General features: G+C 42.1%; 2 protein-coding genes across 6 annotated transcripts; both read left to right on the top strand.

Moving 5' to 3' along the window:
* The first annotated feature begins 436 nt into the window (after positions 1-436).
* On the top strand, positions 437-162,750 carry pcbp3 (poly(rC) binding protein 3). Of its 5 annotated transcripts, none has more exons than XM_024388705.2 (17): positions 440-756; positions 25,552-25,642; positions 26,030-26,140; positions 27,088-27,214; positions 104,728-104,897; positions 111,294-111,437; positions 116,870-116,893; positions 116,989-117,021; positions 117,122-117,238; positions 117,753-117,884; positions 118,307-118,435; positions 121,447-121,521; positions 125,681-125,722; positions 130,052-130,127; positions 159,979-160,031; positions 160,403-160,572; positions 161,502-162,750. In XM_024388705.2, exons 5-17 carry the CDS (start codon positions 104,823-104,825, stop codon positions 161,554-161,556), a joined length of 1,125 nt encoding a protein of 374 aa, XP_024244473.1. In that variant the 5' UTR covers positions 440-756; positions 25,552-25,642; positions 26,030-26,140; positions 27,088-27,214; positions 104,728-104,822; the 3' UTR covers positions 161,557-162,750. The 5 variants fall into 5 exon arrangements, with proteins under 5 accessions (XP_024244475.1, XP_024244473.1, XP_024244472.1 ...); XM_024388704.2 differs by having other exon boundaries at positions 441-756; positions 130,049-130,127; XM_024388707.2 differs by lacking the exon at positions 161,502-162,750 and having other exon boundaries at positions 437-756; positions 130,049-130,127; positions 160,410-160,549.
* Positions 162,751-192,940: 30,190 nt separating this feature from the next.
* Positions 192,941-193,741, top strand: LOC112224981 (leucine-rich repeat-containing protein 3-like). Its single transcript, XM_024388567.1, has one exon. The coding sequence runs from the start codon at positions 192,941-192,943 to the stop codon at positions 193,739-193,741; it is 801 nt and encodes a 266-aa protein (XP_024244335.1).
* The last annotated feature ends 14,951 nt before the right edge of the window (positions 193,742-208,692 follow it).

The raw sequence follows: 208,692 nt of genomic DNA, 5'->3' as shown, positions 1-208,692 counted from the left end.
GCACATATCTGCATGCATGCGCTTCCATGCATGTGTGTCAGTGTGCAGAGATATCCATTCCCTAACTCCACTCCACTTCGACAAACCTGCTCTTTCTTCGGCAGGCAGCCTTTGCCAGGTCTGCAGTGGAGCATGCAGTGTTATTGTGCTGGGTTAAGTGCCTCAAAATCTAATTACTCTAATGTCTGTTGCCATCTTAAATCACACTTAATGGCTAAGTGAACTGGTTTGTCTGTCCTTCGGAGGGAAGCTTCCTTCACACTGCTCCCTGAGTAATAATTCCAATTGGATATGAGCAATTGCACTTATTGGCTGGGGCACGGCACTGGCTGCCGGGTTTCTGATTTGCTGCCAGGGGTGTCTATTGGCTGCTCGCTATTGGCTCCTAGGAGAGAGTGGGAGGGTAGCTCTCCCTTTCCTTCTTCTTTGGTAAAGCGTGTGAATGCAAGTACTCCTTTCTCTCATTGTTTGAGTGACTGCAGGTATTGGTGTCTGCCTCTGAACGTGCGCGCGTGTGTGTGTGTGTCTGGGAGTGTGTGTGTTGGAGAGGGAAAGAGATAAAAAGAGAGAGTGAGGCGAGCAGTGTTTCTTTTCCCCCTCTAGCCTCCCCGTCTCCCTGCTCCCTGTCACTCCGTTCTTCCTCCCTCCCGTACCACCCTGCCTCCAGTCGGATAGACCCTGGACCTCCCCAGGACCCCCCTCCCATCACCCCTTTGACTCTCCTCACTTCTCCGACCCGCTTTGTCAACTGAGCAGGTAAGATGCTCATACTGCTGCGACTCTCCTTATCTCCCCCTTTTTCCTTCCTCCTTTGGATCTCTCTCTCTTCCTCACTCCCTATCTCTTTCCCTCTCTCTCGCTATCTCTCTCTCTCTTTCACTGTCTTTCTAGGTTTCAAGTTCTCCCTCCAGAGGTTCCCCTACAGAATTAGGCATGTTTTGAAAGTGGAAGGTAAAGGGAGATTAAACCTGGGAGGTCACAGTCTTTTCTCCCTCCAACTGATATCACACAGAGATCTTACCTTTTCTCCATAGTCATATATCTTCATCTTTCCCATCTGCCTTTACAATCTCGGGCCCTCAGGGTTCGAGCGGAAACTAACACAGAGAGAAGGAAATTAGCTCTCCTACTCAAACTGTTCTGGGTATATCTCAAGCTGTTCCGGTCTGTCACAGCGCACCATATTTTGGTTGCATCCTTAATTGATTTACACTATTTACTGTTGCTTACAATAACTATTTATAGATGTCAGTGTCAGCATGCGCTAGCTACTTCCCCAAATGGAGAATACGCAGGTCCACCAGAAACCAGAACGCATGACATTGCACAAACGGTAATGACTTTACAACGTTCGCTACTCCCTTGATTGAATCGAGCAATCTATCTTTCTCCAGCAAGCAGTTCCAACATTAGCATGCTCTATAAAGCATTTCTGACAACAGCAGAAGAAGAAAGAAAAAAGCTTGTTTGTCCTCCACACAGACTCCACACATCTGTGTTTTGCCAGGAAGGGGATGTTGTGCGATACTAAAGTGATTTTTAGATGTCAATACAACTGGGCCCCCGGAGGTTTCAACAAATTTAACTAAGCCTCTGATGCTTGGCTATTTCAAAGGGGCTTCCCCTGTGTGAAGGGTGACCTTTATATTTGTGATAATGATTTTTTAATTTGCTCTGAAAAATGCATCTCTGCTAAAGCCTGCTGGGAGTATGGGGCCTTCAAGAGAGAGCAACCCTCTTGGGAGGTAACAGCCCTTGTTGAGATTGTTCTGGTGTGTTCTGTACAATTACAATGGACTATGAACGTACTGTGAGGGCCCCTTGAGACAACAATGACTTTTGTCCTTTCTACTTTAAACAACATTGGTTAATTTAGTCTGAGAGAAACATACAGTACCTCTGTGTCAATGACTGCAGTTGCATATAGCCATTATTGAAGTTGAGTGTCAGTGAGAAGTGATGAGGCGTAGATTAGTTGTGTGGATTTTTCAGAGAGAAGAACAGGTGTCTTCATTTACACCAATATCCCTATGAAGCCGAGCTGGCTCTGTGCCAAAGGCAGGATCAAGTGAAAGTGGCTCTCGAAATTTCTGCTAAGCTTTTGAAATGTTTTTTTCCCCCCCCACTTGAATAGGTGTCTGCAATATGGCAGAAATGTCAAATGTTTAAGGTTAGGAATAAGTGGCCGGTTTCCACGTCATCTCCCGATGTCCTCAGACATGGATGGACGTTGAATACTGACTTGTATCATGGGTGACCTGGCTTCTCCTCTTTCTTTATCTCTCTCTCTCTCTCTTCTCTTTTCTTCTCTTTATAAGGAGTTGTGGTGTGTTGGACTCTCTGAGACAACACTAGTATGTCATGTCAGAGGTTAAAGTTCAAATAAGAACATATTTTTGGTAATCCAAAGAATGGGGCTGGGGAATTGTAACTAGTGTCATATTCCTTGACAGAGTTATGGAGGTTAGGATTGCAATTGGCATGATATTTTTAAGCATTTTGAATAGAGTTTGTTTACAATACTAACAGCCTTTTAGTACAATTGTCTAATCCAATAAGAAACACCCAAGATCAAAGGCTGTTAGTATTGTAAGCAAACTCTATTCAAAATGCTTAAAACTATCATGCCAATTGCAATCCTAGCCTCCATAATCTTAGTAAAATTGTCTTATCCAATCAGAAACACCCAAGATCAGATTATAAGGCACTTCTACATTGTATTATTCAAGAACTAATGGGCATCTATCATTAATTGAAGGGGAACAATAGTCAAAATTTGAAACTTAAAAGAGGCTTTGGGGCTCCCGTGTGGGGCAGCGATCTAAGGCACTGCATCTCAGTGCTAGAGGAGTCACGACAGCCACCCTGGTTAAAATCCAGGCTGTATCACAACCAGTCGTGATTGGGAGTCCCATTGGGCGGCGCACAATTGGCCCAGCGTCGTCTGGGTTTGGCCGTGCAGGCCATCTTTGCAAATAAGAATTTGTTCTTAAATGACTAGCCTAGTTAAATAAAGATCACATTTTATTGGTCACATACACATATTTAGCAGATGTTATTGCAGGTGTAGTGAAATGCTTTTATTTTTAGCTCCAACAGTGCAGTAGTATCTAATAATTCACAACAATATAAGCAAATCTAAAAGTTAAAGAATGTAATTAAGAAATATCTAAATATTAGATTGAGCAATGTTGGAGTGGCATTGAATAAAATACAGCAGAATAGAATACAGTATATAGAGTTGAAGTCTGAAGTTTACCTTAGCCAAATACATTAAAACTCAGTTTTTCACAATTCCTGACATTTATCCTAGTAAAACGATCACCACGATCACCACTTTATTTTAAGAATGTGAAATGTCAGAATAATAGTAGAGAGAATGATTTATTTCAGCTTTTATTTCTTTCATCACATTCCCAGTGGCTCAGAAGTTTACATACACTCAATTAGTATTTGGTAGCATTGCCTTCAAATTGTTTAACTTGGGTCAAATGTTTTGGGTAGCCTTCCACAAGCTTCCCACAATAAGTTGGGTGAATTTTGGCCCATTCCTCCTGACAGAGCTGGTGTAACTGAGTCAGGTTTGTAGGCCTCCTTGCTCGCACACGCTTTTTCAGTTCTGCCCACACATTTTCTATAGGATTGATGTCAGGGCTTTGTGATGGCCACTCCAATACCTTGACTTTGTTGTCCTTAAGCCATTTTGCCACAACTTTGGAAGTATGCTTGGGTTCATTATAAATTTAGAAGACCCATTTGCGTCCAAGCTTTAACTTCCTGATTGATGTCTTGAGATGTTGCTTCAACATATCCACATAATTTTCCTCCTCATGATGGCATCTATTTTGTGAAGTGCACCAGTCCCTCCTGCAGCAAAGCACCCCCACAACATGATGCTGCCACCCCCGTGCTTCATGTTTGGGATGGTGTCCCTCGGCTTGCAAGCCTCCCCCTTTTTCCTCCCAAAAAAAAGTACAATCTTTGTCCCCATTTGCAGTTGCAAACTGTAGTCTGGCTTTTTTATGCCGGTTTTGAAGCAGTGGCTCCTTCCTTGATGAACGGCCTTTCAGGTTATGTCGAAATAGGACTTGTTTTACAGTAGATAGAGATACTTTTATACCTGTTTCCTCCAGCATCTTCACAAGGTCCTTTGCTGTTGTTCTGGGATTGATTTGCACTTTTTGCACCAACGTACGTTCCTCTCTAGGCGACAGAACACGTCTCCTTCCTGAGCGGTATGATGGCTGCGTGGCCCCATGGTGTTTATACTTGCGTACTATTATTTGTACAGATGAATGTGGTACCTTCAGGCGTTTGGAAATTGCTCCCAATGATGAACCAGACTTGTGGAGGTCTACAATTGTTTTTCTGAGGTCTTGGCTGATTTCTTTTGATTTTCCCATGATGTCAAGCGAAGAGTCACTGAGTAGGCCTTGAAATACATCCACAGGTACACTTCCAATTGACTCAAATGATGTCAATTAGCCTATCAGAAGCTTCTAAAGCCATGACATCATTTTCTGGAATTTTCCAAGGCACAGTCAGCTTAGTGTATGTAATCTTCTGACCCACTGGAATTGTGATGCAGTGAATTATAAGTTAAATAATATTTCTGTAAACAATTGTTGGAAAATTACTTGTGTCATGCAGAAAGTAGATGTCCTAACCGACTTGCTGAAATTATAGTTTGTTAACAAGAAATGTGCGCAGTGGTTGAAAAACGAGTTTTAATGACTCTAAGCGTGTGTAAACTTGCGACTTCAACTTTACCCATGAGATGGGTAAAGTCGTATGTAAACGTTATTAAAGTGACTGGTGTTCCACATCAGTTTTATGTTCTTTCATCAACATGCTTGTGTGTACTATTCAATAATTGATATATACACTAGATGACTAATTGGGGCGCTGTGTTGAAGCCATGCACACACTGTGCCTCAATCTTGCAGTCCCACACCATCATATATATATGTTTTATGCATATAAATGCATTTATTAATATATACATTCGTTTTTGCCATATTTACTCTTTCAGACACCTTAATGCAAACTTTAAATTATATTATATGAGAAGAACATAAACATTTTAAATTAAAAAAATGTAAAAATGTTCTTTGAAGTATCATTTTTAGAGATGCATGTAATTTTGTCCATGAAACATTGAATTGAAACACTGTATAATTCAATGCATTCCTAGGCAGGACTACTCCTACCGGGGAGTGCCAATATGGCTGACCGGTGCCTTCATAGACTCAATGGCCATTACATAGCATCAGCAATCCAGGATTTACAGTATATACATCATAAGTACTATTGCATGGTATCAAAATTGAAGTGGAAATGTTGCTAACACTTTACTTAAACCCATAGCAATGCACTATTATTCTTTATAAGCAGGTATGATCCCTCCCTTTTTGTTATGCCACACCATAATAAATGATAGCTTAGTAGTGTTATAGTAGTGTTATATTGGGGACTCAAATATATAACACCACTTGACACCACTTGAAAATAATTTCTTACGTATACTGTAGTATCTCTAAGTAGTTCCACCACTACCAAACAGTTGCATTGTCAGAAATGAAACAATAATACAGTACAATAATAACATTAAGTCTATTCTCTTTGAAGAGCCCTCTTCTTGTCTTGAGCCATGCTCTCAAAGCAGCTGGTCCCTTTGTGCTTTGGCTGCTTCTGCCTGTTCCGGATCTCATGCTGTCCTGGCTTGGGAGTTGCCTCGGCAGCAGTGGCACAGCGTGAAAAGGGCACTGACATTCACTGGCCAGTGTCCCCATGCCAGAAGGGATGGGGAGAGCACAAAGCAGACACATACGGTACCAGTAGCATCTACTCTGGTCAGATCTGGCTTCTGTTGTCATGAACACTCTTTAGTTTGACATTGTTTTTGTATTTAAAACAGTGCCGTCGGCCAAAAAGGATAGTTTTAGGCATTCATCAGTTCCATGTTCTGAATGATTTGAGCTATGTTGACATTTTCTGTTTTTATCTTTCTCTTAAATATAATTTCAGTATTTTGCATACACCTTTTTTCTGCAATAATCTCACCTCGTTTGAACCTTTATATGCCTATGAGCTGTAGGCTATGATATTGCTGTGGTATAGGTGCATTGTTCAGAGCATGTCCGTGGTCAATACATTATTCCCGAACAACATATTGTAGATTAGAATCCTATAATTCTAACGCCTTAACGCCCTTTTGATGTCCTATGGACATAGATGCACTACGCCACAGCAATGGCGGGACACTGCTTTTGTGTCCCTTGTTTCTCTCCCTCTCTCCTTCATCTCAGCCCTGATTGGTAAACAGGCCTCCCCCACTGCGCTGGGTTGTAACTTAAAGGCGTCCGGCCCGTGTCATAACTCATAAGCAAATGCAATGCTGGAGGGGGCTGAAACGGAACGCTGTACCTTTTCAAAGTTGAGGCTATAGGAGAGAATTATGACCTGTGATATCAGAGGCCTTTTGTCTCGGCAATGTAATTTAAGCCGGCAATGGGCCGTGAGATCAATGAGGGGCTGAAGAGCCCGGAGAGAGAGCGAGATAGGGGTGGAGCTTGGCGCTTTGCCTCCCGCTGCCTGTGTTAACATCGCTCTGGGTGGTGCAGTTAGGCCGGGTATAGGCAAGCTGCCACAATGTCAAAAAGCTATTTTTATACCCGTTAATACACAGGGGGTTCAGAGCAATGCTCTAGTGGGATGTAACGTGGAAATATTATTGTTAGCTAGGAACAGGCCTGGCTTTGTTGATCAAAGTATGGTTGGTGGCATGGGAGGGATGCTGTGATTCCATTACAACCAGGAGCGCTGTTCAATCAAAACTGGTATGCAGGAGTTCAACATCCTGCTTGTGATTTTTTAACCCAATGATCCCACAGATTAATGTTCAGAATAAAAGGAGTACATGTTTCCTTGCACGGTGAGAACAATATTGTTTCACCATATCCCTGACACCCATGGATGCTGGTTTTAATTCAGTAGGACCCTAGGTCCCAAAAGCCAGAGCAAAGTGGAGTTTAAAGTGGTCAATGACCTAAGCTGGTCACACACTTTGTGGTTCTGCTTTCAATAGTGCCCTCAAAAGCCAAAGACCTACTGTACTGTAACACTGTGTGCTCTTGCAAAGAGACATGTCTGCAGCTTATACAGAAATGCTATCTGGTAATGTCAAGAGAAATGTAAGGGATATGCTTGAGCCCTGTCTCTTAGCCTGCACTTAGCCCACACGCTCTCAGCGTTTTTGCTTGATTAAAAGCAACCCAGGAGTTTGTAGAGCACGATAGGTGCAAGCGCAAGGGCTGACAGCTTAACCGCTGATTATTCAAGCCTCTTAGGCTAAGCCACGGCACTCGAATGATTAACATCGACTCTTTTCCCCCTCTCTCTCCGTCTCAATCTCTCTCTTTCATTCTGTCTTCATTGAGGGAGCGGAGTTTAGGAAATGGGAAAGATGGAGACAGCCCGCAGAAGGCAGACCTGTTGTCTCATAGCTTGTGGGGATCAGTGCATAGCACAGTGATTCATGTGGTGCAGAGGCTTTATATAGACATAATCCACCCTAGCAGCATAGCAGCGATGGTTGACTGTGTGAGGCAAGCACACCGGTCGGACTCTCCTATTGCGCCTCCTACTCCTGCCACAGGGTGTGAGAGTGTATCACCAGGTCACGTGGTTATGACCCAGTGGTATAGGTCATTAACCCCCCCCCCCCGACAGTGTGTGTGTCGCAGCAGCGCCTGACACACAACTCACGCCTCTCCCTGTGGGGTCATGCCATCTCCACTTCTGCAGGGTGCCTGTGGCTCATCAACACAACAGATATTTCTAGGGTTAAATAATGTTCCCGAAATGGGGAAGGCTATGGAGTATTCTCTGAATCTTACTTTGTCCAGTTTTCTTGAACTACTTTAAAGAGCATTCCCCATGATATGCCTGCCATGATATGACTGTAAGAAGTGTGTGGCAAAAACAAAGAAATCACAGTTTTGGTTTGCTGTTTGGTCTGTGTTGAATTCCCTTCAAAGCATCTCTAGAAAGCCTGCACACTCTAGCATTAAATCATAACATCATGAGAACATTGCCACACGTTCGACATACATGGTACATCACTTGTTTGATACTGTTTTGACTGGGGATGATCTTCAGCTTGTGTAAGAGATATCAAATCATAACGAAAGCTCTTCTTCTTGGTAGTTGGGCTGTGTTGTGTTACCCCTTCGACTTTTTGGCACAGCCACAGACGACAGCACAGTGACATGCCTGCCGGACAGATTGGCCACAGTTGGGGGGGACGTAGGGTGGGAAGGAAAAAGGTGTAGGCTGCCACTGAGGCATCATTATTACATTTTTTGGGCTAAAGCCTTAGGGTACCCACTGCCTAACCAAGTTTGAACTTGAAATACCAGGTGTAGTACTCTTAGAGCTGGGTTTGGTTCCTTCTCACCCCTTTTTGAGAGAGGATGGAGGATGTGCCCCTTCGGCTTGCCTGACATACTTTCCCTGAGCTGTTGTTTTTTTGGATCCCAAGGCATCCGCAGAGCCCGCTAAGTCAGCAAGAACGCTGCCGAGTGTGCATAAGCAGATGTTGAAAAGAGCAGACGGCTCTAGAAAGACTGAGAAACACTTCCCTCTCCGCTCTTTGCAGTGTACAGGGCCTCTGTGTCTATTGTGTCGCCCGCAGAAACTTAAATGATCTTCAAATCCCATTATTCACATTATCCCACCTTCCCTAGTCTCTGTGCTAATTCATTAGTCACTAAAAGTCAAAGACCCCTTGGCCCGATTGAATCAAAACTGGTAACCAGGTTTTTAGGTAAGAACAAAATAGAATACCCTCTAAACTCTGCAATAATTTATATTTCATGTAGTCAACAATAAATGTAGTCAACAAAATTATTTCAATGTAAACAAAAACAACTTTCTAGGTATAACACTCTACTTTGCAACACTAGGAAAACATTCTCCACCTTAAACCTAGCACTTAGTTTCATCCCTTTCTCTTTCTCTACCCCACCACCCACGCCCCATCCCCTTCACATTATGAATGAAATGCTATTACCCTCTTCTTACTATCTATTATTCATATAATGCAATGCTGAAACTGTGTCTGCGCTAATACTTAGCAGATCATGTGGGAATCTCCACTAATGGTGCCTCCTTTCCTCGTCTCCTTTCCTTCATCTGAACTGATCAGACACATGGACCGGTGAGGGTAAAATAGGGTAATATGCTGAGAACTGAGAAGGGTGTCTGCTGTCACCTCACCAGTTGTTTAATGAGAGGAAGAAGGAAAGGAAACAAGGAAAGGAAGTCACCTTAGACCATTGAGATGAAGTGCAGGCCTGGACCAAAATCCTGCTTCTGTCAATTGTGATATGAAAGGTCAAAGATTATTGGTTGACAGATACCAGGATGTTTTTGTTATTTTTTTCTGGCTTTTTGAGAATGACACATTGGCCTCCTTACAACGGCAGAACTCCTCGAGGCATCAAGTGGGGCGCAATTAAGAACGGCTCCTCTATTTTGACATTTTAAAGAGCTCATCACCAAGTTGAGCCGCAATCTGTTTCCCGCAGGCAAATCTAAGTAGCATATAACTTAGCGTGGTACGATTTCTCCCTCTAAGTTTGGAGTTTGATCTATCGGCTAATTCGCTTTCACAATCTCTCAGAGAGTATGTGACATCATGATGCCCTCCCCCTCCCCATATTTCTTGAAAAGCTTAGCAGCCTAGGTAAAAGCAGAAAAGAAGCACTATCTATTCTTCTCTGGAGGGGGACAAGAATGTGTGTGGGGGAGGAAGAGGGGGTGGTTTGGGTGATATTCAAGTCTGGGGAAATGCCTTTGAATTTTCTGAAATATATATTTTTTCTGTGGGATTAAGACATTAAAGTCTCCAAATCATCAAAGTGCTTTAATGTCACTGCTTCATGAGGAGGGGATCTGCGTTGCCTCTTGAAGGTGTGAGGATGTCAAACGCTGCTAAACGATTCAGAATATTACCCTTCCTCTCCCCCACCAATCTTATTTTATTTTACCTGCATATTCAAATGACTAATACTGCTTATGTTGTTGAGTCGATCATGGTTAGACTTCGACAGTTTTTTCATGGTTATGTTCCAAAATTGTGTAAAATGGTCAGTGAGAGAAAGGCCTTGTTAATTTGTGTTTGAATTTTTGTTTTATCATTTACACCATTTTATATCTGTCATATTGTCAGGTCCACCTTGACACCCTAATTAGTGAGGAAATGTTTATGCTTCTGTACGCATGTGTGATTATGAGCGATTTAGAAAGGGAAAGTGCGTGAGTGAGTGAAAGAGAGATAGAGACCGAAAGGGAGGGATATTCCCTCCACTTTGAGGGGATATCAGCCAAAACCTCAGAAAAAAATTGTAGACCTCTACAAGTCTGGTTCATCCTTGGGAGCAACTTCCAAACACCTGAAGGCACCACATTCATCTGTACACACAATAGTACGCAAGTATAAACACTATTGGACCACGCAGCCGTCATACGGCTCAGGAAGGAGACACATTCTGTCTCCTAGAGATGAGCATACTTTGGTGCAAAAAGTGCAAATCAATCCCAGAACAACAGCAAAGGACCTTGTGAAGATACTGGAGGAAATGGGTACAAAAGTAGCAATATCCACAGTAAAATGAGTCCTATATTGACATAACCTGAAAGGCCGCTCAGCAAGGAAGGAGCCACTGCTCAAAAACCGCCATTAAAAAGCCAGACTATGGTTTGCAACTGCACATGGGGACAAAGATCGTACATTTTGGAGAAATATCCGCTGGTCTGATGAAACAAGAACAGAACTGTTTGGCCATAATGTCCATAGTTATGTTTGGAGGAAAAAGGGGGAGGCTTGCAAGCCAAAGAACATCATCGCAACCGTGAAGCACGGGGGTGGTAGAATCATGTTGTGGGGGTGCTTTGCTGCAGGAGGGACTGGTGCACTTCACAAAAGAGATGCCATGATGAGGAAAAAAATTATGTGGATATATTGAAGCAACATCTCAGACATCAGTCAGGAAGTTAAAGCTTGGACGCATTTGGGTCTTCCAAATGGATAATGACACCAATCATACTTCCAAAGTTGTGGCAAAATGGCTTAAGGACAACAAGGTAGTCAAGGTATTGGAATGGCCATCACAAAGCCCTGACTTCAATCCTATTGTGGGCAGAACTGAAAAGCATGTGCGAGCAATGAGGCCTACCAACCTGACTCAGTTACACCAGCTCTGTCAGGAGGAATGGGCCAACATTCACCCAACTTATTGTGGGAAGCTTGTGGAAGGCTACTTGAAATGTTTGACCCAAGTTAAACAATTTAAAGGCAAATCAAATCAAATCAAATCTAATTTTATTTGTCACATACACATGGTTAGCAGATGTTAATGCGAGTGTAGCGAAATGCTTGTGCTTCTAGTTCCGACAATGCAGTAATAACGAGCAAGTAATCTAACTAACAATTCCAAAAAAACTACTGTCTTATACACAGTGTAAGGGGATAAAGAATATGTACATAAGGATATATGAATGAGTGATGGTACAGAGCAGCATAGGCAAGATACAGTAGATGATATCGAGTACAGTATATACATATGAGATAAGTATGTAAACCAAGTGGCATAGTTAAAGTGGCTAGTGATACATGTATTACATAAGGATGCAGTCGATGATATAGAGTACAGTATCAACGTATGCATATGAGATGAACAATGTAGGGTAAGTAACATTATATAAGGTAGCATTGTTTAAAGTGGCTAGTGATATATTTACATAATTTCCCATCAATTCCCATGATTAAAGTGGCTGGAGTTGAGTCAGTGTCATTGACAGTGTGTTGGCAGTAGCCACTCAATGTTAGTGGTGGCTGTTTAACAGTCTGATGGCCTTGAGATAGAAGCTGTTTTTCAGTCTCTCGGTCCCAGCTTTGATGCACCTGTACTGACCTCGCCTTCTGGATGACAGCGGGGTGAACAGGCAGTGGCTCGGGTGGTTGATGTCCTTGATGATCTTTATGGCCTTCCTGTAGCATCGGGTGGTGTAGGTGTCCTGGAGGGCAGGTAGTTTGCCCCCGGTGATGCGTTGTGCAGACCTCACTACCCTCTGGAGAGCCTTACGGTTGAGGGCGGTGCAGTTGCCATACCAGGCGGTGATACAGCCCGCCAGGATGCTCTCGATTGTGCATCTGTAGAAGTTTGTGAGTGCTTTTGGTGACAAGCCGAATTTCTTCAGCCTCCTGAGGTTGAAGAGGCGCTGCTGCGCCTTCCTCACGATGCTGTCTGTGTGAGTGGACCAATTCAGTTTGTCTGTGATGTGTATGCCGAGGAACTTAAAACTTGCTACCCTCTCCACTACTGTTCCATCGATGTGGATGGGGGTGTTCCCTCTGCTGTTTCCTGAAGTCCACAATCATCTCCTTAGTTTTGTTGACGTTGAGTGTGAGGTTATTTTCCTGACACCACACTCCGAGGGCCCTCACCTCCTCCCTGTAGGCCGTCTCGTCGTTGTTGGTAATCAAGCCTACCACTGTTGTGTCGTCCGCAAACTTGATGATTGAGTTGGAGGCGTGCATGGCCACACAGTCGTGGGTGAACAGGGAGTACAGGAGAGGGCTCAGAACGCACCCTTGTGGGGCCCCAGTGTTGAGGATCAGCGGGGAGGAGATGTTGTTGCCTACCCTCACCACCTGGGGGCGGCCCGTCAGGAAGTCCAGTACCCAGTTGCACAGGGCGGGGTCGAGACCCAGGGTCTCGAGCTTGATGACGAGCTTGGAGGGTACTATGGTGTTGCTACCAAATACTAATTGAGTGTATGTAAACTTCTGATCCACTGGGAATGTGATGAAAGAAATAAAAGCTGAAATAAATAATTCTCTCTACTATTATTCTGACATTTCACATTCTTAAAATAAAGTGGTGATCCTAACTGACCTAAGACAGGGAATTTTTGTCTACGATTAAATGTCAGGAATTGTGAAAAACGGAGTTTAAATGTATTTGGCTATGGTGTATGCAAACTTCCGACTTCAACTGTACATGTAATACATTTTACATGAAGGGGATATACACTGCTCAAAAAAATAAAGGGAACACTTAAACAACACAATGTAACTCCAAGTCAATCACACTTCTGTGAAATCAAACTGTCCACTTAGGAAGCAACACTGATTGACAATACATTTCACATGCTGTTGTGCAAATGGAATAGACAACAGGTGGAAATTTTAGGCAATTCGCAAGACACCCCCAATAAAGGAGTGGTTCTGCAGGTGGTGACCACAGACCACTTCTCAGTTCCTATGCTTCCTGGCTGATGTTTTGGTCACTTTTGAATGCTGGCGGTGCTTTCACTCTAGTGGTAGTGTAACGGATGTGAAACGCTAGCTTAGTTAGCGGTGGTGCATGCTAAATAGTGTTTCAATCGGTGACATCACTTGCTCTGAGACCTTGAAGTAGTAGTTCCCCTTGCTCAGCAAGGGCCGCAGCTTTTGTGGAACGATGGGTAACGATGCTTCGTGGGTGACTGTTGTTGATGTGTGCAGAGGGTCCCTGGTTCGCGCCCGGGTATGGGCGAGGGGACGGTCGAAAGTTATACTGTTACAGTAGCATGAGACGGAGTCTACAACCCACACAAGTGGCTCAGGTAGTGCAGCTCATCCAGGATGGGACATTAATGCGAGCTGTGGCAAGAAGGTTTGCTGTGTCTGTCAGTGTAGTGTCCAAAGGAGGCACTACCAGGAGACAGGCCAGTACATCAGGAGACGTGGAGGAGGCCGTAGGAGGGCAACAACCCAGCAGCAGGACCGCTACTTCCGCCTTTGTGCAAGGAGGAGCAGGAGGGGCACTGCCAGAGCCCTGCAAAATGACCTCCAGCAGGCCACAAATGTGCATGTGTCTGCTCAAACGATCAGAAACAGACTTCATGAGTAGGCCCGTTGACCTAGGCTGCTGAGCTGAAGCCTAGGCCCCTCACATTCTTCCACTCTAATCAGGGACTTATTTAGACCAGAAGGTGCAATTAAATTATAAGGTAGAACGAAAAACCATCAGGCTCCGGATATCATAGGGTAATATTTCAATAACTCTGGCCTAAGCATTAGTTGGGTAACTGATGCAGATATTCAAGGTTACTTTCTCAGGGGCCATCACCTACTGCCACTGCGGCCTTGACTCCCTAAACTGCTACAAGGGCAATGCTATCTGGCTGAACCGTGTTGCTCCCAGACAGTTAGTGTGTGTGGTGTGTTAGGGGTTGGTACTGTGACAGCGAAAAGACAAGTGTCCGTTACAATGGACCAATAAATACATATTCTACGGGACTTTATATAATGTTGTTGAACCAATATGTTATTAAGGGTCTTAATCAATTGGAAACCACACTGCCATTTCACCCTGATTGTTTAAGATGTACAGTGCTGTAAAAAAGTGTTTGCCTCCTTTCTGATTTCAGATTTTTTTGCACATGTCATACTTAAATGTATCAGATCAAACAAATTGTAATATTACACAAAGATAACCCAAGTAAACACAAAATGCAGTTTTTAAGTGATCAGTTTATTTATTAAGGGAAAAAGCTATCCGAATCTTCATGGCCTTATGTGACAAAGTAATTGCTCCCCCTTGTTAAATCATGAATTTACTGTGGTTCATCACATTTTTTGGAAAGATGAGTTCAATTTCACTAGCCACAACCAGTCCGGATTACTGCCAGACCTGTTGTAACAAGAAATCACTTAAATAGAACCTGTCTGACAAAGTGAAGTAGGCCAAAATATCTCAAAAAGCAAGGCATCATGCCGCGATCCAAAGACATTCAGGAACAGATGAGAAACAAAGTAATTGACATCTATCAGTCTGGAAAGAGTTACAAAGCCATTTCAATAGCTTTGGGACTCCAGCGAACCACGGTGAGAGTCATTATCCACAAATGGAGAAAATTTGTTACAGTGGTGAATCTTCCCAGGAGTGGCCGGCCTACCAAACTTACCCCAAGAGCGCAGCGACAACTCATCCAAGAGGTCCCAAAAGAACCCACAACAGCATCTAATGAACTGCAGGCCTCACTTGCCTCAGTTAAGGTCAGTGTTCATGACTCAACCATAAGAAAGAGACTGGACAAAAATGGCTTCCATGGCAGAGTTCCAAGGCAAAAACCACTGCTGACCAAAAAGAACATAAAGGCTTGTCTCACTTTTGGCAAAAACATCCTGATGATCCCCAAGACTTTTGGGAAAATATTCTGTGGACTGACAAGACAAAGTTGAACTTTTTGGAAGGTGTGCGTCCCGTTACATCTGGTGCAAAAGTAACACAGCATTTCAGAAAAAGAACATCATACCAACAGTCAAATTTGGTGGTGGTAGTGTGATGGTCTGGGGCTACTTTACTGTTTCAGGACCTGGACGACTTGCTATGATTGATGGAACCATGAATTCTGCTCTCTACCAAAAAATCCTGAAGGAGTATGTCCGGCCATCAGTTTGTGACCTATAGCTGAAGCGCATTTTGGTTCTGCAGCAGGACAATGATCCAAAACACACCAGAAAGTCCACCTCTGAATGGCTTAGAAAAAAACTAAATGAAGGGTTTGGAGTGGCCTAGTGAAAAAGGGTGGTTCATGCTCGAAAACCCTCCAATGTGGCTGAATTAAAGCAATTCTGCAAAGAAGAGTGGGCCAAAATTCCTCCACAGCGATGTGAAAGACTCATTGCCAGTTATCGCAAACGCCTGATTGCAGTTGTTGCTGCTGAGGGTGGCACAACCAGTTATTAGGTTTAGGGGGCAATTACTTTTTCACATAGGGACATGAAGGTTCAGATAGCTTTTTTCCCTTAATATATAAAATCATCACTTAAAAACTGCATTTTGTGTTTACTTGGGTTATCTTTGTGTTATATTTAAATATGTTTGATGATCTGAAACATTTAAGTGTGACAAATGTGAAAAAAAAAGAAACCAGGAAGGGGGAAAATACTTTTACCTAGCACTGTATTTGAGATGTTGTCATATGGACTCAAAACCTCACCTAATACAGCATAAACATTATCCTTAAACCTGTGGGGCAGTTATCCTTTATAAACAACTGATTGAATTGCGGTGCTCGAGTTTGTAGCACTGGCGGTGGGTGGACTTTGTCTTGTTTTGGACAAAATAAAATGATTCTGTAATTTTTGGAATATGACCTGTGCAACATCATAGACAATCTGGGATATCCTCAGATAGTGGCGGGGCTGCCATTGGGCTTGAACACAGACACCAGATTGTGGCTTTAACATTAGATTTTCTCACGTGGTTGGTGATGGTACTTAATATCATGGGTCAGTAACTCACACACAGACACACGCACACATGCACTCACATACACAAACAGGACTGCGATGACCAGGCAGAAAGCCTGGCTCCTCTGGCATAAACATGTCCAGGTTCAAGATATACATCTGAGTGGATCAGTCTAATACTGTGGCTGGCTGGCTGGCTGGCTAGCTTCTCATCCCTATCTGTGGTACTGCACAAAAGTAGACAACCTAACGGGGTCAAACAAAGGGTGTCTAAGGAAATATTAAATTACCTCTTTAGAATTATGCAAAACACTTCCATATCAATCGCCTCTAGATAAGTTTCACCAAGGGCTGACAACAACCAAATTTGAAGCGGCACCGGTTTTATGGTAGTTCATTACTGATAACAAGGAATGCTAGAGCCTGTTTGGAAGTGCTATTTGATTAGCCAGATCGCTTACATTGCTGTAACTGGGCTACTCTATTTAACATAAATAGTGGGGAGTGATGTGATGCTGTGAACATTTGCTTACTCCTCTTCGTCCTGAGTGGGAAATAACATAAGGCCTGCTCTTTAGATTACTGACAATATCAAATCAAATTGTATTGGTCACATACACATGATTAGCAGATGTCATTGCGGGTGTGGTGAAATGCTTGTGCTCCTATTACAAGTAATATCTAACAAATTACACAACATATACCCAATACACACAAATCTAAGTAGGAATTAATTAAGACTATATACATATGGACGAGCGATGTCAGAGCGGAATGGACTAAGATACAGTAGAATAGTATAATATACAGTATATGCATATGAGATGAGTAATGCAAGATATGTAAATATTATTAAGTGAATAAGACGCTGTAGAATAGTATAGAAAACAGAACATGAGATGAGATGAGTAGTGCCAGATATGTAAACATTAAAGTGACTGGTGTTCCATTTCTTAAGTGGCCAGTGATTTCTAGGCTATGCCTATATACAGCAGCCTCGAATGTGCTAGTGATGGCTGTTTAACAGTCTGATGGCCTTGAGATAGTTTTTCAGTCTCTCAGTCCCAGCTTTGATGTACCTGTACTGGCCTCGCTTTTTGGAAGATAGCAGGGTGAACAGGCAGTGGCTCGGGTGGTTGATGTCCTTGATGATCTTTGTTGCCGTCCTGTGACACCGGGTGTCCTGGAGGGCGGGTAGTTTGCCCCCGGCAATGGTTGGGAAGACCACACCTCCCTCTAGAGAACCTTGCGGTTGCAGGCTGTGCAGTTACTGTACCAGGCGGTGACACAGCCTGACAGGATGCTTTCAATTGTGCATCTGTAAAAGTTTGTGAGGGTTTTTATTGACAAGCCACATTTCTTTAGCCTCCTGAGGTTGAAGAGGCTCTGTTGCGCCTTCTTCACCACACTGTCTGTGTGGGTGGTCCATTTCAGTTTGTCAATTATGTGTACGCCAAGGAACTTGAAGCTTTCGACCTTATCCATTGCGGTCCTGTCTATGTAGATAGGGGGGTGCACCCTCTGCGGTTTCCTGAAATTCACGATCATCTCCTTTGTTTTGTTGACATTGAGTGAGATGTTGTATTCCAGGCACAACACTCCCAGAGCCCTGTAGGCTGTCTCATCATCATTGGTAATCAAGCCTACGACTAATTGTGTCTGCAAACTTGATCATTGAGTTGGAGGCGTGCTTGGCCACACAGTCGTGGGTGAACAGGGAGTACAGGAAGGGGCTGAGCATACACCCTTGTGGGGCCACAGTGTTGAGGATCAGCGGAGTGGCGGTGATGTTTCCTACGTTTACCACCTGAGCGCGGCCCTTCAGGAAGTCCAGGACCTCGTTGCACAGGGCGGGGTTCAGGTCCAGGGCCTTAAGCTTAATGATGAGCTTGGAGGCTACTATGATGTAGCTATGGTCAGCAAACAGCATTCTTACAGGGGGATTCCTCTTGTGTTTAGCCTGTCCGGAAGCAAGACGTCCGTCTCAGCGACGTAGCTGGTTTTCCTTTTGTAGACTGTGATTGTCTGTAGTCCCTGCCACATACGTCTCGTGTCCGTTGATTCTGCCATATTACCAGTCACCTTGCAGCTGTTAAATGCGATGGTTCACGCTTTGTTTTGCATGAATGCTACCATCTATCCATGGTTTCTGGTTAGGGTAGGTTTTAATTGTCACAGTGGGTACTACATCTCCTATACACTTCCTTATAAACTCAGTCACCGTATCAGTGTATGTGTCTAGATTATTTTCGCAAGCTACCTGAAACATATCCCAGTCCATGTGATCAAAACAATCCTGAAGTGTGGATTTCGATTGCTCCGAACAGCGTTGAATAGTACGATGCATGGGTACTTTCTGTTTGAGTTTCTGCCTATAGAACGGGAGGAGCAAGATGGAGTCGTGGTCAGATTTGCCGAAAGGAGGGCGAGGGGCGGGCGTTGTAAGCATCACGGAAGTTTGAATAGCAATGGTCGAGAGTCTTAGCAGCGCGAGTAGTACATTCAATATGTTGATAGAACTTCAGCAGCCTAGTCCTCACATTTGCTTTGTTAAAATCCCCAGCTACAATAAATTCAGCTTCAGGACATGTGGTTTCCAGTTTGCATAAAGTCCAGTAAAGTTCTTTGAGTGCCGTCAAGGTCTTGGCTTGAGGTGGGATGTAAACAGCCGTGTTGATGACAGAGGAAAATTCTCTTGGGAGATAATATGGTTGGCATTTAATTGTGAGATATTCCAGTCGGGTGAACAAAAAGACTCGAGTTCCTGTATGTTCCTAGAATTACACCATGAGTCATTAATCATGAAACACGCCCCTCCACCCTTCTGCTTCCCGGAGAGATATGTATTCCTGTCTGCACGATGTACTGAGAATCCTGCTGGCTTTACTGACTCCAACAGAGTATCCCGAGAGAGCCATGTTTCCATGAAACAAAGTATGTTACAGGCCCGATGTCTCTCTGGAAAGAAATCCTTGCTCTAAGCTCATCAACTTTGTTATCCAAAGACTGAACATTAGCGAGTAACATACTCGGAAGCAGTGGGTGGTGTGCGTGACTCCTAAGTCGAACTTGCAGGTTGCCTCGAGTGCATCTCGGCTGCGATGTTTTGGGTCGGCCTCTGGAATAAGTTCAATTGCTCTGGGTAGAGTGAACAAAGGATCTGCTCCAGGGAAGTTATATACATAAAAAATTAAATACTGCAAAGTTTTCTAAGAGCTAGTCGCGATGCTGCCATCTCCGTCGGCGCCATCTTATGATATTATATGTAATATTCATGAATAAGTATAGCATATTTATTTTTCTCATCATAATAACAATAACTAATGAGGCTGAACATGGACTTAACATGAACATGGTAAATTCTTAAAATAGCATTACTTTCTCTTAAAATAACTATTCCAAATGACCTGTGCACTGGGGATTGAATTTTGAAGGTGATTTCTGAGGCTGTTTCAAGCCTCCAGGACCGTAAATGGTGATTCCTGGTCTAGATTATATTTTCCAAATATTTATTTTGTAGAGTCTTAATTTTGGGGGGGGGACAATTTTTTCCACAGAATGTCATATCATGCGGTATGTCACCTCACAAACTGTGCATTTCAGCTTTCTGAAGAGCTGACACATTAACTTTAGTAAACCTGGGTATAAAAATGGACTACGCCCAAAATGGCACCCTATTCCCTATTTAGTGCACTACTTTTGACCAATAGGGTAAAAGAGTGCACTATATAGGGAATATGATGCAATTTGGGACACACACAGCTCTACTAATCCTCCCTTTACAGTGGCACAAAATGACATGAAAGCAAGTCATCTTACTGCACAGTGAATGGGCTCACCCCAAGCTACATCAAAGCGCTCCAAGGAATTATACACACAGTCAAACTTATGTGATGCAAGTAGTTCTGGTGGCCCATAGTGCAATTAAGCAATTCATACATTATGTAGTGTTTGCTAAAAAACTTCATATGGCTAGCTAAGCCCCTCTGCTGAATCTTTTGTATAAAAGTGATTATAAATCCTACAGCTCCTGATGGGTTTCTAGGTATGAGCAGTTGTACAATTTCCCTGTTTGTGTGTGTTTATGTGTATGGGTGGGTGCGTGCGTGCGTGCGTGCGAGAGAGAACGAGATTCCCCTCACCCAAATGTCCTATCTGGAACCTTGGATGTTGAAGCTCACAAACTTTTCAGTCAGGATTTTTTTAAGACTGTATGTCAAAAGTACTGTACCTTAAAACTCCCTTGCCAGCACAGATTGTGAAAGAGTACAAAACATTAGGAACACATTCCTAAAATTGAGTTGACCCCCTTTTGCTATCAGATCAGCCTCAATTTGTCTGGGCATGGACTCTACAAGGTTTTGAAAGTGTTCCACAGTGTTCCCATGTTGACTCCAATGTGATGGACCATTCTTGATACACACAGGAAACGGTTGAGCATGAAAAAACACAGCAGTGTTGGAGTTTTTACACAAACCGGTGTGCCTAGCACCTACTACCAAAGGCACTTAAATCTTGTGTCTTGCCCATTCAGCCTCTGAATGGCACACACATACACAATCCATGTCTCAATTGTCTCCAGGCTTACAAATCCTTCTTTAACCTGTCTCTTCAACTTCATCTACACTGATTGAAGTGGATTTAGCAAGTGACATCAATAAGGGATCATAGCTTTCACCTGGATCTCCCCCCCCTTGTCAGTCTATGTCATGGAAAGAGCATGTTTTGTACACTCAGTGTATATCAATGATGCTGTTGTACTTACATTACTGATCTATGTACAGTTGAAGTCGGAAGTTTATATGCACTTACATTGGAGTCATTAAAACTTGTTTTTCCACCACTCCACAAACCACTCCACTTTGTGAATGACAAGTCATTTTTCCAACAATTGTTTACAGACAGATCATTTCACTTAAAATTCACTGTATCACAATTCCAGTGGGTCAGACGTTTGCATACAGTAAGTTGACTGTGCCTTTAAACAGCTTGGAAAATTCCAGAAAATGATGTCATGGCTTTAGAAGCTTCTGATAGGCTAATTGATATAATTTGAGTCAATTGGAGGTGTATTACAAGGCCTACCTTCAAAGTAATGTATTTTGATAAGGTGTATATAAACTTCCGACTTCAACTATATCATTGATATTTGATGAATAGTTTAAAAACATTTGTACTGTCCCATAGTGTATGTGTAAAATGTGGCACTGTGCTTGCTCAACAGTATATAGCTTCCTTCCTCACATGTCTGCGACTGATCTCGGGTCCTCTGCTTCGCAAACACAAGTGACACCATCTTAGCCAGTTGTGACACCGAAAAGGTACCAATCCGATAGCGAAGGTGTAGACATTTCAAGCTGGGGAGTGAGGCTATAGTGCGACAAGACCTGAGTTCAAATATATGCGTATTTAAGTGTTTGTATTTTAAATACTTATTTTCTGTGTATTTAAGGACATTTAAGGATATTCAAATAATGTGGCCAAATCAACTGCTTCTACTTGAAAAAATTTATGTTGCAGTGTGTATGTAAAATCACTGAGGAAGCCAAGCCAAGTCAGTAAAAAAAGCCATATTACAACCTGTGTTAATTGCGTAGTTTGCTCTATAACCCATTCGTTCATACGCCACCGAGACATACAATAAGGCCATGACAACAAAAAGACAGCAGTCACACACTGGTGGAATAAATTCTACACTTACGTTTGTTTCATCACAAAACAGGAGAGCAACATGTGTCCAGTGAAGTCCACAAAGCAAATACTGCATGTACCAAACAGTGATATCACCTGCAGAATGGTTGAGCAAGTTTTTGACAATTTACTAAACAACTACTGATTTAGAACCACTGAGGTATCGGAAGTCAGCACAAAGACAACAGGAGCACTGCCTCTGCTATTCCAGCTGCCTCCGCTATTTCAACTTAAACATTTAAACGTTATCAATTAAACAAGGCTATATATGCTTAGTTTAATACACTGAAAACAAACTTAAAGATACCAATAATTTAGGCCAATCAATGTCTCTAAATATCATGTGGCTGTCCATGGTACTGGTTTCTCTGTGTTTGTGCACATGTGTGTGCCTAAGTAAACAAAACAAATTGGGAATCCCCCTACTTGTAGACTAGTTGAACGCCAATGTGATCCTCCTCTCTTTCATTTTGGCAAAACGGTCTATGGCTCTGTCATACAGTACACTTTTAGTTTTTGTTGTCATGGGTTACCAGGCTAAAATGCTGGCTGACTTCCTCGCATGGGCAACAATGTACCAGCAAAGTTAGCTAGCTAGCTAGTTAATGTGAGCCTACTCGCTCCCCTCTTCCGGCTCCCCTGATTGAATCGTGGGATGGGACAAGGACATCCTGGCCGGCCAAACCCTCGCCTAACTCGGACAATGCTGGGACAATTGTGCGTCACGTCATGGGTCTCCCGGTCACGGCCGGCATGGGTCTTGAACCAGCATCTGCAAAGAGCACAGCTCCTTTTACTCCTCCGGAGATATTATGGATATAGAGATCCATCTGCTTGCCTCCCCCTGACGGCTTGTGTTTCGTAGCAAGCTTTCGTAGGGGCCTGCGATTCATTATTAATACTCATAATATAAATTGTTTAGGTTGGATTAATATTGTATGATATGTTCTGTAAGGCAAAAAGATATGAGTGACTTATTTGGGAACATAAAATGGTGGTCTTAAATTGAAAACGGTGCTAACCTCAGGGAATAACGATTTGCGGTAATAGGATGTATGCTCTTTATGATGTAATCAGTTGGTATTTGCTTGTATTTAGTTTACTCTTACTTTATAGATACACCAGTATTCAACTCAATGTGGAAAGAGACATTATTGATGCTTACGAATGAAGTTGCATTTAAATGCAGCTCACAAGCTTCTGAGTAGTAGTTTTGCTCCAATCACATGGACGATCAGTGCATTGTCAATGTCAGGTTGTCACACATCAATCCAATGCCTTGGCCTCATTCAGTAGGCGAACAGTGTGGAATGTTGCAGGTAGAAATATGAACAGAACTGACTTGAATCCTTACGGTACATGTCAGAGAGGCATTCTTATAAGGGCCATACAGTATAGACCTGCAAAAATGTACTTGCCCCACAGTCTTATAAAGGTTAACTACTCTGTAGATCTACAGTATATACCTAAGTTCCTTTATTCTCCCTGTCTGTCTCCCAAATCTGCTCAGACAGACGGATGTGCTATTACTATCAGAACAGCCTATAGTCCTGAACAGGGGTCAAACGCTAATCTCTAAAGGTGAGGATATTGTGAGGATATTTAAAGAGGAAATTAAAGGAGGAATAAGCGAGGATAAAGTATTAGGCTTTTTAGATATCATTACACATTCATATCTGATTCATGTGCCGAGGCCCTTTGCTGACTTCAATGCTGCGTTGTAATAGAGTTTCACCTCTGGGATTCTCGCCATTGGCTCTCTGTCAGAGGAGAGATCCGCTCACCATACGCCACCCTAGTTCCGAGGAGGAAGATAAGCTCCCATTCTCTGTGTGCGCCTATCTGTCCCTGTCTTTTATCATTTCCTGTAGACTAGAAGAGCGATGTCTTGGGGATGGGGGTTGAGTACATCAGACAAATGTTCTGATCCAGGGAGGCTTGTTTTCTAATTTCAAAAGCAATTTCCATTGAAAATAATTAGACTAATATTTAACAGAATATATCATCCTTTATACCTAGAACATGATGCATACAATATCTAGCAACCATGGAATCTTGTGTACATTGCGTCTGGCATGGCGTGGCTAAGGGTTAGGCCAGGTTAAGATTTTGTGGTGTATTATTGTGTGAAAGTGAATGTGATAATCCAGCAGAGGGCAGTGTCCTCCCCTAGTAAATCAATCTCAGTGGCAAAGTGGTGTAGGGCTGATCTTGGGTCCGTTTTTCATTTACCCCACTAATAGTTAAGGTCAGGACTAGGACTGGAGAAGCTGATCCTAGATTTGGGGAATCTTCACACTGGAGCAAGTCAGAGCCAGTATTCACAAGAGTCTCAGAGTAGGAGTGCTGATATGGGATCAGGCTTGCCTTTTAGATCATACTGAATAAGAATATATCCTAGATCAGCACTTCAACTCTGAAACACTTTTTAAATACAGGCCCTAAAGACACCATGTAACATCCTCACTCTCCCACCTTCCCCCAACACATCATTAATGTCACTTTAACATTGTTGTTATTATAGGCCAAAAACTTTGGATATTATTGTGTGTGTGTGTGTGTGTGTGTGTGTGTGTGTGTGTGTGTGTGTGTGTGTGTGTGTGTGTGTGTGTGTGTGTGTGTGTGTGTGTGTGTGTGTGTGTGTGTGTGTGTGTGTGTGTGTGTGTGTGTGTGTGTGTGTGCATGCCTGTCTGTGTGCATGCATGCTTGCATTTATTCTATTCGCAATCACATAGCTCCCCACAAGCCAGCAGAGGGAGCTGTGGACACAATAAAAGCTACCAACATGTACCTTGAGCCACATCACTTTTGTGAGGATACAATCCATAGTTTTTTTGTCACATGATCCCCCTCTTTTCCCCTGGAGTAGTGGCCGGCTCCAGGCATAAGCGACATAAGCAAGTAGTCTAGCCAGCTGTCTCAACTTGTAATAATGATGGTCGAATACCGACCGGGCCCGCAGGGCATTTGCCCAAGGGCCCTGACGTCCAGGGGGCCACCATTGATTTTGTTTGTCACTCTCACTCAGATGTCATTAACATGACTTAAGTCTTGGCAAAAATAGTAGAAATGCATGAAATTTGTCGTAACATTTCTAAACTGCTCTCTCCCCAATGGCAAAACGTGAAGAATTGCAGAAATGTTGCTTTAAAACCGCAACATTGTCTCTACTCCCCATGGCAAAATGTGTAGAATTGCAGGAAATGTACATTAAAACGTACATGTTTCTCTCTACCGTCAAGAGGGGGGCTACTAAAATGTGTGGGGGGGAACCAAATCTTGCTTAGGGCCCCCAAAAAGCTAGGGCCGCCCATGCCTGGGATGTTGTCTTGAAATGGCTTAACTTAACACATGGACTACGTGTTTTTACAGGCTGTAAAATACCACATTGTCATATGAAACACATTCATTTTATTGATTTGAGACATACTGGTAGAATGTAGGTAAAAACACACAGTATTAATTAATTGATATTCAAGTATGAAAGTCAAATGCACAGGGCACTACATTGTTACTGATGTATTACCTTTAATTGCTGTGATTTCTTCCAGTTTTTCCAAGGAATCCAATATAAACCTGAAGAGGAACATATTATTGGACACTTAAACCATTTGAAGTGGTCACCAAGGAAGCATTGCTCAGGTAAGTACTAATATAGGTGGGTTAATGCTGTGTACCTTAAGTTTCTGAGCTTTTAGTTCACATTTAATTTAATTTCTTGTCAACATTGATGCCTTTGCCTGCACTTGTCCATAAAATGTGGGGGTAGGTCTTGACAAATTAATATAACTGCCACAGAGTTTTTCAAATGATTTAATAACTGCCCCCTAAAACCAAATAACCTAAAATGTATAACTGGAAATTACAATTACAATGTCAGAGCAAACAATATACTGTATAACAGCACAGCAGAGACATTCACAACTGTAACCCATCATTGTGATGATATATTCTAGTATACCATGTACTTGACATTTTACTGTATTCCACCATTACCTCATGACCGTCTCTCCATCTCTCCTGTTCCAGGTAGAACGGCACTGGACAGACAGAAGTCTCCCCAGTCCTCTGGAAGGTTGACAGCACAAGGTCACATGACCTGGAAGAGAAAACCCAGGAGACTTTTGGGATCCCTTTTTGGTGAGAGAACAATCACACCTCAATGAACTGCCTTTCTCGGCCTGGGTCATGTTCATTAGGGCCACGCAATTGTAAGTGTTATAAAACATTTTGCAAAGGGACCCATAAATGAGCCTTTCTTATTGGACAAGTTCAGGTTTTCCCTCCCATTTTCAGTCCATTTAGATCCTTTTAGTGCCTAATGAACATGACCCAGGTCTCCCTTGAAAAAACATATTTGACTTCAATGGGACTTCCTGGTTTAAATTAACATTAAATAAGTATAAAATAAAGAATAATCCACCTCTCAGCCAAAACCCATGAATATGAACAAAGCTATAATTGATATCTGTAGCAAATAGAAGCTAGGTTAGCCCGTTGAAACTGTAACAAGAATATCTATCTATCTGAGTAGATACGGCAATGCAGCACAGATATGTACATGCACACATGCTTACACACACAGTCAGTCATCCATTCAATCAATCACACATGCATTCCCACATATACACAAACAAAAACATAATCACAGATGCATTTATAAATGCATGCACATGCCCACAACACCCACATAAATACACAAAGAGACAGATCGACATTATAGCTTTGCATCTCTGCATTCATTATAAATGATGCCCCACTATAATTGAAAGAGGAAATTATGGGAAATACATAATGGTGTAGTTTACTGTAACAATTCTCTTTTTGCTACTTTTCCCTAATGAGAGAACTTAGCAAAACGCATGAAGATGAAGTAACCCAGTCCACATGCACATGTGCTTGCCTTTTTGCTCGGTGGCCCTTTCCACTTTAGCTAACAGTACATGAAGGCCTTGCCTGAACAAGGTCTGGTCTACTGCCGTAGAACGTATGAACCAGAAGAGATGACAGACACATGATTGCGTTTGTCATGTCAATTAGCCCTATCTAGATGTTAACTTTCAATGTTTGGTGCTCTGGCTGTGTAGAATGGGCCGGTTATCAACCTGGAAACAAGTCTAAAGGCTGATGAACTGATCTGCACGGTCGTCCCCTCTGCTCTCTGCCAAACGGCTCCATTAATGCCCTGAGAACCCACGGCCTAGCGCAACTCTGGTGAGTAAGGCTACGCTAGCTCTTTTCTTTTCCTACATGGTGCTCCGAAGAAGCTCTGTACTAATACTACTAATTGGAATTGGAAATTGGCTCGCAAGGCTTTCCCTGAGTTGGCTGAGTTTAAATTGGGTATTGACCCCATCTCCATTCCATACCATGATGTTAGTTTTCCTCTTTTGTTGTGTCCGTCTTGGAAAGCTTTATTCCTGACAGAGACAGAGGTTTTCTGTTAAGTTTTCACTAACGGTAGTGCTGATAGGCGTCGAGATGGGTGATTTAGGATGGGATGACACATACTTTTTGATTCAGGATTTTGGTTGCATCTCCTTTCTAAAAGACTAAGTTGTACACAGGATTGAAAACGGTTTATAAACCATTTAGCTGATGTTTTGTTTCACTATAACATCGTTTTTGATCAGATAAATTACTGGCAAGTCAGATCGAAGAAAAATGGTCCCCAATGTCGCCTGTCCTTACGTGTGGACGAGTGACATTCAAAATGTCAGTCGTCGTTATAATCCCCGTGTTGTATCATCCACAAAGTTGTTGCATCGCATTACTTCCTTTCCACCAGGGATGTTACTCCCCAGGGAGATGTTGTCCTTTTGTCATCCTAACTAGTTTTGCCACATTGGCAGCTTTTGCTCAAGGGTGACCAGTTCAGGCGCTGCCGAGTCATGAGTAAAAATAACTCACGCAGACTCACGCCCAGAGTTATGCCGTTACTTATGTACATGTTAGATCATAAAGAGCAGAGAGAGGGAAAATGGTGAGCGCGAAACACCAAAAGCTGACTGTATCTTTGGCAAAAGCACAACCTATTCTCTGAGCATTTTGTATTATTCTGTATGTATGTCCGAGACACTTCGTTTAGTATGATACCTTACGTGTCCTATGGTATGTATTAATTAGTGGATGTCCATCACCCATTTTCTATAATATGTTACGGATTACAATTTGTATTATATGTTTACAAATTTTCAAAACATACTATGTTATGAATTGGAAACGTACTATATTTACGAATTTGCAAACATACTATTTGTTACAAATGAGCTAAATGTACACTATGTTACGAATTTACAAAACCTACTATATGCAGGGTTGGGGAGTAACAGATTCATTGTATTCCGTTACATGTAAGGGTTTAAAAAAAACTGAAACTGTAATCCGTTACGTAGCCAGGAAAAATATTGTAATCAGATTTCAGATACTTTTGAAAAATGTGATGATTACTTCAAGGATTACTTGTACATTTCTTTTAAGTTTCTCAAATGACATTCAAGAATAGGAATAGGCTTTTGTAGGCAAGATATGTCTTCCAACGATGCGACTGCTGTCGGCATCCAAAGATTATCCATCTTGAATAAACGCTTGGAGGTAAGGATGACAGCAGTGGTGTAGTCTACGGCGATATCACTTATTATTGATATCTACATGTTAATCACACTGCTGCTCTTTCATTTAGCTATTTGCGCCTTATGGATTGTGGTTGTTGTGGATGGCTGTTCACAAATCTAAATGTGTATTTGAACCAAATAATTGTTGAATTCAAGAAGTTTAAACTGCCTATCAATCATTGTTTTCAAACCAGTTCACAGACAGTGAAAAATGCGCTCTTGCAACAGCTGCATAGTGCGGATCCCAGCCTATAGAATACAAGTGAGGCTTTTATTGCTCAATCTTATTCATGCTGATAAAAAAAATTCCATAGGCCTAATTGACACGTTCTCAAACTCGCACACTTTTGATAGACTTAAAGGGGGAATCTGTAGTTGCTACATCCATTTTTGGACTTTTAAAATATAAGCTTGTTTTTCTCCAATGTTTGTGAACATTGTAAATGTAAACAAACACTGTTTAACCTCATAACATGGATGGTCAGTCCTTGCATCCATAGCTCTGTCTATTAATCTGAGAGTGGTTACATTTCTCCAGGCCCATCCCTCAGCTTTTTACCAAAACAGAGGCAGGCGACAAAATAAGCTTATAGCAAATGCAGCATATGGCATTCATTTTTCACATGTAAATAGCACTTTTTAGTAGTGCTTATAGCATGCCATTCCATGAGCGCAGCATTTATTTTTCAACTCGAATCAATGGGTTACAGTTACTAGTTACTATATGTTATGAATTTGTAAAACATATGATATGTTACAATTTCTAGCTAGCTGGCTAACGTTAGCTAGGCTAGGGGTTAAGGCTAAGTTTAGGAGTTAGGTTAAAGGGTTAGGGGAAGGGTTAGCTAAAGGTTAATGTTAGGGTTAAAGGGAGGGTTAGCTAAAATGGTTAAGGTTAGTGGAAGGGTTAGCTAACTTTATAAGTAGTTGGGATTGCTAGACGTTAGTGTTATAGCCCATCCATCAATCCCGACCAACCACCCTACTTTGGTTTTTACCTTTTAAGTACCCATCTGTCTTATGTTACCATACCAAACTAATTTAAGTGTCACAGGTTATACAATATACAATGTGACATCCAGTCTATGGGACCAGTCTGCAATGCAAGGTAGGTCTATACAAAGGGAGGGTGGTAACGTTAGGTCACTCTTCGAGAGAGCATGGCTTTCATAGTATTTTCTAATTCTCAAGGATGTGAGAGAATAGGAGCTACTTTACCGTTCTCAGTTAGTCAGAAGTGCAGACATTGCATCATATACTCTATGCAAATATATATTGGGTCATATAACTGTGGCAGATAGTTATACTGCTAGGACTATGTGCAGGCAGGCAGATGTGGTTGTCTAGGGTTTCCTCTGAGTCCGCACTTTGAGCTGAGTGACGCTCGTGTCAGAAGGGCACACTACATGGGGCCCGTCTGCGTGAGAGTGACTGATCAAGATGTGCCACAGATGAATCTTTTTAATATCTGTGAGTTTTTAACGGCCACCGTCATCATCACTGCTTGGATGAAAGGGGAGAAGGAGGGGGTCGTTTTTTTGTTTTTCTTCTGGATATGTTGTAACTTTTATAAATGCAGCATTTATTAATGTATTCATTACTCATAAACTAATCTGTCAGACCAGGACACATGGAGGCAGTCTAATTTCCTCCGCCGTACTCCTTCAATAACTTTGAAACAGTGTGCAGGCACTGGCATTTATGTTGCTCACCTTAGTACAGAGTACAAACAAAAACACATACTCTCTCTCACACAAACACACACTCACACAAGCATGTACGCGCACACACATCACTACCTTCTCTGAGTCATGCTCTAACACTACATAGAATTTTTCAGATATTAATACAGTCTCTACTAGCAATTTTTATTTATTTTGCCATTGCGCTTTTACTAGCACAAATCAAATTAATCTCACAATGAGCTTGTATAGGGAACGCTCAATTGACGTAATTAAAACACAGGAGAGGAAATGAAGGCATTAAACATCATGAGCAGTTTAATTAATGGAGAGGGTGTCTGTTAAACTTTCACAGATGTAAGGACATAATCATGTCAGAAGCTGGCAGATTCATTACTTGCCAACAACAGCTGCAAATTCCAATAAACTACAGTACATCATGTTTTGAAGTTCACTTTCATTGTTTTGTCTAACAACACTATCATGAATCTAGCATCAAAGTTTTGTGGGTCAGAGTGCAGTATTAATTTAGTTTCATAGCACAAACATTTGTTAACATGTTTCTCACACTGGCTTTAGCCATGGAGGGAGCAGGCCTCCCAAGGCAACTGCATGGGGGGTTGCCTAGCAACACTTGCCTCAGAGGGAGACAACGGCTTCATAGGGCGACAAATTCCCATGATTTGTGAATCTGTTCAGACAAAACACCTAGTGCAATAGCTAAAACGGCTTTGAAAAAAATATGATTTCAGCTAATAGGGAGAAGTACAGCATCTTCCAAACTAACTGCATTATGGCATGACACTACAGAGAAGATTTCTAGCTGCCCACAACCACGACTGACCACAACTACTAAACCACAACTACTGACCACAACCACAAAAAACTACTGACCACAACCACCCAACTACTGATCACAAACACCCAACTACTGACCACAACTAATAACCATTCTCCGGAGACAAATTCTGTGGAAGGCAAATAGTTTTATCAGGTCTGCATCTGTCATTTTCCATAATGCCGAACAATAAAGGACAGTTGCCCGTACACAGCTCTGGAATATTTAGAGTTTTGTGTTTGTGCTATGTTATTGAACTTTGTAAAGATTACTCTTTGCTGGTACCTCCATCATGGCATACAGTGCACTCAGAAAGTATTCAGACCCCTTGAATTTTTCCACATTTTGTTAGGTTGCAGCCTTATATTTAAAAAAAATAATTTTTAACTAGGCAAGTCAGTTATTTTCAATGACGGCCTAGGAACAGTGGGTAAACTTCCTTGTTCAGGGGCAAAACGACAGATTTTTCCCTTGTCAGCTCGGGGATTTGATCTTGCAACCTTTCAGTTACTAGTCCAATGCTCTAACAACTACGGTACCTGCCCCTTATTCTAAAATGAAAATAAATAATTTTTTCACACAATACACACAATACCCCAAAATACGTTTTTTAGAGATTTTTGCAAATGTATTAAATAAAAACCTGAAATATCATATTTACATAAATAAGTATTCAGACCCTCTACTCAGTACTTTGTTGAAGCACCGTTGTCAGCGATTATAGCCTTGAGTCTTCTTGGGTATGATGCTACAAGCTTGGCACACCTGTATTTGGGGAATTTCTCCCATTCTTATATGCAGATTCTCTCAAGCTCTGTCAGGTGGGGAGAATTGCTGCACAGCTATTTTCAGGACTCTCCAGAGATGTTCGATCTGGTTCAAGTCCAGGCTCTGGCTGGGCCACTCAAGGACATTCAGAGATTTGTCCCCAAGACACTCTTGCGTTATTTTGGCTGTGTGCTTAGGATCGTTGTCCTGTTGGAAGGTGAACTTTCACCCCAGTCTGAGGTCCTGAGCGCTCTGGAGCAGGTTTTCATCAAGAATCTCTCTGTACTTTGCTCTGTTCATCTTTGCCTCAATCCTGACTAGTCTCCCAGTTCCTGCTGCTGAAAAACATCCCCACAGCATAATGCTGCCACCACCATGCTTCACTGAAAGGGATGGTGCCAAATTTCCTCCAGACGTGACACTTGGCATTCAGGCCAAAGAGTTCAATCTTGGTTTCATCAGACCAGAGAATCTTGTTTCTCATGGTCTGAGAGTCCTTTAGGTCCCTTTTGGCAAACTCCAAGAGGGCTGTCATTGGCCTTTTACTGAGGAGTGGCTTCCATCTGGATAATGTACCATAAAGGCCTGATTGGTGGAGTTCTGTAGAGATGGTTGTCCTTTTGGTAGGTTCTCCCATCTCACAGAGACACCCTGGAGCTCTGTTAGAGTGGCCATCGGGTTCTTGGTCACCACCCTGACCAAGACCCTTCTCCCCTAATTGCTCAGTTTGGCCAGGCGGCCAGCTCTAGGAAGAGTCTTGGTGGTTACACACCTCTTCCATTTAAGAATAATGCAGGCCACTGTGTTCTTGGGGATCTTCAACGCTGCAGATGTTTTTAGTACCCTTCCCCAGATCTGTGCCTCAACACAATCCTGTCTCGGAGCTCTAGGGACAATTCCTTAGACCTAATGGCTTGGTTTTTGCTCTGACATGCACTGTTAACTGTGGAACCTTATATAGACAGGTGTGCTTTTCCAAATAATGTCCAATCAATTGAATTTACTATAGGTGGACTTCAATCAAGTTGTAGAAACATCAAAGATGATCAATGGGAACAGGATACACCTGAGCTCAATAGTCTCATAGCAAAGGGTTTGAATACTTATGTAAATAAATGTTTATTTTTTTACTTTTTCATTTTTAATTGCAAACATTTCTATAAACCTGTTTTTGCTTTGTCATTATGGGGTATTGTTTGTAGTTTAATGAGAAAAACATAATTCAATCAACTTTAGAATAAGTCACAAAATGTGGAAAAAGTCAAGGGGTCTAAAAACTTTCTGAATGCACTGTACGTTGCTCCCAAGGTAAGTAAATCTGTGGGTTAACTTCAGGTTTGGTTCCATGATTTTGACTGCTTTTGCTGTGTTGATGTTGATGGACATGATGTTTGTCTTGCTGCTGAGTATGGAAAGAAGAATAAATGCTGATGTGCATTCGGACTGAGTAACAGCAAACTTGTCTGCCTGCTGCAAATTGTTAGATGTTGCAGTCAGATGTTAACAGAATATGTGATGTAACCTATTAAAACACAAAAACAATGTTGCAAGTGAGAATGAGGCAGTTCTGGTGCAAAATAATTAAATAAAGTATTGCCTACTTCCCCCATATTTTATTTTTGACATGACCAAGATTTCAATTTAGTTCAACTACCACCAAGCTACTGCAAAATGTAGTTACATTTTAGTTGGGGGGGGGAAGCCTTTTTGTGAATGAACACTCACACTTGACTCCCCCCCCCCCTTACTAGCTCTGACTTTGCTGATAGCTACATATTTAGGATTTTTTAAAAGCTTATTATTGCGTGGTATATATGGTTGTCCGACCTAGCTACCTTAAGATGAATGCACTAACTGTAACTCACTCTGGATAAGAGCGTCTGCTAAATGACTAAAATGTAAACTAAATATAGTTTACTATTCCCCAACAGACACAGTCACACACACCTCCGTGTGCTGCTCCTTATCTACTTAAGCATAATAAAACACTTCCATTTTTTTCCCACCACGAGTATCACCTTTCAATTTACGGATATGATTATGAATGAGTGTAGCCAGGTTAACACAGTAGATGAATCTGTCAATATGATACGAAGGCTAAAAGGGACACCCGACATCGAGTTCTCTAGTGGGTACTTGGAGGTTTGAAGCCCAGCAGTTCTAGTGTTACATTTTTTAAAACATTTTAGTCATTTAGGAGAGACTCTTATCCAGAGCATGCATACATTTTAACTTTTTTTCATGAAGAGCTGTCATCACTAGTTGGACCATCATATTTCTCTCCCCAAATAATTGCCTAAAACTTTCTAATTTCTCATGAGTTCCTTCCTTCACAACAGCAAGTATTCCAATTCAGAAAGCAAAAAAAGAAAGTTGCAGAACCATAATTCATTTTCTCTCGTTTCAACACATACTGCATTTTTTGAATGACCACAACAAGCAGAAACAGCATGTTAGCAAAGCTTGATTGAGTGAAAGGATTTGCAGCAGGGAAATCGACAGGGCATCTGACAACAAGACAAGGTGTCCAATATAATGACATTCGAGTTTCTGAATGAACAGCAGACCTGTGAGTTTCCTACAATACTCTGTACTGCTTGATCATTACATCATCATTCAACAAAAGCAAACTTAAATTTACACTGAATTTTTTTACAAAGGTAATTATGCATCTATTTATCTGAAACCCACAGATTTAATGATTAAGAGTTGATTTGCTTTACTAAGTGTTGTCTTCGTGATCCTTCCTTTTATTCTCATCGTCTGACCGAAGGTCTCTATGTCTTCCTTCTTTCAGTTTTCACACGCAACAACTGTAGTTTAGACATTTTAATTGGAATGACAGTTGTGTAGCCTACCCAGCAAACAGGGAATGTCTGAGGACATTTGGCAATATTCCCATAAGGCTGACGTTCTGAGAACATTTTAAGAATGGTTGGTTTAAGATGGTTCCAAGGGAGCGTTCTCTGGGGGATCTTTGTGTAGTTCTCTGTAAGTTCCCAGGACATCACTGAGGACCATGTCAAGACCTTTTTTATGACGTTCTCAGGACTTTCATTTTACTAGTCCTTAGGACGTTGCATGATGGTCCCAAGGGAACGTTCTCTGGGGGACCTTTCTATAGTTCCCGGTTTGACCCAGGGGCGTTTTTAGGACGTTCTTGGGACGTTGTGTAATGGTCCTCTGAATATTCTTGGGACATTGTGTCATGGTCCCCTGGAGGTTTTTGTCATGTGATGGTCCCAGGTGTCCCAGGTGTAAAGTAATGAAATGCAATTCAGCTAAAATAGTTTTAAAAATTATAATCAATGACAATAGGATTACATTTGACATGATCACTTAGTACTTAACTTTTAGTTTTCAGTTAATCTAACAATTCTCTCATTGGGTTTTTGGTATAGTTGTCTAATGTTGGTGGGGACAATTATTCTGTTTTAATGTTACTCCTGAATCACTACGATAATTACAAATATAATAGTTTTTCTTCATTGTATTTTTAACAGAGCTGAGATGTACTTTGAAGTGCAAAGTGTAGGAATAGGCTTACAGGTGAAATCAGTCATTGATACAGACATAGTGGCGTAGCAGGAAGATCTTAATGTTCAAATTCCAGGTGTTCAAATCCCAGGTGAACAAAAATTACTGTATGAACAAACATACACTTTGACATACATGATTACACAGTGTTTTTAATTACATATTTGACACACAATTTTAAAAGCACTGTGTGTGTGTGTGTGTGTGGGGGGGGAGGGGGGTCCCTAGCATTGCCAAAAGACAAAAAGCTGTGCCTGGATTAGTGACTCATCAATCAGGACCTTGATGGGCTTGGCAACAGTAAAAAGGGATTAAGTGTAATGAAACTAGTTACAGTGCCTTCGGAATGTATTCATACCCTTGACTTATTCAAATCAACCTTTATTTATATAGTACATTTCAGACATGAATGCAACGCAATGTGCTTCAGACATTTTTTTATTTAACCTTTATTTAACCAGTCAGTTGAGAACAAATTCTTATTTACAATGACGGCCTACCATGGCCAAACCCTAACCCGGAAGACGCTGGACCAATTGTGCACCGACCTTTGGGACTCCCAATCACGGCCGGTTGTGATACAGTCTGGAATCAAACCAGTTCCTGTAGTGACGTCTCTAGCACACACAGATGCAGTGCCTTAGACCGCTACGCCACTCGGGAGCCCCGTGAATGCAACGCAATGCGCTTCACAGTAAAAACATAAATATTTACTACACAACAAACATAAGAGGATGAAGAAAAAAAGAATGCCAAAAACTGAAACCCTAAGGAAAAGCAAAGTTAAAAAGGTGTGTTTTTAAGATCTCTTTTAAATATAGAATGTCCACAGTTTCAGACCCCCTCAGGTTCTCTGGCAGGCAGCGGGCATAGTAACTAAAGGCTGCCTCTCCATTCCTCTTGGTCCTAGGCTTTGGGATAGTTAAAAGGCCAGTACCAGAGGACCTGAGGGACCTACTGGGTACATAACTCAAAAGCATGTCTCATATTTATTGGGGTGCACAATCGTGGATTGATTTAAAAACAAATAGAAGAATCTTAGAATTAATTCTAAAACTCACAGGCAGTCAGTGTAGAGACCTTAAAACCGGTGTAATGTGTGCTCTCCGTCTGGTCAGTACCTGTGCTGCAGGCATTCTGTATGTTTTGCAGTTGACCAAATGGCCTTCTTGGGTAGACCAGATGGCTGCACCTTGGCAATGTTCCTCAGGTGGTAAAAAGCTATTTTAGTCACATTCCTAATGTGTGATTCAAAATGGAGTTCAGATTCAAAAATTGTACCTAGGTTTTTACCTGGGATTTTATCTTTATTGCACATTAATTCAAATGTGCGGCCAAATTCTCTCTCTCTGTGCTTTGGCTCCAATAATAAGTACCTCTGTGTTGTCTTGATTTAGCTGCAGGAAGTTGTGAGCCATCCAAGTATTTCAATCACTATACCGTCTAATAATGTATTTGTGCAGCTAAAATCTTCTGGTGACACAGAAATGTAAAGTTGTGTATTGTCTGCATAGCAAATTTTTTCTCTCACCCATCTACACACAATATCGCATAATGACAACGGTAAAACATGTTATTAGAAATGTTTGCAACCATTGGTCACCGATATGTGAAAATGTTCATATTTGCTCTTACAACCTTAGACATCAATTATTGCAATTCAAAATAATTCCTGCCAGAATGTACAGAATGTATGTTTCATCTCTGTTGGAGATAAAAAATAAATAATCAGGAACCCTATTGCATATGCTCTAGTCCTGTGACAAACTGACACTATTTTGGGGTGTCTGTGCTATCATATCATTGTGTCTAGGAATTTATATCCATCCATCTCCATGATTATGTCTGTTGGGAAATATAAATATTGGTGACCAATATCAAAAACTAATTGCAGCATAAAAATTAATAGCTATCAATTGGAAAGCATCATACTTGCCGTCAATAATGAATTCGATTAGATGCTATGTTTGATCAAATTAAGCAAAACATTTTTAAAAAATAGACATTTGATCAAATCTAGAAACCTTACATTGACATTCTTGAGGAGTGTGACATTTCCCAACAGACATAATCACGTTTGATATGTACTGTGTATTGAAAGTGGAGGCTACTGTGTGATTTTGTTCGTTAATGTACAGTTGTGGGCATGTTGTGGTGTGTTTCGGGTGTGGTGGTTGTGTTGTTTTTGTGGTGTTTCTGTTTGTTTATAAAAAATTAAAGAAACAAAATAAATAATGCACTCTGACCCAAAATAAAAAACAAAAAGAAACTAGGGGGGGTGGGATAACATTTCTTTGCGACCATCACGTGACTTCCCCAGGACAAACCGGGTACTAGACAAAACCTCCAGGGGACCATGACACAACGTCCCAAGAATGTCCTTAAAATGTCCTCTGGAATGTCCCCAGGACCAACCAGGAACTACACAAAACCTCCAGGGGGCATGACACAACGTCTTGATGACTTTAGTTGACCATTTCATGGCGTTCCGGGGACATCCTTACAACTCGTTATTGTTTGCATTACATTCTGTACATTCTGGCAGGAATTATTTTGAATTGCAATAATTGATGTCTAAGGTTGTAAGAGCAAATATGAACATTTTCACATATCGGTGACCAATGGTTGCAAACATTTCTAATAACATGTTTTACCGTTGTCATTATGCGATATTGTGTGTAGATGGGTGAGAGAAAAAATTTGCTATGCAGACAATACACAACTTTACATTTCTGTGTCACCAGAAGATGTAGATGTAGATGTATTTTCATGAACTTTCTGAAATGGCACAGGAAAGTGTTTTCAACAAGTACATAGAGCAGATAGCCAAATAGAAAAAGTAGCCATCCAGGGTTAGATTTTTTTTGTCCAATGAGCTCTATTTTGGTGGCATCTGGTACATTCTATAGCCTTGATTCCATCTGAATACACAGGGAAATTATTGAATACTATCAAGTTTACCTCAAGGATTAGAAAAATGTTGTAGTATTGTGTAGAAAGACATGACTTTACAGTTAAAAAATGTATGAATTCATTGTATTGTTAGTTGTTTTGGATATTGTCTAGGTCTAGGCTTATATGATCAGGACTATTTTCTAAGTAAGAGAACATGAAACCATTTTTAATATTTAACTCTTGAGATTAAAGTCTTATTTACAGTTTTTCTGCAAGTTATGAATTGCCACAATGTATTTTGTATTTTCTTCAAAGTAAATATCCAACATAAAAAAAACGATTAAATTAAAATTTAAAAGGGTTATATCAGTATTAAGTATTATATCTTTATTTTAGCCTAAATTTAATTTTAAAAAGATTAGGTAGGGCGCTATGAAATCTGTTTAATTTTTTGCCTGATTCCATTTTGTTCTTTGATAAATTGAGTTTTCTCTATTTAGTTTTTCCAGGTTTGTTTCAGGTTTTTGCTCTCAAAATCACTTAATAGAAAAACAACTACATTTGTCCACAACAATGCTGAAAACCACATCAAGATACCAGTTTTGAGGTCTGGTAAAAATGTGAGAAATTTCAATTTTTGGGTGTAGTTACCCTTTAATTCAAGTGCACACCTAGCAAGAGGCTGTTTATTTTTGTAGTGCATATTCAGAATCAAATAGAAAAATAATCTTTAGTATGACTGTATTAAAACAATTCCAAATAGCTTAGTAGATCCCCCCCCCCACACACACACACACACACTCCAGTTTAGACATGTTACGGTTTTCTTCTATCTCCTCCTCTGAAGAGGAGGTGTAGCAAGGATCGGACCAAAATGCGGCGTAGTTGGTGTTCATGTTCTTTAATAAAGGAAAAACTCAAACGTAATACAAAACAAACAACGTGAAAAACCGAAACAGCCTATGCTGGTGCAAACTAACAGAGAGACAGGAACAATCACCCACAAAACCCAACACCAAACAGGCTACCTAAATATGGTTCCCAATCAGAGACAATGACTAACACCTGCCTCTGATTGAGAACCTGATAAAGGAATTCTAAATTCCTCTGTATTGTTTCCCAATCAGAATTAAATACTCTGTCAATGCATTCTAAAGGGATTATAAGACCCAATATTTTTATAAGAATGGACAGAGCCCCGGTCTTAAAAGTCAGGTAACAGCGTTTAATTCAAGAGAGTACTGGTTACATACGCATTTTTCCACAGGTTATAAACTGAAAATGATGTCAGCGTTTTCTAAATGTTCTATCTCTTCATGACACGGGTAGAGAGGCCCTATAGTTCTCGAGCCTTCCCTCCTCGCCTGAAGCCAAGGTCAGTCAGTGTAGATAGCATTCTAGACAGTCTGGAGATAGTCCGTCCCTGCCATCTGGAGATAGTTCATTCATTTGTACAAAGGAACAGACCGTCATTGTTACTAAACTCCTGACTATATTATATACAATTGGGAATGGGAGCAAGAGACAAAATTCATTATGTACAGTACATAATGACATTTGGACTAGTCAGTCCTGATTGAAATGTATACATAATTAGTCATCATTGATAAAAATTCCCTTAACAGAACCATATCAGGCCAAACATAGAAATAGACAAACTAGACATGTAACATAGAATGCCCACTCAGATCACACCCTGACCAAACAAAACATAGAAACATACAAAGCAAACTATGGTCAGGGTTTGACAAGACAGGGCTTAGACTGTTCCAAAAACAAGGGGTTAAATACATAGATCTTTCTTATATCTCTCAGATATAGGACAGACACTTCAGAACAAACTTCCTTTAGATTTTTTTGGAGGGGACTATCTGTTGTTCCATGTAGTGAATCTGTTATTCAATGAGTTTGTTCAGGCTAATTATAGAAAGTCCCAAAATAATTTTTAATCAAAACATTTTTTAATATATTTTTTTAATACTTCAAGGAGCCTTAAAATTCTAAATCAAATAGCTAAATGATCCTTGGTATGACCTTTTTAAAACAATTCCATATAGTTTTGTTTCATTCTTAACAGTTAAGAAATGTGTCTGACTCACAACTTTAAATGTTGATAAAGGATGATTCCTCACTGCTAAAACTAAGTCAGTAAATACATTGGAGCAAGTCGTAAGGCTAGCCAGTTGGAAAATCTATGCTTCAGGAGATTGTTGTGAATGGGTCTGAATGTTCAGACACACAACACAAGTCTCTATGAAAGCCATGGGAATCATAATTTATTTTAAATGTACTGTGCTGTACTTTTTGTCCCTCTCTTATTCTTACCGATATATGGATATCATCAATTAAGACCACAGTGCACAGCACTACATTCTCTACAATTGTGCCTGTAAAATTGAAGAATGTCTGTCTGTTGGACGGAGTGTGGTTTTTGTTAAGGCTTCCTTGGGGTCTAAGACTAATGATAAATTTTGGAGGCTGATTTGGTCTGACTCGCTTTGGGCAGAGCATTTTAAGCTAGGTTCCTGACTGTAGGCCTACAAAAGCCAGTCTTGAAAACACCGTTAGGCCAACGACATGCAAATACACTGCATATGCACATTATCAATAGGCACACTCATGTACAGTATGTATGAATGCATGTGTGAAGTACATGCAGTGTTGGGGAGTAGGGAACTACATGTAGTTCAACTAGTAATGTAAATACATGGGTCAGCAGATCCTCAAAAGGTTCTAAAACTACACCACCGAGACCCTCATTACTGGTTGCATCACTGCCTGGTATGGCAACTGCTCGCCCTCCGACCGCAAGACACTGCAGAGGGTAGTGCATACGGCCCAGTACATCACTGGGGCCAAGCTTCCTGCCATCCAGGACCTCTATACCAGGCGGTGTCAGAGGAAGGACCTAAAAATTGTCAAAGACTCCAGCCACCCTAGTCATAGACTGTTCTCTCTGCTACCGCAAGAGGCTTCTAAACAGCTTCTACCCCCAAGCCATAAGACTCCTGAACAGCTAAACAAATGGCTACCCAGACTATTTGCATTGCCTCTCACACCCTCTTCTATGCCACTGCTACTTTCTGTTACTATCTAGCATAGTCACTTTAATAACTCTACCTACATACATATTACCTCTATTACCTCGACTAACTGTTGCCCCTACACATTGACTCTGTACCAGTACCCCCTGTATATAGTCTAGCTATTGTTATTTTACTGCTGTTTCTACTTTTATTTCTTATTATTCATATTTTTAAACTGCCTTGTTGGTTGGGGGCTTCTAAGTAAGCATTTCACTGTAATACACCTGTTGTATTCGGCACATGTGACTAATAAAATGTGATTTTGCAGTAGCTTGGTGGTAGTTGAACTAAATTCAATTCCAGGTAATGTTTTCAGTAGTGAATTACTTTTTTGCCATGCAGCATGGAACTACACACTACTTTCTTTGCTCAAATAAAATATGGGTGAAGTAGGCTAACTTTACAAAAACAATTTGTTGCAGAAAACTTCCTGCAAGTTTGGGGCAAATTTGCTGCAAACTAAATAGTGTTCCACAAAATGTTGCCAGAAGTTTGCAAATGTTTGCCACTAGTGGTGAATCTGCAGCACACCTTTGGCAACAATGACAAACAATTCTCTCAAGATGTATTTATTGCCACTAGATTTATTTATTGCCATTTATTTATTTCCATTTATTGCCACTAGTGGCAAACAGTTTACCAGAAGTTGTTTCTGTTGAACAAATGAGTTCCACGACCAGTAACTGTTGAAGACCAGTCAGGGGGAGAAGAAAAATCTGTTGAAAAATGGAAACCAAGCTACTGAAGCTGTCTGGTGAGTGCCTAACTTTAAAATGGTGTTAGCTTATTGACGCCTGTCTAGCAATGTCATGTTTTATGGGATAGAGTGAAACACATTTTGGTGCTATAACGGTTTCAATCTGTCAGCACCACTAACTGGCTAGCTAATGTTTTGTATAGTGTATAAAGGTGTGTACGGTGGAATTTATATAGGATTAGCCTTGGCTAGTATACAGTATGTACAGTGCCTTCAGAAAGTATTCACACCCCTTTATTTTTCCACATTTTGTTATATTACAGCCTAAATATAACATTTATTAAATTGTGACTGTGTTAGTAAAACAATACTCCATAATGTCAAAGAAGATTTTTTATTTATTTAGAAATTAATACAAAATGTCTTTAGTCAATGTCTTGAGTCAATAAGTATTCACATTTGTCATGGCAAGACTAAATCAGTTCAGGAGGAAAAATGTGCTTAACAAATTGCATAATAAGTTGTGTGGACTCATTCTGTGTTCAATAAGTGTTTAACATGATTATTTGAATGATTACCCCATCTCTGTACCCCACACATAGCATTATCTGTAATGTCCCTCAATCGATCAGTGAATTTCCAGCACAGATTTAACCACAAAGACCAGGAAGGCTTTTTCAATTCCTTGCAAAGAAGGACACCGATTGGTAGATGTGTAAAAAAGAAAGTTGCTGAATATCCCTTTGAGCATGGTGAAGTTATTAATTAGGCTTTGGATGGTGTATCAATACACCCAGTCACTACAAAGACACAGGCATCCTTCCTAACTCAGTTGCAGAAGAGAAAGGAAACTGCTCAGGGATTCCACCTTATTTTTTCACTTATTTTAAAATAGATAGGGTTTAATGGTTGTGATATGAGAAAAAAACTGAGGATCAACATTGTAGTTACTCCACAATACTAACCTAATTGACAGAGTGAAGAGAAGGAAGCCTGTACAGAATTTCAAATATTCCAAAACATGCATCCTGTTTGCAACAAGGCACTACAGTAATACTGTCCTGAATACAAAACATTGAGTTTGGGTCAAATCCAATCATCATCTTCGTGGTGAGGTATCCTAAATAAGTACACAAATGTAGAAATATACAATATCCTTCTTTTGCATATTTGGGTATTATTCTACACACTGGCTATTATTGTAATGAGCTCCGCCCTCAAACAAGACTGCATTTGGTTGGACCGGACCAGACCAAAACAGAAACAGTCATCTATGATTATGTTTAACAAGATTGGACATCACAGTAGAGTACAGCACAGCAGACATGTACAGTACACTACTCTAGTGTGCTGTACTGAACGCTACCAAATTTCAACTACTTTTCAATGTCCAAGGATGCCTGGTGTCTGTCAATGCTCAGTGGGTGAGGATGCGTTTTAAAGTAAATGGAAAGAGAGCATGAAATTAGAAAATATCTTAAAGATTGTGGGTTTTTGGTAACAGAATTACAAGGCACAAGGCAATGTTTCTTAAACTTACAGAAGGTAAATACTTTCTTGAAAATGAAATATAAGTGTTGATATTCATTCACAGGGGTCTTTACTCAACAATATGGTGTTTTGATGTATTTCTAATATCTTTAAAGACTTAGTAGTAAGATCAGGGAAGTAAGTCAATAAATAGGCCATAGTGGCGAACAAATTACAATTTAGCAATTAAACACTGGAGTGATAGATGTTCAGAAGATGAATGTGCAAGTAGAGATACTGGGGTGCAAAGTAGCATTACTGGGAATTCCTCGTTCATGGGAAATAATTGCAATCCCCAATCCCTATCACGAGTGGGGTTCATCGGGTTACCCACATTGTACTGTTGCAATGAACGGCAAGCTGCTCTGACAGCTGATGCTTAAAGTTAGTGAGGGAGATATAAGACTCCAGCTTCAGTGATTTTTGCAATTTGTTCCCGTCATTGGCAACAGAGAACTGGAAGTAAAGGTGGCCAAAGGAGGAGTTGGCTTTGGGGATGACCAGTGAAATATACCTGCTGGACTACGTGCTACGGTTGGGTGCTGCTATGTTGACCAGTGAGCTGAGATAAGGCGGGGCTTTACCTAGCAAAGACTTATAGATGACCTGGAGCCAGTGGGTTTGGCGACGAATATGAAGCAAGGGCCAGCCAACGAGAGCATACTGGTCGCAGTGGTGGATAATATATGGGGCTTTGGTGACAAAACGGATGGCACTGTGATGGACTACATCCAATTTGCTGAGTAGAGTGTTGGAGGCTATTTTGTAAATGACAGAATATTTTCTGAATCCACTGTATATACAGTACCAGTCAAAGGTTTGGATACACCTACTCATTCAAGGGTTTTGTAATTTTTACTATTTTCTACATTGTAGAATAATAGTGAAGCCATCAAAACTATGAAATAACACACATGGAATCATGTAGTAACCAAAAAAGTGCTTCAGATTTTAGATTCTTCAAAGTAGCCACATATGCTGAGCACTTGTTGGCTGCTTTTCCATCACTCTGCGGTCCAACTCATCCAAACCATCTCAATTGGGTTGAGGTCGGGTGATTGTGGAGGCCAGGTCATCTGATGCAGCACGCCATCACTCTCCTTGGTAAAATAGCCCTTACACAGCCTGACGGTGTGTTTTAGTCATTGTCCTGTTGAAAAACACATGATAATCCCACTAAGCCCAAACCATGGGATGGCGTATCGCTGCAGAATGCTGTGGTAGCCAAGCTGGTTAAGAGTGCCTTGAATTCTAAATAAATCACAGACAGTGTCACCAGCAAAGCATCTGCACCCGCACACCATAGCACCTCCTCCTCCATGCTTTACGGCGGGAAATACACATGCGGAGATCATCCGTTCACCCACACTGCATCTCACAAAGACACGGCGGTTGGAACCAAAAATCTCCAATTTGGACTCGAGACCAAAGGACAAATTTCCACAGTTCTAATGTTCATTGCTCGTGTTTCTTGGCCCAAGCAGGTCTCTTCTTATTATTGGTGTCCTTTAGTAGTGTTTTATTTGCCGCAATTTCAACCACGAAGGCTTGGTTCAAACAGTCTCCTCTGAACAGTTGATGTTGATGTGTCTGTTACTTGAACTCCGTGAAGCATTTATTTGGGCTGCAATTTCTGAGGCTGGTAACTAATGAACTTATCCTCTACTAATGAACTTATCCTCTAGGTAAATCTGGGTCTTCCATTCCTGTGGCAGTCATAAGAGCCAGTTTCATCATTAGCACTTGATAGTTTTTGTGACTGCACCTCAGGAAACAAAGTTCTTGAAATGTTCCATATTGACTGACCATGTCTTAAATTAATGATGAACTGTTGTTTCACCTTTGCTTATTTGAGCTGTTCTTGCCATAATATGGACTTGATATTTTACCAAATAGGGCTATTTTCTGGATACCCCCTACCTTATCACAGCACAACTGATTGGTTCAAACGCATTAAATAGTTAAAATATTCCACAAATGAACGTTTAAGAAGGCACACCTGTTAACTGAAATTTATTCCAGGTGATGACCTCATGAAGCTGGTTGAGGGAATGCCAAGAGTGTGCAAAGCTGTCATCAAGGCAATGGGTGGCAATTAGAAGATTCTCAAATATATAAAATCTATTTTTTGATTTGTTTAACACTTTTTTGGTTACTACATGATTTTATTATGTCTTATTTCACAGTTTATGACTTCACTATTATTCTACAATGTAGAAAATAGTAAAATAAAGAAAAACCCTTGAATGAGTAGGTGTTCTATAACTTTTGACCGGTAGTGTATATACCACTGCAAAGATACTGATAATCTTCACCCTCCCCACTGCTGCACCTCACGTAGTCAATTTTCTATCAGACACAGATGTTCCATACTCTGCAATGCCAATCTTCACATTACCAAAACATCATTGTAATATTTATGTTGTGGAGAAATGACCAGCCAGGAGACGGGAGTACAGTTAGTTTTCGTTTAGTCAAAAACCCTCGTGCTCTACAGTTCGCGGCATTCCAGTGCGCATGTGCATTTCCTATTAGGTGTAGTAACGTAACACTGCCGTAATGCATTACTGCTTAGTAACAGCACAGTAACTAGATACTACACTCATCATCCCTCAATAAGCAAAGACTGGGGGTCAGCTTGTTGAACCAAACTACTCAGTAATCTCCTCCATACAGCCCAACTCTTACATGCACACACACATTTAATCAAAACATACTGTTTTTTTTTGGTGATTGCTGATCGGTTAATTTGTACATTTTTGATTAGTGGATTTTGTTATATTTTAAAATATATTGTTTTTTGTGTTGTGGTTTTTATATAAGCCTTTGGGCTTCCAACCACACCTGCACACCGTTTAATATATATTGTTTAAGCTGTATTGTTGTTTAGAACTTATTTTCTTTGGTGCAAATAAATTACATCTTTATTAAAAAAAATTGGATATGATTTAGAAAGAAATATCTTTCTAGATATGGTCCCACAATTGACAGAGCATGTCAGAGCAGAAAATATACAATGAAGTCCAAGGAACTGTCCGTAGATATCTGAGATAGTATTGTGATGAGGCATATAGTATATCTGGCAATGGTATAAAACAAAATCTAGAGTGTTGAAAGATTCCAAGAGCACAGTGGTCTCCCATCATTGGGAAATTGAAAAAATATGGAACTACCCAGACTGCTTAGAGCTGGCCGACTGAGCAAACTGAGCAACTGGGCAAAAGGACCTTGGTCAGGGAGGTGACCAAGAACCCAATGACCAGAACACAGAGATCCTTGGCTGAGATGGGAGAACCTGCCAGAAGGACAACTGTCTCTACAGCACCAATCTGGGCTTCATGGGAGAGTGGCCAGATGGAAGACACTCCTGAGAAAAAGGCACATGACAGTGCACCTGGAGTTTTCAAAAAGCCACGTGAAAGACAGAGAATAAGGCTAAATATTTTGTGGTCTGGTGAGAAAAATACATATCTATTTGGCCAGATTAAAAAATATATATCTTTAGTTTTTGTTATTATTTTATTTTTCCTTTTTTCTCCCCAATTCTGTGCCAGCCGCACCAATGTGTCAAATGAAAAACACTGTACAACTGGCGACCAACTAGGGACGTGTCAGCATGCATGTCCCCGGGCCGCCACAGGAGTCACTAAACCGCAATGGGACAAGGACATCCCGGGCGGCCAAACTCTCCCTAACTCCGGACGACGCTGGGCCAATTGTGCGCCACCTCATGGGTCTACCGGTCACAATCCGGCTGCAAAGCACTATGTCTGAAGAAAATCAGGCACAGCTCATCACCCCTACTGTGAAGCATGGTGGTGGGAGAATCATGCCATGAATTCCATCTTCATTGCACGTTCGCCATTCAGAGCAGTAGGTTAGATCTCAGCCTGCATTTTGACTCAAAGTGATCTCGTCCCATACATTCTGATTCTTTTGTATTTAAAATATACTTCCACAATAACCTCAGATCTGGTTAAAGTTGAAACAAAGTTAACTCATTAAAGACATATGTTAATGCTAAGCTAACTAACCAGCTAATAATAGCAATGCTCAAGCAATGCTTAAAAGGCGTAATTTTGTCTAATGTTATCTTATGGGGTGTGCACAATCACTATTCGTTCAGTAAAAAAATACACAAAACGTTATCTAAGTTTTACTAATAAACATTTAGCGTCCTATATCCTCTTAGTTGTGGTTGTGTGCAGAAATAAACAGATAAAAGAAGACACAGAAGACAGAGTGGAAGGCAACTTACCTCCATTGATGCCAGGCCGAAAATAAAGAAGCTAGGTATTTTTTGATCCAAAGTGCTCTGATGTGATGACTCCTCCTTTCGTGGGGGTCATACCCGGGCCGTGGGGGTCACACCTGGGTGTGAACTCAGTCTCTTATAAAATAACAAAATTTCGGGCAGAATGTGGGCACTAGCCTCTGCGCTATCAAAGAGAATGTAGTCTCGCGAAACTTCCAGATGGTTGTCGAGGTTATGTGCTCCATTTTTGGAATTCAAATTCGAACATTCCTTCTTGCGCTTTAACAGTTGGAGCAGTGCACTTAACGTACTGCTTTTTGCCCGCAACTGTCACTTCACTATAGACTAAAGTCCTCAAATCAAAGTAGCTATTTGATTATTTTGCTAGCTAGCCTTGTATGCTGACATCAATTATTATGAAGAAAGGTTCAAGACCACCATAGAAATATGCAATATTAAATCTTTTAACCCTAAATATGTAGAAGACTTTGATCCTTGACAGCTCTACCTGGTGCCATTTGGACATGACAATTACTACAAAGGACAAATCATATTCATGAAAGGTGAGTAATTTTCATGCTAAATAGCTAGCTACCATTAGTTATCGATCCACACTGAAAATAAGCAATGCTTATTTAACCCAACTTAGCTAGCTATTTATCAACTAAAAGCCAGCTAGGACCCAGAAATATTTATGAGTGTGAATGGAGCAAGTGATTAACATTAGCTAGACAGCTAACCTGTGATGTATGTGACCTTGTCTTTAATTTTAGATAGCTAAGTCGATTGTCAGGATTACTTATCAGCTAACGTTAGCTAGCTGGCTAGTATAAATAGTAGCTTGCAAGTTAGCTAAATAACAGACATGTCTTGCAGTTGCAACCTGCAGAATACAAAATGGCACTGTGCTGAAAACTAGCTAGCTAACAAATGTCAGGGTTGGTTTTCTATTAACTAACTCTGCTGCGCTCAAGAGTTCAAATCCATGCGAAGGTTAGAATCTCTTCATCAACAATAAAGCTCAAAATGTAGATACGTCTGGGTCCATGCGACTGATCATGATCATCATTATGATGATGGAGCAAGTCACATATTTACATTATCATAGACCAGTTATTCAATCATTCATAACTTAGGCTATAGCAAACTACGAATACAGATGTTTTATTGAGCCTGTCTTAACATATAGTGGTTTGGCTCCCTCACATGGGCAAGTCAGAATACCCTAGAAAGAGTTGTGAGAGTTATGGGACCAATACCAAAAGGAATTTACAAAGACCGTAAAGAGGGGTAATGAAATAATGAAAGCTAACACTTTCTGAATATATACTTTGGTTAAAGAACAACCAGTGAATGCTGTTCTACATGCCATTCTTGGTTATAGGCCACTCAGAAGTCTTGTGCTGCAGAAGCCAAGCAGGCAAACTTGATGAGCATACTGGAAGTGTGTCATGCACTTCATTTAAAAGGAGCCACCCAATGAGTACAGGGCAGACAGAGAGCACCACTGCTGGAAGAGATGACGAGGTGGTGTCAAGAATACAACTCAGTGACAGTTAAAAAAATAAATAAAGACACTGACCAAGAAGTTGAATGAGGCCACAGACAATGGAGGCAGAGGTGGCAAATTACAGAGAACTCAACGTGGACCTGTGGAACAGGAATGCCTGATCTCCAAACTTAAACCCATCCGTAATTCTTTGCACCATGCACTTTAACATAAGTGTTCATGAATGTTTTCATCAAGATGAATGTCAAATATACTACACTGAACAAAACATTTTAGTTTACAGTTCATATAAAGAAATCCGTCAATTGAAATAAATTCATTAAGCCCTAATCTATGGATTTCACATGACTGGGAATACAGATATGCATCTGTTGGTCACAGATACCTTAAAAAATATAAGGGTGTTGATCAGAAAACCAGTCAGTATCTGGTGTGACCACCATTTGCCTCATGCAGTGCAACACATCTCCTTCACATAGAGTTGATCAGGCTGTTGATTGTGGCTGTGCAAAGTTGCTGGATATTGGTGGGAACTGAAACACGCTGTCGTACACATCGATCTAGAGCATCCCAAGCAAGCTCAATGGTGAGTATGCAGTCCATGGAAGAACTGGGCCACTTTTATATTCCAGGAATTGTGTACAGATCAATGGGGCTGTGCATTATCATGCTGAAACGTGCTGGTGGATGCTAGTGGATGAATGGCGCGACAATGGGCCTCAGGATGTCATCAAGGTATCTCTGTGCATTGATAATGTGCAATTGTGTTCATTTTCCATACAGTAGCTTATGCCTGCCTATACCATAACCTCACCGCCACCATGGGGCACTATTCACAACGTTGACATCAGCAAACAGCTCGCCCACACAATGCCATACACTGCCATCTGCCCTGGTGAGGACAACGAGCATGCAGATGAGCTTCTCACAGTTTGTGCAGAAATTCTTAGTTTGTGCAAACCCACAGTTTCATCAGCTGCCCGTGTGGCCGGTCTCAGATAATCGCACAGGTTAAAAAGCTGGATGTGGAGTTCCTGGGCTGGTGTGGTTACACTTAGTCTGCAGTTGTGAGGATGGTTGGATGTACTGCCAAATTCTCTAAAACAATGTTGGAGGCGGCTTATGGTAGAGAAATGAACATTTATCTGGCATCAGCTCTGGTGGACATTCTTGAAGACAGCATGCCAATTGCACGCTCTGTGGCATTGTGTTGTGTGACCAAACTGCACATTTTAGAGTGGCCTTTTATTGTCCCCAGCACAAGGTGCACCTACCTGTGCAAGGATCATGCTGTTTAATCAGCTTCTTGATATGCCCCACCTGTCAGGTGGATGGATTATCTTGGCAAAGGAGAAATGCTCACTAAGAGGAATGTAAACACATTTGTACACAACATTTGATAGAAATAAGCTTTTTGTACATAAGGAAAATTGCTGGGATCTTCTATTTCAGCTCATGAAACATGGCACAACGCTTTAAATGTTGTATTTATATTTCCGTTCAGTAAAAATAACTTCACTGTTACTTCTCTATCAATAGTAGCTCTTAGCCCCCTTGCCACACCCGGAAGAGACCACCTGGCCCCATCCGGAGGAGACCACCTGGTCTATTATGAGTTATCTGAAGCTAGGTACAGGGGTACACAAATACATGTCCGGGGCACAATGTTCAGTTAATGTTTATTTTTTTATTATTTTTATTTCACCTTTATTTAACCAGGTAGGCTAGTTGAGAACAAGTTCTCATTTACAACTGCGACCTGGCCAAGATAAAGCATAGCAGTGTGAGCAGACAACACAGAGTTACACATGGAATAAACAATTAACAAGTCAATAACACAGTAGAAAACAAAGGGGGAGTCTATATACAATGTGTGCAAAAGGCATGAGGAGGTAGACGAATAGTTACAATTTTGCAGATTAACACTGGAGTGATAAATGATCAGATGGTCATGTACAGGTAGAGATATTGGTGTGCAAAAGAGCAGAAAAGTAAATAAATAAAAACAGTATGGGGATGAGGTAGGTGAAAATGGGTGGGCTATTTACCAATAGACTATGTACAGCTGCAGCGATCGGTTAGCTGCTCAGATAGCTGATGTTTGAAGTTGGTGAGGGAGATAAAAGTCTCCAACTTCAGCGATTTTTGCAATTCGTTCCAGTCACAGGCAGCAGAGTACTGGAACGAAAGGCGGCCAAATGAGGTGTTGGCTTTAGGGATGATCAGTGAGATACACCTGCTGGAGCGCGTGCTACGGATGGGTGTTGCCATCGTGACCAGTGAACTGAGATAAGGCGGAGCTTTACCTAGCATGGACTTGTAGATGACCTGGAGCCAGTGGGTCTGGCGACGAATATGTAGCGAGGGCCAGCCGACTAGAGCATACAAGTCGCAGTGGTGGGTGGTATAAGGTGCTTTAGTGACAAAACGGATGGCACTGTGATATACTGCATCCAGTTTGCTGAGTAGAGTGTTGGAAGCCATTTTGTAGATGACATCGCCGAAGTCGAGGATTGGTAGGATAGTCAGTTTTACTAGGGTAAGCTTGGCGGCGTGAGTGAAGGAGGCTTTGTTGCGGAATAGAAAGCCGACTCTTGATTTGATTTTTGATTGGAGATGTTTGATATGGGTCTGGAAAGAGAGTTTGCAGTCTAGCCAGACACCTAGGTACTTATAGATGTCCACATATTCAAGGTCGGAACCATCCAGGGTGGTGATGCTAGTCGGGCATGCGGGTGCAGGCAGCGATCGGTTGAAAAGCATGCATTTGGTTTTACTAGTGTTTAAGAGCAGTTGGAGGCCACGGAAGGAGTGTTGTATGGCATTGAAGCTTGTTTGGAGGTTAGATAGCACAGTGTCCAATGACGGGCCGAAAGTATATAGAATGGTGTCGTCTGCGTAGAGGTGGATCAGGGAATCGCCCGCAGCAAGAGCAACATCATTGATATACACAGAGAAAAGAGTCGGCCCGAGAATTGAACCCTGTGGCACCCCCATAGAGACTGCCAGAGGACCGGACAGCATGCCCTCCGATTTGACACACTGAACTCTGTCTGCAAAGTAATTGGTGAACCAGGCAAGGCAGTCATCCGAAAAACCGAGGCTACTGAGTCTGCCGATGAGAATATGGTGATTGACAGAGTCGAAAGCCTTGGCAAGGTCGATGAAGACGGCTGCACAGTACTGTCTTTTATCGATGGCGGTTATGATATCGTTTAGTACCTTGAGTGTGGCTGAGGTGCACCTGTGACCGGCTCGGAAGCCAGATTGCACAGCGGAGAAGGTACGGTGGGATTCGAGATGGTCAGTGACCTGTTTGTTGACTTGGCTTTCGAAGACCTTAGATAGGCAGGGCAGGATGGATATAGGTCTGTAACAGTTTGGGTCCAGGGTGTCTCCCCCTTTGAAGAAGGGGGGATGACTGCGGCAGCTTTCCAATCCTTGGGGATCTCAGACGATATGAAAGAGAGGTTGAACAGGCTGGTAATAGGGGTTGCGACAATGGCGGCGGATAGTTTCAGAAATAGGGGGTCCAGATTGTCAAGCCCAGCTGATTTGTACGGGTCCAGGTTTTGCAGCTCTTTCAGAACATCTGCTATCTGGATTTGGGTAAAGGAGAACTTGGAGAGGCTTGGGCGAGGAGCTGCCGGGGGAAGGAGCTGTTGGCCGAGGTTGGAGTAGCCAGGCGGAAGGCATGGCCAGCCGTTGAGAAATGCTTATTGAAGTTTTCGATAATCATGGATTTATCGGTGGTGACCGTGTTACCTAGCCTCAGTGCAGTGGGCAGCTGGGAGGAGGTGCTCTTGTTCTCCATGGACTTCACAGTGTCCCAGAACTTTTTGGAGTTGGAGCTACAGGATGCAAACTTCTGCCTGAAGAAGCTGGCCTTAGCTTTCCTGACTGACTGCGTGTATTGGTTCCGGACTTCCCTGAACAGTTGCATATCACGGGGACTATTCGATGCTATTGCAGTCCGCCACAGGATGTTTTTGTGTTGGTCGAGGGCAGTCAGGTCTGGGGTGAACCAAGGACTGTATCTGTTCTTAGTTCTGCATTTTTTGAACGGAGCATGCTTATCTAAAATGGTGAGGAAGTTACTTTTAAAGAATGACCAGGCATCCTCAACTGACGGGATGAGGTCAATGTCCTTCCAGGATACCCGGGCCAGGTCGATTAGAAAGGCCTGCTCACAGAAGTGTTTTAGGGAGCGTTTGACCGTGATGAGGGGTGGTAGTTTGACTGCGGCTCCGTAGCGGATACAGGCAATGAGGCAGTGATCGCTGAGATCCTGGTTGAAGACAGCGGAGGTGTATTTGGAGGGCCAGTTGGTCAGGATGACGTCTATGAGGGTGCCCTTGTTTACAGAGTTAGGGTTGTACCTGGTGGGTTCCTTGATGATTTGTGTGAGATTGAGGGCATCTAGCTTAGATTGTAGGACTGGCGGGGTGTTAAGCATATCCCAGTTTAGGTCACCTAACAGAACAAACTCTGAGGCTAGATGGGGGGCGATCAATTCACAGATGGTGTCCAGGGCACAGCTGGGAGCTGAGGGGGGTCGGTAGCAGGCGGCAACAGTGAGAGACTTATTTCTGGAGAGGGTAATTTTCAAAATTAGTAGTTCGAACTGTTTGGGTATGGACCTGGAAAGTATGACATTACTTTGCAGGCTATCTCTGCAGTAGACTGCAACTCCTCCCCCTTTGGCAGATCTATCTTGACGGAAGATGTTATAGTTGGGTATGGAAATCTCTGAATTTTTGGTGGCCTTCCTGAGCCAGGATTCAGACACAGCAAGGACATCAGGGTTAGCAGAGTGTGCTAGAGCAGTGAGTAAAACAAACTTAGGGAGGAGGCTTCTGATGTTGACATGCATGAAACCAAGGCTTTTACGATCACAGAAGTCAACAAATGAGGGTGCCTGGGGACATGCAGGGCCTGGGTTTACCTCCACATCACCCGCGGAACAGAGAATGAGTAGTATCAGGGTGCGGCTAAAGGCTATCAAAACTGGTCGCCTAGAGCGTTGGGGACAGAGAATAAGAGGAGCAGGTTTCTGGGCATGGTAGAATATATTCAGGGCATAATGCACAGACAGGGGTATGGTGGGGTGCGGGTACAGCGGAGGTAAGCCCAGGCACTGGGTGATGATGAGAGAGGTTGTATCTCTGGACATGCTGGTTGTAATGGGTGAGGTCACCGCATGTGTGGGAGGTGGGACAAAGGAGGTATCAGGGGTATGAAGAGTAGAACTAGGGGCTCCATTGTGAACTAAAACAATGATAACTAACCTGAGCAACAGTATACAAGGCATATTGACATTTGAGAGAGACATACAGCGAGGCATACAGTAATCACAGGTGTTGAATTGGGAAAGCTAGCTAAAACAGTAGGTGAGACAACAGCTAATCAGCTAGCACAACAACAGCCGGTAAAATGGCGTTGACTAGGCAACGGGGCCGACAGATAAAACATAAACAAGCAGAATGGAGTACCGTGATTAATGGACAGTCCAGCGTGCATCAGCTATGTAGCCAAGAGATCAGTGTCCAGGGGGCAGCGGTGGATGGGGCAGGGGAGCTGGACTGGCGAGTGTTATCCAGGTTGAAAAAAAGTTAACAATGACTGAATAGCTTGTAGCTAGTTAGCTGGTTGGCTTCTGGAGGTTCTTGAGTGTGTTCTAAAAATTAAAAATAATAGCGATTCCGTGTCACATTGGTTGAGGCAGATTTCCGAAAAGGTATAAACAGATTAAAAATCAAAAAGAGATAGAGAGTGAGTATGGGTCCGGTGCGTGTTTGGGACGCGGCGATTCAGACGGTTAGCAGGCCTGTGCTAACAAGCTAACAGTTCGTAGGCCCGGGCTAAACAAGGTAGCAGTTAGCGGACCGGGGCTAGACAAGCTAGCAGTTAGCAGGCCGAATTAGCAAGCAGGGAGATAGCGAGGGCTAGAGAGTTAGCCTTTGGGGGACGTCGCGATGGGGTGAGTCTGTTTATTCCTCTTCATGCGGTGACATCGATAGACTGGTCGTGGGCCCGGGTATTGTAGCCCAGGAGTATGCTACGGTGGTTGTACAGGTGTGCTGGCCGGGCTAGCTTCACGCTAAGTGGGTGGAAGCGCTAGCCAGGAGTAATCATCCGGGGTTGCGGTTTAGCTAGATAGCTAGTTGTGAAGATCCAGCTGAAAAATGTCCGTTTGCGGTGGGAATCCGGGGATGAATCCGGGGATGAAAAATAAATAGGTCCGTTATACTCTGGTTAGAGTCGCGTTGTTCGAGCTGGCGAGAGCTTTCCGAGCTAAAGGTTAGCTTAGCTGATGACCGGTTAGCTGAAGACCGCTAGCATAGCTGGTGGTTAGCTGGTTAGCTTCAGTTGAGGGGTTCCGGTTCCGAAGTAAATATAAATACTTTAGGAAAAATAGCTACATTGGGTGAGGCGGGTTGCAGGAGAGTATTTGGAAGCTTAGGTTTAGCAAAATGTTTTTGAAGAGATATGCGAAGAAAAATATATTAAAAACGAAAAATATACGATATATACAGGGACACGACGAGACAGGACGACTTACTGCTACGCCATCTTGGTCAAAATGTTGGTTTGCCTGTTGAATAATAGGGGTCACAGTAGTTTCTTCTCGATTCAATATACTCCTGATGAAGTCCCTGATGAAATGATGTTCACTGAAGTAGTTTAAACCTATATAATTGTTTTACAGGTCCATATTGGAGAGGGGTTTTTCATCCGACTGGACCATTGGGGATACAATTCAGCAAACAGAGAGATTTCATGTTTGTGAAAGAATGAATCCTGTCCATCTGGGGTTCAGCAACCCTCAGCACCAGGAACGTGGAAGGAAAAGCCTGCCCCACATTAAAAACATCTCCACCCCCCGGCTTGCTTAGTAATATTATGTTTGGTGTATTTTCAGACTGTTTCCAAACCTTGCTCAAAAGCAAGATTGTGGAGAAGGGGCTAAAAATCAGGGAAAAATAAGGATGTATTTAACTGAAAAAATGATGGACCGTAACAAAAAAAATGGAAAGCAGATTGAAAAGGCTGAGTGGGGATGAATAGATTTGGAGAGGTCTTATAAGGGCAGCTGATGATGTATATTGAACACCACAGCCACAGCCTTTAGTTTATGGTTGATGCAGCTTGTTTGCCATTACCCAATCTGTGTTCTCAATGAGTTCCAAGCATGTGATTAAGATGGGTGCTGCCAGCTGACCTTTAAAAATAAAATGAATTACATTTCAGGCAGTGTTTGTAGTTACTTCATATAGAGTGCCTTCAGAAAATATTCACACCCCTTGGCTTTTTCCTCATTTTTATTTTGTTACAGCCTGAATTTAAAATGGATTAAATTGAGATTTTGTGTCACTGGCCTACACACAATACCTACCCCATAATGTCAAAGTGGATGTATCTTTTTATTAAAAGCTGAAAGAAGTGTAAACAATATGCTTAACAAGTAATATAAGAAGTTGCAATTGTGATTTTAAAACAGTTAGAGTTTAAATGGTTGTGATAGGAGAAAACTCAGGATAGATCAACAACATTGCAGTTACTCCACAATACTAACCTAAATGACTGAGTGAAAAGAAGGAAGCCTGTACAGAATACAAATATTCCATAACAAAGCAGAAAATATGAACTTTTACATGTTTTGTTTATTTAGTAACAATAAAATAACAATAACAAGGCTATATACAAGGGGTACCGGTACCGAGTCAAATGTGCGGGGGTACAGGTTAGTCGAGGTAATTTGTACATGTAGCTAGGGGTAAAATGCCAAGATGACCGCTTTGCACACTCAAGGCAAAGGGTGGCTACTTTGAAGAATCTCAAATATAAACTAGATTTAGATTTGTTTAACACTTTTTTTAGTAACAACATGATTCCATGTGTTATTATAGTTTGTTTTCACCACTATTGTACAATGTGGAAAATAGTAAAAATAAAGAAAAACCCTTGAATTAGTAGATGTGTCCAAAATTTTGACTGGTACTGTACATGTTTCAAGCAGACGATAGTCCCTGTGCCCAAGAAAGTGAAGGTAACCTGCCTAAATGACTACTTGCCAGTTGGTCCGTGCGTGCTCTGGGGACACGTCCTGGTAATTCGTCTGGCCTCACGGCCTTGTGAATGTTGACCTGTTTAAAGGTCTTTGCTCACATGGATGTTGCCTGTTATCCATGGCTTCTGGTTGGGATATGTTACATTCGGTAACTGTGGGGACGAAGTCATCAATGCACTTATTGATGAACCAGTGAATGAGGTGGTATACTCCTCAATGCCAATGGATGAATCCCGGAACAAATTCCAGTCTGTGATAGCAAAATAGTCCTGTAGCGTAGCATCCGCAACATCTGACCACTTCCGTATAGAGTGAGTCACTGGTACTTCCTGCTTTAGTTTTTGTTTGTTAGCAGGAATCAGGAGGATAGAATTATGGTCAAATTTGACACATGTTGGGCGAGGGAGAGATTTGTACTCGTCTCTGTGTCTTGAGTAAAGGTGGCGTATAGTTTTTTTCCCCTCTGATTGCACATGTGACATTCTGGTATAAATGAGGTAAAAACTGATATAATTTGCCTGCATTAAAGTCCCCTGCCACTAGGAGTGCCGCTTCTGGATGATTATTTTCTTGTTTGCTTATGGTTTGTGGAGATAAACAGATGGTTACAAAAAATAGATGAAAACTCTCTTGGTAGATAGTGTGGTCTACAGCTTATCAAGAGCTACTCTACCTCAGGTGAGCAATACCTTGAGACTACCTTATTAGACATCGCACACCAGCTGCTATTAGACACAAATAGACACACACTGTTCTGTCTTGCCGATGCACGGAAAATCCAGCCAACTGTATATTATTCACGTCATTGTTCAGCCACGACTCAGTGAAACATAAGATGTTACAGTTTAATGTCGCGTTGGTAGGATAGTCTCGAACGGAGCTCATCCAGTTTATTCTCCAGTGATTGCACGTTGGCCAATACAACGGATGGTCGAAGCGGTTTACCCACTCACCGACAAATTCTCACAAGGCACCCTGATCTACGCGCCCTGTATCTCCTTCTTATCTTTATGTGAAATCCAGGGATTTGGGCATTGTGGAGCAACATTATCCTTTTCAACAGACTCATTAAAGAAAAAATCTTTGTCCAGTTCGAGGTGAGTAATTGCTATTCTGAATCCAGAAGCTCTTTTCGGTCATATGCGATGGTCGCATCAACATTATGTTCAAAATAAGTTAAACACGCCAAAAAAAAACACAAAATAGCACAATCGGTTAGGAGCCCATATAAAGGCAGCCATCCCTTCCCGGCGCCATTCACACCACGCCATTTACATACATCCTGTTTGCAATAAGGAACTAAAGTAAAACTGCAAAGAATTGGGCAAAGAATTCAACTTCATGTCCTGAATACAAAGTGTTATGTTTGGGGAAAACACAACACATCACTGAGTGCCACTATTCATATATTCAAGCATGGTGGTTGTATCATGTTATGGGTATCATATGGGTATCATATGGTGTTATCAGCAAGGATTTTTTTTTAGGATAAAAGTAATGGAATAGAGCTAAGGCAAAATGCTAGAGGAATTCCTGGTTCAGGCTGCTCACCTACACATATTCAGACTCCTTTTAGAAGTAAGAGTTATTTTGTACCTCCAGCCAATCAAAATCACTCTATAGAGACATATAGCAGACTGATTGAAAATGATGTTGGTAATCTCCTTAAGAACAAACATGAGTAGATATCTTTCCATAATTTACCTAAGGACGAAAAACATGCTTACCCGCCCTGCAGATAATGGTGGGTCGGATGTACTCATGGATAAGACAATTTATGTAATTGAGTGTCATAGACAACTGCTTGACAACATCTTTTACAAGAATTTCAGAAGTGACCCCACTTCCCAATTTCAGAACACTAGCTTTACTGTCCTAGATGGGTATTTCAGTTCTGGTCAAATCACCAAAAAATAACACATTTTTGGCTATTCAACATGCTAAAATTGCCACTTTTTATACTTTGCCGAAATTACACAAGAACGTTACAAAACCTGCAGGGTGCCCTATTGTAGCAGGCATTGATGCAGTAACGGCCACTTTATCGATTTTTTAAAACTCTTTTATTAGACCACTTGCAGAACAGCTCCCCTCCTTTGTAAAAAATACCAGCAGTATGATCTTTATTATTGAATCTCTTGATCCTCTCCCTGAGAATACTATATTAGTTACTTCTGACATTGGAGTCATTAAACACAAATATTCCACACAAGGTCGGTATTGAAGCCATGGAACATTTTCTTGAAATTGTACTCACACACACACACACAACTATTTCATATTTCTAAATGCTTTATTTATTCAGACAAAGGGTACTGCTATGAGATCCCATATGGCTCCTAACTATGCTAATTTGTATGTGGGTTACATGGGTTACAACAGTCTATTTTCAACCCTCATAAAAAAAATTTCTTGCCTAACATTATTATTTGGAAACGGTATATTGATCATATTTTTGTTCTACGGAGGGGTGATGCAAAACAACTCCAGACATTCCATGCTTTTCTTAACTCTTGTTCTGAGCACCTGAGATTTACTATGCCATCTGACACACGTCAAATCAATTTCCTTGATCTTCTGATATTGTGTGAGGATAACGTTCTACACACTGATCTTTACAGGAAACCTACTGATAGTAACATTTTGTTGAGGGCTGATAGCTGTCACCCATTTCCCCTGAAAAACAGTTTGCCCTACAGCCAATTCTGTCGAATCAAAATAATTTGCAAAAAACAATCAGATTTCGACAGAAATATGGCTGAGACGCAAAGAAATTCAAGGAGAGGGGGTACAAAAACGGTCAGATTAACACTGCCAGATTAAAACTGCCAGACATTGAGACATAATCTCTTTCAAGGAAAGTTTGGAAAAATAAACATTCTTGCGCTCTTACTATCCGTTACTCGAAGTGCTCTGAACAAATTAAAGGAATCATTCACAAACATTGGCACATCCTAAGATCCGATGACAGTATCGGAAATGTGTTTTGGGACCCTCCCTTGGTCGTATTCTCGCAGGGCAGAAATCTCAGAGATCAATTGGTAAACTCTAATTTACCAACCCAAAATACCCCTGCACATCCATTTGCACCTCTACCAAATGGAAACTACAAGTGTAATGGCTGTGTTCATCTACAAGACCCTGCTAGGTAAAGTCCCCCCTTATCTCAGCTCGCTGGTCACCATAGCATCTCCCACCTGTAGCACACGCTCCAGCAGGTATATCTCTCTAGTCACCCCCAAAACCAATTCTTTCTTTGGCCGCCTCTCCTTCCAGTTCTCTGCTGCCAATGACTGGAACGAACTACAAAAATCTCTGAAACTGGAAACACTTATCTCCCTCACTAGCTTTAAGCACCAACTGTCAGAGCAGCTCACAGATTACTGCACCTGTACATAGCCCACCTATAATTTAGCCCAAACAACTACCTCTTTCCCAACTGTATTTAATTTTTATTTATTTATTTATTTTGCTCCTTTGCACCCCATTATTTTTATTTCTACTTTGCACATTCTTCCATTGCAAAACTACCATTCCAGTGTTTTACTTGCTATATTGTATTTACTTTGCCACCATGGCCTTTTTTGCCTTTACCTCCCTTCTCACCTCATTTGCTCACATTGTATATAGACTTGTTTATACTGTATTATTGACTGTATGTTTGTTTTACTCCAGGTGTAACTCTGTGTTGTTGTATCTGTCGAACTGCTTTGCTTTATCTTGGCCAGGTCGCAATTGTAAATGAGAACTTGTTCTCAACTTGCCTACCTGGTTAAATAAAGGTTAAATAAATAAATAAAATAAATAAAAAATGGCACTTACAAATGTATATCCTTCAAACATCCCCAAACAGGGAAACAGATCACAATCAAAGGTGTTATCACGTGCTCCATTAAGGCAGTCATTTACCTGATTACTTGTCCTCGTGGTAAAAATTGTGGGTAAAACGAAATTCGAATTAAAAGCACGAATCTCAGAGCATCGTAGCAACATTACAGTAGGTGCAAAAACTCAACGTACCCTGTTGCGTCCCACTTTATGGAAGCGAACCACCCTTTTGTCCCTACGTTATATCGGCATCGAACACGGCACTCTCCCTAGGAGAGGGAGTGACCTCGACAATTTATTGTTAAAACGAGAGGCTGCCTGATCTTTAATTTCAAGACCCTTGCTCCATTTGGTCTCAACGTAGTCTTTGATCTGAAGCCATTCTTGTGATTATTGTGATTTTTGCTATTCATTACAAATGTTTGTAGGCCTATGTGACCAAATTGTAGCTATGATTGGATGCTATCCAGTCATGTTTTTTATATGTTCTATTTATATCTGTAAATTAACCAATGATATCAAGTCACACCCAGCCATGATTACAGACAGCTGTGTAAACTAGTGACCCGCAGTGTTTGTCATTTATACCCTCATTAAGACAGCTTGTCTGTCGAAACATTAGTTATTAAATTATTGTGTTTCTGGAGTGTGCAGTGCTCCTTTTCTTTTTCAAGTGCTCTACTCCGCTAGCCAGCAACTCGTCTAAACAGGTGTACATTTATTTTTCCTCCAGATCAGTCTGCTTCCAACAGACATCAGGGGACAAATTCACCTTTCAGCAGGACAATAACCTAAAACAAGGCCAAATCTACACTGGAGTTGCTTACCAAGACAACATTGAATGTTCCTGAGTGGCCTAGTTACAGTTTTGACTTAAATATGCTTGAAAATCTATGGCAAGACTTGAAAATGCCTGTTTAGCAATGATCAATAACCAACTTAACAGAGCTTGAAGAATTTTGAAAAGAATAATGTGCAAATATTGTACAAAGTAGGTGTGTAAAACTCTTAGAGACTTACCCAGAAAGACACAACTGTAATCACTGCCAAAGGTGATTCTAACCCGCATTGACTAAGGGTTGTGAATACTTATTTCTGTACTTCATTTTCAGTAAATGTGCAAAATGTTTGCAGCGACCAATGGTTACACATCATGACAATGACTGCAGCATCATCCAATGAGCAGGTAAAGACATGGAAAGTATCCATTGGTTGTTGCGCTCTGACTGACTGCTATCGACCCAGAATACCACCTAGTTTTGCACTGAAGCTGGTACTGGGTAGTCAAACCAGCTAAAATTGACACTGATCAGGTAAACCAGCTAAAGCTGGTAGATGGTCTGATTTTAGCTGGTCAACCACTTCTAGGTGTTTTAGATGTCACCAGTTCAAGCTGGTAGATACTTTAGCTGTTTTAACTGGTCATCCAGCTACCAGGGCAAGCTGGTATTTCCAGCAGGGAAAATGGAAAATGGTTGGAAAATGATTATATCCCTTCATTTCTCAAAAATATAGACTTTAAACGTTCGTTTGGAACCCAATTTGACATGCTCCAATGAACTTCACATGTCAGTGCTATGGGTCATGTTTTGCCCCGTTTCCATTGGCACTTTGAAGTAAACCCAGGTTAGGCTGGCCTTGGTTGGCAAGCTTAAATTGCATTTTCACTGCCTCCAGGTATTCAAAATGATGTCATGTTGCTAGGTAGTCAATATGTGACTGCAGCTGGCTTTGCTAATGTTGCTAGCTAGCAAGATGTTGAAGAACTGAATTCACCTTTACCATAATGTAACTAACGTTACCCCATATTTTTTAATTTTTTATTTCACCTTTATTTAACCAGGTAGGCTAGTTGAGAACAAGTTCTCATTTACAACTGCGACCTGGCCAAGATAAAGCATAGCAGTGTGAGCAGACAACACAGAGTTACACATGGAATAAACAAATTAACAAGTCAATAACACAGTAGAAAACAAAGGGGGAGTCTATATACAATGTGTGCAAAAGGCATGAGGAGGTAGACGAATAGTTACAATTTTGCAGATTAACACCGGAGTGATAAATGATCAGATGGTCATGTACAGGTAGAGATATTGGTGTGCAAAAGAGCAGAAAAGTAAATAAAAACAGTATGGGGATGAGGTAGGTGAAAATGGGTGGGTTATTTACCAATAGACTATGTACAGCTGCAGCGATCGGTTAGCTGCTCAGATAGCTGATGTTTGAAGTTGGTGAGGGAGATAAAAGTCTCCAACTTCAGCGATTTTTGCAATTCGTTCCAGTCACAGGCAGCAGAGTACTGGAACGAAAGGCGGCCAAATGAGGTGTTGGCTTTAGGGATGATCAGTGAGATACACCTGCTGGAGCGCGTGCTACGGATGGGTGTTGCCATCGTGACCAGTGAACTGAGATAAGGCGGAGCTTTACCTAGCATGGACTTGTAGATGACCTGGAGCCAGTGGGTCTGGCGACGAATATGTAGCGAGGGCCAGCCGACTAGAGCATACAAGTCGCAGTGGTGGGTGGTATAAGGTGCTTTAGTGACAAAACGGATGGCACTGTGATATACTGCATCCAGTTTGCTGAGTAGAGTGTTGGAAGCCATTTTGTAGATGACATCGCCGAAGTCGAGGATTGGTAGGATAGTCAGTTTTACTAGGGTAAGCTTGGCGGCGTGAGTGAAGGAGGCTTTGTTGCGGAATAGAAAGCCGACTCTTGATTTGATTTTTGATTGGAGATGTTTGATATGAGTCTGGAAGGAGAGTTTGCAGTCTAGCCAGACACCTAGGTACTTATAGATGTCCACATATTCAAGGTCGGAACCATCCAGGGTGGTGATGCTAGTCGGGCATGCGGGTGCAGGCAGCGATCGGTTGAAAAGCATGCATTTGGTTTTACTAGCGTTTAAGAGCAGTTGGAGGCCACGGAAGGAGTGTTGTATGGCATTGAAGCTTGTTTGGAGGTTAGATAGCACAGTGTCCAATGACGGGCCGAAAGTATATAGAATGGTGTCGTCTGCGTAGAGGTGGATCAGGGAATCACCCGCAGCAAGAGCAACATCATTGATATACACAGAGAAAAGAGTCGGCCCGAGAATTGAACCCTGTGGTACCCCCATAGAGACTGCCAGAGGACCGGACAGCATGCCCTCCGATTTGACACACTGAACTCTGTCTGCAAAGTAATTGGTGAACCAGGCAAGGCAGTCATCCGAAAACCGAGGCTACTGAGTCTGCCGATGAGAATATGGTGATTGACAGAGTCGAAAGCCTTGGCAAGGTCGATGAAGACGGCTGCACAGTACTGTCTTTTATCGATGGCGGTTATGATATCGTTTAGTACCTTGAGTGTGGCTGAGGTGCACCCGTGACCGGCTCGGAAGCCAGATTGCACAGCGGAGAAGGTACGGTGGGATTTGAGATGGTCAGTGACCTGTTTGTTGACTTGGCTTTCGAAGACCTTAGATAGGCAGGGCAGGATGGATATAGGTCTGTAACAGTTTGGGTCCAGGGTGTCTCCCCTTTTGAAGAGGGGGATGACTGCGGCAGCTTTCCAATCCTTGGGGATCTCAGACGATATGAAAGAGAGGTTGAACAGGCTGGTAATAGGGGTTGCGACAATGGCGGCGGATAGTTTCAGAAATAGGGGTCCAGATTGTCAAGCCCAGCTGATTTGTACGGGTCCAGGTTTTGCAGCTCTTTCAGAACATCTGCTATCTGGATTTGGGTAAAGGAGAACTTGGAGAGGCTTGGGCGAGGAGCTGCCGGGGGAGGAGCTGTTGGCCGAGGTTGGAGTAGCCAGGCGGAAGGCATGGCCAGCCGTTGAGAAATGCTTATTGAAGTTTTCGATAATCATGGATTTATCGGTGGTGACCGTGTTACCTAGCCTCAGTGCAGTGGGCAGCTGGGAGGAGGTGCTCTTGTTCTCCATGGACTTCACAGTGTCCCAGAACTTTTGGAGTTGGAGCTACAGGATGCAAACTTCTGCCTGAAGAAGCTGGCCTTAGCATTCCTGACTGACTGCGTGTATTGGTTCCGGACTTCCCTGAACAGTTGCATATCACGGGGACTATTCGATGCTATTGCAGTCCGCCACAGGATGTTTTTGTGCTGGTCGAGGGCAGTCAGGTCTGGGGTGAACCAAGGACTGTATCTGTTCTTAGTTCTGCATTTTTTGAACGGAGCATGCTTATCTAAAATGGTGAGGAAGTTACTTTTAAAGAATGACCAGGCATCCTCAACTGACGGGATGAGGTCGATGTCCTTCCAGGATACCCGGGCCAGGTCGATTAGAAAGGCCTGCTCACAGAAGTGTTTTAGGGAGCGTTTGACCGTGATGAGGGGTGGTCGTTTGACTGCGGCTCCGTAGCGGATACAGGCAATGAGGCAGTGATCGCTGAGATCCTGGTTGAAGACAGCGGAGGTGTATTTGGAGGGCCAGTTGGTCAGGATGACGTCTATGAGGGTGCCCTTGTTTACAGAGTTAGGGTTGTACCTGGTGGGTTCCTTGATGATTTGTGTGAGATTGAGGGCATCTAGCTTAGATTGTAGGACTGGCGGGGTGTTAAGCATATCCCAGTTTAGGTCACCTAACAGAACAAACTCTGAGGCTAGATGGGGGGCGATCAATTCACAAATGGTGTCCAGGGCACAGCTGGGAGCTGAGGGGGGTCGGTAGCAGGCGGCAACAGTGAGAGACTTATTTCTGGAGAGAGTGATTTTCAAAATTAGTAGTTCGAACTGTTTGGGTATGGACCTGGAAAGTATGACATTACTTTGCAGGCTATCTCTGCAGTAGACTGCAACTCCTCCCCCTTTGGCAGATCTATCTTGACGGAAGATGTTATATGCTTGACAGTGTCAGCCACTCAGAGCCATGTATTTAGCTTGCTGACATTAGCTAAACTTTTAGCGTTGTCACTAGCATAACAGACTAGCTAGCTTAATTCCTTCCTTGCCATGGCATTTGCTCTTAGCTAGCTAGCTAATCAAGCAAACCAGATGACAGGTTTGATATGATGTAACTAGCTAGTTAGCTTTCAATTCAACCTGGCCAGCTAAAATTCCTGGTAGCTCACGCTAGCTAGCTAGTTTCAACTCTGATTTGCTAGCTAATGTTAGGTAGTTGGTATTTGAGGGCTGACTGTTCTGAAAGTTTGTGTTGCAAAAACAAATGAAGGATCCAACTATGTTGTTAATCCATGTCACATCTGACTACTGCAGTACTGCTTGTCCATGTGATAGCTAACAGCAACAAGCTGAAAGGTTGCGTCTTTCGAATCCGGTATCAGGAAGAATAAAAGTCAGAATCTGTCTTTAATTATCTTTAATTAAATTCAAGTATTAAATGGCAAATGCAATTTTCGTATATACGGGTTCACTGTATCACCACGCAGGGCAAGCAGAGATCTAACTAGAAGTAAGTGTACAGCTGTTCTTATACTGTGATAGACGTAGTTCCAACTCGTCTGTTGGCCTATCACTGTAGAGGCTGGGAGTGGTTTAGACTTGCTCAGCCTATCGCAGGCGCTCAAGCTGGTCCCAGCCTCTTGGCGCTCCTTGGAGTCCGACATTTGCTGTTGTGTAGATTAACTCTGTGTTGGTACCACACTAGTTGTGACAGTTGCTCAGTTCGTGCTATTGTGTTGTTCAGTATTTTTCCATCTCAGTTAAACCTCGTGATGACCACCCCTCCCTATACCTGATTAACCACAACTTTGTAACATGCAGCAAGTCACACCATGTTGCTCAATATTGTCACACACACAAACAGGCAAGGCAAATGTAGCAAGCAGTTGTTTAATCGCATGATGATGCTCAAGTGCAGATACCTCACACAGCCAACATCAGATAATATTTAATCATATATATGGTAATGGCTATAATGTAAAACACAGAATCCCACAAAGCCCAGACGAGCTAGCTAAACATTGTGTCAGCATCCAGCAGTGACCAGCTTGGGGATGGCATAGTAAGGGCGGCACCGGCCTGAATTATAATCGAGCTCATCAGTTATGACCCGAGTTTCCCTGGACCCAGATTGAATTTGAGAATTCCATTCGAGCCAGCTCGAATTTGGGTCTAATTTTAAGTGCCAGTGAAAACGGGGCATTAGATGGAAATGCCCTCTTGCAATTTGTAGTCTATGACATTTCAGATTTACATATGATATTTTTTCACAAAGTACAACTGAACAAAAATTTTAACACAACATGTAAAGTGTTAGTCCAATATTTAATGAACTAAAATATAAAAATCCCAGAAATGTTCCATACACACAAAAAGCTTATTTCTCCCAAATGTTGTGCACATATGTGTTTACATCCCTGTTAGTGAGCATGTATCTTTTGCCAAGATAATCCATCCACCTGACAGGTGTAGCATATTAAAACCTCTACTAATTTTGTTTGATAAAATCATTTTTTATATTCAAATGTAGGAACTGGGTTCTACAGTTTGACACCCTGCTGTCTCTGGCTCCACACCCACCCTGCCCGTCCATTTAGATGTGTGAAAGTTAGGGTATAAGCTAATGATCCATCATGTATGACATTCCTGAGAGTGTATAAACTTACATTTTTTATTACCATATCAATTTTGTATGTTCTCTATAGTTATGTACTTGAAAATGTATCAATTGACCAATTCGGCACATTTGGGCATACTTGATACAAAATATTGTCCAGTATTGCAATGCTTCACTGGATCAATCTGAAACTTTGCAGACACACTGCTGCTCACTAGTGGCCAGAATCTAAATTGCACCTATACTGGCCTTTCTCTTGCATTTCAAAGATTATTAAAAAAAACAATAGTAAACGCATGTTTTTTTGTTTGTATTATATTTTAGAAGATCTAATGTGTTATATTTCCCTACAATAATTTCACATTTCCAAAAACTTCAAAAGGGTTTCCTTTCAAATAGTATCAAGCATATGCATATCCTTGTTTCAGGTCCTGTAGTTAGATTAGGGTGTCATTTTAGGTGAAAATTGAAAAAAATGGTCAGATCCTTAAGAGCTTAGAATCTGATTCAACAGCATGATCATTACACAAGTGCACCTTGTGCTGGGGGCAATAAAAGGCCACTTAAAAATGTGCAGTTTTGTCGAACAACAATGCCACAGATGCCTCAAGTTTTGAGAGAAAGTGCCATTAGCATGCTGACTGCAGGAATGTCTAACAGCTGTCGCCAGAGAATTGAATGTTAATTTCTCTACCATAAGCCGCCTTCAATGTCATTTCAGCCAGGTTTTCCTTGCAGCACTTGACCACACGACTGGACAATAATCAAGATAAGACTAAACTAGAGGCTGCAGAACTTGCTTTTTGGAGTGCAGTGTCATAAAAGCAGAGCATCGTTTTATAATGGACAGACTTCTCCCCATCTTTACAACCATTTAATCTATACTGAAATCAATGAGCACAGCATAGTCAGACATTTTTTATCAGCCTAATTTACATTTACATTTTAGTCTTATCCAGAGTAACTTACAGTTAGTGCATTCATCTAAAGATACAGTAGATAGGTGGGTCCCACCTATCATAGTCATAGTAAATAAATTTGTCCTCAAATTTGTCATCAAAGTCAGAGCTAGTAAGGGTGGAAAAAAGCCAAGTGCAAGCATTCGTTCACAAGTATTTTAAAAGAGCAATTACTAGGATAGGGCATTACACAGTAAAGAAACAAAAAACATGATCTTAAATTAACTTAACTATAGACATCGTATTGGTCTTCATAATCAATGATAAACAGAGCAACCGACACCCATAGCTTTGTTCATATATCAGATCACAACCCTGCTGTATGCCTGCTTCAGCTCAGTGTGTTCACCGCAATAACTCTTGATAACTCATTTCACTGCCCATCTGAAATGGAATCTGCCCGAGGGTTTATAATCCTCGCTCATATGATTCCCAGCACAGCCAAATGAAAGAGGCCACACAGCACAATGAGGATTAGACCGTCATTATATCATATCACAGAAGTGATGGAGGGGAGGGGGGTTTACATGTCATGTAAAGATATTAAGGTGCCGTAGACAAAAATTACACAATTTGGATGATATGGGTGGATATTTGATTAGGGTGGTATGTGTCAGTTGCGGTGAACCAGACTGGGGTCCAGTGGGCATGTGCGGCATCTGGAGACAGCTCTGCTGAAGTGACATGTCACCCAGTGTGGACCCCAGCCGCGGCTGGTGCCTCTTCTAGCCCCAGGGGGAAGCTCGATCTGGGGCAACCCTGGGACATTTTTGACCCATCAGAAAGGCAACTGTCTTCCAAAACAGTGGTCATATCGTGTACACGTCTGACCCGTAGTTGGGAATTCTCGTATTTGAGGGATTTTTTGTGCGTTTTATGTCACCCACAGGATCACATCTCAGGCCCAATCAAGTGTCGGGGTGAGTGAGAAGTTGAGAAATATGTTTATTTTTTCTAATCTTTTGTTTCAACATTGAAAGTGGTGGGAATCTGTTTGGAACTGGTAAATATCTGTTTGAATTAAATGATTGAAATAAGTTTACAAATGTATTAATAGAATAGATATGTGAGGGTGTTTGTTACTATGGTCAATTCTTAGTATTTTGATGATGCATACCAAACATACGATGATCGTTGGTGTCTACTTGATATTTTGAATCATAGTAAATATGGACGTTAGATCTGGAGACTCCACACTCGCTGTGGGATATCCAATTGATTCTGACCTTGATAAAAATTTCTACCAATATGATGTCCATATAAACTTGAAAGGTGTGCCTACAAAGTATGAAATTGTCCTAATCATTATTATTCCAATTATTTCTCACAAATTCAGAATCTGTCACAAGGTATTAAACATAATATTATCGGGGGGAAACAAGGTGAGTGTTAATTCTAAGAAATGATAGCCCTTTTTCTGATGAGATGAGTTTCACCTCTGTGTGGAGTTTGTGGTTGTATTGGAAATTACAGAAATTACCCAATAGATGTATTAATATAAAATGACTAGTTTCATAAATGTATATTAATAATTTATCAGGAAACAGCATTTTTTATTCAGTATTGAAATTTGAAATTCATCTTTAAAGTATTGAAATTCGTGTTTAAAGTGGAAATGAGTTAGATTTTGCAGTTAGACTGCCATGCAGTTAGATTTCGCTCCCTTTTACTAACTGGATGGTTTCAGGCAGATCTACGTCCAATGTATTCACAGCTGTGAAATCTAATCCTGTAAAAGTAAATACTTAGTGCTTTTTCATAAAATGTATTGAATCATCCATGATATATTGAACATGATTAACATAAGAATAGGTTCACATTTGAGCCATGTTATGACAGAGTTATTGGAGCGTGATCAGACAATGTATTGTGGTTTGGAAACACCGAATTGATGAGCAATGTGTTCTTTCTGCATGTCACAACTGCATTGTCCTCCTGAACACCGTAGCCATGTCCACATCCAAAATCGCCACACGTGTTGTTGCTCGATGCCCATGATTTGACAGTTTTACAGACAGCTATTGGGGCAAGTGGGAGGGGGGGTACTACCTTGTAAAAACATGTGCTGTACCAAAACGGTACTCAGGAGCAGCACACATGTAAGAGTAAGCACAACCTTCCCTCTTCTACTAGATTTCCACCAGCCCTCTGTTCTAATGATGCTGGGCTTGGCTCATGCATGCCGTGTGCAAGCAAAGAGTATTAGCTTAAAGAGTCAGTGCCCATTGGAACCAAATAGGGTCCGGATCCAGCAGATCCCTTCTTAGGATACATCCACACTGTCCCTCAACTCAAAATTAAGTAAATTAATTATGATGAGTTTGACAATAAACCAGAGGAGTCCACTGTCATAAAGATGCCCTTATTATATCATAAGAGTGACAGAACAACATATACTATAAGGAGCCATGAATGCGGACAGCTAACTCGGTCACAACATAGTTCAGGAGAGCTAGTTAGATAATTAAAAGAAGCTTCTATCCAATTAAAAGCCATTCTAATAATTTGGACTGCCAGAGTTAATTAGTGAACTCTAGAACACTTTTTGTAAATTTTATACCAATTTCCTTTTTATCACGATTAATCACATTGTCTGAATACTCTCAAAATACACTGAAACCATTCAAAATAGATCTATACAGTTAAAAACAACAATGTGATGTTTAAAAAAGTTGATGTTGAGGTTAAAGAAAGTGTGCTTTATCAGTCTATACTGAACAAAAATATAAACGCAACATGCAACAATTTCAAAGGTTTTACTGAGTTACAATTCATATGAGGAAATCAGTCAAACTAGAAATACAGATATGCATCTGTTGGTCACAGATACCTTAAAAGAAATGGGCCTAACAATGGGCTCAGTTACTCGTCTCTGTATTTCTGTGCATTCAAATTGCCATCTATAAAATGCAATTGTGTTCGTTATCAGTTTAAAAAAAAAAATCACCTTTATTTAACCAGGTAGGCTAGTTGAGAACAGTTTCTCATTTACAACTGTGACCTGGCCAAGATAAAGCACAGCAGTGTGAACAGACAACACAGAGTTACACATGGAGTAAACAATTAACAAGTCAATAACAAGAAAAAAAGAAAAAAATAGTCTATATACATTGTGTGCAAAAGGCATGAGGAGGTAGGCGAATAATTACAATTTTGCAGATTAACACTGGAGTGATAAATGATCAGATGGTCATGTACAGGAAGAGATACTGGTATGCAAAAGAGCAGAAAAGTAAATAAATATAAACAGTATGGGGATGAGGTAGGTAAATTGGGTGGGCTATTTACCGATAGACTATGTACAGCTGCAGCGATCGGTTAGCTGCTCAGATAGCAGTTCACTGCCATCGTGACCAGTGAACTGAGATAAGGCGGAGCTTTACCTAGCATGGACTTGTAGATGACCTGGAGCCAGTGGGTCTGGCGACGAATATGTAGCGAGGGCCAGCCGACTAGAGCATACAGGTCGCAGTGGTAGGTGGTATAAGGTGCTTTAGTAACAAAACGGATGGCACTGTGATAAACTGCATCCAGTTTGCTGAGTAGAGTATTGGAAGCTATTTTGTAGATGACATCGCCGAAGTCGAGGATCGGTAGGATAGTCAGTTTTACTAGGGTAAGTTTGGCGGCGTGAGTGAAGGAGGCTTTGTTGCGGAATAGAAAGCCGACTCTAGATTTGATTTTAGATTGGAGATGTTTGATATGAGTCTGGAAGGAGAGTTTACAGTCTAGCCAGACATCTAGGTACTTATAGATGTCCACATATTCTAGGTCAGAACCATCCAGGGTGGTGATGCAAGTCGGGCATGCGGGTGCAGGCAGCGAACGGATGAAAAGCATTCATTTGGTTTTACTAGCGTTTAAGAGCAGTTGGAGGCCACGGAAGGAGTGTTGTATGGCGTTGAAGCTCGTTTGGAGTTTAGATAGCACAGTGTCCAAGGAAGGGCCGGAAGTATACAGAATGGTGTCATCTGCGTAGAGGTGGATCAGGGAATCGCCCGCAGCAAGAGCGACATCATTGATATATACAGAGAAAAGAGTCGGCCCGAGAATTGAACCCTGTGGCACCCCCATAGAGACTGCCAGAGGACCGGACAACATGCCCTCTGATTTGACACACTGAACTCTGTCTGCAAAGTAGTTGGTGAACCAGGCAAGGCAGTCATTAGAAAAACTGAGGCTACTGAGTCTGTCGATAAGAATATGGTGATTGACAGAGTCGAAAGCCTTGGCCAGGTCGATGAAGACGGCTGCACAGTACTGTCTTTTATCGATGGCGGTTATGATACCGTTTAGTACCTTGAGCGTGGCTGAGGTGCACCCGTGACAGGCTCGGAAACCAGATTGAACAGCGGAGAAGGTACGGTGGGATTCGAGATGGTCAGTGACCGGTTTGTTGACTTGGCTTTCGAAGACCTTAGATAGGCAGGGCAGGATGGATATAGGTCTGTAACAGTTTGGGTCCAGGGATGACTGTGGCAGCTTTCCAATCCTTGGGGATCTCAGATGATATGAAAGAGAGGTTGAACAGGCTGGTAATAGGGGTTGCGAACATGGCGGCGGATAGTTTCAGAAATAGAGGGTCCAGAATTGTCAAGCCCAGCTGAATTGTACGGGTCCAGGTTTTGCAGCTCTTTCAGAACATCTGCTATCTGGATTTGGGTAAAGGAGAACCTGGAAGGGCTTGGGCGAGTAGCTGCGGGGGGGGGCGTAGCTGTTGGCCGAGGTTGGAGTAGCCAGGAGGAAGGCATGGCCAGCCGTTGAGAAATGCTTGTTGAAGTTTTCGATAATTTATCGGTGGTGACCGTGTTACCTAGCCTCAATGCCGTGGCCAGCTGGGAGGAGGTGCTCTTGTTCTCCATGGACTTTACAGTGTCCCAGACATTTTTGGAGTTAGAGCTACAGGATACAAATTTCTGCCTGAAGAAGCTGGCCTTGGCTTTCCTGACTGACTGGTTCCTGACTTCCCTGAACAGTTGCATATCGCGGGGACTATTCGATGCTATTGCAGTCCACCACAGGAGCTTATGTAGCTTATGTCAGCCCATACCATAACCCCACCGCCACCATGGGGCAGTCTGTTCACAACGTTGACATCAGCAAACCGCTCGCCCACACAAAGGCATACACGTGTTCTGCGTTTTTGAGGCCGGTTGGACGTACTGTTAAAATCTCTAAAACGACGTTGTAGGCAGCATATGGTAGATAAATTAACATTCAACTATCTGGCAACATCTCTGGTGGATATTCCTGCAGTCAGAATGCCGACTACAAGCTCCCTCAAAACTTGAGGCTTCTGTGGCATTGTATTGGTTGACAAAACTGCACATTATAGAGTGGCCTTTCATTGTCCCCAGCACAAGGTGCACCTGTGTAATGATCATGCTCTTTAATCCGCTTCTTGATATGCCACACCTTTCAGGTGAATGGATTATCTTGGCAAAGGAGAAATGCTCTCTAACAAGGATGTAAATACATTTGTGCACAACATTTTAGAGAAAAATGCGTTTTGTGCGTATGGAAAATGTACAGTGCATTCGGAATGTATTCAGACCCCTTGAATTTTTCCAAATTTTGTTACGTTACAGCCTTATTCTAAAATTAATTATATTTTTACTTTTTTCTTATCAATCTTTACACAATACCCTATAATCACCGCAATTACTTCACATTTCACTATCCATTTGAAATTGAATCAGCCCGAAGGCTTTATAATCCTCACTCATATGATTCCCAGCATGGCCAGATGAGAGGCCACCGAGCCCAATGAAGATTAGACTGTCATTATATCATATCACAGAAGTAATGGAGAGGGAGGTGGGGGGATTTACATGTCACGTCAAGATATTAAGGTGCTATTTGGATGATATGGGTGGATATTTGACTATGATGGAATGCGTCAGTTGCAGTGAACCAGACTGGGATCCACTGGGCATGTGCAGCATCTGGAGACAGCTCTGCTGATGTGACATGTCTCCCAGTGTGGAGCCCAGCCGCCCATTCCCAAGGTGCGGCTGGTGCCCCTCTTTGAGACCCAGGGGGAAGCTCGATCTGGGGCAATCCTGGGACCTGTCTTTCAAACATTGGTCATAGCATCTACATGTCTGACCTGTAGTTGGGAATTCTCGGATTTGGGGGATTTTCTTGTTCGTTTTATGTCACCAGATGTCACGTGTTGCAATGGCTCGCCCACATTACCACATCTCAGGGCCAATCAGGTGTCGGGGTGAGTGAGGAGTAGAGAAAGATATATACATTTTTTCTCATCTTTTGTTTCAACATTGAAAGTGGTGGGAATCTGTTTGGACCTGGACAAAGGTAAAATCTATTTGAATTTAATTATTGAAATAACTTTACAAATGCATTACTAGAATAGATTTGTGAGGGTGTTTGTTGCTATTGTCAATTCTTAGTATTGAGATGCTGCATACGAAACATTCCGAGCTGCAAAACCTAGCGGTGACTTCCGGCGCCGACAGAGATGGCCGCCTCGCTTCGCGTTCCTAGGAAACTATGCAGTTTTTTGTTTTTTTACGTGTTATTTCTTACATTAGTACCCCAGGTCATCTTAGGTTTCATTACATACAGTCGAGAAGAACTACTGAATATAAAATCAGCGTCAACTCACCATCAGTACGACCAAGAATATGTTTTTCGCAACGCGGATCCTGTGTTCTGCCTTACAAACAGGACAACGGAGTGGATTCCATGCAGCGACCCAAAACAACGACTCCGAAAAAGAGGGAAACGAGGCGGTCCTCTGGTCAGACTCCGGAGACGGGCACACCGTGCACCACTCCCTAGCATTCTTCTTGCCAATGTCCAGTCTCTTAACAACAAGGTTGATGAAATCCGAGCAAGGGTAGCATTCCAAAGGGACATCAGAGACTGTAACGTTCTTTGATTCACGGAAACATGGCTCACTGGAGAGACGCTATCCGAGGCGGTGCAGCCAGCGGGTTTCTCCACGCATCGCGCCGACAGAAACAAACATCTTTCTGGTAAGAAGAGGGGCGGGGGCGTATGCCTTATGACTAACGTGACATGGTGTGATGAAAGAAACATACAGGAACTCAAATCCTTCTGTTCACCTGATTTAGAATTCCTCACAATCAAATGTAGACCGCATTATCTACCAAGAGAATTCTCTTCGATTATAATCACAGCCGTATATATCCCCCCCCAAGCAGACACATCGATGGCTCTGAACGAACTTTATTTAACTCTCTGCAAACTGGAAACGATTTATCCGGAGGCTGCATTCATTGTAGCTGGGTATTTTAACAAGGCTAATCTGAAAACAAGACTCCCTAAATTTTATCAGCATATCGATTGCGCTACCAGGGGTGGAAAGACCTTGGATCATTGTTACTCTAACTTCCGCGACGCATATAAGGCCCTGCCCCGCCCCCCTTTCGGAAAAGCTGACCACGACTCCATTTTGTTGATCCCTGCCTACAGACAGAAACTAAAACAAGAGGCTCCCACGCTGAGGTCTGTCCAACGCTGGTCCGACCAAGCTGACTCCACACTCCAAGACTGCTTCCATCACGTGGACTGGGACATGTTTCGTATTGCGTCAGATAACAATATTGACGAATACGCTGATTCGGTGTGCGAGTTCATTAGAACGTGCGTTGAAGATGTCGTTCCCATAGCAACGATTAAAACATTCCCTAACCAGAAACCGTGGATTGATGGCAGCATTCGTGTGAAACTGAAAGCGCGGACCACTGCTTTTAATCAGGGCAAGGTGTCTGGTAACGTGACCGAATACAAACAGTGCAGCTATTCCCTCCGCAAGGCTATCAAACAAGCTAAGCGTAAGTACAGAGACAAAGTAGAATCTCAATTCAACGGCTCAGACACAAGAGGCATGTGGCAGGGTCTACAGTCAATCACGGACTACAGGAAGAAATCCAGCCCAGTCACGAACCAGGATGTCTTGCTCCCAGGCAGACTAAATAACTTTTTTGCCCGCTTTGAGGACAATACAGTGCCACTGACACGGCCTGCAATGAAAACATGCGGTCTCTCCTTCACTGCAGCCGAGGTGAGTAAGACATTTAAACGTGTTAAACCTCGCAAGGCTGCAGGCCCAGACGGCATCCCCAGCCGCGCCCTCAGAGCATGCGCAGACCAGCTGGCCGGTGTGTTTACGGACATATTCAATCAATCCCTATACCAGTCTGCTGTTCCCACATGCTTCAAGAGGGCCACCATTGTTCCTGTTCCCAAGAAAGCTAAGGTAACTGAGCTAAACGACTACCGCCCCGTAGCACTCACATCCGTCATCATGAAGTGCTTTGAGAGACTAGTCAAGGACCATATCACCTCCACCCTACCTGACACCCTAGACCCACTCCAATTTGCTTACTGCCCAAATAGGTCCACAGACGATGCAATCTCAACCACACTGCACACTGCCCTAACCCATCTGGACAAGAGGAATACCTATGTGAGAATGCTGTTCATCGACTACAGCTCGGCATTCAACACCATAGTACCCTCCAAGCTCGTCATCAAGCTCGAGACCCTGGGTCTTGACCCCGCCCTGTGCAACTGGGTACTGGACTTCCTGACGGGCCGCCCCCAGGTGGTGAGGGTAGGCAACAACATCTCCTCCCCGCTGATCCTCAACACTGGGGCCCCACAAGGGTGCGTTCTGAGCCCTCTCCTGTACTCCCTGTTCACCCACGACTGCGTGGCCACGCACGCCTCCAACTCAATCATCAAGTTTGCGGACGACACAACAGTGGTAGGCTTGATTACCAACAACGACGAGACGGCCTACAGGGAGGAGGTGAGGGCCCTCAGAGTGTGGTGTCAGGAAAATAACCTCACACTCAACGTCAACAAAACTAAGGAGATGATTGTGGACTTCAGGAAACAGCAGAGGGAACACCCCCTATCCACATCGATGGAACAGTAGTGGAGAGGGTAGCAAGTTTTAAGTTCCTCGGCATACACATCACAGACAAACTGAATTGGTCCACTCACACAGACAGCATCGTGAAGAAGGCGCAGCAGCGCCTCTTCAACCTCAGGAGGCTGAAGAAATTCGGCTTGTCACCAAAAGCACTCACAAACTTCTACAGATGCACAATCGAGAGCATCCTGGCGGGCTGTATCACCGCCTGGTACGGCAACTGCTCCGCCCTCAACCGTAAGGCTCTCCAGAGGGTAGTGAGGTCTGCACAACGCATCACTGGGGGCAAACTACCTGCCCTCCAGGACACCTACACCACCCGATGTTACAGGAAGGCCATAAAGATCATCAAGGACATCAACCACTCGAGCCACTGCCTGTTCACCCCACTATCATCCAGAAGGCGAGGTCAGTACAGGTGCATCAAAGCTGGGACCGAGAGACTGAAAAACAGCTTCTATCTCAAGGACATCAGACTGTTAAACAGCCACCACTAACATTGAGTGGCAGCTGCCAACACACTGACACTGACACTGACTCAACTCCAGCCACTTTAATAATGGGAATTGATGGGAAATGATGTAAATATATCACTAGCCACTTTAAACAATGCTACCTTATATAATGTTACTTACCCTACATTATTCATCTCATATGCATACGTATATACTGTACTCTATATCATCGACTGCATCCTTATGTAATACATGTATCATTAGCCACTTTAACTATGCCACTTTGTTTACATACTCATCTCATATGTATATACTGTCTTTCCCTTGGTCCTGACTAGTCTCCCAGTCCCTGCCTCTGAAAAACATCCCCACAGCATGATGCTGCCCCCAACATGCTTCACCATAGGGATGGTGCCAGGTTTCCTCCAGACGTGAAACTTGGCATTCTCTGACATGCACTGCCAACTGTGGGACCGTATATAGACAGGTGTGGGCCTTTTCAAATCATGTCCAATCAATTGAATTTACCCCCGGTGGACTCCACAGTTGAGCTCAATTTCGAGGATCTGAATACTTAAGGAAAGAAGGTATTTCTGTTTTTTAGTTTTTGAAAATTTGCAAAAGTGTCCAAAAACCTGTTTTCGCTTTCTCATTATGGGTATTGTGTGTAGATTGATGAGGAGCATTTTTTATTGAATCATTTTTAGAATAAGGCTGTAACGTAACAAAATGTGGAAAAAGTGATGGGGTCTGAATACTTTCTGAATGCACTGTATGTGATCTTTTATTTCAGCTCATGAAACATGGGACCAACACTTTACATGCTGCATACATATTTTTGTTCACTGTACCTGATTTTCTAACATCAAGACGTCAATATTCTTGTCATGCTTTTTGTATAAAAATTCAGAATTTGATTAATCACAGCAAATCCTGCAATTAACTCGATATAACTCGATATATTATCCATTATCATGGTTACCTGCGTACATAATGTTATGTCATGCTAATGACATTATTTTCAGCCTGATGAGTAGGTGAAGTGTGACTATAAAATAATTACTGTGCTGGAACATGCATAGTGGTTTTCACTGCTATTAGAGGAGATTAGAACTTAACTGTCACAATTAATCTTGGACTGTAAAGCTAGGTGTTGGTGACATGAAACAATGACACCATAGAGTAGGCTTACCTTCCCAGTTGTGCTCATTTCTTTCACCTACTGTACAGATATTGATGGTGCAAATCTCACTTGTGAATAAAGTAAAGGTAAAAGTAGTGCTTTCTATCTCTGTCCATTTTCTGTATATTGTGACAGCCTTGTAGCATTTCCAAAAGTATGTATCTACCGTCTGTGAAAGTTCAATGAATGACTGACCTCTAGTTTCTGTCAGGACATATTTCTCAGACATTTGAAGATGGACCATTTCCATATTCACTGTAATGCTGTTAAATATTTGCCAGAGGGTGCTGCTGATAAGGCTGTCAACATTTTAGCTATGCTTTGTATGGGATAATCACTGAAGCTTCCGCTAGCCCAGTCTGCACCTTTTATTGTAATTTCTCTGATGCCCCTAGCAGCAATGTCCTCAAAGCATAGACCAAGACTGCATCCCAAATTGCACCCTATTCCCTGCATAGTGCACTACTTTTGATCAGAGCCTTATGGGCATGTTGCTATCTGCTTTGGTTTGAAATGTATTGTTTTCATCCTCAAAAAGTGTGTCTCAATAAAACAGGCAATATAAGGACATATTGCAATATCAATGGTGTCAGCAACAAAAAAGTTGTTTCTACAGGAGTCAATTGAATGACACTGTATCTGTTGGAACAGCACATCACTTTGTCTTCAATCTTGTCTGTACCATCATTTTGATTACAGTTCCCACTGTGGTCTACTGAGCTTGATTATTTTGTCAAAAGATAATTGCCTTCTAAAGCTTCAGTCTACTTGAAGACAAGCATTATATTTAGTTCAACACTCCTTACCCAATTAGAATCATGCCTATAGATTCATACGTGTTAGGTCTTGTGCAACAGCAGACACATTTGCATTAATATGGAACAGGTACTTTTTAAATATGGAGGAAAATGTAGTATTATTACCTCTCACAGTCAAGAGTGAAGGTGAACGTAAAAATGTATTTGGATATACATCTGATATTCCTGCTCTCACATTTCTGGTATCAGCAAATGAAACACAACCCTTGGTCTTTGAGGTTGTACTAATTCATGTAGGGTTTTCTATAACAGGTGGAAATAACAGGGAAAATACAGAATACACAGGTTCCTGTCTTCAGGTTCAAGACAGAAATGTAGCTATCACAAATATTAACTGACTGAGGGAGTCAGTCTGGTAGTCAGCAGATGCTGTAATGTATTTTGAGACATAACCCTTGAATGGCAACAATTTTGTGTAATGATAAAGGCATTTGCATTATTCAGTAGCTGTTTTATTCCTCGTGTTTCTCCCCGCTTTCGAGGGATCTGTTCAAGGACACGTTCAGCCTGCTCCTATCTCTCACAGCCACCAAGGGGAGCAGTCAGTAGGAGAAAATAATTGAATACAGTACGCTTGTCTGAGCCCAAACCTGGACCTGCTTCAGTATATTTCTGTGGTGGTAAAAACATTGAGCCTGGTGTATTTGTGGCTAAACTCACTCTAGATTACCCATCTTCCCCCTAAATCCTGAATATACCAGACTACAAACCAGGTGTGTATGCTATTCACATTGGGCAGCAGGGTAGCCTAGTGGTTAGAGCATTGGACTAGTAACTGGAAGGTTGCAAGTTCAAACCCCCGAGCTGACAAGGTACAATTCTGTTGTTCTGACCCTGAACAGGCAGTTAACCCACTGTTCCTAGGCTGTCATTGAAAATAAGAATTTGTTCTTAACTGACTTGCATAGTTAAATAAAGGTAAAATAAACATGCACTCCTCTTGCTGTGGAGTGTTGGGGTCCATATACAGACAAGATTTGGTTCCAGGTGTGGAACTGGAAATGACTATTGTTTTACCTCAGTGGGAGGTGTGGCTGGGTTCAGGGTCTATAGATATGTTAATGCAAACCCAAGGTTCCACACGTCTCCAGTCTCCTCAGTGATCCAGTCTCACTGATAAGGAAAGAGTGGTTATGTGAAAAATAGTCTGTCTCACTCTCAGTCGTCCCTCTCTGTCCATGACCAGAATGCCCTGGCTGTGTATGTCAGGCATTCCACCGAGGAGACAATGATGGTTCTATTGAGACACTGAGGAACCCATGGGAGGGTTCTAATGAGACACTGAGTAGCCCATGGGAGGGTTCTAATGAGACACCGAGGAACCCATGGGAGGGTTCTATAATGAGACACTTTATTTATCTAGGCAAGTCAGTTAAGAACAAATTATTATATATAATGACAGCCTACCCGGCCAAACCCTAACCCGGATGACACTGGCCAATTGTGGGCCGCTATATGGGACTCCCGATCACGGCTGGTTGTGATACAGTCTGGAATCAAACCAGGGTCTGTAGTGACGCCTCAAGCACTGAGATGCAGTGCCTTAGACCCCTGCGTCACTCAGGAGCTAAGGGTCCACCAACACCCTTCCCCCTGGGCACTCCTAGACCTGAAATATGGTCTTTCTGATTCCAATTCTGGTGTAGCTTTTCTCCGTATTACTAGGCAGGTCTCATTGTGTTGAGGTTGCAAGAATCCTGTTGAGAAAGAATTGCCATTCGCTCCTGAGTAGCAGGAGCTTAGCGCCACTTGTTCGACTGTTTGTAATATTTCACCCATGATCCTACTCTTTTAGTTTTTGATTAATGTTGTTTCATCCATGGCTTCGGCCTACCGAGGTTTGTGTGTTTTAGTTTAGTTTATTAATTTGACCATTTAAAAAAGAAGCGCACATTAAACTTGAAAAAGCCATACATGCACATACATAAAATCATTGAGGATAACGCACAATAAAGTCTGGGACTTGTTTCCATTGGGGTCCTCTTGAAACAAGATGGCTAGGCAAGATTGAACATTGTTGAACACAGTATGACAGCAAGAGAGCAAAACAGAAAAACAAAGAAAAAGAACATCTATCTCATCATTGTGGTTACATTGTAGGGTACATTCATATGGGCACAGAAGACATCAAACAGTTTTTACTTTATTTTAAAGCTGCCCAGAGAAGATGTCGTTTCTATGGGAAAAGGAAACTCATTCTACTCTGAGGTTCCAATATACAAAAAGTACCTTTCCCACCATTACTCCTGAACCTGTATAAGCACACATTAGCAACACCTGATCTGGTGCTGTGACATGGGGAAAGTAATTAGTTAGGTATCTGGGAACCATAAGTTCTCCTGTAAACCAAACCTAGTCTAATCTGGGACACTAGCCTCAACAGGCAGCCAGTTGAGTTCCTGAAAGCAGCTCCTGCCTATGTGAGTACGTGGACTCACCTTCAATACTATCCTGATCAGCTTATTCTGTGCTATCTGGAGCTTCCCCTTCAGAAGCTTCGATAATGACCCCCAAACCGGGAGTACTAGCGTAGTGAAAATGGCATTGAATGAGGGCAGTGACTAGCACTCTCATGGAGCCCTTACCAAGCAGCTTGGACTTTCTAGTCAAACCCTAGCACTTTAGTGTTCATGCTCACACCTCCAAGCTTTCATCAAGGATGCATCCCAGGTAGCTAACAGAGATTTTAGTAGTCAGCACCTCACACCCCAACTCCTCACTGATTTTGGTCTGGACCACAAAATAATTGCCTCAGTTTTACCTAAGTGAAGAGATCACTTATTATCTCCTAGCCATTTGCTAATATTAGTAAGCTCTGTGCTAAGTATTCTCTAAAACATAGTTTTACTTTTACGAGACATCAGAAGTGTAGAGTCACGGCAAGAACAAGCATCTTTCAGATCGTTTATAAACAGTAAAAACAGTAGCGGCCCAAGCACACTCTCCTGCGGAACTCCTGAGACAGCGAACCATTAAACTCTACTACTTGCTCCCTACCTGACAAATAGGACTTTAACCAGCCTAGAGGGATACAGCTTAACCCCAGTGCCTCCCGTTTGGAGATTAGGAGATGGTGGTTAACTATATCAAAGGCCTTCTGTAGATCAAGCATTCCACAGAGATTTCCCTCATCAATCTCTTTCCTGATGAAGTCAGTCAAGTAAAGTAGACATGAATCAGTGGAGTATGTTTTTCTAAAACCAGACTGAAAAATATACGTTAGACTTTGTTTGTTGACATATTCATACATTTTCTCATGTAAAACTCTCCAGGATTTTTGATGCTATACTGAGGATAGATACAGGCCTATAAGTCCCAGGGTCAGACTTTGTCCCCTTCTTATACAGAGGTATAACTTTAGCTTGTTTCATGTCCCTGAGAAAGATGCCTTGTTCAAGAGAGAGATTAACGATATGTGTAATACAAGGGGCAATTTGCTCAGCAGAATCTAAGAAACCTTTTTTTTTTCACCTTTAACCAGGTAGGCCAGTTGAGAATAAGTTGTCATTTACAACTGCGACCTGGCCAAGATGAAGCAAAGCAGTGCGACAAAAACAACACAGCGTTATACAAGGGATAAACAAACGTGCTGTCAATAACACAATAGAAAATCTGTATACAGTGTGTGCAAATGAAGTAAGGAGGTAAGGCAATAAATAGGCCATAGTGGCAAAGTGATTACAATTTAGAAATGAACACTGGAGTGATCGATGTGCAGATGAGGATGTGCAAGTAGGAATACTGGTGTGCAAAAGAGCAGAAAAAAAACAAAAACAAATATGGGGATGAGGTAGGTAGTTGGTTGGATGGGCTATTTACAGATGGGTTATGTACCAGCTGCAGCGATCAGTAAGCTGCTCTGACAGCCGATGCTTGAAGTTAGTGAGGTGGATATTTCTCCAAATTCATGATTTTTGCAATTCGTTCCAGTCATTGGCATCAGCAGGAAAGGCGGCCAAATGAGGTGTTGGCTTTGGGGATGACCAGTGAAATAAACCTGCTAAGCACGTGCTATGGGTGGGTGTTGTTATGGTGACCAGTGAGCTGAGATAAGGCGGAACTTTACCTAGCAAAGACAGTGGGTTTGGCGACGAATATGTAGTGAGGACCAGCCAACGAGAGCATACAGGTCGCAATGGTGGGTAGTATATGGGGCTTTGGTGACAAAACGGATGGCACTGTGATAGACTGCATCCAATTTACTGAGTAGAGTGTTGGAAGCTATTTTTTAAATGACATCGCCGAAGTTGAGGATTGGCAGGATAGTCAGTTTTACGAGGGTATGTTTGGCAGCATGAGTGAAGGAGGCTTTTTTGCGAAATAGGAATCGATTCTAGATTTGATTTTGGATTGGAAATGCTTAATGTGAGTCTGGAAGGAGACTTTACAGTCTAGGCAGACACCTAGGTATTTATAGTTGTCCACACACACCGTCCAGAGTAGTGATGCTAGTCGGGCGGGTGGGTGCGGGCAGCAATCACTTGAAGAGCCTGTATTTCATTTTACTAGCATTTAGGAGCAGTTGGGGGCCATGGAAGGAGTGTTGTATGGCATTGAAGCTTGTTTGGAGGTTTGTTAACACAGTAACAAAGGGCCAGATGTATACAGAATGGTGTCGTCTGTGTAGAGGAGGATCAAAGAATCAGCCGCAGCAAGAGCGACATCATTGATGTATACAGAGAAAAGAGTCGGCCCGAGCATTGAACCCTGTGGCACCCTCACAGAGACTGCCAGAGGTCCGGACAACAGACCCTCCGATTTGACACACTGAACTCTATCTAAGAAGTAGTTAGTAAACCAGGCGAGGCAGTCATTAGAGAAATCAAGGCTGTTGAGTCTGCCGATAAGAATACGGTGATTGACATAGTTGAAAGCCTTGGCCAGGTTGATGAAGATGGCTGCACAGTACTGTTTTTTAGAGTGTCTCCCCCTTCGAAGACGGGGATGACTGCGGCCGCTTTCCAATCTTTAAGAATCTCAGATGATACGAGAGGTTGCGACAATGGCGGTGGATAGTTTTAGGAAGAGAGGGTCCAGATTGTCTAGCCCAGCTGATTTGTACGGATCCAAATTCTGCAGCTCTTTCAGGACATCAGCTGTCTGGAGTTGGGTGAAGGAGAAGCGGGGGGGCTTGGGCCAATTGCTGTGGGGCGTGCAGAGCTGTTGGCTGGGGTTGGGGTAGCCAGGTGGAAAGCGCGGCCAGCCGTAGAGAAATGCTTATTGAAGTTCTCGATTATCGTGGATTTATCGGTGGTGTCAGTGTTTCCTAGCCTCAGTGCAGTGGGCAGCTGAGAAGAGGTGCTGTTATTCTCCATGGACTTTACAGTGTCCCAAAACTTTTTGGAATAGTGCTTCAGGATGCACATTTCTGTTTGAAAAAGCTAGTCTTTGTTTTCCTAACTGACTGTGTATATTGGTTCCTGACATTCCTGAAAAGTTGCATATCACGGGGACTATTCGAAGCTAGTGCCACAGGATGTTTTTGTGCTGGTCAAGGGCAGCACAACTTTGAACATATACCATCTCCTCCCTGATGTTTAGTCCAATACTGTTGAGTTTGTTATTGGTAGTATTACTAGTGTTCCTTAAATGATTTCCAAAGTTTAGGGTCATTTTTGTTCTCAATAATTTTATCAGCAAAGTAACCCCTCTTAGCTTTGTCCATTCTGCTCTGTGCTTAATTTCTGTGACGTTTATATAGGACAAAATCATGCTGCTCTTGAGAGTTCTTAAATGTATTAAAACCTGTTATGGCTGCGATCCCCGTACAGGGACCAACATCAGGGGAGACAACTAAAAATACAATTTCGTAACATTAAACATTCTTGAAAATGCAAGTGTCTTACACCCTTCAAAGGATTAGAATCTTGGTAATCAAACTACGTTTTCCAATTTAAAATAACTATTACAGAGAACAAATCCCATGCTTTTGTTTGAGAAGAGTAATCAAGAACAGAAACATTTTCCGCCATGGCAGTTTTTACACATTTACATCTGAAGGTAAAATTATGACTTACATTCTGATATCTTGCTCTTATTTCTCTTCCTGAGTGTCCCATTGATCAAATGAAGTGCCGTTTTCTTTGATAAAATCCATTTTTATAGCCTAAATCTAAACATTTTTTAAACTATTTGTGCAGTGAATTCCATCTCTATCAATTTTTTACGGAGCATTCGGCATGATTCGCCCCTGTAAACAATCGTTTATTTCGTCATGGTGGGTTTCAGTGCATTCCTCTGGATGTTTGCAACACAGTCAAACAACATTGTTTTTTTTGCAAGGAGAATTGACCGAAGTGAGCTGATTTGAAGACAATGATAAATGACTACCTGACGCACCAATAATTTTAGCGAAGCTTCATTGATTGACTATATTTCTGCCCAATGACCACTGATCTTCTTGAAATCTAGCTGGGTAGATAGCCAATGAGCTGAGGTAAACGCCAGTATGTAATGGTTTGGGGTTGGACCACAATTCCTTGGTTGTAATCGCACGCGCAGGGAACTCCATTTTCGCCTTGACGATCAGAGGGGTTGCTGTAAGGCTTTTTACGCGCAGCTGTATTTCGGAAAGTTGTAGTTTCAACGATTTCATTGAAGATATCCTGGCGAATACTTCATGTAAAGCGAAGTCAAACTCTAAAGTAAAAGTGAAAGTGAGACAGATTTTTTGTTTGAGGAATCTTGGAGTATTATGATTCAAATGAACTGAGGAGCTGTTTCTGCAAGGACAGGACGTACTTCTGGATGGGTAAGTGCTAATGCCGTTTTATGAAATATAAAAATATATATATATTATATATAAAAAAAATATTTAAAAAAAATATTATTTTTTGCAATGAAATGTGTAGTTTGTTTTTGTGTGTGTGTGTGTGTGTTGGTTTGTTTGGGTGTGTATATATATACACACAACAATGGCCGGAGTTGAATGGAACACCTTAGTGACTGTTCCCTCTACTCTATACAATCAATACATATCTGTTTATTTTATGTGATGATAAAAGGCTCATACAATACAATTTTTAAAAAATGTTTTCTTTCACAGTGATAGCGACTCCGACTGGGAGGTCCCGGTGCCAAGATGCCCGCTCTACCAGTGGTGTTCATATGCCACAGTTCATTACTGCAGGCATGACTGTTCCTCAGAGCCAAAAGGGCACAGCATGGAGGCGTCGTTGTGTTCTGTGTCGCATGAAATGCACCACTTGTTCAGTTTGTCTCTGCTTTACATCAGAAAGAGACTGCTATGGGACATGGCACAGGCAGCAAAATATTATGATGAGGACTTCCAAGGGGTGTGTACTGTTTTTTTTTTAATGTTTTTTTTTCTAATATTTTTTTAAACATTTTTTTGTGTGTGTGTGTTAGAATTGCTTTTTGATATGTTGTATATAGTTATTTGCACTGCTGTATATAGTTATAGGTCATTTCACCAATTCGGCCACTTGGGTACATTTGGGCAACTTGTGTGGGACACCTGGGTGACTTCATGCTAAATGTCACGTAGCTCACCCATCCCTGAAGTTATCAGTCTGAATCTTTGCACACCTACAGTTGCCCTCTTGTGTTATCCATCAAAATTATCTCCAGCATCCTATCTGACTGTGTGGCTATTCTAGTACATGTGAAAGATGTTTCTTCCACCAGATCTACTGTGTTATATTCTCCTACATTCAGTTAACATTTCCACAAACTTCAGAATGTTTCCATTCAAATGATACCAAGAATATGCATATCCTTGCCTCTGGGGCTGAGCTACAGGCAGTTAGATTTGGGTATGTCTTCAGGCGGAAATTGAGAACAAAGGGTTGCAGCCATAACAGGTTTTAAAGGACGTATTCCTTGCTTAGATAGATTCTAGAATCTCATGATTAAATCATGGGCTAGATCTCTGCTTACTCTGACTTGTATAATGGGAGCCATCACATTCACCACATCAAGGAATCTATATTTGAAGGCATTATCTTGGCTACAGTCTTCCTGGGGTTCAGTAACATTAAGTAATTTATATACAATTCAAGGTATTACATGACATTACATTTCAGAACATTTTCAGAACACATTATTAAGTGTGTGCCCTTAGGCCACTACTCTACTACCACCAATCTACAATACAAAGCCGATGTGTACGTGTGGGTAGAGTGAGTGTTAGCAATACTTCTGACCAAAACAAGTGGTGATGAAGTCAATCTCTCTTCTACTTTGAGCCATGACAGATTGGCATGTATATTATTAGCTCTCTGTGTACATTTAAGGGCCAGCCATGCTGCCCTGTTCTGAGCCAATTGTAATGTTCTTAAGTCCCTCTTTGTGGCACCTGACCACACAATTGGACAGTAGTCCAGGTGTGACACAACTAGGGCCTGTAGGACCTGCCTTGTTCATAGTGTTGTTAAGAAGGCAAAGCAGCGCTGTATTATGGACAGACTTCTCCCCATCTTAGCTAATGGTGCATCAACATGTTTTGACCATGACAGTTCAACTGGCTCAATTTCCACATTATTCATTAGTTTAGTTGAGGTTTAGAGTTTAATGAATGATCTGTCCCATACACAATGCTTTTAGTTTTTGAAATATTTATGACATTTCTCGCTACCCATTCTGAAACTGACTGCAGTTCTTTGTTATCTGCTGCAGTGATTTCACTCTCTTTAGTAGCTGACATGTATAGTGTTGAGTCAAACAGTGGCATGTCATTAGTAAAGATTGAAAACAGTAAGGGGCCTCGACAGCTGCCCTGGGAATTCCTGATTCTACCTGGGTAACTTTTGGAGAGGCTTCCAATAAAGAACACGCTCTGTGTTCTGTTAGACAGGTAACTCTTTATCCACAGTACAGCAGGGGGTGTAAAGCCATAACACGTACGTTTTTCCAGCAACAGACTATGATCGATAATGTCAAGCCACACTGAAGTCTAACAAAACAGCTCCCATAATCTTTTTATCATACATTTTTCTTACACAAATTTCATCAGTCATCTGTGTAAGTGCTGTGCATGTTGAATGCCCTTCCCTATAAGCATACCTGTTGTCAATTTGTTTACTGTAAAATAGTATCTGGTCAAACACATTGTATCTGGTCAAACACATTTTTTCCAAAAGTTTACTAAGGGTTGGTAACAGGCTGATTGGTTGGCTATTTGAGCCAGTAAAGGGGGCTTCCCTCTTGGGTAGCGGAATGACATTTGGTTTCCTCCAGGTCTGAGGGCACAAACTTTCTTGTAGGCTTAGATTTAAGATATGGCAAATAGAAGTGGCAATATTGTCCGCTAATTATCCTCATTAATATTATATCCAAGTGGTCAGACCCAGTTGGCTTTTCATTGTTGATAGATAAAAATATATTTTTCACCTTACACACTTACTTTACGGAATTGAAAATTACAATGCGTCTGTCTGTCTGTCTGTCTGTCTGTCTGTCTGTCTGTCTGTCTGTCTGTCTGTCTGTCTGTCTGTCTGTCTGTCTGTCTGTCTGTCTGTCTGTCTGTCTGTCTGTCTGTCTGTCTGTGTCTGTCTTTCATAATTTGGTCAGTTTTACTTGAATGTGTAGGGTTGGTGTTTGTTGCTGGCATGTCATGCCTAAGTTTGTTAATCTTGCCAATTAAAAACCTAATTTAAGTGGTTGGCAATATTATTTCGCTTTGTAAAGAATGAGCCATCTGATTCAATGACTGGTGGAGCTGGGTTTGCCCCAAATTTCATTTAAGGTGCTGCAAAGCTTTTTACTATCATTAATTACATAATTTATCTTTGTTTCATAGTATAGTTTCTTCTTATTTTTATTCAGTTTAGTCACATGATTTCTCAATTTGCCGTGCTTTTGCCAATCGGTTGTGAAGCCAGACTTATTTGCCATTAATCTTGCCTCAGCCCTCTCAACCATACAATTTCTCAATTCCTCATCAATCCACAGGGAGTTATCAGTCTTTACAGTAATTTTCTTCATGGGTGCATACTTATTAGTAACTGGAATAAGCAATTTCCTAAACATGTCAAGGGCAGCGTCTGGTTACTCCGCATTATACGCCACAGACCAGAAAATATTCTTTACATCACCAACATCGGAATCACTACAAAACTTATTGAATGAACACATATACACTATTACTACTACTATTAGGCCCAGGCTTTGAAACGTTGGTTTTCCTAGATATGTCTATTATATAAAATCAAATCAAGTGAAGCTTTGTTTACATAGTACATTTCATATTATCAATGCAATGTGCTTTACTGGAAAAAAATGAAAAACTATGAAAATAAAAGCTGAAATATTGACCACACAACAAACATAAGATAAAAAACAAAATAATGACAAAATATCACAATGAGGAAAAGCAAAGCTAAAAATATGTTTCAAGATCTCTGTTAAATATGTCCACTGTTTCAGCACCCCTCATGTTCTTTGACAGGCTATTCTAGAAGCTGGGGGCATAATAACTAAAAGCTGCCTCTCCATGCCTCTTGGTCCTAGGCTTTGGAATAGTTAAAAGGCCAGTGCCAGAGAACCTGAGAGACATACTGGGTACATACAATATAAACTTAGCAAAAAAGAAACGTCCCATTTTCAGGACCCTGTCTTTTAAAAATAATCCAAATAACTTCAAAGATCTTCATTGTAAAGGGTTTAACCACTGTTTCCCATGCTTGCTCAATGAACCATAAACCATTGATGAACATGTATCTGTGGAACGGTCGTTAAGACAGTAACAGCTTACAGACGGTAGGCAATTAAGGTCACAGTTATGAAAGTTCTACTGACTCTGAAAAACACCAAAAGAAATATGCCCAGGATCCCTGCTCATCTACATGAACGTGCCTTAGGCATGCTGCAAGGAGGGATGAGTACTGCAGATGTGGCAGGGGAAATAAATTGCAATGTCCGTACTGTGAGACGCCTAAGACAGTGCTAAAGGGAGACAGGACGGACAGCTGATCGTCCTTGCAGTGGCAGACCACGTGTAACAACACCTGCACAGGAATGGTACATCCGAACATCACACCTACGGGACAGGTACAGGATGGTAACAACACTGCCCGAGTTACACCAGGAACGCACCATTCCTCCGTCGGTGCTCAGATTGTCCGCAATAGGCTGAGAGAGGCTGGACAGAGTGCTTGTAGGCCTGTTGTAAGGCAGGTCCTCACCATACATCACCGGCATTTCCTATGGGCACAAACCCACCTTCGCTGAACCAGACAGGACTGGCAAAAGCGTTCTACACTGACAAGTCGCGTTTTTGTCTCACCAGGGGTGATGCTCGGAATGAGGAATGAGAGTTACACCGAGGCCTGTATTCTGGAGCGGGATCGATTTGGAGGTGGAGGGTCCGTTATGGTCTGGGGTGGTGTGTCACAGCATCATCGGACTGAGCTTGTTGTCATTGCAGGCTATCTCAACGCTGCAAGACAGGAATGTCAGTGTTCTGCCATGGCCAGCGAAGAGCCCAGATCTCAATCCCATTGGGCACGTCTGGGACCTGTTGGATCTGAGGGTGAGGGCTAGGGCCATTCCCCTCAGAAGTGTCTGGGAACATGCAGGTGCCTTGGTGGAAGAGTGGGGTAACACCTCACAGCAAGAACTGGCAAATCTGGTCCAGCCCATGAGGAGGAGATGCACGGCAGTACTTAATGCATCTGGTGGCCACACCAGAAACTGACTGTTACTTTTGATTTTGACCCCCCCTTTGTTCAGTGACATATTACTCCATTTATGTTAGTCACATGTCTGTGGAACTTGTTCAGTCTATGTCTCAGTTGTTGAATGTTGTTATGTTCATACAAATATTTACACATGTTAAGTTTGCAAAAAATAAACGCAGTTGAGAGTGAGAGGATGTTTCTTGTTTTGCTGAGTTGATATACAAAAGTATGTGGACACCCCTTCAAATGTTGGGATTTGGCTATTTCAGCCACACCCGTTGCTGACAGGTGTATAAAATCGAGCACACAGCCATGCAATCCCCATAGACAAACATTGGCAGTAGAATGACCTTCCTGAAGAGCTCAGTGACTTTCAACGTTTTTACCTTTGCCGTCATAGTATGACACCTTTCCAACAAGTCAGTTATTAAAATTTCTGTCCTGCTAGAGCTGCCCCTGCCAATCGTCAGCTGGAGTGGTGTAAAACTCACCGCAATTGGACTCTGGAGCAGTGGAAACATGTTCTCTGGAGTGATTAATCAGCTTCAGCATCTGTCAGTCCGATGGGCGAATTTGGGTTTGGACGATGCCAGGATAACGCTACCTAACCCAATGCATAGTGCCAACTGTAAAGTTTGGTGGATGAGGAATAAAAGTCTGGGGCTGTTTTTCATGGTTCAGGCTAGTCTCATTAGTTCCAGTGAAAGGAAAACTTAACCTTTCTTGGGCAGGGGTTCCCTCGACAACATTCCGCTGAAAAGGCAGCGTGCAAAATTCAAAAATATTTAAACATTGATAAAAGATGCAAGCGTTATTCACAGAATTAAAGATAGACTTAACCTCTATTCAACCGCTGTGTCAGATTTCAAAAAAACTTTAAGGAAAAAGCATAATCTGAGAACGGCGCTCAGAACCCAAAACAGCCAGAGGAATATCTGCCATTTTGGCATCAACAGAAGCTTGAAAAAAACACTATGAATATTCACTTACCTTTGATGATCTTCATCAGAAGGCACTCCCAGGAATCCCAGTTCGACAATAAACGACCATAAAGTTCCATAAAACCCATCATTTAGCCACTTGTTGTTAGCGTGTTCAGCCCAGTAATCCATCTTCATGAGGCGCGACCACTTCCTCCAGACAAAAACTTGAAAAGCTCCATTACAGTCCGTAGAAACAAGTCAAATTATGAATGCAATCAATCTTTAGGATGTTTTTAACATAAATCATCAATAAGGTTCCAACCGGAGAATTTCATAGTCTGAAGAAAAACATTGGAACGAGAGCAAACTCTATCGGGAGCGCGTATCATGAGACTGAGGCTCTCTGCCAAACCACTCACTCAAAGAGCTATTATGAGCCCCACCTTTATAGCAGAATCATCAAACCAGTTTCTTAAGATGGTGACATCTAGTGGAAGCCTTAGGAAGTCCATCCTCATTCATATCTCACTGGGATTTCAATAGGCACTGTTTTGAAAATCGATTTCTCACTTCCTGTTTGGATTTCTTAGGTTTTTACCTGCCATATGAGTTCTGTTATACTCACAGACATCATTCAAACAGTTTTAGAAACTGCATATATTAGCATCTGGGACAGAGTAGGGGACAGTTCAGTCTGGACACGCTATTCATCCAAAAGTGAAAATGCTGCACCCTATCCCAAAAAGGTTAAAAGGGATGTAGGTATTATTTATTTAAAGAGCATATTGAAGTCAGAAGCAATAGGATTTGAAGCAGCAGCCTACAACTATTTTAGCACCGATGTACAGTGTCATATTTTACATTACATCCTAACAGAAATCCAGAGGGTTTTTTGTTTTTTCTAGTGATAGAAACACCATAATATTAATCAAATTAATCCCAAACTCTAAAAGTAATTGGAAAGGTAGATACAAATTCTTTGTGACATTGTGGTTACAGTAAAGAATGTAAACCAGATGTAAACAAGATGCAATACAGTACAATATACTGTATGGTACTGTATTTCTTCATCAGCATCTTTATGCTTTCCTTAAATAAATAAGATCTACACCAATTTTAACAGCACATTACTCAACACTAGTGAGACTCATGTTGCCTACGGTAGGCCTACAGTATATCGAAAAATATGACGTGACTCTCCACCAAAAATTACATTTAGAGGATTGGAAGATTCTAAATTTAGACCAAAAGCTGCCTCATGGGTCTCCCGGTGGCGGCCGGCCTCCCCGTTAGGGAATTGATCCCCGGTCTCCCGCATACCTGCACGACACAGGAATTCTTTAGCTAAATATCCCAGTACTGTAGCCTACTCCTGACCGTCATATTGTACAGCGCCATATTTTCCGTTCCATCCTAACAGAAACCCAGAGGGCTTTTTGTTTTTCTTGGAGTAGAGAAACACCATAATATTATTCAAATGAATTAAGCAAGTACCAGTCAAAAATTTGGACATACCTACTCATTCCAGGATTTTTCTTTAATTTGTCTATTTTCTACATTGTAGAATAATAGTGAAGACATCACAACTATGAAATAACACATATGGAATCAGTTAAGAACAAATTCCTATTTACAATGACATCCTACTGTAACAGTTGTTGGTGGAAGAAGGTGAGGACCAAAGCACATCGTGGTAAGTGTTCATGTTATTTTACTGACACTGAACACTAAATAACAAAGGGAATAACCGAAACAGTTCTGTCTGGTGCAGACACAAAAACAGAACACAACTACCCACAAAAACCCAGTGGGCAAAAGCTACCTAGGTATGGTTCTCAATCAGAGACAACGATAGACACCTGCCTCTGATTGAGAACCCCACCCGGCCAAACAACAAAGAAATACAAAACATAGAAAATGAACATAGAATGCCCACCCTAGTCACATCCTGGCCTAACCAAAATAGAGAATAAAAGCCTCTCTATGGCCAGGGCGTGACACCTCCCTATCGGGGAATTGAACCCCTGTCAACCGCGTGCCCGCATGACACTGGGATTCGTCACGTTGTACAGGACCATATTTTCCATTCCATCCTAACGTAAACACAGGGGGTTTTTAATTTTTCTTGGAATAAAAGCGCCATAATTTTAATCAAATAAATTAGCAAAATTTCTTAAAATCTGTCCCATGTAATATGTTTAAAAAACATAATGTTTTAAATTCTCTAGTACAGCCACTATTGAATGCTATCAAATGCTTCTCAAAGATGCCCTCTGATGGTCAAACTAGCACTAACTAGGATTAACTGTACCAGTGGTTCACACTTAAATAACGTGCCATAGAATTCTGCTGTACCATGCAAGCTGAGCCTCAGTATGCTGCAAAGGACGAACCACTGTACACTGACGTTTTGCCTGTTTGATTTCCGGTTTGTGCTTTCAGTTTTGCGCGAATGTGGCCATCTATTCACGGTTTCTGGTTAGGGCAGGTTGTAATAGTCACAGTGGGTACAAGATCTCCTATATACTTCCTGATAGACTCAGTCACCATATCAGTGTATTCGTCAATGTTATCAATACAATCATGAAGCATGGATTCCGATTGGTCAGACCAGCGTTGAATAACCATTAGCACCGATATTTCCTGTTTGAGTTTCTGCCTATAGGAAGGGAGGAGAAAAATGGAGTTGTGATCAGATTTGCCGAAGGGAGGGCAGAGGAGGGCCTTGTTGGAGTAGCAGTGGTCTAGTGTTTTAGCAGGGCGAGTACTACAGTCAATGTCTTGATATAACTTTGGTGGCGTTTGCTTCAATAAAACTTTGATAAAATCCCAGCTACAAGAAATGCGGCCTCAGTATATATGGTTTCCAGTTTTCATAAAGTCCAGTGAAGTTCATTTTGGGCCATCGGCTTGAGGGGGAATATACAAGGTTGTGACTATAAGGTAATACGGTCGTCATTTGATTGTGAGGTATTCTAGTTCAAGTGAACAAAAGGACTTGAGTTACTGTATGTTATCACAATCACACAACGAGTAGTTAATCATAAAACATACACCCCCACCCTTCTTCTTCCCTGAGAGATATGTATTCCTGTCTATGCGATGATCTGAGAACCCAACTGGATGTAAGGACTCAGACAGTATATCCCAAGAGAGCCATGTTTCCGTGAAACAGAGTATGTTACAATCCCTGATGACTCTCTGGAAGGAAATCCTAGCCCTGAGCTCGTCAACTTTATTATTCAGAGACTGAACATTAAAAAGTAATATACTCGGTAGTGGTGGGAGTTGGACTCCTGAGTCGGACTAGAAGTCCATTCCTAGCACCTCTTCTCTGCCGGAGGTATTTTGGATCAGCCTCTGGAATCAATTCAATTGCCCTGGGGGTAAGAACAAAAGATCCGATTTGAGAATGTCGTATTACTGGTCATAATGCTGGCAATGCTGGTGAATTACCGCCGCTATGATGTCCAAAAGTTCTTCCTGGCTATGCAGTTGAAGTCGGAAGTTTACAAACGCTTAGGATGGAGTCATTAAAACTCATTTTTCAACCACTCCACAAATTTCTTTTTAACAAACTATAGTATTGACAAGTCGGTTAGGACATCTACTTTGTGCATGACAAAAGTAATTTTTCCAACAACATACAGATTATTTCACTTATAATTCACTATATCACAATTCCAGATGGTCAGATGTTTACATACACTAAGCTGAAGGTGCCTTTAATAAGGACAACAAAGTCAATGTATTGGAGTGGCCATCACAAAGCCCTGACCTCAATCCTATAGAAAATTTGTGGGCAGAACTGAAAAAGTGTGTACGAGCAAGGAGTTATTATGAGAACTTAAGTAGCCTACTTTTTGCTCCTACTGAGGAAGGCTCTGTTGAATGTTAGCTTCTACCTTCATCCTACTAGATGGCAAAGTACTACTAGCCAGAGCTCTTCAACGTTAATGCAATAAAGGTCTCTGCCGGCGGCAAGCCACCTGGCTGGCTGACATATAGACAGTAAAAGCGATTATTTGCCAGTTGTGCACTCATTCTCTGAGATTTGTTTTTTGTTTTTTGGGGGGCTAGACACAGCAGTAGTCGTGGGATTGTTTGAAAATGGCCTTTGTCCGGCATCACACAAACACACCATCAGAAGCGTTTATAATTGCCTATTTGAGCCGACTCCGAGCTGAGGTAGATTGTTTCATTTCTCAGGACCTCGGCATGTGCTGCAAGAGGGCGGAGTTAGCCATTTGAGAGAGTGGTGAATGTTCTGCTAAAATGGCAAATCCGGTAAACTGCAAAAAGCCACCATTAGTATGATGACTGGGTATTATCTATGTCATGTATTATTATCTGAATTGTAATAAATAAATAAAGTAAAATCGAATTTATTTAGCCACAAGGAACAATTTAGTCATCACGTTTAAATGACATAATTCTATAACAAAGCAGTACTGGTCCTCCTTTTTTATTTAACATTTTCCCTGGCTTGAGACTTTTATAGAAACAATGGTATTCACATGCTGTCAATATGTTATACACAGTCATTCAGAGAGGGATCCAGTGCCTTTAAAGGAGGTTTGTGTTCATTTGAGATAGGGGCCCGTTGCTCACTGAGAAAGCCAAGCTCAAGCAATGAGAGAGATGAAGCCTCTTGAGTCCCATACTAGGGATTAGGATGGGCTGTCAATAGACTCAATGTAACAAAAAGGAGGTTCTTTCCACATCAAGGTGGTTCCATTAAAAGCACGCTCCTTAATTTGTGTTTCAGTCAACATCAGCAACCCCACTTAGTTTGCTACAAAGCTGAGGGATGGAGCTGGGGTAATCACCAGTGCTTAATTTGAGCCGGATCAGGATCCAGTACCTCTCAGTTTTGGACTGTTAGGTAATGTAAAAATTATAATAAAAGCAATCATGTAAGTTCTCCTGCCCTTTAAAAAACGTAATGTGAAAACATGCCTGATACTCTAAGAATTGATTTGTGTTGGCCCGGGTTCATGGTTTGCACAACATTTTAGCCTATAGACCAAGGGGTGGACAAAGTACGCACTTCAATCCAGCCCACGAGACGGAAAAAAAACACATAGATATATATAATTTTTTCATAAATTACTATTTTTTTGCTCTTATTTCTCCCCAATTTCGTGGTATCCAATTGGTAGTTACAGTCTTGTCCTACCACTGCAACTCCCGCATGGACTCGGGAGAGGTGAAGGTCGAGAGCCATGCATCCTCCGAAACACGACCCAGCCAAGCCGCATTGCTTCTTGACACAATGCTCACTTAAGCCAGCCGCACCAATGTGTCGGAGGAATCACCGTACACCTGGCGACTGTGTCAGCATGCATGCGCCCGACCCGCCACAGGAGTCACAAGAGTGCGATGGGACAAGGAAATCTCGGCCTGCAAACCCTCTCCTAACCTGGACGACGCTGGGCCAATTGTACGCCGCTTCATGGGTCTCCCAGTCATGGCCAGCTGTGACACAGGCTTGGATCGAAGCCGGGTCTGTAGTGACGCCTCAAGCACTGCGATGCAGTGCCTTAGACCGCTGTGCCACTCGGGAGGCCCCGCAAATTGATTTCAACAAACAATTGGTACCCTTCCATTGAATTTCAAAATCCCGATGTGGCCCTCGAGCCAAAAAGTTTGCCCACCCCTGCTACAGACCACTGCGTGGCCATTGTTGTGGTGAGAAAGAGAAACGTGCCTGTATCTCTCACAGAACTAGAATGTGATTCACTTTCTATGATCTATCTACCTCTTTCTGCAACTCTCATCTCTCCAGCATTGCGCTTCATCATTAATATCCTTTTAGAATCATAGCCGTGGGAAGGGTGCTGGAAGTGCTGCAGCACTTACATTTGCCAAAGTTATTACTGTTGTCTGTACAGAAAAAAATGAAATAATTCAGAATACTACACCAGGAGTAGGCCTATAATTTAGCCACAGAGGATCAATAGCTTATTTTTAAAAAGTTGCCTAGTTGTGGATTGTGTGTAGCCCAATCAAAAGGCATGCCTCCAGTCTGGAATATGCGGCAAATCTGTCAGTGAACGTGAACAGCATGCAGCCAAAATCGGCCTTTCGCAATTTTTCAAATATAATCGCTGGAAAACACAGGTTGGAAAGCAAATGCCTCCTGCTAAAAAGATAAACTAATCTGTCTCTAGGCTACCAAATACAGTGCATTCGGAAAGTATACAGACACCTTGACTTTTTCCACATTTTGTTACGTTACAGCCTTATTCTAAAATTAATTAAATAGTTTTTCCACCTTATAAATCTGCACACAATATCCCTTAATGACAAAGCAAAACAGGTTTTTACACATTTTTACATATTTATAAAAACTGAAATATCACATTTACATATGTTTTCAGACCCTTTACTCAGTACTTTGTTTGAAGCACCGATTACACCTGGGTTTGGCAGCGATTACACCTGGGTATGATGCTACAAGCTTGGCACACCTATATTTGGGGAGTTTTCTCAATCGTCTCTGCAGATCCTCTGAAGCTATGTCAGTTAGGATGGGGAGCGTCGCTCCACAGCTATTTTAAAGTCTCTCCAGAGATGTTCGATCGGGTTCAAGTCCAGGCTCTGGCTAGGTCACTCAAAGACATTCAGAAGCTTGTCCCAAAGCCACTCCTGCATTGTTTTTGCTGTGTGCTTAGGGTCGTTGTCCTGTTGGAAGGTGAACCTTTGCCCCAGTCTGAGGTCCTGAGCTCTCTCAAGCAGGTTTTCATCACAGATCTCTCTGTACTTTACTCCGTTAATCTTTGCCAGGTTTTTCCTCCAGACGTTAAACTTGGCATTCAGGCCGAAGAGTTCAATCTTGGTTTTATCAGACCAGAGAATCTTGTTTATCATGGTCTGAGAGTCCTTTAGGTGCCTTTTGGCAAACTCTATATCATGTGCCTTTTACTCAGGAGTGGCTTCCATCTGGTCACTCTACCATAAAGGCCTGACTGGTGAAGTGCTGCAGTAATTGTTGTCCTTCTGGAAGGTTCTCCCATCTCCACAGAGGAACTCTGGACCTCAGTCAGAGTGACCATCGGGTTCTTGGTCACCTCTCTGACCAAGGCCCTTCTCCCCCGATTGATCAGTTTGGCCAACTTCGAGTATCATAGCAAAGTGTCTGAATATTTATGTAAATAAGTTATTTCAGGGTTTTTTATGCATTTGTAAAAATATGATACAACCTGTTTCCACTTAGTCGTGATGGGGTATTGTGTGTAGATTGCTGAGGAATTTTTTTCATTTAATCTATTTTAGAACAAGGCTGTAACGTAACAAAATATGGAAAAATTCAATGGGTCTGAATACTTTCCGAATGCACTGTATTTGAATACTGGAGCAGTCAGGCTATACACTATCAGTGGATGTGGATGCCATTTCACGGGCTCTTAACCAATTCTGCTATTTTGTGTGTTTTTGCATTATTTGTAGCTTGTTTTGTACATAATGCTTCTGCCACCGTCTCTTATGAAAGAAAATAGCTTTTGGATATTAGGACAGTGATTACTCATCTCGTACTGGACGAAACATTTTCTTTAACAAGTCAGAAGCGAAGGCTTTACTTCAGACAACGGACAAGGGCCTCATCCCCGTCATTCACAGGAGAAAGAGACGGAGATATCGGGGACTTGGTCGGGGTGCCTTGTAAGGATCCGACGGCGAGTGGGTAATCTGCTTCTACCATAGTCCTATTAGCCAACGTACAATCATTGGATAATAAACTAAACGTGCTACTATCACGAATATCCTACCAACAGGACATTAGAAACTGTAATATCTTATATTTCACTGAGTCGTGGCTGAACGCAATATGGATAAAAGGGGATTACGCTGCATTGCCAAGATAGAACAGCTGCCTTCCATAAGACAAGGGGTACACTATTTACCTAGAGAGTTTTCATCTCTATTTTCCGTAGCTGTCTATTTACCACCACAAACCGCCTCTGGCACCAAGTCTGTTTACAAAGCTCTCTCTCACCATCCATTTGGCAAATCTGACCATAATTCTATCCTCCTGATTCCTGCTTACAAGAAAAAACAAAATCAGAAAGCACCAGTGACTCGGTCAATAAAGAAGTGGTCAGATGATGCAGATGCTAAGCTACAGGATTGTTTTGCTAGCACAGACTGTAATATGTTCTGGGATTCTTCTGATGGCATTGAGGAGTACACCACAGTGACCGTATGTACATACCCCAACCAGAAGTCATGGTTTATAGGCAGCATCCGCACTGAGCTAAAGGCTAGAGCTGCCGCTTTAACCCGGACGCTTATAAGAAATCCTGCTATGCCCTCAGACGAACCATCAAACAGGCAAAGCGTCAGTACAGGACTAAAATTGAATCATACTACACCGGCTCCGACGCTCGTCAGATGTGGCAGGGCTTGCAAACTATTAGACTACAAAAGGAAGCACAGCTACGAGCTGCCCAGTGACACAAGCCTATCAGACAAGCTAAATTACTTCTGTGCTCGCTTCGAGGCAAACAACACTGAAACATGCATGAGAGCATCAGCGGTTCCGGACGACTGTCATCACACTCTCCGTAGCCGACGGTGAGTAAGACCGTTAAACAGGTCAACATTCACAAGGCCGCGGGGTCAGACGGATTACCAGGACGTGTACTCCGTGCATGAGCTGAACAACTGGCAAGTGTCTTCACTGACATTCAACCTGTCCCTAACTGAGTCTGTAATACCAACATGTTTCAAGCAGACCACCATAGTCCATGTGCCCAAGAACACTAAGGTAACCTGCCTAATTTTCTACCAGCCTATAGCACTCAAGTCTGTAGCCATGAACTGCTTTGAAAGGCTGTCATGGCCCATATCAACACCATTATCCCAGAAACCCTAGACCAACTCCAATTTGCATACCGCCCCAACAAATCCACAGATGATGCAATCTATATTGCACTCCACACTGCCCTTTCCCACCTGGACAAAATTAACACATACAGTGGGGAGAACAAGTATTCCATACACTGACGATTTTGCAGGTTTTCCTACTTACAAAGCATGTAGAGGTCTGTAATTTTTATCATAGGTACACTTCAACTGTGAGAGATGGAATCTAAAACAAAAATCCAGAAAATCACATTGTATGATTTTTAAGTAATTGACACACCTGTGTCAAAGCATGACACACTGCCCCTTGATAACTCTGGATGGACTGCAACAGACGCAAGTTATGGCGTATTTCAGTCTCTCAATCCCTTGATCAAAGACCCATATGACCCATTAAAACTGAACACAATTGTGCTCCGCCGCTGTATCAAAGAGAGCTGTATGGCCTAGAGTAGAGGTGTATGTGTCACTGTGTCTGGGAGGCAGAAAGGGGCACCATCCACTCATAATGGATGTTCTTCAGGAATAATGAGAAGGAAGTAATGCTGCACCATTATGCTTTCAAAGACACATTTTAAATATCAATCATCCTTTCTTAAATTTTCGGTTACAATGTTTTGGCACACACTTTCTCATTCTATAAATGAACAAAACCAAAAAAAGACCTGACTATGAAATCACAACATTTCCGAAGGGGCCATTTCCTTACGAAACTATAGGTCAAAATTAAGTTGTCAGTTAAGAACCACTTTATTTACACCAATATTATGTGGACACACCTTCAAATTAGTGGATTTGGCTATTTAAGCCACAATCGTTGCTGAGATGTGTAATAAAATCGAGCACACAGCCATACAATCTATATAGACTAACATTGGCAGTAGAATGACCCAAACTGGAGAACTCAGTGACTTTCAATGTGGCATCTTAGGATGCCACCTTTCCAACAAGACAGCTGCCCGGTCAACTGTAAATGCTGTATTTGTGAGGTGGAAACGTCTAGGAGCAACAACGGCTCAGCCGCGAAGTGGTAAACCACATTAGCTTACAGAAGGGGACTACCGAGTGCTGAAGCACGTAGTGCGTGAAAATTGTCTGTCCTCGATTGAAACACTCACTACCAAGTTCCAAACTGCCTCTTGAAGCAACGTCAGCACAAGAACTGTTCGTCATCAGTTTCATGAAATGGGTTTCCATGGCAGAGCAGCCGCACACAACCCTAAGATCACCATGCGCAATGCCAAGCGTTGGCTGGAGTGGTGTAAAGCATGTCGTCATTGGACTCTGGAGCAGTGAAAACACGTTCTCTGGATTGATGAATCAGCTTCATCATCTGGCAGTCCGATGGATGAATCTGGGTTTGGCGGATGCCAGGAGAATGCTACCTGCCCGAATGCATAGTGTAAACTATAAAGTTTGGTGAAGGAGGAACAGTGGTCTGGGGCTGTTTTTCATGGTTCGCGCTAGGACCCTTAGTTCCAGTGAAGGAAAATCTTAACCCTACAGCATACAATTACATTCTAGATGATTCTGTGCTTCTAACTTTGTGGCAACAGTTTGGGGAAGGCTCTTTCCTGTTTCAGCATGACAATGCCCCCCGTGCACAAGCGAGGTTCATACAGAAACGGTTTGTCGAGATTCGTGTGGAAGAACTTTGCTGGCCTGCACAGAGCCCTGACCTCAACCCCATCAAACACCTTTGGGATGAATTGGAACACCGACTGCTATCCAGGCCTAATCGCCCAACATCACTGCCTGACCTCACAAATAATCTTGTGGCTGAATGGAAGCAGGTTCCGCAGCAATGTTCCAGCATCTAGTTGAAGCCTTCCTAGAAGAGTGGAGACTGTTATAGCAGCAAAGGGGGACCAACTACGTATAAATGTCCATCATTTTGGAATTAGATTTTTGACAAGCAGGTATCCACATACTTTTGGTCATGTAGTGTATGTAAGCTGCTACATTGTATTAACTTCAGGTGAGCTTGGACACTTTTTCTGTACTTTGATCCTGGTACTTAAATGAGGAAGTCAAAATTGGAAGCCCCAAAATCAGGGTTGGGTAGGCAACTTTCTAATCAGGGTTGGGTAGGCTACTTTCTCTGTTACAGTAACTGGTTACCTGTCCAAAATTTTAAACAGTAACATAACTTTTGGATTATGCAAACTCAGTACCCTTCACAAACTTCCCTTTTGAATGTAAAAGTAGTCCAATAAATAATCATCTAGTTTTTAAAGTATCTGTAATCTGATTACAATATTTTAACTGTTAACATAACTAATGTTACAGCGATTGTTTTCCGTAATCAGATTACATGTTAGTGATTACATGTAATCAGTTACTCCCCAACCCTTCCCGAAATCCATAGCCAAGTGTGGAGGTGATGATAGCCAAGTGTGGAGGTGATGGATTTGCTGTCACTATGCAATTTGAGCTTCAGCACAGTGCTGTGAAATATGATTATAGGATCTTAGCAAGGCTGCTGAACTCATTTTTACACTGTGGCTTTAAATCACTTTCCAGCACTGGTATACTGAAACCCCCCTCTTCCTGAGAAGTCTGTCTGCCATGCCGGATGTTAAAGGTGCTTTAAAAATGGTAAAAGTACAGTAGCAAGTGTACGATTGAGTTGAGATCTACTTGGTCACTAACTAATTAACTAATTTCATGTGTTTGTTGTAAAACTTTTCTTATTGATTCATTTGATCCTACTTGTAGCAACATCTGAGAAGCCTGTCCTGATTACAGTTTGAGAGGTGCTCCCTCTTGTGTTATAAACTCTCATGAAGATAATCCGTCATATCTATTCAAGCAGATCAGACCAGCATCAAAGTCAATTCCAGCTATTTCAGTACATGGCTGGAATGAAACCCAATTAGATTTTAAATTAAATGTTATTATAGACAATCTCCTTCATGTAAACTGAAATTACATTTATTTACTAAATTGTCTAAAATCCAAATTAAATGGACCCAACATGAAAAGTTATTATTGTCGTGTTCTGTATGGAAGAATTTGTACTCATGTCTAAAATCAGTCACTCGACCTAAACTTTGATTAGTTGATTGAATGACCTAACCTTTCTGGGTATGTTGGTATCTCCTTGTTGTGTTCCAGGTGACTGGCTGGCTACTGTACCATCACACTCCTCCCATTCCTGAGGAAACCCTCTTCACGACCACACTCCTCCTCTCTTCACCTCCACTTCCAGTATGGAACCCAACAAAGTCCAGCCAGAGGGCGGCCTCAATGTCACCCTCACCATCCGCCTCCTCATGCACGGCAAAGTAAGCAATCTCTAGTCTTCATACATCTGTGGTTAAGGAAGAGAAACCTAGATAGTAGTTGATATATGTCTGAATTACAGTAGCTCACCCAGAACATGGAATCATGAAATAAAGACAACGTTTTCCTTTCATCTCGTCAGACCGTTTCTGCAAAACCAAACACTGACAAAACAAAATAAATTAAACTGCAAACATCATGCGGGCATAGGAGATGGGGGTGTGTGCTAGTGTGGATATGGGCAGGTGTGATGTAGTGGATGTTTGTATGATCTTTTCATTTGGATGTGTATGTTTTGTATCGTTTTATAAAACATAAATTCAAATAAAAAATAGTAATCTCCTACACTACAATGTTATCTCACAACCAAAAACAGATGCTAGATGGGAATGAGGTTTTAATGATTGTTGTTGTTAATAATTGGCAAGCTGGCTGCCGGTGACTCAGCTGCTATCCTTCTGGGTGATGCTGAGTGCATTTGACCATGGAGGAGAGGTGAGAGAGTATTAGCCCTCAAAGCCATCACTGCCCGGCTTCCCTAGTTGTACTGCACCAGACCAAGATGATAGAGAGTGATTGCATGCATATTTTAGTTTGGCAACAGTTAGATTGGGTAGCTGTTCGACCTTTGCAAGTACATTGCAATTGTCACTTGGGCTCTTTGCTCGTGAATATAAAGTGATGCCTCGAAAAGCTGTGGTAACACTTTATATTAAGGTTCCTTAATAACCCATTTATAAACGGTTTATAAAGTGGACTTACCATTATTAATCATTTTTCTTACATTTGTAAATGTCAATAAACAATATTTTAAGTCATTTACGCATTTATCAACACTATTTTAAATGATGTATTATTGATAAAATAAATCATAAGGTGTTTGATAAATTCAAATTTTCACAATGTGTCAATTATTAATAATGTACTGATAAACCAGCTATTTAAAAGGAGTTATTGTCAACTCTTTTGATTATTTATAAGGCATTTATTAAAGGTTGATTAATATTTTGACTGAGCATTTATTTACATATTTTTAAATGTATTTATAATATTTCATGAATGGGATATTTATTAATTGGTAGTGAGTGCATTTGTAAATGTGATTACTTGCACACCTCATTTGATGATTAACGTAAATCCTTATAAACCATTGACTAATTATTAATCAACTACTTGCAGCCACTAATCTGCACTATACACACTGATTATGCCAAACAAACATTAGGAATCCGTAAGGACCGACGCTGGAGTCGAGAAGCAGGTACGGGGAGTTGACATTTAATTAAGAATAGACAGAGAACAAGACAGGAGCAGCGTCAGCACACGGGTATACATCGACAAATGACAATTAATGCAGCAGCAGGGAACAGAGGTGGGGAACTGACAAATATAGGGGAGGTAAAAAACAGGTGATTGAGTCCAGGTGAGTCCAATAATACGCTGATGCATGTGACGGGGAAAGGCAGGTGTACGTACTGATGGTGGCAGGAGTACGTAATGCTGGGAGCCTGGCGCGTGAGGGAAAGCGGGAGCAGACGAGGTAGAACCCCCCCCCCCCTCAGAACAGCCTGGTGGGCCGTTCTTGATACACACGGGAAACTGTTGAGCATAAAAACCCAGTTCTTGACACAAACCGGTGCATCTGACACCTACTACCATACCCTTGTGTAACCTGTCTCCTCCCCTTCATCTACACTGATTGAAGTGGAATGACATCATTGAGGGATCATAGCTTTCACCTGGATTCACCTGGTCAGTCTGTGTCATGGAAAGAGCAGGTGTTCTTAATGTTTTGTATACTCACTATACTCACTTGAAGTTCAGTCCTATGCCAATATGTTTTCGCGGCGGTGACGGACAAGGGATACTGCTTGAAAATGTACCCCAATCCAGGTATGGAAGGTGTTGCTGTACTCCTAACTTCCCCATTATCCAATCTGTAAAATCGAGAAAATTGAAATACCGCAAATGTTTTATTAAACTACCTTTTTTTAAGCATGCTAGGCTAGCGTGGAGCATCAGGTAATGTCTACTAATGTGGCCAGCTTTTGGGGAGGAGCAAGTCATATATAAATGCTCAGAAAGTATATGTATAGTGCACTCTTTAGATTAAATGGTTTATAAGTGGTTTATAAGGATCTACATTAATCATCAACTGAGGTATTAGTAAGTGCATGTATTCACATTTATAAATGACATAGACAAACAAGAAAAAGCAAATCCACTAGGTGGCACTTCCCATGGCCACTGATTTTAATGCAGGGCAACTGAAGTCAGTTTTACCACATTTTTATCAGCTCATTTTTACCAACATGTCATTCCTACTTACAAGCAAATACTCAAACAGGAAGTATCAGTGACAAACTCAATACGAAAGCGATCTTATGAAGCAGATGCTAAACTACAGGACAGTTTCACTTGTACAGACTGGAATATGTTGCAGGATTCATCCAATAACATTGAGTAGTTTACCACCTCAGCCACCAGCTTCATTAATAAGTGCATTGGTGATGTCGTCCCCACAATGACTGTACATACATATTTCAGCGAGAAGCTATGGATTACAGACAACATCCGCACTGAGCTAAAGGCTAGAGCTGCAGCTTTCAAGGAGCGGGACACTAATCTGGATGCTTATAAGAAATCCTGCTACGACCTCATTGGATGTGGCAAGGCTGGCAAACTATCACAGATTACAAAGGGGAACCCAGTCGCGAGCTGCCCAGTGAGTCAGATGAGCTACACTAAACAAAAATATGAACTCAACATACAACAAAGACTTTACTGAGTTACCGTTAAAATAAGGAAATAATTCAATTGAAATAAATGTATTAGGCCCTAATCTATGTTTTTCACATTACTGGGATTACAGACATGCATCTGTTGGTCACAGTAACCTTAAAAATAAGGTAGGGGCATGGATCAGATAACCAATCAGTATCTGGTGTGACCACCATTTGCCTCATGTAGTGAGACACATCTTCTTCTCATAGAGTTGATCAGGCTGTTGATTGTGGCCTCTGGAATTTTGTCCCGGTCCTCTTCAATGGCTGTGCAAAGTTGCTGGATACTAGTGGGAACTGGAACGCACTTCCAGGAATTGTGTACAGATCCTTGCGACATGAGGTGATGTTAGCAGATGAATGGCACAACAATGGGCCTAAGGATCTTGTCACGGTATCTCTGTGCATCCAAATTGCCATTGATAAAATGCAATTGTGTTTGTTGAACATAGTTTATGCCTGCCCATACAATAACCCCACCGCCATCATGGGGCACTCTGTTCACAAAGTTGACTTCAGCAAACCACTCGCCCACACGACACCATACATGCTGTTGGCCATCTGTCCGGTACAGTTGGAACCGGGACTAATCCGTGAAAAGCACACTTCTCCAGTGTGCCAGTGACCATTGAAGGTCAGCATTTGCCCACAGAAGTCGTTTACGATGACGAACAGCAGTCAGATCAAGACCCTGGTGAGGACATTGAGCATGCAGATGAGCTTCCCTGAGACGGTTTCTGACCATTTTAGCAGAAATTTGTCGGTTGTGCAAACCCACAGTTTCATCAGCTGTCCGGGTGGCTGGTCTCAGACGATCCCGCAGGTAATGAAACCGGATTGGAGGTCCTGGGCTGGTGTGGTTACATGTCGTCTGCGGGTGTGAGGCCGGTTGGAAGTACTGACAAATTCTCTAAAACAAAGTTGGCTCATTGAACATTGGACGTTGAACATTCAATTCTCTGAGCTGATCGTGGACTACAGGAAACGGGAGCCTAGCATACCCCCATCCCCATCGACAGGGCTGTAGTGGAGCGAGTAGAGAGCTTCAAGTTCCTCAGTGTCCACATCACTAAGGAATTAACACACACCAACACAGTCATGAAGAAGGCACGACAATGCCTCTTCCCCCCCAGGAGACTAAAAAGATTTTGCATAGACCATTCAGCTGCACCGTTAAGAGCATCATGACTGGCTGCATCACAGCTTGGTATGGCAACTGCTTGGCATCCGACCCCAAGGCGCTACAGAGGGTACAGTACGTAACTGGGGCAGAGCTCGCTGTCATTCAGGACCTCTATTTCAGGCTGTGTCAGAGGAAGGCCCTAAAAATTCTGTAACTAACAGGACTTTGAACAGCCTCTACTCCCAAGCCATAAGACTACTAAATAGTTAACCAAAAAGCTACCCAGACTATCTGCATTGACTCTCTTTGGACTTAGTCTTTGGACTAACTCCTTTGAATCATTATTATCTATCCTGTTTGCCTCGTCACTTTACCCCTACCTATATCTACATTTCTACCTCAATTAGGTCTTAACCCTGCACTAACGACTTGGTCCTGCTAGCCCGTGTACATAGCCCAGTTATCCTTACTCGTTATGTATTTGTTCATTGTGTTATTCTCTATGCATTGTAGGGAAGGGCCCATAAGAAAATATTTCCCTGTTAGTCTTGACCTGTTCTTTACGAAGCATGTGACAAATAAAAATGTATTTCATTTGACTCATTAACAATTAATAAATATCTCATCGATGATATATATAAATACATTTATAAATATATAAAGAAATGGTGAGTCAAACCATGAGTAAAAATTAGGTGGACTTTTCCACCTGGAGACATGGTGTTGAAAGGATTAATCAGCCATTACCAAATGCCTAAAAATAAACAATTATTATTATTTTTTTATACCACAGCATTGTTGAATACTCGTTTCTGAAGGGCATTATAGAATGGACATTAAAGCTGGATAAGGGGACAGTAGGAAAAGATATAGGGATAACTTGCAATCATGACATAATAAGTGCCTACACATGCAGACCATATTTGCTACAAACTTATAGAAAGCTAAACAAATAACTACACAAACTTAAATTCAATGAGTTGTAAACGCAGGTCCGGCGAGGAAAAAACATGGCTAGCTAGCTAGCATTGATTTGTTTTTGCAGAGACATATTTTTGAGGTGCATCTAATGACCTAATATCGTCAGTGATGAGCATGAATTTCTCTAGTAACCTTCACGGCTAACCCCAAAGATGTTAAATCCTCCAACATATTTTTAGTTAGACCAGCTGTTTTCAGCAACGGATATTTTTGAATTTGGTCATCATATTGGCAGCTTTGCAAGAAGAAAAAATGTATCTCGCTTCTAGCCTAGTATTTGATATGCTATGCGATCTCCTCATAATTAACAGTCAGTGTTGACGAGTGTCCTGATGGATGTATGGATGTATACAAATGAATGTCAATAGAAAACAACTGCTTAATTGTTATTCTGGCTGCAGAGGTCATGACTGTGTTAGCTGTAGCTAGATGGCTAACTAGCAAGCAAGGGATACGATCATTGCCATAAGAATGGCAATGTAACATACAGTAAATAACAAAAGACTGGGTCGTGTCCATAAATATCGAAGTTATCAAACAAATGTCTGGGTCACGTCTCTAGCAAACAAAAGATGAGAAGTATGAATTCACATGCAGTACCAGTCAATAGTTTGGACAAACCTACTCATTCCATGGTTTTTCTTTATTTTGACTCTTTTCTACATTGTAGAATAATAGTGAAGACATCAAAACTATGAAATAGCACAAATGGAAAAAAGTGTGAAAAATATCAAAATATATTTACATTTTGAGATTCTTCAAAATAGCCAACCTTTGCCTTGATGACAGCTTTGCACACGCTTGGCATTCTCTCAACCAGCTTCGTGAGGTAGTCACATGGAATGCCATCATTACTTTAAGACATGAAGTTCAGTCAGTACTGAAGATCTCAAGAACTTTGAAAGTTTCTACAAGTGCAGTCACAAAAACCATAAAGATCTATGATGAAACGAGGAATGCCAGAGGAAAGGAAGAACCAGAGTTACACCTGCTGCAGAGGATAAGTTCATTAGATTTAACTGCACCTCAGATTGCAGCCCCAAAAAAAGCTTCACAGTGTTCAAGTAACAGACAGATCTCAACATCAACTGTTTAGAGGAGACTGCATTTATCAGGCCTTCACAGTCAAATTGCTGCAAAGAAACCACTACTAAAGACCCCAATAAGAACAAGATACGTGCTTGGGCCAAGTAACACGAGCAATGGACATTAGACAGGTGGAAATCTGTCATTTGGTCTGATGATTCCAAATTTTAGATTTTCAGTTCCAACCCCTCCGTGTCTTTGTGAGATGCAGAGTAGGTGAATGGATGATCTTACCATGTGTGGTTCCCACCGTGAAGCATGGAGGAGGAGGTGTGATGGTTTGGGGGTGCTTTTCTGGTGACACTGTCAGTGATTTATTCAAAATTCAAGGCACACATAACCAGTATAACTATCACAGTATTCTACTGCGATACGCCATCCCATCTGGTTTGTGCTTAGTGGGACTATCATTTGTTTTTTAACAGGACAATGAAGCAAATCACACCACCAGGCTGTGTAAGGGCTACTTGACCAAGGAGAGGGATGGGTTGCTGCTTCTGATGACCTGTCCTCCACAATCACACAACCTGAACCCAGTTGAGATGGTTTGGGATGAGTTGGATCACAGAGTAAAGGAAAATCAGCCAACAACTGTTCAACACTAAAGTTGAAGTCAGAAGTTTAAATACACTATGTTGGAGTCATTAAAACTCGTTGTTCAACCACTCCACAAATTTCTTGTTAACAAACTACAGTTTTGGCAAGTCGGTTAGGACATCTACTTTGTGCATGACACAAGTAAGTTTTCCAACAATAGTTTACAGACAGATTATTTCACTATAATTCACAATTCCAGTGGGTCAGAAGTTTACATACACTAAATTGACTGTGCCTTTAAACAGCTTGGAAATGATTATTATTCCAGAAAATTATGTCATGGCTTTAGAAGCTACTGATAGGCTAATTGACATCACTTGAGTCAATTGGAGGTGTACCTGTGGATGTATTTTAAGGCCTACCTTCTAAGTCAGTGCATCTTTGCTTGACATCATGGGAAAGTCAAAAGAAATCTGCAAAGAACTGAAAAAAATTGTAGACCTCCACAAGTCTGGTTCATCCTTGGGAGAAATTTCCAAACGCCTGAAAGTACCACGTTCATCTGTACAAACAATAGTACGCAAGTATAAACACAATGGGACCACGCAGCCGTCATACCGCTCAGGAAGGAGACACATTCTGTCTCCTAGATATGAACGTACGAAAAGTGCAAAAATTTGGTGCGAAAAGTGTAAATCAATCCCAGAACAACAGCAAAGGAGTTCCCAGAGGAGTTTGTGCAAAGATGCTGGAGGAAACAGGTACAAAAGTTATATATCCACAGTAAAACGAGTCTTAGGATAAATGGGTCAAAATTCATGCAACTTATTGTGGGAAGCTTGTGGAAGGCTACCCAAAACGTTTGACCCAAGTTAAATAATTTAAAGACAATGCTACCAAATACTAATTGAGTGTATGTAAACTTCTGACCCACTGGGAATGTGATGAAAAAAATAAAGCTGAAATACATCATTCTGTCTACTATTATTCTGACATTTCACATTCTTAAATAAAGTGGTTATCCTAACTGACATATGACAGGGAATTATTACTGGGATTAAATGTCAGGAATTGTGAAAAAGCGAGTTTAAATGTATTTGGCTAAGGTGTATGTAAACTTCCAACTTCAACTGTATGTGGGAACTCCTTCAAAACTGTTGGAAAAGCATTCCTCATGAAGCTGGTTGAGAGAATGCCAAGTGTGTGCAAAGCTGTCATCAAGGCGAAGGGTGGCTACTCTGAATAATCTCAAATATAAAATATATTTTTGGGGTCACTAAATAATTCCACACATGTTTCTTCATAGTTTTCATGTTCGTTATTTTACAATGTAGAAAATGCAAAAATAAAGAAACCCGTTTGAATGAGTAGGTGTGTCCAAACTTTTGACTGGTACTATATATAAATGAAAAAAATCAATGAGAAAATGTAATTTCTACAGGTAAATGTGTGCTTCGAATTGTTTTCTTTGGCAACTGTGGTATAAGAAGGATAAACAGCTTAAACAAACGCAACGGAAAAAACTTAGCTGTTATTCAGCTGCGGAGGTTGTGACTGTGTAGCCGTAGCTAGTTGGCTAGCTAGCAGCAAGCAAGGAATAAGAATGTTGCCACTGAGCATGGCAACGGAACATAAAGAACCAACGGCTGTGTCGCGTCCGTAAATATCGAACTAATCAAACGAACAACTGGGTCGCGTCTCTAGCAACCAGAAGATGAGAAAGTATGAATTATTAAAAAAATATAAAAATGTTAACATCAACAGGAAAAAAGTATTTATACCGGTAAATGTGTGCTTTCATATTGTTTTCTTTGGCAACTGTGATATAAGTGAGATAAACGCCTCCGATCTGTACATGACCTTGGAATAATTAACTCTGCAAAGGGACTTGACTCCACCTCATCCCGCTGCATCGTCCATTACTTTCAAGGTAATCTACAGAATGTCAGCATTTATCCCTTACATACAGTTGAAGTCGGAAGTTTACATACACCTTAGCCAAATACATTTAAACTCACAATTCCTGACATTTAATCCCAGTAAAAATTCCCTGTCTAACGCTCGGCGAAATGGGTAGACCAAGGCGTAGCTTGATTTGGGTTCATCATATTTGATTTAAATGTGAACCAGCAACAAAACAATAAAGAGAAACAAACAAATGAACATACAGCCTTGCAACAATACAGTATATAAACAAGATCCCACAAACAACAGTAGGGAAAAGTTTACCTAAATATGATCCCTGTCACGGGCGTCGTAAGAAGTGGACCAAAGTGCAGAGTGGTGAGCATACATATTCCTTTTATATGCCAGCAGCATTCCACCCTGCATACCATTGCTGGCTTGCTTCTGAAGCTAAGCAGGGTTGGTCCTGGTCAGTCCCTGGATGGGAGACCAGATGCTGCTGGAAGTGGTGTTGGAGGGCCAGTAGGAGGCACTCTTTCCTCTGGTTTAAAAAAATATCCCAATGCCCCAGGGCAGTGATTGGGGACATTGCCCTGTGTAGGGGGACGTTAAACGGGTGTCCTGACTCTCTGAGGTCATTAAAAATCCACTGGCACTTATCATAAGAGTATGGGTGTTAACCTCTGTGTCCTGGCTAAATTCCCAATCTGACCCTCAAACCATCACGGTCACCTAGTTTACAATTGGCTATTTCATCCCCCTCCTACCACAAAAACCTAGAAAGCAAAACATAGAATGCCCAACCAAATCACACCCTGAACAAACCAAAATAGAGACATAAAAAGGCTCTCTTAGGTCAGGGTGTGACAGTACCACCCCATCCCCCAAAGGTGGGACTCCGGCCGCAAAACCTGAACCTTCAGGGGAGGGTCTGGGTGGGCATCTATCCGTGGTGGCGGCTCTGGTGTGGGACGTAGACCCCGGTCCACCTCTGGCTCATCCCGCTTTGATGGCGCCTCTGGTGTGGGGACCCTCGTTGCGGGCCGTCGCTGGGACTGACGCTGGTGGGAGGAGACATATAGGCACCCTGGTGCGTGGGGCTGTCACAGGGCCCACCAGGCTGAGGAGACCTACAGGAGGCCTGGTTCTGGAAGTAGGCACAGGATGAACCGGGCTGTGGGGGAGCACTGGAGATCTGGTGCTTAGCCCTCTTGGCTGCATGGCAACTGTGGGGAGCTTGCAAAGAGCGCACCGGGCTATGAGAGTGCACTGGAGACACACGGCGCAAAGCCGCATAAACTGGAACCTGACTAGTCACTCTCTCCCCACGGTCCATAACCTGACTCCGCCAATCTCCCCGTGTTCCCCCCCCAAAAATGTTTTGGGGGCTGCCTCTTGTGCACGCCTCGTTGAGCCAACTCCTCGTAGCGTTGCCGTTACCTTTACTGCCTCCAGCTCCTCCTTGGGACGGCGATATTCCCCAGCCTGCCTCCAGGGTCCTTTACCATCCATGAGTCCCCCTTACCACGCTGCTTGGTCCTTTGGTGGTGGGTAGTTCTGTCACAGGCGTCGTAAGAAGTGGACCAAAGTGCAGAGTGGTGAGCGTACATATTCCTTTTATTTATAGAAAATGTAGCCAAGAAAACAACATAGAAATACAAAAACTAGACTAAACATAGAAATAATAAAACTAGAACATCACCCAGTCACGCCCTAACCTACTCCACCATAGAAAATTAAAGCTTTCTATGGTAAGGATGTGACACTGTCTTAGGTCAGTTAGGATCACCACTTTATTTTAGGAATGTGAAATGTCAGAATAATAGTAGAGAGAATGATATATTTCAGCTTTTATTTCTTTCATCAAATTCCCGGTGGGTCAGAAGTTTACATACACTCAATTAGTATTTGGTAGCATTGCCTTTAAATTGTTTAACTTGGGTCAAACGCTTACAGGTAGCCTTCAACAAGCTTCCCACAATAAGTTGCATGAATTTTGGCCCATTCATCCTGACAGAGCTAGTATAACTGAGTCAGCTTGGTAGCCCTCCTTGCTCGCACACGCTTTTTCAGTTCTGCCCACACATTTTCTACAGGATTGATGTCAGGGCTTTGTGATGGCCACTACAATACCTTAGCTGTGTTGTCCTTATGCCATTTTGTCACAACTTTGGAAGTATGCTTGGTGTCATTGTCCATTTGGAAGACCCATTTGTGACCATGCTTTAACTTCCTGACTCATGTCTTGAGATGTTGCTTCAATATATCCACATAATTTTACCTCCTTATGATGCCATCTATTTTGTTCACCATGTGCACCAGTCCCTCCTACAGCAAAGCACCTCCACAACATGATGCTGCCACCCTTTTGCTTCACAATTGGGATGGTGTTCTTCAGCTTGCAAGCATCCCGCTTTTTCCTCCAAACATAATGATGGTCATTATGGCCAAATAGTTATATTTTTGTTTCCTCAGACCAGAGGATATTTCTCGAAAAAGTACGATCTTTGTCCACATGTGCAGTTGCAAATCGTAGTCTGGCTTTTTTATGGCGGTTTTGGAGCAATGGCTTCTTCCTTGCTGAGTGGCCTTCAGATTATATAGGACTCGTTTTACTGTGGATATAGATACTTGTACCTGTTTCCTCCAGCATCTCACAGGGTCTTTTCCTGTTGTTTGGGATTGATTTGCACTTTTCACACCAAAGTACGTTCATTTCTAGGAGACAGAACGCGTCTCCTTGCTGAGCGGTATGACGGATGCATGGTCCCATGGTGTTTATACTTGCGTACTATTGTTTGTACAGATGAATGTGGTACCTTCAGGTGTTTGGAAATTGCTCCCAAGGATGAAACAGACTTGTGGAGGGCTACAATTTTTTTTCTGATGTCTTGGTTGATTTCTTTTGATTTCCACATGATGTCAAGCAACGAGGCACTGATTTTGAAGGTAGGCCTTGAAATACATCCACAGGTACACATCCAATTATGTCAATTTGCCTATCATAAGCTTCTAAAGCCATGACATAATTTTCTGGAATGTTCCAAGCTGTTTAAAGGCACAGTCAACTTCGTGTATGTACATTTCTTACCCACTGAAATTGTGATAAACAGAATTATACGTGAAATAATCTGTCTGTAAACAATTGTTGGAAAACTTACTTGTGTCATGCACAAAGTAGATGTCCTAACCGACTTGCCAAAACTTTAGTTTGTTAACAAGACATTTGTCGCGTATTTGAAAAACAAGGTTTTATGACTCCAACCTAAATGTATGTAAACTTCCGACTTCAACTGTAGCTGAATAAGTACCTTCGTAGTTCATTATAAATCCTTTACAAATTGTGAACATACTATGATCAAATGCCTTATTAGATAACTAATTGACTAATTATAAATAAATGTTAAGTAACACAAAATATTTATAAATTATTTATTAAGGGACCTTAATATGAAGTGTTACCAAAGCAGTATCAATAACCTTATTGTTAGCATTGAGATTACCCTAAAATGTTAATTACAACTACTATTTTATGTTTATGTTCCCTTATTTGTTTTAGGAGGTTGGAAGTATTATTGGCAAGGTATGCAAGACTTCGTTTATCACGCACTTGTACATAACACAATCACAATAATAATTACTTGAGATTACTGTAAACATTTAATGTTTTTATACCAGAAAGGGGAAACAGTGAAGAAAATGCGCGAGGAGGTGCGTTGTCAATCCCTCTTTTCTTCCATTATACACTTTTATCATGAGAGTTAGAATTAATCCAAGGGCTGCTCATAATGACGTCTGTTATTATTCACAGAGCGGAGCACGAATCAACATCTCTGAGGGCAACTGCCCTGAGCGGATCGTCACCATCACCGGCCCAACCGACGCCATCTTTAAGGCCTTTGCCATGATTGCCTATAAATTTGAGGAGGTATCATAATTTCTCTTGTCCTAAGTAACTTCTTTACACAGAGGCAGGAGTGCTAAAACTGCTTGGGTGAGGACAAATAGAGAATAGCTTCAGATGGTGCTTTCCTTGGGAGGGTTGTTGATTTTGTCTTCATATTCAAGGCACTCTTCAACCTTGTGAAAATATAAAATGTCTTAATTAGTTTGGCATAGTAACAGGGATTAATAAAATCATGAAACAATTTGTTTGTGAAGCCAGTATGTGAAGCCAAAAAGTTTGCCAGGTTTTTATATGTTTAATCCCTGTGGGTATGCCAATTTAATAAAAGCATTTCACATTTAGGCAAATCAAATATGTAGAATTATAAAGAATAACCTCCTTTACTTTCTTTAACCGTGGTCCAACAAAACCGATTTGCCAACAAAAGGGAGAAACATAAATGGCCATGGAAAGAAGGTGTAGTAAACATCAAAGTAAAATATGTCTTACACAGGCAACTGTTTCTTATGCTTGACTAGATTATATCCCATTCCAGGATATAATCAATTCCATGAGCAACAGTCCAGCCACCAGCAAGCCCCCTGTCACTCTGCGTCTGGTGGTGCCAGCCAGCCAGTGTGGATCTCTCATTGGGAAGGGAGGTTCCAAGATAAAGGAGATGAGAGAGGTACGTTACAGTAGCAGGCTATACCATGAACATCAGACATGAATCATGGAATCAAGATGATGCCAAGATTGTTTGCATTCCGATTCTTTACCCTTCTACCTTTACCCTTCTACCAAGTGTGCACTTGCTCATTCCTCAATTTACTATACTTCATTTCTGTTTTATGACTGTTGCCTATACTAAATAAACCCAACAAACGTGTCATACTAGGCAATGACCCTCACCGTATTACTTGAGTTGTCAATGGCTCTGTGTCTTTGTGAGTGTGACCTTATGTTGTTATTTCCAATATCAATGTGGTCTATACATGTTGATTGTCTTTACTCAGGAGCTCAAGATGCAAGATAAATAAGGCCAATTTACAGTAAGAATTGAATTGAACTGGAACTATGTCTCACTGTGCCATGTCTATCTCTCCCCAGTCCACAGGGGCACAGGTTCAGGTGGCAGGGGACATGCTGCCTAACTCCACAGAGCGTGCCGTGACAATCTCTGGGACCCCTGAAGCCATAATCCAGTGTGTCAAACAAATCTGTGTGGTCATGCTTGAGGTAAAGTATGTTGGAGGGAGAGGACATTTTCAGTGCAATATAATGGGAATCTAGCCACCAAAACCCACATAGCCAGAACAAAGATACAGAGAGAGCCATGCTACTGCTAGCACTCTGAATGGTCTGTCCCTAGGCCCCTTCCAAGATACTCCTGCTGTGATGGTAAAAAACATCTGACATAATGGACTGAACATAATATAATAATTCCCCAGTAACAACTTTGTAGGTCCAGAAGTTTCAGGGGTAAGACAAAACCAACTTGTGTGCTCTGACAGAGAGAACTCGATGAATCAATCAATCATTTTAAATTAACATCACATTTAGAAATAAAACCTTAGTTCAAATATCCTATCTCACAACATGGGAAGAGTGTTATTTTGCCTTTAACTCAGAAATGTGGTCTAGACACAGCTTCTGATCGAATCAGTAAACTACACTGCTCAAAAAAATAAAGGGAACACTTAAACAACACAATGTAACTCCAAGTCAATCACACTTCTGTGAAATCAAACTGCCCGCTTAGGAAGCAAAACTGATTGACAATAAATTCCACATGCTGTTGTGCAAATGGAATTGACAACAGGTGGAAATTATAGGTAATTAGCAAGACACCCCCAATAAAGGAGTGGTTCTGCAGGTGATAACCACAGACCACTTCTCAGTTCCTATGCTTCCTGGCTGATGTTTTGGTCACTTTTGAATGCTGGCGGTGCTTTCACTCTAGTGGTAGCATGAGACGGAGTCTACAACCCACACAAGTGGCTCAGGTAGTGCAGCTCATCCAGGATGGCACATCAATGCGAGCTGTGGCAAGAAGGTTTGCTGTGTCTGTCAGCATAGTGTCCAGAGCATGGAGGCGCTACCAGGAGACAGGCCAATACATAAGGAGACATGGAGGAGGCTGTAGGAGGGCAACAACCCAGCAGCAGGACCGCTACCTCCGCCTTTGTGCAAGGAGGAGCAGGAGGAGCACTGCCAGAGCACTGCAAAATGACCTCCAGCAGGCCACAAATGTGCATGTGTCTGCTCAAACGGTCAGAAACAGTCTTCATGAGGGTGGTATGAGGGCCCGATGTCCACAGGTGGGGGGTTGTGCTTACAACACAACACCGTGCAGGACGTTTGGCATTTTCCAGAGAAGACCAAGATTAGCAAATTCGCCACTGGAGCCCTGTGCTCTTCACAGATGAAAGCAGGTTCACACTGAGCACATGTGACAGACGTGACAGTCTGGAGATGCCGTGGAGAACCTTCTGCTGCCTGCAACATCCTCCAGCATGACCGGTTTGGCGGTGGGTCAGTCATGGTGTGGGGTGGCATTTCTTTGGGGGGCCGCACAGCCCTCCATGTGCTCGCCAGATGTAGCCTGACTGCCGTTAGGTACCGAGATGAGATCCTCAGACACCTTGTGAGACCATATGCTGGTGCGGTTGGCCCTGGGTTCCTCCTAATGCAAGACAATGCTAGACCTCATGTGGCTGGAGAGTGACAGCAGTTCCTGCAAGAGGAAGGCATTGATGCTATGGACTGGCCCGCCCGTTCCCCAGACCTGAAACAAATTGAGCACATCATGTCTCGCTCCATCCACCAACACCACGTTGCACCACAGACTGTCCAGGAGTTGGCAAATGCTTTAGTCCAGGTCTGGGAGGAGATCCCTCAGGAGACCATCCGCCACCTCATCAGGAGCATGCTCAGGCGTTGTAATGAGGTCATACAGGCACGTGGAGGCCACACACACTACTGAGCCTCATTTTGACTTGTTTTAAGGACATTACATCAAAGTTGGATCAGCCTGTAGTGTGCTTTTCCACTTTAATTTTGAGTGTGACTCCAAATCCAGACCTCCATGGGTTGATAAATTTGATTTCCATTGATCATTTTTGTCTGATTTTGTTGTCAGCACATTCAACTATGTAAAGAAAAAAGTATTCAATAAGAATATTTCATTCATTCAGATCTAGGATGTGTTATTTTAGTGTTCCCTTTATTTTTTTGAGCAGTGTAGTTATTATTGCCCCAATTTTCCCCATCGAAGTCAACTATTTCTTGTTCCTGGTTGGACTGAAATAGGTTCCGTTACTCATTTTGGGTGCCGATTATATTGTTTATATATTGTTTAGGTGCAGAAGCATATTCTATAAACAGGAGTTCAAGCAGTAGAAAATTTGAGGTACCAGTATTCAACTCCGGTGAGCTCCTGCCCAAGTCAAGCATTGCTATTGATAGTCTATTTACTAATGTACAGATTATTCTTGTCTGATAACCAGTTAAACTGACATGTAGCTTTTGTCTTGCAAAGGCTAGTGATACAATCTGATGGAGTTAATCATCACCCAAAGTGTATGTGTACTGCCACATTAATATATCATGTGTCTTACTCAAGCAGCTCTCTAAGGCTGTGTTTATACATCCATTCTAAGAGCCCAATATTTTTTCTGACTTTCCACACTCAGTTTTATGTGACCCATATCAGATTTGCACATTCACACTGATGTAGCCAAATATCACACAGATGCAATGCTAATTTCCTGTCAGTGTTCCTTTAATGTTTTGGGGGGTTGTTGTGGTAACGGCAGGTCACGTGCAAAAAAAAAACATCTGATCTGAGGTCGCTAATGGAACATCGGAATTGTATCAGGATTAAGAACTACATACAAAAATGTGGAATAAGACAAAACTCAAAAGATCAGATTCAATGTGGTTTTTGCTGTTAACACATTCAGCTGCAGCTGCCCCTATACTTTACATTATTGAAACACCCAGCCGTCTTTCAATCTTTCTTTTCAAGATTTGGCGAATAGAATGCAGACAAACTCCTCACAAAAACACTGGGCTGGGAAAACACATCTGTCTGAAACGGCACCCTATTCCCTCTATAATGCATGACTTAGGTGACATGTAATCTGATGTAATCTTTGTCTCCCTCGTCTCTTTTGTCAAACCCACGGCCACACACTCAGTCCTGGTCTAACGCTCTTTCTGTGTCTTCCCTCTTCCTCTTCTCCTAGTCCCCACCGAAAGGTGCCACCATTCCCTACCGCCCAAAGCCCGCCTCCACCCCCGTAATTTTTTCAGGTGGCCAGGTAAGAGCCGAGCTGCTGGTGGCAACCGCAGCCAACATCAGCCTTTTATTCCAGCATCAGCCACTGCCTGTTAGTGCACTCAGGTTTTCTCACCTTCACACTCACTCGCATTCCGCCCCCCTTCTTGTAAAGCCCAATGTACAAAGTTCAGAGCAGCCACAAGAGTCAGCGTGGCTCCTTATATTACATTCTAACAAGCCTTGTTTGATAGGCTCTTATCTAGTTGTGGATGTCTATATGACGTATAGACTATCACGGCCTGCGGCTGTGAACTTTGTCGCAACCTAAATGTAAGGCAGGGTACAGCTAGGCCAAGAGGGAGGGAGGGATATAGTGACGGACCTTGTTGCAGGTTACTACTCGATAGAGGGCCATTATAGTTTGTAACGGTGATGCTTTATAGGACCCCTGTTCACAGAGGTTTTTGTTCCGACTTTCACTTAATTCTGTTCTATTAATTTCAAGTCCACCTCTTGACAGTAGCATTAAAATGATAACCGGGTGTTGGGATGGGGGGTTGGAACAAAAACCTTCAAAATGAGGGGCCCCTTAGGATGTCAAGACCGAAATGAACAGCATGGCTATTGGACTATTAACACGATGAGGGGTCCTTTAGGATGTCAGGACCGAAATGAACAGCATGGCTATTGGACTTTTAACACCTTTGTGGGTTAACCATCGAAAGAGAAAATTTAAGTTCAGATTGTGTTTCAAAACACTCCTAACTAATTACTTGCATATGCAAGCTCTAATTGTACAGTGCACACCTCCTCTTTCAAAAATATATAATATCCTTTTAACATTCCTGATGACTTGTAAACATCTTTTTAAAGGTAGACTCAGCGATATGACGTACACTACATGGCCAAAAGTATGTGGACACCAGCTCGAAGAACATCTAATTCCAAAATTATGGGCATTAAAATGGAGTTGGTCTCCCCTTTGCTGCTATAATAGCCTTGACCAAAGTTGCTTTGACAGAGCTAAAATGAATCATTGACATATTCTGTGCAACTAAGCTGCCAGCTACTAACTATTTGTTTAGTAAGGTCTTCAAGCATTTAAGTAGTAGATCAGAACTACATTTTTTGTGCACTTTTCGTGAATATATATATATATATATATATATATATATATATATATATATATATATATATATATATATATATATATATATATAGGGAGTCAGAAACAGGGTAATCCAACACAACAATATATATGCACAAACTGTAGCAGGTCATGTGGCATCAATGATTCGAAGAACAGGAGCGACCATGTTACGCTTCCTATAGATTATCAAGTTAAAAATCAAAACAGTGAAATTATTACTTACAAGCCCTTCCCAACAATGCAGAGAGATATTTTTTTTAAATAATAGAAAAATAGAAACAATTCAAAAGTAATAACAAGGAAGAAATACACAATGAGCAACGATAACTTGGCTATATACACGGGGTACCAGTACCAAGTCGATGTCCAGGGGTACTGGGTAATTGAGGTAGATAAACTACATGGCCAAAAGTATGTGGATATTTTGGGTCTACCAATGTTGACTTCCTCATTCAAGTACCAAGAACAAAGTACAGAAAAAGTGTCCAGGGTGAAGTCAATACAATGTAGCAACTTGCAAACACTACATGACCAAAGTATGTGGACACCTGCTCGGTGAATATCTCATTCCAAAGTCATGGGCATTAATATGGAGTTGGTCCCCCCTTTGCTGCTATAACATCCCCCACTCTTCTGGGAAGGCTTTCCACTAGATGTTGGAACATTGCTGCGGGAACTTGCTTCCGTTCAACCACAAGAGCATTAGTGAGGTCGGGCACTGATGTTGGGCATACAATAATAATTGTCTAGAATGTCATTGTACAATCGTGGCCAAAAGTTTTGAGAATGACACAAATATTAATTTCCACAATGTTTGCTGCTTCAGTGTCTTTAGATATTTTTGTTGTTACTGTAGAATACTGAAGTATAATTACAAGCATTTCATAAGTGACAAAGGCTTTTATTGACAATTACATGAAGTTGATATAAAGAGTCAATATTTGCAGTGTTGAACCTTCTTTTTCAAGACCTCTGCAATCCGCTCTGGCATGCTGTCAATTAACTTCTGGGCCAAATCCTGACTGATGGCAGCCCATTCTTGCATAATCAATGCTTGGAGTTTGTCAGAATTTCTGGGTTTTTGCTTGTCCACCCGCCCCGATCCCACAGCTAAATCAACATTAGGAGACGGTCCTGGTGTTTGCTGGACTTTCTTGGGCGCACTGAAGCCTTCTTCACAACAATTGAACCGCTCTCCTTGAAGTTCTTGATGATCCGATAAATGGTTGATTTAGGTGCATTCTTACTAGCAACAATATCCTTGCCTGTGAAGCCCTTTTTGTGCAAAGCAATGATGACGGCACGTGTTTCCTTGCAGGTAACCATGATTGGAAGAACAATGATTCCAAGCACCACCCTCATTTTGAAGCTTCCAGTCTGTTATTCAAACTCAATCAGCATGACAGAGTGATCTCCAGCCTTGTCCTCGTCAACACTTACACCTGTGTTAACGAGAGAATCACTGACATGATGTCAACTGGTCCTTTAGTGGCAGGGCTGAAATGCAGTGGAAATGTTTTTTGGGGATTCAGTTCATTTGCATGGCAAATAGGGACTTTGCAATTAATTCATAACATTCTGGAGTATATGCAGCTTTCCATCATACAAACTGAGGCAGCAGACTTTGTGAAAGTTAATATTGTGTCATTCTCAAACATTTTGGCCATGACAGTATGCTTTAGAGTTAAGATTTCCCTTCATTGGAACTAAGGGGCCTAGCCCAAACCATGGAAAATATCCCAGGACCATTACACCAAACTTTACAGTTGGCACTATGCATTGGAACAGGTAGCGTTCTCCTAGCATCCACCAAATTCAGATTTGTCCGTTGGACTGCCAAATGGGTGATTCATCACTCCAGAGAACACGTTTCCACTGCTCCAGAGTCCAATGGCAGCGAGCTTTTACACCACTCCAGCCAACGATTGTCATTGTGCATGGTGTGCTTAGGCTTGTGTGTGGCTGCTTGGGCATGGAAACCCATTTCATGGGTTTTCGTGAAGCTCCCGACTAACAGTTTTCGTGCGGAAGTTGCTCCCTGAGGCAGTTTGGAACTCGGAGGTGAGTGTTGCAACTGAGGACTGACGTTGTTGCTCCTAAATGTTTTCACTTCACAATAACAGCACTTACAGTTGACCAGAGCAGCTCGAGCAGGGCAGAAATTTGACGGACTGACTTGTTGGAATGGTGGTATCCTATGATGGTGCCAAGTTGAAAGTCACTGAGCTCTTCAGTAAGGCCATTCTACTTGTCCATGGAGATTGCATGGCTGTGTGATCAATGTTATACACCTGTCAGCAACGGGTGTGGCTGAAATAGCTGAATCCAATAATTTGAAGTGGTGTCCACATACTTTTGTACATATAGTCTAGATGCAGAAAGTAAACAGCATAGTGAGTCATTTTCCACAACAACTAAAAGCGTGGACGCAAGAGGCTCAACTCCTCATCTGTTTTGGTGCCCTGGCTACCACACTGTGGATAGCATGAAGCTTAACTGTGCCCATGTGCAGATACTGTGTGTGACTGTGTGAAAGCGAAGTCTTACATTTTGCTCATCTCTATAGCTGCGGTGCTGCTCGTAGCAACGTCTTTTCGCTGATTCTACCTTTTAACATTTTTGATTACAGCTACTAATACAACTACTCAACCACTACCACTACTGTAAATTAGTCAAAGATATTACATGTAATGAATAGTAGATATAGTCAAGGCATCAAAGTACAAACATGTGGTTGACTATCACCTATTAAAGGGATATCATATAAGGCAAGTTTTTCAAAAGTCATGTTAGTTTATTCACAGTGGTTTGAAATTGTTCAGTGTTCATATTTTATATGAACTTTGTGGGTGACATTTATGCAATATTGTCTAGTATAAAATGCCTTTGAGGGAAACAAAGACTATTTAGGCAATTGAATGAGACATTACTTAAGTCTGAGATAATGATTGATCTTCAGAGTAGTCTCTGAGATTACATGTATAAGCCCTATTCCCTGTGAAGATAGATGATAATATTCAATTTTTGTGTTTCTTCTTCCTCCATACAGGCCTACACAATTCAGGGACAATATGCCATCCCACACCCAGATGTGAGTTCCAAGTCTCTGCTGTCACATCTTATTACTGTTAAAAGTCTGCACATTTCTTAGTCTTACACCTATGAATATTAACCAGTCATTAATACAACATTGTTCTCAGTGTAAGCCTCCCGAAACCTCCAATCTCAGGTCTTGGCCTGTTACATTTTTTTAATTAGGCACTTAAGAAACACGTCTTTGGTTCAGAGTGATTTTTTTCAGATTTAGAATCGCAAACACCCAACAGTCTCCACACCCAGGAAATTGCTTTTGACTAATGTCGTGCTCTGTTGCAGTACTTACGACTAAGTAGAACATGATAGAACTGGTTGTCTGGGTGTGGACACCTCCTAAATTCCACAAGGCCATACAAAGTCTTCAATGTTTTTGCGTGTGTTTTTAAAAAATGAACCCATCCACCACCGCCCATCTTCGGAGGACACATATCTTTTGTTTTTTTTACAACTTTTATGCTACATTTACATACATTTTACATATACATATTACATACATGGTACTTTTATATACAGCAATCACATGACAATAATATATTACTGAACATAAGCTCTTTAATCCCACCCCTCAGTCACTCTCTGCCCATTCCACCTATCACCATAGACCACCCTTGTTTGGTTTCCATGAGCCATATATTTTTCAATTGTGCTGGGATGTTTTACATACATTTTAAACCTTTCTAATTCCATGGTATACACAGATTGTGAGCTAAAGATGAAAACCTTTCTTACAAGTATTATAAAATTATTTATTGACTGACTATGGCTTTCCAAATCGCCCAACACTGTTATTTGTAAGGTTCATTTTAAGTGAATGTTGTGATTTTTGTAACCATTCCTGACCAGAAACATACATAAGGGCAATACCAGAATAAATGATCTAGTGATTCTGTCTCTTCGCAGCAAAATCTACAGAGCAGAGATTGTTGTATGCCCCATATACAGTGGCAAGAAAAAGTATGTGAACTTTGGAATTACCTGGATTTACCCATAAATTGGTCATCAAATTTGAGCTGATCTTCATTAAAGTCACAACAATAGACAAACATACTGTGCTTAACCTAATAACACACAAATTATTGTCTATATTGAATACATTGTTTAAAAATTCACAGTGTATGTTGGAAAAAGTATGTGAACCCCAAAAGCTAATTGGAGTCAGGAGTCAGCTAACCTGGAGTTCAATCAATGAGACGAGATTGGAGATGTTGGTTAGAGCTGAGTTGCCCTATAAAAAACACTCACAAAATTTGAGTTTGCTATTCACAAGAAGCATTGTCTGATGTGAACCATGCTTCGAACAAAGGAGATCTCAGAAGACCTAAGATTAAAAATTGTTCACTTGCATAAAGCTGGAAAGGGTTACAAAAGTATCTCTAAAAGCCTTAATGTTCATCAGTCCACGGTAAGACAAACTGTCTATAAATGGAGAAAGTTCAGCACTGTTGCTACTCTCCTTAGGAGTGGCTGTCCTGCAAAGATGACTGCAAGAGCCCTGCAAGAGTGTCAGCTAAAGACTTACATAAATCTCTGGAACATACTAACAACTCAGTTGGCGAGTCTACGATACGTAAAACACTAAATAAGAATGGTGTTCATGGGAGGACACCACGGAAGAATCCACTACTGTCCAAAAAAACTTTGCTGCACGTCTGAAGTTCGCAAAAGTGCACCTGGATGTTCCACAGCGCTACTGGCAAAATATTCTGTGGACAGATGAAACTACAGTTCAGTTGTTTGGAAGGAACAAACAACACTATGTGTGGAGAAAAAAAGGCACACCACACCAACATCAAAACCTCATCCCAACTGTATAGTATGGTGGAGGGAGCATCATGGTTTGGGGCTGCTTTGCTGCCTCAGGGCCTGGACAGCTTGCTATCATTGACAGAAAAATGAATTCCCAAGTTTATCAAGACATTTTGCAGGATGATGTCTGTCCGCCAATTGAAACTCAACCGAAGTTGGGTGATGCAACAGGACAACGGCCCTAAACACAGAAGTAAACCAACAACAGAATGGCTTCGACAAAAGAAAATAGTGGCCCAGTCAGTCCTGACCTCAACCCGATCGAGATGCTGTGGCATGACCTCAAGAAAGCAATTCACACCAGACATCCCAAGAATATTGCTAAACTGAAGAATGGTCCAAAAATCCTCCTGACCATTGTGCAGGTCTGATCTGCAACTACAGAAAACGTTTGGTTGAGGTTATTGCTGCCAAAGTAGGGTCAAACAGTTATTAACTCCAAGGGTTCACATACTTTTTCCAGACTGCACTGTGAATGTTTACACGGTGTGCAATAAAGACATGATAATGTATGGTTTGTGTGTTATTAGTTTAAGCAGACTGTGTTTTGTCTATTGTTGTGACCTAGATGAAGTTTAGATCAAATTTTATGACCAATTTATGAAAACATCCAGTTTTTTCCAAAGGGTTCACATTTTCTTGAAACTGTATATACCGTTATGTTGGTGGCAAGAATTTTGTATAGTAATTTAAATGGACAAACTCGTGTTGAATCAAGTGTTTTTTGTACCAGTTCATAAACCATCGAAAATCTCTTCCCATTTATTTTGCAACCTGTATGGCGCAGCTGTCAATATTTTTGTCCTCAAATGAAACTGTTTTTTCTATTTATGCCAAGTATTTTCAGCTATTTTGTATCTTTAATATCTGGCAGACAACAAACAAGTTCCCTAACTTCTCCCTCTTCTACTTGGCTCCTCCGTTTATGTGGTAATGCTGCAATCAGTTGGTTATAAATTGGGATTGAGCAGATATGTGACTTATCTCCAGCAATTCTTTTCTATTTCTAATGTTATGAAGAAATATAATACCACTTTTATTGAAAATCAATAAAGAATGTTTTTTTTGTTAAATCAGTATATTTGAGTTTAACCCTAATCTTTATTGTAATATTTGTTCTATGTTTTTTTAGAGGATAAATCATATTCTACATAGGGTCCATTAATAATTTAACTTCATCTGTCTTTGTCTCGAGAGCATCTCGAGAGCTATCGCGTGTCAGATCCTTTAATTCGGAGAAGGCAGTGATTGATGGCAGGGGAACCATTGGTTGACATTACAATCACTCAAATAGGGCCTTGACATCCTCCCCACCCTCTTTAAGCTACTCTTTCAAGGGTGAGGGATTCTCAAGCATCCATCTCACTCATTATTGATGGCAATGATAGACAGTGAGGGAAAATTGTCAATTGCAAAGTTTTATATGGGCCAAGTGTTGTTGGACTGACAAGCCAGGCCCATGAAGGTTGTCCTGTTGGTCTTGGCAAGGTTGCCTATCTCTGGTTTACTGTAAGAAATGGTTTGAGTGGTTAATCTTGAGTTATACTGTATGTTACTAGATTATTCATTGTAAAGAATAAATACAGGATATGTGAATTTCGTACTAATGTGTCATCCACGTTGTAAAATGAGCATATTGTTCCATCTGGGTTACGCACCATCGATTTTCCCCAAAGTTACCGGAATACAGTTTTGAATCAAGGAGTTGTTCAATGTTTTGAAGTTTTAGATGCAACAACAATAAATGACAAACTAGGATCTCACGTAGATTTAAGTTACTGGCCAATGCATGTCAGACCACGTTGTTCTGTGTTCTAAATTTAAGCCCCATGGCTAATCTTAAATAAAACATTGAAATATTCTTTCCTTAGCTTGTCTAATTGCATAGACTTAAGTCTAGCTCACAAGGTTTGTGATTGCAATTGCAGTATTTACTGTATGTTAACCCTTAGACTCCAACTCTAGGTACAACAACAATGGAGACTACAACCATCTATTAGGGGTATATTTATTTAATCAGACAATTTCGGATGTCAGTCAGATGTTTTGATAAATGTTGCAAAAATTACTGGACCTTTTAACCAGAAAACCAACCAGATTGAAGTGTTCACACATACATTGCATCACAGATAAATGCATTAAATTAGAATGTTAAGAAGTTAGTTGATGTCTTCATTATCAATGGAAAATATTATAATGCAACAAGTTGTCTGTGTTGATCTTTCCTGCGAAAAAGCTGCATCTCTGTTGATTATGCAATCCATCTGCTATTATAAACTGGATACAGCAGCAAATATAACACCCCAACTCAACCACATTGGGCTAAGTCCTTCTCAAGTTCTCTCTCTCTCTCTCTCCCTCTGTTTCTCTTTTGCTCTCTCATCTCCCACCACCATGTGTCATGCCTCCTCTCCTCACTGTTTCTCCTCACTGTTCTAGTTTTAAGTTCTTGATTTCTTGTCGGTGTGACCTTACAATAACCTCTTAGTTCTATTGTCGCTCCTACCCCCCTCAGCAGTTGACCAAGCTCCACCAGTTGGCTATGCAGCAAACCCCCTTTACCCCCCTCGGACAGACCACCCCTGCTTTCCCTGGTACGTACCCACAAGCCCTCTCTCAACACTTCCTTCTCTTTGTATCTGTAGACATCTCTTTCTTCTTTTTCTCTCTTTCCTCTCTTTCCCTATGTCTCTGGAGGTTGCTTTTCTCCTAAGCTAGGCTTTTTGTTTGGCCCTGCCTTCATTTGGTTGACATTTTGTCATGCATGAGGACTCTATTTTGAAATACCATCTGGCAACAACTATTTGCTACATCCCAGCTATGGTCTCTTTTGAGATTTAGTTAGTTCCCAGTTAATATGAAAAGGACAGACACATGGACAGAGGACAACTCAAGTCTCCTGCATCTGCATTATATGGCTTGGACTTTAGTACTAAAATGATTGTCCTCATATAATGTAAAACTCAGGTATTTGTAAAAGACACAACCAAGGTCTCATGAATAAAGATGGTGCCGTTTGAGTCCTCTTTCCACCAGTGTCATCTACAAGGACTTGACGATTACCATTTTATTCAGGACAGGATTGATTGATTAAAACAACAACCAGCTTTTCAGGCCTTTCAAAGGGTCTTATTGACCCTACATTTCAGAGTTCCTGATTCCTAAAGGCCTTTCAAAACAGATCCTGAGAATCACGAGGAGGAACACCATTGACAGCTGGATGTTTTTGATGTTCTTCGAATTTGAAAAAAGCAAGTCGGTTGCACTTTGACGGTGAAATCACTATTTTGTACTTTTCTTTCAGAGCAGGCAATGCACCAAACAATAGGCCTACATAACCTCGTACTCTCTTTCACAAACATCAGACTAACTGTACATGACTGTGAATTACACCCTTGATAAAGATGAGCAAAAAAGACTGTAAAAATAAAGAATTTGTATGCTAACAAAATGGGGAAATTATGGTATTTTATACTGTTACAATTACTCAGAGAAAGAGGTTTTGTTTAATTTTTGTTTAATCGAAAAAGTGGTCAAAATTATTGCCACCCCAGTTTTCAATACTTTTCAATACCTCACCTTGCGAGGATAATGGCACTGAGCCTTTTTCTAAAATGTTTTAAGAGATTGGAGAACACATTGGGACCATTCATCTATACAGAATCCTTCCAGATCCTTGATATCCTTCACCTGCGCTTATGGACTGCCCTCTTCATTTCAAACCACAGGTTTTCAATGGTGTTCAAGTTCAGGGGACTGACCATTGGAAAATTTTGAATTTGTTGTCAATTAACCATTTCGTTGTGGATTATGTGTGCTTGGGGTTATTGTCTCCCTGGTAAATCCACTTGCTGCCAAGTTTCAGCCTCCTGGCAGAGGCAACCAGGTTTTGACTAAAATGTCCTGGTACTGGGTAAAGTTCAGGATGCCATTCACCTTAACACAGGTCCAAGGACAAGTGAAAGCAAAATAGCCCCATACATCAAAGGTAGAGCACCATATTTTACAGTAGGTATGGGGTTCTTTTCTGCTTATTTCGACGCCAACCCCACCACTTGTGTGCGTGGCCAAAGAGCTCTATTTTCATGTCATCCAACAATTGTAAACACCTGAAGTTTGATAAACAGCATTGGCACTTAGATTGGAATCAGTGCTATGGTAAAATGACATGAAAATACAACTCTTCGGCCACACACATTGTTACAGGCTTTGGTTTTTCTCTCCATTTTAGCTTGTGTACCTAGTTCCTTAACACGTTCAGGGCCGATTTTACCATGTAAATCTTGGTGGGGCAACAAAAAATAAGTGGGATGCATGCCAGCAAAGCCACTACACAACACAACATTAAAACATACATTAATTGCACTATAGCGGTGCCCACAAACTGTTAGGGCCTGTCATCAAAGTGTGACATTCTCTGGGTTTATGGTGCTTTCAAAACAACTGGGACCCCTGGAAAAAAGCAAGACAGCTGTCTATCATTGTCTCTGATTGAGAGCCATACTTAGGTAGCCTGTTTTCCCATTTTGAGTTGTGGGTGATTATTTTCTGGTTAGTGTTTGTTGCACCTGTCAGAACTGTTCGTTTATCATTTTGTTGTTTTTGTTCGTATATTCATCCTTAATTAAAAGTAGTATGGATACGTACCACACTGCACTTTGGTCCTCCTCTCCTTCCACCAACGAAAATCGTTACAACAAATTTGTGTTGACTAACTACTTTCACAAGCAAGGCACTAAGTACCTATCCCTACACAAAGAAATATCCAGAGAAGTCACCACTCACTACAAAGCTTCCGTCTTTTTCTCCAGTGCCCAAAGACAGGGGTGGGCAAAAAACTGGTTCCTTGTATCCACCAATTTGTCATTACTGCCATGAGAAAGGCCACACTGTCCTAAGTTAAAACAGAAAATGAGATAGAGAAAAAGCAGTTTCTTCTTGTGGGAGCCCTCCAGCCCATTAAGTCTCTGGTTGGGACTGGTTTATCTCCTAAACAAGCGTTTTGGTCAGACTTGAATGAACCCTTTGTTTCAGACGGGTTTGTGTCTCTGTAGAGTGGTGATAATGTTAAGCAGTCTTTAAAGATACTTTTGCATCTGGTTACAATATGTCAAGGCGTGGAGGTGTGCTGCATGGTAGTTCCATGCAGTCCATCCATGTAGTGAACCATTCATTCAGTGAAACTTGAGTCTGATCTTGTTTCTGGTCCTGTGGTCGTTGGAGTGAAGCTAGCCTACATGTGAAGGGGGCCTCATTAATTTTGGGCAACAATTTGGCTGGTGGAAAGGTTGTGCCAAATCCTGTCGTTTGTAAGGTGCCCAGAGTAGAGGAACCTGACGGGTTATCAAATAAATACCCCACAGTCTTCCCAGCATGTGCTGTTACATGTGCCATGACTAAGAAGATTGCTGAAAGGAAGTCTATTGTTGAGGAGGATGTCACCGATCCCACCATGTTTGTCCTGTCTGTGATATTTAGGTGTGGTCCTGACTTCGGTAATCCCTCCAGAGTTTGAAAAGTCCCAAAGGTGAGCGAGTTAGCAGGACATCTGAAAGAAGAGAGGGTCCCTACAGTTGACACTTCGATGTCTAGGAAGCAGCTGATTTCCAAACAGAGAAAGATGCTTCTCTCTCCCCTCTTTCTGGTACAATACGTCCAGAAGAGGAATTTGATGAAGTTTGTGGGGTACTTTGACAGAGATGATGTTCTGATGAGGACTGACGGAGTTACAGTCCGACAAGAGATACTGATGGCCTGGTCTGAAAAATTATGTTGTAGCTTACTGTACTCATCCTGTCGCGTTTGCCAGCTGACGGGTTAACCCAATCAAACTGTTCCGGTTGCATCTTTTCAGCCTATACATGCTTTTGACAAACCTTTCCGACAGGGTTCTGGTGGACTGTGTTGGTCCTGCTCATTCATCGAGAGCATGAGGAAAGCCAGATTCGCCCTGTGCCTGTGGTATGGTTGAGTAACTCAGTGATCCTGCAAAACGATAATGGCTTTTTGGTACACTTATCTACAGGGGATAAAGGCGACATTGCTGCACTACTTTTAGAATATCAAGGTTTATTCTCAGATGTGCTGACTCAGACAAATTTACTAGAGCATGACATTGACGTTGGGGACTCTGCCCCAAATAAACAGCACGTCTATCAAGTGAATCCTGAAAAGAGAGAGAAACTCTGCAGCAAGATGTAGTTCATGCTTGCACACCGCATTGCACAACATGGCAACAGTCCGTGGAATTAGCCCTGTATAATAGTACCTCAGCCGGGTGGGTCTCTGCATTTTTCCCCCAGATTTTTCGTAAACACAATGCCATTACTAAGCCAGACTCATACCCTTTGCCCAGGGTCAACAATTGTGTAGACTGTGTTGGTGCTGCCAAGTACGTTAGCAAGTTTGATCTGCTGAAGGGATATTGCCCCTCTATCTGAGGGCGCCGAAGAGCTATCTGTTTTTGTTTTCTTACCTTTGTCTTCTGTTCAGTTTAAGAAATGCCACGTTTGAATGTGTCATGCACATCGCACAACAGTGTATCTCGGGAAGGGCCAAGGAAAAGTCAGACCAGTCTTCTCGCCAGGAATTGCACCGAACCTTGCCCAGGTTGTTGCTTTACCTGGTATGGCAACTGCTCGGCATAAGGTGCTACAGAGGGTAGTACATCACTGAGGCCAAGCTTCCTACCATCCATGACCTATATACTAGGCGGTGTCAGAGGAAGGGCCAAAAAATTGTCAGACTCCAATCACCCAAGTCATAGACTGTTGTCTTTGCTACTGCACAGCAAGTGGTACCAGAGCACCAAGTCTAGGACCAAAAGGCTTCTTAACAGCATCTACCCCCAAGCCATAAGATTGCTGAACAACTAATCAAATGGTCACCAGGACTATCCCTTTGTTTTTACTCTGCTGCTACTCTCTGTTTATTATCTATACATAGTTACTTTACAAATTAGCTTGACTAAACTGTACCCCCTGCGCATTGACTCGGTACCGGTATCCCCTGTATTTAGCCTCGTTATTGTTTTGTAAATTATTGTGGTACTTTTTGATTGATTTAGATTATTTTTTGTAACTTTTTACTGCATTGTTGGTTAAGGGCTTGTAAGTAAGCATTTCACAGTAAGGTCTACACCTGTTATATTCGGCACATGTCACAAATAACATTTGATTTGATTTCAGTGCTATAGAAAGTAGTCACACCCCTTGAATGTTTCCACATTGTGTTGGTTACAGCCTCAATTCTTACAAATTAATAAAAAATGAAAAGCTGAAATGTCTTTAGTCAATAAGTATTCAAACACTTTGTTATGGCAAACCTAAATAAGTTCAGGTGTAAAAATGTGAATAATAAAATAATAAGTTGCATGGACTCACTCTGTGTGTAAAAATAGTGTTTAATTACACTTTGGATTGTGTATCAATAAACCCAGTCACTACAAAGATACGGGCATCCTTCCTAATTCAGTTGCCGGAGAAGAAGAAAACAGTTACAGAGTTTAATGGCTGTGATATGAGAAAAATGAGGATGGATCATCAACATTGTAGTTACTCCACAATACTAACCTAATTGACAGTGAAGAGCAGGCAGCCTGTACATAATAAAAACATTCCAAAATGTTGGCAAGGAATTAAAGTAATACTGCAGAAAATGTGGCAAAGCAATTTACTTTTTGTCCTGAATACGTTTTATGTTTGGGGGTAAATCCAATACAACACATTGCTGAGTAACACTCTCCATATTTTCCAGCATACTAGTGGCTGCACCATGTTATGGGTATACTTGTAATCGTTAAGGTCTGGGGAGTTTTTCAGGATAAAAAAGAAAGGGAATGGAGCTAAGCACATTCAAACCCCTAGAGGAAAACCTAGTTCAGTCTGCTTTCCACCGAACACGGGGAGATGAATTCACCTTCAGCAGAACAATGACCTAAACCACAACCCCAAATATAGACCAGATTTGCTTACCACGGCGACATTGAATGTTCCTGTGTGGCCTAGTTACAGTTTTGACTTAAATCGGATTGAAAATCTATGGCAAGACTTGAAAATGGTTGTCTAGCAATGATCAACAACCAACTTGGCAGAGCTTGAATAATTTTGTAAAGCACAATGTGTAAATATTGTATAATCCTGATGTGCACAGCTCTTAGAGACTTACCCAGAAATATTCACATCTGTAATTGCTGACAAAGGTGATTATAACATGTATTGGCTCAGGGCTGTGTACACTTCTCATTTTCAAAACATTTGCAAACATTTACAAAAACATGTTTTCACTTTTTTATTATGTGGTATTGTATGTAGATGGTTGAGAAAACAAATGTAATCCTTTTTGAATGCTGTCTGTAACACAACAAAATGTGGAATAAATCAAGGGGTATGAATCTTCTTGAAGTCACTGTATGTGTCGGCCTCTACCCATCTAGCTACCCCTCTAGTGGTCTATACCGATCATAACCCCTCTCGTTTTCCTGCAAAGGACTAGTTCCACAAATTACCGGCTCCTTCACTGGAATCTGATATTGCAGAAGTTCCCCCTTGAAATTCAACATGTCTGCGGTAAGGACAACTTGATCTTTCGAGGGTGGGCAGTCAATACGATTTTTGTGTTCTGTGATTAGCCAGCAAATTGAACTTCCGCACATTTTAGATTTCCTGCACGTTTTCCATTGACATTTGTTTTGTTATGTTTAAGTATAACAGAGAAATATTTAAAAGTGTCATTTTCCATCTGTTTTCACAATCTTGCGCTTTACGCAGCTACTTTATTTTCTATATATACAAAAATAATAGGGATGTAAAAGCTAACTGGTAGTCTAGCTAACAAATAATACAATTGACTTCCCTTTTTTTAGCTAGCTAGTTCCAGACAGTTTTCTCATCATGAATGAAGTAGGTAATAGTAACAATATTTTCTTGCAATATCGACACAATTTAGATTTATGCATTGACAGTTTGGATTGGACACAGACCAACACTCTAACCTAACGTTGGGTCTGGATTACCAAGAGACTGCCACTGACGACCCAATCAGCACCCATCTCATCGTCCATAATAACAGAAAGGGCAGGCAGGGGTATTGAGGGTGTGCAACTTACATTTTTTGTTAAATAAATAACTTTCTGCAAGATTGGCCTACGTTTGCATATTTCCAGAAAACTTATGATTGGAGCTGTGGTTTTGCTATGCTGCATTTCTGAAACAGAAATAGCAGAGACATACAAGGATGAAACATTACATGATTTGTAAATCATATATATATATTAATGATATCTATTGAAAAGATAAAGATAAAATGCTAATTAATTGCTTAAAAATCATACAATGTGATTTTCTGGATTTTTGCTTTAGATTCCGTCTCTCACAGTTGAAGTGTACCTATGATAAAAAAATTACAGACCTCTACATGCTTTGTAAGTAGGAAAACCTGCAAAATCGGCAGTGTATCAAATACTTGTTCTCCCCACTGTATGTGATGAAAGGCAGCAGAGCTGCAGCTGTGTTTGTCAGACCATGAGACATCCTGAAAAATCGGTCTTCTCATGATACCATCAGTAGTGTCTGAACGTTTGGCCTACAAACTACAGTATTATGACCCCACTATGGAAGGTGAGACTCTCACAAACACATACATGTCGGTTTGCTCTAGGATGCCCGCAAGCCTCACAAGACTCATCTGAAGGTAGCCTGGTACCAGTTTTTTTAAAGTATCGAAGTATACACTATGGAAGTAGTTTAGTTCCTAAAAAAAGAGGTTAAATATGTGTCAAATATTTTTGTTTTATTATTTCCAGATCTTTCTTATATCTCTCAGATATAGGACAGCTACTTCAGAACAAGCTTCCTTTTTATTGTATTTTTTTACTATCTGTGGTTCCATGTATGAATGTGTTGTTCAGTGTGTTTCTATGGGCTACTGGCAGTAAGGCCAAATTCAATGTTTCATCAAATAATGTTTTCATATTTTTTATGTATATCTAAAGAGGTCCTAAAATTCTAAATCAAATAGCTAAATGATCTTTGGTATGACCATCTTGGTATGACCCCCGGCTTAGACTAGGGGTTTTAAGGACATATGTATCTGGAGCACCTAATATCTAATAAAATGCCAGATATCCGGAAATATATCAATATATCCCCCTAATATTCACAGTTTTTGCCCAGTGCTGTGGTTTGAATTGAAGCGAACAGTCCATAAGCAGCAGGCAAAGGATAGCAAGGATCTGGAAAGATTATGTATGGAGGAATGGTCAAGATCCCTCCCAATGTGCTCTCTAATCTCATATAGCATTTTATAAAAAGGCTTGTCCTTGCAAGGTGAGGCATACAAAACAGGTGCAAATAATGTTGATCCTTATCTTTTTGAGAGAAAAAATAACATTACTTGTTAAAGGCCCAGTGCAGCCAAAATGTGATTTCCTTGTGTCTGCAACAGGGTGATCAAATTAAGATCCTACGTCGAAATAACACTGATAATGCCCTTTCTGTGTAAGCTGATCTGATTATAATAGACTAATGAACATTCATCGTTCATTTGCATATACTGTATCCTCCTAGTTCTAGTGCTGGTCCCGCCCAAAAGCAAGAGAGACCGTGCAAAGATAGCCATACTGCAAAGTCTTCCATCCGAACAATCAATTTGTCTTATTTGGCGTTAATTTATTTTTTTATAATCAAATGTCAGAGAAGTTCAGTCTGAACCTCCACATCTGCACAGCACACATCAGACTGCATTCCAAATCAGGCTGGGTACACATCTGGATTTTCCAGCAGCTCCATCTTTATGTCACATGGATCTTGAAACCAACAGCAGTACCAACCATTCCTGAAGTAAGTGTTAGTAAGTGTTTTTATTTAGTAAGTAAATCATATGCTATTCGTGGGTTGCATGCTTCTTCACAATATTGTGACTTAGAAAACAGATGACATTTTTAAAGGAGGCAAATCATTTGTAGAAAAATTTTGTCAGCAGCTGTGATGTTGCCAGTTTTACTTTAGATGGAGTATAACTTTAGCTAGCTACCTAGCTAAGATTGAGGAGCAGGAGTCAGACCGGATTTTAGCTAGCTAAAGTTAGCCTTGCTAGCTATTTTTAATTAACTTTTCTAGCTATGGCGTCTCTCTAAAGTAACTTTGATGACGTGATAATGATGGCAAAGTTGTTTCCTACTTTACCAATGTCATTGTATTTCCAGGCCACCTAAAGTGTCTAGATTGCTAGCTAGTAAAGTCTTTGAGCTAACTAATGCTAGTTAGATAGGCTTTTGACTGTTGTTTCAGCTGCAGTCAGTCAGTCACCCACAACAGACCAAAGTAGCCTACTTGATTTAGCTTCTGTCTTGTATTTTTATGTTAATGTTTTCCTTGACTATACAAAATAAATAGCTAAAATTGAATTTGAAAAGTATTTGTCATTAGAGCTAAAAACAAACTGGCCTGCAAGACAGAAGAAAGAGAGAGGTTATATTATTATTATTATTATTAGCTAGCTAGATATCTCATAAGGTTGATGTTTATTTGTGATGTGATTCCTAAAAAAATAAGCTTTCTGGCTGTTGAATGCAAGAATGGATATATAGATAGATAGATCACATCATTTATGAAAACTCGGGCTGGAGGTCTAGGTGGATTCGCTACAGGCATACATTATCATATTTCAGTTATGGACTATCAGATATTAAATGATGTTACATGTTTTCTCCAATGTTCAAGTGAAAACCTTAGGATTATATAATTTAACGTCACCTTGCAAACAGGTTGATAACTTGTGACACAATTGCCTTCCATTGATAGTCCCCTTTTTATGTGCTAAAGGGTCATCACTGAGGGAGGACCATGAGGTCATGGACTTCTTGGAAGAAGATGCTTTTGATGAGAAGCTACTTGATGAAGATGATGATGAAGAGTATGACACACACAAAGGACAGACAGATAAACAGTGACTGGCAGAGAAGCAGCTGAACTGGTTTCCCCTCAATCCTCCTAGGTTGTTGCTGTTGGAGGTGGCTGCTGTACATACCAAGCTGGTGGTGCAGGTCGTAAAATGCTCTAGCCTGGTCCCAGATCTATTTATGCTGTCGTGCTAACTTCTAATGCATGACAGTTGGCATGCCATGTTACCACAGCAGTTGGCTATACATATAGCACAAACAGATCGAAGAGCAAGCTAACATTTGGCTGAATGTCAGAACAGAAAGAGTGAAACTTAAATGTACTTGAGGACTACTCTAGAAATGGTTGTCTTTGTTACAGGAAAGATAGAAAGGAGAATATGACGTGGATTGCTTTTGTGGTATCCCAATGCGAGGGCAGGTAGTTGTGTATTATTTTATGGTTCTAATGGTGATGCAACTTGCACTTTGTTTCTAGGTTTGAATGAGACAATGTATTCCCCTAACCTTATTCTTTCAATAAAGTAATTGTTTTGTTAATATTATGTTACTTGTGTATGTCGTTCCTTATCATACGTAAGACTTTGACTTTGCTTTGGTGCAAATGTGTGTTTAATTTACTATTGTTACAATAAACTAGGAGTGGTGGGTGGAATCAGGCGCAGAGAGCAGGGTTCAGGTTCAGTTCAAATTTATTCACCGGCGCAACAAAAACGGTCACGCCATCACACAGGGCGTATACAAGTTGCCAGTCTAAACAACAGGACAAAAAGAGTCCGGAGAATAAAGACACGAACAAATAACACCATCCAACACAGAGTAACAAGAAACAAGCCCGCACAAATACCCAGCGGGCCTAGTGCCCTTAAATACCCTACAAACAAACCCTAATACAAAACAGGTGTACCCAATTACCCAATAACCAAAAACAAATGGAAAGGGAATCGATGGCAGCTAATAGGCCGGCGACGACGACCGCCGAGCACCGCCCGAACAGGAAGAGGCACCATCTTCGGCGAGGTTCGTGACAACTATCTGGATAAGAAACAGATTATGGAAAATTCCATACATTTTTTAAAAAGTACCATCAGTCACAAACAGGTGTTCCTTATTTTGTATGAATCATAATCTAAATACATTTACTATGAGTTGTACTTTGAAGATCTTGAGTTGTAAAACAATAACTTGAAAATACTTATACCATGATTTTGACTTTCATTATAACATGGTTTACGATCTGTTTAGTATGTTATGCAAATAAATAAGACAAATATATGAAGAATGACAACAACCTTTTATTGCAATCTGGTTTCTTTATTTTCTTTCAACACAGAAACATTCCAAAATGTGTAACTCAAGAGTATTTACTCATTAGACAAAATTAAATAGTATCATCAGAATGTCTATTTTGAATTGTTAATTAGGCTTTTTATTTAACCTTTATTTTAATAGGCAAGACAGTTAAGAACAAAATCTTATTTTCTATGTGCCCAGTGGGTTAACTGCCTGTTCAGGGGCAGAATGACAGATTTGTACCTTGTCAGCTCAGGGATTTGAACTTGCAACCTTTCGGTTACTAGTACAACGCTCTAACCACTAGGCTACCCTGCCGCCCCACTGCTTTGTGATGATATTGAAGATTATACCATGGGCCTCTGTGTCTCAGTTCTAACTATAACTTACTGTGTTTGACCTCTGAGACACAGAGGCCTAGAGTCTGCCCTGTAGATAATCATGGCTTTCTGCAATGAAGAGTAAAAGCCAGGATGGCCCACATAGCAAACAGGCTGTTTTGATCCTGCATCTTCTAGTGACCTATCGAAAACAGTACAAGAATGATATAGCAAATGAAGATGTGTGATGTGCATGCCTTTTATTTGAATAATAACATAGCCTACACACCTGTGGAAGTTTGTCACTTTCAGGGTTCAACTCCAGCCCCAAATGACAGGTTGAATACCATGTATTTGTTACTATTTTTTTTTTAAGGGGTAGCGGTGGGCTCTTAGACAATTATATCAGCCAATCAGGGCTGTATATAAATACACTATCTATACAAAAGTGTGTGGACACCCCCTTCAAATGAGTGGATTTGGCTATTTCAGCCACAACCATTGTTGACAGGTGTATACAATCGACCACAAAGCCATCTCCAAAGACAAACATTGGCAGTAGAATGGCCTAACTAAAGAGCTCAGTGACTTTCAACGTAACACCGTCATAGGGGGCTATCATTCCAACAAGTCAGTTCTTAAAATTTTTGCCCTACTAGAGTTGCTGCGGTCAACTGTAAGAGCTATTATTGTGAAGTGGAAACGTCTAGGAGCAACAACGGCTCAGCCGCGAAGTGGTAGGCCAAAAAATATGACTGTCATGAACTCAGATACCTTCTGCACCTCGACCTGTTCTTTTGGCCTGTTGTTTCCGAGGGTTTTATTTTGTTCATAAATGTTTGTGTCAAAACCTGCTGGTTTGGACTAGATGTTTACCAACTAGACAGCTAGCTAGGTTGCAATGGAGCCCCCCTCACCTGGAATAGCTTATGAACGTTTCCACCGCTGTAGAAGCTGTGGTTATTATGCTCTTCTCCGGGACAATATTGACAATCCGGAGTACCAATGCAGAGTATTTCAGGATTCAGGAATGAGGTGGATATCCTTAGAAACCAAATTTCAATTCTGCGCGAACTTAACAAATTTCTCATTCTCATCTCCTGTGGCTGGACACCGCTCTGGTTTGATAGATGTATCCCCGCCTTGTCATCTGTCCCAATTCAAATGGCCTATGCTACCAGGAACTTGCCTGCCAAGGATGTCGTCTCCATATGCTTCTCCTCAATATTGTAGTGGAATAGACTTTGAACAGCAAGAGGATTGTTCCAAACAGCGCTGGTGCCATGTCACAAGTTGTGAAAATCAAAGGCAGCGGCATGTTAAATGGACTAGAGTGTCTGCGAGAGGTCCGGAGCAGATCGACATGAAGAATAGCTTTGCCACCCTGGTGCCTGATCACCTGCTCCTTCATCGCTGGGACTGCCTGTGTCTGCAACAGCTGTGCTGATTCCAACTACACTGACTCCAATAGAGGCTTCGTCGTCGAGTTCGGCTCCTTTCCCTCTCTCTGGATCTGACAGGGCTCTGCATGCTGTGGAAGGTCTGGACCTATCGCCAGGAGCTGCGAGTGTATGCTATTCTGCTTCTCGTGGGCCCGTGAAATGTTCCAAGAGTTGTGTGAGGGATAGGAGTGGGTGGATTTCTCCATCCCCTTTTCCGGTCAATGTATTGGGCAGTTCAATGGTGAGAACTGTCTTAGTCCCTGGAGCAAAAACATTATGCTATCCAGGAGCAAGAGTACATCAATAAACACCTCCCAAACATCTTAACCCTGCATCTGGAAATTGAGTCTATCATAGTTCATGTGGGATTCAATGACATTATAAAGGGCAGCTCAGAACAGCTGAAGATGGATTTTAAAGAACTGACTGGGTCTCTGCATGACACCAACAAACACCCCATAATATCTGGCCCTGTGCCTTCCCTAAATCATGGCATTGAATGTTTTAGCAGACTTGTAGTACTTGACAATTGCAGCTCTGTGGTTGTAACATTTATTGACAATTTTGATATCTTCTGGAAAAAAAAGCTTGTTTTATAAGGATGGGATCCACCAAAATCATTTTAGTTCCTGGATCCTTTCACAGGATTATAAGGCTGCGATGAGACAATGTCTTATCAATGACCCAAGCCCAGCTCAGTTAATCCCTACCATTGTGTCGCTAAATTGTCATAATGCTTCAGCAAATATAAATTATCCCAGGGGCGTTGGTAGACACAATGGTATTTACCTAAATGATGTCCCTCTAACTGCCCTGAATGCCTCTGCTGATCCGACAGCTATTGTATGCAGTAATCATGTGCTTTTGAACCAGAGTTATACTGTTACCACTGAGGCGGTGTGCCCTAGTAGGAATTCCACTGTGTGCAGCTCACCCTACACTTAACACAAATAACATGAGCATGTTTACTTCTGCTAAGCTTCCCAGTAAAGCAATGAAAACAATCAAGCATCCCAGAAAAGTGCTAAATATAGCCCGCATGAACTTATTTGGGACAGGGGGGTAGTATTGAGTAGCTTGGATAAAATGGTGCCCAGGGTAAACTGCCTGCTACTCAGTCCTAAAAGCTTGAATATGCATATAATTTGTGGATTTGGATAGAAAACACTCTGATGTTTCTAAAACTGTTTGAATGATGTCTGTGAGTATAACAGAACTGCAGGCAAAAACCTGAGAAAAAATGTAGCTTCATAAACAAGGTTCATGAAATCAATAATTTTCTAGTAACAGATGACATTCATATTCTGCCTATCTCTGAAACTCACTTAGATAATACCTCTGATGATACAGTGGTAGCAATACATGGTTATATTCAGAACCACATTCCAGTAAAGCTTAGAGACGATCTAATGTGAAATACTGTTGAAGTAATATGGCTACAGGTTCATCCGCCTCACCTAAAGCCCATTCTTGTGGGAAGCTGCTATAGACCAAGTGCTAACAGTCAGTATCTGTATAACGTGTGAAATGCTTGATATTGTATGTGATATTAACAGAGAGGTATTTGTTTCTGGGTGATTTAAATATTGACTGGCTTTCATCAAGCCGCCCAATCAAGACAAAGCTTCAAACTGTAACTAATGCCTGCAACTGTCACGTTCTGACCTTTATTTCCTTTGTTTTGTCGTTATTTAGTATGGTCAGGGTGTGAGTTGGGGTGGGCAGTCTGTTTGTTTTCTATGATTTTGGGATTTCTATGTTTCGGCCTAGTATGGTTCTCAATCAGAGGCAGGTGTCATTAGTTGTCTCTGATTGAGAATCATACTTAGGTAGCCTGGGTTTCACTGTTTGTTTGTGGGTGATTGTCTATGTTAGTTGCTTGTGTCAGCACAGTTCTTATGATAGCTTCACGGTCGTTATTTGTTTATTGTTTTTGTACAGTTTACTTCGTGTTTTTCGTCATCTATTAAATGATGCATTCACACCACGCTGCGCTTTGGTCCGCTTCTTACGACGATTGTTACAGCAACCTGCTTCAGGCTCATTCGACTTATCAGCATAGTTACAAACAGCACAGGAATGAAATCATCAACATGTATTTATTGCATCTTGTCACGCCCTGACCATAGAAAGCTTTCATTTTCTTTGGTAGGGTAGGTCAGGGCGTGACTAGGGGTTTAGTCTAGTTTATATTTTCTATGTGGGGTTCTCATTGGTTTTTCTATGTTGGTGTTTTGGTATGATTCGAAATTAGAGGCAGTCCGGTACGTCATATGTCTCCTCCTCGCACTCTCCCTGAAGTGCATGTCCTCAGACGGTACGTCCTGTGCCTGCTCCTCGTACTCTGCCTGAAGTGCATGTCCCCAGACCGGTACGTCCTGTGCCTGCTCCTCGCACTCTCCCTCCAGTGCGCCTTCACAGCCCAGTATGTCCTGTGCCAGCTCCTCGCACGTGCCGTGCGAAGTGTGTTAAATTTCCGTTACAATTCATGCCGGCTATACGCACCAGGTCTCCAGTATGCCTCCACAGCCCAGTACGTCCTGTGCCAGCTCCATGCACCAGGCCTCCAGTGCGCCTCCCAGTCCGATACATCCTGTGCCTGCTCCCCACACACGCCCTGAGGTGTGTGTCACCAGTCCGGTGCCACCTGTACCAGCCCCATGCATCAGGCCTCCAGTGCGCCTCCCAGTCCGGTACGTCCTGTGCCTGCTCCTCGCGCTCGCCCTGAGGTGCGTGTCACCAGCCCGGTACCACCAGTGCCGGCTCCATGCACCAGGCTTCCTGGGACGATCCCCAGTCCAGAGCTTCCGGCGACAGTTCCCAGTCCAGAGCTTTCGGCAACAGTTCCCAGTCCAGAGCTTCCGGCGACAGTTCCCAGTCCAGAGCTTCCGGCGATGGTCCACAGTCCGGAACCTCCAACGATGGTCCACAGCCCGGAACCTCCTGAGACGGTCCACGGCCCGGAATCTCCTGAGACGGTCAACGGTCCGGAACCTCCTGCGACGGTCAATGGTCCGGAACCTCCAACTCCATGACCGGAGCCTTCCCCTGAACCGATGTCCAGTCTGAGCATGACGTCCAGTTTAGCTCCAAGGCCAGAGTTGTTTTCTGTGTTGGTGCCCAGTCCAGGCACGGCATCCAGTCCCGCTCCATGGCAGGAGTCTTCTTCTACACCTAGGTCCAGGCCAGGCACAGTGCTCAGCCTGGGTCCATGGTTGGATCAGCGGGATGAGCGGGTTCTTCGTCCAGCACCAGAGCCGCCCCCAATGCTGGTGGATCCGCGGGAAGAGCGCATACTTTGCACCGCACCAGAGCTGCCACCGACACTAGACACTCCCCCTAACCCGCCCTTTTTGTTTCAGGTTTTGCAGTCGGAGTCAGCACCTTTGGGGGGGGGGGTACTGTCACGTCCTGACCATAAAAAAAAGCTTTTAATTCTATGAGTAGGTCAGGGCGTGACTAGGGGTTTAGTCTATTTATATTTTAGGTTGGGTTCTAGTTGTTTTTTTACATGTTGATGTTTTGGTATGATTCCCAATTTGAGGCAGCTGGCTATCGTTGTCTCTAATTGGGGATCATACTTAAGTCATACTGTGTGTTATGGGATATTTATATCAGCACTCTGATTACAATGAAAAGCAAGACGTGCCCCTCTGTTCAGGGCCAGCTGCAGCTTAACTAGGTATTTCCTTGCAGCACTCGACCACACAACTGAACAATAATCAAGATAAGACAAAACTAGAGCAGGAGGGATGAGGCAAAAGGAATAGCAAATAAGTGTGGCTGCATAACCGATTGGCAAATGTAATGCAAATTGACAAATCATGTGATTAAACTGAATAAAAAGAAGAAACTATACTATGAAACTTTATAAATGATTTAAAGAATGATAGTAAAAAGCTTTGGAGCACCTTAAATGACATTTTGGGCAAAATGGTCAACTCAGCTCCATCATTCATTGAATCAGATGGCTCATTCATCACAAAACCCAATGATATTGGCTCATTTATCATAAAACCAATTACTTCAATGATTTTTTCATTGGCAAGATTAGTAAACTTAGGCATGACATGCCAGCAACAAACACTGGATCTACACATCCAAGTATAACTAATCAAATTATTAAAGACAAGCATTATAATTTTAAATTCCGTAAAAGGAGTCTGGAAAAGGTGAAAAAAAAGATTGTGTCTATCAACAATGACAAGCCCCTGGGGTCCGATAACTTGGATGGAAAATTCCTGAGGATAATAGCGGATGATATTGCCTTTCCTATTTGCCATATCTTCAATCTAAGCCTACTAGATAGTGTGTACCCTCGGGCCTGGAGAGAAGAAAAAGTAATTCCCCTACCCAAGAATAGTAAAGCCCCCTTTACTGCCTGAGCCTGTTACCAACCCTTAGTAAACTTTTGAAAAAATACTGTTTGACCAGATACAATGCTATTTTACCATACGCAAATTGACAACATACTAACAGAACGCTTGTGGGTAAGGACATTCAACAAGCAGGGCACTTACACAAATTACTGGTGATTGGCTGAGAGAAACTGATGATAAAAAGATTGTGGAAGCTGTTTTGTTAGACTTCAGTGGGCTTTTGATATTATCGATCATTGTCTTTCAGATAGAAACACGTATGTTATGGCTTTATGCCGCCTGCTATATTGTGTGTAAAGAGTTACCTGTCTAACAGAAGACAGAGGGTGTTCTTTAATAATGGAAGCCTCTCCAACATGGTACATGTAGAATTCCCCAGGGAAGCTGTCTAGGCCCCAAACTTTTTTCAATCTTTACTAATAACATGCCACTGGCTTTGAGTAAAGCCAGCATTGCTCTGCCTTTTTAACAACACTATCAACAAGACAGGTCCTACAGGCCCTAGTTTGTCTCACCTGGACTACTGTTCACTCGGGTGGTCAGGTGCCACAAAGAGGGACCTCGGGAAATTACAATCGTCTCAAAACAAGGCAGAATATACTGTTTTTCCGGGAACAGGCCCAAATCCCTGTAATTCGGGCTGCCTTCTGAGAATTTGTGCAAGTGAGTAAACTCCCACTGTCATCTGTTCTATTGGCCAACGTTCAATCATTGAAAAATCAAGATTATCCTGCCAACGGGACAATAAAAACTGTAATATCTTATGTTTCACCGAGTCGTGGCTGAACGACGATATAGAGCTGGCTTTTCCATGCACCGGCCGAACAGAGAAGCTGCATCTGGTAAGACGAGGGATGGGGGTGTGTGTCTATTTGTCAATAACAGCTGGTGTGCGATGTTTAATATTAAAGAAGTCTCGAGGTATTGTTCACCTGAGGTTGAGAATTTTATGGTAAACTGTAGACCAAGCTGTCTACCAAGAGAGTTGTCAACTGTATTATTCGTAGCTGCACTCACCAGCACTCAACCAGCTCAATAAGGCCAGGGACATTAATGCAGGCAAACTTAAATCCATTTTTTGCTGCATTGCTGACGGCATTTCCGGTCACAACTTGCAGACTTGTTTACGTTTTGCTGTGCGTTTTGTGCATTTTGTTGCCAACCTTACTTTGCTACCTGACAACTTTAAGGTTTTTACTTTTTAATTACCGTTTATATTTTTTGTTTTTCCCTCACTCAACTTTTTGTCATTCAACTTTTTCACTCCGGAAGCTTTATCTGGACGTGGTTCGTCAGGACCTCCAACAGCCGAAGCTAAGTAGTAGCATTAACATGATGCCTTCTAATTGCAGTCGCTGTACTCATAATATAGAGGAGAACGATCGCCTTACGGCGAAGATAGCTGTGTTAAAAGCCCAGCTTCAGGCGCAATCGTTAGGCAAGGGTAATTTCAGTGTAGGAAAGGATGAAACAGCGTCTGTGCCACCAGTAAGTACAGATAGTAACATTAGTATAAATCCCCTCGCACGGTCCCCGCAGCCTAACAAATTTCTCATGGTTTCTGGAGGGAAATGCTATAGGAATTCTCAACCGGTGTCGCTCATTCAGCCGATAGAAACTTTCAACCGGTTTTCCCCATTAAGCAGCGAGTTGGAGTCTGAGGCCGAGCCTTCTTTTGTCCTTCTTTTGTCTCTACTCCTCTCGTCATGGGGTCTGAGACGCTGAAGCTTCCCACCATTAGCTCTGACAAATTGAAAACCCTAGTCATTGGCGACTCCATTACTGCTGTATTAGACTTCAAACAAATCATCCAGCGATCATACACTGTTTACCAGGGGACAGGGCTACCGACGTTAAGGCTAATCTGAAGATGGTGCTGGCTAAAGCTTAAACTGGCGAGTGTAGAGAATATAGAGATATTGTTATCCACGTCGGCACCAACGATGTTAGGATGAAACAGTCAGAGGTCACCAAGTGCAAGTGTGTAAATCAGCTAGAAAGCAGTGTCGGCATCAAGTAATTGTCTCTGGCCCCCTCCCAGTTAGGGGGAGTGATGAGCTCTACAGCAGAGTCTCACAACTCATTCGCTGGTTGAAAACTGTTTTCTGTCCCCCCCAAAATATAGAATTTGTAGATAATTGGCCCTCTTTCTGGGACTCACCCACAAACAGGACCAAGCCTGGCCTGCTGAGGAGTGACGGACTCCATCATAGCTGGAGGGGTGCTCTCATCTTATCTTCCAACATAGACAGGGCTCTAACTCCTCTAGCTCCACAATGAAATAGGGTGCAGTTAGCCAGCCTGCCAGCTTATTGGAGTCTGCCACTAGCACAGTCAGTGTAGTCAGCTCAGCTATCCCCATTGAGACCGTGTTTGTGCCTCGACCTGGGTTGGGCAAAACTAAACATGGCGGTGTTCACCTTAGCAATCTCACTAGGATAAAGACCTCCTCCATTCCTGTCATTATTGAAAGAGATCGTGATACCTTACATCTCAAAATAGGGCTACTTAATGTTTGATCCCTTACTTCAAAGGCAATTATAGTCAATGAACTAGTCACTGATCATAATCTTGATGTGATTGGCATGACTGAAACATGGCTTAAGCCTGATGAATTTACTGTGTTAAATGAAACCTCACCTCCTGGTTACACTAGTGACCATATCCCCCATGCATCCCGCAAAGGCGGAGGTGTTGCTAACATTTACGACAGCAAATTTCAATTTTCAAAAAAAATAAATATGTTTTCGTCTTTTGAGCTTTTAGTCATGAAATCTATGCAGTCTACTCAATCACTCTTTATAGCTACTGTTTACAGGCCTCCTGGGCCATATACAGCATTCCTCAATTGAGTTCCATGAATTCCTATCGGACCTTGTAGTCATAATTTTTTGTGACTTTAATATTCACATGGAAAAGTCCACAGACCCACTCCAAAAGGCTTTCGGAACCATCAACGGCTCAGTGGGTTTTGTCCAACATGTCTCTGGACCTACTCACTGTCACAGTCATACTCTGGACCTAGTTTTTTCCCATGGAATAAATGTTGTGGATCTTAATGTTTTTCCTCATAATCCTGGACTATCGGACCACCATTTTATTACGTTTGTAATTGCAACAAATAATCTGCTCAGACCCCAACCAAGGAGCATCAAAAGTCGTCCTATAAATTCACAGACAACACAAAGATTCCTTGATGCCCTTCCATACTGCCTACCCAAGGATGTCAGAGGGCAAAAATCAGTTTACCACCTAACTGAGGAACTCATTTTAACTAGTTTGGCGCCACACCAAACTGGAAGTCTTCCGACTAGCTTGGAAAGACTGTACCGTGCAGTATCGAAGAGCCCTTACTGCTGCTCGATCATCCTATTTTTCCAACTTAATTGAGGAAAATAAGAACAATCCAAAATTTATTTTTGATACTGTCGCAAAACTAACTAAAAAGCAGCATTCCCCAAGTGAGGATGGCTTTCACTTCAGCAGTAATAAATTCATTAACTTCTTTGAGGAAAATATCATGATTATTAGAAAGCAAATTATGGACTCCTCTTTAAATCTGCGTATTCCTTCAAAGCTCAGTTGTCCTGAGTCTGCACAACCCTGCCAGGACCTAGGATCAAGAGAGACACTCAAGTGTTTTAGTACTATATGTCTTGACACAATGATGAAAATAATCCTGGCCTCTAAAACTTCAAGCTGCATACTGGACCCTATTCCAAGTAAACTACTGAAAGAGCTGCTTCCTGTGCTTGGCCCTCCTATGTTGAACATAATAAACGGCTCTCTATCCACCAGATGTGTACCAAACTCACTACAAGTGGCAGTAATAAATCCTCTCTTGGAAAAGCCAAACCTTGCCCCAGAAAATATAAAAAACTATCGGCCCATATCGAATCTTCCATTCCTCTCAAACATTTTAGAAAAGGCTGTTGCGCAGCAACTCACTGCCTTCCTGAAGACAAACAATGTATACGAAATGCTTCAGTATGTTTTTAGACCCCATCATAGCACTGAGACTGCACTTGTGAAGGTGGTAAATAACCTTTTAATGGCATCAGACCGAGGCTCTGCATCTGTCCTTGTGCTCCTAGACCTTAGTGCTGCTTTTGATACCGTCGATCACCACATTCTTTTGGAGACATTGGAAACCCAAATTGGTCACCAGGACAAGTTCTGGCCTGGTTTAGATATTATCTGTCGGAAAGATATCCGTTTGTCTCTGTGAATGGTTTGTCCTCTCACAAATCAACTGTAAATTTCGGTGGTCCTCAAGGTTCCATTTTAGGACCACTATTGTTTTCACTATATATTTTACCTCTTGGGGATGTCATTCGAAAACATAATATTAACTTTCACTGCTATGTGGATCACACACAGCTGTACATTTCAATGAAACATGGTGAAGCCCCAAAATTGCCCTCGCTAGAAGCCTGTGTTTCAGACATAAGGAAGTGGATGGCTGCAAACGTTCTACTTTTAAACTCAGACAAAACAGAGATGCTTGTTCTAGGTTCCAAGAAAGAGATCTTCTGTTGAATCTGACAATTAATCTTAATGGTTGTACAGTCGTCTCAAATAAAACTGTGAAGGACCTCGGCATTACTCTGGACCCTGATCTCTCTTTTGACGAACATATCAAGACAAGGACAGCTTTTTTCCAGTTACGTAACATTTCAAAAATCAGAAACTTTCTGTCCAAAACTGATGCAGAAAAATGAATCCATGCTTTTGTTACTTCTAGGTTAGACTACTGCATTGCTCTACTCTCCGGCTACCTGGAAAAAGCACTAAATAAACTTCAGTTAGTGCTAAATACGGCTGCTAGAATCCTTACTAGAACCCCAAAATTTGATCATATTACTCCAGTGCTAGCCTCCCTACACTGGCTTCCTGTCAAGGCAAGGACTGATTTCAAGGTTTTACTGCTAACCTACAAAGCATTACATGGGTTTGCTCCTACCTTTCTCTCTGATTTGGTCCTGCCACACATACCTACACGTACGCTACGGTCACAAGACGCAGGTCTCCTAATTGTCCCTAGAATATCTAAGCAAACAGCTGGAGGCAGGGCTTTCTCCTATAGAGCTCCATTTTTATGGAATGGTCTGCATACCCATGTGAGAGACGCAAACTCGGTCTCAATCTTTAAGTCTTTCCTGTAGACTCATCTCTTCAGTGGGTCCTATGATTGAGTGTAGTCTGGCCCAGAAGTGTGAAGGTGAACGGAAAGGCTCTGGAGCAATGAACCGCCCTTGCTGTCTCTGCCTGGCCAGTTCCCCTCTTTCCACTGGGATTCTCTGCCTCTAACCCTATTACAGGGGCTGAGTTACTGGCTTACTGGTGCTCTTTCATGCCGTCCCTAGGAGGGGTGAGTCACTTGAGTGGGTTGAGTCACTGATGTGATCTTCCTGTCTGGGTTGGCGCCCCCCCCCCCCTTGGGTTGTGCCGTGGCGGAGATCTTTGTGGGGTATACTCGGCCTTGTCTCAGGATGGTAAGTTGGTGGTTGAAGATATCCCTCTAGTGGTGTGAGGGCTGTGCTTTGGCAAAGTGGGTGGAGTTATATCCTTCCTGTTTGGCCCTGTCCGGGGGTATTATCGGATGGGGCCACAGTGTCTCCTGACCCCTCCTGTCTCAGCCTCCAGTATTTATGCTGCAGTAGTTTATGTGTCGGGGGCGATTGTCAGTTTGTTATATCTGGAGTACTTCTCCTGTCTTATCCGGTGTCCTGTGTGAATTTAAGTATGCTCTCTCTAATTCTCTCTTTCTTTCTCTCGCTCTCTTGGAGGACCTGAGCCCTAGGACCATGCCTCAGGACTACCTGGCATGATGACTCCTTGCTGTCCCCAGTCCACCTGGCCGTGCTGCTGCTAAAGTTTCAACTGTTCTGCCTGCGGCTATGGAATCCTGATCTGTTCACCGGACGTGCTACCTGTCCCAGACCTATTATTTGACCATGCTGGTCATTTATGAACATTTGAACATCTTGGCCATGTTCTGTTATAATCTCCACCCGGCACATCCAGAACAGGACTGGCCACCCCTCCTAGCCTGGTTCCTCTCAAGGTTTCTTCTTAGGTTTTGGCCTTTCTAGGGAGTTTTTCCTAGCCAACGTGCTTCAACACCTGCATTGCTTGCTGTTTGGGGTTTTAGGCTGGGTTTCTGTACAGCACTTTGAGATATCAGCTGATGTACGAAGGGTTATATGAATACATTTTATTTGATTTGATTTGTCAAATGTGCAACCAGAGGGAAAATAACTCTCGACCTCCTTTTCTCCACAAACAGAGATGCGTACAAAGCTCTCCTCCGCCCTCCATTTGGCAAATCTGACCATAATTATATCCTCCTGATTCCTGCATACAAGCAAAATCTAAAGTAGGAAGTACCAGTGACTCACTCTATACGGAAGTGGTCAGATAAAATAAAATAAAATTGTATTTATCACATGCGCCGAAAACAACAGGTTACAGTGAAATGCTTACGTACGAGCCCCTAACCGACAGTGCAGTTAAAAAAAATACAAATAAGAATAAGAAATAAAAGTAAGTAATTAAAGAGGAGCAGTAAAAAAAAGAATATATACAGGGGGGTGCAGGTACAGAGTCAATGTGTGGGTGCACCGGATTGTTGAGGTAGTATGTACATGTAAGTAGAGTTAATTAAAGTGACTATGCATAGATGACAACAGATAGTGGCAGTGATGTGGAGAGGGGAGGGCAATGTGAATAGTCTGGGTAGCCATTTGACTAGATGTTCAGGAGTCTTATGGCTTGGGGGTAGAAGCTGTTTAGAAGCCTCTTGGACTTAGACTTGGTGATCTGGCACCGCTTGCCGTGTGGTAGCAGAGATAACAGTATATGACTAGGGTGGCTAGAGTCTTTGACAATTTTTAGGGCCTTCCTCTGACACCACCTGGTATAGAGGTCCTGGATGGCAGGAAGCTTGGCCCCAAGCTTTTGTCGTGCCCACTTCTCAACTGTCATGGTGTGCTTGGACCATGTTGGCTTGTTGGTGATGTGAACACCAAGGAACTTGAAGCCTTCCAACTGCTCCACTGTAGCCCCGTCGATGAGAATGGGGGCATGCTTGGTCCTCTTTTTCCTGTAGTCCACAATAATCTCCTTTGTCTTGATCACATTGAGGGAGAGGTTGTTGTCCTGGCACCACATGGCCAGGTCTATGACTTCTTCCATATAGGCTGTCTCGTCGTTGTCGGTGATCAGGCCTACCACTGTTAAGTCATCAGCAAATTTATTGATGGTGTTGGAGTCGTGCCTGGCCATGCAGTCATGAGTGAACAGGGAGTATAGGAGGGGGCTGAGCACGCACCCTTGTGGGGCACCTGTGTTGAGGATTGGCGTGGCGGTTGTGTTGTTACCTACCCTTACCACCTGGGGCGGCGCGTCAAGAAGTCCAGGATCCAGTTGCAGAGGGAGGTGTTTAGTCCCAGGGTCCATAGCTTATTGATGAGCTTTGAGGGCACTATGGTGTTGAACGCTGAGCTGTAGTCAATGAACAGCATTCTCAGATGCTCTCAGGTGCTCTTTTTTTCCCGGTTGGAAAGGGCAGTGTGGAGTGCAATAGAGACTGTATCATCTGTGGATCTGTTGGGGCGGTGTGCAAACTGGAATTGGTCTAGGGTTTCTGGGATGATGGTGTTGATGTGAGCCATGACCAGCCATTCAAAGCACTTCATGGCTGCAGACGTGAGTGCTACGGGTTGGTAGTCATTTAGGCCCGTTACCTTACTGTTCTTGGGCACAGGCACTATGGTGGTCTGCTTGAAACATGTTGGTATTACAGACTCAGTCAGGGAGAGGTTGAAAATGTCAGTGAAGACACTTGCTAGTTTGTCAGCGCATGCTCGCAATACACATCCTGGTAATACGTCTGGCCCTGCGGCTAGAATGTTGACCTGTTTAAAGTTCTTACTCACATCGGCTGCGGAGAGTGTGATCACACAGTCTTACGGTACATGCATGTTTCAGTGTTAGCATGTTTCAGTGTTTCAGCATGTTTCAGTGTTATTTGCCTCGAAACCAGCATGGAAGTAGTTTAGCTTGTCGGTAGGCTCGTGTCATTGGGCAGCTCCTGGCTGTGCTTCCTTTTGCAGTCTGTAATAGTTTGCAGGCTCTGCCACATCCGACGAGCGTCAGTGCAGGTGTAGTTCGACTCGATCTTAGTCCTGTATTGAGGCTTTGCCTGTTTGATGGTTCGTCGGAGGGCATAGCGGTATTTCTTATAAGCTTCCGGGTTAAAGTCCCGCTCCTTGAAAGTGGCAGCTCTAGCCTTTAGCTCAGTGCGGATTCTGCCTGTAATCCATGGTTTCTGGTTGGGGTATGTACTGTGGGGAGAATGTCATCGATGCAGCTATTGATGAAGCCAATGACAGATGTGGTGTACTCCTCAATGCCTCAATGCCATTGGAGGAATCCCGGAACATGTTCCAGTCTGTGCTAGCAAAACAGTCCTGTAGCTTAGCATCTTCATCATCTGACCACTTTTTTAATGATCAAGTGTCTGGTGCTTCCTGCTTTAATTTTTGCTTGTAAGCAGGAATCAGGAGGATAGAATTATGGTCAGATTTGTCAAATGGAGGGCGAGGGAGAGCTTTGTATGTATCTCTGTGTGTGAAGTATAGGTGGTCCAGAGTTCTTTTCCCTCTGTTTGCACATTTAACATGTTGATAGAAAATAGATAAAACTGATTTAAGTTTCCCTGCATTAAATTCCCCCACTACTAGCAGCGCCGCCTCTGGGTGAGCGTTTTCTTGTTTGCTAATGGCGGAATACAGCTCATTGGTGGTATGTAAATAGCTACAAGGAATATAGATGAAAACTCTCTCGGTAGGTTATGTGGTCTGCAGCATATCATGAGAAACTCTACATCAGGCGAGCAATAGCTCGAGACTTCCTTAGATATCGTGCACCAACTGTTGTTTACAAAAATACATAGACCACCGCCCCTTGTCTTACCAGACCCCACTGTTCTATCCTGCCGGTACATCGTCTAACCAGCCAGCTGTATGTTGATATTGTCGTCGTTCAGTCATGACTCCGTGAAGCATAAGATATTACAGTTTTACATGTCCCGTTGGTAGTTTAATCTTCCAAATAACTCTTCCATTTTATTGTCCAAAGGTTGCATGTTTGCGAGCAGAATTGAGGAGAGTGGGGGTTTATTCGATTGCTTCCTACTCCTCAGAAGGCAGCCCCCCCTCCAGCCTCTCTTTCTCCATCTCCTCTTCACGCAGCTCACTGGGGTCGGGCCTGTTCCTGAGGGAGTCGTATATCTTCCGCCTCGGGCTTGTCAGAGTCGTGAAAGAAGAAAAAGTATTCTGCTAGGATTAGGAAAAGGAAAAAGGATTTAGCAGCAAATTATGTACAAAAATAGTAAAACAAATAAGTTACAAACAAGCAAAAAAACACAATCGGTTGGGGGCACGTAAAACGTAAAACAACACTTTAGATTCATGGATGCTACGCTACAGGACTGTTTTTTAACACAGACTGGAATATGTTCCGGGATTCATCCAATGGCATTGAGGAGTATACCCCTTCAGTCATTGGCTTCATCAAGAAGTGCATCGATGACATCGTCCCCACAGTTCCCGTACGGACATATCCCAACCAGAAGCCATGAATTACAGGCAACATCCACATCGAGCTAAAGGCTAGAGCTGCCGCTTTCAAGGAGCGGGACACTAATCCGGACGCTTATAAGAGATCCCGCTATGCCCTCAGACAGACCATTAAACAAGCAAAGTGTCAATACAGGATTGAGATTGAATCCTACTACACCTGCTCTGACGCTCGTCGGATGTGGCAGGGCTTGAAAATTATTACGGACTACAAAGGGAAAACCAGAAGCAAGCTGCCCAGTGATGCGAACCTACCAGACAAGCTAAATGCCATTTATGCTTGCTTTAAGGTAAGCAAAATTGAGGCATGCATGAGAGCATCAGCTGTTCTGGATGACTGTGTGATAACGCTCTCGGTAGCCGATGTGAGCAAGACCTTTAAACAGGTCACCATTCACAAAGCCGTGGGGCCAGACGGATTACCAGGATGTGTTCTCAAAGCATGCGCCGACCAACTGACAACTGTCTTCACTGGCATTTTCAACCTCTCCGAGTCTGTAATACCGACATGTTTCAAGCCGACCACCATAGTCCCTGTTCCCAAGGAAGCGAATATAACCTGCCTAAATGATTACCGTCCCGTAGCACTCACATCTGTAGCCATGAAGTGCTTTGAAAGGCTGGTCATGGCTCACATAAACAGAATCCTCCCGGATACCGTAGACCCACTCCAATTTGCATAATGCCCCCAACAGATCCACCGATGACGCAATCTCAATCGCACTCCACACTGCCCTTTCCTACCTGGACAAAAGGAACACCTATGTGAGAATGCTGTTCTTTGACTACAGCTCAGCGTTCAACAACATAGTGCCCACGAAGCTCATCACTAAGCTAAGGACCCTGGGACTGAACCCCTCCCTCTGCAACTGGATCCTGGACTTTCTGACGGGCCGCCCCAATGTGGTAAGGGTAGGCAACAAAATGTCTGCAGGATCCAGACATTGATCCTCAACACTGGGGCTCAACATTGATCCTCAACACTGGGGCCGCTCAGGGGTTTGTACTCAGTCCCCTACTGTACTCCCTGTTCACCCACGACTGCGTGGCCAAACATGACTCCAACACCATCATTAAGTTTGCTGACCACACAACAGTGGTAGGCCTGATCACCGACAACAATGAGACAACCTATAGCAAAGTGGTCAGAGATCTGGCAGTGTGGTGCCAAGACAAAGGAGCTGATTATGGACTACAGGAAAAGGCTGGCCGAATAGGCCCCTATTAACATCTCTGGAGCTGTAGTGGACTGTTGTAGAGTGGGTCGAGACTTTCAAGTTCCTTGGTGTCCACATAACCAACAAACTATCATGTTCCAAACACATCAAGACAGTTGTGAAGAGGGCACGACAACACCTGTTCCACCTCAGGAGACTGAAAAGATTTGGCATGGGTCCACAGATCCTCAAAAGTTCTACAGCTGCACCATCAAGAGCTTCTGGTTGTATCACCGCCTGGTATGGCAACTGCTCGGCCTCCGAACGCAAGGCACTACAGACGGTAGTGCGAATGGCCCAGTACATCACTGGGGCCAAGCTTCTTGCCATCCAGGACCTCTATACCAGGTGGTGTCAGAGGAAGGCCCTAAAAATTGTCAGAGACTCCAGTCACCCAAGTCATAGACTGTTTTCTCTGCTACCACGCAGCAAGCAGTACCAGAGCGCCAAGTGTAGGACCAAAAGGCTCCTTAACAGCATCTACCCCCAAGCCATAAGACTACTGAACAATTAATCAATTGACCCCCCCCATTTGTTTTGTACACTGCTGCTACTCGCTGTTTATCATCACTTCACCACTAAGTGTGTGTACAAATTGCCTCGACTAACCTGAACACCCGCACATTGACTCGGTATATAGCCTCGTTATTGTTATTTTACTGTGTTACTTTTTATTATTTTTTAATTTGTTTTTTGGTAAATATTTTATTAACTCTTCTTGAACTGCACTCTTGGTTAAGGGCTTGTAAGTAAGAATTTCACGGTAAGGTCTACACTTGTTGTATTCGGAGCATGTGACAAATAAAGTCTGATTTGATTTGCTGCCTTGGCAGCAGCTAATGTGGATCCTTAATAAATACAAATACAAGCGCACAGAACAGGACTAGCGAGTGTTGAAGCACATAGCACATAACAATCACCTGTACTCGATTGCAACACTCACTACCGAGTTCCAAACTACTCTGGAAACAATGGCAGCACAAGAACTGTTTGACGGGAGCTTCATGAAATGGGTTTCCATGATCGAGAAGCAGAACACAGGCCTAAGATCACAATGTGCAATGCCAAGACTTCGGCTGGTGTGGTGTAAAGCTTGCCGCCATTGGACTCAGGAGCTGTGGAAACTCATTGTCTGGAGTGATGAATCATGCTTCTCCATCTGGTAGTCCAACGGACGAATTTGGGTTTGGTGGATTCCAGGAGAACGCTACCTGCCGCAGTGCATGGTACCAACTGTAAAGTTTGGTGTAGGAGGAAAAATAGTCAAGAGCTGTTTTTCATGGTTCGGGCTTGGCCCTTTAGTTCCATGGAAGGGACATTGTAATGCCACAGCATACAATGCATTCTAAACGATTCTGTACTTCCAACTTTGTGGCAACAGCTTGGGGAAGGCCCTTTCCTGTTTCAGCCCCCGTGCACAAAGTGAGGTCCGTACAGAAATGGTTTGTCAAGATCGGTGTGGAAGAACTTGACTGGCCTCCACAGAGCCCTGATCTGAACACCGAGCCAGGACTAATCACCCAACATCAGTGCCAGACCTCACTAATGCTCTGGTGGCTGAATGGAAGCAAGATTGCAGCAATGTTCCAACATCTAGTCGAAAGCCTTCCCAGAAGTGTTGAGGCTGTTATAGCAGCAAAGGGGGGACCAACTCCAAATGAATGCTGTGATTTTGGAATGAGATGTTTGACGAGCAGGTGTCCACATACGTTTGGTCATGTAGCATATATTCAAATTTGTATCCCCATGCCCACACAGTCTGACTGAGCATTTCAGTGGCTAAAGGAGGCCAAGGGGAAATAAATTATAACAAGTTATAAAAAATCAATAATAATAAGTGAACAAAGTGATGATTTAAACATTTAAATTAAAAAGACAGCATAGGGGCTTTAAACCAAATATTTTTCTCAGAGCAATTGTATTAGTATAAAATAAAAAAACATTCCTGTTATTTGAGCATACAATATAGCTCAGTATTTTTATTATTTATTTTATAGTCTTTTTTGCTCATCTCTATCAAGGGTGGCAATAAATTTGGATCCCACTCAATGGGATCTCTATTATGTTGGATCTCACCCCAAGGGCATGACTCTCATGTTGACTACTATGGTAACAAACCAAGGTCCTTGGTTCATTGATGCCTTAGGACTGCAATCCTGAGACCAAGGTCCTGACTCACAGCAAGACATCCTCCAATTGATAAAAAATGTTATTTATGCCATGCTCTCTCCTTCCCTGTTCCCCAACACAGGTTTGGATACCAGCCCCCCGGCCAGTACTCATGAACTCACAATTCCAAATGATGTGAGTAGAGGACAACAGTAGGATTGAACCGGTATCAGGGTCAACTCATTTTAACTCTTCCCCACAAGATAACTTTTAGTGTGAAGACAAATATTAGTTAACACAGACATACACAGACTTAAAAATGCTGCCTTGTAACACCATCAACTTTCAATGACATGAAAAATACCTCATGAAAAATGAAACATTTCTCAAATTACTTTAAATTAATTTCTTGTAGTTACTGGGTTTCAATGGAACTGACCCTGCAATGAGCCAATGATGTCGCACTGCTTTCACGATTGAGCTTTTTAAAGCTCAAATCAATGAAAGCCAGCCCAAGGCTTCTGTTCCAGGTTTCCCAGTTAAGAACCGCTGCCATTTCTTCCCAGCTAATAGGCTGCATAATCGGGCGCCAGGGAACCAAAATCAACGAGATCCGCCAGATGTCTGGGGCGCAGATCAAAATCGCTAATGCCATGGAGGGCTCGTCGGAGCGCCAGATCACTATCACAGGAACTCCCGCCAACATCAGCCTTGCCCAGTACCTCATCAACGCAAGGTAACCTCTTACCCACCGCCAACATCAGAGCGCCTACACTAATAATGCTAATGCAAGTAGTATGCATTGTTAGCATGAGGCCGAATCAGTGACCTCCAGTACATTTCCGTGGGAAATGGTTGTCTGTGGAGGAGTCCCTTTGTGCAAAGAAGCCTTCTGTCAAAGGAGTTTGAGTTCAGAGGAGTTTGGGTTACATGCAGAAGACACATTTCAGTTGAAGGCATTCAGCTGTACAACTGACTAGGTTTCCTTTTCTGTATCAAGCTCTTTATCTATAGATAAATCAAGTAGGCTATTACAGAGGATTCAGCCGATGTGCGTCCCAAATGGCAGTCTACTTCCTATATATTTAGGGAATAGGGTGCCATTTGGGACCGAGACTTAGCACACGTTAACCTTTTAAATAGAAGGGAATCTGACCCTGGCGGTTGTTGGTAGCATCTACTCCAGTATTTGCCAGAGGCATTATAGCCAGGAGCTGAGCAGTGTATTATACAATATTGGAGATCAAATTTGTATTTTAAATTTCCCTTATGCTCTCACCTCTCACCTTCTTCTCACTGTCCTCTAAAACCACTCTTTCATTATCTCAAAACAAAATTAAAAGCTTTTTCCCATAAAGTTTCAGAAATGTTCATATAACTTATCTTCAAAGTTGGGTCATGGTCATGAGAGCACGGAGAACAAAGGCAAGGTAGTCTGTCCCTGTTTTAGTCAGTTTTCTTCCCTTAGCACCTAATGAACACAACCCTGAAATGAGACAGTGTCAGGGGTACAGTCCCAATCCATATGCTTCAATCCTTACTGATACACACAATTTACAACATGGGGGCTTTGTTTTATGTGACTTCTTTCTTTTAGGGTTTGGTTTGCAGAGAAGTGGTTGGAAAGAGACTAATGGCTATGCTTTCCCACAATTCCACTGACAGGTTCAGGGACGTGGCTGCCATGTGGAATGACCCGTCATCAATGACAACATCCTGAGGCCCAAATCTGGTTCCACTATCAAGAAGCTAACAGCAGCAACTGTCTCCCCAATAACTCCATGTATACTCCCACAGAACTTAATGGCTACCTGATTCCTTTAGCACTTGACACTTAATTAAGCTTTAGCAGCTTTGAATAGGCTAAAGAGGCTATTTGTAAAGCAAAGTGAAAAAGTTTGACTTGAATTCTGTTCATGTAATGTAAAGAGTTACGTATAGTGTTTCAGCATGCCGAATGCTTAGGATAATTGTGACATTATTTTTCTGTAGTTAATTGTCAGGCAAGTAAAAATGGATAAAAAGTGGAAAACAAAAAAATATTGCTATTCAGATTGCTACTGAGCAATGCTATTGGCCATGAGTCTCGAGTGATGTGATGCGTTTGTGAAGAGATATTGTTGCGTCAAATTTGGAATGAAAAGGAAGTGCTTTTTATGTAAATAGTAAGGAGGTTCTCCTTTTTGCAGGGAGACTTAAATTATTAAGTCAACAACTTCCATTGTGATAGAGGTCTACGTTTGAACTCACACTATTTGTAGTTCAAGAGACTTAGGTGCAGGTTTTTCAATTAGGGAAAATCCAGAATTAGATTGGATTGGTTTTTATCAAAGTGCATCATAAAATCCATATGCATGACCAATATACAATAGTAAATGTAACATGGAGACCTAAAAGCCAGAATGCTGCAGAGTTTCACTGTTGTGTGAAAGTGTCCAATCTCTTTTTTCTATCTTTTTCCTTCACTCTTCCCTTCTCCCCTCTTCCTTAACTATTCTAGGCTGATGTCTGAGGTCACTGGAATGTGAACACTAATTTCCACCCATCATTCTTCACTGCATCACACGACCCATGTGCCAATGGCATTGCACGTTTATTTTTGTTCTCTGTATTTATCTGTCCTGCGCCTTTAAGTGATCCTAACTAATTTATTATATGTAAAGTAAACATGATACCCACACTGTTAACATGATTCTCCTCACCTGCCCTCAACCGACTATTCAAAGGACACTTTATTTTTTGGCATTATCATGTGCTTTACTGTAAATTCAGTTTATTTAATAAGTTTAAAACACAGCTATCGTGTCTATGCTCATGATATATGCAGGGTTTGAGAGAGACTAACCATCCCAGAATTGTCCCAAAGTGCAATTTCAAACTCCCTAAAATGAAAATAAACTGTCCCAAATTAAAATACGTGTTTGTTTTTAATGTTTTGATTTGCTAACATGGGTCTAGGACCAAGGTAATTCACAATGCTTTAATAGTAGGCAAATAAGTGTACTATTGAAATAGGCTAGGACAGTCAACTGAGCCAGGAATTCACATCAGAGTATTTGCCTCTAAAAATGCATACATTGGAATAATATCTGAATATATTTTGCATAAATAATTACATGGCAAAGTTTTGGGTGATATGTGCACAGTAAATCTTGCTGGGGCTAACTACAATTTTTATTGCATGTCAGCAAACCCACTACACAACACAACACTAAACAATACATTACTTGCACTATAGGGTGACAAACTGTGCTCCTAAACTGTCAGGGCCTACATAAAGCTGTCTCAACAGCAGAGCTTTCTTTTCAGCACCATGGAGTGAATCCTTACCACTGCTACACCTGGTTATCAGCGGAGCCTTGTCTGGCAGCGAAACAGTTCATTCAGCCTCATTTACTCCTTAAAAAACATATCTGATATGGCTGACTTGCTTAAACAAATGTGGTTTCTACTGACAATTGAGATGTACAAACTATGGCATAACGTAATGACGAGCGGATAAGAGGCAATCCGTAATTTCGATTAAGACATCAATTAACCGAGCTAGGATGGACGAAGTCAATATAACTCTTTGTTCAGCATTTTTTAAATGTATAGCGACAGAATTCAGAACATGGGCTGTTATTTCAGTGATCTCCCTGTACACCAATTCAGAACCGTAGGATAAATAAAGGGGGCATATAAGCAGCCAAGTAAAGCTCCTACAATAATTAATGCCATTTTCATAAAACAGGCTATATGCTACAGGTTCACCACCAAGTCAGAACAGTAGGCTAAGTTATGAGTGGGAATTAGGCTAAGGCACATGAGCTACTAACAGCTTACTACACAACATACACTTAGTATTACTTTCGTAGCTACAGATACATATCTCGTGGGCATATTACATCATTTTTGCAGCAGCATACAATACACCTTTGGACTCACCTTGTTGTGCTGTGCTAACTTGAACAGGAAGGTGACGCGGCGGTCCTTCTCGTGGACAAATGATGTCATCAAACGTTGTCATCAAAGTCTGGCATTCTCTAGATTTATGATGCTTTCAAGACAACAAGGTTGAATCGTGACGTCAGTGATCTTCAGGTTGAAGCTCTAGAAAGAGGCCTTGGAATTCCGATCTAGAAGACCAGTTGGAGCTAGTTTTTCCCCCCAAGTTTCCATTTGTCTTGAACTCACTGAAGACTGAAATGTCCCAGTTCCAAGTTTCCAGCTGTTTTGAATGCGGAAGAAGTCATGCTGGATTGACAGCATGGCCAATGTATTCAACTTTTTCTGGCCCATGGTGTGAATATTTAACCTTTTAAGCTTGGAAAAGAGACCCTTAAACCCAGACATGGACCACACAACCTCTCTACTGAATAGCAGGCTAGTGATTGCTTTGCAATGCTTGCAGTTGGCCACTGATTCTTCCCAAACCACTCATTGTTGAATTTGCAATTTCCAACTTGTTGTGTAATGTTTATGTCCAATGGCCCATGAGTATGTTTCATCTATAATTTCTCTTCATATGACAAGAATTGAAAAGCATTTGCCAGTAGATTGTCGACTTGATTAATGAAGATGACCGCTTTCTAGCTTGCGGGATAAGATTTTATTAAAGCATGATGTTGACATGATCAGTCCAATCAAAGCTACTGTAGATATAATGTGATTTGACGTCATTTTATCTGTGGCCAATGACCTTGAGCCTTCTTTGTTGGGCAATTCTAATGTAAGTATATGGCAGCACCCAAGGGGCTTGCTCTCACGGTAGATTTTGCGGTGACGTAGTGTGTCAGGATCACAACACAACTAGAGAACATTACCCAATCAAGACGCAACTAGAGAACATTACCAAACCCTACGCTCCATATTTTCCACTGGCTGTTCCACCACCACAGAAGGCACTGTGCCATGCCAAGTCTGTATGCGGCTTTAACCTTTTGTGACTAGGGGGCAGTATTTTCATTTTTGGAAAAATAACGTTCCCGTAGTAAACGGGATATTTTGTCAGGCCAAGATGCTAGTATATGCATATAATTGACAGCTTAGGGTAGAAAACAGGTTGCCTTTGTGTTCTTTGTACAGGGACTATGGTGGTCTGCTTGAAGCATGTTGGTATTACAGACTCAATCAGGGACCTGTTGAAAATGTCAGTGAAGACACCTGCCAGTTGGTCAGCACATGCCCGGAGCACACATCCTGGTAATCCATCTGGCACCGCAGCCTTGTGTATGTTGACCTGTTTAAATGTCTTACTCACGTCGGCTACGGAGAGCGTGATCACACAGTTGTCTGGAACAGCTGATGCTCTCATGCATGCCTCAGTGTTGCTTGCCTCGAAGCGAGCATAGAAGTGATTTAGCTCGTCTGGTAGGCTCGTGTCACTGGGCAGCTCGCGGCTGTGCTTCCCTTTGTAGTCTGTAATAGTTTGCAAGCCCTGCCACATACGACGAGCGTCGGAGCCGGTGTAGTATGATTCAATCTTAGCCCTTTCTTGTAAGTGTAACGGATGTGAAACACTAGCTTAGTTAGCGGTGGTTCGTGCTAAATAGCGTTTCAATTGGTGACGTCACTTGCTATAAGACCTTGAAGTAGTAGTTCCCCTTGCTCTTGCTTTGCTCGGCTTTTGTGGAGCGATGGGTAATGATGCTTCGTGGGTGACTGTTGTTGATGTGTGCAGAGGGTCCCTGGTTCACGCCCGGGTATGGGCGAGGGGATGGTCTAAAGTTATACTGTTACATAAGCTTCTGGGTTAGAGTCCCGCACCTTGGAAGCGGCAGCTCTACCCTTTAGCTCAGTGCGAATGTTGCCTGTAATCCATGGCTTCTGGTTGGGGTATGTACGTACAGTCACTGTGGGGACGACGTTCTCAATGCACTTATTGATGAAGCCAGTGACTGATGTGGTGTATTCCTCAATGTCATCGGAAGAATCCCGGAACATGTTCCAGTCTGTGATAGCAAAACAGTCCTGTAGTTTCACATCTGCTTCATCTGACCATTTTTTTATAGACCGAGTCACTGGTGCTTCCTGCTTTAATTTTTGCTTGTAAGCAGGAATCAGGAGGATAGAGATGTGGTCCGATTTACCTAATGGAGGGCGAGCTTTGTACGGGTCTCTGTGTGTGGAGTACAGGGGATCTAGAATTTGTTTCCCTCTGGTTGCACATTTAACATGTTGATAGACATTTGGTAGAACTGACTTAAGTTTCCCTGCATTAAAGTCTCCGGCTACTAGGAGCGCCGCCTCTGGTTGAGTGGTTTCCTGTTTGCTTATTTCCTTATACAGCTGACTGAGTGCGGTCTTAGTGCCCACATCTGTTTGTGGTGGTATAAGCATCCACAAAAAGTATAGCTGAGAACTCTATGCAAGTAGTGTGGCCTGCAATTTATCACAATATACTCTACTTCAGGCGAGCAAAATCTAGAGACTTCCTAGGATTTCGTGCACCAGCTGTTGTTTAAAAATATGCACAGACCCCCCCCCCCACGTCTATCTGTTCTATCTTGCCGGTGCAGCGTGTGTCCCGCTAGCTGAATATCCATGTCATCATTCAGCCACGATTCCGTGAATATTCGCTATTGTACCTCGTCAAGTTAATTGTCCAATGATTGCACGTTGGCGAGTAATATTGACGGTAATGGCAGCTTTCCTACTCGCCTTCTGCGGATCCGAACGAGGCATCCGGCTCTATTTCCTCTGTGTCGCTTCCTTATGCGAATAATTTGGATGTCTGCCCTGCGGAGTGTTTGGAGAATATCGTGTGAGTCCTGCTTGTTGTTGTTGAAAAAAATCTTTGTCTAATTCGAGGTGAGTGATCGCTGTCCTGATATCCAGAAGCTCTTTTCTGCCGTAAGATATGGTTGCAGAAACATTATGCACAAAATAATTTACAAATATTGCCAAAACAAAACACATAATAGCACAATTGGTTAGGAGACCATAAAACGGCGGCCATCTCCTCCGGCACCATTTTCCCAAGAGCACCATTTCAACTTAAACATTTAAACATCATCAAATCAATAAGGCTATATACTGTTTGATTAGTTTAATACACTGAAACTAAACTTAGACAACAAAAGTAATTTTGCTGCAGATGAACAAGTCACAGTTGAGCTCAATGCTGATTGAATGATTCTTTCCAACACATTTTTTTACAAGGGAGGTCAAATGCTTGTTGGTATCAATCAAACGCAATTGTGGCAACATGTTTTACACTTTTGGTCCAGACAGCATCACATTAATGGGATAGACATACTCAGACAGAGGGGCACTGTTTCACTTGCTCAAGTGATTTCTCCGGTGAGATTCAGCCACTTGCTAATTGACAGAAAATTATGAAAACAAAGAGACAAAATATATATTATATTATTTATTACATTTTTTATTGGTCAAATATTTGGAGAAGCCTGGCTTCCCTTGGCATCCATGAATATATACCACTGTCTGTCTGTCTGTCTGTCTGTCTGTCTGTCTGTCTGTCTGTCTGTCTGTCTGTCTGTCTGTCTGTCTGTCTGTCTGTCTGTCTGTCTGTCTGTCTGTCTGTCTGTCTGTCTGTCTGTCTGTCTGTCTGTCTGTCTGTCTGTCTGTCTGTCTGTCTGTCTGTCTAGCATGTACAGGAAGTTTACAAACACTTAATTTGGAGTCATTAAAACTTGTTTTTCAACCAGAACATCTACTTTGTGCATGACACAAGTAATTTTCCAACAATTGTTTACAGACAGATTATTTCACTTATAAAATTCCAGTGGGTCAGAAGTTTACAACCACGAAGTTGACTTTGCCTATAGACAGCTTGGAAAATTCCAGAAAATGATTTCATAGCTTCAGAAGCTTCTGATAGGCTAATTGACATAATTTGAGTCAATTGGAGGTGTACCTGTGGATGTATTTCAAGGCCTACCTTCCCAACTCACTGCCTCTTTGCTTGAAATCAAAAGAAATCAGCCAAGACCTCAGAAAAAAAACTGTAGATCTCCACAAGTCTGGTTCATCCTTCAGAGCAATTTCCAAATGCCTGAAGGTACCACGTTCATCTGTACAAACAATAGTACGCAAGTATAAACACCATGGGACCACGCAGCCGTCATTCCTCTCAGGAAGGAGATGCATTCTGTCTCCAATAAATGAATGTACTTTGGTGCGAAAAGTGCAAATCAATCCCAGACCAACAGCAAAGGACCTTGTGAAGATGCTGGAGGAAACAGGAACAAAAGTATCGATATCCACAGTAAAACGAGTCCTATATCGACATAACCTGAAAGGCCGCTCAGCAAGGAAGGAGCCACTGCTCCAAAATCTCCATAAAAAAGCCAGTCTACGTTTTGCAGCTGCACATGGGGACAAAGATTGTACTTTTTGGAGAAATGTCCTCTGGTCTGATGAAACAAAAATAGAACTGTTTGGCAACATTGACCATCGTTATGTTTGGAGGAAAAAGGGGGAGGCTTGCAAGCCGAAGAACACCATCCCAACCGTGAAGCACGGGGGTGGCAGCATCATGTTGTGGGGGTGCTTTGCTGCAGGAGGGCCTGGTGCACTTCACAAAATAGATGGCATTATGAGGCAGAAAATTATGTGGATATATTGAAGCAACATCTCAAGACATCAGTCAGGAAATTAAAGCTTGGTCGCAAATAGGTATTCCAAATGGACAATGATCCCAAACATACTTCCAAAGTTGTGGCAAAATGGCATAAGGACAACAAAGTCAAGGTATTGGAGTGGCCATCACAAAGCTCTGACCTCAATCCTAGAGAAATGTGTGGGCAGAACTGAAAAAGCATGTGCGAGGAAGGAGGCCTACAAATCTGACTCAGTTACACCAGCTCTGTCAGGAGGAATGGGCCAAAATTCACCCAACTTATTGTGGGAAGCTTGTGGAACGTATGACCCAAGTTAAGCAATTTAAAGGCAATGCTACCAAATACTAATTGAGTGTATGTAAACTTCTGACCCACTGGGAATGTGGTGAAAAAAATAAAAGCTGAAATACATAATTCTCTTGTCACGCCCTGACCATAGAGAACCTTTTTATTCTCTATTTTGGTTAGGTCGGGGTGTGACTAGGGTGGGTAATATAGGTTGTTTTATTTCTATGTTGGCCAGGTATGGTTCCCAATTAGAGTTAGCTGTTTATCGTTGTCTCTGATTGGGGATCATATATAGGCAGCCATTTCCCCACTGTGTTTTGTGGGATCTTGTTTATGTGTAGTTGCCTGTGAGCACTCCAAACCTTCACGTGTTGTTTGCTCTTTATTGTTTTTTTTGTGCGGTTCACTTCTAATAAAATGTCGAACCGATTTCACGCTGCGCTTTGGTCCGAATGTTATTACGACGATCGTGACATCTCTCTACTATTATTCTGACATTTCACATTCTTAAAATAAAGTGGTTGTCACGCCCTGGTCTTAGTATTCTGTGTTCTCTTTATTATTTTGGTTAGGCCAGGGTGTGACATGGGTGATTTTTGTGGTTTGTTTTGTCTAGAGGTTTTGTAGTTTATGGGATTGTGTTTAGTTAAGTCTTCTAGGTAAGTCTATGGTTGCCTGGAGTGGTTCTCAATCAGAGGCAGGTGGTTATCGTTGTCTCTGATTGGGAACCATATTTAGGCAGCCATATTCTTTAGGTCTCTTGTGGGTGATTGTTTCCCGTCTTTGTGTTTGTTGACCAAGATAGGGCAGTTTTTTTTTTTCACGGTTCTTGTTTTGTATATTGTTCTATTTTTCATCTTTCATTAAAGATGTATAAAGATAACCACGCTGCATTTTGGTCCTCCTCTCCTTCCCAGGAAGAATCCCATAACAGTGGTGATCCTAACTGACCTAAGACATGGTATTTTTACTAGGATTAAATGTCAGGAATTGTAAAAAAACTGAGTATAAATGTATTTGGCTAAGGTGTACGTAAACTTCTGACTTCAACTGTGTGTATATATATATACAGTGGGGAGAACAAGTATTTGATACACTGCCGATTTTGCAGGTTTCCCTACTTACAAAGCATGTAGAGGTCTGTCATTTTTTATCATAGGTACACTTCAACTGTGAGAGACGGAATCTAAAGCAAAAATCCAGAAAATCACATTGTATGATTTTTAAGTAATTAATTTGCATTTTATTGCATGACATAAGCAGAACTTAATATTTGGTACAGAAACCTTTGTTTGCAATTACAGAGATACCTTTCCTGTAATTCTTGACCAGGTTTACACACACTGCAGCAGGGATTTTGGCCCACTCCTCCACTCCACCTTCTCCAGATCCTTCAGGTTTCGGGGCTGTCGCTGGGAAAAACTGACTTTCAGCCCTCTCCAAAGATTTACTATTGGGTTCAGATCTGGAGACTGGCTAGGCCACTCCAGGACCTTGAGATGCTTCTTACGGAGCCACTCCTTAGTTGCCCTGGCTGTGTGTTTCTGGTCGTTGTCATGCTGGAAGACCAAGCCACGACCCATCTTCAATGCTCTTACTGAGGGAAGGAGGTTGTTGGCCAAGATCTCGCGATACATGGCCCCATCCAAACTCCCTTCAATACGGTGCAGTCATCCTGTCCCCTTTGCAGAAAATCATCCCCAAAGAATGATGTTTCCACCTCCGTGCTTCACGGTTGGGATGGTGTTCTTGGGGTTGTATTCATCCTTCTTCTTCCTCCAAACACGGCGAGTGGAGTTTAGACCAAAAAGCTCTATTTCTGTCTCATCAGACCACATGACCTTCTCCCATTCCTCCTCTGGATCATCCAGATGGTCATTGGCAAACTTCAGATGGGCCTGGACATGCGCTGGCTTGAGCACGGGGACCTTGCGTGCGCTGCAGGATTTTAACCCATGACGGCATAGTGTGTTAGTAATGGTTTTCTTTGAGACTGTGGTCCCAGCACTCTTCAGGTCATTGACCAGGTCCTGCCGTGTAGTTCTGGGCTGATCCTTCACCTTCCTCATGATCATTGATGCCCCATGAGGTGAGATCTTGCATGGAGCCCCAGACCGAGGGTGATTGACCGTCATCTTGAACTTCTTCCATTTTCTAATAATTGTGCCAACAGTTGTTGCCTTCTCACCAAGCTGCTTACCTATTGTCCTGTAGCCCATCCCAGCCTTGTGCAGGTCTACAATGTTATCCCTGATGTCCTTACACAGCTCTCTGGTCTTGGCCATTGTGGAGAGGTTGGAGTCTGTTTGATTGAGTGTGGGGACAGGGGTCTTTTATACAGGTAAAGAGTTCAAACGGGTGCAGTTAATACAGGTAATGAGTGGAAAACAGGAGGGCTTATTAAAGAAAAACTAACAGGTCTGTGAGAGCCGGAATTCTTACTGGTTGGTAGGTGATCAAATACTTATGTCATGCAATAAAATGCACAGTACCAGCCAACAGTTTGTACACCTACTTATTCAAGGGTTTTTCTTTATTTTTTAAAACTATTTTCTACATTGTAGAATAATTGTGAAGACATCAAAACCTTTAAATAACACAGAATCATGTAACCGAAAAAGTGTTTTAGAAAAATAAAATGTTTATTTGAGAGTCTTCAAAGTAGTCACACCTTGCCTTGATGACAGCTTTGAATCTCTTGACATTCTCTCAAACCAGCATGGCTACAACAGCATTCTGCGGCGATACACCATCCCATCTGGTGTGCGCCTATTTGTTTTTATCTTGTCAATGACCCAACACACCTCCAGGCTGTGTAAGGGTTATTTGACCAAGAAGGAGAGTAATGGAGTGCTGCAGCAGCTGACCTGGCTTCCACAATCACTTGACCTCAACCTAATTGAGATGGTTTGGGATGAGTTGGACTGCAGAGTGAATTAAAAGCAGCATATGTGGAAACTCCTTCAAGACTGTTGGAAAAGCATTCCGGGTGAAGCTGGTTGAGAGAATTCCAAGTGTTACTACATGATTCCATATGTGTTATTTCATAGTTTTGATGTCTTCACTGTTATTCTGCAATGTAGAAAATAGTAAAAATAAAGAAAAACCCTTGAATGAGTAGGTGTGTCCAAACTTTTGATAGGTACTGTATATATAAATAAACAAATTCCATTACAGGCTGTCATTTTGATCATACATGCTCAATCACTTTTATTGTCTTTGTACTAGAGCAGCAAAAATATATATATCTTAAAGCTGATGTAAAATATGCTGTTTGAAAATGTAAGAGGGGTTATATTGTAATGCTTGTTGTCTGGGGGAGGAGGACCAAGGTGCAGCGTGGTAAGTTTTCATATTATTTAATGAAATATGCAACACTAGACAAAACAACAAACCCGACAAACAAACAGTCCTGAAAGGTGAAACAAAAACACTAAACAAGAAACAACCACCCACAAATCACAATGGAAAACAGGCTACCTAAATATGGTTCTCAATCAGGGAAAACGATTGACAGCTGCCTCTGAATGAGAACCATACCAGGTGAAACACAGAAATAGAAAATCATAGACAAACTAACATAGACAACCCACCCAACTCACGCCTTGACCATACCATACTTTTTTTTGTTTTTTTACGTGTTCTTTCTTACACTAGTACCCCAGGTCATCTTAGGTTTCTTTACATACAGCCGAGAAGAACTACTGAATATAAGATCAGCGTCAACTCACCATCAGTACGACCAAGAATATGTTTTTCGCGATGCGGATCCTGTGTTCTGCCTTACAACCAGTGTAACCGAGTGGATCACATGCAGCGACCAAAAAAAAAAAAAACGACTCAGAAAAAGAGGGAAACGAAGCGGTCTTCTGGTCAGACACCGGAGACGGGCACATCGTGCACCACTCCCTAGCATTCTTCTTGCCAATGTCCAGTCTCTTGACAACAAGGTTGATGAAATCCGAGCAAGGGTAGCATTCCAGAGGGACATCAGAGACTGTAATGTTCTTTGCTTCACGGAAACATGGCTCACTGGAGAGACGCAATCCGAAGCGGTGCAGCCAGCGGGTTTCTCCACGCATCGCGCCGACAGAAACAAACATCTTTCTGGTAAGAAGAGGGGCGGGGGCGTATGTCTTATGGCCAACGTGACATGGTGTGATGAAAGAAACATACAGGAACTCAAATCCTTCTGTTCACCTGATTTAGAATTCCTCACAATCAAATGTAGACCGCATTATCTACCAAGAGAATTCTCTTTGATTATAATCACAGCCGTATATATCCCCCCAAGCAGACACATCGATGGCTCTGAACGAACTTTATTTAACTCTCTGCAAACTGGAAACGATTTATCCGGAGGCTGCATTCATTGTAGCTGGGGATTTTAACAAGGCTAATCTGAAAACAAGACTCCCTAAATTTTATCAGCATATCGATTGCGCAACCAGGGGTGGAAAGACCCTGGATCATTGTTACTCTAACTTCCGCGATGCATATAAGGCCCTGCCCCGCCCCCTTTCGGAAAAGCTGACCACGACTCCATTTTGTTGATCCCTGCCTACAGACAGAAACTAAAACAAGAAGCTCCCACGCTGAGGTCTGTCCAACGCTGGTCCGACCAAGCTGACTCCACACTCCAAGACTGCTTCCATCACGTGGACTGGGAGATGTTTCGTATTGCGTCAGACAACAACATTGACGAATACGCTGATACGGTGTGCGAGTTCATTAGAACGTGCGTTGAAGATGTCGTTCCCATATCAACGATTAAAACATTCCCTAACCAGAAACCGTGGATTGATGGCAGCATTCGTGTGAAACATATTCAATCAATCCCTATACCAGTCTGCTGTTCCCACATGCTTCAAGAGGGCCACCATTGTTCCTGTTCCCAAGAAAGCTAAGGTAACTGAGCTAAACGACTACCGCCCCGTAGCACTCACATCCGTCATCATGAAGTGCTTTGAGAGACTAGTCAAGGACCATATCACCTCCACCCTACCTGACACCCTTGACCCACTCCAATTTGCTTACCGCCCAAATAGGTCCACAGACGATGCAATCTCAACCACACTGCACACTGCCCTAACCCATCTGGACAAGAGGAATACCTATGTGAGAATGCTGTTCATCGACTACAGCTCGGCATTCAACACCATAGTACCCTCCAAGCTCGTCATCAAGCTCGAGACCCTGGGTCTCGACCCCGCCCTGTGCAACTGGGTACTGGACTTCCTGACGGGCCGCCCCCAGGTGGTGAGGGTAGGCAACAACATCTCCTCCCCGCTGATCCTCAACACTGGGGCCCCACAAGGGTGCGTTCTGAGCCCTCTCCTGTACTCCCTGTTCACCCACGACTGTGTGGCCATGCACGCCTCAACTCAATCATCAAGTTTGCGGACGACACAACAGTGGTAGGCTTGATTACCAACAACGACGAGACGGCCTACAGGGAGGAGGTGAGGGCCCTCGGAGTGTGGTGTCAGGAAAATAACCTCACACTCAACGTCAACAAAACTAAGGAGATGATTGTGGACTTCAGGAAACAGCCGAGGGAACACCCCCCCACCACATCGATGGAACAGTAGTGGAGAGGGTAGCAAGTTTTAAGTTCCTCGGCATACACATCACAGACAAACTGAATTGGTCCACTCACACAGACAGCATCATGAGGAAGGCGCAGCAGCGCCTCTTCAACCTCAGAGGCTGAAGAAATTCGGCTTGTCACCAAAAGCACTCACAAACTTCTACAGATGCACAATCGAGAGCATCCTGGCGGGCTGTATCACCGCCTGCTATGGCAACTGCACCGCCCTCAACCGTAAGGCTCTCCAGAGGGTAGTGAGGTCTGCACAACGCATCACCGGGGGCAAACTACCTGCCCTCCAGGACACCTACACCACCCGATGCTACAGGAAGGCCATAAAGATCATCAAGGACATCAACCACCCGAGCCACTGCCTGTTCACCCCGCTGCCATCCAGAAGGCGAGGTCAGTACAGGTGCATCAAAGCTGGGACCGAGAGACTGAAAAACAGCTTCTATCTCAAGGCCATCAGACTGTTAAACAGCCACCACTAACATTGAGTGGCTACTGCCAACACACTGTCAATGACACTGACTCTACTCCAGCCACTTTAATCATGGGAATTGATGGGAAATGATGTAAATATATCACTAGCCACTTTAAACAATGCTACCTTATATAATGTTACTTACCCTACATTGTTCATCTCATATGCATACGTTGATACTGTACTCTATATCATCGACTGCATCCTTATGTAATACATGTATCACTAGCCACTTTAACTATGCCACTTGGTTTACATACTTATCTCATATGTATATACTGTACTCGATATCATCTACTGTATCTTGCCTATGCTGCTCTGTACCATCACTCATTCATATATCCTTATGTACATATTCTTTATCCCCTTACACTGTGTATGACAGTAGTTTTTTTTTTTTTTTTGGAATTGTTAGTTAGATTACTTGCTCGTTATTACTGCATTGTCGGAACTAGAAGCACAAGCATTTCGCTACACTCGCATTAACATCTGCTAACCATGTGTATGTGACAAATAAAATTTGATTTGATTTGATTTGATTTGATTTGATTTACTAAAACAAAAGACAAAACAAAGGAACTAAGGTCAGAATGTGACATATATTTATGGTTGATAATTCGCTTCTTGCAGATCAATATTAGATATATCAGTTTAAACTTTAACATAAATTCAATTACGTTTTTTCATTTGGATCGGCGGTTGTTATTATGTGTGTGTTTTTTTTAGTAATAAAATATAATGTTATTATCATAATGCTTAACATCCAATCATAAACATTTTTGCTGAGGGTCTTTCTTCAAATATTTATTGTTAGAAAAAATGTAAGTTGCATGTTATATGTGTTATAAGTTATTCTAAGCTCTCCAAAAACCTGTGTTACAGTGACATAAGCACAATTCCAAATTGACTCCTAGCCTACATCCAAGGGCTTACTTGCACCTAAGAACTCCAGTAGCTCTGAGGGGATTGGGTCGCTGTAGCATTATCGTAATAGCTTCATCTTGCCTTCTGACTGGCTGGATGGAAATGTTGTCATATTGCTTTCACCTATCCAATCGTCCCATAGTCAGAAGTAGTGGCTATGGAGAAGAGACTGAGGAGGTGTTACCCCTCTGAGGGCCTAATCTCTATCCTGGATATTTTGACAGAGCCTGCATCTGAGGCTGGACAAGTCAAGGTTACCCCATTAACCATCAGGGGTGCCAGTCCAGCATTGGGGACATGGGCAACTAATGCCATAAGACACGTACTTTGGACCAGTGATGCACATTGCTGTAGAAGGGAAACAATAAGTCATGCCAATGCCATTTAACATGCTGTTATTTTATTGAGTGGTCATCCAAGAATAGTTCATTATACCAACAACTAAAACACCATCCAACCTGGACCGGAGTTAGTAATGCTTAGTCTGAAGCTATTTTTTACTTTCAAAAGCCAAGAAGAAAAATACATTACAATGATATATTTTACTTTGTAAGGACTGAATGCTAAGGCTACTAAACTTGCTAGGACAAAGAGAATCAACTTCAATTAGCACTGACGTGTGAAGTGAGAGGTGTCGAAGCCTTTGAGCCCAACAAATGGCAGGCTACCCCACCCAGATCCGGAGGCCTGGGTTTTATTACCTAAAATGGGTCAATCCAGATGTGTTGGTCATTACTGAGACGTGGTTAAGGAAGAGTGTTTTGAATACTGATGTTAACCTTTCTGGTTATAACCTTTTTCGGAAAGACAGATCTTCCAAAGGTGGGGGAGTGGCAATCTTTACGAAGGATCACCTTCAGTGCTCGGTTGTCTCCATCAAGTCTGTCCCCAAACAATTCGCTGGTTTTAAATATTAAACTTTCAAATAGCTCTTGACTGTTGCTGGGTGCTATCGTCCTCACCGGCCTGTACCTTACCTGCCCTAAAGCTATCTCCTGGCCCCTTACGCCAAGTCTGAATTTGTCCTGCTAGGTGACCTGAACTGGGAGATTCTTAAACCACCCGACCAAGTCCTAAGCAACGGGACTCCCTAAATCTTTCTCAGATTATTACCAATCCCACAAGGTATGACTCCAAACACCCAGAAAAAGCTACTCTTCTTGATGTTATCCTCACAAATAATCCTGATAGGTAGCAGTCTGTTTTTTTCTGTAATGTCCTTAGTGATCACTGTTTTACAGCCTGTGTTCGTAATGGCTGCTCAGTGAAACAACCTGTCCTGATTTGTCATAGACATTTGATAAAAAACTTTAATGAGCAAGCCTTCCTTCATGAACTGGCCTCTGTAAAACGGTGTAGAATCATCTTGATCCTCTCTGTCGAAGACTCTTAGACCTTCTTTTTGATATTTTCAGTGGCATTGTTGACAAACACGCCCCCATAAAGAACATTAGAATTAAAAGCAGGTTTAGCCACTGGTTCGACCGTGATCTTGCAGAGTTATTCTACCTCAAGAATTGCATTTGGCGAAAGGCTCGACGCACACATACTCAGGCTGACTGGATCTCGTTCAGACAAATGAGAAATAAGTGCACTCAGGCTATACGGAAGGCCAAAGTTAGTTACTTTAATAAGGAGCAGTTCTCTCTCTGTAGGTCTAACCCCAAGAAGTTCTGGGCAACATTTAAGACCTGGAGAATAAACCCTCCTCCTTACAGTTGCCCATGTCCCTTAAAGTTGATGATGTGGTTGTTACTGACAAGAAGCACATGGCTGAGCTCTTTAATCACCACTTCATTAAGTCAGGATTCCTATCAGCCGTTCCTCCTTGCCCGTCCAACATTTCCTCATCTCCCTCCCCTTCTAATGAGACTATCCCCGATGCTTCACCCTCTTTTTCGCCTGCCCCACTACAAAGTTTCTCCCTGCAGGCAGTCACTGAGTCTGAGGTGCTAGAGGAGTTCCTGAAACTTGACCTCAAAAAAGCATCTGGGTCAGATGGTTTAGACCCTTTCTTCTTTAAGATTGCTGCCCTTATTATCACCAAGCCTATCTCCAACCTTTTTAAAGGGGGAAATCAAGCTGATCCTAATGGCCTATTTCTATTTTGCCCTGTTTATCAATAATCAACTGACTGGCTTTCTTGATGTCTAAGGTATTCTCTCTGATATGGAATCTGGTTTCCGCTCAGGTTATGGATGTGTCACTGCAACCAGGTCCTCAACGATGTCACCATTGCCCTTGATTCTAAGCAATATTGTGCTGCTATTTTTATTGACTTGGCCAAAGCTTTTGATACGGTAGACCATTCCATTCTTGTGGGCTGGCTAAGGAGTATTGGTGTCTCTGAGGGGTCTTTGGCCTGGTTTGCTAACTACCTCTCTCAAAGGGTGCAGTTTACAAAGTCAGAAAATCTGATGTCTCACTCAGTGCCTGTCACCAAGGACGTACCCCAAGGCTCAATCCTAGGCCCCACGCTTTACATCAACAACATAGCTCATGCAGTAGGAAGTTCTCTCATCCATTTATATGCAGATGATAGTCTTAAACTGGGATTTTGTGTTAAATGCTCCACAACAAAGCTTTCTTAGTGTCCAACAAGCATTCTCTACCCTTAACCTTGTTCTGAACATCTCCAAAACACAGGTCATGTGGTTTGCTAAGAAGAATGCACCTCTCCCCACATGTGTGATTACTATCTCTGAGGGTTTAGAGCTTGAGGTAATCCACCTCATACAAGTACTTGGGAGTATGGCTAGATGATACACTGTCCTTCTCTCAGCACGTATCAAAGCTGCAGGCTAAAGTTAAATCTAGACTTGGTTTCCTCTATCGTAATCGCTCCTCTTTCACCCAAACTAATGCTGAACCATGCTAGATTACGGAGACATAATTTATAGATCGGCAGGTAAGGATGCTCTCGAGCCGCTAGATGTTCTTTACCATTCCGCCATCAGATTTGCCACCAATGTTCCTTATAGGACACATCACTGCACTCTATACTCCTCTGTAAACTGGTCATCTCTTTATACCCGTCGCAAGACCCACTGGTTGATGCTTATTTATAAAGCCCTCTTAGGCTTCACTCCCCCCTATCTGAGATATCTACTGCAGCCATCATCCTCCACATACAACACCTGTTCTGCCAGTCACATTCTGTTAAAGGTCCCCAAAGCACACACATCCCTGGGTCGCTCGTCTTATGAGTTCGCTGCAGCTAACGACTGGAACGAGCTGCAATAAACACTCAAACTGGACAGTTTTATCTCAATCGCTTAATTCAAAGACTCAATCCTGGTCACTCTTAATGACAGTTGTGGCTGCTTTACGTGATGTCATTGTCTCTACCTTCTTTCCCTTTGTGCTGTTATCTGTGCCCAATAATGTTTGTACCATGTTTTGTGCTGCTACCATGTTGGGTTGCTACCATGTTGTTGTCATGTTGTGTTGCTACCATGCTGTGTTGTAATGTATTGCTGCCTTGCTATGTTGTTGTCTTAGGTCTTTATGTAGTGTTGTATTGTCTCTCTTGTCATGTGTGTTTTGTCCTATATTTATATATATATATAATATGCGAGAGCCAGATTACAACCAACTATAAATCTATCAAGCTTTCTCAGATGAGAAGACACATTTTATTAGAGTTCCTCACATAAAAAGTGTTATATAATTATTATTTTTTATCCCAGCCCCTGTCCCCGCAGGAGGCCTTTTTGCCTTTTGGTAGGCCATCATTGTAAATAATAATTTGTTCTTATCTGAATTGCCTAGTTAAATAAAGGTTAAATATTTGTATATATTTTTAATCATTGTGGACAGAGATTCACTTGTTTGCACTCACTCCTCACAGTGCTTATCTCAAATCAAATCAAATTTTATTTGTCACATACACATGGTTAGCAGATGTTAATGCGAGTGTAGCGAAATGCTTGTGCTTCTAGTTCTGACAATGCAGTAATAACCAACAAGTAATCTAACTAACAATTCCAAAACTACTGTCTTATACATAGTGTAAGGGGATAAAGAATATGTACATAAGGATATATGAATGAGTGATGGTACAGAGCAGCATAGGCAAGATACAGTAGATGGTATCGAGTACAGTATATACATATGAGATGAGTATGTAAACGAAGTGGCATAGTTAAAGTGGCTAGTGATACATGTATTACATAAGGATGCAGTCGTACAGTATATACGTATGCATATGAGATGAATAATGTAGGGTAAGTAACATTATATAAGGTAGCATTGTTTAAAGTGGCTAGTGATATATTTACATCATTTCCCATCAATTCCCATTATTAAAGTGGCTGGAGTTGAGTCAGTGTCAGTGTCAGTGTGTTGGCAGCAGCCACTCAATGTTAGTGGTGGCTGTTTAACAGTCTGATGGCCTTGAGATAGAAGCTGTTTTTCAGTCTCTCGGTCCCAGCTTTGATGCACCTGTACTGACCTCGCCTTCTGGATGATAGCGGGGTGAACAGGCAGTGGCTCGGGTGGTTGATGTCCTTGATGATCTTTATGGCCTTCCTGTAACATCGGGTGGTGTAGGTGTCCTGGAGGGCAGGTAGTTTGCCCCCGGTGATGCGTTGTGCAGACCTCACTACCCTCTGAAGAGCCTTACGGTTGAGGGCGGAGCAGTTGCCGTACCAGGCGGTGATACAGCCCGCCAGGATGCTCTCGCTTGTGCATCTGTAGAAGTTTGTGAGTGCTTTTGGTGACAAGCCGAATTTCTTCAGCCTCCTGAGGTTGAAGAGGCGCTGCTGCGCCTTCTTCACGATGCTGTCTGTGTGAGTGGACCAATTCAGTTTGTCTGTGATGTGTATGCCGAGGAACTTAAAACTTGCTACCCTCTCCACTACTGTTCCATCAATGTGGATAGGGGGGTGTTCCCTCTGCTGTTTCCTGAAGTCCACAATCATCTCCTTAATTTTGTTGACGTTGAGTGTGAGGTTATTTTCCTGACACCACACTCCGAGGGCCCTCACCTCCTCCCTGTAGGCCGTCTCGTCGTTGTTGGTAATCAAGCCTACCACTGTTGTGTCGTCCGCAAACTTGATGATTGAGTTGGAGGCGTGCGTGGCCACGCAGTCGTGGGTGAACAGGGAGTACAGGAGAGGGCTCAGAACGCACCCTTGTGGGGCCCCAGTGTTGAGGATCAGCGGGGAGGAGATGTTGTTGCCTACCCTCACCACTAGGGGGCGGCCCGTCAGGAAGTCCAGTACCCAGTTGCACAGGGCGGGGTCGAGACCCAGGGTCTCGAGCTTGATGACGAGCTTGGAGGGTACTATGGTGTTGAATGCCGAGCTGTAGTCGATGAACAGCATTCTCACATAGGTATTCCTCTTGTCCAGATGGGTTAGGGCAGTGTGCAGTGTGGTTGAGATTGCATCGTCTGTGGACCTATTTGGGCGGTAAGCAAATTGGAGTGGGTCTAGGGTGTCAGGTAGGGTGGAGGTGATATGGTCCTTGACTAGTGTCTCAAAGCACTTCATGATGACGGAAGTGAGTGCTACGGGCGGTAGTCGTTTAGCTCAGTTACCTTAGCTTTCTTGGGAACAGGAACAATGGTGGCCCTCTTGAAGCATGTGGGAACAGCAGACTGGTATAGGGATTGATTGAATATGTCCGTAAACACACCGGCCAGCTGGTCTGCGCATGCTCTGAGGGCGCGGCTGGGGATGCCGTCTGGGCCTGCAGCCTTGCGAGGGTTTACACGTTTAAATGTCTTACTCACCTCGGCTGCAGTGAAGGAGAGACCGCATGTTTTCGTTGCAGGCCGTGTCAGTGGCACTGTATTGTCCTCAAAGCGGGCAAAAAAGTTATTTAGTCTGCCTGGGAGCAAGACATCCTGGTCCGTGACTGGGCTGGATTTCTTCCTGTAGTCCGTGATTGACTGTAGACCCTGCCACATGCCTCTTGTGTCTGAGCCGTTGAATTGAGGTTCTACTTTGTCTCTGTACTGACGCTTAGCTTGTTTGATAGCCTTGCGGAGGGAATAGCTGCACTGTTTGTATTCGGTCATGTTACCAGACACCTTGCCCTGATTAAAAGCAGTGGTTCGCGCTTTCAGTTTCACGCGAATGCTGCCATCAATCCACTGTTTCTGGTTAGGGAATGTTTTAATTGTTGCTATGGGAACGACATCTTCAACGCACGTTCTAATGAACTCGCACACCGAATCAGCGTATTCGTCAATGTTGTTATCTGACGCAATACGAAACATATCCCAGTCCACGTGATGGAAGCAGTCTTGGAGTGTGGAGTCAGCTTGGTCGGACCAGCGTTGGACAGACCTCAGCGTGGGAGCCTCTTGTTTTAGTTTCTGTCTGTAGGCAGGGATCAACAAAATGGAGTTGTGGTCAGCTTTTCCGAAAGGGGGGCGGGGCAGGGCCTTATATGCATCACGGAAGTTAGAGTAACAAAGATCCAAGGTCTTTCCACCCCTGGTTGCGCAATCGATATGCTGATAAAATTTAGGGAGTCTTGAGCAAAGTCTTTCTGAAACGATTTCTAAACAGCAGACCTACTTTCAGTACTATCCCATAAGGTGATCAACTGTTTAAACTATTTCAGTTTTTCATGCTTAAAACAAATATTATGTACTGATACAATTTAACTGACACTCAGCTGGAGTGAAATCCAGAACCACATATGTGTTCCCAGAACCCATGTGTACCTACTGTGCACTGCACCTGCTTATGTAACATGTAAATATATCTTCGGTACAGTTATTGTAAAATGAGATCACAAATATTATTTGAGCATATATACTGTGTATTAGGCCTAGATTCAATCAAATCAAGTGTTAACCGGCGATAGCTGACACACGCATAGTTCATGTTTTGCCGGTGTCTTAGGTGTAACTGCGTTAGAGCTGTGAAATCAGTGAGCAGCTGCTCTTGTGATCATTATCACAAAGCCACACCGGTCCCACTCGTGTTAAAAGTACGAACGAGAAGTGCAGGCTATATAGAGATAGTGAAGCTTAAATTGAAAATAATGAAACTTAATGAGTTATATCAGTCTCATCGCGGTGTGGATTACATCTCACATTCCAGTGTTCGAACTTGTAAACAACGCTTCATTGGATTTCTCATAATGCGACTCCGTGCAGCCAATGGCAATGTCTTCTACAGGTATAATGCTGGGAGCAGCTTCTGGATTTGACAGCTCTAATGCAGTTCCAACTCCGACACTACCAAAACAACCGCTATGCGGAAGTTAGCTAAATCGGACCTGATTGAATCGAGCCCTCATCTCATTGACTAAACTTTTGGATGTCTGGAGACCTTCAGTATTGGGTTTTGCATCTGGCTTTCAATGCTTGAATTTGATTGCCTCTGAGTAGAAATGAAATGGAGGGCCTAATGTGCCGGTGTCACGCTGTATAATGATAGGAGACAAGCGCAGGAATACGTAATAGGGGGTTTTATTTTCTCCATCCAAACAAAAGTGTGAGATGTAAACCTCTAAATAATACACAGGGCGAGACCCGTAAAACAAGTGTACAACACGTAGCATGGCCGATACAACAGCACAGGTGGTCACAAGACCAACGGACATGGTAACAATAACCGACAAGGACAATGGGGAACAGAGGGCACATATATACACATACTAATCAGGGGGAATGGGAACCAGGTGTGCGTAATGAGACAAGACAGTCCGGGGTTGGTGGTAATGAATCCAGTTCAGTGACACCTAGAAAGCCGGTGACATAGACCTCCGGAGCTGGTGAATGGAATGAGCAGCAGTACTGGGGGGAGGATCTGTGACAATCAGTGGAAGTTTTAGGAGCCCATGTGGCATTAGTTTTGTATCTCATGCATAATAAATACATATCCACAGGCATGGTGCCGTAATGGCTCTTTAACTTAATAGCTCCTGTACATGTCTGCCCTGTTTGTCCGATGTTGGCTCTCAGTTGTTCTGGAGTTGCACTTAGAACACAAGAGTGCATTGTGGCTGCTAATAAGAGATACACCCCGATCACCCAGCTACTGATATCATTTGCGTCCTCCAACTCCATTCCTTGGTCAGAGAGGCAGTAAGAGTACTGGTAATTGTGATTAATTTGGGACAAAAGGCAGGATCTCGCCCATCAAAAAAGATGGATCTGCTATGACACCATACCGTTGTGCTTGAATAAGTAAGTCGGCTATAGAAGCGGAATTCCCCCTTGGCAATTGACACATGTAATTTGTCTATTAAGGACTTTGGAGCACTGGGAATTAATTAAGACACAGGTGTACAGAGAAGTGAATGAGCAACCTTGGTAAATAAACAGTTGCAGTCTGCCTGTTCTATTGTTAATGACCGCTGTGTTCTCTTCCATGCCTGATACTACCCATCCAAACACACATTTTCGGACATTAATCAGCTAATTGTATCAGAGGACCACCGCCTGTGGTGCTTAGCACAGCTTTAGATGAATGTGTTTGCAGTTAATGTTGCTGTTGGTGGTCTACATGGCAATTATGAGCCAAACTACTTAATGTAAATCAATTAAGACCATTAAGTGCACTTCACTCCAAAGCTCATCATTGGTATCGTGGGCTTAAGGTAGCAGCATCTTATTGAGGGAGACTGGGCTGCGTACTTACTACACCTTTGCCATCCACATGCTGTAGGTATTTGCTCTCAGTCAAACAATGTTTTTTTGTGGAAAAGCATTTAAAAAAAATATATATATATATCTCAATTACCTTAGCTGCTTTTTAAAAACATGCCATTGAAAAAGAAACCCGCAGCAGCAAAACAATGTTACGGTACATCAAAATGAAGATAAAACTGCTACCACACATCCAGGCTGATCTGATGTTTTCTATATTCCCCAGCTCCTCTGTCTGGTGACGTGAATTGAATTGACAAAGATTGAAGGATGTGATCATAAGGTGATGTGGAAAGCCTGCTGGAGCTCATTGACAGCAGTGTTAGGATTTGTATGCCTCACACCAGTAGCTATATCCTCAAAACTCTTGACCTAGGATTGTCTGAGAAGCAAATGTCACCGTAATGTCATCTTCTCTTAAATAGTTTTCCATAACTTTATAACTCTGTACTTGGGCTTAGTTACACTATCAATAATCCATGCAATGAGCCACATTAAAGGTCAATGGGAAGGGCTAGGAGGTTTTAGGTACCTCTCACAGAAAAAATGGTATTGTGTGAGCATTTCAAAGATAATCGGAACACAAACACATATTTCCACATCGTCTACCGTCTTTAAGACATGGCAAGCTAGTTGTACACTACAGCAAATATTGTGCACAACAATTAGTGTGTATATACAGTGGGGCAAAAAAGTATTTAGTCAGCCACCAATTGTGCAAGTTATCCCACTTAAAAATATGAGAGAGGCCTGTAATTTTCATCATAGGTACACTTCAACTATGACAGAAAAAATTAGAAAAAAAAAAATCACATTGTAGAATTTTTAATGAATTTATTTGCAAATTATCCTACAATGTGATTTTCTGGATTTTTTTTCTAATTTTGTCTGTCATAGTTGAAGTGTACCTATTGTCACACCCTGGTCTTAGTATTTTGTGTTTTCTTTATTATTTTGGTCAGGCCAGGGTGTGACATGGGTTTATTATGTGGTGTGTTTTGTCTTGGGGTTTTGTAGGTATTTAGATTGTGGTATAGTGGGGTTGTCTAGAAAAGTCTATGGTTGCCTGAAGTGGTTCTCAATCAGAGGCAGGTGTTTATCGTTGTCTCTGATTGGGAACCATATTTAGGCAGCCATATTCTTTGAGTGTTTCGTGGGTGATTGTTCCTGTCTCTGTGTTTGTTTGCACAAGATAGGCTGTTTAGGTTTTCACGGTACGTTTGTTGTTTTGTATTGTTCGTGTTTTCATCTTTATTAAAGATGTATACAAGTAACCACGCTGCATTTTGGTCCTCCTCTCCTTCGACACAAGAAAACCTTAACACCTATGATGAAAATTACAGGCCTCTCTCATCTTTTTAAGTGGGAGAACTTGCACAACTGGTGGCTGACAAAATACTTTTTTGCCCCACTGTATATATATATATCTCTATGATAGTTCCCTGAGCTCTGATGGAATCAATGAAGTATGGTTTGGTAATGACTGTATACTACGCTGTGAGGAAGCAGTACAGCTCTATTTTTGAATGTAGGAAACAATGTTGTCCAATCAGACCTCTTCAACTCTGTATGCAAGCAAATGTACCTGGATTGCAACTCCAAACTGCTCCTCCCATAGAGCCATGATGCTTCTCTTTATGACTATATAATTCAGTGTTACACTGTCAGCAGGTATTCATTAGCCTGGGTACCACTCAGTTTGTGCCATCATGCCACTCCTTGTCATGCAGAACATGGCAAGGAGTTGAAATTAAAGCACAATCAGATCTGGGAACAGGCTACATATCGATCATTTGGTGAACAGAATGATACTAATTCTGGGCTTTGCTAAATTGGAACATTCTTCATGTTTCAGAGGTAACCGAGTGCCTCCGTTAAAAATGACAGAAAACAACTTGAAATGCCTATTATACTATCTTACGTCCTAGTTTCTCTCAGCAATACAATATGTGTGGTACTGGTTTCATCTGCTTCATACAAAGATAAGATAAAACTATCAGAATCCAAGCCAGTTGGGCTGGAGGATGTTAGTTAGAAAACAATTTCCGAAATAAATTGGTACCAGGTCATAGAGTTCTATGCGAGAGCCAGCTCAGACACCGCTTAATGTAATGCTATTACAACCATATCATGCCCTGACCTTAGTATTCTTTGTTTTCTTTATTGTTTTGGTTAGGTCAGGGTGTGACATGGGTGATGTATGTGTTTTTGTACTGTCTAGGGGTTTTGTAGGTTTATGGGCTTGTTTACCATATAGGTGTTTATGTATGTCTATGGTTGCCTAGATTGGTTCTCAATTAGAGGCAGCTGTTTATCGTTGTCTCTGATTGGGAACCATATTTAGGCAGCCATCTTCTTTGGGTATTTCGTAGGTTATTTTCTATGTCTAGTTGCCTGTGTCTGCACTAGTATTATATAGCTTCATGGTCGGTTTGTTGTGTTCTTGGTCTTCATTAAAATCATGTATTCATATCAAGCTGCGCCTTGGTCTCCTCCATTCAACGAACGTGACAAACCAACTATAAATCTATCAAGCTTTCTCAGATGAGAAGACACATTTTATTAGAGTTCCTCACATAAAAAGTGTTGTGTTACATTAAAAGCCATAATACTCTCCACCACAATCCTCAGAGGATGTGTAAACATCTGCTAGTACATTTTGAGGGATATTTTGGTCATATTGTTTGGGGTTTGAGGTTAAAAACAATTCACCCATAGAAAGAATATAAAAATGTTCTCTGACCTACAGTATAGCGTTAATTACAGTTCTATACTCCATTTAAATTTTAAACACATGGCTGCTGCCTGATATGTGAATGCATTGAGGTACTTTGACAACTGTGCCCTTGTAAATGAATGTTTGTAGCATAAATGTATAAGGTATCAGTTAAAATGCACTGTATACAAAATTGTATATTGCACACAAAAAAACAGACACATTTCCAATGAACAATTCATGTCTATTTCACAATCTGTGATACTGGGTTGAAAATAACACTTATGTTTACATTATTAACTTGCAGGTGATTATGAAATTAACATGTCATACACAGGTTGTAAATTATTTTTTAGGTGACAGTAAGTCAATATATTGGAACTATTGTTCACTGAGAGTACGAGTTGTTATACTGTGATAGATTATTCCTATCTATTGAATCACCATAACGCGAACATCTACCTACCCAAAGGATGTGTGTTTGAATCTCATCATGGACCAGGTGGTGAGGGTAGGTAACAACATCTCCACCCCGCTGATCCTCAACACTAGGGCCCCACAAGGGTGCGTTCTGAGCCCTCTCCTGTACTCCCTGTTCAACCACGACTGCGTGGCCATGCACGCCTCCAACTCAATCATCAAGTTTGCGGATGACACTACAGTGGTAGGCTTGATTACCAACAACAACGAGACGGCCTACAGGGAGGAGGTGAGGGCCCTCGGAGTGTGGTGTCAGGAAAATAACCTCACACTCAACGTCAACAAAACTAAGGAGATGATTGTGGACTTCAGGAAACAGAGGGAGCACCCCCCTATCCACATCGATGGGACAGTAGTGGAGAGGGTAGTAAGTTTTAAGTTCCTCGGCGTACACATCACAGACAAACTGAATTGGTCCACCCACACAGACAGCATCGTGAAGAAGGCGCAGCAGCGCCTCTTCAACCTCAGGAGGCTGAAGAAATTCGGCTTGTCACCAAAAGCACACAAACTTCTACAAATGCACAATCGAGAGCATCCTGTCGGGCTGTATCACCGCCTGGTACGGCAACTGCTACGCCCACAACCGTAAGGCTCTCCAGAGGGTAGTGAGGTCTGCACAACGCATCACCGGGGGCAAACTACCTGCCCTCCAGGACACCTACACCACCCGACGTCACAGGAAGGCCATAAAGATCATCAAGGACAACAACCACGAGCCTGTTCACCCCGCTATCATCCAGAAGGCGAGGTCAGTACAGGTGCATCAAAGCAGGGACCGAGAGACTGAAAAACAGCTTCTATCTCAAGGCCATCAGACTGTTAAACAGCCACCACTAACATTGAGTGGCTGCTGCCAACACACTGACTCAACTCCAGCCACTTTAATAATTGGAATTGATGGAAATTGATGGAAAATATATCACTAGCCACTTTAAACAATGCTACTTAATATAATGTTTACATACCCTACATTATTCATCTCATATGTATATGTATATACTGTACTCTATCATCTACTGCATCTTTATGTAATACATGTATCACTAGCCACTTTAAACTATGCCACTTTGTTTACATACCCTACATTACTCATCTCATATGTAGATACTGTACTCGATACCATCTACTGCATCTTGCCTATGCCGTTCTGTACCATCACTCATTCATATATCTTTATGTACATATTCTTTATCCCTTTGCATTTGTGTGTATAAGGAAGTAGTTTTGGAATTGTTAGGTTAGATTACTCGTTGGTTATTACTGCATTGTCGGAACTAGAAGCACAAGCATTTCGCTACACTCGCATTAACATCTGCTAACCATGTGTATGTGACAAATAAATTTGATTTGATAACTTTAGCATTTTCGCTAATGAGCTACTTTGCAACTACTTACTACTTTTGAGCTACGTTGTAACTACTTATTAAATTAGCTAACCCTTCCCCTAACCCTTTAACCTAACTCCTAAATCTAAGCCTTTAACTACTTAGCTAGCATGTTAACTAGCCCTAACCGTAACCCCTAAAACAAACCCTAACACCTAACCCTAACCTTAAAGCCTAGCTAACGTTATCCACCAAGCTAGCCTAGCTAACATTAGCCACCACAGATTGGAATTCGTGTACTGTATACTAATGCATTATGAAGAAAGAAAATCAAAAAGGGAACTTTTCATGTGTCTGTCACACATTTCGAATAAGTAATTTGTGTCTATTTCACAATGAACTGTCATACTGTGTTGGTTATTTTACCTGAAATGCATATTGTCCTTTTTTTGTAGAATTTAATTTTGAAACATTTTGAGTCATACAAAATTGTGTGTTCTCTACTCTGACAATTAATCCACAGATACAAGTGGAAACCTAGTTCGTTTAATTTGATGAATCTCTCCTTGTTCGTCTTTTAATCACCCACTTGGGTTAGTATGCTTGTGAAAACCAATCAGTAGATGGGATAGGAGGAATTTACAGTGTGACAACTGTCTCAAATATAGAACCAAGTTCTATGCTTTTTTTATTTACCAAGTTCTAGAAAATCAAAAAGGGGACTTGGCTACGCCGACACCCGTTGAAGTGCGCGAGCAGTTTGAATGAAACGATTGAATTACATGTATGTATTTATTTAGCAATATTAGTGCAACCAACGTTGGCTGTCCAGTCAGCATGTTACTGATGACAGTAAGCAATACATGCGTATTGACTTCACCGACTCACCAGGTTATAGTCAAGGTCTTACAACACCTAATATATCCCCCTTACATTTATGTTACAAATTGTTAACCTGTAATGCTTTCCAGGTTTGTTGCCTATTTTATTCAACCACCAGGCCCTAAATTCATTGTTTGACTATACAGGATCGACCCGTTTTTTTCAAGCGAGGGAATACGTGAAGGCTTGCCAAACTAACAGTAGTCCAATCGACACACAGCCCGACCGACCTTCTTCTATGCTCTCCACTGATGGGCGCAGGACGTACTGATGAATGTGGCCTGCGACTGAACAGGAACATCAACAAGTGTGGCTGCTGTCATCTCTTTTAAAAAACGGTAGGCTATTAGCTATTACAACTGTAATCTATGGTGCGGGGTACCTGTTTTGGAGATGATAAAACTTTGGTTTTATGCTGACCGCTGACATTTTAGACTATGAATAGAATGCCTTGTGCTGAAAGCAAGACATGTTGTACAGACCACAGCTGTCTGAATTATGTTTTGTTTTATATTCATAAGAAATGTCTGCAGTAATTAGCCTTAAAGAAGAAGTATGGATCTTGGTGGAAATTTGAAATATAGAAGCACATATCCTCAAAACGGAAACGAGTCCACCAGTTTTTCCGCACGCCTTCTGGAGCAAATGGACTGCTGGATAAACACCTGATGTGTGCTCCTTTTTATAACTATGATATAACGCAGAATAACTTTTAATATAATGGTAATGGTAACACTCCGGACTAAATTATTGGCCACGATTCCAGTAAGTTTTATCTGTATCCTGCCTACTGTAAAAGTTTCTGTATTTTTGGGGGCCAAAAACTTGGAGAGGCCATAGTTGTCTACATTTAATGTCCAATGCCTATAGGATTACTCTTTTTGATTCTGGGTGGGTTTTTGGAAGAGCAAATAATTAAGTATAGGACAATTTAAATAAAGATAAATCAGTAAAATGATGTAGGTACAATCTGTTAGGCTACTACTGTAATTAAATAGCATGGTTTTATATAACTTCTGAATGTAAAGAATGTAATGTCAAATGCATTGTAAGCTTAGAACTGTCTTCACCCATTATATAAGGTTGTTTTATTACATTATTTATGGTTTTGATGGTTTTTATAGCTTTAAAATATGTTTGCAACTCATGATGATCTCCTTGCCTTTCAGTCCTTGCACCCATAGCTCCACCTATGAATTTGACAGTGGTTACATTTATCTAGCCCCACCCCTCAACTTTATAGCAAACCAGGATTGTGGCCTGAAACTGTATTATTATAAGTGATTGCAGATTGTAACTCTCCTAATTTGATCTGTGATACATTCAGCGCTACATTATCTACAGTGGAATCTGCAGTTCAAACTATTTCAAATTTACCCACCACTGTTTTGGTAAAAAGCTTAGAGATGGGATTGAAGAAATGTAACTACTCTCAAATTCCAAGAGCTGTGGATGCAAGGACTGACCATCCATGATATCAAAATTATAGTTTAAACTATTTTTTGAGGCTATACAGTAATTGTTTACAAACAGTGGAGTAAACAAACTTATATTTTGGGTTCTGATGGGGTACGGCAGTTGAACTAAGCTCACAAGGCATTTACAATTCATATCCTTCAAGAATCAAGGGTATATATCATTAATTTAAAAGTCCAAAAAGGGATGTAGCAATTTGCTGCATGACATTATGTGTGCTCAACATTTTACTGCATTTACAGCAATTAACTTATTTGACTTGGAATAAAAATGGTTACCTAACAAAGTAGAGAACCAATTAGTACCTCTAATTGTTTACATTTTGTTATATTTTGGCTCTGTCTCCAAATTAATCTCATATGATTTTATACATTCTATTAAACTCACTTCAACTGCAGGGCTGCCATGGTCTATTAATATGGCCTGTTTTGTAAAAGAACAAAGGCAGTGCTTTCATAATGTCACTACAGGCTGTCCCAGTGTGCCCTTAAGCATTTTAGCGTGTAAACTCCTGTCGACACCTCCATATGATCTCCAGCTCAAATAGGAACGTGAGGGGCTAGTTTAAGAAATCTTGTCTATATTTTGTGTGTGTGCGTGCTCATGGGATGAAGACATTGAGATGTACAGTACCCCAAAATGGTTGATAAAATGTCTAAATGTCACATTGGTGCCCCCAGTTCCATCACAGGTTGGCATCAAGTACAACAATAAACTGCATGGTCAGAATAATCCACAAGAGGGTGCACCTATAGTGAAAATGATATAATAGATTGGCACAGTGGATCCATTCTAGTTGTGTAAACGTATGACATCAGTTTTACTTTATGTGGAAATATGATTGAGCAGCTGAAGCATTGATATGTTACGTTATGAGAAGAGAAGCACAGTTCATGACAGTGTAATCATTATTAAACTGGCACTATCCTGCAGAAGCAGGAGAAATGAATTTCATTCAAATGTTGTAAGTCCATATAAATGAATTAGGCTATCCTAATATGATCTGATATCTGATAATGTAAGTGAAGATCAATCTATTTGTCTCTCTGCTTTATGAGATTTCCTTTAAGTGAAATGGATTGTCCTTGATTATCATTTTACAAATGTGTAAACAGTGTGACACTTGAATTGACCATGCCCAATGTGCAAGCAAAACCAATTTGGCTGATGCCCTCAGGACAATTGTATGAATATTTTAGGAAAGTAATCTTGATATAAAACCTTATCCCTAAAATACTTAAACCTACCATAAAACGCTTACAGTATGGCCTTCATGTTTTTCTCTGTCACTGCTTCTAAGAAGAAACTATGTCTAGTAATTCCCTTTTTCACTAGGACTGTCACTATTCTATTTTTCTTCTTTCAGTTCTCGACAGGAGGGTACCGGTAACACATTCAGCCTACCTCCACCTTATAGTTGCCTTCATCTCCCTCTAAGATACCGTTCCCTCTTGAGTAACTCTCTTCTCTTTCCAATCAGAAAGCAGCCTCTTGGATTCTGCCTGGAATACTCTCAATGCAGCTCATTTGAAACTGGGCTCTACTGAAACCCTTTGGAAACAGCAGAACATGAAAATTATACTTCACCGATGGATCTGATGGATTAACTACAGATAAAATATTGACAGCTTGTAAGGAAGTTAAAACTGTCTTGTCTCGTGGTTTTCAAACCATAATGATAGAACAACATGACACAAGGTTTAACCATGACTGCTCTTTCATGACAGGACCAGCAGGAGCACACAGCTGAAGATGTCCAACCGTATGGGTCATGATCGGCCCAGAAATCCCTTGCTCTCAGCTGTCTCGGCTCTCTTGTGGGCCTTGCACTTTGGAATATTGTTCAGAAGTGCACTGGTGACTGCTTGTCCCAAGAGCTGCCACTGCATGGAGAAGAACAGCCTTGCCGTGCTGCAGTACATGTCGCGCAACCTGGAGAACATCCCGGCTGACCTGACGCGTGACACTGTAGTCCTGCTGCTGGCCTCAAACAGGATTACCAAGATCCCCAAACAGGCCTTTAAGGACCTCAACAGATTACAGGAACTGGATCTGTCCAACAACGCCATTGAGACGGTGGACGCTAGGGCCTTCCAGGGGGTCTCTGACGTCCTTCGGGTCCTGGACTTGTCCAACAACCGCATAAGCAGCGTGCCCAAAGAGGCATTCGCCAAACTTCAGGCCAAAATCAGCCTCTCCAACAATCCCTGGCACTGCGAGTGCAGCTTGCAGGAGGTCCTGAGGGAGCTGAGACTGGACCCAGAGACGGTCAACGAGGTGAGCTGTCACACGGCTGTGGAGGAGGAGTACGCTGGCAAACCCATTATCCAGGTCCTGGACTCGGGCATCAACTTCTGCAACTTCCACCACAAGACCACCGATGTGGCGATGTTCGTCACTGTGTTCGGCTGGTTCACCATGGTGATAGCCTACGTGATCTACTACGTGCGGCAGAACCAGGAGGATGCCAGGAGGCACATGGAGTACCTCAAGTCCCTGCCCAGCAGCTCGCAGATCAGCAAAGACTTTGACACGATCAGCACGATTCTCTAGCAGGCCCGCTGTGGCACACATTTGAGAAAGTGAGTGAGTGTGTGAGTGTCTGAGTGTCTGAGTGTGTGAGTGAGTGAGTGAGTGAGTGGATGATAGGGAGAATGGTGTTCTTGATTTTTGAGCTGGGATTTATTTTAGGTGGCCTTAGGAGACGATAGATCTGGACTTTATCTGGACCTTTAGTATTTATAATTGCTCTCTGTCTTTCTGTATGGACACAGATAACTATCTAAATTTCTTTCTCACAGCAGGAAAATATTCTTTCCGCAACAGGAAATGTGAATTATTATGTGGATTATAATAAGCATTTTTGTAGGGGTTGATACATTTTTCGTCATGGCAAACCAAGTCTGACAATTTAAAGTGGAAATTCCAAACTTTAGAAGCCTTTTTAAACCTCAAATACACTAAAAGTTGCATTTCCTGCGGCACAGGAACATTTTGTGTGACAACAGAGTGATCAAATTACGAAAAAGGACATACAATGAGGGAAAAAAGTATTTGATCCCCTGCTTATTTTGTAGGTTTGCCCACTGACAAAGAAATGATCAGTCTATAATTTTAATGGTATGTTTATTTGAACAGTGAGGGACAGAATAACAACAAAACAATCCAGAAAAACGCATGTGAAAAATGTTATAAATTGATTTGCATTTTAATAAGGGAAATAAGAATATGACCCCCTCTCAACCAGAAAGATTTCTGGCTCCCAGGTGTCTTTTATACAGGTAACGAGCTGAGTTTAGGAGCACACTCTTAAATGGAGTGCTCCTAATCTCAGTTTGTTACCTGTATAAAAGACACCTGTCCACAGAAGCAATCAATCAATCAGATTCCAAACTCTCCACCATGGCCAAGACCAAAGAGCTCTCCAAGGATGTCAGGGACAAGATTGTAGACCTGCACAAGGCTTGAATGGGCTACAAGACCATCGCCAAGCAGCTTGGTGAGAAGGTGACAACAGTTGGTGCGATTATTCGCAATTGGAAGAAACACAAAAGAACTGTCAATCTCCCTCGGTCTGGGGCTCCATGCAAGATCTCACCTCGTGGAGTTGCAATGATCATGAGAACAGTGAGGAATCAGCCCAGAACTACACGGGAGGATTTTGTCAATGATCTCAAGGCAGCTGGGACCATAGTCACCAAGAAAACAATTAGTAACACACTATGCCGTGAAGGACTGAAATCCTGCAGCGCTCGCAAGGTCCCCCTGCTCAAGAAAGCACATATACATGTCCGTCTGAAGTTTGCCAATGAACATCTGAATGATTCAGAGGACAACTGGGTGAAAGTGTTGTGGCCAGATGAGGACAAAATGGAGCTCTTTGGCATCAACTCAACTCGCCGTGTTTGGAGGAGGAGGAATGCTGCCTATGACCCCAAGAACACCATCCCCACCGTCAAACATGGAGGTGGAAACATTATGGGGTGTTTTTCTGCTAAGGGGACAGGACAACTTCACCTCATTAAGGACGATGGACGGGGCCATGTACCGTCAAATCTTGGGTGAGAACCTCCTTGCCTCAGCCAGGGCATTGAAAATGTGTTGTGGATGGGTATTCCAGCATGACAATGACCCGAAACACATGGCCGAGGCAACAAAGAAGTGGCTCAAGAAGAAGCACATTAAGGTCCTTGAGAGTCCTAGCCAGTCAGAGGTCATCCTCTGACACCGCCTGGTGTAGAGGTCCTGGACGGCAAGCAGCTTGGCCCAGTGATGTACTGGGCCGTACGCATTACACTCTGTAGTGCCTTGTGGTCAGAGGCTGAGCAATTGCCGTATCAGGCAATGATGCAACCAGTCAGGATGCTCTCGATGTTGCAGCTGTAGAACCTTTTGAGGATCTCAGGACCCATGCCAAATCTTTGTAGTTTCCTGAGGGGGAATAGGATTTGTTGTGCCCTCTTCACGACCGTCTTGGTGTGTGTGGACCATTCTAGTTTGTTGTTGATGTGGACACCAAGGTAACGTGACGCTCTCAACCTGCTCCACTACCTCCCCATTGATGAGAATGGGGGCATGCTCGGACCTCCTTTTCCTGTAGTCCACAATCATCTCCTTAATCTTGGTTATGTTGAGGGATAGGTTGTTATTCTGGCACCACCCGGCCAGGTTTCTGACCTCCTCCCTATAGTCTCGTCGTTGTCGGCGATCAGGCATACCACTGTTGTGTCGGCAAACTTAACGATGGTGTTGGAGTCATGCCTGGCCATGCAGTCGTGGGTGAACAGGGAGTACAGGAGGAGACTGAGCACGCACCCCTGGGGAGCTCCAGTAATGAAGATCAGCGTGGCAGATGTGTTGCTACCTAAGTCCAGGATCCAGTTGCAGAGGGAATGATTTAGTTCCAGGATCCTTAGCTTAGTGATAAGCTTTGAGGGTACTATGGTGTTGAACGCTGAGCTGTAGTCAATGAATAGCTTTCTCACATACGTGTTTCTTTTGTCCAGGTTGGAAAGGGCGGTGTGGAGTGCAATAGAGATTGCATCATCTGTGGATCTGTTTGGGTGGTATGCTAATTCGAGTGGGTCTAGGGTTTCTGGGATAATGGTGTTGATGTGAGCCATTATCAACCTTTCAAAGCACTGTGTTTTTTACCTGCATTTTTTTGAAATGCAAGAGAAAGGCACAATGCATTTTACCAAGTTAGGTGCAATTTAGATTGTGTATGTGCAAAGTTTTAGACTGATCCAATGAACCATTGTATTTCTGTTCAAAAATTTGTATCAAGTCTGCCCAATTGTGCCTAATTGGTTAATTATTATATTTTCAAGTTCATAACTGTGCACTATCATCAAACAATAGCATGGTATTCTTTCACTGTAATAGCTACTGTTAATTGGACAGTGCAGTTAGATTAACAAGGATTTAACCTTTTTGCCCATATCAGATATGTCTATGTCCTGGCAAATGTTCTTGTTACTTACAACTTCATGCTAATCATATTAGCGCAAGTTAGTTCAACCGTCCTGCGGGGGGATACCGATCCTGTAGAAGTTTTAAGCCTGAATTCAATCCATTGCCGGAACAACTGCACTACGCATTCACTCAATTTGCGTACGCCCGACTTAGTCTAATCCACTAATGGGATTTGAACTCCAAGCCTTCAGCCACGTAAACTTTTCAAAATAGATACGTTCCTTTCGACATAAAATACTTGTCCTGGAAACATAAAGTGATATTGAAAGAAATGTGATTTTAGAGGTAACAGCCCTTTTGACTAATCTCATCTGGCAATGACTCATCAAATGGTCCTTACTCACATTTTGTCAGCCCTCACAAATAATAAGTAATCTACAAAAATCTACACATTTTGAAAAATGGCTCAAACCAATGTTAAAATTCTATTAACCATTATTACTCCAAGGGAAGTAGATCCAAGAGAAGTGATAAGCCAATCTGATAGTTTTCATGAGAACAGTTAGTAGCCTTCAAAAGGAAAAGTATGATCCAGTGATTCATGTGATGTATCGAACTTTGAGAGTTTTTGCTCCACTACCTTTTCTTATAATGTGACATTTAGGTTGGTAGCTAGTGAGATGTGACAAGACAGACATTATGGTCAAGACCAGATCTTGCAACCCAGACCAGAACCCTTAAAACCAAGATCTTGAGACCAAGACCCAGTGTATCAAGGCCATGACAAGACCAAGACCAGACCCTGTGGATTGAGACTGTGATGAGACAAAGAGTGCATTTCTGTGCTGCAGTGGTCTCAAGACCGAGAGACTCCTTGTCTCAATTACAATCAGGGAACATATACATATCCCGCTCTTCCTCTCCCACATCTGTAATGATAATATGTATAGTCAAAAATATAGGTTGCATTTAAATTAATGTCTCCCTAGTGCCACACTTTCTTAGCGTACACTGTAGCTGCATGCAACACATTGTTGCACTTTTTTTTACCCCCTTTTTTCTCCCAAATTTTGTGGTATCCAATTGTTAGTAGTTACTGTCTTGTCTCATCACTACAACTCCCATACGGGCTCAGGAGAGACTTGCGGTTGAGAGACATGCATCCCCCGAAACCCAACCCAACCCAACGCGCATCCAACCCAATAAGTAGCGACTTCATTTCCTGTACACATGACTATCATCAACAACACATTATTCTCCATCTCTATTCATGAAAGGAAATGAGCATGATACATTAGTTATCAGCTGGCTGCTGATTCACAACTAATTTGGCGGCATTTGCTGAAGGGACACAAATTAAGATGTAAGTATCAGCAACTGTTTGGCACTCTCAACCAAGCAAAGTTGGGTTACAAATGTGGTCACCAGTACTTGATTCTATTGTCAAAATATTTTTTTTTGTGGTATGATGTTTATTATGCATGCAACAGAAATTCTATATCTAACCTAGAGATAACCTAGAGATAAAAATCTGTGGTTGTGGTTAAGGAACAGTGAGAGAGACATGAATTCATCCCTCTGTCCTCATTACTTCAAACACAAGCCAAAAGACTCCTTCCTGTTGCATTATTCTTAGACATTGTGATTTGAGGTAGATCATGTGTGTTCCAGAGTCTGCATTATTAAAACGGTAATTCATACAGGCAATTCATTACTTTCAAAGGACTGGGTGCTGAATGACCTCATGATATCAGATCTATGTGGCTCTCAAATAGCATTAAAAGGTCAGGAGAGCAAGTGTGTATTGTTGCATACTGTTGACTCTCAGCAACATTGCCCACCGTCCAGTGACTGACATTGTTCTGGGTAGTGGGCCTTATGTGTGGAGTAAGACCTGGTTCGGGATGAATGTGTTCTGCAAACGTCTTTGTCAGGCTGAGAGGCTTCCGGAGATAAACAATGCACCCAATAAAACAGTGGGGGCATTCAACATTATGTGGGTATCTATCTTTATTTTAAGAAAATATCAGAGCCAGTACAGTATGATTTGGGTTGACAGAATAGTATGAAAATTGCATTAGTATGTGTACTATTCCTGACTTTAACTGTTAACATTAATCTACAATATTCCACCCCATCTTCCTTGTCCTCTTCCTCTCTTCTTTTCCCTCTCTTCCTCTGCTCCTCCTCTTCCTCTCTTTAACCACTTTCTCTCCTCCAACTCTTCCTCCTCTTCCACTCCTCCTCCTAATCATCTTAGTCCTCTGCATCTGCCAGTTACTGGATGCAAATATACCACTTCGGAAAATGTATGTGTTCTGCCTCTGAAAGCATCACTGAGGTTTCCCATTAATCACATTTAGAGGAGGAAGGGCTTCAAACATTGACAGTGTCGGTAAATGTAGACTTCATCAATCAACTGAACTTCAGTGGCATCTGTAATGCAGAGTCAATATTTTTGGTCATCTTTCATCTAGACTTTGTAGGGTTTTGTACTCCCTTCTATGTGTTTTTTTTTTCACAGACTTGATTACGGTGGTATTGCTGCAAAGGTAATTCCAATTTCACATGAATAGATTCCAATCACAGGGAGTATTTTTTTGGGCTAGTACTCTGATGAGAGAGCATTGGGTATTCTCCGAACACCAAACAAACAAAGGTTTAATGTATATTTTATCTGATTTTAATTGCAGCTTCAGGGATAGCGTATGCAGATCTGAAAGAATGGGCATTGCATATTAATCGAGATTATTCATTGGTACGGTTTATTATCACTAAAATACACAAATCTACCTCAACCAGCCCCCATCTTCCCATTCAAAGCAATGATTTTGCCTACAGAGATTAATGTCCATTCATTAACTGGCATAAATGTTACCTATAGATTTGGTGGTATATTTGGGAAGGGTGTAGGAATAAATCAATACCTGAACCTCACTAACACCATATTGGAAAACATCAACCCTCAGAGCCTATAGGAAATCATGCATTCAGTGCAGCCTGTAAAGTAGCACACCTCGCTGTAATGTCTAACTAATGTAATTCAGAAAGTGGCACCCCGGAGCTGCACTAGATGTCAGGGCAGGGGTTACAGGATAAGATCGAACACGTTGCAACCTGGCACGTCAGTGTAAAGGTCAAGGGGGATTTGTCTTGTTTTGGAAGGGGTCAAGTGCTCTGTAAGAACAGTGGGGTGAGATTCTACAGGGGTACAACAGACGGTGCATGGAGTGTGAAAAAGAATGACATTTATTTGTGTAATTTCTAATTAGGATGCTTAATGCTCACTGGCAGCATTTCAGTGGTGGTGTAGTGTTGGATTATCGCTTTGAATTGCTTCAGTAATACATTGCAGTATTTATATTTAACCTCTTTAGGGTACGTGGGACGGTAGCGTCCCTCCTGTCATCAGCCAGTGAAACTGCAGGGCGCCAAATTCAAAACAACAGAAATCCCATAATTAAAATTCCTCAAACATACATGTATTTTACACCATTTTAAAGATACACTTGTTGTAAATCCACCAGTGTCCGATTTCAAAAAGGCTTTACAACGAAAGCAAACCAAACGATTATGTTAGGTCAGAGTCAAGTCACAGAAAAACACAGCCATTTTTTCCAGAGAGGAGTCACAAAAAGCAGAAATATAGATAAAAATGAATCACTAACCTTTGATGATCTTCATCAGATGACACTCATAGGACTTCATGTTACACAATACATGTATGTTTTGTTCAGTAAAGTTCACATTTATATCCAGAAATCTGAGTTTACATTGGCGCGTTATGTTCAGTAGTTCCAAAACATCCGGTGATTTTGCAGAGAGCCACATACATTTACAGAAATACTCATAATAAACATTGATAAACGATACAAGTGTTTTTCACAGAATTAAAGATATACTTCTCCTTAATGTAACAAACTTTACGGAAAAAGCAAACCATGCAATAATCTGAGTACGGCGCTCATGTGACAAATCAAGCCAAATCGATATCCGCCATGTTGGAGTCAACATTAGTCAGAAATAGCATTATAAATATTCACTAAAATTTGATGATCTTCATCAGAATGCACTCCCAGGATTCCAGTTCCATAATAAATGTTTGTTTTGTTCGATAATGTCCATCATTTATGTCCAAATTCCTCCTTGTTGTTAGTTCGTTCAGCCCAACTTCATGACGCACGAGCAGACAAAGTCCAAAAGTTCCGTTACAGTCCGTAGAAACATGTCAAACGATGTATAGAATCAATCTTTAGGATGTTTTTAACATAAATCTTCAATAATGTTCCAACCGGAGAATTCCTGTGTCTGTAGAAATGCAATGGAATGCAGGTCACTCTCACATGAACGCACGAGACTGAGCTCTTGGCTGCTGGCAGACCTCTGACTCATTCCCCTCTCATTCACCCCCACAGTAGAAGCATCAAACAAGATTCTAAAGACTGTTGACATCTAGTGGAAGCCTTAGAAAGTCCAAAAGTTCCGTTACAGTCTGTAGAAACATGTCAAACGATGTATAGAATCAATCTTTAGAATGTTTTTAACCTCTTGATCCTACTTGAGACGCAGACGTCCCACCTAGAGCTCTGGAAATGCAAATGCGCTAACCTAAAACGCTAATAGTATTAGTTAAAACGCAAACGTTCATTAAAATACACATGCTTGGTATTGAATTAAAGCTACACTCGTTGTGAATCCAGGCACCAAGTCAGATTTTTAAAATGCTTTTCGGCGAAAGCATGAGAAGCTATTATCTGATAGCATGTAACACCCCAAAAGACCCGTAGGGGATGTAAACAAAAGAATTAGCATAGTCGGCGCTACACAAACCGCACAATAAAATATAAAACATTCATTACCTTTGACCATCTTCTTTCTTGGCACTCCTTCAATCAATACTGGGTCTTTTTTCGATTAAATCGGTCCATATATAGCCTAGATATCGATCTATGAAGACTGTGTGATAAACGGAAAAAAATAGCGTTTCATAACGTAACGTCATTTTTTAAAAGTTAAAAAGTCGACGATAAACTTTCACAAAACACTTCGAAATACCTTTCTAATGCAACTTTAGGTATTACTACACGTTAATAAGCTATAAAAATCATCAGGAGGCGATGTAAATTTGATAGCTGGTCGTCTGGAAAAAATGTCCGGAAAAACACAGAGACGATGCATCAAGTTGGTGGTCGGAGGGAATCGGTTCCCTTTGGTCGGTTCTACCAAGAATCAAATCAGAATCAAATGAGAAGACTCTATACATCCTGTGGAAGCTGTAGGTACTGCAACCTCGGCCTCATTTAATACGGTTCACCTTTAGCAATGGGTTGAAGTGGCGCATGGATATTTTTTTCCATCTCCAGTGATCAGATTTTCCTGCGCTTTTCGATGAAACAGACGTTCTGTTATAGTCACAGCCGTGATTTAAACAGTTTTAGAAACGTCTGAGTGTTTTCTATCCACACATACTAATCATATGCATATACTATATTCCTGGCATGAGTAGCAGGACGCCAAAATGTTGCGCGATTTTTAACAGAATGTTCGAAAATGTAGGGGGTCGGCTTAACAGGTTTTAACATAAATCTTCAATAATGTTCCAACCGGAGAATTCCTGTGTCTGTAGAAATGCAATGGAATGCAGGTCACTCTCACGTGAACGCACGAGACTGAGCTCTTGGCTGCTGGCAGACCTCTGACTCATTCCCCTCTCATTCGCCCCCACAGTAGAAGCATCAAACAAGGTTCTAAAGACTGTTGACATCTAGTGGAAGCCTTAGGAAGTGCAACATGACCCCATAGACACTGTGTATTCGATGGGGCAAGAGTCAAAAACTACAAACCTCAGATGTCCCACTTCCTGGTTGGATTCCTGGTTTTTGCCTGACATATGAGTTCTGCTATACTCACAGACATCATTCAAACAGTTTTCGAAACTTTTGAGTGTTTTTTATCCAAATCCACTAATTATATGCATATTCTAGCTTTTATGGTAGAGTAGCAGGCAGTTTAATTTGGGCACGCTTTTCATCCAAAATTCCCAATGCTGCCCCCTACCCTAGAGAAGTTAAAGGAATAGATTATTCACTGTATACCAGAGGCAGATGAGGGGAGGACAGCTAATAGTAATTGCTGTAATAAAGTCAATGGAATGGTATCAATCACATGAAAACCATATGCTTGGTACCATTTCATTGACTCCATTACAGCTATTATTATGAGCCGTCCTCCCCTCAGCAGCCTCCAATGCTTTATACTTTAATCAAAAAGTGGGAGGGCCTTCTTCTGTGTTGTAAGAGCTTGTTAATAACAACAGTTTTGTGGACTTCAACAGATTGAAATACTACATCCATATTAATATCTTTGACCCCCAAAAGATGAGACGGACCATCCTCTTCGTCCATGGACGAACCTCTTCTGGTTGCAGGAAAAAAAAGAAGTCGGTATACAGTGCATTCAGAAAGTATTCAGACCCCTTGACTTTTTCCACTTTGTTACGATACAGCCTTACAGCCTTATTATTCTAAAAACAAATCCCCTCATCAAATGACACACCCTGTAATGAAAAAGCAAAAACTGTTTTTTGGAAATTTGGAAAATCTATTAAAAAAAAGAAACTGAACTAGTACATTTACATAATGTGGCAGACCAGGGGGTTTGGTCAAGACGTTTACACAGATCAGACAGGGACACAATTGTATTAGCTCGGTTTCAAGGGTGTTTAACAAATAACAAAGAGAAAAGAATAGGTCTCCTCCAGAAGACCTCCTCCGGTATACTGTCGTCTGGGCTCCAGAGTCTTGCTGTATCCTGTCGGGAACAAAAACCGAGCTCCCTCCATTATCTCTGGTACTGAGCATGACTATAAGGAAGTAACCTCTCTTCCCCCAGTCTCCAACCCTGTGTGCTGCCCATCTTGCAGCTTTATGGGACTCGTCCTGCTGGTGAGCAATCAGCCCCTTGATTACTTACCAACCACAATCAGCCCCAATTAGTTCTGGCTGGAGAGGCTGTCGAGACCTGGCTTGTCCAGCAGAGGGAGCCATTGCCGCGTGATGTAGACTCGGTCACCAGGCCTCGAAAAGTCCCCCCCAATGGCTAATCGAGTGTTACAAGAATCGGATGGGAGCACAGCGCTTCCTTCATGCATCTGAACGCCGCTTCGGTCTCGCCCGTCCATTTCACTGTTTTCAGGAGGTGAGCCCTGGTTAGACCGGTAAAGGGGGAGGCTATAGCCACAAAGTTGGGCATAAACAGTCTGTAGCATCCTGCCAGTCCCAGGAAGGACTTGACCTGTGTCTTGGTCCTTGGAACGGGCCAGTCACATACCACATGGACCTTCCTCTCCTGTGGCTTGATGTTCTGGGTCCCAGCTTCTCTATCACCTTGTACGGCCCATGCCATGTTGCCAGGAACCTTCACAGCATGGCAGAACATGTGGAGACGATGAGGGAGTGGATGACAGCCATATAGCCAGTGGTAAGGAAACACATGGAGAAGGCCCAGCAGCCCCAAGCCCCAAGCCCAGAGAAGACCAGGTCGGAGACAAGGTGTTGGTCTGAATCCCCACTTTGTTATCTTTTACCAAATAATTTACCATTTTAGGTCGCACACACATACATACAGTTGAAGCTGGAAGTTTACATACACTTAGATTGGAGTCAATAAAACTTGTTTTAATGGCTCTTTGTCGCTTCCCACGAGCCGGGTTGTGACAAAAACACTCATTCTTATGTTTAATAAATGTATCATATAGTGTGTGTGTGTGTCAGGCTTACAATGATGGGAAAAACAACATTTGAGTGCGCTGACCCTGGTGCTAGAGGGAGTACGCAGCTGGAGGTTGAATGTTTGAAGGGGTAGGGGACTATAAAAAGTTTGGGAACAACTGCTCTACAGGAATGACGGAGTCCATCCAAATCATCTTGGCTCCTGGACTCAAGGCTGCATTGAAACAATTACGCTTTAATGATCCAAGACCAACTCAGTTAATCCCGACCATTGTGAAAATGAATTGTCATAATGCTGCATCAAATGTACATTATCCTAGGGGCATTGGAAAACAATGTAACTTAATGTATGTGCCCCTAATTGCACCAAATACCTCTGTTTATCCTACAGCTATTGTATGCAGTAATCATGAGCCTATGAACCAAATGTACACTGTTAGCACTGAGGCAGTGTGCCCTAGTAGGAAGGCCAATTTGTGTTGCTCACCCTGCACGATCAGCTCCAATATAAATAACATGAGCAAGTCTATTCTGATAAGCATTAAAAAACAATCAAGCAATGCAGAAAAGTGCTAAAAATGGCTCATATTAAAATATGCAGCCTGAGAAACAAGGTCCATGAAGTCAATAACTTGCTTGTAACAGATGGCATTCATAATCTAACTGTCACACCCTGACCGTAGTTTGCTTTGTATGTTTCTATGTTTTGTTTGGTCAGGGTGTGATCTGAGTGGGCATTCTATGTTGTGTGTCTAGTTTGTCTGTTTCTGTGTTTGGCCTGATATGGTTCTCAATCAGAGGCAGGTGTTAGTCATTGTCTCTGATTGGGAACCATATTTAGGTAGCCTGTTTGGTGTTGGGTTTTGTGGGTGATTGTTCCTGTCTCTGTGTTTGTTGCATCAGATAGGGCTGTTTTGGTTTTCCACGTTTGTTGTTTTGTATTATGTTCATGTTTAGTTGTCTTATTAAAAAACATGAACTTCAACCACGCTGCATTTTGGTCCGCCTCTCCTTTGACACAAGAAAACCGTTACACTGACTGTCTCTGAAACTCACTTAGATAATACCTTTGATACAGTGGTAGCAAGACATGGTTATAACATCTACTGAAAAGACAGAAATGCTAACGGGGGCGGTGTTGCGGTCTATATTCAGAACCATGTTCCTGTAAAGCTTAGAGAAGATCTAATGTTAAATTAATATGGCTACAGGTTCATCTGCCTCACCTAAAGCCCATTATTGTGGGAAGCTGCTATAGACCACCAAGTGCTAACAGTCAGTATCTGGATAATATGTGTGAAATGCTTTTTAATGTATGTGATATCAACAGAGAAGTATATTTTCTGGGTGATTTAAATATTGACTTGCTCAATAAGCTGCCCACTCAAGAAAAAATGTCACTGTAACCAGTGCCTGCAACCTGGTTCAGGTTATCAGTTAACCTACCAGGGAAGTTATAAATGTCACAGGAATTAAATCATCAACATGTATTGATCACATCTTTACTAATGCTGCAGAAATTAGCTTTAAAGCAGTATCCAAATCCATAGGATGTAATGATCACAATCTAATAGCCATATCTAGGAAAACAACTCCCAAATGCTAGGCCTAATATAGTGTATAAGTTTTGTAGTGATTCATATGTTGATGATGTAAAGGATATTTGCTGGTTTGTTATGTGTATTGAGGAATGAGGAGCAACCAGATGCTGCACTTGACACATTTATACAATTGCTTATTCCAGTTACTAATAAGCATGCACCCATTAAGAAAATGATTGTAAAAACAGTTAAATTCCCTTGGATTGATGAGGAATTTAAAAATTGTATGGTTGAGAGGGATGAGGCAAAAGGTAACTTGGCACCATCATTCATTGAATCAGATGGCTCATTCATCACAAAGCCCACTGATATTGCCAACTACTTCGATTACTTTTTCATTGGCGAGATAAGCAAACTTAGGGATGACATGCCAGCAACAAATGCTGACACTACATATTTAAGTATATCAGACCAAATTATGAAAGGACTTAAGAAAATTACAATTGGCTCAGAACAGGGCAGCACGGCCCCTGGATGGACACAGAGATAATATGCATGTCAATAATGTGTCATTTCCGGTCACAACTTGCAGACTTGTTTACGTGCTGCTGTGCGTTTTGTTGCTAACCTTACTTTGCTATCTGACAACTTTACGGTTTTATTTATTTATTTATTGTTGAATTTTACCCCCTTTTTCTCCCCAATTTCGTGGTATCCAATTGTTAGTAGCTACTATCTTGTCTCATCGCTACAACTCCCGTATGGGCTCGGGAGAGACGAAGGTTGAAAGTCATGTGTCCTCCGATACACAACCTAACCAAGCTGCACTGCTTCTTAACCTCTTGATGCACAGTGCGCATCCAACCCGGAAGCCAGCCGCACCAATGTGTCGGAGGAAACACTGTGCACCTGGCAATCTTGGTTAGTGCGCACTGCGCCGGGCCCACCACAGGAGTCGCTGGTGCGCGATGAGGCAAGGATATCCCTACCGGCAAAACCCTCCATAACCCGGACGACGCTAGGCCAATTGTGCGTCGCCCCACGGACCTCCCGATCGCGGCCGGTTACGACAAAGCCTGGGCGCGAACCCACAGTCTCTGGTGGCACAGCTTGCACTGCAGTACAGCTCCCCGGTTTTTACTTTTTAATTACAGTTTATATTTTTAGTTTTTCATTCAACTTTTTCACTCCGTACACTTTATCTGGACATGGTTCGTCAGGACCTCCAACAGCCGAAGATAGTAGTAACATTAATATGATGCCTTCTAATTGCAGTCGCTGTACTCATAATATACAGGAGAACAATTGCCTTACGGCGAGGATAGCTGTGCTGCAAGCCCAGCTTCAGACGCATTCGTTAGGCAAGGGTAATTTCAGTGTAGGAAATGATGAAACAGCGTCTGTGTCACCAGTAACTACAGATAGTAGTATAAATCCCCTCGCACAGTGCCCGCAGCCGGAAATCTTTCTCATGGCTTCTGGAGGGAAATGCTGTAGGAATGCTCAACTGGTGTCACTCATTCAGCTGACAGAAACTTTCAACCGGTTCTCCCCATTAAGCAGCGAGTCGGAGTCAGAGGCCGAAGCCATCTCTGGTATCTACTCCTCCCGTTACGAGATCTGAGACGCCCACCATTAGCTCTGACAAATTGAAAACCCTAGTCATTGGCGACTCCATTACCCGCAGTATTAGATTTAAAACAAATCATCCAGCGATCATACACTGTTTACCAGGGGGCAGGGCTACCGACGTTAAGGCTAATCTGAAGATGGTGCTGGCTAAAGCTAAAACTGGCGAGTGTAGAGAGTATAGGGATATTGTTATCCACGTCGGCACCAACGATGTTCGGATGAAACAGTCAGAGGTCACCAAGCGCAACATAGCTTCAGCGAATAAATCAGCTAGATGTGTCAGCATCGAGTAATTGTCTCTGGTCCCCTCCCAGTTAGGGGGAGTGATGAGCTCTACAGCAGAGTCTCACAACTCAATCGCTGGATGAAAACTGTTTCTGCCCCTCCCAAAAGATAGAATTTGTAGATAATTGGCCCTCTTTCTGGGACTCACCCACAAACAAGACCAAGCCTGGCCTGTTGAGGTGTGATGGACTCCATCCTAGCTGGAGTGGTGCTCTCATCTTATCTACGAACATAGACAGGGATCTAACTCCCCTAGCTCCACAATGAAATAGGGTGCAGGCCAGGCAGCAGGCTGTTAGCCAGCCTGCCAGCTTAGTGGAGTCTGCCACTAGCACAGTCAGTGTAGTCAGCTCAGCTATCCCCATTGAGACCGTGTCTGTGCCTAGGTTGGGCAAAACTAAACATGGTGGTGTTCATCTTAGGAATCTCACAAGAATAAAGACCTCCTCCATTCCTGCCATTATTGAAAGAGATCGCGATGCCTCACATCTTAAAATAGGGCTACTTAATGTTAGATCCCTCACTTCCAAGGCAGTTATAGTCAATGAACTAATCACGGATCATAATCTTGATGTGATTGGCCTGACTGAAACATGGCTTAAGCCTGATGAATTTACTGTGTTAAATGAGGCCTCGCCTCCTGGTTTCACTAGTGACCATAACCCCCGCGCATCCTGCAAAGACGGAGGTGTTGCTAACATTTACGATAGCAAATTTCAATTTACAACAAAAAGCGACGTTTTCGTCTTTTGAGCTTCTAGTCATGAAATCTATGCAGCCTACTCGATCACTTTTTACAGGCCTCCTGGGCCATATACAGCGTTCCTCACAGAGTTCCCTGAATTCCTATTGGACCTTGTAGTCATAGCAGATAATATTCATATTTTTGGTGACTTTAATA

Source organism: Oncorhynchus tshawytscha, linkage group LG26 (assembly GCF_018296145.1).
Source record: "Oncorhynchus tshawytscha isolate Ot180627B linkage group LG26, Otsh_v2.0, whole genome shotgun sequence".
In the NCBI taxonomy this organism is placed as follows: Eukaryota; Metazoa; Chordata; class Actinopteri; order Salmoniformes; family Salmonidae; genus Oncorhynchus; species Oncorhynchus tshawytscha.
This window is presented reverse-complemented; position numbering and strand designations above follow the sequence as displayed.

Coding starts and splice junctions, on each gene's coding strand:
- pcbp3 (XM_024388704.2), top strand. CDS start 104,823: ATGGAACCCAACAAAGTCCAGCCAGAGGGCGGCCTCAATGTCACCCTC. Junction 117,022..117,121: donor TGAAGAAAATGCGCGAGGAG/GTGCGTTGTCAA, acceptor TATTATTCACAG/AGCGGAGCACGAATCAACAT. Junction 125,723..130,048: donor ATGCCATCCCACACCCAGAT/GTGAGTTCCAAG, acceptor TACCCCCCTCAG/CAGTTGACCAAGCTCCACCA.
- LOC112224981 (XM_024388567.1), top strand. CDS start 192,941: ATGTCCAACCGTATGGGTCATGATCGGCCCAGAAATCCCTTGCTCTCA.